The sequence below is a fragment of the Phasianus colchicus genome, chromosome 26 (assembly GCF_987193195.1).
Source record: "Phasianus colchicus chromosome 26, bPhaCol1.hap1.1, whole genome shotgun sequence".
In the NCBI taxonomy this organism is placed as follows: domain Eukaryota; kingdom Metazoa; phylum Chordata; class Aves; order Galliformes; family Phasianidae; genus Phasianus; species Phasianus colchicus.
The window spans coordinates 2,965,439-3,216,009 of NC_143461.1; the positions used below are offsets into that span (position 1 = coordinate 2,965,439).

Consider the following 250,571-nt stretch of genomic DNA (forward strand, 5'->3'; position numbering starts at 1 on the left):
GGCGATGGCAAATCTGTGAGGCATCGCTGCTGCCATGCCTACAGTGAGCACAGCTCACATTCGGTGGCTGCCCCCTGTTTGCTGCAGTTATGTGCAGTTTATGAGGCCCAGTTTGGAGCTGGATGAGCTCAGCCACGCGTGCAGATCGGCTTTCCATTGCTGAGCAATAACAGCACGGGGTTGGTGCAGCACAGGGGGTATTCAGTGCCTTAAAACTTGCAAAATTATACCCTCTCATCACACGCTGTAAAAAGAAATGTAACTTAGGAAGTTATGGGGAATCGAGAAGTTAGGAAATGTGTTAACCAGGCAAGAATTCAAGGGGTTCACATATAACTCTGGCTTAAAAGAATTCCTCCAGCACTTTTTTGTAGCAATGAATCCGAGTTTTGCAGAGCTGTGCTCACCCAGGCCCTTTGCTGTGCAGCAAAGCTATCGGTCTCCTTATCTCCCTTTCTAAGGACCAGCAGTATTTCCCAGATGCTTCCAGTGGAGTCAGTGCAGTTTTTTTTTGCATGTCAGCTTTGCAGTAATTCAAGGCAGGAGCTGAGGAGCTGCTTGCATTCATTCTCTTTGGAATAAAGGGAGGACCGTCTGTTCAGGTGATGCTATCTGTTAAAGAAAAGGACTGTTAAATAGAAGAGGTTCGTCCCACTCAAGCTGATTCAGTGGGGTTCATCCCACTCAAGCTGACGGTGATGCTTCAGTGGTGGCCATTACATGTGTGAAATAACAGAAAATAAAATTTGGGACCTTTTGACTGCGTGGATCACATCGCTGTATAAGCTCTGATCGGTAGAAACCTTGGGAGCACAGCATGTCAGAGCTATCTGCAGCTCCAAGGGCACAGCAAAGGAACCACAGGCATCTCCGTGGGTTGGGATTATGAAGATTAAAGGAGGACGGCTAAAAACAGCACTTCCAGCCTGCTGCTCCCAACAAGGCACAGCAGCAAATCATCAACAGAGATGCCACGTTGACATCGCTGCCAGTTACCTCCACCTATGGTCTTCTGGAGCAATTTGCAGTCAATGTTTGGGCTTTTAAAGTCATCAGTTGGGTGACAAAGGGGACTGAATGGCACTGACACTCGTGTTTTGGCTTTAATTAAAGGAGGACAGAATATACAGGGTATGAAAAGCACAGACAGGGGTACGTGGTGCAAAGCTTTGGTGGAACCCCAAAGTCATGGGGCTTCTCAGAAGTCGAATCTGCAAGAAAAAGACGAAGGGTGTTCTAGGGTGTGTTTCTTCATCAGTAAGAAAAGTATTAACTGAGCAAGGTGAGATGACTTCGCTTTCCTTTAAACTTGGAAGTAGAGACCAATCTCTGCATGATTGCCAATGAGCTGCACTGATGGCCCACTCTTCTGCAGCACTCTCTGGACTTTGTTTTGCCGTCCATCCAAAAAGAAAGTTTCCCCAACGTTCAATGCAAATGCACTCTTTGATGCTGTCTTCAGGTTTGAGTTACTGTGGGGAAGTGATGGGGCAGAAATCCCAGCCTCTCCTTGCATGTCAGTGTGAATGCTGGGCAAGTCAGTGCGGTGCTCAGCATCGTTTTCCCCCAAATGGCTGAAAAGGTGCTTTCTTTTTGCTTTGGATGCCATTGTCAGCCCTGCAGCACCAGATCTGACAGGAGGAGTGAAGCTCCGCAGCCACGCGGAGGGCAAACCATGCTGTGGGTTTGGGGTTCCCAGTAGCACCAGTATGCCAGGCAGAGAGCTGCCCAAGAAGAAGAAATTAGAAAACCTCAGCTGTAATGAACGGAGCGGTTCCTAGGTGTCACTGCAGCCCCAGCTGACAGAACTGGGAGAGCCCTTCGCTGGCGCAACCCCAGGGAAGTGGAAGCCAACCCAACAAGGAACTTAAAGCTGCTCTGACTGAGAGAGGTTTGCCATGAGAATATGGGCTGTGTTGTAAACACGGAGGTCTGGAGCCTTCCTCAGGGCTGAAATAACTCATTTGGCATTTAGTGCTGTTCCCAGGCATTGCAACTCTTGAAATCCTGTTTATAGGATGTGTTTTCCTGTAACTGAAACGCTAGGATTCGGAGGAAAGTTTCCCCAGCAGCAGTGTAATGATTCCATTCCTCATCGTCCCCACACAACGGCCACAACTGGCACTGAAAACGTGTGTTCTCATTTTCCTGCTCAGTGACATTGAGAGTGACATTGGAACAGGACTTTGAAGGGCAGCAGAGCGGCTGGGGACAGCAATTCCACATCTCTGGGGAACATTACCCTGCCAAGGTTAATCAATGATTTGCCCAAGAACCCTTTGTTACCACTTCATTTCTGCCTCTGAGGGGAACACAAGTCCTTCCCATTGGCTGAGGAGCAAGAGGCCATCAGAGCTGTGCAGCCCATCTCTTCTCAGCCAATAACTGTGGGCTCCACAACTTATCCAAGAGCAACGTTTGCTTTGGTTGGATGCTCGTGACACCGTCAGAGTCGAAACAAAGCAAAATATCTTTGGAATGGAAAAGAGATAAAATGCTTTGCAATGGGGGGTGTGACGTAGAGGTCAACCCAAGGCTGTGGCCGAACAACGTGGAGGCAGCTGTTCTACAGTCACAGACCCAAATTAATCATTGTGAACACAATATTTCCCCATCTGAGCAGGTGACTGCGAGGAACTGTCAACAAGCAAATAAGCTCCAATAAGCTCATTAATTCCTTAAAGAAATAATGAGAAGGTACTCAAAGGTAGATCTTGCTGTCAGCTTAGGAGTGCCGTGTGGTTGCAGAAGGGTTTGGTATTTAGCAGTGTGGCTGGCCACTTGAAATCCAGCATAGAACATAAAACTAGATGGGAACAAAAGCTTTATTGAAGGGTGACTCTTTAAGCAGGAAGACACCAACCTTCACCTTGGGTGTTCCAGAGCAGCTCGTAGAAGTTCATAAATCACTCATAAATGCAACTTAAAAACGCACTGAACCAAATCAGCAGGAGCAGTGCTCACACACCACCTGCACCAGGCTCTGAAAGCATTGGAGCCCGCTGAACGTGTTTGTGTGCCGTGGTTTTTTTTTTCCTTTTACTCTTTGTAGGCAGCTCCAATTAAACATCTTGACACTTGATATCATGTAAATTGCCCTAATTTCCAGAAGCTGTGTTTCCTGATTTTTTTTCCTCCCACTTTTTGATGTTTGCTGTGTTTCTCTCATAACCGAGTCCCTCTTGCCAATACATGAGATGCTGCATATTTGATGAGAACAATTAAATAAGAGTTTTGTAAATGCGTTTTAAGCTCCAAAGCTGACTTTCCTTCCCCCCCCCCCTTCTAGATTAGTAAGGCTTTCCCATTTTAACACTAATTTCTCTACACACATCACTTAACAAAGCTAGAAACCGCAAAGAGAATGCTTGTTAAGAAAATGAAAGCATGGAAATGCTTAAAAATGGGATAAATAAGGAAACTACCGAAGCACAGAGTTGGCGTGGATGGGTAATAACCCATATCTGGTCCCACCAATCATGGCAGGTTTTGGAGATATCCGAGGTAGAGTGTCCAACAACTTCTGGAGAACAGAGAGCCGTTCTGCTGAACGTTGCTGTACAAAACCTCCCCTGCTCCAGTTTGTGCCCATCACCTCCAACTGAGGCACTGAGCACCACTGGGCAGAGCATTGCTCTGTGCTCCCATCAGGAGAGTTTTGCCACCGACGAGGATGGGATTCGAACCCACGCGTGCAGAGCACAATGGATTAGCAGTCCATCGCCTTAACCACTCGGCCACCTCGTCTGCCAAATTTGGATGCTGAAGATGCAGTAAAGCTCCGCTTTATCGTCGTTATCAGAGTGATTTATAATTAGACATGGCTGTGGGTTGCCGTTAAGCTCTCCTCCATTGATCTATGCTATACTGCATTTTTTAAAAGACTGCCAATGCACCAATCCTGTCTGTTTATTTCAACGCCACTGATAGCATTAAGAAATCCTAAGGCTGCCACTTAGTTTTGTGATTTCCAATTCTTTATTTGTTTGTTTAAAGCACGATTCAACCCCGAACAAGAGCTGCGGATGGGTTTAATCACAGTTTTGTGCTAATAATGCTCAGAGCTAACTCAAATCCAGGAGTTAATGCACTCTTCTGAGTCACACGGGGCAGAGCGCTTGGCCTCTGGATTTGGTTTTTCATTTCCACGTCCAACCCAACCTGAGGTTTTAAAAGAGAAGAGCTGACACCAGTCTCCACTGTCGCTTCAGCTAAAGCTCCTTTGTCTCTCCACGAAGGGATAATTATGGGAAAGCCTCTGTCATCCCTTTGAATTTAAGAGTGGCACTGGGGAGGGAGCAGCTTTTCAAACCCAAAGGTCTCCCATAGCCCCGGGTGGATGCATCTCACTGCCTGTTCCCCATCCCAATGGCATCAGCCTGGACCTGCGTGGGAGGGAGGGTTAAACGATGCCAGCAGCCCTACAGCAGAGGAGCGTGCATGGTCAACATTTGAAAAAAAATAGCATTGCATGCTTCTTAATTGTCCGTCACTGAAGCAGCACGTCGTGCCCTGTGGGACCGCTCGTTTATTTCCCTGCCATCACCTATTAACATCAGGTAGGCTGAGTCAGCCATTGGAAAGCACGAGCCCTTCAGAAGGGAAACAGCGTGATTCTGTACCAAAATATTTGAATGTCTGACTAATGAATGTTCTAACAGCTTCACCCAACTGCTCCCACGGGGCTCTGCTTTCATTCCGTATTCCCTCTGAAGTGTTTGTTTGCAAGTGGATTCTCTTTCAAGTGTGCCTGTTGCTGATAGGCTTCTGTAGGAGCGATTTAACACAGCTATCTGGAACCTCTGACCGCTCCATTATTTGGCACTAACGCTGTCCCTTCCATTCCTGACCATTTGGGGTAAATGATGCTCATTACAATTTTTTTTTGCATTTTGAAGTATTTATCTTGCTCGCAGTAAAATGTCCTGCATCAGATGAGCTTGGCTTCTATTATAGGAGAGGGAGTTGGACTAATTTAGAGCACATTTGACCATGTAATGCTGGGCCATTAACAGATAATTGAGGTTGCTTGGAAGCCAGCATCCTTGCAGCTGTAATTCCTCCTGCTGCTCCATGCCACAGCCTCAGATTCTGCACCAAGTTCTCTTGCTCCTTATGTGATTTGGTATCTCACACCTGAACCCAAACTTTCAGAAACTGAAATATCTGCCTCTGGGTTTGACAGGGATTTTGGGGTCTCTCGTTGACGCTCTGTGGCTGGAGGTTCAAAACACATCATGGAATCGTAGAACCACCAAGGTTGGAAAGGAGCTCTAAACTCTTCCATCCAACCATCGCCCAAAGAGCTTTGTCCATGAAGGGAATGCTGTGGGAATGCCGGGTCCTGGGGCACCAAGGCAGGTGGTTCATGCTCTGCATCTGGAAGTGGTTTCACTTTTTGTTCCCTCATCCAGATGGAGGATTTGTCAGGAGAAATCAGGCATTTGTCCTTTGGTTTGGGGTTTTCTGCCTTGTTTTGTCTCATCTTGTTTTCAATGCTCACAAGGAAGCCAGAAATTTCAACTAACTCTAAGGGTAGGCATGCCATAAAACATTTAAAAAAAAAAAAAAAAGACCAAGAGTTATTCTTATCACTCTGTCTGTTTGATTTGAGAGTGGACATTTCAAAATGGCAAGGCTAGAAAGGAATCCTGAGAATCCAGATCGCAGCGAGTGGGTTCTCATTAAAATCCCACCCAACCTCCAGAAAGTCAGGGCTGAGAATCACTACAGATCACGACTGATGAGAGACTTCAGACAAGCCACAAGCAGCCCAGGATAGCTCAGGGGAACTTTTTATAGGCTGACTCCATGAGATCCATACTTCTCCATCAAAGTGATGTTCTGCAGACTTAAAAACATCCCCAGATGTCATTGCAGAGAGCTTTGTGTGGCACTGAGTGCATTCAGAGTTGCACATGGGATTCGTCTGACAGTTAACTGGAGGTTCATCAGGAGCTTTGCAATTCATAGCAAGCACACCATGACAAGGGAAATGTGCTTTAATTTGGCACATCCATCATGCTGACCCAGTGCCTGGTAACAAATAGCAGCACTGCTGTATTCTCCTTCTGCTCTGCCTGCTGAAATGATGGAATTAGGAGTGATCTCCCCAAGATGATGGCCACAGTGTTTCCCTGCAGCCAGGAAACCCCACTGCATGGGTTTAGAGGCTTACTTGCAGGGGGCAGCTGCTACAATTAGGAAATCAGTTCGTTTGCATCAGGGTGGTGGAGAGGATTAGGTGTGATTACAGGCTGACCTGTAAGGAGGCCCCTAATAGAAGTGGGTGGGGGGTTTTGGAAAGAAAGCTCTGTTTGCAAGTAGTTTGTTGGTTGAAGAGCTTGAGGGTCAAAGGAGGATGGTAAGTTGTGCTGCAGCTCTCAGAAGAAAGCAAGGAGGACGAAGCACAGCTGCAAGGTAAGTGGGAGCACTGCTATTTTCACTGCTTTTCTTACCCTCTTTTTGGTGGCTGGGAAGTGGTTCAGTCCCATAAACTTCGCAAAGCAGTTTGTAGAGATCTTGCAGCCCAAGCTAGAGACCTGAATCTGTTAGCTCATGTTGTGCCTATGTATAACCAAATAAGGCTATGTTTTCACCCTAAGTGGCTTTTAATGAACCTGGTAAGTTTTATACTAAACTACACAACGATGCTACAACTCACTGTGGTTTTAGGCAGCATTACAGCAGTAATAAACTGTTTGCAGGCTGTGTGGCTTCTTATCTCCATATTCCAGTGACCCCTCTTATCTTATGGAAGCGAAAAGCAGACGTCCTGTCATTATGTGCTAACAGGCACATGTGGGAAGTGCAGTGCAGATTGCCCTGCTGCAGCAGCAGGTTGGGAATGTATGGCCAAAGCAAAGGCAGCCCTGGTGAGGGGCACGCAGGTGACATTTAGCTGTGGATGCATGTGTGTAGTGCTGTCACTGCTCAGCATACATTGCATCAGTTTGCATTTTGTGTCTATGCTGGGATGGAGGCAACAACCAGAACGATGTATTTAATTCCTTGCCTGCATCTGAGGGGCCTTCAGGAAGGAGGGAGCTGCATAAATAGAGCTCAGTTTAAACAAAAGCCTGTGGGTTGGGCATCTCAGATTACTGAATGCAATTCACCTGTTCAGTCTGGATTGTTCTCATAATTCATGTTTCATTTGCTAATTGTTCGTATTAGCAGTACTCACAGTTGTTGGCCTATTGTGAGGGTTCAGTGTTGGTACTGAGGGGGATGTTGGCTCTTTGAGTCTCAGCCTGGAAGGTGCGGAGCTGCCAGCTTTAATGGGAGGAAATCCTGTTAGATAGGAAAACAAAACAAAACAAAAAAAAACCCAGAGGTTTGAATGCAGGTAACCAAAAGTCAGCACTTAGGGTTTGAAGAACAGCACTGTGTGAGCACAGAGCCAGAATGGGCCCTGTGGGGTCAGGCAGAGAGATGGGGCTATTCCAGAAAATATGAACAAAGGTCAGTAAAGCTCACTGGGAAGAAAGCAAAGCTAACTGCTGCTTTGACCCAAGCAACAGCGAATGCCACACGACAATTAGAAGGGAGAGAGATGGTGCAATTAAAACTGCGGGCGTGTTATCCAGAGCTGTGGTGTGTGTGGTTTTGGGGAGGAGGTTGCTGCTTTCTTTTTTAATCCAGCTCAGCCATAATGGAGATAACCATCACTAGTCTGAACAACGAGGGGTGGATTTCCTGCATTCCTTGGGGGGGGATATCTAAGGAGACCTGTGGTGTTGCAGAGAGTTTGGTGCAGAACTAGACAGTACAACACCTCCTGAAACAGGGTGAACTACCTCAGAAAGCATCAATTCCCAGTAAAACACAGCTAGGCATCTTGACCACCTGTAGGCATTGGAGATTCCATGCCATTTTGTATCATCATCAACTACAACGCAGCATCCTGGCAGCGTTCTGCTAAGGGCAATTGATTTTTGCCTCCCCGAATTTCCACTCCCAAGTTCTAATTGAGTATTTGTTCACAGCAAACTTAATCAACCCCCAGGGCACAACACTTCTTTTGCTTCGCTCTTGACAACCAAGTGCTTTGTTTGCATTTTGCATCTGCCATTAAAGCGCCGGCTGCCGGTGGTGGAAGGAATTATAGAGATTAATCATTATTTCCTCTAGAAATCCAGTGTGCAATAGTGCTGGTGTGGGACAGTAGCCCTCGTTCCATGTCAGGGATGGCTGTGTTCCACTGTGAGCCATTGGGGTGCAGTGTGTGCGTTGCAGTGCATTGCAGGGAGATGACAGAGAGGAGGGGAAGTGATAACGTTATCCAACATGCTTGCTGGATCTTTGTGCTACAGCATTACATGATTTACCACACTTATAAATCCTCTCCAAGCTGCTCATTCACTGTTACATCTTTTCCCATCCTTTTCCCTTCAGTTCTTGTATTAGTTTTGGAGGTTTCAGGCCACGATGTTCTCCTTTAGGCTTCCGGAGAGCGGCTGACAATCTCAGCCCAACACTTCGTGCTCCCGTATATATTTCACAGCACAGAAGCAAATTAATCATATACAAAACATTTCGTTGGTCAGCACTTATGTCGAAGCATCCTGGGTAGTAATTTACTTAAAAAGGAAGGCTCAAAGGCATGCAGATGTGGGGAAATAGACTCCGTTTAGCGCAAATAATTTGAGAGGCACATTTGTACCCGACTGCACATCTCCTAGTGGGTAGGAAGGACTCTGGCGTGGTGAATTATTTAGATGGGTAGGAGCACAGACAAGGGCATCTAGCCATGCGTTTTAGAAGCTTCTGGCATCACTATGTAGGCGCTGTAAATGATATTCTCGAAGTGCAGCGGTGCAGTATGATAGAATTCATCTCAAGAACGGAGTGCAACCTGCAGTTTGATTACTCTAAGCACCCTGGACTCTTGCAATTTATCCTTTTTTTTCCCCCTCTCTTAAATGCATGAAGTGGAAAACAAGCTTTGCCGTTTCTCCTTGCACAGAACTTGCAAGCGCGACAGGCTGGATGATCGAAATAGATCTGCAAACAGCAGTGCTGTGCGTGGCGCACGAGGAGCCTGGTTTGCTGGCTGCTGGGAGCACTGGGGCTGTGCAGGCTGGGCGATGCTCCTGGCAGAGCTCAGAGCGAGCTGAGGCATTTGTAAGGCTTCTGCAGAAGGCAGCTTCCATTGTGACTTGCTCAAAGGCTGTGTTACAAGATCTTATTTACTTCCAGCTTGCATAGTGGGGTTCTGTCTGACTTGAGCTCCCCAGGGTTGTGGAAACTTGTCAATAACAATGAAGTAACAGAATTTGTGCATTAAAATGCAAGAAGAGTGTTTTGAAGTCGTACCAAGAAGGCGGTCTTTGGCTGCTGAGCGTGTTGATGTCTTTCCTCAGTGCTATAGCATTGCCTTCTAATAAAATCAATACATCTTGCAATTAACTCTTCAGAAAACAGCATTCTTGGCTACCATCAAACTAGGAAGCTCTCTGGTTTGTATGCCTGCACTTCTGGCTTTAAAAACTGCATGTTCATGTAAATAAAAAAAGGAAAAGAGGGGGTGGGACCCTGGCAAGGATTCCAGGGTCCAGTCCAATTCTTCTGTCACTTTGCTCACTATATTTCTCATCTTACGTAATGTTGTGAAGCACAATGAAACCTCCAGTTGCTCTCTGTCAGTCTGTTCCTGTATTGTATCTACAGAGCAAACAAGGATTTTTTCCTTCACTGCCCTTGATGACAGATTTCCTCTATGCAAAGCTTCTGGACATGGGGCAGTTCTGTGAATCACTCTGGGATTATTATACAAGCCGATCTGAAGATGAATTAAGCCTCTCTACGTTTCTTACAATCTGCATAAGCAGGCGTATCTCTTCCTTGCAGTGTGGCAGGTTTCTGTTAATGCTGACATTTCACTGCACACGGAAAGATTGCAAGGCAGCAACACCAAAATGGGATCATGGGCTCTGATCTGGAGAGAGGCAGTTTGTACGCTGTGGCTTCTGGTGATGGCTGTAATATGCAGTCATGTTATGATTGTCCATATCAGTGATCAGGTTCTGCCTGCACCACTTGGATCTGCACAGCCCTCCATTGGCCCCTGCGAGGAGACCAAAAATTAAGCTTACAGCTTCAAACTGCATCACGTGCCTACTGCAAATCCAGCTCTGAATTTGCTTTTAGACAGCAATCTGTCGCTCTTATGGGTTACAGCTGCAGGAGCTGTGAGATGCACTGCTGTGTGGTGCAGCCATGGGCATTGCACTGAGGTTTGTGTAAGGCCAGCTCAGTCTCAGCTGAGGAGCTGCCTGGAAATGTTCACTTTCCATCTTCCCTTCTTGTTTAAGACAACAGCAATCATCATCTGAGTGCCGTACAACAAATGGATGTACTCTCCCCTTATGAACGGAGTCTCCTTTTCAGTTCTCTTTTAAAGGATGAAGAAATGAGAAACGTTGAAGAGGAAAACCCTGCTCTACACACAGATGGCCTTAAAATCATAGAACCATCTCATAGAATCGTAGAATGGCCAGGGTTGGAAGGGACCTCAAGGATCACGAAGCTCCAACCCCCTGCAACATGCAGGGCCACCAACCTCCACATTTAATACCAGCCCAGGCAGCCCAGGGCCCCATCCAACCTGGCCTTGAACACCTCCAGGGATGGACGGGGCATCCACAGCCTCTCTGGGCAGCTGTTCCAGCACCTCACCACTCTCATGGCAAAGAACTTTGCCCTGACATCCAACCTAAATCTCCCCTCCCTCAACTTCCAATCATTTCCCCTTGTCCTGCTGTTATCTGCCTTTTCAAAGAGTTGATTCCCCTCCTGTTTGTAGGCTCCCTTTGGGTACTGAAGGCTGCAATGATTCACCCCACAGCCTTCTTTTCTCCATGCTGAACAAGCCCAGCTCCCTCAGCCTGTCTTTGTAGGGGAGGTGCTGCAGCCCCTGCTCATCTTTGTGGCCTTCCTCTGGACCCTCTCCATCAGCTCCCTGTCTTTCTTGTACTGGGGGCTCCACGCTTGGATGCAGTACTCCAGATGGGGCCTCACAAGAGCAGAGTAGAGGGGCACAATCCCCTCCCTGTCCCTGCTGGCCACCCCTCTTCTGATGGAGCCCAGGATACCAAAATCAAACAGAAAACCCTCTCTGTGCATTTCAGTAGCCAGCAGCAAAACCTCTGTCCGCTGAGATGGTTATCTTGAGAAGTGTGCTTCTTAGGGGCACTGCCTCTCTTGGTTCTTTCACTAGATAACACGCCACCCCTGCTGACCCCCAGAAACTCTGGGAGCAATCGTTTCCTTGCACTCAGCCTATGGCATTGAGGGTGAGCTTCAATTCTTCTGAAGACACGATTCAGGGAAGGTTTGGGAAATGTGACTCACTTCCCCAGGCTGGAAGTGAGCCAGGGGTGTAAATGCACAAGGCCTGGCAGGGAACCAAGGAGTCGGGATTTCATTGATGCATCATCTGCCTCTGAATCCTGAAGAAACAAAGCTGGCATAAACTATTATCTTCCCACATACGGGATCAGCGTTTCGCACAACCCGCCCTGGGTTAGGGTGTGTGTGTGTGTATCATAGACATGCTTATATCCTTTCTGGAGGTTAATTTTCAGGTTATTATCTGATGGTGGCTTTTTTTTTTTTTTTTCATGTTGTTAGTGCTCACTTGCAAGAAGTGAGTTGAAAATTACACTGCTCGTTTGGGAGCTTTGGAAGCCAGAGTGCATCTGAGTGCTTAAGCATCACTGCAGAATGCATTTTAAAAGGAGGAGATACCAAGCTGTGTTGTGATTACCTGCAATCTCTCCATTAGGAGCCATCTGCATTGTGAATATGTGCACTTGGCGTTGCTCTAAGCTTAGCTTATAACATCCACTTGGGGTGAAAATGGCACAACGGGAGCAGTGCTTGCAGGATGAAATGGGTGCTGACAGAAGTGAGGATGAAATCAAGGATTGCTTGTCCAGCAGTAACATCAGGGCTCTTTTCTTTGGCTGGAACCTGCCTTCCTGATGCATTCTGCCCATATTCATCTTCCCCTCCCCACCTGAATTCTTCTGACACTTCACACATCTCACCCCCTTTTATGGGTTCGTCTCTCAAACATTTCTCATACAGGTTGGTCTCACATGTGCAGTTTATGATCTCTATAAAACTTGATGTTCATCTGATATGGCTAATTGCTGTAGATTGGCTTGTAAAATCTTTCAGCACTTGGTGTCAGGATCCTCTTTCAATCCAAACCAAGCACAAGAAAACTGCTTTAGGTCCTGGTGATCTGCTCGCTGTGTACCAATGGCCTCATCAAGTACGTTAATTTCTACAGTTAATTCGCTGAGAGTGTTTGTGCTAAAGAAAAATTCTACTGATGAATGATGATCCAAGCTATGAGTTAAACTTACCCTTTTAGTACATTTAAATCTATATAACTTCATTAGTATGGTGGAATCTGCTAAGAGGTGAATCTGGCAAAGCACAATACATTCAGTTGAGGTATCTTGTGGGTTCCTCTCCCTCCCCTGTCATCCCTGGATGTGTTTAAAAACCATCTGGATGTGCTGCTCAGGGACATGGTTCAGTGGAGGGCTGTGAGAGTTAAGGTAGTACGGTTGGGTTGAGGTTGGACTGGGTGATCATGAAGGTCTTTTCCAACCTGAGCAATTCTGTGATTCCATGATTATGGAGCCATTATTTTAGATGTTCTTGTTGAATCATCTTCAGGCTTCAGCAGCGGATCTGTAGGAGAGCCTCCAGCAGCTCAACAAATACAGCACTCATCTTCCTTGCCTGAGTGCTCACCAGTAGACTGTCAAGACATAACGGAAGAAATAATAATTAAAAAAACTCTGTTTTGGTGAAGTCTCCCATTGAACAATGGGCAATATCTCTCAGATATTGCAAAGTTTTGCTAAGAACTCCTATCGTTTGGTGACCTGAAAGTATAATACCCAACATCCAGAGTTGATACATACCTGAAAGCTGATAAACATGAAAAAGAAAAACCTTCCAGTCCCTAAAATCCCCTTTCTGCTTTCAGTGTATCTGAGTGCTGCCTATGGGGCACGTGAGCAGCTGTGCTTCTGCAGAATGCCCTCCCCTCTATTGGCATGGAATGCTTCTAATGCTTCTAAACATTTGTCTTGATGTGCTTTCTAGCAAACTTTCTAGGTTTGTGATGGTGCAGGGGGAGTTCGTTTCTTGCTTGGTTAACTGGAATGAGTTTTCCTTAAATAGGAATTGTGCTTTTATAGAACAAAGCATTTTAATGCTTTTCTATTTACGGCCAATAGATGAAAAATTGTGAAGTATTTACTGATCACCGTCTAGATCTTTTTGTGTGGCATCTGATGAGCAGATTGGGCTCCTGGTTAATAAACAGAATTCTAAACGAAGAAAACGTTGAGGCTCAGATCTACTAATATTGCAGAAATAAAAATCCAGTAATAGCAATAATAAAGCCATTTGTGAATCTGTTACATCACACATGCAAACTTTAACCATGTGGAGTTCTCTCTGTCCTTCATTTTGGTTGCCCACAATTACAGATACATCTCAGAACACCAAACTCTCCTAATTGGCACCAGCAGCTGAACGTTTGTGTGTTTTTCTTTTGTGTTTGCTTATCTTTTCCCTCCTTTTCCCCCTCAGTTAACTGTGGTTTGCTTTGCCTAGGAAGGTGATAGTACAAATGCAGGTGAGGAAGCTCAAGAGAAGGGACCTTCCTGTTGTTGGCGTAGTGGGAGCGATCTGAATATCTGCAACCTTCCATGACAAGATAGGAAAACCCTCTAGATGTCCATTTTGTCCCTGAGCTCTGAATTTCCATAACTTTCAGAGACAAAAGCTCTGAGTTCTGAAGCTCCCGTCTGCCGTGTCCTCAGGATAGGTGACAAACTCCAAAATACAGACGGTTATTTCCCGTGGAGCTGAGAGCTGGAATGTTATTTTGATGACATCTCCGAGTCTAATTGCTGAAGCAGTTTCTTGAGAACGAGCGAGCAGCTTGTTGATTACAGCGAGCAATGGGGAAACCTATTGCTCCTCCATTCTGCCTCCATTGGAACGTCTCTGCAGTCAAAGAAATGACTGCAGAGTATTTAGATCACAAGTAGAAAATAGCAAACAATTAAAAATAACTTTGACAGACAAAGCTGTGCCTCTTGAAACTTGAGCTGCTGGGTATGGCTGGAGTATATGAAGAAGCTGAAGTGAAAGGACTCAGTGCTGGTTACGTGGGCTCTGTACCAAAGGCAAGCTTTATAAAGGAATGAAAGGTGAGTCTTATGGCTGTCCTGTGAGCCACATACAGAGCGCTCAAAGAGCATGCTTGTGGACTGTGGTGGATGCTGTCACAATGCGGAATCTTTTTCTTTTTTTTTTTTCCCTCCAACTGTGTAACAAAAAAGCCCCCAGAACATCCCTGGTGCCAAGAAGGCTTGGTTTGAGTTTCAGAGGTATTTATGAATGTTTAGGAATAAAGCAACAGAATATGCGACTTGTAGAAGTCCCCCAGTGCAAGCACCATCTCATCACTGAGCAGCATTCAGTGCCTTCAGTAGAATGCAGCAGAAGGCACAGCTGCTGTGGATGATGAGGATGGAGATGAAGATGGGCTGGCTGTGAACTTCAGCATGCTTCCAAATGCCAAGGATGCATCAAGGAGGAAATGTAGCCCTTACTTTTCAAAACAAGCCAAACATTAAGCCAAATTGTGATTAAAAAATAAAACAAATGCATGTATATTTATTGCATATCCTCACCTTCCACGTTGCTTGAGCTTCTCTCTATGTGCCTGCAGCTGCTTCCACGCTGCTGTAGTGTTTATTGTGCTGCTTTTGTTTCCCAAACAAAGCACTGCAAGGAAAGTGAATAGCAAACAGTCCCATAAAGCAGGAGCAATGCACGGAGTGGGAGAGAATCCTGCCTGAAACAAAGATGAGCTGAAAGGACCTGGAGGTGAAGTGCTCACCTGTAAGATCTTGGTGAGCACTCCCTGATATTTGAGGTACTGCTGCAGGATGGAGTTTACATGTGTAACAGATGGTCACCAATAACATCCTTTAGAAGGCAGTGAAGATTCTGAACTTCCTGAAGTAGAAAGTAAGTCCTTACAGTGTGTGTAAAGGACCACAGATTGCACCCACTGGATGCTGACCCATCATCTGAACGTGATGCTTGTGGAGAAACTGAGCTCCAGGCTGCTGAGGTGCCAGCTTTACCAGCAGACTGAGCTGGAGACTGTGCTGAGCTCCTTTCCTGAGATTGCTTCCTGTTATCAAGCGTGATTTCATTTGATTTGCTTGCACAATTTCATACAATGCTGAGATCTGAGTTCAGAACAACAACAAAAATCAAGCATCAAAGCTCATTTTACTCCTAGATAGAGTGTTTAGCACATTGGCTTAAAGATATCATCCTGGTATTGATGATATGGCACATCCAGTTATGTGTAAACCCAGCCGTAGTACACTTCTTGTTAGCTATCTGAATTAATTCCTGAGTTTTGCTGGAGTGTAGACAGATAAATCAATGCTGCTTGTCTGGTAGGACATGTGACAAAAGCTAATAAATACCACTAAATAATGCAACAGCAGCAAAAAGCCAATTAATATTGGAGCATGTTCTGACCCACCCAGCCCTTGCTTCATTGAATATGTAGGTTCAGAAGAAAGTAGCTCTATACATACAGCAGGAGCTGCGCCATCAGTCGTAGGGCTTGTTCTTACGTAGTGTAAAAGATGAGATTTTCAATTTGAGCATTTTTACCTCCTTTGCTTATTGCACACTGATGTAAGGTTTTTAGCCAGTTTGTGCTGCCCTGCTTTGAAGCTGAGCTGCTTTCTCGCTGTGTGCTCTGGGGGAGGCCTGCTGTTTGCTCTCATCCTCTCACCCTGCAACACATCTCTCTGGCTCTTAACACTGTACACAAAGCCATATGCTATGGTAACAAAAAAGAAGCATCGTTTGAGAGATTCCAATTATCATCTTGCATAGTGTGTGTCTGCTGTACTTTGCCACTGAAACTTTGCAGGAGTTGGGTGGGAGTCAATGCTTTCGCCAGAAATCTTTGTGCAAAGATGTCAGCACAAAGCTCAGCTCTATGTACAGGTTGTAATGTTTAAGGAAGGCGATCCTCTTAAGAATAATGAAACTGGAAAGCTGTGGCAACAGACACACAGGAAACTGAGCAATGAATGCCATTGAAAACTAGCAAGGGAATCAGTGTTGAGTGAAGATGGGGATCTGAATGGCCCCATCTGACATCACACAAAGAAAGGAATCTGCACCCATGATAAACTTTTCGTGGCATTTTTGCCAAGTAATGCAGGTAGTAACATGAACACACCCACAGTGCTCTGGCACCAGTAAAACCTGTCTGCAGTGCCTCGTGATGCAGCACTGACTGCAATGGGTGATGATACCTTCTTGTGTCTCTTTGTGGAACTGCCTCATGCAATGCAAACTTAAACTGGCAGAGAAGACTGAATACTTACAGGCAGAGAAAGCAAGCTGTCTATATGGCAGACTATATGCCCTCACTGGTGTGGGACCCGTGGGATTCTTCCCTTTTGTGTTAAGTGTTTGCTTGCTTTCCATCCCAAGGAGGTATTTGGACAGCTTGTGCAGTTTGCTCATTTGTACAGCTGGTTTTTAAATTTCCTGGGGCTTCTTTATCATGTTTTCTCCTACTCCGTGAGTGCGCTTGAATGTGCTTCTTTTCAATTGCAATGCAATTTGAAAAGTGCTTGTGCTCTCCACGTGATTGCCATAGCACATCATACTGTGGCTACATCCTTCTCTGTTCTGAGGCAAACTGATGTCATTGTGACACTGTGCAGGTTTTACTAAACCTAGGGGCATCTCAGGAGCTCATTAAGACATGGTGCAGCAGACACTTCCCATTATGTTTGGTTTTTTCTTGTGCTGCTCCTGGTCTACCATGTGCTAAGATATGCCCAAGATGATAAGCTTTTCAAGTCTACCTACCAAAGATAAGTAAACTGGGAGCCCAGCATTGGTTTTGAGAAGCTGGAGTATTTCATTCTCCAAAACCATCTGTTCACTGTCTAGGTAGCAGTCTGAAGCAGATGAAAGTGGTCATTCCAAAGGGGTGACATCAAAGAACAAGAGAAGGCTGTGCTGTTTTCCACAACTGCCTCATTGCCCACGGCCCCAGCAAAGCAGAGCTCCCTGAGCCTCACACAAATACTGAATGGAAAGTGTGATCTGTAATCAGGACCTTCAGACAGCAGATAAGAGGTCTGCTGTCAGTTTGGCGCTCTGCTAAAACTTATCCTACAGCTTCTTATGCCATTCAGAGCTCCTCACTCAAACAGAAACCAACGAGCCCAAGGTGCTGTGAAGATAAACGCACTGAAATGGTGGGGGGCAGTAAAACCCACGTTGGGAAGGGGAGGTGAGCGTGTCAGATATCCTCAGCATGCATGCAGGCACACTTGGCTAAGAGGAAGAAATAAAAGATGAAGATAACACACATTGGGAATGCAGTGGGGAACTGAGAGAACGCATCTTTGGTCTGAGCTGGTACAGAGAGAACAGCCAGGAAAGTCACTGGGGATGGGGAGAGCTGGAGGATAAACTTTCCTTTGAACTCCATGTTGCTGATAAATCAGAAGGAAGCTTGAGTTGTGTTCCCTGCAGACAAGCAGCAAGTTGCACGTCTATAGATACAGCACAGCAGTGCTGCTCTCTATTAATTGATGTTTTCTACCCAATCCTGCCTGGAGTAAAGCAGCCCTTCACCCCCCAGGATGCACACTGATGTAAGCGAGGCTCTGAGTGGCAGTAAGATTTTGTCCTTACATGGCTACAAGATCAGGGCAGTAGTTAATTCTGACTCTACCTTCTCCCCAAATACCAGAGGTCTGTTTTCTGCTCTAGACTGACTCAGAGATGTGAAACAGCAGTGATGTCAGTGGCATTACCTCAAACCTACGAGTGCACACTTGAATGGGCTTAACCTTAATTTTAAAATATTTATCTTTGCAGAATTGCTTTGGTTTTGAATAAGGGAGTGCAGCAAACTGGGGTTAGAAATGGACGCGTTCTATTCCCCCACGCAAAACCTTGGAAGAGAAGCAAATAAAACCAACCAGAAACACAACACCAAAACTCACATCTGCGAGTCCTGAATAGTGTTCTTAGTTGTGCAGAGGGCCACCCTGTAATCACACGTGTGGAGAACAGCATCGAAATCCTTTGTGCTTCTGCAATGATGTAGACCTGCAAAGGTGGTGGTTCCTGCAGAATTGCATAGCCCTGGGTTTTGCCTGCAGAGATACAGCTGTGTGACCACCACCTCTACCCGAGGAGGCAGAAGCCATTCCTCTGCTGTCGTGTTTAAGTGAGCAGCCTGTTCTGGAAATGTGCTTAAAAATGGAATATCACTTTAAAAAGCAGACTGCTGGCATCCACACTGACTGACTTCAGCGAAACAATGGCCTGATGAGCTCATCCTGGCAAACTTGGTATGGTTTTCTCAGAATTTACTTGTATGCATTGTTGGGTTGGAACTTGTTGAACGCCTGCTGTTTGAATCACGGAGGCTTTATTTGCTGTTTTGATAGAGTGAACAACAATAACAAGGAGTAACTTTGCTGGTTTTGATATTTTAAACCCAAATAACTCATTCAGAATGACCCTTATCTCACCCAAATCTGAAATTGCATGAAATATGGAGTCATTAGAAGCCCTATGAGTACAACTGCAGAGCTCTGCCTACAATTAGGAGATGTGCTTCATCTCTGCCCTTTGGTTCCGTGTTTGACAGTGACCTGAAAGGCACAGCTGCATCTTCTGTGATTCCTTATCATTTTCAGGTGGCCTGAATAATGCTGCTAAACCATTTCCTTCAGTTCTCAAAGAGAGAATTTATAGTTACAGCTTAATTCCACCTTAAACTTTCCACCGTGTGACAGTTTAAAAATGACCTAAAAATGTAAACGTGAGCTCTACTTCCAAAGGTTCTGTTACTGAACTCATTTATCTGTATGAAGAACACAGGAAATCCACTGCAGTAATACAGGAATGATGAAATCACACAGCATCCTTCCCACTGCTATTTCTGAGATGGGACAAATGGTTCCCTTCCACATCTCCAGCACTCACCTGAGGTGTCTTCATTTGGGTCAAACACAATTTTCTCAATGTTTTCAAAGCTGATGTTCTGTTTCAGTTTCTGCTTGACAGAACCATTGCCTATAATAGGAAATTCTGGGCAGCCTGGTCTGGTGGTTGGCAACCCTGCACATAGCAGGGGGTTGAAATGAGATGAGCATTGTGGTTCTTTTCAACCCAGGCCATTCTATGATGCTATGAGGGCTGTAAGGGCTGGTGTGATGCCAGAATTGTTGGTGACAGATCCATGTTTGCTTCCAGGACTCTAGAAAACCAATTGCATGGATAGCAGGAAGGAACGGTGCACAGATGGGAAGCCTTTTTCTCCTGCTCTTCTTTGGTCTCTCCCCAGAGCTGTATAACAGAGTGAAGAGAAATATTTCTGGATAGCACAGAATATTCTTGAGATATTCATTCATATTTGATTTAATCCCATTTTGGGGCAGGGGGATCTCCATTGTACAAATCAGAGCCTTCCCCCAGAAATCTTTATCTTGGTTCTGTTTTGCGGATCACTTCCCCAAGTGCTATCATTACTGTGAGAATAAACCCAGAAGCTGAGATTCTGTCATCCTAGAAAAAGTAGAACCAAAACAGAGACAGACAGCAGTGAATGTGTCCAGTCACCAGATTGTGACCTTGCAAGTCTAATTTCAATTTACGACCTTTTGCATGTTGATATCATCAGGGAAGCCACAATGTGAGCCATTCAAACCATGCCATGCTCGCTCACTTCTGAAGCATTTTGTGTGCTCCTCTGCCATGAAACAATTCTGCCCTCTGTATTCTGGAGGACAGGCACAACCTTTGTCGAGACGACGTTGGGGTTTTGCACTGATATGTACCCATTTGCCATTGGGGTTTGGACTCGATGATCTCTAAAGGACCCTTCCAACCCCTCCAATTCTGTGATTCACTCCCAAATTAATCCCAGTCTTCAAAAATTCCTTGTGATGAGATCAGAACACGGTAACTTTTAATGCTAAATTAATTACTCCCAAGGATGATGTGTCCACCTTTTCGAGGATTAAGTACCTACCATGACAACTCTGCAGCTTCTCTTCATGTTTCAGTTCTGCCACTTGAGTTTTCAGTAGCAGGTTTTGCTCTTTAACAAAGAAAACAGCCTACCTTTATTTCGATTCTCATGGCAGCTGATGGAGAGCTGTATGTGTTGGTACCAGGGTAGATCTTCAGTATGTCCTGCTTCTTTTGGAACATCCTAGCAAAGTTCAGATGTTCACAGGTGCTTTTTCTATTTGCATGGGGCTGGAGGTCCCCTGGCAAGCAATGGGTGCCATTTATTTCCAAGCTCTGGGTGCCATTTATTTCCAAGCTGTGAGTGCTATTTATTTCCAAGCCTTGGGTGCCATGCTCAAGCTGTGTGTGCCATTTATTTCCAACCTCTGGGTGCTATTTCCAAGCTCTGGGTGCTGTGTCCAAGCTCTGGATACCATTTCCAACCTCTGAGTACCATTTATTTCCAAGCACTGGATGCCACGTCCAACCTTTGGGTGCCACTTATTTCCAACCTCTGGGTGCCATTTATTTCCAAGCTCTGGGTGCCATTTATTTCCAAGCTCTGGGTGCCATTTATTTCCAACCTCTGGGTGTCATTTATTTCCAAGCTCTGGGTGCTATTTCCAAGCTTTGGATGCCATTTTCAAGCTCTGGACAACACAGCTTCAATTTTGAGCAGTCAGTGAGGAACAGTGCAATTTACAGTAGCGTGTGGTACAAATGAAGAGTAGGAATGAAGAATTCCTGAAAGCTACACGTGCTGGGAGTGTAAGCATTAGCCAAAGACAAATGCTACATGACTAAGTTCTACCTCTGCAGATCACAAAATGATCCGTGTTACTTTGCTTTAAAATGATTTAGGCTCTTTTCTCAGAGGCACTGTGATTTCCTTTCTTTTTACTCAGATATTTTTATGTTTATTTAAGCTGAGCCCATAGTGTACATCATCTTCTAATCTCACAGTCCATTTCAATATACTTAGTTCCACCATTTTAACTCTACTTGGCTTTGAATTTAGGATAAAAATGATAAAGCACCCTATTTCATAATGTGAAAACGAGCCACCAAGATAAACCTTTGGGTTAGGGAGAGATTTATTTTAGTTTCAACTCCCTGTTGGGACCAAACAGATCAGAGTAAAAACTAGAGGGAGCCATTGTTCACAAATATCTTTTTCGATCTCCATTATCCTCTATTCTGAAATTAGAAAGCTGTTCTTTTCACCTGATTTAGTGTCTCAAGTGTCCCTGGATCAGGCAGAAAGCCATGGAAACAAACACGAGGATGGGTGAGAGGCTAAATTCAGGTGTCCTTTGGTTTCTATGTAGAAATGGATATACTTTGGGTTAACACTTTCACTTTTGAAGCAGAGCAAGTGCCTTGATAAATACTATCCAATGGAACTGAAAAATATTACAGTTTTGTTAAATAAGTGGTAGACCAGCAGGCAGATGCATTCATTTTGAGTGAGGCTACTGAATTAGCTCAACAACTACAAACAAAAACAAAACAAAACAACCTTATTAAGCAAACAGAAATGTTTCTTCTGGAAATAACCATTAAGTAATGCAAACAAACTGGATCCTCACCAAACAGTTTCGAAGTTGGATAACTAGAAATATCTGTAGGGTAAACCTCTCTCCCTTTAAAAGCTGCATGCACGTCAATGTATGGCCATGTAATGCAATACCTGAAATATGCAGAAGCCAAATATATTTGTTGGCATGAATGTCCTCTGGCAGAAGGAAATAAAACACCCACGTGCTTCAGGGCTGCTTGGTCAGCTCCTTGTCCATCATCAGCTCATTGTTGGAGCACTGTCCTCCATTCTATTGCAATCATAAAACAACTGTGGATTTGCTCAGCTCACCACCCTTTCCTGTGAGGTACTGAGAAAACATCACTGTTTGCTTTATCAACACACAAGAGCCAGATCCAGCAATGCAGCATCAGCCTCGGTGCCCCTGCTTGTTTCTCTGGAGCTGAGTTCAGTTACACTGAATGCTTCCTCAGCTCTCACACCACGGGACTCAATAAGACAGCACATGTGAATAGTTCCTCACTTCTTGCTTCAAAATCTCTCTTCCTTGATGAAAAATAGGTTATAGAGACCAGTGACCTCTTTGCAGTATGTTATTGAAATTGTAGAACTGTACTCTGTACGCATTAAACATCAATCTAATTCTCAGCGTGCAAACAGAACAAAGTTGCTGTGTGTCTCTCTCTCGCGTGCCATGTGCACAGGGCTGAGAAAAAGATTTCCAGTCAAGCCGTAGGAATGGATGATGGGGTTTTAGCAAACAGTTTGCATTGTGAGTGGTGTTTTCTTTCATGTGCTGTTGTGTGCTGAACGTGAACGTCTGCCCTGCACCTGAATGAATAATAGCAACACCACCTCAGCTGGGAGACACCCAGGGAATTTAAACCACATCAGGAGAGTGATCCGTGGCAAGAAAACTTCTTCTTGCTAAATAGTTGTCTCATTTCTGTGATATGCAAAAACAAACCAACAAAACAAATCCCATCAAGTGCATCTTGTGCCACTGAGAGGGCAGGGTGCATCTGCAGCTGCATTTTGTTCAGGTCTTGGGCTTTTTGGAACAGCTCTGCAGTCTCCACTTGCTGTGGAGCAGACTGGGAGAGCACATACTAACATTCCTTTCAGATGAAGTTTAACTGGAAGACAGGCTCCAGCTGGTAATTAGTGTTCATCCACGTGACCAGCCATGCGATAGGCAGAAGTGGAACCTCCTAAAATGTGTATAATGTGGATGTCAGGTCCTTGGCTTCAACTCTTCCTCTATAAATCTATCGAGCTGCATTACTGCATGATGAAGACGTTGGCCAGAGATGGTAGAGTGAACTTCCAGAAAGCTAGAGCCCATTACAAACCATTTGCTGACCTCCACACCAACACTTGGATGCACTTTTTTTGACTTGGCCTTCTCTACTATGAATACGTAGCTCTGCAGCTTTTGGAGAGAGGGGAACAGAAAAAGTCAAATCAAAGCCCTGCCATGAGCAATTCTCTTACTGGAAATACAATGGGGGGAAAGCTGTAAATTATTGTTAGTCATTTTGCTCACGCAGCACACTGATGATGGCAGCATAACAACCAAAACAAAGTGAGGTTGGTAACTGAGCGCTGTATTGAAACCAGTATCAGAAATAAGCGTCAAAACCTGGATGCAAGTATTGCAAAAGTAATGTAACTTGGAAGGCGAAGCATATGGGAGAGGCATCCACGTCCAGCCAAAACATTCACCCAGTGTTCGAATGGTTGCTGAGTTCAAAGAAGATCACTTTGTAGAATGGGAAAGTCCGAGTGCAGCCAAGTTAAAGTAATATCCTCTGCATTTGCCAACAGTGTGCATGTTAGGGAATGGCTCTGACCTACATGTAATGACCTGATTTGAGAACAGGCTCGATCCCATAAGAGAATGTTTACTCTGTAGACTTGATTTCACACTGCAGAATTTTTCCATATCTGAAACCCCGACTCACACCCTTCAGCCCTCCCAGAGAACTGTGTCCACACTTAACCCTGCAACACAGGAAGCATGGAGGCAACATCCCAGCTTCTTACTAATTAGTTTAGCATTTTGACTGCTCACTCGTGCTGTAGGAGAACTGGAATTCTGCTGCTGGGGGCTGGCAGAGTAGTTCATGGATCTATGGTCAATACAGCCCCCACTGAAGCAGGCTGGAATGGAGATTTCCTCCCCCTGTTTCTGGCTCATTGAAATTTCACCCTGAAACTCCATTATCCAGCCATGTGGGCTGGGGGAATATGTGATGTTTGTCACTCTTGAGAGGGTTTCATCTCAAATGAGAAATCAAACTGCCCTCAGTGCTTGAGATACAGCTGGGCAGAGCCAGTATTGTTTAACTTTTTGGGAGCTTGACTGGAGGATTTACAATTCCTTGGCTTTTGCACTCTAGATTGCTAGCTGGTAAATCAATAAATAAAATAGTGCATTCCCCAACAAATCAAACAAAACCCCAACTCCTTGTGTTAATACACTTCAACTGTTTTCCTAATGTCTAAAATGTAATACACGACTTTTGGGGCATTTTGGATTAAGATGAGTTCAGCAAAACCACCAAATAGTGTTTTGGAAAACAGATTAACCTCTGTGATGAGCCACGTCTGCTTTGAGAAACATCCTACTCTGATGAGAGACACAGCACCAAGTTTTCATGTTTAGTACATTTCAACTCTGAGAACCTCCTTACGGAGATGACAGCAAACGGAAAACAGGCTATGAATAGCAATAAGCACAGATATCCAGATCCGAGCAGATTAAAGACATCCAGGAAATGGGGTGATGATGGCAGAGGGCTGTGTTTTTTACAGTGGCCTTAGGAAAGCAGGTATCTGGTGAGATGTGGTGATGCTGACCCTTCTACAGGTGGACACAGCAGGTGGGAGCTCCGGCTGAGGGAGAAGTGTTTTTCTTCATGGCAGTTCACACTTGTCCCAGTTCATCGTGGGTGAATGATGGTGGAAGGTAGAGCGCTGCAAAGAGTTGGGTTTCCAGTAGTGTTGTAACTGGTGGCTGTGGATGACTGAACTTTACTAAAAGCACACAAACAGTAGAACATCTGAGCTATCAGTGTCTGGCTCTAGGGATAATTTCAAGCAGAAACATAACCAAACTTCTTCTGAGGATCATAGAGTCATAGAACCACCACGGTTGGGAAAGACCTACGAGATCATCCAGTCCAACCTTAGCAGTCACTAAACCCCATCCCTCAACACAACATCTGAACTTTCCTCGAACACCTCCAGGGTTGGTGGCTCTTCCACCTCCCTATGCAGCCCATTCCAGCACCTGATAGCTCTTTTGGAGACGTATTTCCTAACATCCAACTGGAATTTCCCCTGGCACAACTTGAAGCCATTTCCTCTCATCCTAGTGAGACTCATCCCATCCTCAAGCTATCATGAACTGCAGTTCAGGTCACACAACGCTGAACAATGAGTGGATAACAAAGATAATCTGGGGAGCTCTGCATCACTGCTGCATCATCATGACCCATCCCTTGGACTCATTGATGCTAATCCAGCCGTTACACGAGTACTTTTATAACATGTCTGGCATGGCAGCTCCTTGCTTTATTCAGCATTTGGGGCTTCAGGTGAATGATGTTTCCTCATCGTGCTGTGGAAGCACGGCTTTGTCATGAGCAAAATTCTGACTCTGAGGAACTGGAAGATGAAGGTGTATAGGAATAGACAGAAAACATAGACGTTAATTTCAATATTTTTTTTCCTAAATTAGTTCTCATGCTTGTTGTTGTTTGGATTTGGGATTTTTAAGGCAGGTGCTGTGAAATGGAATCCTTTGCGTTGCTGGCTCTGTATGAGCACATTTTAGTTCCCTGTCTGAGTGGTGTGCTGGATGGCCATGCAGTGCCAGAACTGCCTGTAGCAAAGACAGGACTTTGGGTTTTCCCACTCTGTTTTTCCCTTGTGCAGAGTTTTTGTTTCTTTGTGCCTTATTCTCTGTTCTGCTTCTGTAGTTTCAGACTTGCCTCAGGAACAAAACATATTATTTGTCTGCAATGAAAAGAGATTTTTCTATGCTGTGCACCTGGATGAGATGATCTCATGTCTGACTGCTCAGCACTCGTATTCCTTATGAGGCACATCACGTGGTAAGAGTTAATCCACGGAGTGACTAAGCTCACCACTAATGGGAATAATTATCTGACCTGGTAATGCAATAACTTTGGTAAATATAAACAAAACGCTGCAATCATTTATTGAAACTCAGCGTTGTGTTCAAGAACGCTCATTGCTAACTCAGGAGATAAAAGTCCCTAAAATAGGGAAGCTGATGCTTCTCATGGAGTTTTCTCCTTTCCTCACTTAGTCTGAGCAATTGGAATGGCCATAGATGTCAACTTGACCTGCTCAAGCCTCTTCATATGATTAAAGGAATCCGTGGCCAATACCAACATCACAGCAGTCCCTATACTCCACAAGTGTTTGGCATGGTGAAATAGAGGGGTAACAGCAGCAGTGCCTTGCTGTCATGCACTGTGCTGTAAATAAAGCTACCAGAGTGGTAAAGCTGAACTGTTGCATACCAGAATCTAAAGCACCAACCTAGGAAAAACCAATTCCACAAGTTAAAAAACCACAATTTCCAGCAAAATTCACCGTTCAGCTTAGAAAACAGTCATGGTTTGGGTCTTACAGACCTACGTTTGTGTGATGCACAGTCGGTCTGTGAGCCTGTAGGTCGTGGCCAGGGCTCAGGGCATTTCCCAGTGAAGGGAAACACTGAAATCAGATCCAAAGCGTTGAGGGGATGCTAATTCCTGCATCCCATGTTCACTCCTTTGGCAGAAACGGTGCAGTCAGAGCCAGGCTGCAAGCACCACAGGTCAGATGTTGGTACAGATACGGTGCTAACAGACCAGCTAAAAAAGGCAGCAGTATCTTCACAGCCTTGCCCATAAACACAACAGTTTGCACCTGCCTGAGCAGGTAGGCTTGCCTGCCAAAGGAACGGCCTTAATTTACAGACTGGAGACAGATTGCACACAGAGCAGCTTCTAACAAAAGCTCCTACACCACTCAGTGTTCCCTCCTCCCCTTCAGGCTGTTAAATTATTGATGATCAGACGGCAGCTGCAAACAGATACATTCATTTCAGGACAGCCACGTCACATCCTAGCAGACTTTCTGGACCTTTCCTTGTTGCTTTAGTCGTCCCATTAGAGTTCAGTTTAAAAGTCCATTGCGTTGTTCCAAGTCGATGCAGTGACTGTGCAAACAGCTTTGCAGAGCTCTGAATTTGCTTCCAGTGACTCCGTATCAAACCAGCCCGATCTGCTAACAAACAGATGATATAACTGGCATCTTCACACATTTCAGCTTGGCTCCAAAATGCATTATGTGATCTCTCTGCCTGTTGCATAATTACCAGTAATAAAGACCAGCATTTGGAATTTAGCTGAGAATTATTTTGATGATGCACGGAGCAGAAGAGGCTCCAGATGCTCTCCTGAACAGCTATCGTTGCTTAGTAAGCAATTAGGAGCAGTCACAGTCTTTTACTGTATTTAAACAGCAAGTGGGCTACTGGGGCCTCATCCGTCTAAAAGCTTGTAAGTGCTGCTGAAATTGAGCAGTATTCCAAGGCTGGAAGCAGAAAACCCACGTGTGCCAGTGTGGTAAGCAAATATAACCATAAATAATAAAGGATACATTTGAAGTACATATATTAGACTATTAAAATATGAACCCCCACGTAAGATAAAGGCAGAACAAGGATGCTGATGGAAATGTTGCTGTATGTTGCTATAAGATAATGAAATCAGTGCTGCCTTGTTTAGAAACACCCTCTAACATGTGATGCAGGCACCTCTTGGCTCTCTGCATTGCTTTCTGTCTGCCTGAGACTCTCAATCCATCTTACATGGCATCTCCTGCAAATACCCAGCGCTGCTGACGGGTTTCTGTTTTGTTCTGTGCTTCGTATCTCACAGCAGGTAACCAAAAGCTGCACACAGAGCAAGGACGTGGATTTCTTTTTCTCTTAGAGGAGGTTCTGCTCAAACACGTCCTGCAACAGGTGGCAGTTAAAGATTTGTTTGGCTGCAAAAACGGTAGCTGCAAAATTGATGACTGCCTTGAATCAGCTCGGTCTGCTTCTCAGCAAGAAATGAGTGGCACTGGGATCCAGCAGAGCACTGGCTTCATAGATGGGAAATGTGAGCAGATAGGAATGTGAACACAAGAAAATTCAGTAATTTTCAGATATTGTCAGAATCCAGCATACTACAGACAAGAACAGGGCTCTTTTCTGAGCAATGTCTAGACCTCGTGATGGTTCATCAAGTCTTTAATAAAATAATGACTCGAAGCATGCTGGGATCAGTCCAGAGCAGGAGCCTTCAGCCTCAACGTGGGGAGAACAGATCCATGCAGACCCATTTCTTGGGCTGCAGCTGTTTGTATGGGATAAGCCTGCTTTCCTCTTCATTCCTTTCCACTGTTTCTCTTGTGATAAACACATCCTGGTATTTGTCAGCCCAGGCTGGACACAAAGATTGTTTTTAAAACATATATTGTTATGCCAACATAAAGATTTCTGTCGTTTGGTTCCTTAATTGTAGAAGGAATGTGTTCTGTGCCAGCTGTCACTGAAAGCCAAATCTTGTCTCAACGTGTATGGGTGGCACTGCAAGGTGAGTGCAGTGAGTGGGTGACCCGCTGTATGCAGAGCAAAACCTCTTCTGTCTGGTTGATTGAGCCATGCAGAAATACTTCTTGACTCTGTGGCTTCATATAATGACTTCATCCCTACGGATCTCGAGGTGGGTTAACATGGCTGGTTTAATTTGTGGGTCTGGAAGCTGCCCGTACCAAAGCACCATCTTTCCCTTTGAAAAGTCTTGTCACCTCCGTGCTGCTCTGTGTATTTGGAATCCATCCCTGTCTTTGCTCTCTGCACACCTGCAGGTTTGGTTGCTTCTCACTGCGTCGTGTGAAGGTCTGAACATATCCTGAAGCTGCATCGCTTGTGTTCAGCTAACAAAGGAGAGCTGATGAGAGAAAGCATGAGCCAAGGAGCAGCACGCAGATTCCTGGCTGTCCAGCTGGCCTGTAAAAACAAATGTGTTCCACCAGAGGAGAGAATGCAAGCTGTATGCACAGAGAATGAGGAGCTGAATCACAAGTGCTAAGAGCAAAACTCGTAGGCTATGGAGCACAATGCAGGCTTTAAGAAAGTACCATGACAACGTTCCTCTGAAAGAACCCAAGATATCTGAGGGGATGTCAGAATCGAAGTTTCTTAGATGTGAAATAGATGTTCTGAGAACGTGTTTCAGAAATTCATATCACCAGTGATAAAAGGAATTGAGAAAGATGGTAAGTGTAAGTTACTGTCATCCTGCACTACTTCTGCTGCCTTAATGACTTAGCATCTGTCAGAGAAGAAAGAGAAATGAGCAGCCGTGTAAGCCAGAGATAAAAAAGCCAAGATTTTGATATTTAAAATATTATATAGACTTGCCAATAACTAAAAAAATGATGTCAGAAAGGGATTGTTATGGTAAACAGTTACTGATGTTCAAAGAGAGAACTAAAAAACCCGAAACATTGATACTGGCTCGTTAATGACATGCCTGCAGCTCCTTCCCTGTGAAAACCACAACGCAGCTCTACCACCACCTCTGCCATCACATACAAGGACCACGTGCAGTCTGACAGCAGCTCAAACGCCACCAAGTTGTGCTTTTAAAATTTGTCATAAAGATGCACGTTCGTGTTTTCAGCGTTCTCAAGCAGTGAAATGCAGTGTGAGCCACGTGAAAGCCCCACGGAGCACCGAAACGACATCAGCCAAGCAGCAGCAAAGGAAATTGCTCCGTGCGTGTGGCATAAATGGATTGCTTGTTGGCAACCTCAGGAAATGAAAGCGGTGATGGAGTGAGATGTGAAGGATGACCTCATGCTTTACTTTTTGTAACGCGTGGGGATGATAACACGGGCAGGATTGCACTGATGCTGCTCATGTCGTGCACCTTCAGTAGCTGAGAAGAAAGAGCTGTGTTTTCAGCAGGGTTGGTACTGATATATGTGTAAATTAATGATGGCTTGTTCGAGTTGGAAAGGGAAAGGCCTGTTTTCACAAAACGAAAGTCATACTGGCTAATTGTAAAGACGTCATTTAGCCCCTATGCTGAAAATCCCTAATTCTATTAGGAAGCTCCAGGGAGGCCTCATTGTGGCCTTCCAATACTTGAAGAAAGTGCATAAACAGGAGGGGGACGGCTGTTCATGAGGGTGGATGGTGATAGGACAAGGAGGAAGGTCTTAAACTGAGACAGGGGAGGTCTAGGTTGGATATGAGGAGGAAGTTTTTCAGCCAGAGGGTGGTGAGGCACTGGAACAGGTTGCCCAAGGAGGTGTGGATGCCCCATCCCTGCAGGCATCCAAGGCCAGGCTGGATGTGGCTCTGGGCAGCCTGGGCTGCTGGTTGGCGACCTGCACACAGCCGGGGGTTGGAACCAGGTGATCACTGTGGTCCTTTTCAACCCAGGCCGTTCTGTGATTCTGTGATTTCTATGCTTCTATTTCTGCAGCTCATTACCTTCCATATCTGAAGGAGGAACACGTTCAGAGCGGTGCTCAGTGCAGACATTGGTCCCCAATGGCATTCCCACCTGTAAAACAGAAGTAGGATTTGTTTGCAAAGAGTAAAGCGTGGGAAGGGGTGGAGAAGAGGGGAAAACGGGACACGGAGGCTCAGTGATTATTTAAGAAGAAAGGGAAGAGGCTCTGAAGGCAGGAGCTGTGATTCTCTTTCAGGCACTGTTTACGTAGGCATTTTCAGTGACTTAATATATTAAGAACTGTGACACGCCAGCACTTGAGAATATTTCCCATATCAGATAGCCTGAGCCGGCTGCTAAAGTCGTTCCCCGAGGGCCAACCTCAGCCTTGTTGCATCACTGAGAGGTGATGCAGTCCGTGTGCTGGGATTCATGGCAGAACAGCGTTTGGAAAGCACACGATTTCCATTTTTTCTCTTTTTAAGCTGACACTGAGGACTGTCTGAAATTCAAGAAGTGTCTGCATTCATGCCTCATGCTCCAAAAACACTAAAGCATAGCTTAATGATTTGAATTTGTGGACAACAAGGCTAGAGTAAAGCGTGTTGTGGGAATATGATACTCTATGTAATGCATTCTCTATAATACATTTCTTCCTCAAAAACAAAAGCTTGTGATGGTCACTAAATGCCTGAAAATGGGCACGAAGCTGTGTTCCCTTCTCGGAGCAATGGTGAGATAAATGAGGACGCTGTGTCTGCTTCTCAGCTCTTTGTCTACAGAAGGATGGGGAAATGCTAAGGCAGGTTCAAAGAGGGGCCACAGAAATGATCCACCTCCTGGAAAACAAGCATTAATGATGTAAGGTTTAAGGAGCTTAACTTACTCAGCTTAATTGAAAAGAAGGTTAAGGGGTGACTTGATCGCTGTGTGTATCCACACACACCTTTAAAAAGCACCTAATAGGGAACAGCTTTGCAACAGTGCTGCCAAAAGCAGAACAAGAGCCGCTGCAGTGCTGGCTGGAGGGTTTTGGAGCAAGCAGAGTTACCTGATGGCAAGGATAACAGCACAGGGAAGGGTTATTGAGCAATGAGCTCGGCATCAGCTGGAAGAGTCGGGAGCAGTTATCGGCTTAAAGGCGCTGTGTTTCATCCAGCTTCTGGGCTGCACCAGGAGGGACTCTGGTGATCACAGAAGCATGAAGGTTGGAGAAGACCTCTCAGATCCTCTGCCCCACCACGGCCAGGACCTCAGTGCCACATCTCCGTGTTCCCCATGGGGAATGCCCCTCTCCCCCTGCCAATATGGAATCCTCCAGGCTGGAGAAGACCGACAAGGTCACATCCAGCCGTGTTCTCTCTGCTGTTGGGCCATGTGAATGGGAGTTTGCTGCTCATCCTTGAGCTCACAGGGACAGAGGCATCACCCACACGATGACAGACACGCCTGTAACCCTTTGTGCCAACACAACTCCAACCTCAGGTTTCAGGGTGCTATGGGTACACAGAATCACAGAATGGCCAGGGTTGGAAGGGATCTCAAGTATCATGAATCTCCAACCCCCTGCCACATGCAGGGCCACCAACCTCCTCATTTAATGCCAGCCCAGGCTGCCCAGGGCCCCATCCAACCTGGCCTTGAACACCTCCAGGGATGGACGGGGCATCCACAGCCTCTCTGGGCAGCTGTTCCAGCACCTCACCACTCTCATAACAAAGACCTTCCCCCTGACATCCAACCTCAATCTTCCCTGCCTCAACTTCCAACCATTTCCCCTCGTCCTGCAGTTATCTGCCCTTTCAAAGAGTTGATTCCCCTCCTGTCTGTAGGCTCCCTTTAGGTACTGAAGGCTGCAATGATTCACCCCGCAGCCTTTTCTCCAGGCTGAACCAGCCCAGCTCCTTCAGCCTGTCTTTGTAGGGAGGTGCTGCAGTCCCTGCTCATCTTTGTGGCTCCTCTGGACCCTCTCCAACAGCTCCCTGTCTTTTTTGTATTGAGGGCTCCAGACCTGGACACAGTACTGCAGATGGGACCTCACAAGAGCAGAGCAGAGGGGGACAATCACCTCCCTGTCCCTGCTGGCCACCTCTCTGCTGATGGAGCCCAGGATCCCATTTGCTTTCCGAGCTGCAGGAGCACACTGCTGCCTCATGTTCAGCTTTTCATCTATTAAGACCCCCAGGTCCTTCTCCGCAGGGCTGCTCTCAAGGACCGCTCCTCCCAGTCCGTACGGATGCCTGGGATTCCTCCCAGTGCAAAACTCTGCACTTCGCCGTGTTGAACCTCATCAGGTTCACCCGAGCCCGTGCTGCTTCCCTCCTCCTTACGCGTGAGAGCACCTGAGGCTGCTCCCGGGGAGGGGGTGGGGGGTGGAAGCAAGAGGAGGAGGGGGAGGAGAAGAAGGAGGAGGACGAGGAGGAGGAGGAGGAGGCGGCGGCGCCGGGGAGGAGCTACCTGAGGAGGCCATTTGTCGGGGAGGAACGCGGCCGTAGGGGTGAGTGAATGGGGGTGAATGAATGAGGACTGGGGGGGGGACACGGCGGGGCGCTGAGGGGCGGGGGAGCGGTGCCGAGGAGATGGCGGAGCTTCGTGCGGTGAGGGGAAGAACCCCGTCGGGGTCTTCGCACAGCTGCCCGGCCCTGCAGGGGGCGGTGACCCCATCCTGGAGGCGGCGGAGCGAACCTCGGGGCTCCCGCTGCCTCCCAGTTCCGCCTCCCCGGGTGAGGCTTCAGTTCCAGTTGCCGGCATCGCGTGTTGGGTTACTGAGCCGCTTCCTCCAGGCTAAATCCTGTGGGTTAACCGCCAGGTCCCGGCTGTGCCCCCAGACGCAGCTCCTGTTCGCTTCCCCTCTGTCTCATCCATCTCCAGAGCGGCAGATGTTCGTGCAGCAGCGGCTCTGCCCGCAGCGGTGCAGCCGCGCGTTGAGCTGCGTTGTGTTGCTGCTGCACGGAAAGGAGCTCTGTTGTCGGTATTTGCGATAGAATCACAGAATATCCTGAGTTGGAAGAGGCCCACAAGGATCATTAAGTCCAGCTTCCCCCCACACCGTTCCCTCTGGTCTTGTAGTCACGAGAGAGGAGAGCTTTCTCCTGCTGCTTTAGTGCTGACGATGCTCCAGCTGCTGTTGCTACAAGGAAAAAAAAAAAAATCAAGGCAGAGCTGTTCAAGTTTTGAGTTCCTGAAAAATCTGTTTAAATCAGCCCCAAAAAAGCAAGGTTAGAACTGGATGGAAAATCCTCTCCAGATCTGATGCTTAGTGGGTGCACCTCTGCCAACCAGCGTTGTATTTAGTTACCATAGGTGCCGCCTCTCCTCTGCTACCCTTATTACCTGCACCTTTCTACATACACCACAGCATCTGCCCATTGCTTCTGGCCACAGGCAGAGAAAAAGGCTCAAACCAAGACAGAAGCTGCCCATGTGGGCCAAGGAGCCATCAGAAGGAGGAAGCTCAGCAGAGAATTTAGGAGGAGGCAGCTGAGGTTTGATGGGTTTGATTCCTAATGACTCCTGCAGTGTGATGCTGCTCTGTCATTCTCACATCCGAGCATTTTTCTCCTCCTGCTGATGGGGACAAAAAAAGCAAGAGGACCAAACGGATGTGAATACAGAAGAGTTTACACTCAGCTTTGACTCTGCCCTCAGCTCACCCTTGCTGTTCTTAATATTGTCAGGTTTCCAGGGCTCAGTGGTCTCCTGTAATTGGGGATTTCCTTGTTTGTTGAGGTTTGTGAGGCTTGTTCTAATGACTTTCGAGCTGTTCATGCAATATCTCCTATTGCAAACAGGAAGAAAAAAATTAGAAGGTTGGAAAGTATTAATTAGAAAAACAGTGAACATTGCCTGAGAGTGTCAGGTTTGAGAGGAACATGGATGTCTGTCAGTGCATCATGGCTGTTCCTCTCGCTGTGATCCTTATTTTGGTGCACGTGGACTCCTAAAGTGTATGAAAGTAAAGCAGTCGTTGCCCAGAAGAAGCTAAAGACACAACTTGAGGAGAATCCCCACCAGCTATTGGAATACAGCCTGGACGGGAGGTGTAACCTTGCTTGGCAGTTCTGCAGATGCCATGTGATGTGTGGTAATGTGCTTAAGTCCCCAAATGCTGTTGTAAATCTGGCCCATAATCTATAGTGCATGGGCAGCAGGGATCTGGGAGCAACATCTGCTCAGGGTGTGCATATGAATAATGTCTTAATATCTTATGGCACTGACAAAGGGCCCCGCACTTCTTTTTCCACTGAAATCAGGCTGGCTTTAGGAATGATTGAAGTGATGGCAGACTCAGATCCATCACTATAGAAATGGCCTTTTAACGTTGATTCGCTTTGTTTAATTGAATCTTCAGATATTTTGCTTTCTTCCCTGTTGGCCTCACCTTCCCCTCGCTGTCTGTATTGCTTCAGGAGTGATTCCTCTCTGCTGGCTTTCCTGCTAATGCAGCAGTTGTGCTGGGCAGATGACAAAGACTGAGAGCTAACAGATGAAAGCCAACTGGTGTTACCCACGTGATTGAAAGCTGCGTTTTCCTTCTATAAACAGCATGCCTGAGGTTGCTGTTCCAGCTTGCTTTATCCCACCCATGAATGTCTGGATTTACATGTCACTCTGTGTTCTGCATTATAACTTTTTCTTTCTTTTTGTGCGTGTGACTCATTAGGGTTTACAGTCAGGAAGAGAATCTCGGGTGTAGAACACACACAAATCAGAGATAAAAATGCCTGTCCTGCAGCGCATGGAATCAGGAATATGCCCTGGGAGAGAACCTTTGCTTCCCTAAGATGCCTTTAGAATTCTTGTGTGGCGACGTATTTCCAGCGTGCCCCTGAGCGAGGGGTATCAAATGATTCTCAAAGGCTGCGTTTCTTCTTTTGTGCAGGTTATTTTGGGAATGAAAAGTGCAAAATCTGGCTGAGGGCTGTGGAAATGGGAAGGTCCCAACCCGATCAGTCCCTGTGGATTGACATGTATGGAACGTGTCCTGTTGGGACGGGGGTTGTGAGACCCACAGCCTCGTTGGCAAACAGCAGCACCTCTCAAACAGCTGCAGCTTCTGATTGTAAAGCGTCAGCAAAGCAGGCTGACATCTCCCAGAATAGCAGCAAACCTCACCTGGCTCAGCGAAGGCTTCCATTCCAATTCAGATGGGTTCTGAAGTCCTCAGTTTTCTCTTTCCTAAATGACGCTGTGCCCCCGACAGGAGCCTGAGCAAAACTGTGAGCAGTGCTGTTGGGAAAGACAGAACATCACACTTTTTGCACACCTCAACACTGCCCGGAGGGGGGGAAGCTTTTCAGAGTACAGATTCATGTACATGTACAGATATGGTTTCTTTTTCCCTTTTTGTTCCCACCCTCTGGGAATTGATTTTATTCTTAGAGGATCGGGACTCGTTTGCTGTGTTCTAAAGATGGATCCTCTTGCATGAAATCTGAAATGCAAATGTGAGTGAGTTCAGAAACGATGAGGATGAATGCAAAATTGAGCAGCAGCACTTTGTCGTAAGATGTTTTACAATCAGATTCTGCTAGCTGAGGCAAAACTACTTACTGGGACTTCCATTGCAGTGCACTTAGATTCAGAAGAGAGGAAAGCAAAGAACCAGTAGGTTGCTTTTAAAACCTAAGTAATGATGATAATCCAAGGCGCAGTGTTGAGAATTAAAGGAAATGCATTCATAATATGTGCATGTCAGTGTACATACAGCTGGAGGAGCTCCAACGTTCTTGGGCTCCTAGATATGAGCTGGTAATTGCCTCCGGTCTGCAACTATTTTTGCCAGGCAAAGCACATAATTTGGTGCTGTTCTGTTGTAAGCTATATTTTACTTCAGAAACCACAACAATCCTTTGTCCTCTGAGGAATGTGGAGCTGCATTCGTCCCTGTTTGATGGGGTTTTCTGTCTTAGCCTTTGTGCTTGGGTTTGCTATGCAGGTTAATGTCTGCTTTGTAAAGATGGGTCGGCCCCAAGCACCCCACAGCCCATATTTGTGCAAACCCTGCAGCAGATGAGGAATCCAGCTCAGACCTTCAGTCTGTCCTCTGGTTAAAGAAAGAATATCTCTGGTCAGCCCTCTGTAAGCAGCTATTATAACTGGGAAAGTGGAAGGCAGGACTGCGTCTGCTGCTTACAGCCTCACTTGTCCTCGCAGGGGTCAGCTCTGAAGCAGCATTTCTTCAAAGGCTATGAGGAGAATCACTGACACAGAGAGATGCTGTGCAGGAGTCAGGACTTTATAGCCTGGTGGATACGGCAGGAGCACGTGAGGGGTGTTGGTGATGCGAGGCCAGAGTGAACCTTCTCTTTTCCCAAAGGCCTCTTGTTACAGATTGCACATTGCTGATGCAGGTTTGAGTGGGCTTGGTACCCTGTTCCAATTGCTGCATGGCACTGTGCTGCTAACAGTGTCATTTCTGTTACTGCATCTGTTGTCCACCGAGCCAGCAAGCAGCCTTTGAGATTAAAGTTTAATCAATCCGAGTGTTTTGAGTGTGAGCAAGTGAAGACTTCATTCTTCTGGAGGACTGCAGCCTTCTGCTTTGCAATCCCTGGCAGAGATAGAATGTTCTGTCAGAAAATGTCTCCGGTGAGAAATAGCACACAAGGAATATTTTCTGTGGGATGGCATGAGCAACCTTGTGCTTTAAAGCTTGTTTATTAATTGCTTGTTAATGGGCAGCTTTTGGCAGAACTTCTTTTTGGTATGGCCTCAGGAATTTTAATGGTGCATCAGTCAGCGCGTGGAGAAAATACACTCTCAAAGCAATGAATAGGATGTTCAGGGCTTGTGTCCTTTGGTGACATGGGTGAATCAGTCATGTTCTGGTTCTGGTCAATTACAAGCTCTGCAGTAGCTTGGTTAACAGGAGGGATGTGCATTGTGTTCTCCAGCTCCAAGCAATGCATTCATTTGCATCCCCACACTCACCATCAGTGTTTTCAGACGTGCCAAACCCCAGCAGGTATCAGGAGTACTGAGGGGTGTTTTACACGTCATGTTTAAAGGCCTCTAAAAGGGATTCCCACTGCGTTTTCTGGCTGACTGAACACTTTGTATGCCATGTTTTCACAAGCAGAGGGGCCATTCCAGTCACTGTCTCACAGATGTACCAGTACGTGTTTCCTTACGTGTCAGTGTGCACAAGTTGCTCGTTGGTGGGTGTGGGGAAGTCTGGTTTTGCTCCAGTTGTGAGAAAATGGGTGCTGCTGAGCTGACTGAGCCCCTTGGTTTTCATTCCTCTGCTTCCCCTTTTGATAATCAGTGGCTGAGCTTTCCCAGAAATAGGATGTCTTCCCCTACGTTCCCAAAGACAGCATTGTTTAACAACATACCTGAAAGCAACCAAAGGTGATGGATAAACAGTGCAGTGGTAAAACTGAAGTGAGAGCACAGGCTGGCAGTTTGATGCAAGGAGCCCTGCACACACGGAGGGTTTTCTGTACCCCGTTCTTTGTGTCCTGTGTTCCTGGTCACCTTCCTTGACAGCTGGAAGGGAATTCTGAATTGCTGCTCCTTGAATGAGCTTTAACATCTACCTGATCAATTGAGTGCTGTTTTGGCAACCTGGTGGATGAAGGTGAAAGCATGCAGCAGATTCTCCCTTCCCCTGATCTGGCACGTTCCCTTTCTGGCTTGCTGAGCATCATTCCAATAGAAATGTCAGGAGCAACTCCCTCTGTAGAACAGAGGAGGAGGAGGAGGAGGGCTGCTTCTTGGTTTCCTCCACCTCCTCTAGCTTTGCACCTCATTTCTTCTGTTTCTAAGAAGTAGCTGCAGTAACAGTAATTCCATGGGAAAGACGTTGTAACGTAGGAATTGGCACATTTTCCTAGGGGAGAGGAATGGCTCCGGACCGTATATACATACATTTCCCAAATTAGATGGTAAATGTTTTGGTGGAAACTTAACACGAGCTTGGAGGCATCCTTTTTTGGGGAGGGATGATATCAGTCACCTTACAGCTGTCTGTGGAAAGCAGTGTCCCTGCTGCTGTTACGAGAGGATTCAATGGCAAAAGGTGGGAGGTGCTGCTCCTGACCGGTGGGTGCTGCAGCCACAGTCCTACAGCTGCCTGCCCTCTGAGCTCTGCTTGTCATTTCTTCCTTCTTCTGCTAAAAACTGTCCATCCTTTTGTTTTCCCTCCAGTCCAGCACATGGTTTCAATGCTTGGAATCAGTGGGCAGAAGTATTGTGGAGCCCTTAGGACTGCTGTGCACATAACACCAGGCGACACACGAGCAAGGGACTGGAGAGTTAAACAGCTTAACACATCCTGCTGTTCACCCCTTAACACACAATGTTGTATAAACATAATGTACACATAGCATGCTCTGCAGCCGTACTGTGTCTTTGTCCTTCTGTAGGCAGTGCTATTGCTAGATTGGGTTTTCTTCAATTCCAGCAGATCTCCATGCTTAGCACAGAAGCAGGCTGCTGGAGGATCGTGGGATGACAAAGGTGTTGTCCAGAGTAGAGATGCCAGGTTAGCAGGACTGGTCTTCATCTGCAATGGGGTCATTGCTGGAATGAGGAGCACTTTGGGTCTGGTCATCACTTGTGCATGTCTCCCACTCGTTCTGGGGGAGGGACACCATCAGGCTGCTGAGTGTACCGAGTGAGTCATGCTTGTGCACATCGGGCTTCCATTAACCAGGTCTGTCTGAACAGCACACAGGCTTTTGTTTAGAACATGAAAACACAGCCTGTCGCAGAATAAATCTACTTGTTGCACTGTATTTGTTAAGGATCTTCTCCTCAGTGCAGGTTCAGTGTTAAGAAATGTCTTTAAGTAGTGAAGAATGCGATGGCCAAGGCTAAATTGTATCTTGAACCAAACGCAAACGCTTCCTTAGCCAAACTACACAGAGAGGAGACAAAACCACATGGAAAACACAAATATGGGACACAAGTCCTGTATGATGCGTAAATTAAAGGTCTGTGCTACTGCTTTTGTTCTCAAGTACCACTTCAAGGCACAGCTTTAAACTCTGAAGTCACTACTGGTCTGTCTGTAGTTCAGAACTGAAAGCAGAGCATCCACCAGCCATGCCAGGGTCCGCTCCATCTGGGCACGTCCTGTGAGGTGCATTTTGTGTAGCTTTACCATCAGATTTTTGACCCTCTGCATCTTCCTCGAGGTGCCACTGCGTGCTCTGTCCCTGCGTGCCATCAGACCTCCTTCAGCTTCGCAATCTCCCGGTCCTCCCCATCCCCACACACACGTTGGTGCTGTCTGTGTGCATCTTCCTTTGTTCTGAGCCTTTCCCTGTGCTTGGAGTAGCAGAGTTCATGATGTTTTCTAGAAATGATTCTTAAAAATGGATGTATTTCTAGCCACTTTCCTACTCAGGATACCATATATCCTCCTGCGTACGTTGTGTATGGATTTGTGTGCTCCTTTGGCTTTGTCAGACTGCACCTTTTTGGGTCTGGCTCTTATTTGTGCAGCACATTGCGCGCTGCTCTGCTCTTCTGAAGCTGTATATAAATAATGGAACGTCCAGGGCTTGCTGGCACAAGTCAGCACAGAGCTGCATTTCCTGAGGCGCTGCTTCAGAGCCCTGCTTGGTTTTTTGAGTCCGCCGTGCAGGTATTTTACATACAGCTTCGTGTGGGCTTCAGTGCTGAGCCTCATCTGTCTGCTGCCTTACGTGAGCGCACACAGACCTGCGCTGAACCGGTGTGTGCACAATGCAAACAGAGGTTAAACCGACTTCCTTTCCACTGCCATCTCTTCCTGAAATGCAGAGATAGGATAATGGAGAAGCCTGCCTGCAGCACGGGAGCGGTGTTACTGTGCTGGGCTGCTGCCAACAGGAATGTCGTGTGAACGAGCTCTCAAAGAAATATCTGCTTCCTGTGGCCGGGGCCTTAACTTTGGGATATAAAGCAAAAAATGGTTAAAAAATGGGCACTGATTTAGGAACCGTCCTGCCGTACAAATGGAATCTTAACGCACAGTCAGTGGCAGCAGCCCTCCTGGGATTGTATCCAGTTGTTTTTGCCTTGTAACGTGCCTTCAGACCATTCTTCTGAGGGGTTCTATATAAGCAAAACAAGTGCCTGATTGGTTTAAAGGGAATCTCTTCAATTCTGGCTTCCATCTCAACAATTTACACGTCTGAATTTTCCCATTTCAAGAATCAAACCAGATATATCATGGGCGGGATTAAATTAATTTTATTACATGCAATTGCAGAGGTCGGAAAGGACCTCCAGAGACCATTGAGTCCAACCCCCCCTAAAGCAGGCTCCCTGCAGGCTGCACACGTCAGCATCCAGACAAAGTCTGGAATATCTCCAGAGAAGGAGACCCCACCTGGGCAGCCCATCCCAGTGCTCCATCACCCTCACCACGAAGAAGTTCTTCTGTATATTGGTGCAGAACTTCTTATGCTCCAGTTTGTGGCCGTTTCCCCTTGTCCTGTCCCCACAGACAGCTGAAAAGAGGTTGGCCACGTCCCTTTGTTTCCCACACTTAAGATACTGATAAGCATTTATCAGATCCTCTCTCAGTCTTCTTTTCTTAAGGCTGAACAGATGCAGGTCACTCAGTGCTCAACAAAACACTCATTGAGCTCCTTATTAGGCAGCATGCAGTAATGAGAAGTGTTTCTAGTATTGTGTGCAGGTTCAGCTTTGACACATGCAGCCCGGTGTTGGCACTGGGGAGCAAGGCAGGCTTGCTGTCTGACACTCTGCCCAGCACTGTGGGTCAGAGTAACTGCTGAGGCAACAGGTTGGCTTGCTGCATCTGAGGTCAGGGCTGTAGTGCATTGCTGATGCCTTGCATGTGGAGTTCAGGTAGGAGCTGAGCTTTGCAGGCACTGTTCTAACCCAGTCCAGTGAGGATGTAGAAAGCTGAAGACAGAGATGTCTGCCATTGCTTTGTGCTAAAGAAGCAGCGTTTGCAATTGGGAGGTGCAGCAGTGTTTAGGGTGCAGGATGCATTGTGTGCATGCATGCTCACAGCTGCAGAGCAGGGTCAGACAGTGCCACGTTTGTGTGCCCACGTCTGGCTCCGTCCAGCAGGTACCACATGTGGATGCACTTGTGACACCTTGAGCAGCTTTGTGGCTTGCTTTATTCCCACGTAAACAAAAGCAGCTGGCAGCTGGGTGGGACTCGCAGGTCTGTGGATGTCAGGCCTGAAGCAGCCTGCAGGATTTGTGTTCTGAGGCAGTTCTCCTCCCAGCGGGCTGATGGCAGGAGCTGTGCAGAGATTTCTGCTTCTGGAACAGAATTTGTTTTCGTTATGTGGTGGCACGATGTTGCAGTGCAATTAGAGGAGCTATTCCTGATCCTGCTATCGTTTCCAGATCTCTGCTCGGTAGTCTGCTTGGTGTCCTGTGAAAAGACGTGTGAGTGGTGATGATGAAACTGTGCATTTTCAGCTAAGTGCAGAACAAAACCGCTTTGTCTGCTTTGGGGCAGTTCTCATTCATTTCTGTTCAGAACGGTTCCAAGTGCACAAGGTGACCTTTCGAAGCGCTGTGCTGAGGCCATCGAACTCAAGTCATGTCGAGTCACCAGAGAAACTCATTTGTGTGCCCAGACATCATTACTAGTCCTGCTGATCCCTTTGGAGTCACTGGAGGACGTTTATAGATTGTCTATGAAGTTGGTGATTTTCCTTAAAAAAGAGTTATGTGTATTTATTTTAGGAATAAAGTGGACATTATCTCCTGCAAGATACAGCTAGGGAACAGTTAAGCCTTTTAATATCCCTAGGTGGGAATTAGGGAACAAGAATGGATACTTTGTAAGGAATTACTGGTTATTATTACAGACTTCTGAGAAACAGACGTGAAATTAACAGTTGTGTGTCATTTCATTACTGCTTTGGCAGTCTGCTTTCCTTTTCTTTAAGGGTAAGATGGTTGCTAGGGCTTTGTAGTGAATAACCTTTTTGTGTTCAGCTCAAGGCAGAGGATAATTATTGTATAATTTTGGTTTGTGAGGCCGTTTTAGACGTTTTTGGGAAGAAAAGAGCTTCGCTTCTGCTGCTCCCCTCTTTGCCAGATGCCCACCGTTGGCATGTTGCTCCAGCAGAAAGGGAACTCTGTGTGTGTCCTTGCCGTGTGCTCTGGGTGTTTGCATGAGGATGGGGGGATGAATGTGGCCTTGTTGCTGTGGGCTGCTGCTGCCTGGCTGTGGGAAGCATGGTCCAGTCCCGGTGTGTGTCTGCTTCAGCATCATCACTGCCATGCAGAGGTGGTGGGCAGAGCTGCTGGAAGTGCATGCTGGGTTACAGCTGGCATCCTGCAAATCCACGTAACCTGTTGGCTTCAGGGGCAAATTTTCTTCTAGGAAGCAACAGCTTTCCCTTCCCTCATGGCCCGAGAGAACTTGCTCCTCAGCCAGGCTGATCATTAGGACTTGACAGCCCTTCAGCCCTCCGTGCCAGATGGTGCAGTACAGTGGGGTGACACAGGGTGGGACCTGCTGGGTTCAGCTGGGTGTCCTGAACATGAGCATCTCATCTGAGCTGCCTTGCTTGTTCCCTCAGCAGTTATGGTGGGCCCAGCTGGGTGTCCCAAGCATGGCCATCTCATCTGAGCTGCACCGCCTGTGTCTGCCAGCAGCATGGAATGACACACAGCTGTGCCTTGCCCTGCATGCTGCAGGTCCCTGCGTGGCTCCCAGGACTCTGGGCTCCTTCTGCAGTCTCTGAGGTTGGGCAGGTCTCACGTTTCCCTGCAGCTGCACAGTGCTGCTGTCCCACGGCCTCACTGCAACTTGTGTCTGCACAGCACCCTCCTCCCTCTGTGTGTCAGTGCATTGCAGGAATGCATGTATGCATCTACTGTATGTTTTACTGCATTGCTGGATGAATGTTCACAATCCAGCACGGCAGCTGTTATCTTTTCTTCCTTGCAAATTGCTTTGCTACACATGCAAAGTCTTAGGCGAATGCAAACAACAAAAGTTAGCCTTGCTGGGAGCTACCTAGAATCGCAGACTCCATGTGTTTATGGGGTGGAAAATATTTAAAATGAGAGGAAACATATTCTTGCTTAAGGTGTGCCTCTAACTCGGGATCCATCACTTCTGCACGTTGCCGTGGCAACGCTGCAATAGCAAGGGAGTTCCTTTTATGGCTGATTTCCGAGCAGGGAGCAGGCAGGCTGGGTTACTAAGCAACCCCATCCTATGCTCCGGTAGCTAGGAGAGGCAGCCAGTGCTTTGTAATAGTGCCCGTGGTTCTGGTCATATGTTCCTTCCATCCACTTCTGTCTTTTTGGTGTGAAAATAATTGCTGTGGAGTATGCTTACTGTTCCTGCCTTTGTGGGGCTGATTTTCCCTTCACTCTGCTTTCTCTCACTTGAATATTCAGTGCAGGGACATTCACAGGAAGGAGAAGACAACGATCCATTTATCTAAAAAAAAAAAAAAATCAGAGTGCTCTATTCAACACGTGATGCTGAAGAGTGATTAAAGTGATGCCATCTGCCCAGTGTGAAAGGAGACACGTCCTCGGCCTCCCAGGTTGACAACTGATCAGTCGTCACGTTGGAGCCCCCTGGGGTGCAGGTGCTGGGATCTGCTGGAGAATTCTTCCAATCTCTGCTCTGACACAGGTTCCTTACGAGGTTTGATCTTCCCTGTCCATCCGAGGGCTGCTGATAATGAGCTGCCTGGTGGAGGAGGACGTGGGTTCATAAAGCTTAGGAAATCATTAGGAGCTGTATGGTGAAATGGAAGCATAAAGTTGGGCTGTGTTTGTATTTGAATCTCATCCTACCTGAGGTCCCCTGCTGACCTCAAACATGGCACGAGGACATCATCTGCACTGCTAAGAAGGGGTGCATTTTTCAGTCTTTCCATTCAGAGGAAGGGGGATTTGGCTTTGCAGAGGATGCCTTCAAACACACAACCCCTCCCACATACGCTGGCAGAACGAGGCCCAGGTTTCAAGTTAGCTCTGAGAATTTTGTGTGGTCACAGCTCTGCTGGGGTCAGAGCCACAGCCCGACAGTTGGGATCCCCTGGGAGCCCACTTGTGTGCAGTGCAGTGCCCTGCTTGGAGCTGTGCGCGGCTGAGCTGGGATCACTGTGAGCACACTCATCTGCCAGTTTTGAATAATGCAAATTTACTTCTTTCTTATGGATCTTCCCATCTGGGCCACTGGAGAGGAGGAGCAAATACGGTGTGTTGTCCTTGGAGCTGCAGTCTGCTGGCACCTTGTGTTGGGTCGGCTCCAAACACCACTGGGAAGTCATTGCCTGCTGCTTACAGCCTCCTTCCCTATGGGAATAACGCATTCCTAATGCATTTGCCTGCAACCAGGGAGTGCACAGGAGAGTGGGCACCCCAAAGGGGACGTGCGTCAGCATCTTGTTGGGTCATTGAGCACGTGATGTTCCGGTCAAGTAGTTAATGACCAGTGTGGTGGCAGTTCTTTCCATCCTCTAAATGAGGAAATACACGGTGAGGACTGATAGATCGTATTTGGTGCTGCAGAGAGCTTGTAACTCCTTGTCTCTGGTGACTTTTTGCAATGTGTTTCAGAAGGCAGCGCAGAGCACACAGAGCTGCAGTTGGACCATGGGATGTTGCTGGTCTGTGAGGTGCTGGGTTTGGCACTGTGTCCATCCCTCCTGCTCTGCTGGCTCTGCCACTGTCACTGCTTTTAACTGGGGTAGAAGGAGAAATGCAAACCAAGCCTAAAGCTTCTGTTGGAATGTTTAAAGGCCCCTCCTAAGCTTGGCTGTGGCATTTGCATGTCCCAAACCTTGGGGTTAATTGGCACGTGTGCTTCTAGAAACAAATGCAAACATTTTTGGTTGCACAGTTTTTATTTATTTGGAACCTTTTTTTTAGACAATATATTAGAATTCATCTGGACACAGCAAGGCAGGTTCCCCAATGATTTAATTTAGCGTTGCTCCAGTGTCTTGAAACGGGTAGTTTCAACTTGCTGTGCCAACCATAAATGTGGCCCTTCATATCTTGTACCAGTGTTCTTGTAAACAGCACTCACACCAGCCCACAGTGACATTTAGCATTACTCAATCCTTGTAAAAATGACAAACGTTGGATCCACGCTGTTGGCTGTGACTAGTCGCATATGTCAGCGATAACAGAAGACGGCACCTAAAGGTGCCCCGTGTGCTTCGCTTCCCATGTTCTGTCCTGTTGTCTGCAAATGTAAATCCCCACCGGAGTGCTCCTTGTCAGGGGAGGTGATTTCACAACCTATTTGGCGATAGGTGAGAGGTGATCCTGGTTATTTTGAGAGGATAGATGTTATTCCCTTGGAACAAGCTGACCATACCTATTGAGATGGAGTGTGGGTATGCAGCGTTGGCTGGAGCAGAGCGGGGCTGAGCCCGCTTGTTCTGTGTGATTTCAGTCCTCTGTTGTCAGCAGGAATGGTTCTTCTTAATCTTTTGTAGTAAATGTCAGGTGAGGAAGTGACAGTTCCGAAGGTAACCATTTTCCATTTATCTGCAGTCTGTAATACAGGAGCAGATACTCACTGCCTGTGAATGACCACTGCTGTCAATCCAACTTCAAATCAAATCAAAATCAAATGCTTTTCTGTGCTTCTGGAGGGATTCTGCCTGTATAATTTATCTGTAGGCAATAAAGCACGGAGTGGCAGGGAATTAACGTCTGCATTCAGTTTATTAGTTAGATGTTAAATATTTGATCACAGCGAGAAGATTCACTACGGGTGTGATACAGTGCTGTGAAACGGCTGCAGTGCCTGAAATTGATCAGATGGAAAAACGTCCTTATGTTTGTGGGAATCCGATAACCGCACGAAGTGGCATATATTATTGTATGGTGTTACTTACCGCCTAGGAAAGGGATATGAGGCTCCAGATAAGAGGGAGAAGACAAAGATTAGTTTAATCCCTTCGGTAAACATCCGCCATAGCTGGGCGAGGCAGCAGCACAGAGTGAAGCTTATAATGCTTATTTATTTCCCTCCCTGCACGTGAAGAAATAAAGCTGAAATCAGGTGTGAGAAGGCGCTGTGTACAGCAGGCTGCTCCTCTCCTTGCTGGGCTGCTCGTGCTCTGAGGACGCAGTGCAGGGAGGCCCTGCCATCCCCCCCCGTATTCCCATCAAATAGCAGCAACCACGTCTTGAGAAGTTCACCAAACAGCTTTGAAATACAAATTGATTTTAAAATATTACTTTCCCGGTGTCAAACGTTTGCCAAGAGGCGAGCACTGTTGAAATTCTGCCCTAATTTGCTATGTAAATTAGGCTGTTAGGTTGAATCAATCTGCTTGTAAGTTAGCGTGCTAGGCAATGTGGGTTACGGGGGGTACAAACCATCCCGGTGAGACTTCTGCATTTGCATGAATTGCATTTGTGTTCCCTGCTCTCTTTATTGGGTGGTCGTGCCCCGTGTGTCACTGCAGTGCATCCCTGGTTCTGTGGGAATCTCTTCAGGGCACAGCATTGACTTAATGAGTTTTCACAGAATCACAGAATGGCCAGGGTTGGAAGAGACCTCAAGGATCATGAATCTCCAACCCCCCTGCAACATGCAGGGCCACCAACCTCCACATTTAATGCCAGACCAGGCTGCCCAGGGCCCCATCCAACCTGGCCTTGAACACCTCCAGGGATGGACGGGGCATCCACAGCCTCTCTGGGCAGCTGTTCCAGCACCTCACCACTCTCATAGCAAAGACCTTCCCCCTGACATCCAACCTCAATCTCCCCTCCCTCAACTTCAAACCATTTCCCCTTGTCCTGCTGTTATCTGCCCTTTCCAAGAGTTGATTCCCCTCCTGTTTGTAGGCTCCCTTTAGGTACTGAAGGCTGCAATGAGGTCACCCCGCAGCCTTTTCTCCAGGCTGAACAAGCCCAGCTCCCTCAGCCTGTCTTTGTAGGGGAGGTGCTGCAGCCCCCTGATCATCTTTGTGGCCCTCCTCTGGACCCTCTCCAGCAGCTCCCTGTTTTGAACAAGCAAAACACGGCATTGGAGGCTGAGGCACACAGGGAGCGAATGGCTGGGAAGCAATCTTTCTCCACATCTATCTGAAATGAAAGAAAAGCTTATTTTTCCAATAGAAAAAAAAAAAAAAAAACTTGTCAAAGTTTTTGGTCTTTATATTTCGAGATAAATAACGAGAAGAGCAGAACCTGGAGAAATACTCATCCGCCGTTTTGTCAGAGGATTGCTTTTCCTCTCAGACGTGAGGCAGCACTACCTGTGGTTGCTCCTTGCTGGATGCAGGTCCAAGGGACAGCAGAAAGCTTTCTGACGGTGCTGTCTGAGGAGGCTGCTTCCTCCGCAGTTATTCACAGCTTGTTTTGGAGAAACGCGCACGGGCTGCCCACTGAGTTTCCATTTCTGTTGCAGGGCCGTGTTATTGCTGCGTAATCTGTCGTACAATCACACAGGTTCTTCTCTTAAGGTTTGATAAAGGGAAAAGAAGCGTGGTTAGCTACGCCTACGCTGTTATGTCTTCTGCCATAGCATAGATCTTTAAGATAATGCAGAGATACAATCTGTGTATCCGTGCATTAAGGTGTTCTCCAACCCCACTGCTCACCTGAGACCGCATTTCTGGAAGGCTGTGAAGATCCCGCGGGGTAAAGTCTTCTCTTCTCCATTCTGGAGATGTGGCTGTTGGTCTCCAAGAGCTCCACAAGTCTTCTTTGGGCAGCAACCTGAGATATTGAACCCGCTTTTAAATAGGCTAAAAACAGCCTCAGGGTCATGCTGTCACTGTTTAGAATAATGCATTGAGCACGTAACACCTGGTAAGTGCTGAAAGTGTCACTGCCAAAACTGAGTTATTTTCATTTGGAAGATGTTCCAGAGCTTGACAGTGTTTCCCACACGTTTGTACTGCCTTCCAAATGGAAGAGTTTGGGAAACAGTAGTGCAGCACGGGTACGTCAGGGGGAAAGCTCACTGCAAAGTGAGCTGCTTGGATCGTGTTTGGAAACAGTCTTTCTCTGCGTCCATCTAAAATGAAAGAAAAGCTTATTTTTCTAATAATAAAGGCTTTGGACTTCTTCCATTCTTCTAGCAGTGCTGAAGCATAAAGGAAAGAAAAATTGCTTTTCTCGTTTCCCCAAAAGAACAAATGAAAAGACTGTAGGAAATGACATTAGAATGGTCAAAAATGCATGAGAGTTGCAAAGCCAAGATTTAAGCCATAGAAAAAGAGGGAACTGAGGCTCCCGTTTTGTTTTCTTCCTCACTTCTGCCTGAGCTCTCCTCGCTGTGGGCCCCGTTTTCTTTGCTGCACAGATGTTTACACCAAGGCAATGCCTAGAACATGTACAACACTGCTGTACTCCTTACAGGAATTGTAAGCAGCCAGCACAAGGCTGGCTAATTGCACAGAGCTGAGGGAACAATGCTCTGGGCTCGTGCTTTCCAGCTGTTATCTTTTCATTGTGTGTTTCACTTGTTTGCCTGCAGTTGTGTGTTTGCACTGTGCTGTCACAAGGCCCAGCAGTGGAGCTGCGATGTTGGCAGTGGAGCTGCAGCAGACGTGGCTCAATTATTGGTGTAAAGAACCTTTTGGCTTTTTTACAGTACTGAACGCATTTGTCATGAGTACTTAGCAAGAATAGCATCCGGAGGGCCGGTTGGAAGCAGGGAGAAGGGGAGGACCTTCACTGTACGTGGATAGAATTGTTCATTGCAAGGCCAAAATTACTTTAGATTGGCAGCTCTGGCCCTCAGCAGCTGTCCCCAAAGCTCAGCAATGCTCATCTGCTCCAGCTACTTTTGCTTGCGGTCCTCTTTTTGCCGATGAAGTTAATGTATGGCTCATGGTCACGCAAAGTCAGTTTGAAGTATTCCCCAAAGGTTTTGCATTTCTTTTCTGAATAGAGAGGAAAACAAAAAGGGATTGCTGCTAAAATTATGCTTTGTGTTATAAACAACCATTAGGTGCTGTGGGAGCTGCTATCGGTGGCCGGCCCAAGCTTCTGAGCGCTCATCTGCTCCACCTTCACCTATGGGTGATGCTGCAGCGAACTGAAGGAGCCATGGGAAGTGGCAGCAGGGACAGCATGCGCAGGCTGTGCTGGTAGCAGTGTTTGCTGAACAAGTGACTGATTTCATGGCATCCACTGCAGAGCGGTTTTATCAATACTGATAAGAGTCCAGTGCCGTAAATGAGGGGAATTTGGGACTGTAGCACCGGTATTTGTCAGGTGATGGACTTCTCCTGTGTTGGAAGGGAATACAGAAGGCTCTGTGTCGATGCAGAACAATTGGTTTGCATGGCTGGGAGGGAGGGATGAGGAGTGGGCTGCACTGTTTTGCCTTATTTTGTGGCAAAGGCAGAACCCACACTGGCCTTAGTGCCTGTCCTTAGCCCGTGTCATCTCTGCCCCTCCTCCAGGACAATTACCACAAGGGTTTTATGGGCAGCTGTAAATGTGTGTTTGAGAAGTTTAGAGAGATGTCCCTAATGTGTGCAATTTGCCCGGAGGGGAAAAAAAAAAGTATTATTTTATTTAGTTGTTATGAATCTTATTTAGAGGATGGTCATTAGAGTAGCCGTACCTGCTGTGCAGGAAGTGTTCAGAAAGCTAATGACTAAGGAAGTAGAGCAAGTGCACTCATAGGTATGCAGGGAAGGTAGCACTGACAGACACCAAGCACAGGGGGCAACGATGAAACAGATGGATGGTTCTCCAATGACTCTGGAATTTACGGTGTGAAACGGCCTCTGAAGCCAAGGGAGCTCTACTATTTGTTGGAACAGCACCAGGGTCTCAGCTTTGGCTTTGGAGGCTGACAGGGAACATGGGCATACATGGTGTGAGCTCTGGGAAGGCAGGCATGCTGTGGGTAGGGCAGCTTCTCCATGATGCAAATCCCAGAGCAGGATGGGCTGCAGCGCGTTCTCTGCTTATGGTCCTCCAGCCTTTGTCTGGCCTGTTTCCTTGTTCCTGTCGGAGGGTGAGGAAGAGGTTATGCTCTGCCCTCTGCCTACCGTGGCTGAGGCAACGCAGCCTGTCAGAAAGGTTAATTTGAACATTATCATTCTTTCCCGTACTGCGAAAGAAATGCTTTTTAAAGCTCAAACACTTATTTTTAGGATTGACAATACGCAGCTCTCTGTATTGGCCCACAGAAAAGTAAAAATAGTTGGAGGGGGATTGTGCAGATGTATGTGAATAATTCTTGGCAAAATCTGTGATATATTCCTCAAACGTTCGTCTTAAGACATTTCTCTTTCTCTTTTTTTCCCCTTTCATTTCCAGTTACACGTTTTGCTGCACTAAATCTTTTAAAATGAGATCATTCTCAAACACTGCCATTTGCAAATAGTTTCCTTGGTGCTGGGCTTTCTGCTATTTTTTTTAACAGCTTCTTGAGTGTCATAAACATAATTTCTATGGGTGAACATCAGACGGATTGCTGGAGTTAACAATGTCAGTGTGCTCAGACGTTTGCTGCTGTTGTGCTGTCCTTCCTTGCAGGCTCTGCATTGGAAGAATGCGTTCCTCTTGGCCTTGCTTACGTATCTTTACGTTTGTATGCACAGGTTTCCTAGCTGGGGCTCGCAGCATGGTTTGAAGGCAGCCAGGAAGGATCTTTAATGGCTCTCCTGGAAGATGTTCAGCAGCCACTCCCACTGAGTGCATCGAATGCTTACACACGGCTCCAGAAGCAATCTGCAGTGAAGTATAAGGTAAGGGATAACCACTGGAGCACTGCAGGCATGTGTTAAGGACACCTTTGGAAGCTGAGATTAAAACGTGTATCTTTTTGCTGTACAAGAGATACATCTAAGTTGTTAACTTTCAGACACCCTTGTTTTTCTCTGCATTGCTTGGGGCTGCAGCATGTACTGTTCCAGAAGTCCTGATAGCCCAGCCGTTACTTCATGTACTCCCTTTTCCCCATTAGTTCAAGCAGTCCCTTTTCCTCAGAGTGAAGGAATTCTATCTTACTCTCAAAAAATGAATATTTAAAGAGAAAACACTTGGAACTCCATCAGAGCCGGCCCTGGGAGCCTCTCAGGGAAGCTCTCCTCTCCCGTGCATCCAGTCTGGGCTCTCTGTCCCTCCAGCACAGTCTCACTGCTCCTCTGACAACAAAACAAACATGTCCTGCTGCCTCAACCAATGACTGATGAGCGACCTGGAGGCTTTATTTTTATTTTTACTTTTTATTTTACCTTTGCTTACTTCCTCTGTTCTGATCATCCAGCCTTGATCAAATCATCTCACCGAGTTACAGCAGGTCTCTATTTATTATCCCGATGTAAGGGACAAAGCACAAACCCTCTGCTGGGGTGTGCTGACATCACAGCTTGTGCTGTGTAGCACTGCTCTACTTCCTGCTCACAACTGAATTCCTAAGTGCTGTTTCAGGCTGCTTCTTTCCAGGAGTACTGTAATTTTAAATTTTGAATGCTTGATTTTGGTAATGGTTTTTTGTTTTGGTTTGGTTTTTTTTTCTTCCTCAAGTTAACGTTTCTCACCTTTAACTTTTAATCTTCTGCATCCAAACGTTTTCAGGACACAGATCCTGAAGCTGTCATTACAAAACATGGACTGCGAGGCTACACTCTCACTCACATCACACTCTTTTGCAAGTTTACTAATGCAGCCTTGGGTACATCTAAAAAGTCAATCGTGGACTCAGAACAGAAGTTGCCTCTCCTGGAGATTATGGTCTGAGGGCAGGCAGCCTATGGGGTACTGCAAAGACAGACTGTCCATAGGACAGCATCAGCACTGCAGTGGAGATGTGTAATCTCAGAGCTCTGGATGTAAGGACTCATCTCTAGGTCATGGGGGTCCTTGTCACCCACCTGCTGCTGTGGTGTAACGCGAGGACTCGATGTTTTCATGCCAAAGGCAGTTCAGAATGTTCTTGCTGAACCTTCCTTCGGATTCTTTCCCCTGGCTCCAGCCCCAGCCTTAGTGCTGCCCCAGCTCTTGTGGTGCTCATGGTTCTGCTTCGGTGCATCCTGAAAGCAGGTGCTTGTGTAACAAAGCAGGCAGGTCTCTTGCCCTCCACACTGCTTGCCTGGCTGCTGCTGTTCATTTTGCAAAGGGTGTGAATGGTCTCCATCTCCCATAAAAGTGAATGTAATTCAGGGTGTGTGGAAAGTGAAAGTACCGGAAAAACAGGCTGTTTTGTTACTGCCTTTCCTGATTCTGACTAGAACAAACTCGTTAGGGGTGTTTCTTGTCTGCTTGGGCTTCAGATGAAGAAATGCTGTTCATTCTCACTTCACACACAGGCTAGTGAAGGGAAGTGTCTTATTCTGCAAATGGCAGAGGAAAAATTTTCTCTTTTTGTTTTGTAAATAAGAAAACGGCTTGCATAGCTAGTGCTCAAACTGATGGTGGATCACTCATTTCTTACACGTAGTCACTTCATCTCACTTCACCTCATCACATACAAATACTTCGTTTTGCTTCCATTTCCCAAAGTCTTTATTTCATTAAACGAAATGTCCTTGCTCACTACACACACTCTGATTAGAACTGTGATTTTTTCAACTTCCCATAATTTCTGGTGCTCCCTCAAAACGTTCCTTTGGAAAATGCCATGTCTGTAGATGGCTGCACAGACTCCCGCATACAGGGTACCACCTGCTGTAGGGTAGAAAATCCAGCAGCATGATAGTCAAGGCTGCTGCTCCCCCTTCCCACATCCGGTTGGTACCTGGGAGGAGCAGCTCTAGGTGCTTTGTTTCTCTGGTTAGGTCACCAAAGTTGTTAATTTTCCTCTGCGCTCCTTCATCTGTGTATGGAGGTGAGCACAACATGCAGCCTATTGCTGTGTAACATAACCCTTGTCCGTGTGAAAGGACAGCACTTGCTTTGTTACCTTCTGCAGCATGTAGGTGTCCATGGGCTGCAAGGACTGTAGTAAATGACCGCAGATTGGAAAGCTTGGGTTGAGTTGTCTTAGCAGAAGGACTTGTTTATCATTGCCTTTCCCAGCTCTACTAGTTGCTCCATTACCCCCAACAGATCTTACCACTATTCTGTTTAGTTATCTGTTTACTTCTGTAAAAGACTTTGGGGAAGAAGATTTACGAGCTCTAAGTACAATTGTACGTATGCCTAAATATCTGAGCAAGAGAGCTGTGGACGTTGGAGCAGCACAAAGCACCCAAAGCTGACCAAACGTTCCCTGTGCTTTCCTTGCAGTGTTTTGCTTGGTTAATCAGGACACTTCTCAGTTAGGCATAAAATGAAAGTAAATGATGAGAACAAAGATGCGCTGAGCTACTTGACAAGACTTGAGTACAGGGTACAGGATCTGTGGGTGTTTGGCATAGCCCCAGCACTGCAGATATTTTAGCTCTTGCTTATTTTTGATTCGGCTCAAATATGGCTTACCTTAAAACAAAACAAAACAAACAAAAAAACAAAAAACCAAAAAATAAAAAAAAAAAACAAGTATCTGTTGTTACACAACAAAGATTCATAATGGAAGAAATTGCTTGGCAAAGCTATAGGCATGAGTTGTAGAGTTCAAGTGCTGCTCTGAACTATCCAGGCTCCAGCCTGTCATGGAGCACTCGGGGAACAGCTGGTTTGTTCTGTCAGATCACCCTCGTGGAGAGCAGAAATGTCTGCCCAGGGGGGCTGCAGAGAGGCTCAAGCCATGTGGCCACCTGCCATTGCTTCTGGTCTGGTGTAGACTTTGTAGTTTCAGAGGAAACTAGGGTGGGATGCTGAGGACAGCAGTAATGTTCCCAAATGGAATGGGACTCCTTCATAGGGATGAACCAGCACAGCACCTCGCTTTGATCTCTTCCAGTGAAGAAGCCTTAAACTTCTGGCTGAAGAGTGGTGGAGGGGCCTGCAGGCAGTGGCAGAGAGCCCATGCTGCCCATCCCTGCATGGATAGCTTGGAGGTATTGCTGGGCTCCTTTGCCACGAGCATGCATGGAGGGAATCCAGTGGCAGCAGGAACAAGCTGTAGCTCTCCAGAGTTGCCTCATTAAGTATAAGTTCATTATCAACCTTTGTTTCGCAGTGTAGGTCCTCTGGAATAGGAGGAAGAAATTACTTTATGTGTGAGCTTCTGTTAACTGTCAGTGCAAAAGACCAATATACAAGACACAGGCAAGGGCTGCAATGGCAACTGGGATCAACTGAAGTAAGGAAAGCGTTAAAAAGGAACTGCAGATCAAAGCGTCATTTTTCACTTTGTAAGTTCACCTCAAGTACCTCTACAGTGTCATTAGTCCTGAAGATCTGGATTCCTGTGCTGCCACAGAGTGCTAATATTGCTAGCAGAGGGATCTGTCACTGAACTGCAGCCACCTCCAGGGTGTAAAACAACACCAGACTGGTGGCACACAGGAGTGGCTCACAACTGTCAGAAAGAAGGTTCAGGAGAATAACAGAGCAGTTGGGAAGGTCTGCAGGAAGGGCGTATCAATAAAACATGGAGTAACAGGCTCAGCAAGCTATGTTTTGGGCATTTCTGTGCTTTTAAGATACACAATTCTGAGGAAAAAAATGCCATTAATTGTTACCAATAAGAAGCTGAGTCCCCATTTTTCCCTTTCTGGCTGATACCAGTGCTCCCATGGAAGTGATGTGAGGACTGTGCCAGGCCTGGCAGATCCTCTGACCTGTCACCTTGCTTGGGAAGCTGTCGTGAGAAAGGCAGCAATGCTTACAGGAGACACTGAGTAGGAACAGAGAAAATTATGATCATTTTCCTGAAATGAGAGACCCACACCCCCTTTCATAATAAGAAAATCCTTTGAGTGTAGCCCACACATGTTTCAGAGGCGGCTGCTTTACTGATCATTGCAAGCCAAAATGTTCTGTCAGTACACACCTACTTCCCAAAACCAGTTGGGTTCATTAAGAGAAGGTTGCGTTGTAGTTCATGTGCCTTTTGGAAAATGGAATAAACAACAATCTTGACTCCCTTGGGATAAAAAAAAGTGCAGATTCTGCCAGTTGGTTTGTAATATGAGCGTGCTTTGCACGGTGTATTTTTACAGCTGCCTTATCAGTTTCCTGAAATGAATCAGGGCAGAGCAAGCAGTTTAGGAATGTCATGAAAAAAGGATTTGGAGCGTCGATGCGGTTCGCGATAATGATGCCCTCTTGGGATAGCATTTCAGAGTCAGGAGATATCCTACTGGGGATGGGAATAACGCTTTTACAATATTATTGCAAACAAGTTCATCAGCTGTTGTGTCTGCCCTGGGCTGGAGGCAAGCTCTTTACTCTTTGTGACAGTCTGACTTGATGCCACTACTGGACAGGAGGCACTTCCAGGCCTCCTGCTGTGAGATGCCATTTTGCCAAATGTGGTGGTTTCTGCCATTGTAATTCATCTCTGTGGGAGCTGAGGGATCACTCAGAAGTTTGCAGAGCTGAGTGCTTCCTAGTGCTGAGGCATCAGCTCCACCTAAACAGCTGCTGAGGGTCGGCCTTCTGCACATCGAGGGCTGCTGGGACCAGTGGGGCTGATATGGTGTAGGAGAATCAGAGGAGGAAGCGCTTCACTGTGTTAGATCTGGAAGGAGCTACTGTGCTGTTTCCTCTTCACCTGTGCCCACTTAACAAAATAACCACTCAGACCAACGCTCTCGTATAGCACTTTGGATTTTGGGGTAGGCGAGCAATAAAAAAATCTATCTTGATTGATTGAATGGGTTGAACGGGAGACGTGATGTGCTGGAGAAGAATCTGACTGGTTCTGTTAATGCTGGGATGGGTTAAGGGAGTGTCTGGGGCAGTTTGGATAAATACCCGTTTTTCCATCACCACTGAGTTGCAGTGTATTTGACAGAAACAGACAGAGTGAACCAAAGCTTTTTCCTTTTCTAAGAATGACTTTGACTAAAGCTGTACTCTTTACAGTAGAGCACGTGAGATCAATTTATCAAACCGCCGACAGTTATGCGTTAAATAAATAGCCTTATTATTTTGTTGGCTTGCAAAGTATTGATTGCTGCTTTAGAACCAGTATTGTTCCAAGGTCTGATGGTGAAGGAGTGCTGTCTGGTTTCCCTAAAGGTCCCGCAGGTGTGGGCTGCAAAGGGTGGCAGTGCCCTATGAATGCCTGCTCAGCAGAATTCTGTGCATCAGCTTTGTGGTGTTCTGAATTCAGTGCTTTCCTCACAAGGTTTGTTGAAGTGGCTAGAGTTAATAGTTTTCTACCTACCTGAAAAGCTTAAATTGCACTAATCTGGATGGAAGATAACGTTCTGCAGCAGGACTTGTATCTGCACAGAACCACTGCTTCTGTCCACACATTGCATCTGCCCTTACAGGCTGCTGCAAATTGCCCAGGGAATCCAAGCCATGACTGCAGTGCCCAAACCAGGCTCAAATTTACCTATTTTATGACAAACACTTACTGTCTCTGTGGATAGGATATCCTGGTGTTGACACAAAGTCTATTTCAATGCTTAACCATCCGTGCCATTAAAAAATTACTCCTGATTTCCAATCAGAATCATCGTTGCCGTGTTTTATTCTCGGTACCTCTTGTCTGTTCATCTCAGTGATGGAGAACAAATAATTCCTTGACTTTCCTGTTGATCTTAGACATGCACGTTTCCTTTTGTTTTAGCACACCAAATTGCTCCTCTTAGTGGAGAAGAGTATAGGAATAAGTGGGACAGGCAGAAAATAGCACCATAATTGGTCTTCTTTTTCCTGGGCAGTGTTTATTAGCAGAAGTGCTTTCTTAAACCAATTGGGCTAATTAGAACCACAAGATTAATTTTGGAGTGTGCAGCCCCTATAGCAGCAATCTGTGTCTGAACTCTGTTGTGTGAAGTGGATTAAAAAAATAGAAAGCTTCTCAAAGTTTTCTGGCTGTTCTCATTGGTCAGCCAATTGATGTCATGTTTGTGCACGCAGACCAACACAGCAAAAACTGGTCCGTGCTGAACAGCTTTCCAGAATGCTGGGCCAGAAATACAAAGGATGAGGGTGTGGGAGGTTCCAACTGATGGCCACATACAAACTGGAAGTGGAGCTGCTCTCAGTGTATGGTGGCCACAGAGTGTGTCCCATAAATAGCTGTTAGCAGAACTGAGTTGTGTAACGCTGCTCCTACCACAAATGAACACTTGATTGCCATCAGCAGTCATTAACTCTTAGGGACAGAGTTAAGTTGGTCCTGGTGTGACTGAGCGAGGAAAAGCCAGAAGCTGCTGTTCTGTTTGGGCACACACAAATTCTGGTACCTTCTGTCTGCAGAGAACACACCAACTCTGTAACGTGAACAGATCTGAAGGTGCAATAATGACCTTTCTTTACATGAGTGCTGTTTGCACTCTGATCGCTGTACCCCGGTGTGCCAGAGCTGCATTATTTCACTCAAGATGTTATCTTGATCACATGCAATCATTAAAGCTCCCTTAGTGCCTCTCAAGTGGAAAATGTTGAGCTTGGCATTGTTGCTGAATTATGATCTGCATAAATACATCCTCTCTTCCAAACTTGCAGTTATGATTTGCCATACACTATTATTCTTTCACTAATGGGTGTTTGCTGTTAAACAGAATCTCTGAGGTTTCCCTTTGCAGTTGGTTCCGCATTGTCTGCCCATCGCACCCCTGAGCAGGTGTGTGCAGGAAATGAAGCTGCTTTTACTTACCCTTGTTCTTGTTTATCCTCAAAAGTTCTGTTTGGAAGTCCCTGTGTCAGCTGTTGCTCAGATGGAGGGCATTGCTGGTGTCCAAATGCAGTGCTGATGGTAGAGGAAGGATCACAAAGCATGCATTTATTCCCATTTAGACAAAATGCAGTCAGTTACCCACAGGTCAAAATGCTCTTGCCAAAAATTGCAAAAATGAAAATTGAACAGCCAGCGAAACAAAAATCTCCCTTCTGCAAAAAAAACCCAACCCCAAATCTATTTGAACACTCCCCAGGCTGCACGAATAGACATGCTGTTCATTAGTGAAGGGATGGTGGAACCGCTGTTCTGTCACACTGCTGCAGCGTGAAGAAAATAAGCATCTTACATCTAGAATTACTGTAAAATGTTTCCTCCATAGGCATCGATTTCTTTGGTAACAAATGTTGTAAGCAATGTTTATTTTTATATGGTCACGCTGAATAGCATCCATCTGGAAGTTTATCTGATGGTATCTGATTTAAGAGACCGAGTGTTTTAATATCTTACCGTAGGTATTCCGGCTGATTAAAAGACAAGATCTTGTTTATTACAGCCATTTTATTTTTCTTTGCTGTTGTACAAACTTCATGTCAGTTTGCTGCAAAGACCACACAAAACATAAGGAGTTGATTGAGGTTTGATGTCGTTTTTTGTAGCTCCCTGTTTCATTAGGAAATTGTCTCCATCAGTTTGTCAAGCTAAGGGGCCAGAGGTGGTAAGATGTGGATGTGACCAGAGGGGAACTTGGATCGATTTCTGGAGCAAAATCCAGAATGGTGACCCTGAAAACTTCCCCCGTCCCTGAGTCCATCCTTGAAGCCTTAAGTGCTATGGGTATTTTGTGTTGATATTCTTCAAATACGTGCTGTTGTCCCTCTGCAGGTCTGGGTGGGTTGGTGCCATACATAAAATCTGAACAGCCAGGATGCAGGAACCAAGCATGCCTGTGTGTCCCAAAGGCATTTTCAGAACAAACCTTGTGTGTTCCAATGGGTTCTGACTCCTTGCAAAATGCAGAGGTGTTGGGGTGGCAAGCAAGGATGCTTTCTTTTCAGTCTGCAGGGATTTCAAACCCAAGCACTGACTTGGAGCAGTGGGTTCCTACTTGGAGGGCACCCAGCTGAGATTAATGCAGTGTACATAGCCTGTGCACACAGCAGAAACACATCGGAATCACATCTGCTTCAAAAGTTCCTACAGCCAGACTGCTGTAAGACCTGGGGAAACCATTCCACGTGCCTGTGCTGAAGCATTCACTTTTGACCACTGTGAGGACAGTGAAGAAAACGGACCCTCTGTGACTGCTCCTAAATGCCTCGGGGTGCCCAGTACCAGCCAGTATTGGGCTCACACGGCTAAGTGTTCAGACATTTAGGTTCAGCTCCTGTGTTCCTGTCTGCTCTCCTGCCGTTGCCTTGTTCCCTTTGGCTCCTCAGCTCTGTATGGGAGCATCACATCTTCCTGTCGTCCACAAACCTACGGCCTGGGATCTGTTTTCTTTGTAACGATACGGCGACATATATAAAGCAGCTGACATCAGTTCTGAGAATATTTTCTCGTAGGTGGAACTATTATGTTCACGGTGCTGTAACGCAGAGGCAGTGATTTGCTATGCTAATAAGTCGCTGAAGGAAAACACGGGAATTATTCTGACGACGTCTTATTCCCCTCTAGTGTACGTGGTTGAAAAAGACCAAAGGGCAACAGTGGATCAGCAATTAGAGACGGCACTTCTGCTGGGAGCTGTGAAGGAGGTGGGAGGCTGCGGGTTTCTGTTTCTGGAAGGTTCCGTGCTGCTGTTCTGCTGAAGTGCAGATTGCTGGGCCTCGAGGGCTGCGTGGAATCCCCAAACTCAGAGCTGTGGGGCTGCGGCACTGAGGGATGGGCTCAGCGGGCACGGTGGGGGGCTGAGGGCGCTTCTGCAACCTTCGTGGCTGTGTGGTGATGAAGTACGTGATAATGTGTTCGCTCTGGGCTGTGCCTGGTTGCTGAAACGTGGCTTTGATCCCCAAAATGTGGCTCTGATCCCCAAAATGTGGCTCTGGTTCTTAAACACGGCTCTGTCCATCTGCTGTGACAAACGCACAGCCAAACCCGAACTTCTTCTTCTTCTGATCCCTTCCTGAGTGGGGTTTTTCCACCATCCTTGATTTTTGCCCACACCCCTGTTCACCCCATTGCTTCACCGGCACTGAGGGAACGGGTGGGACAGGGCATCGTCCAGCCCAGCGAGTGTAGGGACTGCAATTAACCTAATTAAAGGGAACGCTTTGTAGCGCCGCCGAAAAGGTCCTTCTCTTGAGTAAGGCCGAAATATCAGCCTGTCCGCCGGAGCGGGGCAGGGCAGGGCGCCGAGATGCGGCCGTGCCGCCTCAGCCCCGCGCTGACCGACGCCGCCTGAGCGCCGCTCCCGCCTTCCCGCCCTCACCGCGGGACGGACGCGCGACCCCTCACAGCGCGGAGCCACGCCCACTCGCGGCTTTTGGCCACGCCCACTCGCTGCTGCGACCACGCCCAGCGCCGGCGGAGGAAAGGGGGCGCGCTTTGCATAGCCACGCCCCCTCATGAATACCCATCCGCCCCGCCCGCCTCACCTCCGCGCGCGTCGCGGGGACGAAAGGAGGGAGGGAGGGAGCGAGCCCGGGGGCGCGCCCGCCGTTCCCTTCCCCCTCCACCCGGGGGGCGAGCGCGGCCCCGCCCGCTTTTTCCCTTCGCCCTCCGCGCGGCCCTGCGCGCGCGCGCCCGCGAGGCGGCGGCGCGCTGCTCCGGAGGAAAGGAGTGAACGCGCGGGGCGGGGAGGTGGGTGCAGAGCCGCCGCCGCTCCCCGGGAGCAGCCGCAGAGCCGCCGCCCCCCCGCGACTCCGCGCCGCGCCGCCCCTCCCCGCCGGGCGCGCGCCCGCAGCGGCGCTGTGCTGAGCGGGAGCGTTGTGTGTGCGGGAGGGCCGCCGGCAGGTACGGGGCGTCTGTGTGTCGGGGGGGGGGGGGGGTGTATGTCGGCGACATGTCGGGGGGGGAGCGCGGTGCCGGGGGGTTCCGCGGCTCCTGGTTGTGCGGGGAGGGGGGGGCGGCCTCGGTGCGGGGAAGCGGAGCCCGCAGCGCCGCCAGCGTCTGGAAATGAGGAGGGGGCGCGGCGCGGGGTGCGGGGATTGGGAACGGGGATTGGAAGGGGGACGGCCGCGGGGGGGTCGGCGGCGCTGCTTCGACGCCCCGAGGGGAGGGGAGCGGTGGCGGAGCGGGGCGGGGGGCGCCGAGCCGCAGCGTTGCCCGGGGGGGGGCGGAGGGGCTGCGCGCGGTGCGGGCGGTGGGCGCCGCCTCTCCGCTCCACCTCGGAGCGCGGAGCGTCCGTCCGTAAGGCGAGAATTCAAAAAGAAATCCCTGCGGAGGTGCGGGAATCGGCGCGTTTCGGTGCTGCGGGCGGTGCGGTGGGAGCTGCGTTGGGATCGGCGCGCGGTTGTAACGCGGGGCTGTGCGGGTCTCCCTGCGGCTCCGCTCTCACGGCTGACTCACGCGATGCTGGGGATTCATTCGTGCTCGGCGGCGGCTGCTGCTCTGTAGCGGTTCCCATCTTGCTTTCATCTCCATTGGTTTGGCCGTTGATGCGCTGTTTGTGTGTCTGTTTTTTAGCCGGAGTTCGTTTTTTTCTGAGCAAAAATGTGTTTCCTAAGGTACCTTTCAGCATTTCAGGCTATGCACGCTAGATTGACTTTCTGTGAAACCTTCAGAATGCAAGTCTACGTCGAACGCAACCTTTAGAATGGAGAAACCCTCAAACGTAGCCGGCAGATCGGGCGAAATGTCAGTTGTTTTTTACTGCAGCAATGCATGCAGGCACACCCACCTTCCAGCCTGTGCTGCTCTCGATGGATGGCAGCGTGTGGCACAGTGCGTGGCGGTGCCTCTGGCCCAGATGTGCGTCCCTCAGCACAGCTGCACGCAGCGGGTCCTGCAGGCTGTGCTTCCCATCTGCTTTTGCAGCAGAATGCTTCACCTGCGAGCTCTCCTGCATTGCTTACAGCAGGTTGGAGGGTTGCTGGCGTAGAATCTTAGTCTGCCTTTCATTTCAGGGTGCTGTTACATCAGTAATAGCTTGTGGATGCCCCATCCCTGCAGGCATTCAGGGCCAGGCTGGATGTGGCTCTGGGCAGCCTGGGCTGCTGGTTGACGACCTGCACACAGCAGGGGGTTGGAACCAGGTGATCATTGTGGTCCTTTTCAACCCAGGCCATTCTATGATTAATAGAATATATAACTTATTTTATTAAACAACAAAAGCAAAAGGAGCTGGGAAGCTCTCTAGAGCTAAACCAAACCAACATAAAGCCCGTGGTGCATTGAAGAAGGGGGAAAAAAAACAAAACACAAAACCCGCAGAACTTTGTGTACGAGTTCTTATGTAAGTTATGTTCTTCTCTACCCTTCATGCAAGTTTTTCCTTCTCTAGAGCTGGGCTCTGCTGGGAGGTGTGAGCTCAGCCAGTGCCCAGTGCAGTGCTGTGCCCATGGGATGTGGGTGAAGCCTTGGGTGTCTCCAGGAGCAGCACTTCCAGGTGTGTACAAGTCCATCAGGGCAGTCTCACAGCCTTCCTTGTGTCATTCATTGGAACTCTTGCAGTCAGCTTCATCGCTCCAAATGGCTTCTTGTACCATTGGGATGGGGCTTTGTGCCCAGCATGGTTAACACGTAGGCGTGGACATTGGTGAGCACTGCATGCATCTGTGGAGTGAGCTCTGTGCTCATCACCTCGCTGGGAGCAGCCGACCTGCTGGTGGTTCCTGACTGCCACAGAATCATAGAATGGCCTGGGTTGAAAAGGACCACAATGATCACCTGGTTCCAACCCCCTGCTGTGTGCAGGGTCACCAACCAGCAGCCCAGGCTGCCCAGAGCCACATCCAGCCTGGCCTTGGATGCCTGCAGGGATGGGGCATCCACAGCCTCCTTGGGCAACCTGTTCCAGTGCCTCACCACCCTCTGGCTGAAAAACTTCCTCCTCATATCCAACCTAAACCTCCCCTGTCTCAGTTTAAAACCATTCCCTCTTGTCTCATCACCATCCACCCTTTTAACTCTTCCCCCAAATGCACATGTTCCCTTCTGCTCTGAGGTGAGCAGCATTCCTGCTGTGTGCACTGCACAGAAACCTGTGTTCAGAGCCCACTGCATCTGCAGATGTTTGCAGGGATGAGGAATGGGACCATTCTTATGTTTTATTTGCTAAGTGGACTTTGAGCTTCAAGAAACAATTTCAGCTTATGCTCCTATGAATTACTCTAGTCCCATTACTTTACAGATGTGGAATGCAGCTGTTTGGTTTACATTCACTTAAAAAGTAGGGAGTTTGAATGCAGACCCTGCGTTAATTAAAGGGGGAAGCAGGTTGGTGTGTGTGCCTGCAGCAAAAAGAGCTGGGAACGTGGATGGAGCCCCAAAATGTGCTTGTGGCACTGCCAGCTCTGCAGCATGGGGTGGGTGGGCAGGCTGGGGGCAGCCTGCCTTGTCCTCCCATGGTGGGGGTCATCCATAGCCCTCCCTGTGTTCTTTTGGGCAGCACTCACTGCTTGTCTTCCTGATAGGTGTTGAATGATTTATTTATGCTGCTGCGGTGTGAGAAACTCCACCTTGAAAGCTTCTCTTTAAAAAAGCATCGGTAATTATAGAGTGCCGCTTTCATGTTTGACTCAGATTTATTTTCGTGCCACGCTGCCTGACTGCTGGAGGAATCATTGCTTAAAAACACATGGAGCAGGCGGTTTGGTGTGTGCCATGCATGGAGAGCCACGAATCACACGTGTTGACATTGCCCATGTTTGTTATCTGCGTTGTGGAAGGAGCACAGTGTGACTGGAGGTGGATGGAGGCTCCGTGGAAGGAAGGAGCTGCTTTATTTCTCCCTTAGGAGAGGTCTGTCAGAGCCGTGGTGTTGTTGGAGCAGTGGGGTCGGCTTGTGGTTGACACAAGTGGAGCACTTGGTGCACATCCCAGCCTTCAGATCCTCATGTGTGTGAATAACCCTCTTTCTGCCCCACAACCGCTTCCATTCACGCTGCCCCAGTCCATGTGAGTTACCAAAGAGTCATCTGATGAGCACTCCTGACCCGGAGCCAGGCAGAGCAAATGCAGAGCTCTGCTTGTTCCTGGGCTGACACACGGGTGTGCAAACAGCAGATTTTGTGTGCTTTCCTTTAGCTGCAGCTCAGAGGGGCAGTGCTGTGCCTGCCTTCCTCCAGGCTCGGGGCATGGAAGCCATTTGTTCTCAGAGCCTCTCAGCCATGCTGGTGAACGTTCTGTTGCCCAAATCTTACTCTCAGAACCACAGAATGGCCTGGGTTGGAAGGGACCCCAAGGATCGTGAATCTCCAACCCCCTGCCACACGCAGGGCCACCAACCTCCTCATTTAATACTAAACCAGCTGAAGTTGCTCATTGAGGTTGGATTGCAGCCATGGCTGTTGTGTAGCATGGAGTTGGAAGGGTTACGTTGGTGGAAGAAAGTCTGCTGGGTAGGTGAGCTCTTGTTTTCAATAGCAGTTGGGAATGCGTTAGTAATTAATGACGGGGAAAAGAGAGATGGCTGATCTGTGTCTGTGCAGCAGAGGACCTTCCTATTTGCTTGCTTTATTTTTCCCTTCGTGCTGCTCACGATTTAGCAGAGAGTTTTAGGGTGGTGTGGTTGGGTCGCAGTTGGGCTGGATGATCTTGAAGGTCTTTTGCAACCTGAGCAACTCTGTGTTTCTGTGGTTGTATGTCGAGGACAGGCTGGTGAAGCAGGGATCCCCACCAGCTGGGCTTTCTGTCCTTGGATCATAGAGTGTGAAGCTGGAGGGGCCCGGTGGTGTCGGAGCGGTTGGCTGATGTGTGGCTGAACCCTGTTCACAGCCCTGCCATGTTGTGCCTGGCATCTTTCCTGGGCTGCTTCCCTCTGAGTTTGAGAGTCTATTTCATATGAAGTTGGGGTGAAAAGCTGGGAGATAACTGCAGGGAGAAGATGTGAGTTGGGGTCTTCCTGGCTGTGTGTCAACGCTCAGCTGCAGGAGGACGTGTGAAAGGGCTCAGATGCTTTCTGCAGTGGTGGATGGCTCGTAGCTCCTTTCCTTTGCAGCGTGCAGCAGAGGACACGTCTGCCCTTGTGTTTGCCCCTATGCATCTCCTGCAGAGCGTGTTTCCTCTGTGCACATCTATTATTTCCTGTGGGTTCTGCATTGAGATGCTATTTCTGACAGCTGCATGCTCATGGTGTTCCAGATAGCAATCAGAAGAGGTCCAGGAGCTGAACATTGAGGGCACTGAGGTTCTTAATGCTGAGATTGTCACCTGGGAAGCATGCACCTGTGGGCAGCAGCAGCTGTGTGGCCGTGGGGGGGGGATGGCAGCGTGATGCTCAGGGCCTCTGAGTGCAGGACATTGTGCAAAAGGATGGACCTTCCCATAAGGCAGCACATCTCCTGCAAAGGGCAGGTAGTGGTCAGGGAGGGACAGCTTCCCCTCCTGGAGAGATATTATGGGAGGAATAAGGGAGGTTCTGAGCAAGGGGAAAAACAAGTGAAATGTTCTGAGGATGGACTGGCAACGTGCTGAACGTGCGGAGATAGGAAGCAGAGGGAATTGTGCATCAGGCTTCTGTGGCAGCTGTAATGCTGAGCCCGTGGAGCTGTGCAGGAGAGGGTGGGTGCAGCGAGCCATGGCAGGCAGTGCTCGTGCTGTGGGTTTTTGCTGGCCAGCCCCCAGCCCTTGGGCCCTGCAGTTCTTCTCATGGCTTTGTGTTGAAGGATTTGTCAGAATGGTGGGGTTTCATCTGCAGTGCTTCAGGTGTGGCTGCTGAAATTGGGGCCTGGTACTTGCTATGTTTTTGAGCTGCTTGAATAACTCCTATTGTAAGAAGGGGGAGATCTCCCATTTGCAATTATAACAGGCATTGCTGCTCGGATCGCTCTTTCCTATTTCATTTTCTGCATAAGGTTTGGTCGGAGGCTCCCAGCTCGCATCCCACTGTTGCACCCATTCTCTGGGGCAGCTGGGGCTGCAGTCTCTGCAAGCAGCCTTCCATCAGCACAGCCCAGGGGTGGTTGTGCGTTGGGGCATCTGCTGCCCCTCTGCCTCCAGGAGCAGGGATTTGGTGCAGCAGGCACTGAAGGAGGGTTGTTCTGAAGGCTGCAGCCATAACGGAGCTGCATGTGCCCACCTGCGTTCTCTTCAGGCTGGTGATGTTATCTGTCTCTGGATTTCTTTTCATGCGTCGCTGACAGCAGGCAGTGCTCCTACACCTCCTCAGCAGAGGTGGAGTGTTACCATCTGTCACCGTGTGGGCAGCAGTCATCCCAAAAAGTAATGGCAGTGGGAGTTGTTGCCAGTTACAAGTTGTGATCACAAGCCAAATGGCGCACTTCTAAATTAATACGTTTCCAAAGGGAAAGAGATGCAAGTGTTTATTTTTGCAAAGTATTTTCTCTCTGCACTCTGCTGGGGTCTTGGCTTGGTGGTGTTCAGTGTGTGAAGGACCATCGCCCTCAGTGCAGTGATAGGTGGGGAACTGAGCCCATGCAGGGCTGCAGATGGGGGTCTTGTAAGAGAGTGAATGATGGAGTGGCTCCCGTTGGCTTTGCCTGATGGGAACTGAAGGGTGTGTTGTTGTCCTTTGGCACAACCAGCCCTGAGCAGGGCTCTGCTGCTGCTCTTGGGTCATAGGGAAGTGGCTGGTGGGGTGCGAGGTGGGAAGGTGCCCTGTGCTCAGATGGGTTGGTTGGAAGGGTTTATCTCTCACATCCTTGGGCAGGACACCAAGCCTCCTATAATGCTTATACAATCACTTACCAACGGGTGGAATGCACTTATTGTTTAGAATTGACTATCAATCACCTAAGCTAAGTTTTAATTAAAGAGAGCCCAGACAGAAGATATCTCGTAGGCAGGTGGGAAGAGTTGGAACTAATCTTTTTTTATATAATTATTTTTAAATACGGAATTAAAATAACAATAGGTGAAGATAACATGGCACATCTCCTTGGTCCCTTTTTTCCTTCATCACATTGGATCCTGACCGAGGGCTGCTGTGGATTCAGCATCACTGACAGCAACAGAAAATGATGGTCATTACTCTTTAAATAGAGGCGTTTAGAGAATAACAAAAAGGAATGCCATGACAACCCGAGCCTTACAGATGATCCTTTCCATGCATTTTCTGTTCATAAGTACATAAGGGGAAGTACAAATATCCTTGGATATTTGTGTTTGGATACAAATAGCATTTGGAACAGGTTGCCCAAGGAGGCTGTGGATGCCCCATCCCTGCAGGCATCCAAGGCCAGGCTGGATGTGGCTCTGGGCAGCCTGGGCTGCTGGTTGGTGACCCTGCACACAGCAGGGGGTTGGAACCAGGTGATCATTGTGGTCCTTTTCAATCCAGGCCATTCTATGGTTCTATGATCCTTGTTCAGATGGCACAGCAAAGTACTGCGGTTACCTCTGTGCAGAGCCTCCATGGAGCTGAGCCATGGCACCACTGCGTGGCTGTGAGCTGCGTCACCAAAGCGTGGTAACAAATGCAACAGATGGATTAACTCATTTCAGTGGGAAATCTGTGCAACTGTCCATAAATCTGCAATTTAGAAGGGAGAGGGCTGTGACAGGCGAGGCCTGTAGCTGAGGCGTATCTCACCCATGTACCAGTAATGGGAGCTGATCTACTGGAAGCGTGATGCTGAGCCCAGAGAGCATCCCTGAGCAATTGGTATCTCGTAGATTCCCATCCCAGGGGAGTGGAAAAATGCTATGTATGGATTAATTGGAGTCAAAGATGGATGTAGATAAGGGCTCTCACAGCTCGCTGTTGTTTGTTTTGGGAGATGCCATCTGCACGGGGAGATGTAGAAGTGCTGAGCTGACGTTTCCGAGCTGAACAGCTGATGTGTCTGAGACATCTTCCAGTGTGGGACAGAATGCTTCGACGTGAGCCCATCTGAAGGAATCCGCAGCGGTGCAGGGAAATGCCTCCTTTGAGTTGGTTTGCTTATTTATTAGAAGAAAAGAGGTAATTAAGTCTCCTGTATGCAAAATAAATGATCTGAAAAAGGGGACGGCGGAGTTGAGAACATGCAAAGCCCTGTGGAAGGTGCAAAAAGAAAGCAGAGCAGCACCAAAGGCAACGAAATCGAGGCAGCTGTGAGTGGCAGCTGCGTGTCTGCGTGGTGCATCACACCAAGCATGGGCAATTCGGGGTGGGTTGGGGCTTTCAGATCAGTGCATTCTGTGGGAAGGTGAACTCTGCGTGGAGCAGAGGGGAGGTGGAGCGTGGCCAGGCGAGGTGTGGGTTGTGCTTATGTGCATGAATGCACTGAGTCCTATTTCTGTCTGTCTGCCTGTAGTAGCCAGGACCCTGCTGCACAGTCCTGGCCTTTCCTCAGGGCTGGGCTGTGCTCTCAGACCCTGAATGTATCAGAGCTGTGCCCATGCTCAGGCAGATAGGCTCTCAAAGAGCTCCTTTGTTGTTCCTCCTGCAGCTCTTTGGGGGCTGAGTTAGCAGTGCTGCTGTCAGCACACAGCCCTTGGCTGCTGCCCATTTCCCTGGCACAGCTGTAACCACGGGGTCCTTGCAGTGCAGATAAGGTTTGCATCTGGCTCTTGTTGCCCCGTGGACTTCTTAGAGACTGAAGGAGCTGGGGCTGTTTGGTCTGGGGAAGAGGAGGCTGAGGGGAGAACTTATTGTCTGAAAGGTGATTGCAGTGAGATTGACATCCTGATACACACATGCAGTGAGAAGAATAGCTATCTATATATTGAAAATGTTGTATTGGGTTGTTCTCTTCTCACTGGGGACAGGACGAGGGGAAATGGCCTCAAGTTGCACCAGGAGAAGGTTTAGGTTGGATATCAGGAAAAAAACTTCTTTACAGAAAGGGTTGTGAAGCACTGCAATGGGCTGCCCAGGGCGGTGGTGGAGTCAGCATCCCTGGGTGTGTTTACAGACCATGTGGATGTGCTGCTCAGGGACGTGGTTTAGCAGAGGGTTGTTGGAGTTGGGTACTATGGGGAGGTTGCAGTTGGACCTGATGATCTTTAAGGTCTTTTCCAACCTCAGCAATTCTATGACTCTCTGATTCTTTTGCAGCTTCTGTCCCCTGTAAGACTGCATGATAGACATAGGCAGTAGTGATGTTTCTGAGCCCTCCACGCCGTGCTGCTGTGGTTCTGATCTGCTGCAGAGCAGCTCAGCACTGGTGTTGAATGTGTGCATGGATTTTAAGGTGAGGTAATGAGTGTGCTTTAGGAAGCATGGTGTGCATGGGCTTGTTTCATCTGCTTCCCACCCTATAGATGAAGAAGCTCAGTTTAAGTGAGAAGGATACACAGGGGTAGGTGACACTTAGTGAAGCTGGTGTGGATGTTTTGCCAGGAGTTGCAGCATTCATGCAAACAGAAGGCACTGTGAGATTGGCTCTTATCTGATCTATCAGTGTGCTGTGTGTTCTGTCTTGCTTGTAACTAAAATTTCACGTGACATGAAGCAGTTGTGATGAACTTCAGGCTCTTGTGCTGCATTTTTCCTCGCAGACAAATGTTTTTGCTGTTGGGAGATGAGATAAGGCCCTGCACGGGTTGCACCAACTGCTCTGAGCAATACATGGAAGAATGAGCTTTTTAGCAGGGATTTCCACTTCTTCCCCCCGTAGGAAACAGTATTTTTGACATCACCTGGGCTTTGCATGGTGGCTGTGGAGTTCTCTCTAGAAGTGAATATATCAGCCATATATTAATGCTTCATATTGGCGAAATATTCCATATTCCACAAACAAGAACAGAGACTGAATTCTGACTGATCTGTGTGGAGGGATGTGTGTTCTGGCTCTGAAACTCGGGTGCGTGGCACAGTGAGCATGGCTGGACAGCTGGGGTAAAGAATGAACTCCTAGGATTGTGCACACGTGTAGAAGCCTTGGGCACATCTCCCCTGTGTATTTTTGGGAGGAAGAGCAGTAAGACTGGCGTAGCTGTTGCTGGCACAGGTAGCATTGCTTTCTGTAGTGCTTGTGTGGGAACCAAAGCCAGGCTGGGTTCAGAGGAGCTGATCTGGTACAGAGGCTCTGCCTGCGCTTTGGAGATGCTCTGGGACACATCATTAACACGCAGCTGAAAGGCAGATAGCAAGAGCTGCATGTCTGTGCTTTCTGCTGTAAAAAACAAAAAAAAAAAGAAAAAAACAGCAATCAAATAAACAGAAAATGCAGTTTGCGTTCTGCTGTGGTTTTTTCCTGGTGTCGGAGTTGTTCTGTCTGAAATACTCATGCTAGGGGAAGTAGACCAGAACATAGAACACAGGACAGGATGTAGATGGGCAGGTAGACCAGAACATAGAATGTGGACCAGAACATAGAATGTAGACTAAAAGATAGAATGTGGACCAGAATATAGACCAGGACATAGAATGTAGGACAGAATGTAGATAAAATACAGATCAGAACATAGAATGTAGACCAGAACATAGAACATAGACCAGAACATAGATAGAATGTAGACTAGTACATAGAACAGAAAGCAGGACAGAATGTAGACAAAATATAGACCAGAATGTAGAGCAGAATGTAGACCAGGATGTAGACCAGAATATGTTCAGTAAAAATAAATAAAATTTAAACTATTTATACTTTTTGCTTCTGAATAAGAAGCCACTTAAGCTATGCATGGCTTTGTTTGCATGCCTGATGCATCTCGTTTGATTGAAAGCCTCAATGCTTCCCGTTCCTTTCAGGAATAGGAGAGAAGTCTCCAGGTTTCACCTTGTTTAATTTTTATGCCTTTTTGTGCAGTTGCTGTTCCCCTGGCTCTACCAGGCTGCAAGTTGTTCGCAGGCTTTTGCTAAACATTTAGGCAAAAAAATCAACTTCAGGCCAAAAGAGTTGGAGCTATTCTGGGGATACTGTAAGAAAGCTACAAGAGAGCCCAGTATTATTTCAAGTGTGTGTTGGTTTTTCAATCGTAGCTCCCAGATGCGAGCTTTTGCATATTACTCATTATAGAAACATCAGGTTGGCTTTCCTTCCTTCATTTGTGCTCTTCCTCTTCCTCTCTCCACCCTCCCTTCCCATCCGGCTGTTGTTACATCCCTGCAGTGCAGTGCATCCGACTTGCAGGGCCTGACATCGACCACGTGGAAGCTCCCAGCTCCTCCAGTCTGGTGCTGCTGAATGGCTGGAGCTGCCCACCGAAGGGGTGCAGACAGCTGGGAGCTGCGTTATCTCAGTGTGTGTTTGTTCCTGTTGCACTTGTGTCACCTCCTGCGCCTTCATGGTAGGTGGGGTGCTTGGATTCCGAGCAGCAGCAAGGTGTGCACGTGTGCTTTGTGATCAGGTAGTGGTGTGTCAGTCAGGCAATGGGGGGAGCAGCTGGAGGATGCTGAGTAGTGATGCACTGTGAAGAGCCTGCTTGAAAAAGGCAACTGATCTCTGGATGGAAGGAAGGACTGGGGGTAACAACGCTTGTCTGGTGGGTAGGGCTGTGTTGGCTGAGTGCTTTAGAAGTCAGATGGGATTTTAAGGCATGTGGAGCTGTGCTCCTGCAGGTGACAGTCCCCATCCTGCGCATGGGATGCTGGTTGTCCACAGGTGGCTGTGTGTGCACCTGCTTGGATGCACAGACACTGCTCTTTTGTGATGGTAGGGATGAAAAATTAAAGAATAAATCATTTAAAAATACTCTGTTTAATATTTGGTCCCTGGAGTTACATCTGTGGGGCGATGGGTGAGGGCAGTGCTGGGAGCAGTGCTGCTGCAATGAGTGTTCCTAAGAGTTTTAAGGGATCATAGAATCACAGAATGGCCTGGGTTGAAAAGAACCACAATGACCATCTAGTTTCAACCCCCTGCTACATGCAGGGTTGCCAACCAGCAGCCCAGGCTGCCCAGAGCCACATCCAGCCTGTGTGCTGTTTGGTTCAGATGAACTGAATGTTGGCTGCTGTCATACAGGTAGACTTTTGTTGTCTCCAGATTGATCTGGCAAGCAGAGTGGTGCTATTTCTCTAAAATCCTGAGAGTAAAGATTCTGTGGTTACACATCTGCTCCTCTCCTGACGCGGAACAATAACAGTCTGCATGCCTTGTGTGTTGGTGTGCCGTTCAGAACCACGTGGTGGAAGTGCACAGAGTTGCACAGAACACACAGTGGGACGCAGTTTGTTGTGGGAGCTGTGACCCCAGCCTGTGCACAATGATGTGAAATAGCAGGAATAATTCCAAGCTTGATCCTCCTGTTGGCATCAGTGCTTTGGTATAGCAGAGCTTCCATCTTCTGCCCAGGACAGCACACAGCGGTGCACCAAGTGTCTCCATCCCTGTGTTCTAGAGCCTGGACTCCTGCACCAGCATCTTATATTCAGCATTAAAATGTGTGCTCTGGGGTTTGGGGGTCGGCCTCTTCTCTCGTGTAGCTGGTGATAGGACTAGAGGGAATGGCTTCAAGCTGCGCCAGGGAAGATTCAGGCTGGATGTTAGGAAATACTACTTTTCTGAAAGGGTGGTCAGGCGCTGGAATGGGCTGCCCAGGGAGGTGGTGGAGTCCCCTTCCGTGGAGGTGTTCAAGGAACGTTTGGATGTTGTGTTGAGGGATGTGGTTTAGCGAGAACCATTGGTGATAGGTGGATGGTTGGACTGGATGATCTTATAGGTCTTTTCCAACCTTAGTGATTCTGTGATTCTTTGACAATGATCACCTGGTTCCAACCTCCTGCTATGTGCAGGTCACCAACCAGCAGCCCAGGCTGCCCAGAGCCACATCCAGCCTGGCCTTGGATTCCTGCAGGGATGGGGCATCCACAGCCTCCCTGGGCAACCTGTTCCAGTGCTTCACACTGTGCCTGGAGCACCTCCTGCAAACAGCACTGCCAGCTCTGCACAGTGCCCCACTGCAGGGAATGCTGCCTCTCTGGGCAAGCTGTGCTGTAATCTTCACAGTCCCTAGGTGAGAATGCTCATAAGTGATTTCTGCACTATTGTTTGCATTGTTTTGCTTAAATAGCAGCAAACTTCGGAAAATGTGATATCCTTATCCAGTTCAGATGGAAGATAATCCAATCTAAGCACAACGCTGAATGTTAAATCATTTTTTCTCCTCCCGACTCAATCTTGTTAGAGAAGAAAGGCCTCCTGGTGCGGCTGGCGGCGCAGCAGCAGCTGATGCTGTGCTTTCTGTAGCACGTCTCAATGCCATAGATGTGCTTCTGTAGGAAATTTCCTCTGCCTGAGGAAACAGACCTTTGTTTATTACTAGACATTGTTCCAGAGTGAAATAAAAGTGCGTGGAGGTGGTGGTGCCACAGCGGAGCAGTGGGGATGGGGATGTGCTGCTCTTTGCACCAAAGCTGGACGTGGGGATGTATCCCAGGAGGGAGCAGTTTCCTCCGACGTGTTCTGTTTTGCAGATGGGGGAGAGTGAAGAGGATGCTCACTATTGTCAGCAGGCAGATGGTGGCTGTCTGAGCCGCAGGATAGGATATTCTGGATAAACACACATTGTTCCCATAGGCTTTGGGCCATCCGTGTGAATTGCCCAAGGTGGTTCCTAACTTTGGGCTCTGTTTGGGTAGGGGTAGATTTCAAGAGCCCCATTGGAAATAAGTCAACCTTGGGTTTGGGAAGTGCTGCTCGCTCTCGTGCCATCGCTGTGGTTGTTTGAGTGCTGCTGTCCATCTTCTGGCCATCCAACAACAGACCCATAACAGCTGGCTTCAGGGCAGCCAGTTCTCCCAGTCAGATCTCACTGAGTTTGCAGTTTGCGTGCCATAGCCATGCATCTCCATACCTGCACATATTGCCCACCAGCTGCATTCTGATTTCAGCAAACTGAGCTGCCATGAGCGGGATGGAGCAGCCCTGGGCACATGGCAGCACTCAGTGTTCTATCTGTACTCTGTAATTTCAAGTGTGCTCGCACAACAGGTTCATTTATAGTAGCTTTTACTTTAAGCACATTGCTGGAGTAGTCAGACCTATTGTAAATACCATTTACCTTTTGTCTTTGATGAAGTATGTGTGTAAATGTGCCCTTTCCTTCAAGCACTTACCCATGTGCACACTGCTCAGGGGCTGGGATGCTCTGAGTGCTTTGTCCCTGTGGTTTTTGTGCCCTCCTTTCCTATCTTTCTCGAAGGCTAACAGCTTTTGTGTTGGAGTGAAGGTATATGGCTGGGTGCTGGAGCTTCGTTTGGAGGAGTTGGTAAGGCAGCAAATTCGTATTGTCCCAGTATGGTGTTACCAGAGGTGCTCACAGAAGGGGATGTGGGGATGTTGGGGCAGGAGCTGTGTCCTGAGGTACGTTGAGTGCTTCCAGGTGGGCAAAGTCATTGACCATCCTCTTGGAAATTCCTTTGTCTGTGGGAGCCTTAGGGAACTGTGGAGTGGCTTTTTGAGTTCTGTGGCTCCAGGAGCTGAAATAAAACCACAGATAGCTGCTGCAGTGGCTGAAGGCATTCCATGCTGGAGGAAGCCTGTGTCTGTGAGTTTGTGCTGCGCTCCAGAAAAGGTCAAAGAAGACAAATGGAGCCCAGTTCTACCCAAAGTGTGAATGCTATGGGGGGGCAAGAAAGCCAGATCTTGAGTGCATGGTGGTAGGGGATGAAATGTTCAGTGCGTGGTGGTAGGGGCTGACCTGCTGGAGAGGGGCAGTGGGAGTCCTGGTGGATGACAGGTTGGCCATGAGCCATCAGTGTGCCCTTGTGGCCAAGAAGGCCAATGGGATCCTGGGGTGCATTCAAAAGAATGTGGCCAGGAGGTTGAGAGAGGTGATCCTCCCTCTCTGCTTTGCCCTGGTGAAGCCACATTGAGTGTAACTGTGTCCAGTTCCAGGCTCCCCAGTTCCAAAAAGACAGGGATCTCATGGAGGAGGGTCGCAGAGATGATGAAGGGCCTGGAGCATCTCCCCTATGAGGAAAGGCTGGGTAACCTGGAAATGTTCAGCATGTGGAAAAGAAGACTGGAACGGGCCGCCCTGAGAGGTGATGGCTCTATCCTGTATCTATGCAGAGATGCTCAAGACCCATCAGGATGCCAGCCTATTGGGGAACTGCTTTAGCAGGGGGCTGGACTCGATGATCTCTGGAGGTCCCTCCAGTTCTGTGACTCTGTATCCATCCCCAGAATTCTCTGAGTGGGGACCTCTGTCCATCCCCCACATTGTGCTCTGTGGGTTGTTGGGTTTGCTCTTTCAGTTATCAGCTGGGATCTATTACAACGTTAGATAACTGCATTCTGTCTCCTGACCTTGAATGACTCTGGAAAGAAAATATTTGCCTTGCTGCGTGCTGAACGTACCCTGTGATGGGTGGTGGCACTGACGTGCACATTATGGGTGCTGCACTGAAAACAAGTAGTTAATAAACAGTGACCTCTGTAGGTACAGAGCAGAGGGGTGACCAGATAGGTTGTATTTAATGTTATTAAGCATGTTATGATAATGAGCATCCAAAAGCATGAGAAAGGTGAGGATTTGCAGCAGCATTTGTGTAACGACAAAGCAGTGGCAGTTCAGGCCCCCAAAGGGCTTTGCCAGTACAGATCTTGGTGCATTTGGTCAGTGTTATTAAGATGATTGCTCCATCGATAGCTTGGAACTCTTTGTTAAGCAGGAAGTGAAATGGAAGCTCGTTACAATTTTCATATTGAACCAGGAGTCTGAGCTGGGGAGGTGGCACAATGCAAATGCAATCCTTTTTTTTTTTTAAGGTGTGAGAGGTGAGCAGAACCATCCCATTTAAACATGGCTCGTTCTCTGATCCTTGTCATGGTTCTGTTGGAATCCTGATGTTTTCCCACATGATTTGCAGGGCTGATTGTGAGGGGGCTGCTGCCAGCTGAGAGTGTGGCAAAATGAATGCCAGCATAATGCAACTGCAGATCAGCCAGGTGGGATCTGAACATGGACCAAGGTGCTGTGTTGGTTGTATGATCACCTGTGCAATTCTTGATCTGTCATTGGTATGTGCTCCTGTGTAGCAAACTCTGCAAGTACAGTAATTATGTGTAATTGCTTTCAATTAGAGAGTCAGAAGTTGAGAAGACAGTGTTTATCAGGATGGAAACGAGCTTGTTTTCTGGGTGGGTCCCAGTGCTGTTGGGTCATCCCTGCATTGCTATAGTTTGAGGATCATTGTCGTTTTCCTGATCTTTGGTTTGTTGGATGACCCCTGTCACTAAAAAACCTAACGAAGAAAAGCACATAGAATCATAGAAACATTAAAAAAAAAAAGTCTTGTGAGTTAGAACTTGAATTGAGGCTGTTTCCTGCCAGCGTGTGCTTTGTTTCCAACACATTTGTGTATGCAGAGTAATGCTGGAGCTGAGAATGCCCTCTGAGCTCCCTTATTTCCAGGTGTGTGCCAGCTGATGGCTGAACAGAAGAGTGACCTGGTGTGAAGGTGGAAATCCCCATTCACACAGCATTCCTTTCCAGCAGAGCAGGTCAGGCAGCATTGCTCACATCAGTGTTCCAGGTTCTTGCTGGGTTGAATTCTGCATTAATGCTCTGTTGATAGAAGTGTGAGTGAGTTGGTAATTTCTCTGGGTTATGTGACCAACAGCGTGTTTGTTGTAGAGGCTTCAAATTCAGTTAGCTTTGTGCCATTGCTGTCAGATGTTACCTGCTCCAGTGCAGGGTCTGCAAAGATGATGAGGAAACTATTGCTCTGTTTGCTCTAAGAGGACGGAAAGTCAGCCTTGCACTTCATCCCACTGGGGGTTTGCTCAGCCATGCTGCTAAACACTTAAAATTATACAATTGATGGTGTTTATCTCAATGCAGCAGGCTTCTTAAGCCAGCAGGGACAGGGAGGTGATCGTCCCCCTCTGCTCAGCTCTTGTGAGACCCCACCTGCAGCACTGCATCCAGGTTTGGAGCCCCCAGCACAGGAAGGATGTGGAGCTCTTGGAGCGGGTCCAGAGGAGGGCAGTGAGAAGATCAGAGGGCTGGAGCAGCTCTGCTGTGAGGAAAGGTTGAGGGAACTGGGATTGTTCAGCTTGGAGAACAGAAGGCTCCAGGAGACCTCATTGTGGCCTTCCAGTGTTTGAATGGAGTGTATAAACAGGAGGGGAATGGCTGCTTATGAGGGTGGGCAGTGGTAGGACAAGGGGGAATGGTTTTAAAGTGAGATGGGGAGGTTTAGGTTGGATATGAGGAGGAAGTTTTTCAGCCAGAGGGTGGTGAGGCACTGGAACAGGTTGCCCAAGGAGGCTGTGGATGCCCCATCCCTGCAGGCATTCAAGGCCAGGCTGGATGTGGCTCTGGGCAGCCTGGGCTGCTGGTTGGCGACCTGCACATAGCAGGGGGTTGGAACTGGATGAGCATTGTGGTCCTTTTCAACCCAGCCCATTCTGTGATTCTATGATTACGATTGTTCTGCTGAAATCAAACCTCCTGCTCTCAGTGCAGTCTCTTGCGATGGCTCTGCTTGATTGGCTCTGGGAGGCAGAAGGGCATTTTTGTTGGCTCTCTGATCCTCAGGTCCTTTTCCCGTCACAGATTTCAGTTTGGCAGGATGCTGCTGCAGCTGGAATCGGTGTCACTGCATCCCAATGGAGGTGTTGCTCTTTGGGGTGCTGGGCAGCTGGGTTGGAGCAGCACTGTGCCTGATGCTATCAGCCATAAGTCCTGCTGCTGTGTTGTGATTGCTCTTAAGCTGTCCTTGCAGCCTGCTCCTGAGAGCTTTCAGCTCAATAGGAGCCCTTCTGCTGGGCAGTCGGTTCACTTAGGTTTTGCATTGTGCATTTATTCCGTGCTGTGTTGGGGTATACATAGAAACTGAGATAACCTGTGGCCACATACATATGTACACGTGTTCAGGTTGGACGTTAGGAAGAAGTTCTAAGAGCAGTCAGGTGCTGGCATGGGCTGCCCAGGGGGGTCACCTATTTAATGTCTGTATCAGTGATGGTAATGAGGGGATTGAATGCATCCTCAATAGTTCATAGATTATTTCCTTCAAGCTGGGAGGCAGCGCTGGTCTGCCTGAGGGGAGAAAGGCAGTACAGAGGGAGCTGGATAGACTGGATCCATGGGCTGAGGCAAACTGTGTGAGTTTCAGTAGAGCCAAGTGTCAGGTCCTGCATTTTGGTCACAACAACCCCAAGCAACCCTACAGGCTTGGGGAGGAGCTCCCTGATGGAAAGGGACCTTGGTGGCTGAATATGAGCCAGCAGTGTGCCCAGGTGGCCAAGAAGGCCAATGGCATCCTGGCTTGGATCAGGAATGGTGAGCAGGACTAGAGAAGTCATCCTGCCCTGTACTTGGCGTTGGTGAGGCCTCAGCTTGGGTTCTGTGTTCAGTTTTGGGCGGCTCAGAACAGAGAGGACATGGAGGTGATGGAGCAGGTCGAAAGAAGGGCAGCAGGGCTGGTGAAGGGCTTGGAGAATATGGCCTACGAGGAGAGACTGAAGGAGCTGGGGCTGTTTGGTCTGGGGAAGAGGAGGCTGAGGGGAGAACTTATTGTGTGGAAGGTGATTGCAGTGAGATTGACATCCTGATACACACATGCAGTGAGAAGAATAGATATCTATGTATTGAAAATGTTGTATTGGGGTGTTCTCTTCTCACTGGGGACAGGACGAGGGGAAATGGCCTCAAGTTGCACCAGGGGAAGGTTTAGGTTGGATATCAGGAAAAAAACTTCTTTACAGAAAGGGTTGTGAAGCACTGCAATGGGCTGCCCAGGGCGGTGGTGGAGCCAGCATCCCTGGGTGTGTTTACAGACCATGTGGATGTGCTGCTCAGGGACGTGGTTTAGCAGAGGGTTGTTGGAGTTGGGTACTATGGGGAGGTTGCAGTTGGACCTGATGATCTTTAAGGTCTTTTCCAACCTCAGCAATTCTCTGATTCTACACTAAGAACGGCTGCGTGCTGAGGAGTGATTTGAAGCTGGGTGCTGGAATGTGAGGTGAAGCTGATCCCTACTGGTTGCCTTTGAACCTCATGCAGTTATTGCATGCACAGGTGTAACCACTTGGGCCTGCAGGTCGCCTGCTTTGTACTGCAGGTACTGAATTATCTCAACCCAATGTGCTGAGGCCCAGTGCTTCTACCTCTCAGCTTGTTGGCTCCTTGGCTTGGCAGCATTAATAACAGCTGTGTGTGTTTCAATAGCATTTCCTCATCTTCATAAGTTTGGTGGGCGCGTTGCATCCTTATAGTTAGAATAGTTCTAACATTGATTCTTCTCCCTGTAACAGTTTGTATGTTGCTGTCTGGATATATTTGTTGAGATACAGCGCTCCCATGCAGTGGAGTTTATGAATATAATTGTAGGGTTAAAGGCATTAAAGGAATCAAAGCACTTTAACGACGTTCAGGTTTTATTGACAGCCCTCATTGCTGCTGCATTCACATGAAGATTTCTAATGCAGTAATAGGAGCAGTGAAAGCTCAGCGTGTGGATAGGATGGGGCATTCTGGATTGCTTTGCAGGCAACACTGGGCTCCATCTCACTGCCCAGCTGCTTTCTGCTCTTTGTTTTATGGAGCATCACATGAAGGGAGAGGCACTGGGATGGGCACTGCCAGCAGAGGGGCACGCATGGCACTGCTGCAATGGTGCTGTGATCTTTTTCAGCAGCAAAATACATTTAGCACAGCTCTTTGCAGCTGAGCTTTGTATGCATGTGAAGGTGGAGCAGAAGGCCAAGAGCCCAATTCTCAATTAGAGGCTGAGTGCCTCCGTGGCACTTTTGTGTCCATCTGAGGCTGGAGCTGCTTAGGGTGCTGGTACAGAAATGCTGGAAGCAAGAGACTGCCTTCTGAGCATTCCATTATGGGATGTGTATTGAGGGAAAACACGGTCTGCTTTTCTGCTCTTCTCACTTGAAAGGTGCTGAGGGGGGAGAGTCAAGTGACCAGAATGTCTGCAGGCTCACAGAGATGGAGATGTGTGAACACAGGCTGTGACTGAGCTGATGCTGCTCTGAGAGCTGTGGGTTCATTCTGGGCTGAGATCCTTCACTTTGGTGCACACAGTACTGTGTTGAGAAGATGCTGCTAAATTCTGTTTGTTTCTTTTCTTTCAGGACTTGTGGTGCATGGAGGAAGACACGCTGTCCTAGAGATTTAATTTGTCTAGACATACCAAGGTAAGAGAATTTTTTACTTACCACGTTGGTTTTTTTTTCCCTGTAATTTAATTGCTCAAATAGAATGAAAGCCCTCCTCAGTTCTCTCATCTCTACACTCACGTCTAATCACCTGTAATGGTGATGAGGTGGGCATTGCAATGTGGAGCTGTTTCTTGAATGGCAGCAGGATTTCTGGCTGCTCCACGCCATGACTCTGAGCTGCAGTGCTGATGGGTTCAGGTGGGGAACCCTGCTGTCCTTCCTGGTGCTCCTGGTGGTGGGGCGGTGCTGGGCTCACTGGGCTCCATTCATTCCAGCTGTAGAAGTGCCTGAAGGTTTGTGCCAGTTCCTCATTTTGCAGAGGTAGACTTGAGTTCTGCAGATCCATTCCATTCCAAGCTGGAATGCCTGTTTGTTTTTGGAACGCCCAGGCGTTTTCTGATGGCAGCTACTGATGTTATTGACAGCCCAAATGGCAATTCTTACTGTTATGGGCAGCACAGGAGGCACTTCCAACACTTCAGACAGGTCAGTGAAAGGAGGGTGATCAGATTCCAAACTGTTCCTCAGTATCAGTTCTCTCAGTGTGGCTGACATTGTGCACAGAACATCAGCGTCCCTCGTGGACTCAGTCTGCACCATTAATCTAGAATTAGAAACCAGGTTATGGGAAGTGATAAAGCCCTGTTCAAAATTAAATTTCCTTAATTTCAAGGTCATTACCTTTCCATGCTCAACAGAGAATGGTTCTGTCGTTTGGCTTTGTTTAGGGACTGACTGCACCCTTCTGGTGGCATTTCTGATCTCAGCATTGCCATGTTGGCAGTGTGGTCAGAATTTCCTTTCAGCGATAGCATCAAAGGTTCCTTGATTTTGCTAAAGTGAAAGAACAGAGATGGATACTGGCCTGTGTCCTGGTGGTTCTTTCTGTGTTTCCTCACTCATGGGGGAGAGCTGGGGAAGCAGAAGGGCTGGGGGACTTGGAGGTGTGCAGGACAGGAAGCTGCAGGAGCTCTGGTGGGAGAGGACAGACAGACAGACCCCCATCACAACAAGCCAGTACCCAGGCTTTTCATGAGGATACATGAAATTATTAATTCCTCTTCTGTTCACATTCCATTGTTCCAAGGCTGTGTACAGAACTTGGTGTAATAAGTTCTGTATTGCTTAAAAACTTTTATCTGGTGGATTACAGAAGTATTCTATAGAATCATAGAATGGCCTGGGTTGAAAAGGAACACAAGGATCATCTGGTTCCAACCCCCTGCTGTGTGCAGGTCGCCAACCAGCAGCCCAGGCTGCCCAGAGCCACATCCAGCCTGGCCTTGGATGCCTGCAGGGATGGGGCATCCACAGCCTCCTTGGGCAACCTGTTCCAGTGCCTCACCACCCTCTGGCTGAAAAACTTCCTCCTCATATCCAACCTAAACCTCTCCTGTCTCAGTTTAAAACCATTCCCCCTTGTCCCCTCATCCCTAAATCCTTCTCCTCCTTTTAACTGCACTGGACCACTGCTGTAAATACCCAGTTCTATTACTTCAGAGTTGCTACAGTCCATTGCTTCCCACTGTAAGGCAGAGCTGTGCTGTGATACAGAATCCATCGCATTTGATTGACCAACCTGGCAGCCTTCTGTGATGGCATCACCAGCTGGGTAGGTGGGGGGAGAGCAGTGCATGTTGTCTGCCTTGACTTCAGCAAGGCTTTTGGTACCATATCCCACAGAATCCTGGTAAGGAAGTAGGTGGGGTAGATGAGAGGACAGAGAGGTGGGCTGAGAGCTGTCTGAGCTCAGAGGGCACATATCAGTGCAGTTGGACACGAGCTGCTGGAGAGGAGCTCTGCGGAGGAGGACCTGGGGGTCCTGGTGGGTGACGGGTTGGCCATGAGCCAGCAGTGTGCCCTGGTGGCCAAGAAGGCCAATGGGATCTTGGGGTGCATGAAAGGGAGTGTGACCAGCAGGGCAATGGATCTTCCCCTCTGCTCTGCCCTGGTCAGGCCTCACCTGGAGTACTGCATCCAGTTCTGGGCTCCCCAGTACAAAACAGACAGGGATCTCCTGGAGAGAGACCAGCAGAGGGCACAAAGATGATGCAGGGCCTGGAGCATCTCCCTGTGCAGCACTCAGTGCAGTGTGTGGCAGCTCAGCTCCTCCTGCAGCATCACAGCAGTGCTGCTCTGCCCACCCTCCTGGCACGCCGTCTCTCTAAACCTTCTCTTGGATTTCAGGGCAATTGAAAATCAGAGCATAGGTTGAACTTGGAATGATTTGAGGAGTGCAGGTTTCATCCTTGCAGCTGTTGGGAGTGAGTGTGGAGCAGATTTCTGTACTCAGTGATGTTGCACTAGGGGGTCAATGCATGAAGGACCAACCCTGTTTGTGTTGTTTGTTTTCCTTTTAGCTTTCAGTTCTTTCATCCTGTAATAGTGAGCTTTATAGATCTCTCCCTTCTTTCTTTTTTGAGGGAGGGCCTCGATGTCTGCTCCTCCTTGAAGTCTGAATGCTCTTAGCATAGCAAGCTATTCACTAATTGGTGAAAGGTTCCTTTTTGTTCATAAAAACATTAATTTAGCATTAACACGTTGTTAAATCTTGAGAGCTAATATTCAGAGAGACAGTTCTGGTGTGTTAATGTACACTTAGTATACACACATCTTAATTTCTCATGCAGTGAATTCAGCTTTCTGCGTGCTTTGTGGCCACGATGACTGCTTGTTTTGCAAAGCTTTGTCTCACCTTCCAGGAGCAATGCAAGCAGGAGTGAAGCAGCAGGAGGAAATGCCTACTGCACTGAAGCACACTTTGTTACAGAGTGTTTGAGCTGCATCTGCACTGAGATGGAGTGCAACAAAGGATGCACGCATCTTCTGAGTTCTGGCAATGGCCTCTCGTTGATTTTATGCCATTGTTTGCAAACTTAAAATATATCTTCTGCTTTCCCCCACCCCCATCAATCTACATGTATGAATACAGTGCATTCAGAGTTGTTTTTTTCTAGATAGCATTCATCAACTTTTGCTGGATATTATTAAGGTTTCGGGAATTAATTCTGCCACTGCTGTGGTGTGAGCTGCTGGGATGCCAGGTCTGGCTCAGAGGTGTCCTTGTTCACTTAGCTGGGGCAAACAGAATTCACTTTCATTTGGAAATCCAATGTCTGCTGGGCAATATCTGTCCCTCACATCTCAGGAAAGAAGTGAAAATTAATTCTGTAGGCCCTGATAATGTGCAGCCCCCCAAAACATTTGAGTGATCAGATGTCCATCCGGTGAGGGCTGGGATGCTGCAGCGCTGTCTGTAGGGCATATGGAGCTGTGTCAGGGGTGTAGGCTGAGCCTGCTGCTGGGAGCCTTCCTTACCACCTGGGGGGGCGTCTGGTGTTCCTCTGAGGCCAGGGTGAGCTGTGAATGCATGGACCTGGTCCCTGAGGCCCCCAGGATGGGCAGCTGAGGGTCTCAGAGCAAAGCATCCATTCATCCTGCACCAGGTGCTTCTTCAGAGCGAGTTCATGGAGCCTCCATAGACACATGGGGCAGAGGTTCAGTAATTCCATCACGTCAAGGCTGGAGGTAAACATTGTTAGCAAACCTTCCTCCTCACCTTTGGCATTGTTCAGTCCAGTTGGCTCCATCAGATTAATTAGATTAGTAATTAGTAATTAGATTAATCATGTTGTTCCTCGTCTCTGCTGCCGCAGCTTCTGTTCACAGCTGGAGCAGACCTGGGTGCATCCCGACCCCTCCTGCACCTCTCCCTCCTCTGAAGGAGCTTCCAAGTTCTGCTTTGCCTGCTGCCTTTTGCTCTGCCCACCCTCACAAGTCTTCTGCATGAAAATATTCCCTGACCATAAGAAAAAAGCAATTGGTAAGCACAGCAGCTTGGTCTCAGAGCAGAGCTGCTGCTGCTTGCTCGATACATTCACCCCCTTTATATCCTCCTTTACACAACCTATGGTGCTTTTAGATCGGATCCACAATCACTTTAGAGCTGAGCAGTTATTCAGATTTCAGCAGGAGCTGTTTGCTGCCTTCTTCTTGTCTTGTTCAAAGCCTCAATAAGTAAATTTGGATTGGTGGGGTGTTGGAGGGGCTGCAAAGTTATCACCTTCCAAAATAAATACTGCTGTGTGTTCAGCTGTCCGCCCTACATTCAGTGCCTCCTTCATGTTTTCCTCTTCTGCTGTTGTATGGAGAGTTATAGGTAAAAAAGTTCTTTTTTGGAGCAACTGATCACAGCATCACAGAATGGCCAGGGTTGGAAGGGACCTCAAGGATCACAAATCTCCAACCCCCTGCCACATGCAGGGCCACCAACCTCCACATTTCACACCAGCCCAGGCTGCCCAGGGCCCCATCCAACCTGGCCTTGAACACCTGCAGGGATGGACGGGGCATCCACAGCCTCTCTGGGCAGCTGTTCCAGCACCTCACCGCTCTCATAGCAAAGAACTTCCCCCTGACATCCAACCTCAATCTTCCTTCCCTCAACTTCCAACCATTTTCCCTTGTCCTGCAGTTATCTGCCCTTTCAAAGAGTTGATTCCCCTCCTGTTTGTAGGCTCCCTTTAGGTACTGAAGGCTGCAATGATTCACCCCGCAGCCTTCTTTTCTCCATGCTGAACAAGCCCAGCTCCTTCAGCCTGTCTTTGTAGGGGAGGTGCTGCAGCCCCTGCTCATCTTTGTGGCTCCTCTGCACCCTCTCCAACAGCTCCCTGTCTTTTTTGTACTGGGGGCTCCAGACCTGGACACAGTGCTGCTGCTGTGTCCCAGCTAATAACATTCAGACACACATACCCCAAAATCTGCCTTTAAGTGTTGGTGTGTCTCAGTGAATAAGTTGTGTGAAAAGGGCATGCGTTGGCTTTTAACTAAGAGAAAGCTCTTTGAATGGGGTATTCCACTGTGAATTGCCTCACAACATTGGGTAACTGTGCAGTAACTCTGGATGGCGTTTACTGAGCATCCTCCAAGAGGAATCTTACCTTGTTAAAGACCAAATGCTGTGATATATACCAATGTGTTACCTTTGAAGTGTGGAACACTGTGTGTACAGCAGAGCAAAGTGCTGCCTCGTTGCGTGTCCCAATCAAAGGCTCTTTGCTGTTGTTCTGCTCCAGCCTGGAGCTGCCACTGCAGTTTTGATGGCTTACCTCCCTTAGCAAAGTGAAATGAGCTGTCAGTGCTGTGAGCCCAGCAGCTCATCCTGGCATCTCCAATGGCACAGAGGCAGCACGCTCAGCTGCAGGGAGGTCTGCAGTTCTGTGCATCATTCACTCTGAGTTTGGGCTGCCCCTTCATGGCAACGTACCCCACTCTCAGAGCAGTCTGACAGACGCTCATTGGCAATGCTTTCTTACAGCTTTCCCCCATCTTTTCCCATTGACCAAAACTCAAAGCGTTGATTTGTTGCCTGTGTTCTCTCTCCTTGTGCAGGCTGTGGGATCCGCACGGCGGGACGGCATCGCCATGTTTCGGAACAGCCTCAAGATGCTCCTTACAGGAGGGAAATCGAACCGCAAAAACAGGTCCAGTGGTAAGTGAGCTCCTCAGGTGTGTCCTGCTGGCAGTGCTCCTTTCTTGTTGTGCGAGCTGCTTTCACTGGGCCCTTTTATCTTGTTAATGAACGGATGCATCGGTTGGTGATGCGGTGGACTCAACACATCATTGAGGGTCATTGTAGTACCACGTTGTGATGTAATGCTATAAAACACTGCAAGCAAACCACGTGCACTTTTATTGCAGAGATAAGGTGCAGAGAAGGGTCATAGTTACACATCAGCAACACTTGTGGCAGCGTTAGCAATTCTCTGTTCCGAGAAACAAAGATGAGGGGAATGGAGAAATGGGAAGAGATGGAATTAAGGAAAAAGCGTCCAAATTTGGTCAGTGCTTCTGCCCATCTCCTCACTGCAGTGTCCCAGGAGCACTGCTTGCTTCTTGTCCTGCTCCATCCAGGTGGGAGCTTAGCTGAGGTTGTGGTCGTGGAGCAAAGCATTGCAAGAAATACCAATGTGCTTGATAAGTATTCTTGTTGAGCTTTCGTAGTTCCTTCCAAAAATGGATTGCTGACAGCGTAAGAGCTTCGAATTAGTTCTTCCATTCTCCTTTGTGAAGCCATCTGGCAGCACACTTGGAGTATTTTGGGATGGATTGTTGGTTCGTGCTTTTGTCTGTGTAAATAGCATAGCTGTGTATTCCGTGGGAAACCACAAGAGAACATGCAGAGATGCAATGGTGATAAACGCAATGGGAAAAACAAACCAAACAATCCCCTCCTTTCCCTTGGCTGAAATGATTTAATATATCCTTCTGATGAATACTGATTCTGATATATACATCTGATTTCCTCTGGTTTTAATATCTTCTTGGCCAGGTTTGGTTTGGGAAGGATTGTGGCATCCAGGTCACTTTGGGCTGCAGCCATTTGTTGGGAGCAGCTGTAGCAGTGTGTGGTGACTTCTTGCTCTCCTGGTTGCACTCAGCATGTGTCTGTTACATGTGAGTGGGAAAAGCTCTGTTTGCAAATAGCCCCGATGTGACCACAGCCCACAGGAGCACTTTATTGTTCCCTGCTTTTTTTTCCGGTTTTATGTCCTTGGGATTTGCTTCAGTTCTGGCTCTGGTTGCAAGGTGCCCATACAGGGGGCTGTGTGGGCTTTGGAGGTCACACTGCCAACCTGGCCCTGGTGATTTGTGGTTATTTTCTTGTTCTTGTTTCTTGTGAGCAGAGCAGAGAGAGAAACATGTTCCTGGAAAGCACTTTGGTGAGGTTTTCCAGCAGGTGGACCTTCCTGTAATGCCCTGTGGCCACGTGTCATGCACCTTGCTGTGGTTCTGCCTTGGAAATACGTTACTTTACTGAGAAATGCTCTTCAGCCTTCGTTTGGGGAGGAGAGGGAATTAAGAAGAGGCAAACAAATGTTTCCAAGGATGAGTGGTAGCTCATCAAAGCACAGCATCGTGGGATCGTGTGCACAGCCCTGAGTGCCATGCAGTGCTGTAAGCAGGGGGAAACGGGAGCTGCACCCATCACTGGGAGCCCAGAGCAGGCTCTGCATCCCACGTCACCAGTTAGGGGCTCAGCTCTGCTCCTTGGGTCGCTCCTCCCATAGGAAGGTTGGAAATGGGGTGGGCAGGGGGCAGCTCCCTGCTTTGTTGTGTGGGGATGGAGCTGCAGTGTGCGCGTCTGCATTTCATCTGCTCTGTTCCTTTGGCATCACAGAAACATTTGAAGCAAAATGAAAGGTGATTGTGGTGATGGTTTTTTCTCTTTTGGAACCCAGGGAATGCAGTGCCTTTGCAGCTCCTCCTCTGGGCAGCTGCTTTACTTTGCAGTGATGCAAGCAGGGTTGCTGAAGCCAGGTTGGCAGCCCTGTGCGTTGTGCCGTGGTCGTGGTGATGCTGGGTGATTAAAAGAATAGCAGTGATGATAACAGTTAAATGCCTCCATGGCATTGCTCCTCCATATACTGCTCCTCTGTAGAGCTGTGCTTGAGGCTTATTTCAACTCCTCTGTGTTTTCTTCTTTGCTGCTCTTTGTGGCATTGTGGCTCAGGAGTGCACAAATATCTTCTTGGCCAGGTTTGATTTGGGAAGGAGGATTGTGGCATCCAACTTTGGGCTGCAGACATTTGTTGGGAGCAGCTGTAGCAGTGCGTGGTGCTGCTCACTTCCTTGCTCTCCTTTGAAAGCATTCATAAAAGGAGAGTGTCAGTGGCATCTGTGTGAACGTACATGGTGTGCAGTGATACCTGTGAAAAGCAATGAACTTCTGCAGCAGCACAGTGTCTCCTATCCATGGTTCATTCTGTGTGCATGCTCTGGTGGCTGCACAAAGCAGTGCTGTGCACGACTACGTGTGCATGCACTTGTGCACGTATTCCACAGGTGCAGTTCTTTCTTTCCTCCCTTTTCACTAAAGCAGTTTGTATCTAAACGTTCGTTTTCTTCTCCCAGTGCAAAATGAATGAGAAAACGTAAGGAGGGAATCTTCAGACCCTGCTGCCTTTTTCAGCTCTGCACTGGCAGGGAGGTGTGATGTGTTTGGTCTCCACAGATGGCATTTGTGTGACACAGATGAGAGTGGAGGAGGTGCAGTGAGCATTGCATGGGGCCATCCCATTGCAGCTGCTGGGAGCTGCGTTCCCTCTGGGCAATTCCCATCTGTATTTTTCTTTCCTCTGGTCATTCCCACGTGGTTTTGCAGACATGTTCCTGCGTGCTGCTTTTATCTGAGCTTTATCTCCGGGGTTGATCTGCAGGTCGGTCAGCCTGCTCTCCAGCTTTGCCCTCCTGCAGCCCATTCCTGCGGTGATGCTGCAGGGTTGGCTGTGAGCTGGATTCACTGCTGTCCCTCTGAGCCACGCTCGGAGTTGCAGGGTCAATTAGCTGCCTTCATTGCATGCTTTCTGCCAGGAAAACTCCCAATGGAGAGCACTGCATGCAGTCAACAGAGCTCACAGCTCTTTGCTGCATGCATGCACATGCTTTGGTTTCAGGCAGGAATGAGCAAGACAGGGCCAGGGGGGGCTGGGGGCTGGGGCTGGGGGCTGAGCCTGGCTCTGAGGCTGCTGTTCCTTACTGAGATAGGAAAGAAAGAGGCCGGGCAGTGCTGGGATGCTCTGCTTTCCCTCCCACACAGTGCTCACAAAAGGAGCTGCACGCTGGGTGTTGTGCAAAGTTTTGGAAATACTTTTTGAATTCCTTTCTACATCCTTTTTTTTAATCTCAATAAGGTATTTTTACAGAGCAAACCGTCCTGTTGTGCCTCAGTCCCTGCTGAGTGCTGCCGAGTGCTGTGCTGTGCTGTGCTGGAGCCTTTAAAGCACAGGAATGACCCCCTCATGCAGGTCTGTGTTGCAGTGAAGCTGCAAGGTGGCTGTTCTGCACTGGAGCACCTCGTCCATCCCCAGGGCTGGATGGGAAAGGCTGGAGGAGTGCACACCAATGGTGCCATGGGTCTGGGGGGAGGCAGAGGGAGGGTGGTGGGAGCTGTGCCTGTGGTGCAGTGCTCAGAGAGGGGCGTGGGGTTGGGGTGTTGACCCTCCTCCCCTCCTCCCAGCAGGGCTATACATCCTATGTGCATCCAATAAAAGTGCATTGTTAGGAGGAGACCGACAGAGAGCAGTGCTGAATTTAGGAAGGAGAGGAGATGCTCCATGCTCCAGCTGTTGTCTCTTTAATGATTGGAGTGCCGAAAGCAGGCAGAAAGCTTCCCTGCAGGCTGTGCTGTGGGTTTCCATTTGTGAAACAGGGATGATACCTCAGCCCTCTGCATCCATCTGTGTGGCACAGCAGCAGTTTGGTTGCAGAATGGCTGCATGGCATGCAGTGCGTGTCCACGTGTGGGGCTTCACAACAAAGTGTGGCATTCTGCAAAGCAGCTCGGGGGTCTGCTCTGAAATTGAGAGGTTCTGGGGACCTGGGGGAGAAAATAGAGCACGATGGGCGAAATAACAGGTGTATGTTCTGTGCAGCTTTGGCTGTAGGCAGGATTTTGTGGGGATGGCATGGAATTCTGGCTATAGCCAGGAGGGAGGTGAGGCACTGGAACAGGTTGCCCAAGGAGGCTGTGGATGCCCCATCCCTGCAGGCATCCAAGGCCAGGCTGGATGTGGCTCTGGGCAGCCTGGGCTGCTGGTTGGTGACCTGCACATAGCAGGGGGTTGGAACCAGATGAGCACTGTGGTCCTTTTCAACCCAGGCCATTCTATGGTTCTGTGATTCTATGATGATCCAGCTGATGTTTGGTTTTCTATGCTGGAGCAAGCCTGGTCCCAGCCCTCGTGTCACAACAGACTTTGTTCCCTGTGCTCCAATCTCACTTTGAAGTTAAGGAGTTAAATACAAATGCACGTGTACTTTGTGATAGCAGCAAACCAGAAGTGATGCATTTCATGTTTCCAGGAACGTAGTGAATATTAAATGCTCGTAAATAAATGGGTGTAAAATCATCGTGCAGGTGTTGAACATCTCTGTCCTGTTATGTTCCTCCATTGAACGCACATCTGTTCCTGTGCAGTCATTGCTTGGAGTGGTGTAAATAAGCAGACACCTCTGTGTGTCATAGGAGCAATGGAAAGTTGAAGAAGGTTGGTGCCAAACACCAGCACTGCATTCCTGTTCTTCTTCAGTGTTGGAACTGTAATTTCTGCTTGCGTTGAAGCAGTCTGCAAGGATTTCAGATGAATAGATGTCAGTTATGGAAAGCCTCAGGTCGTTTCCTTCACTAATTAGCTGCTGAATTTTCACATCACGTGGTTCAGCAGTAAGATTCCCCAGGTGATAAAGGCACTGATGGACAAACTGGGTGCCACTTTTCTCACCCTGCCCCATTGGGGAACACCGGGGCAGCTGAGCCCAGTTCCCTTCTCTGCAGGGTTGTGTTCCTTCCCAGTGCCTTTGCACGGCTTTTGGTGCTCACTTCATCTTCCTGGAGTTCCCCAGGGATCTGTGAAAGGTTTTTGCTTTAACATCAGAGGAGGTTCAGCGTGAGAGCTGTGTTTTAGCAGCAATGTATCACACTTTATGCAGCCGTGGAATGCGTTGGGTTGGAAGGGAGCTCAGGGATGACCAAGTTCCAGCCCCACTGCTAAAGGCAGAGCTGCCAAGTGGTACATTGAGCACTGGATCCGATTGCACAGGGCCCCATCCATCCAGGTGACCATGAACACCTCCAGCCTCAATGCAGTGTAGGTAATATAAAGAGCATGGGTAACACCAAGGAAATAAAGCTTCGGAGCGTTGAGTGGCAGAGCGTGGAGCAACTTCTGCATCATAGAAATCATGTTTTTCCATGTGTGAGCAAGGGGAGAAAGGTGGTTCTGGGCATCCCTGGGTGGTGAGAGGATGCTGCAGACAGAGAGCTCACTGCTGTGTGACAGAGGGGCTGCCACGTGTTGTAAAACCTCTTGGTGCAGAGCAAAGCTCTCATCTGATCGCTTCCTTTTGTGTTTCAACTTCCAGATTTGGTGGTGAAAGTCAAGGTGAGGCTGTGGCTGGGTGCTTGAGGTTCCTGTTGGGTTATGACTTTGAATTTAATTTCCCACACGTTTGGTTTCCCTGCTGTCCAGTTGTAAGCTAAGCAGCAAGCAATGTAGAGGAAGTTGGATGGGCTGAGAGCTGTGCTGCAGGAAGAGCTGCATGGGGTCCTTGGCTGCCAGGTGAGCAGATGCTGCATCCCAGGGCTGTTCTGCTGGGGGGCTGGGAAGCACACAGCCCCCAGTGGACACTGCTGTGACAATGGTGGGAGGCAGCTTTAAAAAGCACAAGTCAGACCGATGGCTTCCCAGTGGGAGGCTTCCCAGTATTGCAGAGCATAGAATTAAGCACCGAAATTAAAATTAAAACATCTGCAAGTCTCATAACCTTTAGTTTGAAGGAGAGGTTGGTATGAACACCGGTTTGGTGATCTGAGTGCACAATATTTGGGGATGTCAACTACTTCTGTGCTGGCTGCAAGCCTTCCCTCCTGCAATGGGAGCCCACTTGGTGAATTCCTTCTATTTCTTTGATAGATGCAGCATTGTGTTGCTGTGAGTGCTGCACCGAGCTGCTGCCCGGGGCCAGCATCACCATGGCAAGGGTGTGTGACCTCTCTGTGCTGCATGGCACACACACAGCCGGGTCTCTGGTGGGGATGGAGAGCTTCCTGCTCTGTGGTTCTGTGTGTTGTATGGAGCTGGGCCCTTAAAAGCACAGGATCACAGCGTGGTTGGGTCGGAAGGGACCTCACAGCCCATGCAGTGCCAGCCGTGCCATGGGCTGGGTGCTCCCAGCTCAGCCTGCCCTGCACCCATCCAGGGGTGGACGCCCCTTTCTGCAGGGCCATCCCCATCCCTCCATCCCAGAGCTTTGTTCCAGGCATCATTCCTGCTTTTATCCTTATTCTGCTGATGAGCAGAGCAGTGCTCTCCCATCCGAGGTCTGGGAGCTGGGCACGATGAGCCCCCTGGCTCCCTCCCAACCCAGGACATCCTCTATTTCTAAGACACCACATCTCCTCGTGCATCTCCTCCCTTCAGCATCACGCAGCCACTGCAGCCCCAGTGCAGCTCTGCTCCTTTCTTTGCAAAACCACAACTTCAGATGCATCTCTGGGGCTTCATTCTGGTAAGCAAGCGTCGCTTTGATGCATTGGGAACCCAAAATCAGTGCTGGTGAATTGGTCTGTAATGCCATTATGATGTTTTTTAATTGGAGTTGCACTTGCCCTTCTTTTTTTTTTTCCCCTTTTTTTCCTTCAGAAGGATGAAGTATCCAGTAGTTACTAACAACACTTAATGGAAGGACTCTTAAGAAGATTGATTTTTTTGAAGCTCTGTGCTTCTAAGAAGTCCCACATCTGAAGAGTTTCTCTCACATCTTTGTCTCTCCCTGAGAACTTTTCGTAGGATGGAATGTATTTGGAGATATGATGGATAATCCCATATCTGTTCTCATTGCAGACAGCCCACAGGCAGACACATGGACCTCTGGTCCACTCTTGCAGTAGGAAGTGAAGGTCATGGATCAGCTCATGCTTAAAAAGGAGCAATTAATTTATATTTGAATTTTCTTGTGGTTAACAGTGAAAATGTGAACAGGGATTTATGCTTGCATTCCCTGCACGCTGATCTGCTTTCAGTTTCCATCGGAACGCTGTCACTGACAGCACAAGGACATTCATGTGGTTTATTCCTCAGGTTGTTCTTGTCCTGAGCAGAAGTCAAACTGTACATTTGCAAGGCTCTCATTATCAAGCAGTAGAAGGCAGCAGCATTCCATGATGTTACACATGTGCCTGCCCATGTGCAGTGCTCCAGCTGGGGCATCAGAGGGCAGGGAAATGGGGGCTGTCCCTCCTCAGCCCACTGCTGCTGCAACACAGGGTGCCATGGCTGTGCTGCAGGGGCACAGTGCTGGCTGCTGTTTGCTCTGTCAGCTGCCAGGACCCCCAGCTCCTTCCCAGCAGGGGTTTGAAATCAGGGAGTTCTTCTCCCAGTTTGCATACTGGGATTAGTCTGAGTGCAGCACCTCGCACTTTGCCATGTTGACCCTCACGAAAGGTGGGCCTTGTGAACCTGGAGTTGGGCAGGGTCCTTCTGGATGGCATCCCTCCCTTCTGCTGCACTATCCATGCTGCTTGGCTGGATGTTACAGCAAATTGCACTCACTCTGTATCACTAATGAAGATGTTAATGACCCAAGGCAGACCCCTGGGGCAGTGCTGGTTACATCCCCACCTCTCAGACAGAGCCATTGAGCACAGCCCTGTGGCTGCATCCCTCCTGCATCCCCTGTCCATGGAGCAGCCCACCTTTCACATGCATCTCTCTCCAATTCAGAGATGAGGATGCAGTGGGGACCACATCAAAGGCTGAGAGCTGCAGCAGCTGCTTCTGTGCATCAGTGAGAATGTCCATAAAATGCAAAAGGTGACTTTCTTACAGTAACTTAGAGTGGAACCGAGGGCTGAGCAACACGGGGCTGCTGTCCTCATACAGCACCTGGAGCTCAGCAGCTGTGAGCAGAGCATTTCTCCAGCCCGGATTGCAGGAACTCCACGAGCAATGCATGGACCAAAGGATGCTTATCAATGGCCAAAGCCCCTCAAGCCAAATTGCTATTTTTACTTCATTAATTAGAATGTGTCCGTATTGCAAACAGCAGTGGTTCCCCCCCCCAACAGATGGCTTGCTCCCTGGGATTCCTGACAACGTGGGAATACCAAATGTGTGGTTCCCCCATTAAAGCTTTACTTACGTTTTTCCCTGCAGTGAGTTTGCATCTCCTTTGCATTATAACTCCTGAAAAACTTTTCACATAAGGCAAAGTGCAGACAGGGGGAACACGGGCAGCGAACTGCACGGAAGGGCTGTGCAGGGCAAGGCTGAGCAGGTGCACTTACAAAGGAAAAAAGACACGTGCAAGCAGATTGCAGTGGTGAGTTGCAGCTGTTGCAGCTTGCTGGGGCTGTGCAGGGGGGGGGGGGGTGGCACTGCTGCATTGCTGTGCTGCATTGCTGCCCTGATGCATTGCTCTGCTGCATTGCACTGCTGCCCTGCAATTGCTGCTGCTCTGCATCAGTGCTGCCCTGCATCGCTGCCCTGCTGTCCTGTGCTGCTGCCCTCCTGTGCTGCTGCCCTGCCCTGTTGTGCTGCAGGCCAGGAAAGGTAGGATCTGCACTTCTATCCCTCTGAACTTTGCCACCATTCCTTGCAGCAATCTGATATGAGGCTTTCCCTTTCTAAAACAAGCGTGGCTCCTTGTCCTCTCTCCCTCCTCCTCCTCCTGTTTGTGCATGTAGTAACACCTGGGAGCATTAGCATTGGCTGTGGGGCTGCAGGGAGCAGGGCTGTATGATGTGCTAGCAGCAGTTAGCAGGTTCCCTGCTCTGCAGCCCTGTGGGCTTGGCTCTGCTCTGCTGTGTTGTGCTGTGCTGATGCAGTGCTGCCAGGTCTGCATTTCAGGAATGCTCCCATTGCTATGGATTGGCCCACGGTGCCCATCCAGCTGCATCGTGGTTGCACGCCGTGATGGTTTTGTTAAGCAGCTGGAGGACAATAATGAGTGTATTTGTTCCACTGTGCTCTCCTCAAGTTGTCTGTCCTGCAGAGCCCTTCCCCACCATCACCTGTTGCAGAATGAGCCATGGCTAAGGACAAGGGCCCCATTTTAAGTTAATGATGCAGTGCAATTAGTGTTTCTTGGCCCAATTAAATGCTTCCTTCTTCCTCTCCACCAGAACTGCCCCATGTTCCCAATGCCAAAGCAGTGACTGCCATAAGATTGCATCCACTGCAGCAACTGCAGGCTCTGCTTGGTGCACTGTGCTTGGTGTGCCAACGTGCTCCCTGTGCTCAGGGCAGTGCTGCTCCCTTCAGCTTTGCAGCTGCTTTGCTCCAACGTCACCAGGTCTGCTAACAGAAGCAGGCTGCAGGCAGCTGCCTCCTGAAGCACTGCTGCTGTGTGCTGCACAACTGCAGATGAAGGCCTTGCTGCAACGAAGCTGCTTTATTGCATAGGAGTTGAGCAGGGTGCAGCAGTTGTGGTTGTTAAGCAGCTGTTGTGGGGAGGGAAAAAAATGGAAGCAAACTTGAATTTGCAAACAAGTCTGCAGTTAGTGCTGAGAAATGGATGTTTTCCTGTTCAGAAAGAGGTGTAGATCTGCTCGCAGCTACGGGCTGAGGTTTGGGGAAATGACAGGCAGCTCTTTGGGGGCTTCCCAGGAGCTCCTTCAGCACACAGCACCAAAGCAGGAGCTGCCTTCCCAGCACCCGGAGCACAGAGCTGCTTCCTTCTGCTCTCAAACCTTTGCATTTCATGGGGGCAGTTTCTTAACTGCAAATATCAGTGATTTTCAAGAGCCTGGTGACACAGATGGTTGCCCACACCTGCAGCAGGCTGACGTGCAGCTGCCAGTTTGAGCTGCAGAAGCCACGGTATGTGATTATTTTCCATTTTTGGGGTGATCGTGGAGGTGCTGGTGGTGACTTCAGGGCTCTCTGGGGATGCTGCTGCAGTGGGATGTGGGGTTTAAATGGAGCACACATCACTGCAGGCAGTTGCTGGGTGCAGCCCAGTTAGCATGTTGGGAGTGCAGGGCTCTTTGGGGAAAGAAGTGGGAAAGAGTGCATGGGATGCTCAGCCCAGAAGCTCATCTCAGCACGTCCTCCCTGCAGCTCCCGCCTTCTCTCAGGCACTTTGCTCCATTATCCTGTTCTTTCCATTGAGAAAAACAGCCATTCCTTCTGCAGCACTGAACATCTTGCTCTGCACAGCTCTGTTAGGTTTGTAGACCCTCGAATTTCTAATTGTGAGCTGAAGGAAGCAGCTCCCTTCCCTGCGCACTGCGTGGCCTTGGGGGGCCCTTCCAACCCCAAGGATTCTGCTCCCTTTCCCCATTGATGGTGTTGGAGCAGCCCTGGCCCCGACTGCTCTGTGCCTTTGGCTGCAGTTTGAGGTGCAGCTGAAGCACTGCTCAGTGCATGGGCTGAGCTGTGCTGCTGGGCAGAGCCTCACTGCCCTTCAGTGGAAACAAGGAAATCCAATTACCGGTAACGTCTGATGTCAATTAAGAGGAAAGGATTGGATTTGGTAGCACTGTGAGTGTTGCAGCTCACCAAATGGAGGATGCAGCTGTTGCACAGGGGGATTCAGCAGTTCCTCAGCAGCTTTGCAGCTGCAGGAGGGCCCAGCATTGCTGCCTGTGGGAGCCAAGGAAGCAGAGCGACGCAGTTCTTAGCTGCTGGAAGTCCAGCCAGAGCCTTGCATGGGCCTTCCTGCACTGTGAGATTCACCTTATCTAAAATCACCACGGGATGCTCGAACAGAAAAGCAGCACCACGTGCCTTCGTGCACAGATTGGTGCACAGTGCTCGTTGGGTGGGCAGCGTGCAGCTGCTCCTGCAGGTTGTTGTGTCTTCCTTCTGCTTAAGGCTGGACGTAGCAAATGGTTTGCATTCCCTTTCTGATGTCACATCAGTTGCAATAAGTCATGCATTCTCCTTCTGGTGTCACATTGGTTGCAATAAGTCATGCATTCTCCTTCTGCTGTCACATTGGTTGCAATATGCCATGCATTCTCCTGCTGTCACACTGGTTGCAATATGCCATGCATTCTCCTGCTGCCATGCTTGTTGCAATATGCCACGTGCTTCCTGCATTGCGTGGCTCTGTGCAATTAATCCCTCCTGCTTTGTAGTGGCTGCCGACGTGAGAACTTGCTCACAATTTATTTAATTAGCAGAGCAGCTGTCTTGCTGCAGACTCCCATTAATAAGCCTCAACGTTTGCCTGTAGAAATAGAATGAGGTCACTCAGCCCAGCGCTCTTGGGGTCCTGGGGTGCAGCGAGGAGTGCTCCACTGCTCTGCATTGCTGCGATAGAACATCACAGTGCGTTCCTGGAAGCGTGGGTGCAAATGGAAGGGAAGTATGAGTGCAGCTGCAGTGGGAGAGGGCAGGATGCAGCAATGCCTGCAGACAGGGAGCAACATCCAGAGTGACAGCGCTGCAGGAAGGAACAGAACGTGGAGAGATGCCTGCTGCACTGTGCTGCATACAACTGCTGCTGGGTTTGGTAAAGCTGCAGGAGGAGCACATGGGCTGTGGTGGTTCTGGCAGTGAGCTTACAAGGCTGCACTTGTGCTTCATTCCGGAGGTGAATGCATGCTTCGGTTTGCTTTTCTGCTGCCTGCTGTCTCTAGGGGTTGTAAAGCAGTGAACAGCACATGGGGAGCATCGCCCCACGTGAATGCAAACTCATTCATTGCTGTGCATTGCAGGGAGCATCATCTGCATTGCATGCATTGCGCTGCATCACAGGGAGCATCACCTGCACTGCATGGCTCTGTGGGGCTGAGTGTGGATTCATGGGGCTGGAGTGAGGATCCATGAAGCTGAACTTGGTTCCTTGCGGCTGAGCGTGGATCCGTGGGGCTGAGCAGCGATCTGTGGGTCTGAGCGTGGGGTTCAGCAGTGATCTGTGGGGCTGAGCGTGGATCCGTGGGGCTGAGCAGCAATCTGTGGGTCTGAGCGTGGATCTGAATGTGGCTCCGTGGGGCTGAGCACCGATCTGTGGATCTGAGCATGGGGCTCAGCAGTGATCTGTGGGGCTGAGCGTGGATCCGTGGGGCTGAGTGTCGGTCTGTGGGGCTGAGCATGGCTCCGTGGGGCTGAGCAAGGATCTGTGTAGCTGAACTTGGTTCCTTTGGGGCCGAGTGCGGCTCCGTGGGGCTTGAGTGAGAATCTGTAGAGCTGAACTTGTTTCCTTGGGGCTGAGCGTGGATCCGTGGGGCTGAGCAGCGATCTGTGGGGCTGAGCGTGGATCTGAACGTGGCTCCATGGGGCTGAGTGTGGCTCTGTGGGGGCTGAGCAGCGATCTGTGGGTCTGAGCATGAGGCTCAGCAGTGATCCGTGGGGCTGCGTGCCGGTCCGTGGGGCTGAGCAAGGATCTGTGAAGCCGAACTTGGTTCCGTGGGGCTGAGCAGCGATCTGTGGGGCTGAGCGTGGATCTGAACGTGGCTCCGTGGGGCTGAGCGTGGATCCGTGAAGCTGAACTTGGTTCCTTTGGGGCCGAGCAGCGATCCGTGGGGCTGAGCGCGGATCCTCGGGGCTGAGCGTGGATCTGCGGATCTGAGCGCGGCTCCGTGGGGCTGAGCGGCGATCTGTGGATCTGAGCATCGCTCCGCTGCCCCCGGCTCACCTCGGCCGCTGCCCCCCGTCGATCGCCGCTCCGTGGGGCTGCGCTCCGTCCGCCGCCGCCCGTCTTTGCCGCAGATTTCCCGGCATGCGTGCCGAGCTCCGACCCGCCCTTATTTTTCCTGCGTTAAAAAAGTGCTTTGTCAGAGAAAAGCACGCGAGCGGCTGGAGGCGCTGCGACGGAACGGAGCGAGAAACGGGATGGAGCGGGGAGAGCGCGGCGCTGAGCCGGGCTGGAAGGCGCTGAGCCGGGCGGGGCTGCAGGTGCGTCGGGCGGGGTGACGGCGCTTCGTGCTGTGCGTCTGCGGGGGGCTGCTGGGGTCTGGGGGCACCGCTGGGACTCGGGGGGCTGCTGAGATTTGGGGGGCATCTCTGGGACCTGCGGGGGAACCGCCGGCGGCCGAGAGGTCTGCTGGGATTCGGGGGGTGATGCTGAGACTTGGGGTCACTGCCGGGATGTGGGGGGCACTGGGGGGTTTTAGGGGCACTGCTGTGAGCTGGGGGACTGCTGGGGTCAGGGGGGCATCGGGGTGATTGCTGAAGTTTGGGGGGCTTTGATGGGAGCAGGGAGCGCTGCTGGAACTTCGGGGCTGCTGGGGTCAGAGGGGGCAGTGCTGGGATTTAGGGAGCGCTGCTGGGATCCTGAGGGGGGCTGCTGGAAGCTGGGGGGGCACTGCTGGAACTTTGGGGCTGCTGGGGTCAGAGGGGGCAGTGCTGGGACCCGGGGGCTTTGTGCACTGCGGGGCTTTGCTCTGTCACTGATACTAAATGTAAACTTGGCAGCTGTGGCTCTCGCTCCATTCGGAGCAGTGCACGCTGCTGTGGGAGCTGCTGTCCGTTGTTGCAATGTCTCCATTTGCAGTGAGAGGAGCAGCAGACCGGGCTCAGTGCATGCAGCGCTGCACGGCTGTTGTTTGCACACCTGCAAGCAATGCTTCATGCAGCCCGCTGTGTGAGCAGGGCTGATTCCTGCCCACAGCTGGCGGTGTTGAGCTGCACGGATCCACCCCGTGTGCACAGCACCGAGCAGCACTGCGGGGCAGCCGTGCACAACGTGCTGCTCCTGCCTGCCTGCTTCAGCATGCAGCACTCAGGGAACGTGCACATCTTAGTGTTCTCTCAGCTATTTCCTCCTTTTTCTGCATGCACGTGGAGATAACTCGCAGGCAGCGTGTAACGACGTGGTCTTGTTCCTCAGCTGCATCACTGCCACCACCACCCCTTGCTGTGAGCCCTCAGCACTCTGCTCCCATTCAGCTGCATCAGCACCGAGTGCTGAGTCACCGCTGCTCAGCCCTCCCACCCTGAGTGTGTCTGCATTGCTCCACAGCTGCAGCTCTGCTGTGGTGGCTGCGTGGTGCCTGCAAGGCCTCCAGCAGTGCAATGCTGTGCAGTGATCTGCTCTCATCATTGTGCTGCATGCTGACAGCGTGACCTGCAGTGCTGCTCCCTGCCTGCTCATAGAATCACAGAATGGCCAGGGTTGGAAGGGACTGCAAGGATCACGAAGCTCCAACTCCCTGCCACACGCAGGGCCACCAACCTCCTCATTTAATGCCAGACCAGGCTGCCCAGGGCCCCATCTAACCTGGCCTTGAACACCTCCAGGGATGGACGGGGCATCCACAGCCTCTCTGGGCAGCTGTTCCAGCACCTCACCACTCTCATAGCAAAGACCTTCCCCCTGACATCCAACCTCAATCTGCCCTCCCTCAACTTCCAACATTTCCCCTTGTCCTGCAGTTATCTGCCCTTTCAAAGAGTTGATTCCCCTCCTGTCTGTAGGCTCCCTTTAGGTACTGAAGGCTGCAATGATTCACCCCGCAGCCTTCTTTTCTCCATGCTGAACAAGCCCAGCTCCCTCAGCCTGTCTTTGTAGGGGAGGTGCTGCAGTCCCTGCTCATCTTTGTGGCTCCTCTGGACCCTCTCCAACAGCTCCCTGTCTTTTTTGTACTGGGGGCTCCAGACCTGGACGCAGTACTGCAGATGGGACCTCACAAGAGCAGAGTAGAGAGGGACAATCCCCTCCCTGTCCCTGCTGGCCACCCCTCTGCTGATGGAGCCCAGGATCCCATTTGCTTTTTGAGCTGCAGGAGCACACTGCTGCCTCATGTTAAGTTTTTCAACCATCAGGACCCCCAGCTCCTTTTCTGCAAGCTAAATGAGCTAAATGCTCCCTGCCTGCTGCTTGCTTGCTGCTCCCTGCATTGCTTTGCTCCCATCCCAGTGGCAGTACAGCATCATCCACCTCCCTGCTGCTGGGAGTGGGACCAGCTCAGGACAGCTGCATGCACGCTGCTGCTTTGCACTCCTGCATTCCTACACAGAAAGAAACAGGTCTGCTTGCTGCTCCTGCATGCTGCACTGATAAGTTTTGGGCTATTTTGTGGCTCCTTGGGATAAATTAGCGCAAGGGCATTTTAAAGTTAGTTTGTTTGGCTGTTTGTTACTGGAAGTGTGTTGTTAACACAGTGCAAAGTGATCTGCTGTCACTGTGCAAATGCATTGAGCTGCACTGCAGCCTCCATCACACTGCAAAGCAGGAAAAAGTTACTCTGTGAATTCATGCAGATCTTACAAACCAGTTCAATACCCCCCATAGTCCTTCATGTGAAGAACAGCAGCTGGATTTGGTGCTGAGGTTGGAGCTTTCCCAGTGGCATCCCATGCAGCTGGGTGCACGCTGTGCCCATGGGGCCGTGCTGGGTGGCACCAGGGCCTCTGTAGTGTCTCCTTGCCATAAACTGGGGCTGTACACGTGGTGTCAGTGCTGTGCCTTGCTCTGTGTGACAGTGCTCTTCTGGAGCCTCCAGTCCTTAGGACTGCTTGGTGCCCACTGTTTGGTGCTCAGACTTGCCTTGCTTTCTTCCTGACCTCACAGCTGCCCATGCATGCTTGCAGCAGAGGCCATTTGTTGCACCCAGCAGTGCTCAGAGCAGCAGTGCGTGTTGCAAAACCTGCAGGCATTGCTCCACAGCCCCTGTTTTATGAGTCTGTTTGGTACTGGAAACCCAAACGCAGAACCAGCCCTTGGTGCTGCAGGTAACGCAGCCGTTTGCCATCCCAGATGAGTTGGGTGCTGCCAGAGCTTCCCTCCCTGCTGTGGGTTCATACCCTCAGTGCAGCACCGTGCATTGCAGAGGCCTGCTTCTGCTCCCTGACCAGCAGTGTAGCTGGGCTGCTTTCTGCTTCCAGCCCACATCAGCCCCGCGTGCCCCAATGTCCCCATCGACGCGCACAGCCGTTGTTTCTAATCCGGCCAGCTGATCGATGGACACCAGCGTGCAATTAATTGTGTGCTGCCGTGCTCTGTGCCCATCCTCATTGATCCAGGGCAGCGAGCAGCGTCCTGTTCTCACTGCCTGCCTGCTCTGTAGCCCAGCAGATAGCTTTCAAGGGAAGCAATTTCAGAGAGCCTCGCGTTTCTTCGTTGCGGGGCTCCTTTGGCCATGGGGCTCAAGGAGAAGCTGCGTCTTCCTGACCTGTCCTCTGCCATGTTCTACTTGTGCTGTTTTGGTTCTCATGCAGATGGAGGGAGCGAGGAGCCGCCAGACCGAAGACAGGCAAGTGTAGACGCCCGGCAGAGCCGCTCTGGGCAAGGTAATGGCTGCTGCTGCTGCTGCTGCTGCTGCTCTCCGTCGTGGCCTCGCTTCTCCGTGCGCTGCTCTGTGTCCGTCTGTTTCTTGCAGCCGTTGCAACCCCTGCAGCTGCAAACCTGCTGCGACCCCCCAGAGCTGCTCAGAGTTTGCAGGAGCTCACGTCGCGTTGCTGCATTGTCTGTGTGTGTGCAGGCTGAGCTCTGTGCTGCTGCTCGGAGCGGTGCAGTGTCAGCAGCCGAAACTGCTTTGCTAACGTAGGAGCTGTGCTCTCGTTGCCTTCAAGTGTTGCATCTGGAAGCAGATCTGTCAGCCCCCTCGTTCCTCTCCAGTGTTCACTGTGGGAGCTGAGCGACAGCTTGCATGCATTGTGTGTTGTGGTGGAGTACAGGAGTGGTTCTTTTGCAGCGCACGGAGCTGCTGCTTCCTTCTCTGTTGCTGTGTGCAGTGTTGGGCTGTATTGGAGCAGGTTTGGGGCAGAGGACCCGCTTGGCTTTGCTTTCTGTTTGTTTTTGGGTTTTTTTTTTGCAATTTTTTACTTGCTAAAGAGTGCCATCCTGGTGGTGTGTGTCCTCAGGCCGTGCTGGATGCACACACCAGGGAGGTGTGGAGCAGCACAGCTCCTGCCGTGCACGGATGCTCTCAGCTCAATTCTGCAGCACAACGCTCACATAATGGGCTGAGGGCTCCAGCTGTGCAGGTCTGAACTCTCCATCCACAGTGAGAGCTCATCTTCCCTCTGTGTGCACTTCCACGTGGCTCTGTGCAGCACCCAACTCTTACATGGCTGATCCCTGATGCTGCGACCATTCCTTTGTTCCCATTGCTCAGTTTCCCTCAGCTTTACGCAAGCACCAGTGCTTGGGCAGAGCTCTGTGTGTGCCTGTGCCATGCTGGCACTGACACCATTCACCCTCCTGGTGCTGATGGGTGGTTGGGGATGGGCTGCACAGTGAGCAGAGCTGCTGAGCTCTCTGCAACTCCAGCAGTGCGCTGTGCAAAATTAATGCAAAGGATAAATGATGCTCCACGCGCCCTTAAAGGGATGTGCTCTGCAGGGGTCCCTGTGTGTGTGCTTAATTAAAGCAGCATGAAACGAATTGAAAAGCATCGGTGCCCAGATTGTGGCTGTAAGGACCATCTCTGAGCCAACGTACCTGAGTGTTTGGTGAGGATGGGAGCAGCTGTTCTGGTGCTGAGCTGTGGGCAGCAGACCCTGAGAGCTGAAACCCAGGCCCTATGGGAGTGCTGTGTGTGTAACCTCGTTAGGCTTTGGTGATATTGGAAACATCTTGTGGTGTTTGCAGTCCTCCCATGCTGGGCTTTGCATGCGTCCCACGTTGGCCGGACGGAGCTGGGGTGGCCACTAATGCCAAAAAGTCAAAGGGCTTTTGGTTCATTGGGGTTTTAAATTCAAAATGCAAGCAAGAAAAACCCAAACAAACAGTTCATGGCGCTGCTGTTTGCAATCTGAAGAGCAGCGCTGGGATGCTGTTGGAGAAATACAGTGATTTCTTTATGGGAAGGGCCAGAATTGGGGGAGATGAACCCAAACCCATGGAACCTTCCCCTCATCACCGTTCTGCCTCTTTGTGTCCCTCCAGGCACCTCCACAGAGAACGACTGTGCTTTCGAAGCAGACTACGCCATCCCGCCGCTCCCTGTGACCGAAGGTATGCAGCAGTTTCGGATTATGGAGGGCATGTCCCGCTCCCTTCCATCCTCCCCCTTACTCACACATCAGTCTATCAGTGTTCGGCTCCAACCCGTGAAGAAGTTGCCTGGTAAGGACTTTAAATAACATTCGGTGGGGGCTTTTTTGGTCCGTCGGTGCAAAATGTGTAAGGTGGTGGAAGCGTTCCCAGCAGCTGTAAAAGAACTTTATGCTGAAAGTTTGGAGGCTGGGGGAGTGCATCAGGGAAATGATGCTATTGTGCGGCAGAAGGGATCTTTTTGGAGGGTTTGTTTATGTTGTTGCACTGTTTTGTTGAACTGATGTCATTGGGGTTGGGTTGGAACACCTCGTGATGGAAAAGCAGGTGGGTTTCCCAAAGCAGCTGCTGTCGAGCAGCCATTGGAAAGCCCAGTGCATTCCTGCTGGTTGGAGCTTTAGGAAGCTTGCTTCTTGCCTAAAATTGGACATTCCTCTGTGCCCATCTTTAAATCAATCAGCCAGGGTGCAGCACTGCACCGAGGGAAGCCTCCAGACCAATGTTCAGCCAATGCCCTGAGTGCCGCTGCGCTTCGTGCCGTGCTGTTCCTGCCCACTGGTGAAAGGAGAAATTGAAAAAGGCTCAGTGGTTGTGCTGAGGATGGGCTGCGTGGCTGTGAGGGGTGGGGAGAGGTGTCCTCTGTTTGTGCCAAGTGTGAGAGAGTCTCCTGCCATGCCCTTGTCCCATGGACGCAACGGCCATCATCTCACAGCCTCTGCTCTCTTGCCAGCAAATCATTCCCCTCGTAGAGCTTCATAGGACCACGGAACTCTTAGAGATGGAGGGGACTCTGAAGGCATCCGACCCCACTCTGCTGTTCTGTGCAGGGTGCAGCAGGACGTGATGCTGTGGGTGCAGGTGGGGATAGGAGGAGGAGGGCTGCTTCGGGTCCGTGTCCATCTGGATGTGCATTGATAGAGCAGAAGCTGTGGGGTTACATCTGCTCCCACGCTGGGTTCTGGTAACCTGAAATGAAGCTTTTCATCTCCGTTGGTAATTAGGGTCCTTAATGTGAGACACCCGAGGTGCAGGCAGGTAGCTGGTCAGCCTGTAAACCTTCCAGGTTGCCTTTCTGTTAGCAGCCAGCTCTTCCTTCACAGCTGCATTCTGGGGACAGCCCTGTGCAAATCCCTTGGAGCCCCATTGAGAAGGTGGGCTACTTTGTACTCGAGTGCCTCCCCACCCATTTCAACACCCCATCCCAAGCAGAGCCAGCACAGCCTCTGATTTCACACATAGACATCGTGATGCTTTCAGTGGAGCTCTGACATACTTGAAATTCAAAGCATGCCTCGGTGGCTTAGCGTGATTTTTGTCATTATTAGTTTAATTTACTGTTGGTAGGGTGAAAGGGAGGTGCTTGCTGGGCGTCCTCATGCAGTCATTAGAGGAATTTGTTTGCTTTCATTGAGGTGATGTGTAAAGGAGCTGGAGGAGCAGCGTTGTGCTGCTGGTTGTTACTTGTAGTGTTTCTCACATCTCATCCATTTCTTAACTTCCTCATATTTATAACCCATCTCAGAGCTTCCAAACGCTGAGCATCCCTGCAGCTGCAGGCAGAGGGGAGAGCAAATCATTGAGGAATTATCCAGTTGTTTTGTGTTCTGTGCAAGCAACCCATCCATGTCACCACGTCCGTATATGCGCAGTGCTCAGCAGTGGGATGGTGCCCTTCATGGCATCAGATGCTGTGTTGGCTCTGTGTGTTTTTCCCCCTGGACACGTAGGACCGTCTGCAACACAGCACGGCTGTGCCACCCTGCTGCTGTGTGCTGTCTGCAGTTGTGCAGGGATGGAAGTGGAGGAGCAGCGCTGATGGGGCAGGCTGTGGGGGTTGGCCCTCTCCATGGGCATCACCAGCATCCCTTAATTAAGGTCTTAATTTCACCCTTTAGAAAGAGAAATAAGGCTGTATAGCACAGAGAAGCCTGGCCAGCAGATACAGCAGTGCTGTCTGTTGACTTGAATGTCATCTTTCAAAGCAGTGAGTCTGCTGATTTGTGCACAGGTCAGTTTGCCATCCGTGCCACACTGATGATTTCCACTTTGTGTTGAACACCACCCCGTGGTGCCATGATTTCCTCAGCAGAGGGCTGCCTTGCTCACTGGCAGCCTGATCCCTCAGTCTGCTCTATGCAGAGCCCTGGTGCGGGGCTGATAAATATTCAGTGTGCTTGCAATTTCCCTTCTGCTGGATTAATGGAAAGCTAAGGTCATCATTCCACTAAGGGGTGAATTAGCACTGAGCATAATTGATGCGCTCTGTCCCCCTCCTGCATTGGTAGCAGTGGGGCAGCAGTGGCTGAGGATGCTTTGGAGCAGTGCATGCAACCTCTGTCACTGCATTTGTTCTCTTTATAATGACAGCTTTATTAGGAAGCCCAATGGGAAATGTACCTGAGAAGATAGTAATAAAGCACCAAACCAACCCCAAAAATGCTTGCAGCCCAGGTGAGCGTGCAGACCATTCTGGTTTGCCTGCAGGCACGCTGGCACTTGGAAGTTGCTGCTCCTGCTGCACAGCACTGTTACACAGCACTGCACTGTGGCTGCAATGCAAACAGGGCAATGCATTGCATATCCCAGAGAAAGCACTGCTGTGCATCTCTGGGTGCTGCAGAGATGGGCGTGTTGGGGTGCAGTCCTGAGCCATTCCCATTTACACACACGGGGGTAATTCTGTTCCTCGCTGTCCTCGGCTATTTTTAATTCTCCTGTTGGGTAACAGGTTGCAAACTTAATTCTTTCCGAGTGGGAGCGTTTCTGAAGGCTTTAAATAGTGCTTGCTGAGCAGGGCCTTGGGAGCAACCTGTTCATCAGCTCACGGTGCAGGAGCTGCAGCTCCTGTGCTTGCAGTGCGCTGTCTGTTCGTGCATCGGGTGAAAGACACTGACAGCAGCATAAAATAATGTGGCTGTAGTGCAAGATAACGTGCTTTTCCCATGGGTAATAGCATGAAATAGTGTTTTTTTTCCCCCTGTGCTGCAGCATGGGGTCTAAACCACGGCTGTGCCTCAGCTTACTATGGCAGCTGTGTGTCTGAGCTGCCTTTCAGTGCACCATGCACCTGAGGATGCTCTGCCCCCATTGTGGTGCTGGTGCTGCAGGTTGGTGCAGCGCGGTGCTCAGGCCTTCCTTTGGGGCACCGTCAGCTCAGTGCCATTCCCTTCATCATTCCTTCAGACAGTTCTGCTTGGAAAGCACTGCAAAACCACCTCGTTCCTCTGCAATCTGTGCAAGGCTCCCCATGCACGCATCTCCTTCCATCCAAACAATGCCGGCTGCAAAACGACGAGAAGGGGACGCTGCGGCTTTAAAGCATCCCAGGGCCGACAGCCTCTTGGTATAAATTGTTCCCAGAATCCATGTCACAGCTCCTTATATGGGGCTGCTTTTTTTTCCTCTCCGTTGCCATACCAACCGCAGCACTGCACCATTCATCGGCTCCAGTCCTGGGCTGCATCGCTGCCCCTCGTCTCACTCCGGGAGCATCGGCGGATCGTTGGTGCTGTGCCATCCTTCACCTCTTCTTACAACAATTTGCTCAAAAAAAAAAAAAAAAAGAAGGGCAAATTAAATGCTGGCGGAACGAGAAGGGGTGTAGAAATCCTTCAGTTGTCCCCCAAGGGAGGCATGTAGTCTACGTTTGCTGCAGCATTCTGGAAGGAAGGAAGGAAGGAAGGAAGGAAAGGCTCTTTAATAGCGAGAGGATTAATGAAGAGAGGGAGCTGTGAGCTCTCCTGAAATCGTCACCTCGGAGCCCACACCGTGGGGATGGCGAAGATGCAGAGGTGATGGGGGGCAGCTGGGGGGCACTGAGTTGCTGTGGGCAGAGGGAGCTGTCGCTGCACCGCAGCCCTGGGCTGATGGCATGGAGCTGTGTGGGGCTGGGATGTGGGGCTGATCTGTGAGTCTGGGCTGCAGGTCTGGACTGTGGGTCCAGGCCGTGAGTCTGGGCTGTGCATCTGATCTGTGGGTCCTGGCTACAGGTCTGGGTTGTGGATCTGATATGCAATTCCAGGCTGTGAGTCCAGGCTACGGGTCTGGGCTGTGCAGTTGGGCTGGGGGTCTGATCTGCAGGTCTGGACTGTGGGTCTGGGCTATGGATCCAGACCGAGGGTCTTGGCTGTGGGTCCAGGCTGTGGGTCTGGTCTGTGGATCCAGGCTGTGGGTCTGGTCTGTGGGTCCAGGCTGTGGGTCTGGGCTGCATGTCTGGGCTATGGATCTGGTCTGTGGATCCAGGCTGTGGGTCTGGTCTGTGGGTCCAGGCTGTGGATCTGGGCTGCAGGCTCAGGGCTGTTCTGTTGGGTCTCACTGCCCTCCTGCTGCAGCTTTGCATGCTTGTGGGTGCTGGGGAGAGAAAACAAAGCCCTGTGAGTGTCGGCACCACTCCTCTTGCATACACTTGCATTGAAATTGTGGTAGGCTTTGCTTGGTCTCCTTTAGCTCTGCAGAAAATCGATGTAGAATAAGAGGGTTGAGTGCCTGGAGCTGGCATGGAAGCCATTAGGTGGCTTGTAATGTAAGGGCAGGTTTTGCTGCTTTGGGTGTTTTTCTTTTGGTCGTTGCAATAGTTTTACATAACCCTGAGCTCGTTTCCTGCTCACGGAGATGAGAAGGATTGCATGGACAAAACCTAAAACGAATGTGCGCTGAAAAGCATTCCACTTTCTCAGCATTGCTGAAGTAGAACAGATCTACTGAGGAGCGGGCTGAAAAATAATTCGCCAGGGATATCAGGGATGGTATTTTTGGTTTTAGAGCAACAGCATCATGATGAGGTGTTTAATTGGAGCTGCTGGGAGGAACACCGGTACAGCAGTAACCATTTGCATGGTGTGGTTTGTGGAATGGCACCTGGTGCTGCGCTTCCTGTCATCCCTGGGTGTTTTGGTACCATTGTGGTTGCAGTGTGGTCACATTTTTCCCCGTTGCTTTCTGTAGCTGTTGCTCTGGCACCTTGGCATGGGTCGGGAAGGGCTGTGTTGGTGTTGGAGTGTGGGTGGGATGGAGGGCTGCTCCTGGTGAGCCCAGCAGCGTTCAGTGCCGCCTGCTTCAGGGTGCCGTGTTTCTCAAGATGCATCATTCACTTTCTTTTCATTTTAATTAAAGAACTCTTGATTTTCCCTAATCCGTCTCCATCCATGGCAATCTGGAGGCTTAGCACAACCCGGCACCTTACATAATGTCAGAAGGGAGAATTGAATTGCATCTCAGAGCGAGAGGCAGAAGGTGTGTGTGCTGTATCTCCTTGTGATTTCAGCCCCAGTGTTCTCATCCTGCCCCATATCCCAACCTGGGGTGGTACATGCTGGGCTGGGGGCTCCTGTTTTGTCCATAGGAATCCATCCCTCGTGTGCAGACTCATGGTTTGCTGTGGCAGGGGCTCTGTTAGGTGGGAGCCAGCTGGGTGTGCACAGCTGGAATGGGCACGGGAACACATAGCATGTGAAGGGACTGCTGAAAGTCACAAAGCAGCGTGAGCTCACCTTTCCAAGCCAAGAGCCTGCAATCACCTCCTGAGTTAGCAGGGCAGAAGTGACAATGTGCACACAGCCCTGCCCCTGTGCCTGCCAGGACCTTCCTGGTTCATAGAATCATAGGATCATAGAATGGCCTGGGTTGAAAAGGACCACAAGGATCACCTGGTTCCAACCCCCTGCTGTGTGCAGGTCGCCAACCAGCAGCCCAGGCTGCCCAGAGCCACATCCAGCCTGGCCTTGGATGCCTGCAGGGATGGGGCATCCACAGCCTCCTTGGGCAACCTGTTCCAGTGCCTCACCACCCCCTGGCTGAAAAACTTCCTCCTCATATCCAACCTCAACTCTTCCTTTCCTGGCTGAGCCATGTGTGCAGTGTGTGGTGCAGTGTGTGGGTAACACCATTGCTGTGCTGGTGGCTTTTGGTTCCGGGTGTTTTGTGTGTGACTGAACTGAGGGGGAAGGCTGATACTCGGTGCAGTAACATTTAACACATCCATTGCCCTGAGCTGCCCTGCCTGCTCCGGAGCTCAGAGCCTGTCCTCATCTCACACCAGTGCTGCACAAAATGGAGCATCTGTTATCGCTGTGCTTCTACGGGTGGGAATTTCCAGGCGTAGCAGTGAGGTTCCTCTGGCTGGAGGAGGTGCTGTGGGGAGTGAGGATGTGTGATCAGATTGGAGGAGGTGCTGTGGGGTTGGACCAGGCTGCCCACTCCTGCAGCGCTCCCCAGGAGAGCCAGCAACCTTCAGGTTTGCCACTCACCCAGTCTGCCCAAAGCCCCATCCAGCCTGGTCCTGAACACCTCCAGGGTTGGAGCATCCACAGCCCAGCTCCCTCAGCCTGTCCTGGTAGAGGAGGTGCTCCAGCTCTGCTCATCTTTGTGGCCCTCCTCTGGACCCTCTCCATCAGCTCACATCCCTCCTGTATTGGGATCCCCACACCTGGATGCAGGACTCCAGATGAGGCATCCCCTATATCTGCTGTGCCGTAAACCTTTGGCAAACGGTCTGCGTACCTCAGAATAGCAAATAGTGTAACCCGTCCCTCTCCTGTGCACTCAGCCAAGAAATAGCACCGTGCTTGTTACCAGGATGCAGCTCGTGATGAGTTTCTCCCAGCAGATGATGCGTGTGCCTGCGTTCTGAAACCAGCTGCTTTCTTATTTCGGCGTCGGCTTTTTTAGTAATCCAAAGAAGTGGCCTTAAAATATCAGCTCGTTGCACAGTGAAATGGGATGGGAAAACAAATGAACTCCCACTAATTGGACGTCATATTTTGACCAGACTGGGGGGAAGGAGAGATCCTGAGTTCGTAGAATTGTAGAATAGGTGCAGTGGACCTTTAAAGTCCTCTGGTTCAGCTGCCCTGCACTGAGCAGGGATATCCACAGCTCTGAGCCCCCCAGCCTCACCTTGGGGTCTGCATGGATGGGATCCCCCCCACCTCTCTGGTTAAGATTCCCAGCATAGACTCGGTTATACATCTTTGTCTTTATTAAACCAGATGTTTAGGTTCCCAAAAGGGGTTGTGTTGTAACCAAGTGCTTCTTGACACACGTTGGGGATGTCTGCTGTAGAAATCCTCGTGTCCCTTGGGATCCATGGGGTCTGCTCTGTGTCCCTCCCCATATGGAGGGGCTGCTGGTGGCTGCCTGACATCCCTGCAGCCCATTGATGGTCAGTTCTAAATGTGGTCGTCTCTTATCATAGAGCCATGCAGCCGTTGAGGTTGGAGAAGACCTGTGAGATCATCCATTCCAGCTGCCAGCCCATCCCTGCCGTGTGCCCACCCCCCTCCATCCTCCCAATCTGAGCTCCAGAATCGTGTTCCTGCCTCAGCCAGGTTGTTCAGGCAGAGGCGTGGAAGTGGGCTGGGAATTTGGGGCTGGATTAAAGCATCCCACAAAGCTTTCCTTGGCACAGCAGCAGGGATGCAGCTCAGTGCCCACTGGGGCTGCTCCGGAGCAGGCAGATTCCAGCCACCCACATCACACGCAGGCAGGTTGCATAAGGGGATGAGAATAACTCCACGTTGTCTTCCAGGAAAGGGGATTGCTTTGCAGCACATATGGACTTGCTTTTGTCTTGTACCATATCTGTTAGAAGGCATTTGTGTGTGTATAAATAGGTTGCTGTGATGAAATATGCTTGCTGATGGCCAGGTACCCAGCTCTGCTATGCAGTAATCACCTAAACATTGCACATTTGATTTATTTATCATAGAATCATGGAATGGTTTGGGTTGGAAGGGACCTTTAAGGTCATTTCTTTCCAACCCCTTTGCTATAGGCAGGGACACATTTATGTGCCCACATTTAAAGTTCTGCTTTCATGGTTGCATCAAGCATGCTTAGCATGCAGCATGGCTATCACAGATGCAAGGGCAGATTAGCTTCAGGAGGAAATGAGGAACCTTTTCCATCCCCAAATCCCCACCTGTAGGTGATTTATGATGGGCAATTCTGTGTTCTGATGGCTCAGTGGGAGCACGGGGTGTTGCTGTGGGTGACACCAGGATGCTGCACTGTGCACAGAGAGCAGCAGGATGCAGGAGCTGCTGCTTTCATGGGGTTCTGGTGTTGGCTCGGAGTCCTGGGAGCTTCTGCATTGGATTTTGCTCACTTTTCTGTGTTGGTAAACACCAAGGTGAGGAGTTTTTTGGGGATAGAGCAATCCCTGTAGCTGCTGCCAACAAAGAAACGTGGATCCAAAATTGTTTGCTATCAGCTGCACAGCTGTGTGTGCAAGCTGCTGTAATTAAAGGCCTGCCTTTATCACCCAAACCAACTGCCTTAGTTTTAGCATAGCAAACATTCGAATGACTGGCACATCCATAAATTTAAATCACTTCACCTGTTGCATATTTCCACTCCATTGTACTTTCTATCAGCCCATCCCTGTGCAGTCCTGTTTGCTGAGCAGCTCTGTGCTGCAGCCCAGGGCTCTGTGGCCTTGGGATGCTCAGATATCTTCACCCCATGTGTTGGCAGGGATGGGCAGTGGGAATGAATTGGGGTTCATTAATGCTTTGCTCCCAGCCTTGGCCTTGCCACATCTGTGCAAATCTGGCTGTATAACTGGATGCATCCCTTTGATCATCCTCAGCCTGTCATGAAATATTTAAATAACACATAATTAGTTGTGCTTTCTCACTTCTGTGTCTAGAGTGGATAATTCCCTTTGGTTGCTGTCCTTCAGACCCCTTGCAGGACTTCTCTCTGAACTGGGGAGGTATGGATGTGAGGCTGTTGGATGGATTAAGAGCTGGGTGGCTGCTTGAAAAGGGGTGGCCAGCAGGGACAGGGAGGTGATCGTCCCCCTCTGCTCAGCTCTTGTGAGACCCCACCTGCAGCACTGCATCCAGGTTTGGAGCCCCCAGCACAGGAAGGTTGTGGAGCTCTTGGAGCGGGTCCAGAGGAGGGCAGTGAGATGGTCAGAGGGCTGGAGCAGCTCTGCTATGAGGAAAGGCTGAGGGAACTGGGATTGTTTAGCTTGGAGAAGAGAAGGCTCCAGGAGACCTCATTGTGGCCTTCCAGTGCTTGAATGGAGTGTATAAACAGGAGGGAAACGGCTGCTTATGAGGGTGGATGGTGATAGGACAAGGGGAATGGTTTTAAAGTGAGACAGGGGAGGTTTAGGTTGGATATGAGGAGGAAGTTTTTCAGCCAGAGGGTGGTGAGGCACTGGAACAGGTTGCCCAAGGAGGCTGTGGATGCCCCATCCCTGCAGGCATCCAAGGCCAGGCTGGATGTGGCTCTGGGCAGCCTGGGCTGCTGGTTGGTGACCTGCACATAACAGGGGGTTGGAACCAGGTGATCATTGTGCTCCTTTTCAACCCAGGCCATTCTATCCTTTTATGATACAGCATCACACTGACTTGCCAGATCCTGTATTCATGTCAGCAGTTCTCCATGTAAATGGGAATGGAAAGAAGAGCCGTGCAAAAAACCAGAGGATCACACACTCTGTGCAGCTCGCTCTGCTGTTGGAAGCAGTCGTGCTACACGTGCACCTTTCTCTGGGAGAAATCACCAATGGAATGTTCAGTATTGCTTTCCTGCAGTGCCCTGAGGTGAGTGAAGCTCTGTTCAGTGCTCCATTCGCTTCCCACAGCCCAACCTGATCAATGTGTGTGATGGAAGCCCCAAATGCTAAAGCAGAAGTGCATTGCTGGGGCAGTGCAGTGACACACAGCCTTGGAAGGAGGAAGGGAATCTGTTTGGAGGACGTTCACGTCCCAAGGAAAGCTGGGAATTAGGTTTTCCTTTCTTTGTTCCTCCTCAGCCCTGTCCTACAGCAGCTTCCTACACAGGAGAGGAAAACGTGTTTCCTTCAGTTCCTGGTCTGTTTGCTCCTGATTTCTCCTGCGGAAACTGATCTGGAAATCCAAGCACTGTGCATCCACAGTTCATCCTTTAGCTCAGGATAACAGGCATGCTGCTTTCCTCCAAACAGCAATTTAATGGCATTACCCTTCGTTTGATCACAGGGACCGAATGCTTCGCTTCTTTCTTTGGAACAAACTCCCTTTGCTTTGTATCCAGGTCACCTTGGACAGCTGTGCTCATTTTTGGCCCCCAGGCTGCTGAGAGCTGCCAGGGGCTGAACGGCAGCACCACGTCTCAGTGAGTGCTGTGCTCTCATCTGTTTTAAATCTAACTTTTAATGAAGCAAAGCTGTCGGGAAAGGGGAGGAGGGAGGTGAGGAACGTTTCTGCAGCAGAGCTGCTCCCGTTTCTGCCATTCACAGGATTCCGTGGGTTTTTGAGCAGAACGTACGTGGGCCGAAAATGCTGACGGCGTGATTGCATCCCGGAGCCCCAGGTCTTCATCCATTGTTTCTGTAGTTTAACAGGAGTCTGAAGCAGCACCGAAGCTATAGGGATGTCTGCAGGCCTCTGTTTGGGAAGCTGAAGTGAGCGGTGCTGGCTTCTTCCTCATCTTTCCTCCTCCATCTGAGTGCCGCAGGGAACACGCATGGAATTTGTACTCAGAGCTGATTCAGAAGATACTGAGGAGGAGAATTTTAGATGGGAGATGACGTGGAGAACTGCTGCTGCAACACAGCTCTGAGCCTCAGAACCCGACCTCCTGGGTTTGGATGGGAAGATGAAAGCGCCGTCCGCTCCTGCAGTGTTGGTGCATGAGATGCTGCTGCTCAAATCTGTTTCCCCTGTGGAGATAAAGACTTTTTTTGCTAGTCCACGTTGGAAATAAATTTATCAACAGGGGAAGAAGGATCCTTTCATAGAATCATAGCACCTTTTGAGTTGGAAGGGACCTTTACAGGTCATCTTATCTCACTCCTCTGCATTGAACAGGGACATCTACGGCTCCATCAGGTGCTCAGAGCATGGTCCAGCCTGACCTTCCTCCCTTCCCTGTCCTCCCTTCCCCTCCTTCTTTTCCTTCCCCTCCTTCTTTTCCTTCCCTCTTCCCTCTCCTCTCCATAAAACAGAAGGATGATGTTACCCTGTCATTTCATTATTTTAAGTCAGACTTTTTAAAACCTGGCTGATCTCTAAGTTCCCTCTCAACCCCCCCTGCAGTGCTGGTTACTGCTGGCTGCTTTATTCATGCCATAGCAGAAGGAAGCACGTGCTGCCTGCTTTCCCCTTCCTCTGATCTGTCCATCAGCAGAACCAGGAGCTGAGAGCAGAGGAGCCCATACTGGGGGCAGTCCAAGAATGCACCTTGTGGAAATTTGCTCTCCAGGGGGCTGCTCTGCCTGTGCTCATCACGGCCTCCTTTGGGCAGGTTGTTTTTGGAGAGAGCGTGTGCATTTGAGGGAATGCTTTCCACCATACATAATGTATGGGATAATACAGCTCTGACATATCCACGTGCAAAATTCAGCTCCTCTTCACCTGCGTTGGTAGCAGGGGTTTGCAGCTCTCCGTTTTCCATCACTCGTGGTGGTCCTTCACTGTCCCTCACCTGTGCTGGAAGCAGCGTGCTGCTGTGGGATGAATGCATGGAGGTGTGCAAAGCGTCATCAGAGTGCAGACTTAATTAGTGCAGATCCTCTGAAACCCGCAGCGCTTTGTTCATGCGATGCTCAGAGCTCTTGTCTATGTGAATTGTTCCTGTCAGAGCAAAACTGAGCTTAGTCAATGAAGCCTTTTGGTGATCCATGGTAATTTCCTTTTCTCGGTGCCTTTTAATATAAAGAAAACCGTTTTTTTTTTTTAATTAGAATGCTAGCTCATCTATAAATTACATGATAGAGAGAATGCAGGAGAATTAGAGTGCTCAGCAAGCTGAAGCAGAGCACAGTGCTGATGGAGATCAAATGATTATTCGGAAGGAATACAGTCATGCTGGTTTTGTTCTGTTTTTATTTGGTAGCTTCATTCCAGATCTCTGCTTTTGTCCCAAGTCCATCTTTGGTTTTGTGTGCTGTTCAGTTCACACCTTGCTGTTCTGGACACTGGTCGAGGGTGATGGTGTGATGTTTGGTGGCTTTGTGAATACTGGGGAGAATTGCTGTGCCAAGAGGAGGAAGCAGGAAATCATTGCCCTGGTGGAGGGCAGCCCATTGCTGCACAAAGTTCATCAGTAAAGCAACTTATTAAGCTTGCAACTGCTCGCCCTGTGATGGTTTTGCATTATGTGGTGAATTCCTGTCCTGGAATGGCCATCACTTCCCTTGAGGAGGAAAAAATCCTCTCAAAGTCAAGCAAGATTTTGTTTGCACCGAAGGAAGGGTTTGGGGTTTTGTTCTGGTGTATTGCTATGAATAACTTCTCTTGCTCTTCTCATGGAGGTTCTGCAGCAGCAGCGAGGCCATTCCTGTATGATGCAGTGTTATGTGTGTCATTGGGTCCTTGGGAACAGGGCTGTCCTGCAGCCTGCACACGCAGTGTTGGCTGGATGTTGTCTGCCTTGACTTCAGCAAGGCTTTTGGTACCATATCCCACAGAATCCTGGTAAGGAAGTAGGTGGGGTAGATGAGAGGACAGAGAGGTGGGCTGAGAGCTGTCTGAGCTCAGAGGGCACATATCAGTGCAGTTGGACACGAGCTGCTGGAGAGGAGCTCTGCGGAGGAGGACCTGGGGGTCCTGGTGGGTGACGGGTTGGCCATGAGCCAGCAGTGTGCCCTGGTGGCCAAGAAGGCCAATGGGATCTTGGGGTGCATGAAAGGGAGTGTGACCAGCAGGGCAATGGATCTTCCCCTCTGCTCTGCCCTGGTCAGGCCTCACCTGGAGTACTGCATCCAGTTCTGGGCTCCCCAGTACAAAACAGACAGGGATCTCCTGGAGAGAGACCAGCAGAGGGCACAAAGATGATGGAGGGCCTGGAGCATCTCCCTGTAAGGAAAGGCTGAGCGACCTGGGGCTGTTCAGCCATCAGAAAAGAAGACTGAGAAGGAATCTTATTTAAATGTTTACAAATATCTTATGTGTGAGAGTCAAAGGGACATGGCCAAGAACAGTCCGTGAAGACAGAACAAGGGGAAATGGCCACAAACTGGAGCATAGGATGTTCTGCACCAATATGCAAAAGAACTTCAAGAGTGATGAGGGTGATGGAGCACTGGGATGGGCTGCCCAGGGACGTGGTGGGGTCTCCTTCTCTGGAGATATTCCAGACCCACCTGGATGCCAACCTGTGCAGCCAGCTGCAGGGAGCCTGCTTTAGGGGGGGGGTTGGACTCACTGAGCTCAGGAGGTTCCTTCCAACCCCTGCAGTTCTGTGTCTCTGTGAAGGATCAGCCCCAGCAGGTGGAGGTGTGGAATGCTGCACATCACTTCTCTCTGCTTTGCTCAGGTTTATGCTGCGTCGCGAGCACTGATGGTGTCATTTTGGTCATAAGGTTTTGCTGTGCTCATGGGGGGGGGGGGTGTTCAGGATGTCAGCAAACTCTTTGGGTTTGTACCTCAGCTGTAGCACAGAACCTTCAGTGCCAACCCAGTTGTGGTTATTAACATCTCCAACTGTGAGAAGAGCTTTTCAGTGGAACATCGCTTGGTTGGCACAGCAGAGGTCTGTGGCTCTGACGTGAGCCTGGAACAATGAAACAAGGACGTGCTATTCCAGTTACAAGGATGACTGCTGGTGAGGCTGCAGTAAGGCAGTTCTCCCCGTTGGCAGAACTGCAGCTTCACGTGAAATATTAGCACGTGGCTCTGAGCAGAATGATGGTTCCCAACACCTTTCTGGCCCGGGCAGCAATCCCTCTGCTACCACTGCATTTATACAGCACCTGGCTGTTAGCTTGTACCACGGGAGGTGCATGAGAGCAAAGCCCATCCCGAGGTTCAGCCCCATTTTTGGTGATCAGGGCAGGAGGACTGTGATGTGAGAGGTGCACAGGAGGGCCGTCAGGCTGAGCGGTGCAGGCAGGATTTGGGAGAGCAGCTTTTCAAGTTGGCCTTTCACTTCAATGGGCAGTGAGCGCAGCTGGGAAGCGCAGCGCCGTCACCTGCACACAGCTTACAGCCCAGTTCTGTTTCTCCGGTCTGGCAGAAAAACCCATTGAAAAACTCGGTGCTGAAGGCGTTTTAGAAATCATTGCTTCACTACCAGCAAAAGGGGCACAGCACTTTGTGACTGGATCTCAGAGCTCAGTGCTGTTTGTGTGATGCTGGTGCTGTTTTGCTCCGGGGCGCTTCGCCTTTCCCAGCTCTTCCTTTCATTCCTTTGAATCATTTCTGGATTTGCAAGGGTGAAAGTGAAGCACTGGGGTCCTTTCTTTCTGGGCAGCGTTGGTTTCCATCTGATCATCCACGGGGAGTGCAGCACCTGTGGGATCAGACATTTGCAGTGCTTCAAAATGGGTTTATTTTCATTGCTCTGCGGAGGAAGCAGTCACTGAACACAGAATTTGTGTATTCATTTCAGTGTTTTGGAGTTAAATACCTGAAACCCCAGCAGGCTCTGCATCCCTCTGTGCCATCTCAGCCCTTTGCATGGCAGAGTGCAGTCCTGTTTGCTTCCTATAAAAGATGGGTTGAAGTGGGAAGGAAAAAGGGAAGTGCTTGGGAGCATCAGGAGCTGCTGCAGCCCCGCGTACTCTGAAGGCTGCAGCCTTAAGTCTGAATCAGAGCCATCTCCTTTGTAAAGAATGCAGATAATGCTTTTTTTTTTTTCAGCAGAAAAGGAAAAAAAAAAAAAGGGGGGGGTGATGGTGGGGGTAACCTGATCTGAGTCTGACAGTGTCATTAAGTGCTTCATTAAGTGCTTCCATCTGTTGCTCGCTGTTTCCCTTACTCATGAGCCCTCTGTCTCTCTCCCCCTCCTTCTCCTTAGCCCCTCTGAGGAAAGCAAAGTTTGTTGAGAGCCCTCGCATCCCCGAGTCCGAGCTTGGCTCACCAACACTCTCTTCAGCACAGAAACTGGACGTGGATGCATACTGCCCTGGTAAGCTGCATGCAGAGGTGCTGCATTTGGAGAGGGACAGCAGCTCCAGCCAGGAGGAGCATTACATGTAGTGCAGCTCTGTTTTATGGTGCTGGCTGGGAGATGCACAGCCCCCATTGCATTGAGCAGCTCCATGCATTCGTTTTCTCACTGCTGCCCATTCACACTTGCTGTGTGCTGCAGGTCAGAGCTGTATGGCTGCTCCCCCCTGGGGCAGCACAGGAGAGGGGGAGTGTTGATTACAGGAGGTGAAAGTGATCCAGTTAAGCTTGAAATTTCATTTTTAATGCTGGCTCTTGGAAGGGCTGGAGTGAGAACACGTTTCAGAGCTGTCATTGCACAGTGTTGTGTGTCTCGTTGAGCCTACACCCAAAAATAGTGCAGATGGTGAGAGCCTATGGGGTGTTCATGGCTGGGGGAACTGTGTGAGCAGTGCTTGGGGTGCAGGCTTTCTTCAGTGTGCTTTGTTTGAGACTGGCTTCTGAGATAAAAAAGCAGTCTGTGCTAGGAAGTGCCTCCTCCAGGCCAGAGCTGCTATGAAAAGGGCTCTTCCTTTGTCAAGGATCATGAAATACTTAAAATTTTGTCATCACAGCCCTTTCTTCTTCCAACTGAATATCTTCTACTCCCATGTTTGTAATTGTAAGTAATTACAACTTGTTATGATTGCACCTGCAGAGAATTAGAGTTGTAAATGTGGCTTAAAAGCAGAAATCCCACATTCCTCACTCGTGGCATCTCTCCCAGCTGTGCCTTGTCTTTCTGCCCCAGCTCCATGCGCCCATGGTTTGGGGGTGGGCATCTTCCTATCACACACACAGCCCTGGGTGCTGATGGTGGCATTTCGTATTGTTTGGTTTTTTTTTTTTGCCTTTTGATCTCCTTCTCTCACTGATATTAGAGGGGATGTGGGATTTCCTCGTGCTTTGAGGTGTCAGTGAAGAAACATGAGGGAAAAAAGAAGGGAGAGGAGGAGAGTGAGTTGCCATAGGGCGTGCTGCTGGGCAGTGCTTATGTGGTGCATGGCTGACACTGGGAGGGACGTTCCTGGCAGCCGTGGGAGAATGATAAAAGAAATTATCTGGGGAGGGATTTCTGGAGTTGTTCCTGGAGAAAAGGTTTGCAGTGCACAGGGAGCCTCCTGCAGTCATAGACTCATAGAGTCGTTCCGGTTGGGAAAGACCAAAACCAGGTTGGATGGGGCCCTGAGCAGCCAGGTCCAGACCCAGATCTGTAGGTTGGTGGCCCTGTTTGGCAGTGGGTTGGGACCTGGTGATCCTTGGGGTCCCTTCCAAACCAAGCCATTCTATGAGGACCATTAGGATCACCAAGTCCAGCCATTGACCCATCACCACCAGCCTTGCGTGAAGAGAGGGGAGAGAACAGAGAGCTGGACAATGCATGAAGAACGGCTGCCTCTGAATGTAGGTGATGTGTAGCTGCAGGGGGAGGGTGGAGGAAAGGGCCTCAATTTCATTTGGGGCTGTGGCAAAGCCAGCAGGCAGCACCCAGCATTGGTTCCCCAAGCAGTTCCAGCTCCTTTCCTTATATCTGGTCTTGCTTTGTCCTGTTCTGTGGTGCGTGCCTCCTGCAGGGGTGTTCGTGGTGTCAACCTGAGCATCTCCAGGAACAGGGTAAGGAGGAGCAATGCACAAAGTTGAAGGAAATAAAAAAGGTTGGAGGTGTGCAGGAGCTGAGCGGAGGGGTGGAGGTGGGGGGGTTTGCAAAGTGATCCCTGACAAGTAATGTCATTAATTGCACACTTAAAGGCAGTTTAAAGCACTCAGTAGCGATGAGGAGAGAACATTGTCTGCCCTGCTGATAGGAATGACTGCTTCAGCTTGAGGTGCCTGACGATGAAGTTTTGCTCAGTGCTGGGATGTCTGTGTTAAGGCTGGGGATGATTTCAGCAGGGAAGGGTTCCTTTGCTGTGCTGCGGTGTGAATTGGTGCCCCCAGTGGTGCACACTCACTGCTGGAAATGTGGAAGGAGCAGAAGGGGCCGAGTGGCATCAGAGGGAGCTGCTGATGGGGAGGACATAGCTGAGACTGGAAACTGTTCTGCTCGTTGTTGGGCAGTGTGCTGCTGGTTGTGCTGAGTTGTAGAGGATGAATTTGGGTTCAAGTGAAAGCAGCTATTGCCCCAGTCCTACAGTGGTTTTGTTTCAGGTGGCAGAAAGGTTCTGTGGCTTCAAGAAAGACATTTCTCAGTGCTGTTTGTGTACATGTTCCTGTGACTGCACGGCCATTAGAGGTAACCCTGCCCTTCTGGGCATCCAGGTGGTGAAGGAGCTGCTGCCTCCTGGCTTGGTGCTGCAGCTACATTCTGTCCTCCTTCTCTTGTTCAAGCCTTGCATCTCAGTTTGATCTCTAAGTGCTGTAGGGCTGCGCTGAAAGTGCTCTGAGACAGATGGATGGTACTTTCAGGGAATGGCCTTTCCTCTTAGATCTGTGGTGATGGTTGCATTTTGTGTGATTTATTGCCTTGTCGTTGGGCTTCAAAGGCCAAGTGTGTTCTGACATTACCTTTTAATGGGATTAAATCCTGCAGAAGAAGCAGTTGGTGCATGTCTGCTTGCCTGGAGTGTCTCCTTCCATTCCATGAAGTGTGGTCCCCTCACAGTGCCATGGACAGTGAGGGCTGACCTGGGGGCTCCCCCTGCCATGTTGTTCATGGCCATCCCATTGCTCCTTTCTCTCTTTGCACCACAGATGCTGACATCTGCTTCCTTTTGCTTCTTTCTTTTCATCATGTAAAAGTGTGGGGTTTTCACTTTACACACACACGAGCTTCTGTCAGACACCATCAGGACACCTCTTCTGCAGGAATCAGAGCTGCACTTGGAGGTTTCATGGTGAAAGGATAGGCAATAAGTGAAACAAAAAGCTCCAAACGAAACATCAGTCAGCAGGATGTGTGTCCAACCCCTGTCATATCAGTGATGGACTGGGAGGAAGGCTGGGAATGATCAGACTGGCCTGACAGATGCTGTTACTGGGAGCCCTGCATCTGGCCCAGCGTTCTCCAGCCCACTGACCTGGAGGGAATGGGAAATCATTGCAATCAGCCCTAATTGCAGCAGTTGTGGCCGTTCCCTGCCTGGTTGCTATGGGAGCCATTGATGTCTCTCGGGCTCCTCTTGGGAGGACACCACTTTTTTCTGTTGTGCTTTGAGGTGGGAAGAGCCTCAAAGTAAACCAGGCTGGGATTCTGCCATGAGGGCATGCAGAGAGGTCATATAACCATTGCTGTTGGAGAAGGGCTTTAGGATCACCCAGTCCAACCAGCAGCCTGTGGCCACTGTGTCCCTCCACAGAATCACAGAATGGCCAGGGTTGGAAGGGACCTCAAGGATCACGAAGCTCCAACTCCCTGCCACATGCAGGGCCACCAACCTCCACATTTCACACCAGCCCAGGCTGCCCAGGGCCCCATCCAACCTGGCCTTGAACACCTCCAGGGATGGACGGGGCATCCACAGCCTCTCTGGGCAGCTGTTCAGCACCTCACCACTCTCTCTGTAAAGAATTTCCCCCTGACATCCAGCCTAAAACTTCCCTCCCTCAACTTCCAACCATTTCCCCTTGTCCTGCTGTTATCCACCCTTTCCAAGAGTTGATTCCCCTCCTGTTTGTAGGCTCCCTTTAGGTACTGAAGGCTGCAATGATTCACCCCACAGCCTTCTTTTCTCCATGCTGAACAAGCCCAGCTCCCTCAGCCTGTCTTTGTAGGGGAGGTGCTCCAGTCCCCTGCATCCCATAGGAGCATCATTTTGGGATCGGCTGCAGACCAACACCATTGGGTGTTGGTGGGCTTTGGTGGCAGCTGAAGGTGCAAATTGGGGTTTGTGGAATGAGCCTTTGTGTCAAAGTGCCTGAGGGCAGAGTTGGAAATCGCAGGGATTGCAGGTACTGCTGCCATCTGTTCTGGATGTTATGTGAGCTGAGATGACACGGTACTCTGGAAGCTTCCTGATGTGATCTGCAAACCACTGGCTTTCCTTTGTAACCTTGGGTTTGGTTTCCTCTCTCTGGAGGGCAAACAAGAAGACTTATGGTGATGGTCCAGAATTGCAGTGTAGAAGAGGTCCAGCTCCAAAGCACCACGTGGCTGCAGGACAGGAGCTGGGAGGTGCTTGTGGCCATCAGGCTCAGTGCAAAGCCTTCCTTTTCACACGTGAGCCCATGTGATGCTCCATACCACCCTTCCCTGCATGCAGGCAGAACCAGGGGCCTTTGCTGTACTGTGTGCTCAGTTGTGGCCTTGCTGATGGGCAAAGACGAGGTCACACTTCACCTTCAGTGTTCATGGTGGGAATATAAGGATGCTAAAGAAGCAAAAAGAAGGGGCAGTGATGGTAGGTGGGGCTCTTGGTTATCACCTTGCCAATTAGTCATCCTTTTTTCCTCCCAGCTTGGATATTTCCTAGAACCCTAGAATGGTTTGGGTTGGAAGGGATCTTTAAGATCATCTCGTTCCAACCCCCTGCTATAGGCAGGGACACCTCCCTCTACACCAGGTTGCTCAAAGATGTATTTATTCCCAAATACTCTACAATCTGGAGGAAGGGATCAATAATTCTGCTTTTGTTGTGATTTTGGATGTGCGTTTGGGGGCAGAATTTGTTTTGTTGCAAGTTTCTATGGATGCAAGAAGTGAATGTTGCTCTAAAGATAACTGTGTTTCTGGAGAGCCGCTCCGTTCTTTTATAAGCTTGGTTCCCATGTCCTAATGGTTGAATCAATCCAATGGATGCTTTTTTTCCCCCTTCACCAAAAGGCACTTGAACTCCAGGGATGCTATGGAGAGCTTCTCATCAGTGAAAATATGTGGTGCTCTGAAAGCAGCACTGCTGCTCTCTTACCAGTTGCCTTGACTTCCTACCACTCTTTAGGACTGCAGAACAAGGGCTTCTTTATTCTTTTCCAGTGGGAATATTGTTCCCAGTGCTGTAATTTGTTCTGATTGTCAGTATTCTGCCCATCCTGTCTGTACTTTTCTCTTGGTCAGCACAGCTGCATGCTTACACTGCAGACAGGAGATGGCTTTGGGGTGTCAATTCACAGGGCAGACGTTTAGATATCGATATCACTGATGGTGTGACTCCTGATCATTGGAAAAATAATGACTAGGAAGCCAATGGAACCCAATGGAGCCCAAACATGACAGTGTTGGCCAGCTGCTGGCTGGAAAGGGCAGATGACTGACAGCCTTGCTGGGCAGCATCCGTGATACTGATGTATCTTGCAGAGGTCTGCAGCTTACTGCACACTCCAGAATTGCTGTTTGGGCCTGAAATTGCAGCAGGTTTCCCAAGCTTACTGCTGGATTCTCTTCTCTGTTTCCCAACCCAAACTGATGTGAGATGTGGGGTTACCTACGTGGCACTCATCCTGTCTGCTGACCTCACTGAATTACCTGGGTAAGGTTGCTGGCTGTGTGCTGCACACCCTAATTGTGCTGTCAGGATGCTGTTGTCAATTGGAGTTGGCTTGTGGGAGGTCTTCGTTGGTATGGCTTACCTGCAGTGATGGCACAACAGTGCATGAATGCTCCAAAGTGATGTTGGGGACAGCAGTTCCTCTCTGCTCTGTGGCAGAGGAGCACTATTCCCTGAGCCCATGCTCAGTTTGTGACAACTGTGGCCTTTTTTGATATGAGTTCAGTGATGGGTGCTTTGAGTGTCCTCATCTTTTCCCCATTCTCTTTTCTTTGGCATGTAAACAGCAGGGCAAATCCAAGAAAATCCATTCCCCAAACACAAGTGCAAAGGGTTTTTTTAAACCCAGAGCATGACATACATTGGATTAGATTTTCTGGTAGTGTTGACTTTGCTTTTGCTGTCTGTCTGTGGCTCAGTTGGTTCCTGACTAATAAGTGACCTCCTTCTGGCAGAATGATGCAGAGGCAGCAGGAGGGACTGCTGGGAAGCAGCTTTGCTTTGTGCTGCAAAGGAGAATTTCTCTTGAATTTCTCCATAGAACGAATGCTGTGCAACTCAGGTGAGGTTTGGAACTGGTCTTGCAGGGAGGGAGAAGAGCAGTTTGTTAGAGAAGCGATGGATAAAGCAGCATGGGGTGCTGCTGGAGCTCCATGGTGTTCATCCTCAGCATTTTGGCAGCTCGAGGTCACAGCTTAGGAGTGACGTGGTGCTGTAGGGCTGATTCCAGATGCAGCTTTCATCCCTCGCTGGACAAGTTTTCTCTTCTGGATGTGAGGAGGAGTAAAGAAAAAGCCGTCCCGTTAATTCTGAGATGAGGGAAATATGCAGAAATGGTCAAGGGCATTTTCCAAATATAGCTCGAGTATATCCAGAATAATTTAAAGCAGATGTACATAATAATGGGACGGATTCAGGTCACATGTAAAGAGGGACGTCTGGATAAAACCCTACAGTTATGTAATTTAAGATCAAAATAATATATGGCACCGTTTATTCCAGCGCTGTATAGGGGCTCACTCTTTGCATGCAGCTGCTCTGTTCTCTCACTGCTTGTTTAAGAAGTTCTGATTTTTCAGACAAATCAGTTTTATATTCAGGCAAATTCTAGGTTGGGTGCAGCTGAGCAAACTGTTACCCACTTCTTGTAGTTTGATGCTCACTGGAATAGATTTCAGGTATAATTTCAGTTCCATTCAGGATCTGTTTTTGGAAGTGAGAATTTAACCATTGCAGTAAGAAGTAAAGCCATACTGATGGTTTCTGCAGCCTCGTGTTGCAGATCTGGAAGATGAGGCAATGGTAGCCATCCAACAAGTCACAGGATTGCAAAATATGTCATAAAGAAATCTCATTCCATTTTAAGCAATTGCAGCTGAAATATGTGGCAGATTTCATTATAGGAATTGAAGGGATTGAAGAGAAATGGTATTTTACAATGATAATGTTCAAAACCAGACATTTGGAGTGTTTTACTGAAAAGAGCAAAACCAATACACTGTGCTTAGGAAATTGTAGATTTGATTTTTCAAGGAAATGTTATGAAGTTTATGAACTCCTCCTGGAGAAAAGAAAACTGTGCTGACGAGAAGCAATCCCCAGTGCCCCTGCTTTTGCCTGGAACCCTTCTGGTGATCCCTGGCCAAGTTCCCAGCACAGGGCCACTGTCACATCACTCATAGAAGCAGTGAACATCTTGAGTTGGGAGGGACCTGCAAGGATCATTGGGTCCAACTTGTGGCTCAGTGCTTATAAACCCCACTTGTGGATCTACGAACCCAACTCCAGTTCAAGGCTCAGTACCTACAAACCCAACTCTTAATTCCTGTCTCAGTGCATACCAACCCAGCTCGAGGCTCTGTATCTACAAACCCAACCCCAACTCATGTCTCAGTACCTACAAACCCAACTCCAGCTCATGGCTCACTACCTGCAAATCCAACTCCAACTCATGGCTCAGTACCTACAAACCCAACTCATGGCTCTGTACCTCCAAACTCAACTCATGGCTCAGTACCTGCAAATCCAACTCCAGCTCATAGCTCAATACCTACAAACCCAACTCCAACACATGGCTCTGTACCTGCAAACCCAACTCCAGCTTGTAGCTCAATACCTACAAACCCAACTCCAACACATGGCTCAATACCTACAAACCCAACTCCAACTTGTAGCTCAGTACCTACAAACCCAACTCCAACTTGTAGCTCAGTACCTACAAACCCAACTCCAACTCATGGCTCAATACCTACAAACCCAACTCCAACTTGTAGCTCAGTACCTACAAACCCAACTCCAACACATGGCTCAATACCTACAAACCCAACTCCAACACATGGCTCTGTACCTACAAACCCAACTCCAGCTTGTAGCTCAGTACCTACAAACCCAACTCCAACTCATGGCTCAATACCTACAAACCCAACTCCAACTTGTAGCTCAGTACCTACAAACCCAACTCCAGCTTGTAGCTCAGTACCTACAAACCCAACTCCAACTTGTAGCTCAGTACCTACAAACCCAACTCCAACACATGGTTCAATACCTACAAACCCAACTCCAGCTCATAGCTCAATACCTACAAACCCAACTCCAACACGTGGCTCAATACCTACAAACCCAACTCCAACTCGTAGCTCAGTACCTACAAACCCAACTCCAACTCATGGCTCTGTACCTGCAAACCCAACTCCACCAAAAACCCTTTATGATGCAGGCAGGGTGACCAGAACTAGGTGCCGAAGTGGAAGAACAGCAAATTACTGTTGGGGTATTGAGAAAACTCCCTTTTTCTTTGAGCCTGGCTCCTGAGTGAGGCCAGGAACGATCTGAGCGCTGTGGTCTGTCCTGGCACCCAGCTCTGGAATTGAGCTAAAACTTCTGATTTTGTTACACATACAGGTTTTTTTTGCAACCAGGAGACCAGTGTTGGTCCAGAGTTGAACCCTTCCACAGTACCCAGAGTAGTTGCTTACCTGCTGTGTAGGTAAGTTGTTGGGATCCATGAAATTGCTCCCAGCAGCCCTCATTCAGGTAATTCTGGGGTGAATTGCAGAAGTGATCGGGCTTAGCTGAAATGAGTTCAGCTGCTGGAAAAGAGAATCAGAGGCATCCATTTGGTCGGTGTGCTCAGCTTGTAACGCTGTCAGTTTCTGCACAAACCATCTTACATCAGTGCAGGAGCTTTGATTTGCTTCTGTTGTGCAACACAGCAGCCGCCTGTCTGTCCTGAAGATGAAGGGTTGGAAGAAGCGAGCTGTTCTCCAGAAATGGGATTACCTCTTGCGTGTGGCCTTTTGGATATAATGCTCCTCTGCTTTCTGTTTGGTGCCTCTTATTTACGAAAAGGTCACTCTGAAAGAATCCAAACGTCTTGTTTTTGGGTTCATTTGTTTTGGCAGCACAAAGCGAGGCAGCGTGTGTACATTTTCCTTCCCCAAAACAACGCGTGTGCTGCTCAGACAAATCACCTCTCCTTCCTCTGAGCCCGACCTCTCCTGCTGCTGGGGGTATTAACAACAGATTGTTGGTTACGTTATGGGAAACGAGCGGTTCCCTGCAGTGTGTTGGTGTTTCTTTGTGCTCCTGGAACCCATTGCACTGAAGTGTGCATGAAATGCGGCCGCAGCATTGACTGCATCGTGCATGCAGGGCTGGAGAGGTGATGCCTGGAAGCATTGGGTCTCACAAGCAGTCACAGACCTCTTGGAGCTGCTTGCTCTCCTGTTTGCTACTCAGTTCAGAACAAAAACTGAAAGGTGGAGTGATCCGATCCAGTGGTGCTTTGCTTAAGCTTGGAGCTCTCTGCGCTTTGCAGTCGCTGTTGTAATAAAGCTGTGGATGGTTTGAGGCTGCCTAGGAGGTTTGAGGCTGCTCTTGGGTGTGTTCATGCCCTGCACTGTGAGGAGGGGATTAGGGCTGCAGCACCTGTGTGTGCTGCTGCACCATCCTGTGCCATGAAGGGGAGGGAGCTGGGCATGGGCTGGAGCACAGCTTTCATGGGGAGCAGCTGGGGGAACTGGGGTTGTTCAGTGTGGAAGAGGGGAGGCACAAGGGACGCCTTACTGCTCCCCAAAGGAGGTTGTGGCATGGTGGGGTTGGTCTGTGCTCCCAGTAACAGTGATAGGATGGGAGGCGATGGACTGCAGTTGCACCAGAGAGGGTCCAGTTGGGTATGAGGAACAGTTTCTCCTGCAGAGTGATTGAGTGCTGGCATGGTCTGCCCAGGGAGCATCCATGGACGTGTTCAGAACCGTGGAGACGTGGCACTGAGGGATGTAGTTATGGGCACAGTGGGGTGGGGTTGGACATGGGGGTCTCAGATAGTCTCAGAGGTCTTTTCCAGCCTTTGTGGTTCTGTAAGCAGGGCAAAGCTCGTAACTTCATTTTAGGAACAAACAAGAGTTTTGTGCCGGTGGGAGCAATTCTAGGGTTGGTGTGGGCAGGGTTACATCCAGCCCCAATGGGGTGAGCCATGGCTCAGCTGCAGGAACCCGTACCCAGTGTTGCTCCCCATGCATCTCTGCAGACATCACGTGTGACAGACTGCACAGTCAGCTGTTTGCTAATTTTAGGCCAGTTCAGAGATCTGGGATAAATTCGAAAAGTCTTCTTCTAAAAAAAGCAGAGATAACCTTGGAAATCAAAGTCCGTATACTTCCCATCTTACGTAAAAATATCTGTTCTGAATTTGACTCCCTGGGATGGTAAATGCCCACAGCCCAAATGTGGGTGGTCAGCAGCTCAGGAAAATTGGGCCATCCATCTAAATTTGTCTCTGTCTTAAACCCATCCTATTCACATCTGCGTGCTTTAAAGTGGTACAAAAGGGATTCAGTGACTTAGAAGACAGCTTCCATTCTCACGCCCCGTAATCACTTTCCCCATGGTGAAGCTGCCATGTATGCAGTGCTCCCGGAGCCAGCAGTGCTCATGAGCATTGACTGTATTGTATGGAGGTGCTCTGGAGCTGTGGTGTGGGTGAAGCACCCAGAATTTACAGGCAGCTCCCATGAGATGTGCACTGGGAGCTGGATGGGAGTTTCTGGGTGCAGCTGGCTTGCATTTTCTGAAGGTTTGTACGTAACCCTGATCCTCTGCTGGGTGGTGTTCACTTACAGTTATCAGAGAGCTCAATATGAAGCTCCAGGCTGAGAGCTGCAGCAGCTCCGAGCCAGGACGTGGGAAAGGAGATGGGCTCTTTTCCAGATTATACATGATCAAATGAATAATTAACTGCAGAGTAATTGCAAATCCTAATTAGCATCCTACAACTGCGCCAAGCACAGCGTCGCATCGGTGTGATGTGGGAAGAGGTTGACCTTCAGGCTTCGACTGTACTGCAGCAGCTGTGGTCAGTGGGGCAGAATGTGCCCTTCAGAACCTCACCATTGGGATGCCACAAGTCATTAAGCAGCCTAAATTTTTGGCAGGAAAACTCGAGGAAACAATCATCTGGAATTTTGCCTTTTGATGTCATTTTTAAGCTTGGTGGGGGTTGGGAGGTGCTCTCACCTCTGTGTCACAGCCCAAATGATGCGCAAGGAAACCTCTCCAGAGCTGCACTTCCCATGTAATCCTGAGCATGTCAGAAGCAGCAGATGACAGCAAACGATGCTTGTGATTTTTCTGCCCTATCCTTTGCTGTTAACCCCTGAGAAGTGCAGGTTTGCTGCTGAGCATCTCGTGCAGTGCTTTGGGAATGGCAGAAGTTGGCACATGTAGGCTTGAATTCACCACATCCAGGAAATCTTGCTTCCCAGTTGGGTTTCCTGTTGGTGGGGCAGGGAAAAGGAGGTGATTGTGTTGCTTCCACCTGAGGTGCAGAGAATAAAACAAGCAATGAGAGCAGAAATAACAGCTGGAGTAAGAGTAAACATGCCTTCACAGCTGGGGGAATAAATAACCTAAAATTAATAACCATCAAATAACATTAACACAGATTTGAATGACGTATGTAACCTGAAATCCTGGATACAGAAGTCACAGCACGGGAAGTTAGCTGTGCTCTGTTGGTAAATGCACTGAGCAGTAGCCAAGGTCAGCAATTTGTCTCAACCTGTTTGTTTCTCTCCCTCCTCAGGTGACGCTGAGCAGGAGCTGGGACCCCCTCCATCCGTAGATGAGGCAGCAAATACACTCATGACTCGCCTGGGCTTCCTCCTGGGGGAGAAAGTCACGGAGGTACAGCCAGGGCCCCAGTACAGCATGGAGGTGCAGGATGAGAACCAGGTATGACGTGTCCTCTACTCTCCTTTTAACAGCAAAATCACTGCACGCTTGGGTTGGGAGGGACCTTACAGCCCCTCTCCCTGCTGTGGGTTTGCTGCCCCCCAGCTCAGACATCCCAGAGCCCATTCATAGCAGTGGGTACTTCCAGCAATGGGGCACCCACAGTTCCAGAGCAAGGCAGTTCCAGAGCCTTGCTGTCTCTGGATAACAGATTTCCCACTCACATCTGACCTGAATCTCCCTTCTTTTAGTTTAAGGCTGTTCACCCCTTGTCCCATCGCTCTCTGCCCCTATAAAAGTCTCTCTGCTCTTTTAAGCTCCATTCCAGCACTGGAAGGTGCTCAGTGGTTCTGTTGGTTCCCATCAGAATGCAGGATGAGAGATGGTGGTTATTTCCTCATTACGTGACAGCTGAGTGTCTCCTGATGATGAAATGATTGCTGTGAGGTAGAAGGCTGGATCTCCTCACTCAGCAGTGAATCATTGCTGTGCATTCCAGGGATCAGCTGCCACCGTGTGAAGCAGCTCCTGTTGTTTTTCTGTGTCTGCAAATGTGGGAGTGGGCAGAATTTCTCATCAGAATACAACGATCAAAATAATCCGTGCTTCTCACATGCAGTATTTCAGAAGCATTTTAGCACTGTTGCACGAAGGCTGGCTGTCTCTCCAGGAAGGATAGATAGCTGGTAGTGGTGTTATTTTACATACAGATACAGATTTTTACATATTTGCTTTTGTTGGCCTAACCAGATGGTTTCATGCTTGAAAACAGGTATAGAAAGCAAACGGTACAATCTCTGTTGTGATTGAACTTGCTGCATCTTCTCTGGCTGCTGAAAAGGGAAGGAGCACAAGGTCGGGGTCCTGGCTGCAGTGTAGGGTTGGCAGAACCTGCTTGAGTTTCTTCGTCCTGCTGCTCAGCCCTGAGGCTGTGCCCAGTGCCATCAGTGCTGATGAAATGAGGACAAAGCTGGGAGGCATCCTGCTGTTGGTTTTGAATATTTTGTTTTAAGCTAAGAGAAGGACGAGCCAGCAGGTAGCAGAGCAACATGAGACTCACAAGCTCAGCTGCAACTCTTCTGTTCTTTTAACAGTCATTGCATGACTCTGCAGGATTCTGTCTGTGCTTTAGATTCCAACACAGCACAATTCCAGAGATCAGGCTCACACTGCTGACTTCCCTAGAAGAGTCGATAAGAAACAGCAGCCAGAAATGGCACTGGGCATTCATGTGGCCCCATTGGTGTCCACAGAGCTCCGTCCCAAAGTGCCCCTGCAAGGGGATGGCACAGCACCCAGCATTGCTCCAAGTGCTGTGCTGGGCAGCTGGGCTCCCTCAGCCCCACTCCATAGGCACAACCAATGTGTTTGGGTCTTCCATCTCCTCCTCAACCTGAAGGGCTGATAGATGGATGCCAAGAGATGCGTTTTTGTAAAAGCTTGGCCTTTAACACATTAAAAACCAGGTTTTTAATGGTTTCATTCAGCTTTTTGTTGTGAGATGCGGTGGATTTGGAAGGTGCTCTACCATTGTGCCAGAGAATGGGCTTTAGAGGCACCTGGTGGAGCAGGGTGCTCCAGAGCCAAGCACTGTGCTCCAAATGCTTTCTTTTGTTGCTGCCTTTGGACAAAAATTAAAATCCCATCCTCTGTCTCAAGTAGAAATATCTGAAGAGCAGCAGAGGGTTGTCCTGTAAATAGATGTGTATCTCAGTCTGCGTGCTGATTTTTGCATTAAAAAATGTTCCACAAGGCTCTTGAGTGCCATTCATAGCTGGAGAAGAGAGAGAATGGTTCCTCCATGAGCACATTCATTCCTTTTTTTCCTGCTGGGTGTGGAGCTCAGGGCTTTGCTTTTTGGGGTCTGGGGCCCCGTGGGTTGAGAACCTCTTGGGCTCTCCTTCCCAAAGTGATTCTTCCCTCAGCTCTGCTGCTGAAAGCAGTGCTGAAAATGGTGTGGTAAGAAATTCATGGGATATGCAAAGATTGATGCTTCCAGCACTGAGCAGATGAGGGGCAGAGGTGCTCTTACTGTTGCTGCCCCATCAGCACTTCCCATTCCCACCCAGCTGCCTGGTTCTGAGCACACTGAAGGATGCAGTCCCTAATGCAGATTGCTGTGGAATGGCGTGCTTGATGGAAGGTCTCTTCCTTAATCACTCTTTCCTTAATGAGAGATCACGAACGTCAAAGAATTAATCCTTTCTCTCTGACTTTTTTGGGGAGCTGGTTTTGAACCGGAGCGGCACAAAGGGGATGTGGGACTGTGACAGAGGAGTTTAATTCTGTGAAGCTTAGTGAGGATGTGACAGATGAAACAGCAGCAATCGTATTAATACAGAACGTTCTGTCAGTGGGAATGGATGCTTAAAGCGAGCGCAGAGGAAGGTTCTTTTATACAGATACAGAAATAAAACATCAGTCACTGCCGAGCCGTGGCTGCGTTACGGAGCTGCTTCCTTCTGCACGGAGCTCAGTCTGCAGAGCTGCATCAGTGGGGCCACAAATAAAAGAATTGGTAAGGACATCACTTCTGGCATTCCATCAGACAGCGATGCTATCGGCCGGCGGAGGACTGAGCTTTAATTTCAGCGTTTTAAGGTTGGCAGATTGTTTTGCTGACCCCGAGATAAGCTAAGATTTCGGTACAGCAGTTGAGATGAAGGCTCAGCACAGCCTTGCAATGCACAGCTCGGAGCTGCAGCAGTTCTGAGCAGTTCTGAGTGCTCTGACTGGGGCTGGGCTGCTCGGGGGGCTGCCCCACAGCATGCCCACTCCCACCCCATAGGGACCCCTTTGGTCAGGGGAGCACAGAGCTTGGCAGCCTGCCTTGGAATCCCTGTTCTGCTTACTGAAGTCCTTCCTGGGTAATTTTTGAGCTTAAAGTAGGACAGCGAGGAGGAAGAAACCAATCTGACTTCAAATGTGTTTTGTGACTCGTGAGCACGGTGCTGTCTGTGGGCAGTCTGGGTTCCAATGGCATGAATGTGGGAATCTCTGGGATTATTAGGAAAGCATTCACCTAGAATACAAGAAATCGAAATTAAGGAAATTCCAAATTAGCAGTTAACTTCAGCTGCTCCTTCCTTGGGGGCAGGACCACTCTGCAGCAGCAAAGACAGGCAGGCAGGGTGGGCTCACCCAGTGTCAGTATGCCTTACAGCCACACTTACAGCACATCTTGTCACCAGTGGCACCCAGCAGCAATTCTGTTTTCTTAATAAACTCATCTCAGTGCACAGCATCAGATCTAAAAACTCTCAGGATTTTTTTGCATGCAGTTTTTTGCAGATAACTTTTAGAACGGCGGGCTTTTTTGTGCTGCTGCATTTCTCCTTGTGTTCTGTCCATGGAGAGTCACCCTCCCAGTGTTGGGATATTTTAGGAACCCTCTATAATGGGGAAGGCAGCATATCTGGGGCCGACTCTACCCATGCTGGGATTTTGGAGTCCCTCTGAGCAGAGCTGTGAGACCGCTGTTGGTTTTCCCAAACATAAGAAACAATTACAAGGCAAAATTGCTGTCCCGCTGGGATTTCTGAGCAGATGTAAACGGCACAGAGGTCTTGGCAGGATTTCCTGAGTTTGCTTTGCCTCGCTGTTAGTCAAGGTGAGCTCATCACCACTTAGCAGAATGCTCGCACCCTTCCGTAGCGGCGCACAGAACTGACTGCACCTTCCCTGTTTGCAGAGCTCGGCGGTGACGCAGCGCATCAGCCCCTGCTCCACACTGACCAGCAGCACGGCCTCACCGCCCGCCAGCAGCCCCTGCTCCACCCTGCCACCCGTCAGCACCAACGTCCCTGCCAAGGACTGCAGCTACGGGGCCGTCACCAGCCCCACGTCCACGCTGGAGAGCAGGGACAGCGGCATCATAGGTGAGCAGGGCTGCGTGCCCTCCTGCTCTCCTCCTCCAAGCTTTGTTTTGAGCAGCGTCTGCACACCTTTGGTAATGAGTGGGAGGTGTTTGTCGTGGTCACCCTCTGTCACTGGGAAACTGATGTGGGGATGGTGGGAGTCGCGATGGTTGAGGTTGGGGAAGTGGAAATCATTGGGTGCGAAGCTTTGGAGGTGTTTAAGTGGTAGAAGACAAAGAGTGCAGCTGTTTGTTCTCTGTCTTTTATCCTGTCTTCCTCCCTCGTTTTGTACTTCACATACTTGTTTCCTGCCATCTTTCTTCCCAGTGTTACGAGGCTATTTATCATACCAAGAGGTTTGCCCTCATCTCCCTCCTGCTGTCTGTGCAGGTGCTCATAGAGTCATAGAATGGCCAGGGTTGGAAGGGATCTCAAGTATCATGAATCTCCAACCCCCTGCCACATGCAGGGCCACCAACCTCCTCATTTAATACCAGACCAGGCAGCCCAGGGCCCCATCCAACCTGGCCTTGAACACCTCCAGGGATGGACAGGGATCCACAGCCTCTCTGGGCAGCTGTTCCAGCACCTCACCACTCTCATAGCAAAGACTTTCCCCCTGACATCCAACCTAAACCTTCCCTCCGTCAACTTCCAACCATTTCCCCTTGTCCTGCAGTTATCTCCCCTTTCCAAGAGTTGATTCCCCTCCTGTTTGTAGGCTCCCTTTAGGTACTGAAGGCTGCAATGATTCACCCCCCAGCCTTCTTTTCTCCAAGCTGAACCAGCCCAGCTCCCTCAGCCTGTCTTTGTAGGGGAGGTGCTGCAGCCCCCTGCTCATCTTTGTGGCTCCTCTGCACCCTCTCCAACAGCTCTTTGTCTTTCTTGTATTGGGAGCCCCTCACCTGAACCCTCATTTGGAGAGGGGTGAACTTCCAGGTCCCATAAGTCAGCTGGGGTGGGCAGTGCCAGGTGGGGGCTGCCATCCTCCCCTACACCCCCAGGTGATATAAGAACCTTCTGCTTTCTTCAGCATTTTCCTTCCTCTCTGCTATTCAGTCCCTACCCACTCTTTTCCAGCGTTAAAGAGAATGGATGGAGATCCCACCTTTGTAGCTCAAATACTGTCAGATTTTCTGTAGAAATATTCAGCGAGAAGAAGGAGACAGGGAAAAGTGTTCCCATTTGCAGCTTCTAACGTAGCACTGTTGAACTTCTATTTGTAGAGGACAAATGGTAATGCCTTTGAATTCTTCCTGGTCTCCATTTCTTTCCCATTGCTGGTGTGGAGAATCTTAAGAACACAACCCACACAGATTAATGTGTGCCCAGCAGATGTGAAGGTGCAGCAGGAGAGAAGTGTTGGGCAGGATGGTCCAGGCATGGTTGTCCTTCCCTCTGTTTGTGTTGGGTATTTGTCCAGCTAAGATGACTTCACTTTGCCAGCAGGTCACATAGTGCTGATGGGAGAAAAAACAGAGAAGGAAGGTGGTTTATTTGGAGAGATTGGTTGTGCTGGTGATTAATAGTTTGCTCGGCTGATGGGGAAACCTGGGCTCAGTTCATGTGCTCTGTGCCATAGAACAGCACTTCTGTCTGTGTGATGTTAAAACCAAGAGCCATAAGGAGCTGCATAGCAAAACAGGCTGGTGGCTCCTGGTGCTCCAAAGTGTCATGGGGGGTGGCTGCAGTAGGGGATGGCTTTGCCATCTGCCCAGGTGAGGGCATGGGAGGTGCAGGTGGTCCCAGCAGCACATCTGGGAGGCTGGGAGTGTCAGCACACCGCTGGTGGGATGGGATGCTGGAGCTGCTGGTTCTGTCGTGCCCCCCATCCCATTCTGTAGTCATTTCTTAAAGTCAGAACACAATGTTGTTCACCCCTCACATGCAAGGTTCTGTTGGAAATATTTCTCTCAGGAGCTTAGACTTTTTTTCCCCGTGGAAAAAGTGGAAAGTGAAAGAAAGTGGCTTATCCCAAGGTTATGGTAATGTATCCCAGATGGAAAAGTCACGTAAAAGCACATTCATGTGGTGCAGGGGAAGGCTTTCAGAAAGCAGTGCTTCCCACTTCTTCTGTTAGCACTCAGAGGCACACAACAGCCTCTGCCTCCCTCCCTTTCCCCTCTTCCCTTTGACAGTAACATTTTCATCACCGTCTCACTCTGCCCTTCAATAGAAGCTGTGCAGCCACAACACACAGCAGGAGTACAGTCTTCTCCAGCAGCAAAAGAAATGGGAATTTTTGCAGCCAGATCTTTCTGCTGTCCTCTGCAAGGCACGGTGCAGCACAAGCAGGGGATGGTTGTGCATTTGTGCCATCGTCGCAACAGTTGGATGTGAGCTGCTGTGCTCTGGTTCTGTAAGGTGCTCTGGTTCTGTAAGGTGCTCTCTGTATAGCAGTGGTTCTCCAGAATTATTTCCAGGGGAATGGTCCATATGTGCAGCACACAGACAGCTGTGCTCTCCTGTTTAGAGCAGCACCAGCTCTTTTGTTTCTGGAGGGTTGGAGATCAGGTTTCCCTCTGCTGCATTCCTCCTTTATTGGATGCAGAGCCCCTTGGTGCATTTCCCTTGCTTGTGTTTGCTCTGTGTGAAGGGAACCACGCTGATGGCCTTTGCTCTGAGTGGCCATAATGGCACTTGGAAGTGTAAAACCATTGGAGATTTCCATCTCAAAGTGCTGCCTGCGGTGTTGGTGTAGGAAAAGAGTGAACATTTCTGGAGGTGTTGTGTGATTGCTGAGTCGTGGTCACCCTCCTGCTCCTCCCAGGCAGCTGATGTCACTGCTGCCCCCTGCACCTCCACAGAGGCTCCATAGAACCTTCCCAAATGACGTGATGGGAGAAAGCTGTTGCAGAACTGTTGGATTTTCTTCCTCTTGGAAGCTCAGCCTCGGGTTAGGAATGCAGGGCAGGAGCAGTGCAATGGTGGCACTGCAGCTGAAGGAAGGGCTGATATTTGGGGGGTTATCTGCTGCATCTTTTAGAGCTGCCACTGAAAGCTATCATAAATGTATGTGTTTGCTTGCAGAACAAGGAAAGGGGGGAGGAGGGAGGAGGAGGGAGCTGACGGGAGCCCGGAGCCAGTCAGCCTTCTCCTGGAAGCTGCTAAATCCTTTCAGTGCAGCGGAGCGGCTGCTGGGAGTGCTGACCTGGCTTTAACCTCTGAAGAGCTTCCCAGAGTTGTTGGCTCTCACAGCACAGAGGCAGCCAACTGCTGATGTTCAGAATCTGCTACTGGAAAGAAAAGTGTTCACAGAACCCCGTGCTCCTCCACTGGACCTCATTGCTGTTGGGTGCTGTGCATCCCAGCAGAAATGCACTTCTGATGCATGGCTGAATGCTGAGCATCTCCAACACTGCCATGCACATAAAGAATCATAGAAGGATAGAATGGCCTGGGTTGAAAAGGACCACAATGATCACCTGGTTCCAACCCCCTGCTACGTGCAGGGTCACCAACCAGCAGCCCAGGCTGCCCAGAGCCACATCCAGCCTGGCCTTGGATGCCTGCAGGGATGGGGCATCCACAGCCTCCTTGGGCAACCTGTTCCAGTGCCTCACCACCCTCTGGCTGAAATATGAAGTCCTGTGCTGCTCTGCTCAGTGTTTACTGAGGAGGCCATTTGGAGCAAGGAGATGTTTATGATGTTGAAGCAGCTGAAAGCAAAGGCAGTGAGCTGGGTAGGTGCTGCTGTGGTGTAGATGGGTCTCAGCCCATGCACACTAAATGGCTTCTCTTAGGTTTTGTGTGCTTTACAATGAAGGCTGACTTCTGAGCTGTCACCAGGTCGCTGCTTCCTACATACGTGTCTGTGGGTGAAAAATGGGTTTGTGAATAAATTGGTCCAGGCTGCATGCTAAGCAGAAGAGATGCTGCTGGCAGGAAACCACGATGGATTTCTTTACAGATTTGTGTTTGGAGGAGGGAGCAAAGAGCAGCTCAGAGGTCCCTCCAAGATGGATTTTACTCTGATTAGATATTGTTGTGACCCTACAGCTGTTGAGTTTGAGTTCTGACATTCTCATCAGTATCACGAAGCGGTTGGTTAATAATGAATAAGGTTTCTAAGAACTACAGATTTTTCAGGCTGCCCATCCGTGCTCATTCCCCAGAGGAGGAGCTCCCTGAAAAACGTTGGATATTGATGAGCTCTGCTCAGTAATGCACCTGCATCTTACAGCGGTGGGATAACAGGGCAGGAGGAGGAAGGACAGGTGATTTATCAGACATCTCATGGTTGGGCATCATCGGTGGGAGCGCTGCATCTCAATGGCATCGAGTGCTGTAGGAACCATTCCTGGATCCTGATCCCATTGTGGCTCTGTTTCCTTAAATTGGACAAACTGAGTAAAAGGAAGGCCGTGTTGGCATGCTCAGTGTGAGGGGTGAGAAACCCAAACAGCAACCATGTCGTGGAATGGCATTGCTGCCTTCCTTGGTTACGTCTGTGGGGCACCGAGGGCTGGGTTGGCTGCTGAAATGGACCCTGCTTAGATACTGGGTAGGTGATGGGCTGGCAGAGGTGTGTGCTATGATTTTGGGGAAAAATGGGAGAAAGGGAGTGCTGGAGTGAATAAAGCAAAAGTAAGTGGCACAAAAGATGTGTTGTGTTGAAACTGAAATCTGTTTGGTTTACAGTCCAGGCTGGTAGAGGGGGAACACGGAGTGAAGTGTTGAAAGGATTTGTGGAATTACTGGAAGAAGGAAACTGAAAGCACTGATCAGAAGACAGCTAGAGGGAAGTTCAGTGCTGCCAGCTCCCACGGTGTTACTTTGGATTTGGATTTGGGACAGAGGGCTTGGAAGCATTGGCTGCTGATGGCTTGAGATCTGGTGGGGCTCTCCATTCTTTTATAAGAGCAGCAGGAGTTTAACCTTTGTGATTATGAAGAAAAGCTCAACAACAGCCTGAACGTGCCCAGTGAGTGAAAACCAAGTATAGAATCATAGAGTGGCAGAATCATGGAATGGGTTGGGCTGGGAGGGACCTCAAGGATCATCACACTCCACCCTCCTCGCCTCAGCCAACAAGCTTGGTGTGTAATAACTCCCCTCCACATGCCTCCTTTTTGCTCTCTTGTTTAAATCTTATAATTCTAAAGCCAGTTTCAAGGCCATTAGGATCCTGAAAGAGCCCCTCATCTGTCATTGTGCATTCCTATCAGAGGTTCTCCTCCAGCTGTCCTTAGAATCACAGAACCATCACAAGGTTGGAATAGAGCTCTAAGATCACCCAGTCCAACCGTCCTACTTGTGTGGTTTTATTACAGGGATGTGTTCAAATAATTGTATTTTGGGACATGTTTCCTTGTTTAACATGTATTGTGCTTTGGAAGATGAGAACTGTTGCCTGTAGATTGGATTCGGAACCTTTCTAACAGATCTCTTTGATATTTGCTGTGCTTAAAAACACTCATCACCGTGTTTCCCCAAACAAGAACCTGCAGTAGAGGAGCTGGAGCTGTGCTGCTCTGTGCTGTTTGCACAGGGCTGTGTGCAGTGCTGCTGCTCTGCTGCATTTCTGCTCTGCACAGCACACAGCTGTGAGCCCCGTCTGCCTTGCAGGCATTCCTGCTGTTCCTCATCCTCCTTGCCAGGGAATTCAGGTTTAGAACCAAAAGAATACAGGGTCAGCATGATGCTATGGCCAAGGTATTTTTCATTACATTCCAAGAGCTTTGTGTGCTCCCTGTGATTGATGGTAGCTTCAGGCTTGAAACAGAAATGAGTTTACCTGCTTAATCTCTGTTGTTTTTAATAGGATTGGTGATGTGACTTAAAGCAGTGCTTGTTTTTCCCTTCTGTGTGAGACCACTGTTGTAAGAGAAGTGAAGCAGACGAGGAGCAGGCTGGGGTTTGACCTCCAGCTTCAAGCAGGGTCCAGTTTGTGTCCACTCCTTCCCTTTAGCTTGGACATCTCCAACGTGACATGGCAAGTTGTATCTGTACTTACAGTATAATGCCCAGGGAGGTGGTGGAATCTCCTTCTGTGGATACTCCAGACCCATCTGACATTGACCTGCATGACCTGTTGTACAGAACTGCTTTATGGGGATTGGGCACAATGGTCTCTGGAGGTCCCTTCCAACCCTTGCAGTTCTGTGATTCATCCATAGATTTCAGTTTGGGTCTTCAGCTGCAGATTCCTGCTGGCTGAAATAAATCTGGTTCAGGATCCAAGGGCTGGAAGTGGTTGTGCAGCTCTCTGTGCAAGGCATGCATGGGGATGGGAGTGAAACAAGGTGACCCTGCAGTGTTTGCACAAGAGTTTCTCCTATGCAATGTTTGATGCTCGCTGCTCTGCTGCAGTTAAGTTTTTAATGCAACAAAATCTCTGTTTCCTTCTTGAGGTTTATCCTTAATTTCTATCTATAATTAATATTGTAGCTGCTGCTTGTCATTAAATGGTAACCATAGGAAACTGCTTTTTCCTGCTGTTCCATCTGCACTGTGAGCAGAAAGGTGTTGTTTTCCAGGTGTGATTTTTGCCTCCAGGAGAATTGTATGGGATGGCAAAAATCCCTTTGTGTGTGTGACTGGAGACAAATGCAGCTCTCATGCTCCAGAGTGCAGACTGGCTTGCAGCTACAGGAGAAGTAATGCTTATTTCCTGTAAATACATGATATTTCTTAGCAAAGTGCAGCACTGACTGCAGTGGCATCGAGGATGCTGTCATGGATGAGGTCCTGCTTGGATAAGCAGTCTTGAAAAAGACCTCTCAGATCTCCAAGTCCAACTTCACCCCATCCCACCATGCCCATCACCATGTCCCCAAGTGCCACATCCCCACATTCTGGAATACCTGCAGGGATGGGGGCTCCCACACCTCCCTGGGCAGCCCATGCTGATGCATCACCACTCTTTTGGAGATGGAGAAATCACAGAATCACAGAATGGCCAGGGTTGGAAGGGACGTCAAGGATCATGAAACTCCAACCCCCCTGCTACATGCAGGGCCAAAAAAAATGGTTGCTAACATCCAACCTGACTCTGCCCTGGTGAAACATGGGGCCATTACCTCATTGTATCGTTAGCTACTTGGGAGAAGAAGCCAACCCCAAAGAGAAGAACCCTGTAGGGATGCCTCCCCTCCTGGCATCCCCCACACTGGGCTTCACAGCGCCCAGCTGCTGCCAGTGGAGCTGGAGCCTTGTGGCAGGGTCTGCACAGAGGTGAATTCCTCAGTCCTGCCATCACAGGGCCTTTGTGCTCCTTAAAGGGCTGCAAAGCTATCAGATGCCTTAGATGCCTCAAATTCTGTCTGTGCTCATATTAAATACGGTGTACATTGGCCAGCAGCTGACACGCTGAAGATCTCTATATATGTGCATCTGTGTTTATCTGCACATGGCATTGGTGCAGTGCTCTTGGGAAGCACAGCCTGCCAGGTTCCCATGCCTTCAGCACATGCCTCCAGAGCTGCCCCATTGCTGTTCCCCCTGCCTCCATCCCTCCTATGCTCCCCAGCCACAGCCTACATGTGGCTGCAGCCCACTTGCTTCACTGGAGCAGCCCAGAACTGCAGTATTCTGCCTTTTTTGGTACCCAGGTTGTGCTTTCCAGATGGATTCAGCAATGGGAAGAGCACAAAGTGCTGTTCTGTGTGCACAGCCCTGCAGCCCTTCCAGCCATGCCCCAGCACGTCCCATAACCCAGTGCAGGGCTATAGGTTGGGAAAGGCTCAGCCCACAGAGATCTCCTCTCAGCAGATTGCCCCTGGTGAACATTCCTGATGTGTCTGAGGTCATCAGTTTATCTTTCCCAAATCTAGAGCGTGCCATCTGGTTTTGCATCCTTCTCTTTTAAGATGGGACCCATAAGAGATTTTGCAACAACCAAGAACTGTTGGTTTCCTTTATAACCTTTGCATTGAGGAAAGGTTCCCTCTTTTATCCCCATCAGTGTGACAGCCACTGTGTGCTTTGATTTGCACCTTAAGGGTGCGAGGACTTCAAGTATGGGGTTCTCATGGGTGCTGCTTCAGCCCCTTTGGCACTGGCCCAATTCAGCACAGCTCAGAATTGTGGGCTGTTGGGATTCTTTGTCATTAGGGCTCGTTTTCACAGCCCATCACTGCTGGTGTCACACTCATGAATCACAGAGCTGTGAAATCTCAGAGGATTGGCCCCAAATGCGTGCTGTAATGATCCACACTGCAGCAGAGCTGTGTGAGCATCAGCAGAAGTTTGGAACCATTTCTCAAGGTTATGGTGGAACGCAGCACAGTGCAGTGATAAGGAAGCAAAACTCTTAAGTTATAACCCTTAGAAGTCATATTTTGCTCAAGAGGTAAGAAAGGTGATGGTTGGTTGGGCATAGAGCCTGCCATCTGTGCTTGAAAAAGCTTACTTTGACCCATAGTTATTTTGGCTTTTACCCTCAGTTTGGTGTATTGAAGATCTTAGCTGCTGGCGTTTCTCTGCTAAGGTTAATGAGAAGTGATTAACGAGAAATAGGCTGAGGTTTCTGTCAGTGGGATGGGTTGTGCTCAGCGCTGCAGCCCTGGCTGTTCCAATGGAAGTTTTATAGTTAAAAATGTATTTATCAGTGCTGGCAGCCAAAGAAACCTATTAGCACCTCTCTTGGTTTTATCTTAGCTTCTTCCATTGAAGTGTCAGCGTGTTTACCTGGCAGAAGGGGGTGTCTCATTGCCAACAAGCAGATGTGGTTCTCATCAGCTGCATGCCTTGGTTTCAGGTCTCAGAATATGTTACAAAGAGCTGAGTTTTGGGGCACCCATGGGGTACACAGTCATTGAGCTGACAGCATGGATGGCAAGCACAGCGCCCAGAGAGAAAAATAGGAAAGGTGAAGGTTGAAGGCTACACCAACTCCACTGGGATGGATGTGGAGTGGACATTTCTTTTGTATTTTTGGATGATGAGTTGGTGGCTTTACATGGAAGTGGTTGATGTCTCAGTGTAAAGCTCAGCATGGAGATGGGTGGTAATGAGGGAGTGCATCCTGTGCTCCAAGAGGGGTGATGGTGGGATGTGCACCACCAGCACGAGGCCACAGAGCCACACCATTGTGCCCAGGGACAGAAATCAGCAGAGAGTTTGGCCTTGGCTTGGTATTTACTAAGTGACAGTGATGCATTTCAGGGGATTTAGGAGATAAATATCTCCAAGTCCATCTATGCGCACACCCAGGGCTTAGGAAGAGTTGGAATAAAGTTGATTGTTGGGTTGAATGGTGAGTTATATGTTAATATATCAGCAGCCCTGCTCTTGGGAACCAGGCAGTGCAAGGGGAAACGGATGGATTGCACAGAAAGCATCCCAAAACCAGCACAGATCAAAGCACTGGGGTCAGGTTCTGAGCTGAACTCACCCAGAGGAGCAGTTGTTGGTGTGAGGCAGGTGGGGGTTCATCTGTGTGGCATCTCACTGTCAGACAGTCTTTATAAGTCATATTTTGTAAGGTGATACCTTTCTGAGAGCAGCGTCTGGAAAGGCTGTGGCTGTGATGCAAATGCAGAGGTAGGAGCAGCACTGCTAATGGATCGTCCTTAATTGTTTCTGGGGTTGTGTGCTCTTAACGCAGCGTTGCACATCATTTTTAATACTCTCTGTAATTACAAATGGCTTCTATCAGTGTGAGCCCGAACATTCTCGCAGAAGCAGTATCATTAAATGCAGTTTCACCCCTGATTTATGTGGCTGTGGGATACACGACGAGCGTGGTTTTTTGGCTGTTGCACGGTGCCGTGCACAGCAGTGTGTGTGTGTGTGTGTGTGTGTGTGTGTGTGTGCAAGCACTTCTTCCTCCCGTGCTCATTTTCTTTGTGATTCCTTCCTTCAAGCCACTTTGACGAGCTACTCGGAGAACGTGGAGCGCACCAAGTATGGAGGGGAAAGCAGCAAGGAGATGGGCTCGGGTGGCAACCTGAAGCCCTGGCAGTCCCAGAAGTCCAGCATGGACTCGTGCCTGTACCGTGTGGATGAGAACATGACAGCCTCGACCTACAGCCTGAACAAGATCCCGGAGAGGAACCTGGAGACCGTCCTGTCCCAGTCAGTGCAGTCCATCCCACTGTACCTCATGCCACGGCCCAACTCGGTTGCAGGTAAGAGCAATGATGGTTTTGCCTTCAGCTTGGCTCGTAGTTCATGGTGCAGCCCTTTCATGTTGTCACTTGTCGTGTGCTCCTCATCTCCTTTCTGTAGTCGTCATGTGGGACAAAAACTGTCTTCTCACGTGCAACTCTTCACTTGCTCCTAAATATTACTAGCTTGTAGAAACCAGACCATTTTTTCAGTCTTAAGTGAATGGATTCATTCCATTTCAGTTATGGCTTAAATGAGAAGCAAGGCTTGTTTTTTCTCAAATGGCAAAGGATGGACGTATCCAAAAGATTTTCCAGCTTTAGTTGTCCTGATTCAGCCTTCACAGGTCCTTGTTTATTTTTGTTGATATCTAATTTAGATGTCTCCTGAAAATGACTACAGCTAATTGGGCAGAATATCCATATCTATGAATATTACATCAAGAATGTAGTTTCCAAAATTATGAAAAAAAATATTATCAACTAATCTGTTAGTTATCCAAAGCAAAGTACTCTGTAAGTACCCTGCAAGATTTGCTGAATATTTAATGGTTGTTGCATTGTTTGTTTTAGATTGATAAGTAGGAACAAGGACTTTGGACCACTATCTTCACTCCATTAGGAATTCCATAGTATTTCTAAATGGAAAACTCTGGTGGGGAGAACTGTTTCTGTTGTTGTTTAATGGCTATTTGGGCCATCTGTGATGCTGTTTTTACAAAGCTGCACAGCTGTAAGATTATTGGCAAGGAGATGTAAAAAAGCAAAATGTATTTCCTTCCTGCCTTGCAATACAAATATGCAGTATTTCAAACGTGAGATCGATTCCACATCTGCCACTTCTTGTCTCCCAAAGGGAAAAGCCAAGTGCCCAGACTTCCCTGCTGATCCTCAGAGCCTCGCAGTGAAGCCAATTAGGATAAGCTATCTACAAAATAATTGCTGTGGATCCCACCTCTCTCAGTGAAACTTCACCCTGGCTGCATTAGCACACACATGTGCATGCATTGCTTCCCACCTGAGCTCGGCCAACAGCCAGACTTCTTTTGTTCTGGCATAGCATCAGAACTCTGTTCATTTAATTTCAGATGCACGATGCACTGTTGGAAAGGTTCTTAAATGATGTAGCAATAGCTTAGTGGTGTCTGAACACTGCTGAGGTCAGTTCTCAAGTTGGTACCAGGGCAGCAGCAAGAGGGAGGATTAGAAATGCTAAAGCTGGACTGAAAAGCTTCTTGTTTGGAATTATTCTTTCTTGCATTGCTGCTGTATGTTTTTTGCTTGCTGGGTGACTTCTCTGGGATTGCACGTGGGTGATCCTTCTGGGTCCCTTCTGACTTTGTGGGATCCTGTGATGATGTTGAGATGTCTGTCTCTGTAGACATGTGGGAAGGTTTGCCTTTGTCTGTGTGCAGACCAGAATCTGTTCTGGGATAATGTCTGTTAAAGCAGAAGTGCTTCTCCACCCAGGCTGCATTGCATAACTGGATTACATTGCCTCTTTAATCCCACTCTGGACAGTCAGAGACTCAAAAGCAATATAGGAATGAGTTTGTCATCAATACGAAAATACAGAGTGTGATGGTACAGCATCTGTCACACACTCACATCTGAGAGACTAAAAGCATGGGATTTCAGCATGGAAACAAGTGATGGGAACAAAAAGAATTGGAACTCAGGCTGCAAAGCCTCATCACATTGGATTGGGGTTCATTTCTTGTGGGTGAGCCCTCACCAACACCATCAGAGGAGCGCTGGGCTGCTCACTGCACACATTAACACATCGGATTGGTTGGGTTGCTTTTGGGAGGTGTTGGAGGTGGAGGTGAAACCCACCCAGCAGAGCTGGGGAGCATCTCTTCCTTCTGTGTTCTTGTGCTGTGTGATGTTCAACTAACACACATATTCCAGGAGAAAGTGGGGTGGGAATAACAATGGAAAAGAAGGTTCAGATTAATCTTCCGGTCATTTAATGGTCAGATGTTTTTTCCTACAAGTTCATGCACTGCACTGTTACATTTTCTAGCTGTTAAATGAGCGATGGGAGAGAGAACCCAGCTCAGAGCTGCACGGTTGGCTGCAGCCTATCTGCAAACCTTGCTGTTGCCCAAAGGCAGTGCTGCCTGCAAGCCACCTCCTTGCACCAGCATTGCACACTTTGCAGCCAGCTGGTAAACCAGATCAGCATGCTAATTGGGCTGGAAATTAACCCTGCAGATGTTCATCTCGGGGCACAGGTTGGTGAGCATGGAGCAGGGCACGTGGCCATGCTGTCTTTTAGCAGCATTCCATGTGTGAAGCCAACCACACCTTTGCTGACACACACACCGTTCTTGGCTCTTTTTTGGTTCTGTTTTGTGATGCTGCTGAATGTGTGCACAGGCAGTGTTTACACACAATCTGTTCTAGGGATGCAGTGCATGGCAGCACTTATACCTCGTGGCTTTGTAATGTCTTATGTTTTTTCAATTTTCTTCAGAAATTGTCCTTGCATAGCCTCCAGAATGGCACCAGGCTGTTTTCACACCAGACTCACAATCCATGCCATGCATTGCATCCCTTTGGTCACCTCCAGCCCACAGACTGCAGCCATTCTCCCAACACGTATCGATCCAGCCTTGCATAAAACATCTTCTGAAGCAATTAAAAGCAATTTGTTGGGAACGTTTCTCTTGAAAGACCACTGGAGCACCTTGGAATGCCAACGTGGGCCTTGCACTGTGGTGGAGCACTTGGGAGATGACTTGGGTTCGTGGCTTAGTGTACCTGCGAGGTGATTTTGTGAAGATGTGGGAACAGTGCAGCACTTCTCTCTTATGGGTCTGGGGGTGGGAGAAGCCCAGGGCAGCTCTGCAGCTGAGAGAGCTCAGTGCTGGCTGTCTTTGTTTGGTATAGGAAGGTATTTTTGATTTCCTTAGGGAAGAGCTCCTCACTGAGTTAGCATTTGTCTCCTGCACTCTTCTCCCATGGGTTGCTGGAGCTGAAATTCCCCCAGCCTCTTTTTGCTCATCTCTCCAAAATCCCAAGGCTGGTTTTGTTCCCTCTGCTATTTCTGGTTTATGCTATTTTTGCCATTTTCTTCACCATCACTTTTATAAAGGAAATCCTTCCCAGGATGCATTCTACGTACCTTTGGATATTACCACAGCACAGCCCAGGAAATTCCAAATTCCATCCTCTAAGCTGCACAGAAACAGCTGCAGGGCACTGGCTGCGTGCTGCCATTGGAAACCAGGAGGATAAGGGAATTCCCTCCCCACATTGGTGACACAGAGAGCACTTTCTGGGTGATAGCATCACCTCTCTGAAGTGTGGGCATCATGGTACAAAGAGCTTCCTTCACTCTGATGCTACTAACACCAGTTTTTCGAGCTGTGTGGCATTCACAGAGCATAATTGAGTCATCAGCAGCTCTAATTGAAACCCAAACCTCAAAGGCAAAGAGAGAAAATAAAAGAAGGGAATGGAAAGGAGCAAAGAAGTGGATACAGAGCTGGTCGGGCAGTTCCTTGTGATCACAGCAAATCACAGCGGAGGTGGTTGTAATTCCCTGTGTCATCACATTACCTGTTCTACAAAGTGCTCTTTGCTTTTGTGCTGTACCTCTGTGCAGAGATGGAGCGTGCTCTGTTCTACTGTGGGAAACAGTAGAGCAGCCAGAGGTTGGATCCAAGAAAAACACCTATAAAAGTAATCCCAGGTCATCCAGCAGTTCTTTAAAGCTCAGTTGTACGGCTGAGAGCCATGTGGATGCGTTGGCTTTGCTGTTTTACTCTTTTATTGTTCACGGAAACTGAAAGCTGCAGCAGTGTTTGCTTTCTTCCTACTTTCATCCCAGGCAGACGCACGCAGTAATTCATCTTGCATTCTTCCAGCGTGTCTCACAGCAATCAGCAGGAGGCACTTGGCACTGAGGCTGTGCATTCAGGCCTTCGGATGAACACAAATGCAGGGATGGACCCAGCAATGGCCCCAGGAAGGAGCAGCACAGGAGCTGTGTGTGAACACCTTCTGCTTTACCCAGAGGAAAGAGAACGGATGCCAACCAAACACAGAAGGAATTCAGATAAGACCCAAAACGTAACATGACCCTAATTGTGCTCGACTCCTCCTTGCTCACTCAGAGCACACATCCAGCCCAGCGTGATGTCATTAAATCTAAATTGTATTTATTAATATGCTGAACTGGGATGCACGGGGAGGATCTCACCTTGCAGCGGTGCATTCTGCCCTGAGCAAACTGAGCCCATGTGTTTGGCTGCTGCATCACAGCTCCATGCCAGGGCCTCCTTTTCCATATTCAGAGTTCATTGGGACCTTGGAAGGATTTGCAGCAGCAGCACACAGATAACATTTTTGAGGAGGCATTTGTTCCTCCTGTGTGTTTTATCTGCAGTCGCAGTGTCTTGCTGCACAGAATAAACCTCACCATTGAGGGGAAGCTTTTGTGAGTTTAATAGTATATTTTATAAGATCAATTCATCTTGCATAATGTTTGAAGTACCGCAGCGTATTATCAGGAAAAAATGACTTCTATTTCTCTGGCTGGAGGCCTCTTTAATTATTCCTCTGTTCTAAATGGGAAAGATAAATCTCAGCTGATCAGTGGGGACGCTGCAGGGATGCTCTGTGACAGAGCACTGGACGCAGCAGTGCTGATGGAGGGAGCAGAAGGGCAGCTCTGTGCTGCTGGGAGCATCTCCCCATCACAGAAGTTGGAATGTTGGAACCATAGAATCCTTAGAGTTGGAAGGGACCTCTGAAGGCCATCTCTCCCAGCTCCCCACAACTCAATCAGGTTGCCCAGAGCGTGGTCCAGACCCTGAAAAAAGGTCTTTATCAGCAGGGCTGCACTCAATTCTTCTCTCCCCCAGCTTGTACTGGTAATGGGGGTTGCCTCAACACAGGTGCAAGACCTTGCACTTGGATTTGTTGAACCTCATGAGGTTTACCTGGGCCCACTGCTCAGCCTGTCTAGGTCCCTCTGGGTGGCATCCTGTCCCTCTCCTGTGTCACCTCACCCCACAGCTTGGGATCATCAGCAAACTGCTGAGGGTGCACTCAACCCCACTGTCAGAGTCATTGATGAAGATATGAAAAAGTATTGGGCCCAGCACTGTGGCCCCTGGGAGACACCACTCATCATCACAGATCTCCATCCAGACATGGAGCCATTGATCACCACTCTCTGACTTGATCCTGCTGCCAGTTCTTCATCCATTGAACAGCCCACCCATCAAATCCATATCCTTCCAATTGGGAGAGTTGTGGCATACCATGTCAAACGTCTTACTGAAATCCAGATAGTTGACATCAGTGGCTCTTCCCAATGCAGTGACACCATCAGAGAAAGCCACGAGGTTGGTTAAGCAGGATTTGCCCTTGGTGAAGCCATGCTGGTTCCCCCATATCAGCTCTTTGCCTTCCACGTGCCTTAGCATCACTCCCAGGAGGATCTGCTCTGTGATCTTCCCCAGCACAAAGGTGAGACTGACAGTCCTGTGAGTGAGTCCAGTGTGGTGTGAATGCTCCACGTTGAGCATGGCATCTATTGGTGCCAAGAACAGGTGGGCATTCAACATCCTGTATGGTCACCAGGAGGCTGTGTGCCATGTGAGCATCACAGCCCCCATCTCTTGGTCACGCAGCGTGGTTAGAGGTAGGATTTTCATGGTGTGCCCAAAAAAAAGATAGTAATCTTATTATAACATTGGTGCTCTGCTCAGGGAGTAATGGGAATTTTCCGAGGGAATGAAAGTTGGTTTTTTTATATCAATGGATAACTGGAGGGAAAATGATTGTTGGGCTTAAGTTGTTATATGAATTGGCAAAAAGGAGCTTCTGTCAGTGTTGATCTGTTGGATGGTCATGGATAAAGAAATGGAGTTTCAACCAGGATGTTGAATGTCTCTGGTTATCCCTGATGATGGTCTAGAGAATTGCTTGAGCCCGAAGCGGGGCTGAGTGCAGGGCATCTCTCTTGGAAATTATCATCCTGGGAATCTCTCAGTCTCACCTAATTTTTGGCTGCAGCAAGATCTTGGAAAGATCCGTGCACGTCCATTAGGTGCCAGCTGGAAGGAATGCTCCTCTTCATTCCAGACTTCTCTGCTCTGTGAAGTTGATGCATCCCATGCTGTGGGACCAGAGGAAGGACCCAGCACTGTGTGAGCAGAGCTCTGCCCAGATCTTTACTCATTTCACAGCAAGGAATTGGAGTTGGCTTCGCCAGCAGGTTTTGAAGAAATCTCATGATTAATTTTTTGATTTGATATAACAGTCTTGTCATGGTACGTGAGCAAATAGTCGTGAATGGAATATAAATGGTGCTTAGTCCCAGCAGTGCAATGGATGTATCAGTAGAAGGAGGTGGGCATGGTGCAGAGCAGCTGGGTGCTAGGCAGGCATTGCAGCACTGCACCACTGCATGGTCACTGGGAGTTCTGGATGGGGCTGTCAGGAAGATGCATGGGTGAGCACGTATGTGAGAGATGGGCAGAGAGCAGTGAATTACTCCTATTATGGAGTCATAGAATGGCCTGGGTTGAAAAGGACCACAGTGATCATCTGGTTCCAACCCCCTGCTATGTGCAGGGTTGCCAACAGCAGCCCAGGCTGCCCAGAGCCACATCCAGCCTGGCCCTGAATGCCTCCAGCACTGTGCAGAGCACTAGATTCTCCCATGAGGAAATGACTTTGGAACAGTGAAGTTATCTTCTTTAGTTCAGATGACATTTTTGGCTTTTGCTTGTGTATTTTTAGTGGTCTCTCAAAGGTTTAGGTTTTTTGCCACACAGCAATCTCTGTGCCTCCCCAGAGCTCCCAATGTCTTTGTGGTCCTGAGCGTAACAGGGAGGGGACACAGTGGAACCATAGAACGGTTGAGTTGGAAGAGACCAAATCCAAACTAAGCAGCTCTAACAGAGTTGAAGGATTGCAGAGTTCAGCATAAAATCACACCATCATGAGGGCTGGAAAAACCCTTTCAGATCACCAAACCCAACCCCAGCCCACCCCCACCATGCCCACCAACCACATCCCTCAGTGCCACATCTCCACACCTCCAGGGACAGCGACCCCACCACCTTCCTGGGCAACCCTTCTCCAATGGATCACTGCTCTTTTGGATCAGTTTTTCCTGATATCCAGACATGCAGTGCATTATTGAATTGTCTTTAACACAGGAGGAAATGCTGACTGTCAAAACCCGTGTGCATGCAGGTTGGGTGAGTTCTGTATTGGGGGATATCAGACATAAGTGTCTCCATTTGTCTTTGTTGTTTGTGAATGTTGACAAGGGAGCAACCCAGAGCAAACACCACCAGGGCACGAGAAACCATTACCAAAACACTTCTTCATTCCAAGCTATGGGAAATCAGCCTTGCCTCATCCCAGCTGTGTCGACTCATGGTATTTAAGTATTTAAGAACCTTAAGTGAATACTTTTTTTACGGTGCTTTCTAGTAGGGCAACCCAAATTTTGGTTCCTTACTTTTACTTATGCCAGGGATACGTTACCTTAATTATTATTTAACTAAGAACAAGATTTTCATCTTCATATTCCAAAGACTCTCTAAAGGCAACCATGCTAAAGTGAAGACTGGAAGTTTTGTTTTATAAATGTTGGTAGAGTTCATTGCAAAACTGCTAAGTTCTTTACAGAGAGAGTGGTGAGGTGTTGGAACAGCTGCCCAGAGAGGCTGTGGATGCCCCGTCCATCCCTGGAGGTGTTCAAGGCCAGGTTGGATGGGGCCCTGGGCAGCCTGGGCTGGTGTGAAATGTGGAGGTTGGTGGCCCTGCATGTGGCAGGGAGTTGGAGATTCATCATCCTTGAGGTCCCTTCCAACCCTGGCCATTCTGTGATTCTGTGGAGGGACACAGTGGCCACAGGCTGCTGGTTGGACTGGGTGATCCTAAAGCCCTTCTCCAACAGCAATGGTTATATGACCTCTCTGCACGCCCTCATGGCAGAATCCCAGCCTGGTTTACTTTGAGGCTCAAAACACACCAGAAAAAAGTGACTCTATGACTCTACGACTCTATTTACACCTGCATGCTTTGTTGAGAAAAGGAAACGGGAGCTAAGATGGGCTCTGCTCTCTCTGGCAGCCACCAGCTCGGCCCACCTGGAGGACCTGGCATACCTGGACGAGCAGCGGCACACCCCCCTGCGCACCTCCCTCCGCATGCCCCGGCAGAGCGTGGCTGGAGCCCGCGCACAGCAGGACCTGCGAGGTAGGATGAGGAGCCACGTGTGTCTGTGTGTCGCTGTGCCGGATGGGGGATGCGCTCCTGGAATGTGTGGATGCTCCTGCAGGTGGTCCCCGAGCTCCTCTCCCCGCTTGCTCCTCGACATCCCTCTGTTTCTGAGCGCTGGGTTTGTTTGGAGTGCTGGGAGTTCTCCCCTCGCTCCCTTTGGGGTCGCTCCCTGCAGCAGGGGTTGCTCACAGAGGTGGCATTCAGGTATCCCTCTTGCTGCTCTTTGAGGGGAGATGCTCATCTGCTTCTTCCTGGCAAGCCCCACACAAGGTTGTCAGCAATGAGAAGAAGCACCAGGGCTGGCAGTTCTGCCTTCTATTTAATTCCAGATTGACTTGGCACTGCTGCAAAGCTGTGTCCCTGTGCCTTCCATCCTGTTACTCTTGGTTTTAGCTTCCAGTAGCTCTGGGAGCAGCGGTGGCCCTGCAGCCACAGCACATCCCCCAGTTTGTGCTTCCTTCCCATCACCAAGTGAGCAAACAGCATAAGGGGCTCAGAGGGCAGCACACAGGGGCTTCTTTGGTTTCTGCTGCTGAGGGTGAAGGGGTAAAAATTCCCATTCCTGCTCTGAGAAAGCAGCTCTGGGATCTGCACAAAGCACACGAGCCCCCAGTTGTGGGGCGAAGAGCATTTGTGTTGTGCTGGATCGCAGGCTGTCATGAAATCATCTTGGCTGGTGAGGCTGTTGCAGAAATGGATGAGCAGCAGAAAGCAAGCTTTGACAGACAGAATTTCCATATGTTCGAGCAGAGCAGCTTGCCAAGCCTTCGTAATTTGCAGTGATTGCATCCAAAACATGGAAGTTTATTGTAGGAACAGAATCAAGTTGTTTTCCAGACGCACTTTTGAGAAACGTGGCGCGGCGTGTTTTCTTTCTTCTCCTCCTTTGTGTGTTTTCCCTTTATGTTCATGGTGCATGGGAATAGCAGCAGTGTTTGGGTTTTTGGAACTTGTTTCTGATTCTGGTTGAGGAGAAAATGTGCTATTTTTAAAAAGAGGAGGGGAGAGAAGACGGCGTGAAGAAATCAAGCCAGCACTATTTGGAAATATTTTCATTTTAATGAATAAACGTTATTTGGGGTTGGCTTTTTTCCCCCCAAATAGGAAAGAGCCCAGATATTTCTGTGAGCTTGCATTGATCTGCACTGCTGCAATCTCCAGCTCTTTGTTCCAACTGGAAATGCTAAACTTGAGTTCAGCTTCACTGCCTCCACTCTTGGCATCGTGTTGGGGCAGTGGGTTTGGACCCAGTGGGCTGTAGGTGCAGCAGATCCATCACAGCCCACTTATTTGGGTCCCAGCCTTTAAGAATCCCAGTGCAGAGGAATTAAATGGGGACCATCTCGGCTGTTTTTTTTTTATGCTGCTAAGTCAGTTATTTGAACCAGAAAAGCAACTTTGCAATGTAATCCCCAAGGCTAAGAGCATTACAATGTCTGTACCGTGACAGGTTTTTAATAGGATGGTGAAGGTTCTTTTTGGTGTTGCTATTTTGAGCCAGCGCCATTTGAAGCCTTTATGGATTTCTGTAACCTGGAATAGAAGCACAGAGCGGTTGGGTTGAAAGAGACCTTGAAGATCCCCCAGTTCCAACCCCTGCTGTGGGTTGATGCTGTCCAGTAGGTCACACTGCCCTGGGCTCCTTTCAATCCAAAGTACAGGGTGGTGCTGGTGATCTGCTCTGATGGCACCCAGGTGGTGGCTGCAGTGTTAGAGCACCCCAGCTGCTGCCATCAGGACTTCTTTTCCTCCCCAAATAGCAGTGCTGGTGCAGTGGGAGAACCTCATTGGGCTGGGGAGGCTCATGGGCATGGAGACTCCAAGAATCATAGAATAAGTTAGAAAAGATCACAGAGGTCATCCAGTCCAACCACCAGCCCATCAAGTGGGGTTGCCCAGACTCGGTGCTGCAATGGACCAGGACTGTTGGCCAATACAGACCATATGGCATTTGTTTCCCTTAAACTCTTTTCTGTGATTTTTAGTTTGATGCTTATTCTGTGCTGCAGCCTTTTGGGTCTGTTACAGCACAGTCCAGCGTTTTCAGGCATGCAGTCCATGAAAAATAGGCACAGGTTTCATGGTGATGAATGGAGACACTTAAGATGACACTTGAAAGAAGCTGCAGTCTGAAGCAAGGAAAGGAAATAAATTCAACATTTGGCTAATTTATGGGCTCCTATTTACCAAAGAACACATTAGATGCTGATAGATACTGTGTTATTCAGAACCACATTTCATTGTAATAAATATTAAAGTGCTTCTTGCCTGGGCTTCATCTCAAGATGCTGGCAATATCCACATTGTGCATCTCAGCCCCACGTGGGCTTCCTTTGGACAGCAAGATGCATTTCCATCAGGAGCTCAAATGCTTCTGGAGCAAAATACCAAACAAATAATGAGCTGTGGGTGCTGGTTGTCAGCACATTCTGAGAAAGCAAGTGGTTTCTGGACAGGCATTGAAGGTTCTTTCAGCAAAGTAAGGTAACACAAACTTACACAGAGCAGCAGAGGACGCCCTGCGTGGTGCAGGCTGAGCTGTGATTCCTGCTTGTTGGCAGCCCAGTGGGTTTTGTTCAGTTGTGCATGTAGTACAACCACTTCATTTGGATTTAATTGATGTTTTCAGCTGCAAAAAAAAAAAAAAAGAGAGCCAGGAGAGATATGGCAGACAGTGCTTCAGCTTGGGGTTGAATATTTTGCTTGGGATCTACCAAAGCTTGCACAGTATTTCAATGATGCTGTTACACTGCCATGAAAATGTGATGCTGCCAGATTTGGTGCTGTCCCACTCTTGATACCCACAAGGATGTGGGTTTAAGTTATGTTAAGATATTATCAGAGTTTCTGGGTGTTTCCAGCCTAAGTTCTACAAAATGCCTCATTGGAAATGAATACAAACCAAACATTTGTCAGTGCTTTAGGGATGGGAAGGGCAGGTTATTCACAAGGGCTGACATCAGTTCAAGGGCTAAAACAGTTCATCCAAAATGTGTGCACACATCCTCACCCTACATTTCTGAGCCTCTTTTTCAGAGTTCCTTTCATTAATTTCTGCCCCAAGTGTTGAAGCTGCAGTGCTGCCTCCCCTCTCCCTGCTTCCCCTTCTCTTGTGACCTGTTGCTTCATCAGCCTTTTCATGTTGTTCAGTCCTTTGCTATCAGCTCAGCTTCTGAGAGCAGGGATTGGTTGTTCTACTGCAGAATGAAGCTGGTGGAGGCTGCAGCTGTGGCTCAGCAGAGCCTTGCATCACTTAGAGCCTGGTCCTCTGCATGGGGCTTGCTGGCTCGTCCTGCAGTGACCCAGGGGGCTGATAGGGCTGCAAGACTTGGCAGACAAGTGAGCACATCTCCACTGGGGTCATGTTGAGCCTTCTTCAGGGCTGTGCCTATTCGTGTCCAATCTTAGGACAGCCTTTGTCTCTGTGGGATGTAGCAGTTGGCAATGCACACATCCCCATCCTCACCTCTGGAAAGAAATGGGGATTTAAATCTGTTTGCCCCCCACGTAAACTGTGTCCCACAGCTGGTAGGGTTAATGAGTGACATCTCTTCATTAGCTGCTTGGTACCTGATGACTATTTGTTCACACCTGCATGGGCTGCATGCAGCTTTCAGGAGAGCATTGCCATCCATCCCCACTCACTCTCACATCCCATAGGCATGGGCACAGAGCTGCAGGTTACCAACCCCCAGTCTGACCTCCGTGTTTTAAAACCAAAGCAGTCACCTGCTGTCTGCGTGGCCACTTCCCCAAAGTTTCCCCTGAAGAAATCATCTCAGCAATAGAGTGTGAAGGAGCAGCAGCTGTCTGTGCCAGCACAAAGTGCTTCCATCCGTTTCTTTTTTGGGTATATATGTATCATCTCCAGTTACAGACCTTCCAGGCAGAACGAGCCGTATGAGTTGATCCTTCTGTTCCCAGGTTGGCATCAGGTTGGTGTGGAGTTCCTGCTTTTTTTAGCTCTGCATTCCCTAGATAGCTTGCACTGAGTGGAAAGAACGGCAGATACCTTCTCCCTCCACCCCCAAATGTTCCTGCAAAGGTTTCCAGACTGGTTTAGTTTTAGTTATTCACTTGATGATAATCCAAAGGTGGAACGAATGCAAAGCCAAGAGTTGAGCATGGCAGCAGCAGAAACCACACAGCAGTCCCTGTGCCTGCCCAGGGTCCCCAATGTCTTTGGAATCCTTAGCATTGCAGGGAGGGGAGACAACGTGGAATCATAGAATGGTTGGGTTGGAAGGGATCTTAAGGATCAGCTGCTTCCAACCCCCCACCATGGGCTGATCCGGGATGCAGAGCTGAGTAATGCCCCCAGCTGCCCTGACTCTGGCAGCCCATAGAAACAAATGACGGTATTAATTTCATCATGGAAACAAACTCCAGCAGTGGCCAAGTCATTAGGTAAAAACAAAATATAGCAGGCTGCTTTTTTGGTGCTTCGTGCCTCTTTTAAACGGAGATGAAAAGATTCCGGATGCAATGAAGCCATTTGTAACCCTCTTTCATTACCTTCAGAGGAATTAATTAACCCACAAACGCTTCTGATTTTCCCTTGATTGCCAAGGGGATGCACTTGAATTTCTCCTCCCTCCCCCTGCTAGGCTCTGAGGACCTTTTCAAAAGATGAGCGTGCATACAGAACTGGGGAAGTGAGCCCAGCCAGCTTCTGCATTTCTGGCTGTTGGTGCTGCAGTGTGTGTGGCAGGTCAGGGTTGCCTCCTGTGCTCCTCACTAACATCAGGGCGCCTGCAGCACCACTAGGATTTGCTTTTGCATCTCCCATCTAAAGCAGAAATGCACACACACACAGCTAAACTGTGATAATCACAGAATGGAAGGGACCTCAGAGGAGAGGCCAACCCCCTGCTGAAGCAGGTTCCCTACCATAAGTTGTTTCATCAGGCTCCTGCTCTGAGCCACGAGCAGCTGAGAGAGTGCATTGCCTGGAGGATGGAGGAAGACCTGCTGCTGTGAGGTCACAGTGCTGGAACAGGGAGAAAATTTGTTCTGTAGTAAGATATGACACAAGCAAATAGCTGAAGCTGTATTTGTACTTAGGTTGAACGGTGCAGCTTTAATTAATCGCGCCAATTACGAGTGCTGCAGATGGGGAAGAGCAGCCCGTCATGGGGAGGTGGTTGGATTCAGTGTGCATTTTTAAAGCATGACCCATGCGGGGAGATTGAATTGCATTTGGTGTTTCCATCATGAAAAAATAAACTGCTCTAATTGTCACATGGGAAGATCCCGTTGTTGTGTACAAGTGTTGGAAGGGGGGAGGAGCACTGCTGAGGTTGATCTGAGGATGTCCAAGGGATGGGAAGCTGTTGCAGAACTGTGTACCCTGGGGCAGTGCCTTCACTTGTGGTGCCCTGGAATGCAGGATTTCCTTTCTTTTCCCACCTGTAAACTGTCCCCTGCTGTCAAACTGCCTGAGCTCCTTTGATGGAAAATGCTGTGGAGGAGCTAATAACTTGTGCCAGGAAACCCACGGGTAATCATAGAGTGAATCATAGAATCATAGAATGGGCTGGGTTGAAAAGGACCACAGTGATCACCTGGTTCCAACCCCCTGCTATGTGCAGGTCGCCAACCAGCAGCCCAGGCTGCCCAGAGCCACATCCAGCCTGGCCTTGAATGCCTGCAGGGATGGGGCATCCACAGCCTCCTTGGGCAACCTGTTCCAGTGCCTCACCACCCTCTGTGTGAAAAACTTCCTCCTCATATCCAACCTAAACCTCCCCTGTCTCACTTTAAAACCATTCCCCCTTGTCCTATCACTATCTACCCTCATGAACATCCATTCTCCCTCTTGTTATACTCTCCCTTCAAGTACTGGAAGGCCACAATGAGGTCTCCCTGGAGCCTTCTCTTCTTTGTCCATCCACTTCTGTGATGTTTTTAGTGGAAAAGATCCCATTCTCCTTCAATTTAGCCTTTGTTGCAGAGCAAATGAAGCAGCTGCAAGGAATGTCTGTCCTAGCTTCTATTCTTTTTCCCTCTTGCAATGAAAAGATGCCCAGCAAGCAGCGATCAGGTCAGTAGTTAGGCTCAGTTAGCATTAACACACGGTTCTGTCCCGCTGTTTGTTTGCAGTGCGCTTTGCACCCTACCGACCTCCAGACATCTCCCTGAAGCCGCTGCTCTTCGAGGTCCCCAGCATCACCACTGAATCCGTCTTCGTGGGCCGGGACTGGGTGTTCCATGAGATCGATGCCCAGCTGCAGAGCTCCAACGCCAGCGTGAATCGCGGTGTGGTGATCGTGGGGAACATCGGCTTTGGGAAGACTGCCATCATCTCCAGGCTGGTGGCGCTCAGCTGCCACGGCACTCGCATGAGGCAGATCGCATCCGACAGCCCGCACGCCTCACCCAAACGTAAGTGTGGCACTGTGCAGCTCTTCAAAGCCTGCAGCCCTAACCGAACCCTGACCCTAAACTAAGCTAACCCTAACCTAACCAAACCCTAACCTCATCTGACCTAACCCTAACCTCCTAACATAGCCCTGACCTCACCTAACCCTAACCTAACTCTGAGCCTAACCCTAACCTAACCTAGCCCTTACCTTGCCCTAAACTAACCATAACCCCAGCCCTTACCTTGCCCTAAACTAACCATAAACCTAGCCCTTACCTTGCCCTAAACTAACCATAACCCCAGCCCTTACCTTGCCCTAAACTAACCATAACCCCAGCCCTTACCTTGCCCTAAACTAACCATAACCCCAGCCCTTACCTAGCCCTAAACTAACCATAAACCTAGCCCTAACATAACCAAACCCTAACCACACCCTAGCCTAACCTAACCCTAACCTAACACTAACCCTAACAACCTATCCTAACCCTAACCCTAACCTTTACCTAACCCTAACACAAATCAAACCCTAACCTAACACTAACCCTAACACTAACCCTAACAACCTATCCTAACCCTAACCCTCACCCTTACCTAACCCTAACACAAATCGAACCCTAACCCAACCCTAACCTAACACTAACCCTAACAACCTATCCTAACCCTAACCCTAACCCTTACCTAACCCTAACACAAATCAAACCCTGACCTAACCCTAACCTAACCTGACTCTAATCCTAACCTGATCTCCTAACCAAACCTAACCCCCAACCCTAACCCTTGTCTTTTTACTTCTTAGGGAAAAAGATCCCATTCTCCTTCAGTTTAGTCTTTGTTGCAGAGCAAAGAAAGCAGCTGCCAGGAATGTTTGTACTATTTGTGATGCATGTGTACTCTGTGAAGGGTCAGAATAGCTGTCTCTTTATTCCCTGCCTTAGAAGGACCACAGATTTTCTCCCACCGGAAAGACTCTACTTCTACTTGTAGGTACTCTATGATTACAAATCCTCCCTGAGGATTTTCTTCAGGGCCAGGTTGGATGAGGCCATGGGCAGCTGCTCCAGTCCCAGAACTGGAGGTTGGTGGCCCTGCTGTGGCAGGGTTTGGAACCCAGTGATCTTTGAGGTTCCTTCCAACCCAAGCCATTCTTTCATTTTGTTGCTCTCCTCCATTCCCATGCAGACTCAGTGTGTGATGCTGTAGAACCCCATGTGGGTTTGACAGCCAGGGCTGCTCTGCCTCCCAGTCCCATCCAGTTTGCAGGTGGGGATGGCAGCATTTTCCAACCACTCTGCTCCCAGTAAGCGAATAAGACAGGACTAAAAGTACCAGGTTCTGTACCTAATGACATCTTCAGGGATCTAGGTCAGTGTATCTCAGGGACACTGTAGTTAAATCTGTTTACTGGAATCCAGTGCTCTGAGCCATGGAGAGATATGTGAGATGTCGCCGCTCGGTGCCACTTGTCAGCACTAACCCAGCAAAGCAGGGTGAAAGGCAGGCCTGGTTTCTATATTTTAGCTGTAACTCTGCAGAGCAGAGCCTCCCCAGTCTGCTGGGAAGGATTGAGGGATTTAAAAGATTATTGCACTGAAAGCAGCCCGTACCCTTCATGCACAAAGGACAGAGATCCTCGCTCACCCAGTGCAGCCCTTGAGTTCACACTCAGGTGTGCCCATGAGGGTAAAGCTGAGTGATTCCTTGGTGTCAGTCATTGGGGTGAGGGCTGTAGAATCATTCAGTTGATGAGTTTTATTTCCTGAAGCCTCTGCAGGCCCCGAGTGTAGCTCTAGAAGATAAGAACTGCTCTACTGATTTCACAGCTGAAAGAAGTCTGTAACGCTCTGCAGTGTCTATGTTGAGCAATCAAATGTTCATTGGGTGCCCTGACTGTACTGCAGCACTTGTGTTATCAGCATGAGCAAACTGGAATAAATGCAGCCTCATGCCACTAATTCCTGGCTCAGAAAAGCAGTGCAGGTGAAGGTAGTGTTGCGTGCTCAAAATTGACATTGTGCATCTTTGCTTCCATTGTGTGTAGGCAGCAGCCATCCTCCTTCCTTGTTGGCCATTAAGTGGGTCATTGTTTCCATTACGATTTCAGGTTGAGCTCAAGGATGCATTGCAGCAATCCATCCAAGCCAGTCCTCTGCCAGTGCAGTCTGTGCTTCAGGTTGCTACTTTTAAAGCATTCCTGTAACTAATAAATCAGTAATGAGGCATCACCAAGTTCTGCATGTCTCAATGTCATTCAGTAATACTCTGAGTAGCTATGAGTGTGAAGATGAGTGGTTTGGAAATGTTAACCATGAAGGCCAGGTGAGTGAACTGTTGTGCTTTTAAAGCTTTCTGCTTTTCTAAAATGCAAGAGAAATGGTTAAAATGCAATAAGAAGCAGATCACATCTGGCAGAGGTGATCCCAGTATAATTCATTATTTACTTGTGAGCCTTGTCCAGAACATGGTGCTGCTCTTGCTTCTCTCCCTCTAATAGCACTGGTGGCCTTCAGAGGAAACATTGGCTCTGGCATGCTGTTGATATATGCTATAAAATTGGCACATCATTCAGAGCAATTTTCTGTCTCCATTCAAGAAGGACCAAATGAGTGAGTGATGGGTTGTAACAAAGGAAGGCCTGTTAGCCAAAGTGCAGAGCAGGGAGAACTCTGAGATAGCCCAAACTCAAAGGTAGAGCATACTTCCATGAGTGTTGTATCCACTCATTGTGATTTAAATCAATGAAGTCACACTGGAGAAGATGAGGATGATGAGCTTAAAGCTTTATCTTAGTTCTTCCCATCCAGCTTCCAATAGAAAGCTCCCCAGGAGCTCTGTGCTGCCTGGAGGTGTCACCTTCCCCCATAGTGCTGAGCAGAGCATTGGTGGAAGGTACCACTGCCATGAACAAACTGCTGGAAGTACCAGCGTGACGACTGTTGGCTGTGCTCATCCCTCAGCAGTTCCTAACCTCTTTCTTTGAGACAGATGTGGATGCAAACAGAGAGCTGCCCTTAACCCAACCGCCTTCTGCTCACTCCTCCATCGCCAGTGGGAGCTGCCCGGGGACCCCTGAGATGCGCCGGCGCCAGGAGGAGGCCATGCGGAGGCTCGCTTCCCAGGTATGGCAACATTTGGGATGGCTGCAGGCCTTGGGAACCTCTCTGTTGTCATGGGGTCTCTGGGAAGCTGTCCTGTCCTGCATCGCTTTGGGAGCTGGGAAAAGTGCGCATTCAAAAGCGTACTGGGGGAGCAGAGAGGAAGAACTGGAAGGAGTTTTATTACCCTCAGAAAGTTTCTTCTGTAGGAGGGAATTCCCATTACATCGAGTGTACTCACTCCTAATTCTGAGACTTGACCTTTTCCAGCCACCATTACAATAGCGGATGTGCTGTGGGATGGCACAGCTGCCAGAGGGACCATTGCTTTTCTTCAGCAGTGGAAAGCAGATGGCTTCCCTTTGAAAGGGGTGGGTTTCAAACAGCAGTAAAGGAGCAGACTGCATGGGCTGCACATGGATGATGCAGAACAGATCCCAGCCTTTTGTGAGCAATACACAAATGCCTTGGTGTTCTGATAAGTGCAGGTTGTACGTAGTGGTGTTAGTGTAGGTGAGCTGTGCAGCTCGTCTTTCATTGTGATCCTGGGATTTAGCCCTATTTTGTGATGGTGGGAAGGTGCCATTGCGTTGCTGTGAAATCCAAGGGGCCTGCTCCTCCCCCAGGGTTTGGAGGATGTGAGCAGTGATGCTTTCCTGTTGCCTGTTCCCCTTTGGAGAGGAAAATACCAAGCAAAGTCTTTGTTCTCCGTCACCACCGGGACGTGTTTTGCTTGGCTTTCAGAGCCAGATACTGTCTTGTGCTGTCTGCTTTCTGCTGCACCCAGATGGCAAAGGCAGAGAGCATGCGATTGCTGTGTAAATAAATACTGGGACTTGATATTCTCCTCTTCCACATGGAGCTCTTGAAAGGAATGCAGCGGGCAGCTCTGCTTTCATTCAGAGCGTGTTAGTCATCGTGCTTCTTGTCAATCTTCACCATTACAGGCTGCCAGAAGGCAGCAGTGCGTGCTATCTCTGCCTCAAGCACCTAATCTGTCCAGACTTTCTTCCCCCGAGTGCTTCAGTAATCCTGCTGGATACATAACTGATAAATGGGTACAGTTTTAGCTTCGGTTTCCCACTGAAGAAGGTGAGGGACATGGCTTTTTCAAGCTGTGTGTCATAGCCGGAGCACAAAAGATGCACTGAAGCTTTTTTACATCTCTGGTCGCTGCTTAAAAAAAGTAAGAAACAATCTTCATAGCCAGAATGTAAAGTTAAAATAGCTTGGCTGCACACCCCTTTAGGAAGTGGTTTTAAAGCCCCATTCATCCCACAGCCAAAGGTTGGGGAGATGTGCCACCTCTGGTGCTCGCTGCAGGACTGCAGAGCTCTGCAATTCTTCATCTCCCAGTCAGCCTCCAGTGCTGCAAACGCAGACAGATTCCAGAAGTAAATGTCACTGCTTCCTTCCAACGTGAGGCTGCCCTGAGCAGGTGGATACCAGGGATGATGAGCTGACCTGGGGCTTCTGGGGGTGGCTTCTGGTGTTCAGGTGGCTGACACAGCACACATGAACTTGGGGAGGCTTTGTAGCTCCACACAGGAGGTTGGGGTCCATTCCCAGTGCTGCTGTGAGCCTCAGTGAGCTCCTTGGAGATCAGCATCTCCTCGGCCAGCTCTGCTTCCCTGTTACTGATAGAGAAGTGATCCATGCAGCCAACCATCTTTGGGTGTCTGATGTTGGGAAGGGTATATGATGAGTGGTTGGTTGTCTTCCAGGTCGTGCTTCAGCAGCACAGAGCCATCGAGTGGCTTTGGTTGGAAGGGACTTGCAGGTCATTGGGCTCCAACCCCGCACAGGGTTGTATGGAGCCACTGCAATTCAGCATGTGTTCAAATCCTGATTCAAAACATGGCATCCAATCACAAACAGACTTGTACTGAAAATGTAGCCGGCTTTGAGGTTTGGTTTCTCTCACCTTCTGTGTTTCAGTTCCATCCCAAAAGCAGTTCTGGTTTTATTGCATCAGAGCAGTCAGTGTGTCACAGACACAGCCTGATGGATCAGCAAGCCTCAGGAAGGGAAGTAAAGGCAAATGAAATGGGCCAGGGTGTTGGTCAAAGGGGTGGCTGGAGGTTGTGATGCACTCCTGGTAACATCCAGGGCAGAGCTCAGCACCAGCACTGCTGGATGCCTGCGGTCAGCAGCAGATAAATGGGTTTGCTCAGGAGGAGCAGTGCTGTATGATGTCCTCCCAGATAAAACAAACACTGCCTGTTCCTCCACAGCTGCAGGTTTTGAAGTCTCTGAGTGACACCGGGAGAAAAAGGATTACTGACCTGGCAACGTAATTGAAAATCCATTAAAATAACAGTTCTGAGCTCTTTGTTGTGTGTGTGATCCCCTCGGTCGGAAACTCGGTCACACGTGTCTGAGTTGCCATTGAGAAATCACAAACATGTGTTGGTTGCTCGAGGCTTTGAAGGTGCTGAAATCTGAAATAGAGCAAATGGCCCTAATGGTGTCGGTCAGCAGTTGTGGTTAAAGGCATCTGAGGGTCTGAGGCCACGTGCTCCCACAGGGCAGGAAAACACTCACATTGCTAAGCTCAACTCTGTGCCCAGGGCCCCATCTGAAAAAGAAAAGGGGAAATGCTCTGGTTCAGGAGGAAGGGAGAGCAGAACACATTCCTGCATCAGGAGCTGAGGAATGAAATACGGATTCCTGGCAGCCTGCTTAAGGCTCTTGTTGTTCCACTGGCTGAAGAATCACAGAATCACAGAATTGCCAGGGTTGGAAGGGACCTCAAGGATTGTGAATCTCCAACCCCCCTGCCACATGCAGGGCCACCAATCATCCCACCCAGTGCTAGACCAGGCTGCCCAGGGCCCCATCCAATCTGGCCTTGAACACCTCCAGGGACGGGGCATCCACAGCCTCTCTGGGCAGCTGTTCCAGCACCTCACCACTCTCTCTGTAAAGAACTTCCCCCTGACGTCCAACCTATATCTCCCTTCCCTCAACTTCCAACCATTTCCCCTTGTCCTGCTGTCACTCACCCTTTCAAAGAGTTGATTCCCCTCCTGCTGTAGGCTCCCTTTAGGTACTGAAGGCTGCAATGATTCACCCCGCAGCCTTCTTTTCTCCAGGCTGAACAAGCCCAGCTCCCTCAGCCTGTCCTCATAGGGAAGGTGCTCCAGTCTCCTGATCATCTTCGTGGCCCTCCTCTGGACCCTCTCCAACAGCTCCCTGTCTTTCTTGTACTGGGTGCTCCAGACTTGGACCCAGTACTCCAGATGGGGCCTCACAAGAGCAGAGTAGAAGAAAGGGTGGCCCTTAGGTTGGGCTGTTGGAAGAACAGTTCTTGCACACACGTTCTGTAATTGCTGCTTTAATGGAACGGGTCGGAATTGAAGGGAGAAAGAAAGTGGTGACAGTGATGGACAGCTGCAGTCAGCAGGAGTCTTTTAGGAGATACAAATCATATGTGAGGAGGTAGATAACAGCGTGTGCATGTTCTGCTTCCCAGGCTGTGCAGTGGTCATCGTGTCAGAGAAATGCAGGTGGGCACGAGAGGGGATTACTGATATTGGGGGAGGCTGAAGGAGCAGCATGCTGGTGGGAAGCACCCACTCCCTTCCTTCTGAAAATGTCACCGACCCCAAATTCAGGAGCTGTGTGCTTCTGGTGGCAGGAATGACAGGAGAACAGTTGCTTTTCCTCCTCTGGATGCTCAGGGTGGGACTTGGCTGTCTGTTCTTCACGCAGTGAGTTCCTTGGGCTGAGGTTTGCTCATCGCTCTCGTTGTTGGAGATGAGCAAATGCTTAATGTGAAAAAGAAGTGCCTGCAGCCCACCAGCAGGAGCACTGCTAAGGCTCCTCTCTGCCTCTTTGCCACGCTGGAAAAGAGCATTTTTTTGCCTTATCCTCAGGTTTGGTGTTCACCAGCACACTGACAGAGGAGCAGAATGCTTAGGAATGAACTGATGTACAAAATAAGTACTGGGTGCTTTCCACCCTGCAAACAAACAAACCAACCCCAACTCATTTAGGGATCACTTGAAGTTCTTGCCAGTGGTTCCTAGGAGGAAAAAAGCCATCACGAGCAGTGGGCCAAGTCCTGTCCCCCCATCCCTGCTGGTTGGATTCATGGTATCACTGCCTTCCCTTGGATCAGGAATGGGTTCTGTTGTGTGAGCAGCAGTCGTGGTAGGAAGGGTCAGATGCTCTCTGGGGGCTGCAGCAGTTTCTCTTGGAAGAATAAAAGAAAACAAGGAGCTTAAAACTGAGATTGCTCTGTTCCTTTTGTCGTTTCTCCCCCTACCCCTCCGTCCTCCTGAGATGCTGTAAGTGGAAGTGGTGTAATTGCCACCCCAAGGGATCAGTGCTGGAAGTGCAGCGATGCTCTGTGTAAGCACTGCAGCCTGGTGCTGGTGGGACTCACAGGACTGCTAAGGGAAAAGCAAAGCTCCAAGTCCCGCTGCCATCCCAGGCTGCATTTGGCATTGTGTTGGGTGCTGCTGTTTGGAGAGGGATGGAGAAATGCACCAGGAAATACCAAGAGCAGCACAACTCGATTAGCAATATTAAATATATGGTAATTTTAATTGCTTCCTGGCAGAGATTTCTGTCAATTTCCCAATATATTTTTTAAAGGCAGCATTAATCCTCTTGCTGGGAACTTTGCTGGCACTGAGCCCTTTTTCCCCTCCAGCCCCAGAGGAGCGGAGGCAGCAGGGCCACAGACGCCCCCTGGCCATGAGGAGGTGCAGCCTGCTGGGCAGCAAAGTCCCTCTTCCATCTCCACTCCATCCCTGCCCTCTGCAGCAGTCTGTGCCTTAAAGAGGGAGGATGGCAAAGTTTGTCTTGCCAGATCTGGCAGACTCAGAAGCCACAAGCAAAGCTTCTTGACTTGCAGCACCCACCCTGACACTTGCACATGAAACATGAGCGTTCCTGGCTGCGTGCTTGGTTGGCCTTTTGTTCAAATATATTTATGCACACGTTATGGAAATAAGTTCACAGGGCTGCTGAATGCATTTGAAGGCAGCCCTCTGCCATGGAGCAGCTGCCAGATCTCAGCAGTGCCAGGAAGGCTGCCCAGCCTGCAGGAGATGCACAGCAGTGTTCTGGTGAGCTGAGCATGGCAGAGCAGAGCTCTGTGTTGTTCTTAAACTCGTCTGGGTTCCTCAGTGCTTGTAAACGTATTGTCTGATTGCACAGAGCAACTGCAAGGTTGCTCCAGTATTTGAAAGGTCCTTCCAGTGTTTGACTGGAGCGTATAAGCAGGAGGGGGAACAACTGTTTACTGAGGGTGGATAGTGATAGGACAAGGGGAATGGTTTTAAAGTGGGACAGGAGAGGTTTAGGTTGGATATGAGGAGGAAGTTTTTCAGCCAGAGGGTGGTGAGGCACTGGAACAGGTTGCCCAAGGAGGCTGTGGATGCCCCATCCCTGCAGGCATCCAAGGCCAGGCTGGCTGTGGCTCTGGGCAGCCTGAGCTGCTGGTTGGCGACCTGCACATAGCAGGGGGTTGGAACTGGATGAGCATTGTGGTCCTTTTCAACCCAGCCCATTCTGAGATTCTATAATTCTATGAAATTGCAAGGCTTTTAAATCCAAGATGTGCTCTGCACCTCTACTTTTTGTACCTTTTCCTTCCTATTTTTTTACTCTCCTCCATTGCAGTACGTTCAAACTTCACTTCCTCTGAGTGGGGTAAGTGAGTGGGGTGGCTCAGTCCGTGTGGCACAGCTTCCCCAACCCCAAATGTTCCTGGGTTACATTCAGCTGGTGCTTCAGCTCAGCAGCAGGAGCCCAGCAGTGTCTGAGCAGCACAGAGCTGCATCCACTGACCTCTGCATCTCAGCAAGGGCTGACAGCCACAGCACAATGGGTTCAGCTCAGGAGGAGAGAAGTGTGGCCATGTCCCCTCTGGTTAGGATCACTTCCCCATATCCCTGAAGGTGTTGTCCTTTATTCACACTGGATCGTTGATGGCTTCATTACATGGTTTAAATAACCACTGAAAGCCATCTTTGCCGTGTTTCTGGCTGCTGGCTGCTTGTGGGTGCAGCACTTAAACAGATGAGCCTGAAAGACAGCACAGCACTAATGGATTATCCCATACACAGAGCTGGGGAGCTGCTTTTTCATTGCATCTGCTGATGCTGAGCACACTGCTGACTTCCTTCCAGCCGTAAGTCAGAGCATCACTACCATTGCTGTGGGCTATGGAAAGAAAGGAGCCCTCCCACCTCGTGTGGAGGTGGAAGGATTTGTTCCTCTGAGCCCTGTGACATTAATGAGCTTCAGAGGGCATTTGCTGGCAAACTCAGCTATCTAAAAGTAATGAGCATTCCCCATAAAGTGGGTCACCCCATCCACACACGCTCATGTGCAGTGAATAAAACACAGCCGTGCTGATCTCTATTTATACAATGACAGCCAACGTTCTGAGTGGCAGGCGGCCTCTTGGCAGGTGGAAGCACATCGACTCGAAGCTGTTTTGTACGGGTCAAAAGGAGATGAGTCTTATTAGGGGCAGAAATGTGGTTAGAATGCAGTGCTGAAGCAGTTGGTTGGGAGCAGGGGGGCACTGGGGGGGGGGTTGCTGTGGGTGCAGGGAAGTGGGGTTTGTCCTTTCAGGCTGGTGGGGCTGGAGGAGGATGGAGGAGCCATCAGGAGGGAGCTGAGACAGGGCAAGCAGAGCATGGTGGCAAAGGAATGCTTCTGAAAGGGAGGATCTTACTTGTCACAAATAGTGCCAGAGAGCTCCTTTGAACTGGCCTGTCCTATTAAGTAAAAATAACTTGTTTCCCCTGAGCCATCTCAGCCCCTTTCTCCTTTGATGCATGCTGCCCTCCCAGCTCCATATTCCTGCTCCTGGTCCGTCCCCCCAAGCTCTGCTCTTTTCTCCCCCAGCTCACTCTCTTTGCTCCTTTGTGCTTTATAGGCGATGCACAATCTCTTCTGATCCTCATTTTCCCTGCTCTGTGCCCTTCCTGCCCTTTTCCTGCTGCTTTCCCATAGCTCTCCCTCCTGTTCCAACAGCATCTTCTGTTACTCTTGGAATAGCTGCGCTGCTTTTAACGTGTCATCCTTTTTCTTCAAATAGCTGTTCTCGTAGATCTGATCTATATGAGGAAATCTTTTTTTTTTTCTTCTTCCTCGCATGCAATTCTTTCTCAGCTGAACCAAAATCCCCTTTGGGTTCAGTAAAGCTTAACACCCATGTTGCACAAAGCAGCTGAAATGGGGAGCGCAGCCCCAGCGAGCAGCGTGCAGGGCTGAGGGGCAGGGAGAGCAGGAAGGACAGAGAAGAAATCACTTCTGCTGGGCTGGGCTGGATAACAAACACAGCATCCTGGAGAGGGTGAGTGAGGAGGGAGCAAAGCAGGGCAGAGGAGAGGCAGTCTGGATTGTGATGGGCGTGGGAGCTGGGGTAGAGGGAGGCGTGGGGAATGGCGTGGTGGAGAGAAGAGCATGGCTGGTGTTGGGAAAAATGGGGACAGAAGGCTTTCTGGGTTTAATGCCTGAAGACTACGTGGATAATTTACTTCTTAATTCTGCATTCACAGTTAGGAAGATGAGTCAGTGTGACTCTCCTGAGGAAGGGAAGGTTCAGGTGCTCCCTGACCCCATATCAGCAGGGGTTGTGTTGTGTTGGTACCCACAAGCCATGGACCATGAGAGGCAGTGTCTGCCTTCCCCGTGTCTGGTGTTCCTCAAGCCTTATAACACATCATTAATATTAAAAAAAAAAGCCTAAAAGCTTGTGATAAGTGTGCTTCTTTAATGTGCAGCCAACGCACTGGGAGCCAAATGATGTTAGGAAAGTCGTCCTTGCAGACCAAGTCTTCACTTGCTTTCTTTTTGCTGTTTCTAAGAGATCCCTTTCAGAGCAGTAGAATCAGAAGATTTGTGTTCGAAAGAGATGGAGCTCCATCCTCAGAACCCTCAGAATGGTGTGAAGCCATTGCACAGTGATGTATGTCTCCTTCCCAACTCGGAGAGTTTTGCACATTTGCCAGTGGTGGAGGAGCACTGACTGCCGGGTTGTGTTGGTTCTCTTGATTAACTTGTTATTTTCCCATCTTTCATAGTAATCCACTTATTTTGCAGTCGGACTCCTTGTAGGCACCATACACTCATGTCTGAGGCAGTAATTGCAGCAAGGAACTTCACAGCTTCCAGCTTGGTGAACATCATTTGTCAAAGGTGATGCTGAAGCGAAGGCAGACTCACTGGGCATCAGGCAGACCGGTGTCTTTGGGAGAGCAGGCTGTTCCCTGGTGATTTCCTTTGTTGTAACACTTTCCAGATAAGATGAAATGTTAAATTCAAGGTTTTTGTTTATGACAGGAGCTGGTTGGAGACTTCTCAGCAGTTCAGCAAAGTTTTTTTTACAGCGAAGAAATGAGGTTTCCAGAAAATGAGGCTTGTATCGAGAGCACACACCTTTTTCAGTGGGTTGTTCATTTCCAGCTTAGGTGGGTTCTTGTTTTTAGTTCTTGGATGTGCTCATGGCTTGTCTGGGTGAGTGAGGCTGTTGTTACAGTTGGAATTACAGCCAGAGGAGCATTCGTTTTAGGTTATCCTGAGGTCTTCTCCTTTGGTTTTTCATGTAAAACCCAGTTCTTGTTCCTGAAGGTGGAGCAGGGAAACATTTTGAAAGCTTTGGGAGTTTGTAGGATGAGAGAGCTGCTTGGCAGGCAGCTCTGAGATAGGCAGGGAGCCTGCTTCCCAGCACCACGCTCACTTTTGGCAGTCTCTTTTGGGTTTGAAATGGAGAAAATGTCGTGGAAAATAAATACCATCTAGCTGACATTGTGCAGTTGCATTTCTGAGAGTATCATAGTGCCTTTCCTTTAGGGCCCTTCTGATGTCCTTTTTGCTTACGGGTGCATCTTCAAATCCACCCCTTAAGCACTGCATTGATCTTACAGGCAACCATCAATGTGCTGATAATTCCATCCTGAGTATCAGGAGTGGATGTAATGGGTTCCCATGAGCTGTGCTGTAACTGTGGGTGTATTCCAGAAGAAGGAGACGTGTCCCCACATTTAGCACTGACTGTGCCCTCCAAGGACAGTCCTGTCCCCTTTCCCATGACGTGGCTCCTTAGGCTCCTGGATAAAGCTAATGAGCCTCTTATAATGAAGTAGCCTTCATTTTTGGGTCTGCATACTGTGCTGGAGCTAAGAGCTCTGCATGTAGGAGTTTGGTTTCTGTTACCAGGAACACGGCATCAAGGGAGGGAGGTTTGAGACCTTTATACTGCAGGAATCAGTTTTAATCCCCAAATAAATGAGAAGGAAATCATTGCGTTTATTATGGCTTGATGCACTGGGTACACAGTAGCAAAAATTCTGTTGTGAAGTATTCAGTAGAGCTTAGGCACATGTATTTAGGTGTGATGCTCAAAGGAGTAGCCCAGCAGATTGTGAAGACCTGGGAAAATGAGTTATCTAGGAGAAGAAGAAGGTTTCTTCTATCTTTTCCCTATATTTTCTGAATGAAGAGCTGCATGGTGGTGGATGGGTGATGCACAGCACTGTGTTCTCATTGTTCATGAGATCCATCACGTGCAGCAGGAGCCATGCAGTGGCCTCTCAGCACCCAGCACTGGGGAGCAGCCAGCAAGAAGTAAGTGGAAGAAAGCAATCCCAAGCCCTTTCCAGCTGCTACGTGGAGCTGGGAGTGCTGTCAGTGCCTGTCTGGGGAGCAGCACCAGCAGAATTTCACCGCTCCAGCCATTCTCAGCATCAGTGCCAGTTTGCACCCAGCGGTTCATCTGGATCCTTGTCACGGGCACTTAATGCAGGGGATGCTCAAAGAGCTCACCTGTCAGAGCGCATCAGAATCGTGCAGTGCCGTGGTTAGCAGCTCATCCCAGCCCTGGCAGAGGTGCATTCGTCCTTCCTTCCCTCTCTTGCAGGTCGTCGCCTATCACTACTGCCAGGCAGACAACGCCTACACCTGCCTGGTGCCCGAGTTTGTGCACAACGTGGCCGCCCTGCTGTGCCGCTCGCCCCAATTCGTCGCCTATCGGGAGCAGCTGCTGCGTGAGCCCCACCTGCAGAGCATGCTGAGCCTCCGCTCCTGCGTGCAGGACCCCATGGCCTCCTTCCGCAGGGGGATCCTGGAGCCCCTGGAGAACCTGCATAAAGGTATGGGATCGGCTCTCCCGATGCTTTCTCTTTGCTCCCTGCCACTGTTTTGTTTGTTTGTTTGTTTTGAAATGCTTTCTTGCAGCTGTGCATTTAAACCCAGCAGTGGGTCAGGAGCTGCGGGTGGGAGGTGAGACGTGGAGTTGCTGAAAGTGTCACCACACTTATCTGCAAGGTTGGCAGCCCCTTCTCTCCTGGGTGCAACTCAGGGCCAAAAACGAAATGCTGATGGCAGCGTGTGTCTGACTTTGTGTTCTTGGTTTCTTCTGCATCCCAAATCATAGAGTCACAGAATGGCCTGGGTTGAAAAGGACCACAATGCTCACCTGGTTCCAACCCCCTGCTGTGTGCACGGTCACCAACCAGCAGCCCAGGCTGCCCAGAGCCACATCCAGCCTGGCCTTGGATGCCTGCAGGGATGGGGCATCCACACCTCCTTGGGCAACCTGTTCCAGTGCCTCACCACCCCCTGGCTGAAAAACTTCCTCCTCATATCCAACCTAAACCTCCCCTGTCTCATTTAAAACCATTCCCCCTTGTCCTATCACCATCCACCCGTGTGAGTGTGGCCTCACAGCTCTGAAGGTGAAAATACACAACAGTTTCTATGCACAGCCCTGCTCATGACAGTGTATTTTGTTTCATATTTTGGGGGAGGAGTGTTTTTCCCTCTCTTTTTCTTTATTTAATGGACTCTTGAGAATTGGAACCTTTCAGCAGAAGGGCTGATAGCATAGAAGCTTATAGACATCCTGTCTGAAGCTTCTGAGGCAGCTGCTAACAGATCAGATCCTGATTGCTGATCTCAGAGCTTTCCCAAAGCAGCATTGATTTTGTCTCCTTTTCTTTCCTCCTCACACAAGATGTCACTAACTCACTGTGACAGTCACTGCACTGAAGATCTTTGCTCGTTGTCATGAAAACTCTCAGAGCACCGCAGAGTTCAGGGCTCTGTAGTCCTGCAAAATGGTGTCTGTTGTCATCAGCCTCACAAAGAGACCAGATGAGTTCTGACCCTTTGTGTCACCACGTCTGAGCCAATGTGACATAGATGCAGCTCCTACCAGACTTGAAGCCCCGTTGTTCAGAGCAGCTTGCATGCAAAATGCATGCAAAATGCAGAGCAGCAGCATGCACTCAAAGTGTCTGGTTCTCCTGGGCATGGGGACATGCAGAGCCAGCACGAGCACAGCACTTCATTTTCCTGGCATGCACAAATGTCACCGTAGGAGGAGTGTGGCTGCTCCTTCCTCCCAGCACTCCTGCATTGGGAATCACTGCTGTGCAGGAAGACGAGCTGGGTGTCTCATTGGGAGGCATTTCAGCTCTGGGTTGTAGGGCATTTTGGAGGATGCTCGTTTCTCTTGCCAAGCAGGTTGACTCCCATAGGCTCCAAGGTCTTGAGGAGTGGAAAGAATCGGGATTCTTCCAGCACTGCTGGCTGGCTGATGGCTACCGAGAGCTCTGCGCCAAAATGAGCAGTGTCTGGAAATTGGTTTTCAGGTCTCTAACGTTTAAGGCACTGTAAAGATATCAGCAGGTCTTTTACAAGGTGCTGATGGAGTTTTAATGGTGCTGGGGCAAAATTGTTGCATCACGGTTAATGAATGATAGCACTGAGAAACTTACATTCATGTTTCTCCAATATGTATATGAATTCAATCTCAAGGCATTTAAATAATATATAGGAGAACAAAGTAGGGATTCTTCCCCTCTCGCTGCTTCCTCCCCTTCCTTTGGGCTTTATGAGAAACATGAGATGAGGATATAGAACTCAGGCTTCACTCGCTCTGTGATTTCAGAGTCATAAAGTGTGTTTTCAGGTGCATCCAGGGGAGTCAGCTGAAAAAGGATCTCTGGTGACTTTAATGCAAAATGTGTGTTTTTCATATGGGTATTAGTGGTACGTTCAGAACTAAATGCAACTTGGTAACGTCAGGCTGGGACAGAGTGGGATTTCACTGATCTCCCTGGAGCACCGTGGGCAGCTCATGTTGGCAGTGAGCATTCATTCATTAAAATACCTGTTTTCTGAGGATGGAAGTTGAGTATGCGTGGACCTGTGTGCAATTAGTGTGTCATAAGAGATGCTGTCACTGCATCTTCTTTCTTCTTTACCCTGAAAGTACGCTGTAGCCACGTGTTTGGCCTCCTAAAGAAATGCTTTCTTTTTTTTTTTTTTTGCATCTCAGAGAGGAAGATCCCTGATGAAGATTTCATCATATTAATCGATGGTTTAAATGAGGCTGAATTTCACAAGCCAGATTATGGTGACACCATTGTATCATTCCTGAGCAAAATGATTGGGAAATTCCCTTCCTGGCTGAAGCTGGTTGTGACTGTCAGGACAAGTCTACAGGTACACTGATCCTGGTAGCTGCTGGGTTGTGATAAAGAATAGCTTAGTGTGTATCAGGTGTGCTGGTGGTGGGTAAATTGCATCCCCTGTTGTCTTTACTGTAAGCTTTTGTTTTTGCACCACCATTTTGGAGATGGGACTGCTCTGCTCAGTCTGTGCTGTCAGGCTCTGCTGTGTCATTTCTCCTCAGTTTGCAGTGACAGAGCCTATAACATGAGAACTCTGTTGGAAAAGCCTCTAACGAGTTTGGGTTTTGCTCTATACAAACATCAGTGAGTTTAGCAAATGAGAGATTCCCTGGCCATGGTATCCAGCTAGACATCATTGCTTGGAAACAGTTGCCTTGTTGGTTAGGTGCACGTCCCTGCTGATAGCAGCAGTGGGGTTTCTCTGTTCTGTCACCTCCACGTCCTTCCCTCCAATGGCTGAGATGACAGCAGGAGGGACGGCACCCCGCTGTTGGGTTGGGCTGGGGGGGGATAATGAGGGCACCTCTCCGTGCCCAGTCCTTCTCATGGATGCAGTGTTAGGAACCACGTCCTGCATTTTTATTTCAGTCATGTCTCACACAGAAACTGATTATAGATGATGTTGTGAGGTCCTGAGGGCATAAACCACCTTCTCGTGTGCTTTCTCTGATGGAAAAGGTCTTAAAGGAGTCTCAGAGGTGCTATTGTAATACAAATCAAGTTTACTTAATGAATAATAAGCATTCCCAGAATGAATATACTTCTTTTTTCTTTCTTTGCAGGAAATAATTAAGCTGTTGCCCTTCCACAGAATATTTTTGGATAGACTGGAAGAGAACGAAGCCATAGACCAGGACCTGCAGGCATACATCCTCCACCGGATACACAGCAGCTCAGAGATCCAGAACAACATCTCACTGAACGGCAAAATGGACAACACCACCTTTGGCAAACTCAGCTCTCACCTCAAGACCTTGAGCCAAGGGTCCTACCTTTACCTGAAACTCACTTTTGATCTCATAGAGAAAGGATATCTAGTACTAAAAAGCTCCAGCTACAAAGTAGTCCCAGTGTCTCTGTCAGAAGTTTACCTGTTGCAGTGCAATATGAAGTTCCCAACGCAGTCTTCCTTTGATCGGGTTATGCCTCTCTTGAATGTGGCAGTGGCATCTCTGCATCCTTTAACAGATGAGCATATTTTTCAGGCCATTAATGCAGGTAACATTGAGGGCACTTTGGAGTGGGATGACTTTCAGCAGAGGATGGAGAACCTTTCTATGTTTCTTATCAAACGTAGAGACATGACGCGAATGTTTGTTCATCCCTCTTTCCGAGAATGGCTTATTTGGAGAGAAGAAGGTGAAAAGACCAAGTTTCTTTGTGATCCTAGGTAAGCAGATGCTGTGAGCAGTGGGTTGATGGATGTGTTCATCTAAAAGCGTTCCGTTCTGTTCTGAGAATGGCTTCGTTGCTTGAGGTCACACGTGGGATGAAATTGCTTTCACTCGGCTTTCATCTGTCCGCATTGTGCGTGTCTGCATCTGTGCTGCTCTCCTTACACCTTTGTGTTGGTCGTGGAAAGATGTGGGTGCTTCCTGGGCACACAGCTGAGCCAGGAAACGTCAGAATCATCTCCAGGATGAGCTGAGCCCTGGAAGGACCTCGGAGGGTCCACACTCAGCAGCTCAGAGCTGCAGCTGTGGCACTGCTGGGGGGGCTACATTGACATCCCCTGCTCTGACTGGAGGGGGAATCCTCCTCCATCCCCTCCCAACCACACAAAGTAAGGGATGGGGAGATGAAGGATGGACGGCGTGGATGCATCTTTTGAAGCTGGCTTCTTTTTGAAGTCTTGCTCCTTGTAGTTCTATTAAATGTCTTTCAGAGAGCGGAATAAGGAACAGAGTCAGGCTCTGACAATGTTGGTCTGTAAGTGCATGTGTAATCTCTGTTCTGACAGCAGCAGAGTTCCTGGCTTAGCTCACAGAGAACAGAATTTAATCATGGTTAGATTTATATTCTCTAAGCCCAATGATCACTATTAACAGCGTTATCTTTTGTTTTTACTGAAGAGTGGAAACAGACGCTCTGCCTGTCATTCTGGTCGTTGATCCCCATAAGCTCTGCTCTCTTTTTCCTGCCCATCTCCAGAAATACGGTTACAAAAATCAGGGAAACACTCAGATTCTCAGCCTTATCGGGGCATCTCTGAGCCCTGCAGCCAGGCTGATGAAACACAGCACTGTCTGCTGGAACCAAACAGCTCCTGGCTGATCAAAGCAGCCATAGCTGCTGGTGATCTCAGAGTAATTCACTGCTTTAAATTTTGTGGCAAACAGGCTGCAGTAGAAAAATAGCACGTAGCTCCTCCCAATGGGAAACGGACGTGCTTTAATAGGTTCTGCACAACAGTCCTATCGAGTGAACCCTTTGGAAAGCATCTTACAGCAGCAAGTGTCTTCGTATCAATCAATGTTAGCTATTTGATATCCTTCCTCTTGAGTCATTAAGTGCTTGTTACTGGGGAATTCTTTTCAACCTTCTTTGCAGTGTGTGTGTGTGTCTGTGATGCCTGTGGAGCTGAGAGCTGCTCCCCTTCCTGTGTATGGGCAGGCTGGGAGCAGTGCTTCCCACAACAGGAGGAATTCAGGCAATTCAGTGCTGTGTTGCCAAGATAAGGAAACTCACCTGCAGAACGCTCAACACCCCCAAATATGGCATCCTGCACATGCCAGCTAGTCGTGCAGCTGTGTAGTCTGGGTGCTTTGGTTCCTCCTGGTGCTTACAGAGGTGCCCAGGGGCTTCCTATTCTCCCAGGTAACAGTGGTAGGATGAGAGGTGATGGCCTCCACCTCTCAGCTGGTAAATACACGGTGACTTGAGCATATATGGGCACCTGTAGGGCCCTATGGGATTGCCAGCACTCAGCAGACCAGGGGCCTTGCCAGGGGCAAGGAGAGAAGTTACATGGCATTATAATGGGCTGCCAGGGCCTTGAGTGCTGGTCTATACGTACTGAAGGGCTGATAAATTTCTCTGATGTATAATGCACGCTGATTGCATTACACTCTGATGGTAGATAATGAAGCAGGATGCATTTTGGTGATTAATAGGGAAGACCCTTTGAGATTCTGCTGCTGTGCTCTTCAAAGCCCTCCTGTCCAGCTCTCAGGGAAGAGCTAATATTGAGACGTTGAGCTCAGGGCACGGTAAACCCTTAGCACCAATGAAGATAAGTAATGATTTTTCATTTTATTTCTTTAAAAGAAGCACAGTTTGCCCCTGACTGAGCTACCAGGAGCAGATTTGGCAGCAGCTTTGATTTCCTGTCTGCTTGCATCGGACTTAGTTCATCATCACCAGGGCAGGAGCACACTGTTAGCACAGAGCTCATTGCCCTCTCTGTGTCGATGCAGTGAGGGATGGAACTGCTGAAGCCAATGTTTTTTGGATGAGTTTTGAAGTGAAATGTGGTTTTGTGAGGCTGTTCTTCATTGATGTACCCTGGGTACGAGGACACCACAAAGGATTTGGGGATGATGGGCTTTAGGGCTGCAGCACTGCCAGCAGGGAATCTTTCTCCTTGTGCTGAACAGACCGTGTTCCCTTCTTCTTGGAAGTATGGGGAGAGGGAAGAGGAAGAACACAATGTCCAGAAATCACCACATTCTCTAAGCTTCTGGCAAATGGCACATCTCCAGCCTCCAGGTTTTGTGTTGGCCTTTGGGACTGCTGACCCTCTGTGCTGGGGCTCACTGCGAGATCATTGGCATCAAAGGGAACTCAATCACTGTGGATCTCCCATCAGGGACCCCCAGCATCCATGGAAGCACCAAGAAGCATTTGTCAGGGTTCAAGCAGCGTTGCAGTAATGACTTCCCCCCAGCTGGCACCATTTACCAAGTGTTGTAGTTGACAAACCACATAAAGCATCATAGGGAAAGGCCCAATCCATTGTGACCAGAGCATGGAAAAGTGGTGATTATTGTGTGCTCACTCTGACACTTCTTAACCTAAATCTCGTAACGCTGTTCCGTGTTTCGCCTTCATCAGAATCTTCCATGCAATTATTTTGCTTCCTTTTGCAGCGCTTAGAAAATGAAATGTTTCACCCCTGTACTGCTGCTGATGGGACTGAGGGAGGTGGGGGGGAAGTGGTCGGTGCTGCAGACAAATACAGACCCTCAAAGTGAAATTACTGTGTTCAGATTGAAGTATCAGCATCAAAGCTCCTTGTCTAGACTTGCACTGTAGTCAGAGGGGGGAACTAAGGGTGAGTGATTCCATCGTGAGCTGAAAGGCTGCAGTGGGGCTGATGCAGAGTGCCATGGGATGGCTGCTTGTGGGGCTCTGCAAAGGGAGCGTGGGGTGATGGTCTCACTGGGAGCCTCCTCAGCACTGACTGATAAAACTGGGTGAGGTGAACCCTGCCCTGTCCTCTCTCCTTTCCGTTATGCAGATTTGGGGGTAGATTTCAGGTGTTCTTTCCCACTGTGATGGCTGTGGAGGAGAGTGGTTCCTTCTGGAAACCCTGGGAGGAACATCCCACTGTGAGCAGCACATTTCTACGGCACGGAGATGCAGATGCATCCTCACATCTCCAGATGTGGCATTAGGCTGAAATTCCAGCTGCCTAGGATTGGGTTTTCAGAAGAAGGATGAAGAAAGGCCCTGCAGCATTTGGTATCATTCAGACCCCAGTTGCTGGTGCCCAGCACAGGAGCTGTTTGTGTCTGAAACCAGACCCAGGAATACTGCATGGGAAATCAGTGTTCTGCACTAAACGTTCTCTGTGCGCCCAGAATTGATCAGGTATTAGAAGATAACAAATAATCTCCAGATCTCAGTGAAGAAATGATGTCTCTGGAGGTGAGGGTGAGGGCAGCTCCTCACCCATTCCCTTCAGTTCCACATCATGAACCAAACCTGCTCCGTCTCCGCAGCGCTCAGTGTGGGCTGGCTCAGCAGCAGCAGAGATAAAACCACGCTCAGTTGCCATGGTTTCGAGCAGAGCCCTCTTGTAACACAATGCAGTGGAGGTGTTTTGCATTTTCCTTTCTGTCAGGAGGCGAGCAGCAAAGAGAGACTTGGTCCTCCTCCAAGTTGCGTACTTACATCTTACCCAGCAGGATGATGGAGAATGAATTAGAAGCAAATGAGCATCTTTTTGCATTTGATGGAAAGCCTGATCTGACCAGCAGTCCCCAGTGAATAGAAAATTGGTTTAGGAAGCGTGTAGGAAAGGAGTGCAATGCAAATTTTATCTGTAAGTGTCCAGTTACACAACGAACACTGAAATTGGAGGTGTGGGGATCACAGGGTCATGGAATGATTGGGTTGGAGGTGCTCTTAAACGTTGTCTGGTTCCACCCCCTGCCATGGGCTGCGTTACCAACCAGTAGGTCAGGCTCCATCCATTGCACACCAGTTGCCTAAAGCTTGTCCACAGATAGCTCCTAAGTGTCATAGATTAATAGAACTGTAGAATGGGTTGGGCTGGAAGGGACCTTTAAGATCATCTGGTTCCAACCCCCCACTAGACCAGGTTGCTCACAGCCCCATCCAGCTTGGCTTTCCAAATGCTTTTCTCCAATTTCCCCAGTTTCCAAATACTTTTCCATTTTGGATCTGAAAAACTGAAAGAGGATGATTTCTCTATTCAACTTTGTTATTACAATGCCTGCTTAGCTGGCTTTTTTTTTCCCCCTCTTTTATGTTCTGAGATTCTGGAAGTCTCTTAGAATATGCTGAGATTTATTTATCATTAGTTGAAATGACGGAGCGTTGACCAAACCTCGGGGTAGGTCTCACATGGGATGCTGTTTGCTCCATGAAACAGATGCCATTTGAACTCGAGGTGATGCAAAAGAATGTGTTTTGTATTGATTTGAATCCCATACGTCGTTGGGCAGTTGGTGGTTTTGCCATGTCCAGCTGTGTGCCTGCTGTGCTGATGCTCAGAGCCTGTGCTGAGTCAGTGCAGTGAATTAGCAGATCACCACGGGGTTTGGAGGTTGGTGGTCATTCCTACAGCTCCCTTTGGCATGGTGGAAGCAGTGGTTTACCCATGGTTTGGGGTTGGGATCCCTCTGTACCCATTGCATGAGAAGGGCAGTGAAATGTTTCTTGCTGGTTTAATTTCCCCATCAAGAGGAACCCAGCTGAGCACCATAGTTTTGGGTCACAAAGATGAATCAATCCATCCTGGTGACCTCCTGGTCATTGAATGGACAAACACAGTCTGTCCACCAAGCAGTGAGGACCCAATCCCTGCCAATACCAGGAACACAACTTCTCAGCTTCCTCTACCACTTCCAGGATAAGGTTGTCTGATTCCCTGACTTGTAACTGGTACATTCTGAAATGTGAGAGGAATGGGCAGTAACTCCATACAGTGAATGCTGGAGGCTTCGTATGAGCATCCCCATGGCTGGGGTTTCCAGGTGCTAGCTCTGATCTCGTGGAGGAGTACAGAGCTGAGAAAGGTTGAAGCCACTGGGGATAAATCAGGCTCAAGGATTGTCCCCACACTTGGATGGAGCTGCAGCTGCAGTGTTGGTTGGAAGAGGAGAAAAGGGAGATGTTACAAATCATGGCTGATGAGATGAGATGAGATGAGATGAGATGAGATGAGATGAGATGAGATGAGATGAGATGAGATGAGATGAGATGAGATGAGATGAGGTGAAGAGCAGATGGGATTGCTCCCACCACAGAGGACATCAGCCGAACTACTGGCTCTTTAGGCATGCAACCTAAGCGTTCAGATGGAGAAGCTTTCTGGAATATGTTTTGTCTTCAGTTGCTGTCCTCATAAAATCTCTTGGTTTTTTTTATGGTTTTTTTTTTTTTTTTTTTTTTTTGGATGACAAACTTGTGCGTGCTGTCCCACTTTTACATCTAAAGAAAGAAGAAATATCCAGTGAGTAATCCATTCGGTGGCACTGAGCCACCAAAGAGAGAGAAGTGGAATTAATTGGAGGCAATACGAGTGCTTACTGAAGAAGGAAACGTTGCTTAATTCGCTCTTCTTATTGCATCCCTCCAATCCTCACTGAGCACAGCCTTCCAGAGGTTTGCTGAGAGCAGCCCCGGCGTTGTTCCGCATCACTCCCAGGCAAATGGAAGCGAAGCACTTCCAAGTCACATCCCCCGCTCTGCTACAATCCTACGTGTGAGAAATTGCAGGTGAAATGAGGACAGAAAGCGTGTCACTGCTTTTGTGCCGAGCGCTCCGTGCGTACGGCCACCGCAGGGCTCCTGGGGAGCTGGCTTTGCCCATTCAGCCCACCCAGCGTGGTCACTGAGTTACGCCAGCAGCCTTTTCACCGTGCTCTCAGACATCATTTATTTACTCTGAATACGAAGTAATCTGCTCCTGGCAACCGGCAGGATTTGGGAAAAGCTTTATGAGCTGAGCGGAGACGGCAGAATTCCATCTTTGCTCTCTGGATCTGTGGTTTTAAACTTCATTTAAATCGGGCTCTGCAAGTGTTCCGAAATGCTTTTCTCTCTCTTTTATTCCTTATTGCTCTGTATTTTTTAAATGGTTGCTTTGTTATCATGAATCAAAGGGTGCCACTCGTTTTTCCTCCTCGCTGCCCTCCAGCAGTGCCCAGCACCCTGTGCCACTCTCCCATGTAATGCAGTGGAGAGGCTCTCCAGGATCAGCTCCTGGTGAGGATTCAGGTACATCATCCTGGATGTTATCCTACAGACGAGCCCTCTGACCACCACGTCACACCGTATGGCCACATACTCCCCATACAATGAATGCAGCATGGTCTGTACCCAGCGACATTGGAGGCTCCATTCCCCATCCCATCCCTCCCACGTGTGCAGTGCTGTGGCCGTGTAGGTGGGACTGGTTTCCCCAGTGTTCAGTCCCAGACCAGCAGTGAGGAGACATCCCTGAGCCCTCCAGCACCTCAGTGCTGCTTCATTCATCACAGCTTCACCCCAGGATAGTTGAGCAGTTCCATTTCTGCTCTTGCCAGCACTCACGGGTCTGTGCAGTTCTTCAGCTCTCCTTAATGCAAAGCACAGCTCTGCTGCTTGCAGTGCTTTGTGACCCACGAGGCGCTGGGGATGGCAGTGAGGCAGCAAGCAATGAGCTGATACCTTGGTGCAGGCATTTTGTGCAGTGCTTTGCCTCTGCTAAACCAGTAGGAACCCATAGAGCACTTGCTGTATGCAGAACAGGTTGAAGTGTTGAGTTGGAGTCGGGTGTCCGAGGGAGCAGCATCAGTGATGGAGATGTGTTGGGGTTGGGATGCTCGTGATGCTCATTGCTGCCTTTGTGAAAATTGGTGCTGAGATGTCCAGGAGTGACCCCTTTCAGCCTGGAAATGCCACATGAAGCACCTGGAACCTGGAAGTGTGTGAAGACTTTAGGTTCCTGCTGTATAACAGATAGCCAACAGTGGCTGTGGTGTGGGTGGATCTGTGAATAAGGCAACTGTTGAGTGAAGGAAGCAACCTGAAGCTGTGGTGGTGAAATTAACACTTCCCCTGAGCCCTGATGGGAGTGCCTGGAAATGGAACTGGGCACTGCTGCCATGCCTCTGGGTAGCTGTGGGCAGGTGATGCTTTCTGACCGGGTCCTGCACAGTTTGTCTGTGCTATGACATCTCAGTAATGGGAAGGTTCTACCTGGGCTGTGAGCTCTGCCCCACGAGCTTTGCAAATCAAAGCAGTGTTTAATTCTGTAGGAAATAGCATGTCATGTGTAAGAACGTTTGCTGCTCAGAACTGTTGCTGTTACAACTCTGTATGATGGTAATTCCTTCTGAGTGAATTGGCAGTTATAACATCAGAGGGAAGCTATGCTATAGGAATCAACACATCAGTGCTGGGTGTTTTGGGGCAGCAGAGGCTCCATCAGTGTCAGTTGTTCTCTGTGCTGAAGTTGTGGCATTGCCAGAGTGGACATCTCTGGGAAGAACAGATTCCCTGAGCACAGTGCCTGGGTTTGGGATGGCTTTGTGGGGTGAGCTGCAAGAAGGAAACGTGGGGGTACAGCAGGAGTTTGGCCTTGGGTAGGGCCAGAAGTGGAAGTGGATTCACACTGAGCTTTGGGGTCTTTCCATCTCTCTGTGCCCATCCCTGAGCACAGCCTTCGCCAGCCAGGCTCTGGCTGTGTCACACATGATCTGCAGCAGCAAACAAAGGCTCCCTGAGCTGAGCTGGCAGCGCTATTAATTTTTCACAAGAAGAAATCTCACATTAAAAATAGAAAATCTGTGATGGCAAACTCTGCAGTGGCGAAATTCAAAGCAGATCATTGCACTGAGCTCCTTGATGTAGAAATCATTACTGCCATCCGCTGCTTTGTTAGGGGGAAAAAAAAAAAAAAAGAATAAAAAAGGAAAAAAAAGAAAGGCTGTGCTGTTGGAGTCTGCTTCAGCATGCAATTAGTGCTGACAGAGCAAGTGACTGCAAGTATTTATCAGCGAGCCTGGAGCCGAGGTCTGGGAAACATTGCAGAGGTAATGCATTACTCATGAATGCTGTGCTTGATTCTGGAAGAGTTTGTGGATGCCTTGTTCCTAACAGCTGTGCATGTGATCAGGTTTGGGTAAATGCCCTCCAGCTGCAGTAGAGCTGTGCCAGAGCAGAGCAGGGACACCAGGCTGGTGTGTCAGCATGGAGCTGCTCATCATCATGGCAGAACTTTCTGGATCTTCACAGAAGCATTAAAGTTGGAAGAGACCTCCAAGGTCATCAAATCCAACCGTTGACCCATTCCCATCATTCCCATTCAAAGAATCATTAAGGTTGGAAAAAACCTCCAAGATCATCAAGACCAACCCCAACCCATCACCATACACCCACTAAAACACAACCTCAGCCCCTTCACTCCGCAGCCTTCAGCCCCTTCTTAGCATTGCTGCAGTCCTGGCTCTGCTCACATCCTTCCCAAGCATTTCTGAAGAGTTCTCAGTCAGCCCTGCTCCAACAAGTGCTGTTATTTCCTCTTTTGCAATGGGCAAAGTGGAGCAAAAAGCCCGTGCCATTTTCCACCTCTCCCTACAGCAGGGAGATGAGCTGATGTCTCTGCACGGATGTGCACCAGCAGCCCTTGTTGTAAAGCTGGCTGCTGTCTGGAGCAGAAGCAGAGCAGCGTGAGGCTGATGAGCTGCAGAGATACGGGGTGTATTGGGGTGATGGTAAGCTTTAATAATCTGGCTGAATGGGGTTGGGTGCAATCTGGCAGTTGCTGCGCTCCCCATCTCTCAGCCCTCAAGCTGTGATGCGCAGTTGTTTGTTTTTGTCTGCGCTGTTCCATCTCTCCATGGGCCTTCATAGAGGTCCATTAGTCTGTCTCTTTCCAAAGGGCATGAATTGGGGTGGGAGGGTTCCCTCCTGTTCTAAAATAGGGGAACAAATGGGGAAAAAGCAATGGGAGGGAAGCACAGTGAGCCACGGGTGGCTCAGCATCCTACAACCACATCCCAGCCTTCTGCTGTGCCAGCTTTCCTTCTCTCCCTTCTGATGCTGCTGTGCTTTGACAGCACAGCCACGTGCAGGCAGCACCTGGCCTTGGTTTTCTCTCTGGACAGAGACGTGCAGATAAACCCCTGCCCTTGTGCAGACGTCTGCTTGCTGCTATGCATGCTGCTTTTTGGCCAGGCTGAGCACTTTGTGCTTTACCAAACAGTGATGAGCTAATAACCTTCCCTGTCCTTAAAAGCCCTTCTGAAGCCGCAGCTTATATCATGTTTGGTTTTGTTTGGCTTGAGGGGGTTTGGTTGCTTTTAGATGGAGTCACATTCTTATTTAGTTCCAGGAATTAAGTGAGTTAAAAAGGGCTCCCTTGAGGGTACCCAGGGGCTTATGGAAGAATCTGAACTTCTTCTCTGCCCTCAATGTCAAGGCTAGGAGTTGCTTTGCTTATTATGGTCTGCATATTTGGTCACAGCAGAATTATTTCTCTTTTTTTGATCAGATAACACTTGGGAGACCTTGGAAAGGCCTCACTTGCTCCCAGTTCTTTGCAGGCAGTGGCAGTGTCTGCAGTAGGGAAATGCATCTCCAGCTTGCAAAGGCCTGGGTTGCTTTCTTTAGCAAATGCAGGCTGTGGAAAGGTTCACAAAGAGGGTATTTGTTGGCCAACCCAAGAACCCTGCAGCTCCTCGAGCACAGAGCACAGTGCCTTACAGGACCTCCAGCAGTTCCATCCCCACCTATACGTGCCATTCTCACCCAAAATGTTTGGCAGCTCATCACTTCTTTGCACTGTGTTTCTGTGTCCATCCAGAGAATCAGTCCCTCGAGTGTCTGAGAAGACACTGCCATCTTCCAATGCCCTGAGCTGGATGTTTGGGCATGGAAAAAGGTCTGCAAAGGCAACTGAGCCAAGGCAGCTGGTGTTTCTGTTATTGTGTTTTGTATTAAAGGAGCTGTGTGTGTTTCTTAGCCTGTTTTTTTGGGTTGTCAGCCTGGCAGGTCCTGCACCACAGCCTCTTTGCTACTGCAAAAGTGGAAATTGCATTTGGAAGAAGTTTTAGTGAATGCAGAGTGCCATCAGTCTGCAGAGTGTCACAGGGTGGGGGATGCAGCTGTCACTTAAAGGCCATTTTCAAAGCACGGGTGTTTTCAGTGTGTCATTTTCTAATGGCTTCCATTGGTAGTGTGCTCTCCAAATTAGAGTCTGCTCCATAGAATGACTTCAAAAACAGCACCGTGGCTCTTGTGACATCATTCCTTCGACGCTGCTTAATTTATATCTGCTCACAGACAGAGAGTATCGTGGCGTTAATTGCATCATTGCATCTTCTAATGAGCTGGTCTCAGTTATAAGTGATCACCAATAATCTAAAAAAAACAGAAAGGATTTGGTGGTTTCAGCTCTGTTTCCCAAAGGCTTTCCTCTCTGACGCCCTTTTGTTGGTACAAGACTTTAAATACTGATGTGCTCCTTCTTCTCTTTCCAGGAGTGGCCACACACTGCTTGCCTTCTGGTTTTCCCGTCAGGAAGGAAAACTAAACCGACAGCAGACGATCGAACTGGGACATCACATCCTCAAAGCACATATTTTTAAGGTAAGGAAAACGAAGTTTTGCTCCAACCTCATCCCAGTTGTGTGCAGTCCACCAGCACCAGCAGCATTTGGTCTGTTCTTGTTTTAGGGTTTCTGTAAGAGATGTGGTTTATTAGATTTACAGAATTGGCAGCAGCATATAAGAAATTCTTGAAAGTAAACTAAAACATGGGTTAATCAGTGAGGGAAAGGTACTGTCTGTCTCTTTGGGCCTGAGATGGGCATAGGATGGTGCACAGTGCTGGTACTGAGGCTGGGAATGGATGGTTTTCCTTCTTGAGCACAGGCATCCTCAAACAAACAGTTTGGGAAGCACAAGTATGAACATTTGAGTGTCTTAAAGTGATCACCTAACAGGAACACAGGTCTTACGAGGAGCAGCTGAGGGAGCTGGGATTGTTCAGTCTGCAGAAGAGGCTCCAGGGAGACCTTCCCACTCTGTAACAACCTGAAGGGAGGCTGTGAGCTGGGGGTCAGCCTCTTCTTTTACATAAGAAGCGATAGGAGGAGAGGGAATGGCCTCAAGTTGTGCCAGGGGAAGCTGAGGTTGGACATTAGGAAATGCTGTTTCTCCAAAAGGGTGGTCAGGAGCTGGAATGGGCAGTCCAGGGAGGTGGGGGAGTCACCGACCCTGGTGTTGTTCAGGGAAGGTTCAGACGTTGTGTTGAGGGATGTGGTTTAATGAGAACTGTTGGTGATAGGCAGACATTTGGACTGGATGATCTTGGAGGTCTTTTCCAGCCTTGGTGGTTCTTTGATTTTCTGTGGAAACCCAACTGGGAAGCGTGGCATGGAAGGGAAGGGCAAGAACAGAAACGCTCAGTCGTGATACAACAGGACCTAAACTTCAGGCAAACAGATATTTTACAAACCAAGCAAGGAGATGTTGCAGACAGGTTGCTCAAGGAGGCTGTGCTCACTCACTCGTCCTGTTGATGACTCAAACATCTTATTTGTGGGTTCAATAGTTTTATAACTACTTTTTAATTATTTTATTCGTTGTAAAATTATTTTCCCTTTCCCCCATTGCTCTAGGTTGGGTTCATTGAAATTTAATATTGACCTCTGATATGGTGTACCACAAAAGCAGTGCTTAATCATTGCTAAAATTCCTCATTGCTTTTTCTGCCCTGAGCTGAAGCAACTATTTCTCTCTCTTTAATTTCCTGAATTTTGAAGAAAAGAAGCTCGTTATGGAGGTCTGTAACCCAGCCCAGCACGGGTGCAGGTGGGGATCCTGCTCTGAGCATCCTCCCTGGGATAGAACAGACCCCACTGTCTGCTGATGGCATTCATCCTGCAGCCCCACACTGCAGAGGGGCTTCCGAAATAGCAAAAAATAGAATAAATGACCTCACAGCACTGAGGAAACAGAAATCAGGGCTTGTGTATCATGGCTAGAGATGGCTGTATAGTTTCCATGGAAACAGCAGAGTTAATGGTAAATCAATAGCAGAACAGCACAGTGTGGGGGGGGTACTGTCTGTGTGTCAGGGCTGCAGACACATCCCTGTGTGGTGGATCTGGCTGCTGGCACATTGGTTCCAAAGCAGTTGTCCCCTTGGTAGGAGGAGGGATGCTTGCTTGTGAGTGCTCACGCATGCCAACAGGAAGGGTTGGGGGCAGTCTGGTGTTAGATATGGAAATGTTAAGGCTTCCTTAATTTGTCCTGTTGTGAGCACGCGTTGTCATCTAGTTTAAGCGTGTGAATAATAAGGAAACTCTGTGAATCAGTTCTGCCAAAATAAGACGTGCTTTATACAAAAAGAATAGAAGCGTGCCGTGCTCCTCAGCACAGCATCTTCTGGGGGAGGTGAGCAGGTTTGGGCTGCTTGCAGCTTCATCCTGCCTTGCATAGACCTTGCAGATGGCTGCAGCAACTTTGCAGGTTGTTTCCTACAAGCTGATTAATTCACCCTAAGGAGCAGATGTTGTGCATCGACATCTTGTGTCTTCAAACTGCACCATGTCCTTATGCCTGGGAAGATCAGTGTGGTGTGGTTCCAGGGTACCTGGAAGCAGCCTCCCATGCAGAGCTTGGGGATTACAGTTAAATTGGTGTGAGTGTGGTTACTGAATTAATCCTGGTCTGCCAGGCTGGGCTTGCGTTGTGTAAAGGAGAGGGCTTGGATCTATGCTGTCTTTTCTTTTTCATAGGGGCTGAGTAAAAAAGTTGGGGTGTCTTCCTCCATCCTGCAAGGGCTTTGGATCTCCTACAGCACCGAGGGTCTTTCCATGGCTTTGGCATCGCTGAGAAACCTCTACACCCCAAACATCAAGGTACAGCGGGGAGGGGAGAGCTGGAGAGGCTCCAGAGCTCCATGGGGAGCTTCTATCACCCCATAGACCAGGAGGAGGATCTTCCTGGCTTTGATGGATCTGCTTAGAAACACACAAAGGGCTCTGATCTCAATTCCTGTATTGCCCTGAGAGTAAACTCGTTTCCATCCTTAACACTCAGCTAACAGACGCCTTCCTTCTGCTCTGCAGGTCAGTCGGTTGCTGATTCTAGGAGGTGCCAACGTGAATTACAGGACCGAAGTTCTGAACAACGCCCCAATTCTGTGCGTGCAGTCCCACCTGGGGTACACAGAGATGGTGGCTTTGCTCCTGGAGTTCGGTGCCAATGTAGATGCTGCTTCTGAGAGCGGCCTGACCCCCCTTGGGTACGCTGCTGCTGCTGGGTTCCTGAGCATCGTTGTGCTGCTGTGCAAGAAACGGGCCAAGGTATGGTGACTCCCCTCTGCTCAGCTCTTGTGAGGCCCCACCTGCAGCACTGCATCCAGGCCTGGGGCTCCCAGCACAGGAAGGACGTGGAGCTCTTGGAGCGGGTCCAGAGGAGGGCAGTGAGATGGTCAGAGGGCTGGAGCAGCTCTGCTATGAGGAAAGGTTGAGGGAATTGGGATTGTTTAGCTTGGAGAAGAGAAGGCTCCAGGAGTCCTCATTGTGGCCTTCCAGTAGTTGAAGGAAGCTTATAAATGGGAGGGGAAAAGGCTGTTTATGAGATAGATAGTGTAGAGTAGATAGTGGTTTAGCTGTTTATGAGGGTGGATATTGATAGGACAAGGGGGAATGGTTTCAAACTGAGACAGGGGAGGTTTAGGTTGGATATGAGGAGGAAGTTTTTCAGCCAGAGGGTGGTGAGGCACTGGAACAGGTTGCCCAAGGAGGCTGTGGATGCCCCATCCCTGCAGGCATCCAAGGCCAGGCTGGATGTGGCTCTGGGCAGCCTGGGCTACTGGTTGGTGACCTGCACACAGCAGGGGGTTGGAACAGGTGATCATTGTGGTCCTTTTCAACCCAGGCCATTCTGTGATTCTATGGCTCCGTTCCTCCAACAGCTGGCATACAGTGTTCCACACTCAGAGCATGAGCTGCAGGCAGAAGATGTCCTGCTTGTAAAGAACATCCCTATGAGGCGAACACAGCGTGCTGCTGCAGAGGGTTTGCTGCTTAAAAAGTATGGCCAGTCCAAATGTCACATCAGCACCAAAGGCAGGCAGCTCTGGGCAGTCCTAATGGGTTTTCTGGAATGCAGGTTATGCAGGAGCTGCCTAATTGTGCTGCACTGATGGCCTGCTGAGGTCTGTTCTGGAGAAGTCCTTGAACCTCACAATGCAAAAATGGCAGCACTGCTTCTGCAGCACGGAGTGTTCTTTAAATACCTCGTTGAGACACATCTTCCAAAAACTTCTATCAGACTTGTCCTAGAAAAATACCCTTTTTTTAGCTCTCTGGTGAGCGTTTGGAGTTTTAATTGGATGTAATGAGTCACGTTTGAATACTTGGTTAGAGAAGAAAGTTGTGCTGCTATTTGAAGTGAAGCCTCCTGGAAACAATTAGTGGTTTCCCTGTATGGCTAGCTTCAGTTCAAAATGCAAAACGTGGGGTTGTGAAGCTGCAGTATGAATGTCAGGGTGACTGAGGGACTTCTCAGACCTTGCTCTGTTGTCTGTTATAATGTGAGGACAGGAGGAAGTGACACTATTTAATGTCACTTCTGTTGGGATATTTTAAGAGTCGAGTGAACCTCTGGCATTTGCTGGGGATTTGTTCCTGCTCTGAGAATAGGAATTCTGGGGATAAACTCAGTGCAGAAGGCTTGCCCAAGCTTTCCTTGAGTATCCCTAAGCAAAGAAATCCCAGCTGGTGTATTCTGGTGAGCTGTGCCCCATCCTGAGCAGCCGAGCAGAGGAGCTCTTGCAGAGCTGCCAAATGAAATCTGTTTCCTATTGACTTCTGCTTGCATCAGGTTCACATCAGGGTGTCAGGCTTCAGCTGAGGCACTTCTGTCTCTCTTGAATGAATCCTGAGATGGTATCTGGGAAACAAGCTGCTCTCCTTTGTGGATTTGGGGAAGGGAGACGACAGCGTGTGTATGATTGCAAGGAAACACGATTGCTGTATTCAGGATACAAAGGGAAAATAGTTTAGCAGCCTTTGAGTCTGAAGAAGACCACAGTAAAATGGCAGCTTATCCAAAGCAAACACTTGTGGCCAAGAGGATGCCTCAGCCCTGGGCAGTGCCTTTGGGAAGAGCTGCTGTCTGCTCATGGAAGGGACAGTTAGCAGAAGAACGCACATTTTGCACACGTGGCGTGCTTCTGAAACCAGGGCTGGAAACTGAGAGGGAAGGAAGATGCTTCACCCGAGGTTTGGCTTCGCTGCATTTTTGTCACCTTCTCTTTTCAAGGTGGATCACTTGGACAAGAACGGTCAGTGCGCGCTGGTCCACGCCGCCCTCCGAGGACACCTGGAGGTGGTGAAGTTCCTGATCCAATGCGACTGGAGCATGGCTGGGCAGCAGCAGGGGGTGTTCAAAAAGAGCCACGCCATCCAGCAGGCCCTGATCGCCGCAGCCAGCATGGGCTACACAGAGGTAAGGCTCCCAGCCCATCGCTCTGCATGGGACACCAAAGGTTAACCATGATTTCTAGCCAAAATATCAATCAAGGAGGGCTGGGAGGTGGAGCCGTCATTGACTTGACTTCAGATTTTGCTTTGGTTCAGTATAATCCATAAAAACGTAGATAACGTGCTCAGATCAGAGGAGCTAATTAAAGAAAGCTGGGTAATTGCTATTAGCTTAAAGTGACTGTGAGTTGAACCAATTAGAAGCAGATGTGACTTCAAAACCGTACAGATCTGCACGCTGACATCATTTGTAACAGGGCACGGAACTTTGCAAATGAGAATTTCCCCCCAAACCATAGCAGTCACCTTAGTAACTTACAAAAGCAGTTTCATGTTTGTTATACCCCAAATGCACGTGGCTGCTTACAGAATATAGTGCAGGTTCCTGCTGGGAGGTGCTTGCAGGCACAGCTATGAGCTGATGATAAACTTGTTGAGTTTTCCAGCTTTGGTGATGGAACAAATGTCTATAATTGATCCTGATCACTGCTGGAGCCACACCAGAGTCCTTGCTGGGATCTCTGGGAGAGTATTTACTCGAGCTGAGGGTTCCAGGCAGAAATTCAGTGCCTTCTCCTCAGTGTATGCAGAGCAGCTCTTGTTAAAATGTCAGCAGTTTATCTATAATGCATGGAGGTTTGTGAGCTGACATGTCATTTTGTTTTAGATTGTCTCCTACCTGCTCGACCTTCCAGAAAAAGATGAAGAGGAGGTGGAGCGAGCACAGATCAACAGCTTTGACAGTCTCTGGGGAGAGACAGGTGATTTCTGCAGATCTCTAGCTTCTCCTGCATGCCTGTGGTTGTGTTTCCGGGCTCCTGGTACACCCCTGATCCCTGCTTTGTTCTGACAGAGAGGATCCCTTCCTCTGCTTTCATTTTGGGTGATTTACAGATGCCAAGGTGCTTAAGTAGACAGTTGAGCTTTGGGAAATCCTGAGCTTCTGCAGCTCCTAATGCTGGCTTGAAGCTTAGGGCACACAGCAGCTGACTGCCAGCCCACTGGTTTCTGAAACATCCCATGTTAAGTCAGGTGGATGCACACTGCTGCTCGTTCTCTCTTGATACTTTGCATATTTACTCAAAGCATCTCCGTTCTGCTCTCCCCTTCCCTGTAACACACAGCACTGATTGCTAAGCTATCCATTTTTTAACACCTGCTAATAAAAAAGAAGTCTTTTGTGCAGTGCTCTTCCAAGTCTAACACAGAAACCCTCCTTTCCTCACTGCCCCCAAAACAAAAGCAGCCATTCCCCCCTTTTTTCCTCACACACACAAGTCATTCTGTCATCTCCATTTCTTGAGCTATTCAAACCTGGCCTTGTTGACTTTTGACTCCAGTGACCTCTTAAATATTACCTGCTGTCTCCTGCACTCAGCTCACCAATCCACTTGCATCAGTGCTCCTGTCGAGCTGATGCACTGCTGTGTGGTCCCTGTCTGGGTGAGAGAGCTCTGCCTTCAGCTCCATCAGCTCTGTTTAACAGTGACATGCTCCGGGCTGCAGGCACTGCTGTGCTGGGCTCAGGTTGGCTGCAGTTCAAGGAGGGAAGGGCTGGGTTATGGTCTGAGCTGATTGGCACTCAGTACTTCTGAAAGTACAGTGCTGTAATGGATGGAGCTTGCTGGGAAGTATTGCCTCTGAGCGTGCTCTGCTTTAAATGGCAGAAGGAGAGGAGTGAGGTGTGCCAGCATGGAGTGGAGCACGGGGGAAAGCAGCAGCTCACTGCACACACAGCCACAGAGCAGCAAGGGCATGCTGCCTTTATTGGTGGAAATAATGCCACAGATGTACAAGTAAACATTTAAAAGTGCCCCAAGGGCATCACAGAGCAAAAAAAGAAATTGGATATAGGATTCTTCAAATGAAATGATGGAGTATTGGCAGTTAGTAACAAAACAGTGGCATTTTTATTGGTGAGCCAGGTTGTAACCCAGGTCAGAGATGGCTCATCCAGAATGTGCACTGCTGAAGGGTAGCAGATAGATGGTGGTCCAGATGGCTTCAGAGTTTGGTTAGAAGTGGTGAACACGTGTCCCTGCAATGTGCCTCAGAGGCAGCATTGGGTAATGCAGATGTTCTTCTTGGGTTAGAATAGTCCTGGTTGTCTGGATAAGCTGGCAAAGCTTGGTGGAGAGCCCTGCAGCTTTCCCAGCTGTTCTGTGGCTCTGCTGTTCCCTCCAGCTCTGCCTTTGCAGGTCACAGCCCTCCCATCCTTACTCTCTTTCTGCTCCCAGCACTTTGCTGCATGCTCTTCTCCCCGCAAAACCCCAGCTCTTCTCTTCCCTCACATCTGAGTGGCACTGCTGTTCCCAGTCTGCTGCCCCAAGGACTCCAGCAGAAACCTTTCCCCACTGTCACCTTCCTCCCATACCTCTCCCCTTCAATGCACTCACATCTAGAAGGGGTAGCTGGCAGCGCAGACTGCTGATGAGCAAATGGCACAGAAACTGGGGAGCTGTTAGAAATGAACCCTCACTTATCCATTACAACAGCTGTGGGTAAGGCAGGAAAAGGAGCAAAACTGAGCCAAGCACCAAATGCAGCAGTCCTTCCTTCCATCACAGGTAAGATAGGTTCGTATGGATCACAAGACTCCCTTGCACATTGTTCTAATTTTATTTTCCCAAGAGTAAATAGTGAGTTTAGTTTGCACTTGAAGAGAAAACACTCATTTCCACCATTTTTTCTATTCCAAAAATAGCAGGTTGCTCTAAAAATCCGAGTGGGGTCTGTTCTGTCTTTTGATACTTGTTGCTCATGTGTCTGATGTGTAGAGCAGAGATTGGCTCAGTGATGTCAGCCTGATCTCATCCCATAGCAGCGCCAAGTTACATCATAAGGTCAGGAATTGCTGACAGCACAACTCCAGATGGATCGTGTGCCCCCGGGATGAGGCTCCCATCAAACCCAGCACAAAAGCATCTGAGTCACTTGTAACAGCTCCATCAGGGCTGGAGGTGCAAGAGCAGCAATACCGCCTGCGTGTGTCCTGCTGCCAGCCCCTGACATGGACCAGAGCCCACTGCAATGTAGTGATTCCTTCTGCAGATCAACTTTGTTTTGCTGTAGGAAAGCAGGCACGCTTTGCACAGCAGGCAGCGTGCTGCAGCAAATCCCTTCTGCTGGAGAGCTGACATCCTCATGATTGGAGGATGGAGTCAGCTTGGGTTTTGTTGGATGTGTTTTGGGGACTGCAGCAAGTGTTTCATGGCATCTGTGCCAAGCCTTGGTTATTGCAAGGTGTGATAGCATGGCATTCCATTCTCCTGGAAGAGCTGTAGTGTAAACACTCCCATTTTCCAGCTCCAGTCTCCTCTTGCTGGCTGGGCTCATTGGGCTCAGTTGTTCACACCAAAGCCATCAGCTCTCAGGCAGCAAAACTTGAAACCATTTCTCTCGTTTCATCTCCTTTCCTGGCCCTTTCCAGTCTTTGGGCAGCAGAAGGGAAATTGTGCCTTGCACTGTGAGTTCTGTGGTGGCTCCTGGAGGCACGTCAGATTGCATGGGGATGTGAGCAGGTGGATGCATGCACCTGAGAAGTGCTAAAAGCTTGAAGTGGGTGTTTGCAGGAGGCTTCCCAAAATGGTTTAATTGAGCTTTGGAACCGGGATGGATGAACAGAACTGCTGCCACAGTGCTGTAGGACAGAGGAGTGCAGCAGAGCAGAGCTGAGAAGGGTATGGCTACAGATCCAATCGTCCTGTTCCAGTAAAGTCTCTTCCAAAGTCTTTTTTGTGGTGAACACAGATGCTGTAGCTGCTTTACATAAATCATTTTGATGTGAAATACCTGAAATTAACCCACAACACTTCAAGTGCAGGCAGGTTTAGAAATAGAACCCCAAAGCCCTGCGTGCTGATCGCTCTGCCGTGCACATTGGTCACAGTCCTGCTATATTGGTGGCTTACGTTTAAAACCCACATGGATCTGATTATAGGTGCTGCAGTATGTTCTGCTCGTGGTAAAGGGATGATTTTTCTTTTAACTCTTGCTGTCTCTCAACTCCGAGCGAAGAAGACTCGAGCATAATGTGGAACAGAAGAGAGAATTAATTAAATCCCCCACCATTAACAGGGATGGAGTTGGAAACCCATCAACACCTCGTAATCAGCCGTCCCACAGAAATGTACTTCAGGGAAAAAAACAAGCGACGTCAGTTCGAAATAGACTCCCACCTTCTGCTCCAACTCCCACCGGAGGCAGCGCTGAAGTGCACAGAGAGCCGGGGGGAGGAGAGAAGGAGGAACTGGAGTGTCTAAAATTAATACCAAAGACGAGTCAAAGGCAGGTCCTGCATTCGGAGCTGTTTTTGGATGTGTCTTTTCGAACCCACCCTGACTTTTTGGGTTGGCAGAGCGGAGTTGGACAGGGAGGAGGTATCGGCTGTTTCTTCCCAGCCCACTGAAGCTGAGAGAACAGAGAATCATGGAGTCATAGAATGGCCTGGGTTGAAAAGGACCACAATGATCACCTGGTTCCAACCCCCTGCTATGTGCAGGTCGCCAACCAGCAGCCCAGGCTGCCCAGAGCCACATCCAGCCTGGCCTTGAACGCCTGCAGGGATGGGGCATCCACAGCCTCCTTGGGCAACCTGTTCCAGTGTGAGATGCTTTGGTTTTTGCACAAAGACTGTTGCAGGTGGGGTCAGTCCTGCCCAGAAGGAGCGGCCAAACCGAGCATTTTGCATGAACAACATCTGAGTGCATAGACACCACTTCTGCTTTCCAGTTACTCCAGAGATCTACAGGCTGACATAAAAAAAATCCCCCATCTCAACAACGCTGCTCTGGGTTCATTCCAACAGAGGACAGCCCAGAGCTGGCTGCTAAGAAACTGTCCCTGATCCATCCCCCATCCTCTGTTGGCATTGCCCATTGGGTGCTGTGGTTGGGGCACCGTGGAGCCATCATGGCTGCTCCCCTCACTGCCTCTTCTCTCCACAGCACTGACAGCAGCTGCAGGCCGGGGGAAGCTGGATGTGTGCCGGCTGCTGCTGGAGCAGGGAGCTGCTGTGGCACAGCCCAACCGGCGCGGCGTGGTGCCTCTCTTCAGCGCCGTCCGGCAGGGCCACTGGCAGGTGAGCATCCCATCCTACCTCTGCCTGGTTGGAAATGATCTCTCGGATCCCCAGGCCCAACACCAGCCCATCCCACCGTGCCCATAACCACGTCCTGCTGTGCCACCTCACGTTCCTTTAACACTTCCAGGGATGGAGACCCCCTCATCTCCCTGGGCCGGCTGTGCCAACACATTGCCACACTTTTGGAGAAGAAATTGTCCCTAATTCCCCATCTGAACCTCCTGTGGTACAACTTAAGGCCGTTACCTTTCATCCTGTTGTTGGTCCCTGGAGCAGAGACCGATCCCCTCCTCATTACAGCCTCCTGTCAGGGAGCTGTAGATAAGGTCAGCCCCCTGCCCAGCTTGCTTTCCAGGAAGGTTTTCCAAACCCTTAACATGCAGGGACCACTGTGGACTTTCTGATCTCCCATCTCCTTCCAGCACTCCTCCAGGTGTGCCCTTGCTTTGTGTGTTGCAGATTGTGGACCTGCTGCTCACCCACGGCGCTGATGTGAACATGGCAGACAAGCAGGGCCGGACACCGCTGATGATGGCTGCATCCGAGGGACACCTGGGCACGGTGGAATTTCTGCTTGCACAAGGTTAGAGCACGTGTTTGGAGCACGTTGGGGTCTGACCACAGCAAGTCCCCTCCCAGTACCTTCTGCACTTCCTTAGGGATGGGGATTGTGGCCCCATCGCTGGGTTGGGCAGTGGGAGAGGTCCCCATCACTTGCCCAGCTGTTGGAGGGCACAGTTATGGGCGATGTACTCATCTTGGCTGTATGGTTTGTTTTCTGTGTTTGACACTCACGGCCTCCAAACCACATATTGTGTAGGAATGACAGTGGCAGTGTTAGCAGAGGTGTTACTGGCACTGAGGGCAGAGTGTGCCCCTGAGTTGTGCTTCCACCTTTTCCCTCAGACAGAAATTAATGAGCAAGACCACAGAGTGATGCTCAGCGCCAGGGCCAGGGGTTGGGGCATGTTATCACTCCCATTTTCAGTGCTAGCATCGCTACCCATGGTTTTGACACCCACATGAATGGGATGGTAAAACCCTCACATGGGAAAGGATTTGGTGTGTTGAGTGTTTCGAAGATGGTGTGCTCTTCAGGTCTAGTACTCACAGATCCACCTTGCTCAGTGCTTTTAGTGTCTAATAACTGCTTCGCTCGGTGTCATTCAGTCAGCAAGAATGTATTTCAGTTTTATTCCTTTCTGATGTCACGTTTGAGGTGATTCAGAGCAGCACGCTGCCTGCTGCCTGTACAGACACCACTGTTTGTCCTTCCTTAAATACAGGCCAGTGGGCTGCCCTGCATGGGGCTGTGTCAGTGATCACGAAGCTGAGGGTCCAAGAAATCAAAACCATAAAAACCTTTTGTACTTGAAAGGGACTGTTCATCTGAGTAGCTCGTTAAGCAGCACTAAATCTGCCATAACACATGGTCCTGGGCAGAGTACAGTGATATATAGGATATGTTAATTAAAATGGCTTTAACAATCCTGTTTAATGTTTCATTAAAATCGAAGTGTGTGAATCATAAGCCATAAGCAGTAATTAGAGTGTTGCAAAGCAAATCTCGTTTGGCTGTGCTTGATTAACGCAGCCAGCGTTTGTAAACACTTTTTATTAACCGAGTTGCAGTCCTCAATCAACTCGAAATCCAGACTGGTGGAGTTACCTGCTGCTCTGTGAGCACCTGGGAGGAGCAGAGCTGTGAACCATGAATTAAACCTCCCTGGTTGTACCTCTGCCAGAGCAGCTGTTGGTCCATTGGCTGTTGCATCCAGACAGAACCTTTCCCACTGCAGCAGGGTTCTGTCCTATGATGGCACTTGAAGCCAGTTCCCCTCCAAATATTCTACTTTGTTCCACGTCCTTAACACTGAGTGGGTCAGAGACCCCTGGGGAGTGCAGGATGCATTAAAGAGCAGAGAGGCACACAGAGGTTCTGCTGGGAGTCTGGCTCTGCTGGGGCACTGTCTGCTCGCTGGGACCTTCAGCTTGGATCACTGCATTGGTGCCCTGAAGTCTGACTGTGTCACTCCGTTGTGTGGTGGCTCTTCCCTTGGACTGGGGAAGGAATGGGATGGTTGGGTGATGGTGCAGCTTTCCAGCCTTCCCTCTTGGTGCAGGAGCCTTCTCACCTGCTCCAAAAGTCAGGGAGGGAAAAAACAACAGGAGAATTGTAAAATATCCCGAGTTGGAAGGAACCCATAAGGATCATTGAGTACAACTCATGGATCTGCACAAGAGAATCATGGAATCCTAGAATATCCCAGGTTGGAAGAGACCCATAAGGATCATTGAGTCCAGCTCATGGCTCTGCTCAGGACCACCCGAACCCAAAGAACTTTGTTTAATTGCAAGAAAGAAGCTGGTACAAATGAGAAGCAATGAAATGAGGTTTATCCTTTGTAGTGGAGCAGCAGTTGGCCTCAGCTAGCTGAGGATCATCTCGAGAGCTTTCACAGAAGGATTTGTGGGTTCCACATGGGGCAGTGTTACAGCAGGTTGCAGGAGGTGAGGAGCAGTGTTGGCAGCAGTGCCACCTCAGCACAGCAGACTGCCCCAGCCATGCAGTGCACGCAGCAGGCACAATGCTGAGGCTGTGCTGAGAGCTTTAGATGCAGATTTGTGAACATAACCTCCAGCAAATGTTCACGTTGTTTTTGCTCCTCCACAAACAAGATGGGCGAGCTGGAAGACATAGCAGCTCGCTGTCATCTGGGCAATGTGTGCTACCCAGGGATGTGTCAGCTGGGATGAATGGGAACTTCAGGACGTTCACATTCCTCCCCCACTTGCTAAGCTTTCTGGAGCCAGGGAGAAACACATGCTTGAGAGTTTACCTACAGGAGGAAAACACTGCAGCAGCGATTCATGCCAAGCTGCTGGCAGGAGCATCCCACAGGTAGGCACAGCTCCTCGGAGCAGCAGAGCTGATGCACATCTCTTTTGCACGCTGGAGAGTGAGAGCCCTGCGTGTGCCATGGCAACAGGAGCTGTCTTTGTGCCACGCAGAGGAGTGTTCACTTAATGCTGCTGTTCGAATCACGTCTGCGGATCCATATGCGGTGTGAAGCGATGCTGACCCGTTGGTATGGCAGCGCAATTTCTGCATCCAAGAAAATGTCAAGTTCCCCCCTCCTTGGCTTGCAGTTGGCAGTAGTTTATCCCACAGCGTTGTATTTATATTGGGTAAAGTTCAGGGAGAAATACTGCTGGAAATTGTGTCGATTTGGGTAGAAGGGAGGGGGGTGAAGAGGGGAAATATGCTTTTAGGGAAGAATGGGGGTGATTTAGTTCCCCTGGTATGCTGTGACCTGCTGAAACAGCAGAATGGCCCCCATCTCTGACTCACACAGGCTGGATTAAAAAAAAAAAAAAAAAAAAACACACCAAAAAATAGTTAAAAGGAAAGATTGACATCAGCTGAGGGATGTCACATCCACCCTGCTGCTCACAGGTTTTTGCCAGGAGGGTCTGCGGAGCAAAGTGTGAACAAGCCTGCAGCTCAGTATGAATAAACCTGCTTGCACAGCTCCTATCAGTGCATTTCGAGTTGTGATGGAGGATGAGCTGCAGAGTGAGAGAAATGCTAATAAAGTAATTAATAATTACATATATCATTCTCTAAAAACAAGCTGTCATCACTGTGTGGAGAGTTTGCGATGGTTTGTTGCGTCATAGTGCTTGCAAGTCAGCTGCCGCTTGTCCTTCCAGGTGCCTCCATTTCTCTGATGGACAAGGAGGGCTTGACAGCCCTCAGCTGGGCTTGCCTGAAGGGCCACCTGGCTGTGGTGAGGGCCCTGGTGGAGAATGGGGCAGCCACCGACCACGCTGACAAAAACGGGCGCACACCACTGGACCTGGCAGCTTTCTACGGCGACGCGGAGGTGGTGAGTGGCAGAACCAAAAGGGCAGCTTGCCGTAACCCCTCCAAGTAGTACTGCACAGCTTGGTGTAGACAGCATGGCTTGGTATAGCAAATCGCAGGGTCATAGAATGGGTCGGGTTGGAAGGGACATTAGAGATGGTAGAACCATGGAATCACAGCACAGTTGAGTTGAAAGGGACCGTAAAGATCATAGAAATATGGAAAGGTTGAGTTGGGCTGGAAGGGACTTTGAAGACCGTAGGCACATAGAACCACAGCACAGTTGGATTGGTGGGGGATCTTGAGGACCATAGGCACATAGGACCACAGCACAGTTGGATTGGAAGGGACCATGAGGACCATAGGCACATAGAACCACAGCACAGTTGGATTGGTGGGGGATCTTGAGGACCATAGGCACATAGAACCACAGCACAGTTGGATTGGAAGGGACCATGAGGACCATAGGCACATAGGACCACAGCACAGTTGGATTGGAAGGGACCTCAAGGACCATAGACCCATGGAATCACAGCACAGTTGGATTGGTGGGGGTCTTGAAGACAATAGACCTGCATAAGCACATCATGGCTGGGTTGGAAGGGACCCCAAAGCCCCTCTGCCCCACACCCTGCCATAGGCTGGCTGCCCTCCACCACCTTAGGCTGCCTAGAGCGCATCCATGGCATTGGACACCTCCAGGGATGGGGCACCCACAGCTCCAGGCAGCACCAGGACCTCACCGCCCTCTGGCTAAAGATTTTCCTCCCAACATCTGACCTAAATCTCTCCTCTTTGAGTTGGAGCTGGGCAAGCTGGATGTCCTTCCCTAGCAGGCTGACCACTGGTTTGCCATTGCAGGTTCAGTTCCTGGTGGACCACGGGGCCATGATCGAGCACGTTGACTACAGCGGGATGCGTCCCCTGGACAGGGCGGTGGGGTGCCGCAACACCTCGGTGGTCGTCACCCTCCTGAAGAAAGGAGCAAAGATAGGTAGGGCCTGGGGGACGCCTGGTCAGCTGTGTGTGGGGGCACTCGGAGTGAGAACCCCAACCCGGAGGCAGCCTCAGCCCCACTGCTGCTTCGTACCATAAAGCAGCCCCGAGTCAGGAGCGCCGTGTTCACTTGTTAAATTGGGATGTTTTATTGCTGTCGTATCGCTTAGAGAAAGTGAATAAACAACTGTTTCTTTGGCAAGGTCTTTCCTCCGGTAATGCCTTTTCTATCTTTACTAGTCCGAGCCGACAGGCGTGCTGTGTCCATGCATTGCTGTGAGCTGCTGCCTTCACTGCTCTGTATTCGCTTCAGACCTCAGTGTTACCTGCACTGCGCCACGCAGCCGCTCACGTTGCGTTTTCCTGTGAAAGGGGATTTTGCTGGTGCATTGGCTTCTTTGCTGCCTGCCTCTCACAGCTGCTTTTTTCCTTTCTTTTTTTTTTTTTTTCTTCTTCTTTTTTTTTTTTTTTCACCTTCATCCATTTTTTTCCCCTCTCTCCTACAACTTTTTGTTTTCTCCTTTCTTTGAAGGTTGTCAGACGTTACCGAGTCGCCCACGAGGTATATCTCATTGCTGTCAGCATCAGCCTCGATCTGATAGCTTTGTCAGCCTTGCTTTCTCCTGTTTGATTTAGCCTGCATGCGTCCCCAACACCTCTAATCTTTTAATTTACCTCACCTTCGAATAATTTTTTTAAATGACTGTTGCAGAGAATAACTTGAACTCAAAAACTAACCTGCTTCCCCCAAAATGTACTGAATCTACTTATAGAAATAGCAGTGACTTATTCCTCCCCCTCACTAATGAGCTGCCCCCAGATTTTGCCACCCCAGTATCAATCAGATAACGATGCTCTGCATTGGGTCCCCTTGTGCTGTCCCACAGCACTTCTTTGCTTCAGAGCATCTCCAGCTCAGCACTAGTTTTTAGCTAGGATTTGCTGCTACACTCATATGTATCTATTAATTCACGAGTAAATTATCGACTGTTACTCTTGATGTAACCACTTGGATTTGCCCTCTAAACGCCTCTCACTCCCCCCACACTTGGCCCTCACCCCATTCTGCAAACAGCACTGCCCTCTCGTGGAGGTGGCTCCCAGCATTTCCCCACATGGCCGTGCTCATTAGTGCCAGCGTTAATGACCGACCACCAAGGAAAAACCATTGCAATGTGGATGCCATTAATTTTAAGTGCAAGAGGAATTGTCAGCTCCATCATTGGGTGCTCTTTTGACCACACCACAAGTTGTTCTCTCCAGCAGAAATTCCCACCCCAGGATATTTTTTCCACCCAGCTTCCTACCACCCTTGCATTGTATGAGTTTTTTACCCATCATGCATCCTGTACACTGCAGGTCCAGCAACATGGGCGATGGCCACCTCCAAACCTGACATCATGATCATCCTGTTGAGCAAGCTGATGGAAGAGGGAGACATGTTTTACAAGGTGAGAAGAGTTCTCTTGAAGAGGTAGGGAAAATGCAGCTTACAGCATGTATCTGTTCCTCCTTTGATAGCAGTGTGAGCAGTGCTGCTGCCTTAAAGCCTGCAGGTTTCCTTGCGCTGAAACTGGCTTTGGATAGTGGGGATGGGGAGGGGGAGGTTGAATGCCAAACTCCCTAACAAAGCTGAAGCAGAGCCAACACTGTCTGCATTCTGGGCCTGAGCCAGCACTTCATTTCCTCCTTGCAAACACCAGAACCCAAGTGCTTTCCAGAGGTTCTCAGTGCTGATGTCATCCCATCAGATCTGGCAGCGTTGTGGTTACCTGACAGCTCTGGTACAAGGCAACAAGGCAGCATAGCCCAGAGAAGTGCTGTGAAGGAAAAGCAACTTTTTGTGATGGAAGCAGATGCAGGTGGCTTTTTCATTGTCCTCTAGCTCATGGGATGTGTTTTACCATTATGGTTAGAGTTGCTTTTGCTCCTTGCGTTGTTAAGACCTGGAGATCTGCACACACACACAAAAATGTGCAAGTACAACGATTCACTTGTGAGGCTCCAAGGGTAAAACAGAAAATATGCAAAGCTGGCATTGCAACTGCAATTATCTGCCAGAGATACGTGATACGACTCTGCAACCTGAGTCAAAGAGGTTTTCAGGCTTACTGCTCATAACTGCAAAACTTCTGTCTGGGTCATCATGAATTGCATGCATCCCAGATCCCATTCTGCCCTTTTTCTCTCACTCCAGCTGCTATGGATGCCCCCCCTCAGGGCACAGATCATCCCATCCCAAAAACAGGTGCCCAAAATAGCAAGGCTGAGTCACCTTTTGAAGGTGACTGTTGCGTCCCAGTAACGATAAAAGGAACCCAGCTGACAGGCTTAGATGCAGGAACCTAATTTCTAGACATCTGAACTCCAGGAGATGAATCTCAATCCATTTGTCCAACGTCAGAACCACATTAGTGCAGTAATGCTTATCTTTGCTATTGCTGTGGCACCCAAAGACCAACGCTTTGTGTTCCTTACCCTCCCTAATGCTTGCTGAGGTTTGAGTCAGGCCGGAGTGGTGTGGAAGACTCATTGCCAGGGTGCTGCTCCTCACTGGAGTGCTGCTCCAGTGAAGTTTGCACTGGATATGCACTGTGTGGCTGCTGAAGTGCACAGCATCAACCCCTGAGCTGTTAGTGGGCTGCCAGGAATGCATCTTCCCACAGGAGGGATGTAGGGTCCTCTGCAGAGCTGGCTTACTGGTCGCCCAGCTCAGAAGTCCATTTGTCCATAAACCAGATGGAGTTGGATCAAGTTATTAAAACAGTTCTTGATGAGCTTCCCGCTGCCTGGGATGGGAGAACTCAGCTTGCACATGGCATCTGCATTTCCAGATCAGATACTGGACAAATGGTCTGGCTTTCATTTCTAGAAAACAGCTAATTAATGAGCTCATGTTACCTTCACTGCCAGAACACCTGTGGGTCTGGCAGTGCTTTGCAGTAAACTCACCCAGAGGATTTGCTTTGACATGTTCTCCTTCTATCAGAAAGGTAAAGTGAAGGAGGCTGCCCAGCGCTACCAGTACGCCCTGAAGAAGTTCCCCAGGGAAGGCTTTGGGGAAGACCTGAAGACCTTCCGTGAGCTGAAGGTGTCACTCCTCCTCAACCTCTCCCGATGTCGAAGGAAAATGAATGTAAGTCGCTCAGCACACAGAGCCACGTCCCTCCTGCAGCCCTGCCCCAACCTCCATGGTCTCCTCTGTGTGCCCTGGTTGTCCTTAGCAGAGCACGGGCATTTTATATATTGCCAGAGGAGCAAAGTAATGATTTAATATGCATCTCTGGTGATGAAAAATTCATGGCTGTGTTTACAGCGTTCTGAATTTTTTATCACTCCCCTTTGATGGTGATGTGGATTTGGGGGGTGGAGGCATTTTTCACATTTCTAGGGCAGTAGTGAGGGAGGAGGAGCCAGGAGATGCTCTCCTTGGAATGCTAATTAATTTAAAATGAAGGAGCATATGCTTGGGGGGCTGATGCTTCCCCAGGGCAGTGACTCATCTGCAGACACCCCCACTCGCTCCTTCTCCTCCCAGCACTGCTGTAGCACTGTCACTCCCTGCTCCAATCCAGCAGCATCTATCTAGTGACAAACCTCAGCAGCACGTCTGTTCTCCAGCACACTGCCACCTCCCCCTTGCTCTCAGACTTTCACCTCCACAACTTTTCAAGTCTCTGTAGACTCAAAAAGTGATGTCTTCGCCAGCGATGATTGCACGGGGAGGGAGGATGGGATTTTGTGACACCCTCATTGCTTTAAGCTAGGAGGGAGACAGATGAAAAGCAATGAAAAGGAAATCTCAGTGCTGGGGAATGAACAGCACAGTTTGCAGAAGTGTGAATGTTCTCAGCAAGGCAGCCCCCTGATAAGCCTGCACATAAAGGACAAGATCCCCAGCTTGCTGCTCGTTGGGTCGTCCCAGGGTTTGTGATAGAAACTGGATGGTTGTAAGCAGTTGTGCAGTTTTTGCAGCTGTAGGTTGGACCGTGAGGGTAACTGCCTCTTGCCTACATGTCTGCTTTGGTCTGTTAGGTGGTATTTCTTCAGTAACTGAAGCAGAAGGTACAAACACAAGTATTCGCCACAGACCAGACTTGAAAACGTTCCCCTGTAGGTTCAGAAGTAGAAATCTGATTGAAGATGTTTGCATATTTCGGCCAAACTCTAAAATGCCAGCCTCTGGCCCACGGCTGAGAATCTGACAGACCCCCCTGGGGTGAGGCACATGCTGCTCTGTGGCCTCTTTGCTCAGTTGAATCGCAGTGTCAGCTTCTCCCAGCAGTGTGTCCCCATAACAAACCCCAGCATGGACACCCTGGGAGAGATTAAACCTCACCCTGGGTTTTTTTAGGGTACACATGGCCTTACCTGTCCCTGCACACTGGGCTGTGCTGTGCCTATAAACTTCATTTCTGGTAGGGTGGGCTTTGCTTACTGAGTTCTTGGACAAACATGGGGCATTCTTGGGTGCTCTCTGCTAGAACTCCTTGTGGCTGGAGCCCGAGTCATAGAACCATAGAATGGCCTGGGTTGAAAAGGACCACAAGGATCACCTGGTTCCAACCCCCTGCTATGTGCAGGTCACCAACCAGCAGACCAGGCTGCCCAGAGCCACATCCAGCCTGGCCTTGAACGCCTGCAGGGATGGGGCATCCACAGCCTCCTTGGGCAACCTGTTCCAGTACCTCACCACCCTCTGTGTGAAAAACTTCCTCCTCATATCCAACCTAAACCTCCCCTGTCTCAGTTTGAAACCATCCCCCTTGTCCTATCAAGTCAAGCAGTGAGCATTCAGTTGGAGGAGATCCTCTTCACACCTGAGCTCAGCACTGAAGATGGGCAGCAGGGTGTGAGCTGATCCCATGGCATTGCAACTCAGCATCACATCTCCATCCTTCACTGCCACACTCTTCCTCCCTACTCCCAACAACACAACATGCAGGGAGAGGCAAGGGAATAGTGAAATAATGGCCCAGATGGGAGATCTTGGCCACGCAGGTCCTGTTTGTAGCTCCCAAGGTGCCAGCAGTCCTTTCCTTCATGCACAGCTTTGTTCAGCCCTTTTCAAGTATGTCAGTGTTTCAGAGTGGGAAGCTGAGGGCGTGGGAAAGGTTTCCTATCGCTTTCAACTGTGGAAAAAGAATCCTTCATGAGATTACATTCCAGACTCTGTGAGACCAGATGTTTCCTCAAGACTGTAGGTTGTTGGACAGGGATTGCATGTTCTTGTTGGGGACACAGAACAGAGCTGGTGGCATGCAGGCCTCTGGTGGGTGCTCACAGCATCCAGCAGCATGGAAAGGGCTTTGAGTCTTTGGATGTGTCAGCAGAGCACTTTGGTTGTAAGTGATGTGGAATCCATGTGAAACATTCCAGTACTGTCAGTTTTTCAGAGCTAATGTGCAAAATATGTCCGTAATAAGTTCGTTTTCTCCACGGTTTGTGTATGTTTTTATTTTCCTGTCTATTCAATGACTCACCTACCCACCTATTGTAATGACAGGACTTTGGAATGGCAGAGGAATTCGCTACTAAAGCACTGGAGCTGAAACCGAAATCTTACGAAGCTTACTATGCAAGAGCAAGGGCCAAACGCAGCAGCAGGTGAGGAGATAGAGAAAGCTGAGTGCATGCAGCTCTGTGTGAGTGTCCCCACGTGAAGAAGTGGCAAAGGAACATTCCTTCATGAGATGACAAAACTGAGCGTAAATGTTTTTGAGCCATTCATCTTAGCTGAACTTTGAAAACCAGTGCTGCACTGGGAGCCTTTACACCAAGACTGGCTGTCCTTTTAAAAATACACTTGAGTTCAACCTCAGCTTGGACTCAAAGCAAAATATGATTCACATGATGTGAAGGGGCAGGCTCCTGCTCATCACAGTGCTTTTGTCTGACCTTAAATCCCCGACTCCCTGCCCGGCAGCACTCCTAGCAGGGCAGAGCTGGTGACCAGTCATGCAGTGACTGTGCCAGCTGTTGTGCTTCTGGCCCTCGGAGCACTGGGCTGTGCAGTATGGCCTTTCTGTGCATCTGGAGCCCATGGCATTCCCATGTTCACCCCCTGGAAGTGACCCCCTGTGGGGCTGCCTGCTTCTCCTGCACCCCATGTGGGCGGTGCGATCCTGATCTTCTGTTCTGCTGAGGAGCCCTTCAGCTGAGCCATGCTGACCTTGTGCCTTTCCTTTCATGGCTTTCCTCTCCATTGTTTCCAAAACGCTTTAAGGAAGCCTAAGAACTGGGTTCCAGATAATATCAGTCCCCAGGCATACAAGCATCCTTTTCTCCCCAGGTCTCCAACAGAGACTATGATCATTTCTGCCCTTGTTTGTTTCCCTGTTTGTGCAGCAGCCCTGAGGTCAGCACGCCCAGAGGATGAGGCTTTTCCTCCTTGCACCTGGATTCCAGTGGGCTGTGCAGAAGCTCAGGCTGCTGTTGGGAGATGCTGGGGAGTTTTTATCTCTCTGTGATAAAGCAGCAAACTGGGGTGTTGGCACATCCAGCCCAGGGAGGGCTATCATCCCCCAGGTCACAGCCATGGTCAGATGGTTCTGCTCCAAAGCAAACAACGTCCCTGTAATTGACAGCCCACCTCCCTGAACTCCACCTCCTGTTACTCCTCACAGCCTTGCCGTTGCCATGCCATCCCTGGGGGGGCTGCAGGCTTGCTAACATTGCTCGGACCCTTCATTCTGCAGAAGTTAGCCAAATTCATTGCAGAATTGGAGAGCCAGCTGAGCCTGAAGCTCTGCCCCTGGGAACCCCTGGGTCCTGCAGCCAGCTCTGACGCTGTGTGTGCTTGGCAATGGGCAGAAGCGACGTTTTCACTGGCGTCAGCAGCTGCAATTCCATCAGAGCTGCACTTGTTTACGGCTATAGTGAGCTCAGCTGCTTTGGCTTCGCCTTTGCTAACACAGGGCAGAGCTCATGGTGGTGCTGTGAGAAGTAATCAGTCAGCTGTAATGCACGCTGTGGAGGTGTTCTGCTAGGTTGGGTTGTGCCATCTCAGGACCATATTTTCCCCTCTTTGTGGAGTAGCTGGCGGTATTTACCTTCAGTTTGGATAAAATAAATCCCAGGGAGGGTTGTAGGGCAGCAGCCAGCTGCAGCGGTCACAGTAAACTGGACAAAGCCATTTAACCCCCAACATCCTCCAAGAGCGGCTTCGTTCGAATGCAGAGTAACTTCAGTTCTCCTCTCTGTCCCTTTGTCAAGCAGGCAGTTTGCAGCAGCTCTGGAAGACCTGAACGAGGCCATTAAGCTGTGCCCCAACAACCGTGAGATCCAGCGGCTGCTGCTGCGGGTGGAGGAGGAGTGCCGGCAGGTGCAGCAGCAGCAGCAGCAGCAGCAGCAGCCACCCCCGCTGCCAGCAGAGCCTGAGCCCGAAGCCCAGCATGAAGAGCTGTATTCCGTGCAAGACATTTTTGAGGAGGAGTACCTCGAGCAGGACGTTGAGAACGTTTCCATTGGCTTGCAGACAGAGTCCAGGCCAAACCAAGGGCTTCCCATCATCCAGAGCCCACCCCCCTCCCCGGCTCACCGGGACTCAGCCTATATTTCTGGCTCACCTCTCGGCTCCCATCAGGTCTTTGATTTCAGGTCCAACAGCTCGGTGGGCTCTCCCACCAGGCAGGGCTACCAGTCCACGTCTCCCACTCTGTCTCCGACGCACCAGAACTCCCATTACCGGCCCAGTCCTCCGCACACCTCTCCTGCCCATCAGGGCTCCTCGTACCGCTTCAGCCCACCTCCCGTGGGGAGCCAGGGGAAGGAATATCAGAGCCCACCGCCTTCTCCTCTTCGCAGAGGCCCTCAGTACCGCGCCAGCCCCCCCGCAGATGGCATGAGTGTGTACAGGTCGCAGTCGGGCTCCCCGGTTCGCTATCAGCAAGAACCCAGTGCTGTCAGCCCGCTTCCCGGCAGGCCCAAATCCCCGCTGTCCAAAATGTCACAGCGCTCCTTCCAGATGCCCCAGCTGCCCGTGGCCGTGCCTCAGCAGGGCCTGAGGCTGCAGCCAGCAAAGGCGCAGATCGTGCGGAGCAACCAGCCCAGCTCAGCCGTGCACTCCAGCACCGTCATCCCCACCGGTGCCTACAGCCAGGTTGCCCACTCGATGGCCAGCAAGTACCAGGCGGCGGCGGGGGAGATGGGGGTCAACCAGAGCAGGCTGGTGTACCAGGGCTCCATCGGGGGCATCGTAGGGGACAGCCGGCCCGTGCAGCACGTGCAGGCCAGCCTCAGCGCGGGGGCCATTTGCCAGCACGGAGGGTTGGCCAAGGAAGATCTTCCGCAGAGGCCGTCCTCGGCATACAGGGGGGGCATGAGGTACAGCCAGACACCCCAGATCGGGCGCAGCCAGTCTGCTTCCTACTACCCCATGTGCCACTCAAAGCTGGATCTGGAGCGTTCATCCCTGCCCTCCGGCCAGCTCGGCTCGCCAGACGTGTCCCACCTCATCCGGAGGCCCATCAGCGTCAACCCCAGCGAAATCAAGCCTCACCCACCGACCCCGAGGCCGCTGCTCCATTCGCAGAGCGTCGGCCTGCGCTTCTCTCCCTCCAGCAATAGCATCTCATCCACCTCCAACCTGACGCCCAACTTCCGCCCCTCCGCCTCGATCCAGCAAATGGAGATCCCTCTCAAGCCGGCCTACGACAGGGCGTGCGACGAGCTGTCCCCAGTGTCCCCCACTCAGGGTGGGTACCCCAGCGAGCCGGCCCGTTCCCGGACCACGCCGTTCATGGGAATCATTGATAAAACCGCTCGGACTCAGCAGTACCCCCACCTCCATCAGCAGAACCGGACCTGGGCCGTGTCATCAGTGGACACTGTTATTAGCCCTACGTCTCCTGGCAATCTCCCCCAGCCGGAATCATTTAGCCCACCTTCTTCAATCAGCAACATTGCCTTTTATAACAAAACCAACAATGCACAGAATGGCCATTTGCTAGAGGAAGACTATTACAGCCCCCATGGGATGCTGGCCAATGGGTCCCGGGGAGACCTACTGGAGAGAGTCACCCAAGCCTCCTCGTACCCCGATGTGAAGGTGGCGAGGACGCTGCCGGTGGCACAGGCCTACCAGGACAACCTGTACAGGCAGCTCTCCCGGGACTCCCGGCAAGGGCAGACATCCCCAATCAAACCAAAGAGACCATTTGTGGAGTCTAATGTGTAAGAGACGCTTGTTGGAGTAAGACCCTTATGTTTGCAGCACACACTTCCAAGCTTGATTTCCATGCATATTATTATTATTAATTATTATTATTATTATTATTATTATTATTATTTTCATTTCTCTTTGGTAGCGACATGACCACGTTTCTACGGTACTTGGTGCAGTGGTCAGACACCATGCACGCGCTCCAGCCCTTCCGTCCCCCAGCTGACTGTGAAGCCACCATCAGCCAAGCAGTACATTGCCCAATTCCAGCTGAGCTCCCTCACTTGGCAGCTGCCAACCAGGATATCCCAGTACGCGGTGCGGGGTAGGCCAGGAACATCCCCTACGCAGTGGGAGGTAACCGGATCTTTTTCAGGAGACAATCGCGTCCGATTTCAATTAGTTTCTTATGTCTCAATGAGCTCTTACTGATGACAGTTCCCAATGGGAGCAGAGCGGGTGTCCCAAGAACCTCTTCTGGGGCTGCATCTGCAGGCTGCCACACAGCAGGGCTGTTCCCTGCCCAGCACACCTTTGCTCAGACAGAGCAGAGCATCGTTTGTAGCTATGCACAGCACCCATCCTGCTTGACCAGTGTGCAGCATTGCAATTGGAATTGAGTTTCTTTAATTGCTTACGCTGCCGGAAGGGGTGGGGATCACCAGGTGCTTTGCTACTTTGCCATCTGGGTGTCCTGATGTTGGTTTACCCCTGGGCATTTTGCAGGTGCTCAGAGATTGCACATTCATGGGCCGAGGGAACTGGGTTAGGAGTGGGACCACGGCTCAGTTGCCCCATTAGCAGATGGCTGCATCCCAAACGTGGCACCACATTTATCACCAGGACAGCTGAACGTTGGGGTTTTCATTTGTTTCGGGGCTTTTTATGGTGTTCTGTCTTTTCGACTAGGAAATCCTTTCTAAAAAGGAAATCCAGTTTATTTCTTGGCTGGGATGCATAACGTGGCACTGTGGCTCCAGGATGGGATGAGTCCGGTGACAAAGTCACTTAGGGTTGCAGGATCCATCCCAAAATCTTGGAAAGCGATTGCTCTGTTCTCTTACCTATAGATGGGAGAGATGGTGCTTTGCTCTTTAAGGACCTTTAGTTAAAAGAGAGATATTTATAATTTATTTATGTGCTCTGTTTCAGGACATTTGTTTGTGGTTTGGTTGTTTTTCTCTTATTTTTTGTAAATCAAACACAAGTCACATCAAGGCAGTGTGAACAGCGGGGGACACTTCCAGAAACCTTTGTACTGAATTTTGCAGTTGTTCCCTGGCATTTCTTGGGATGAGTGGAGGGACTTCTTTACCAATGCTTCACTTAGTGCTGCTTGCTTTGTAATTTGCCTTTCCATTACTGAGGGCGATTGGTTGGACGAGCGATAAACCTGGAGCTTGTTTTAAAGCAAAAATAGTGCCTGCTGCCCACCGCTGAGCCTCACCCATAGCAGCTCTTAACAGCAAAGTCATAGAACCATGAGGTGGTTGGGTTAGAAGGGACCTTACAGCCCGCCCGGCTCCAAGCCCTGCCATGGGCTGGGTGCCCTCCCCAGCTCAGGATGCCCTGAGCCCCATCTGTGGCCTTATGGGGCAAGAAAGGGATCTGGTGCTGAGCAGGAAGAGTGAGCAAAACCCGTTGATGTTACCAAAGGGCTACCTAAATCTGGACGTAGGTTGCAGAATGCCTCAGACTGAACCACAGCACTCAGCCTGGAGCTAAGACAGACCCGGCGGTGGCTCAGCCCAAGCTGGGCACAGCAGGACCTCGTGTCTCACAGACACACCAAGAGCATCCCGGGCTTTTCCTCTGCTTGTGCTGTGTATTTGTCCGGGGCAGTGTTTGCATTGAAGTTGGCTCATTGCTTCTCAAGTGTAGCTCAGCCCCGACCTTTGCTTTCTCACAGGGCTGGGGGAGCGCCGGCAGCGCTGCTTCTCTCCTTGGAAGCGGCGTGCTGCTGTGTGTCCCTCTTTTGGAAGCGGTTCTGCTTTGCAAATAGAAAACCCCTTCCCCTCAGCTTCCTGAACACGAGCAGCTTTCTGCCTTCAGTTGCTTTTTGGAATGGGAAAAGGAACCAAGCTCAGCCCTGCTCTGCTGCGCAGCAAAGCGCACACTTGGAGAGCTGCATGCGCTGTGCTGCTCACTGCCCCATGTCCCCCAGTGCCACCTCGGGTTTGTGAAGGTGTTTTAAGGATAAAACCAAAACACAGCTTTCACTGTAACCACACACACGGAGACGACAGTGGCGTAGTGCAGCGTGTGGGTTTGTCACGATGGTGAGTGTTGCATTTTCACGGGATTCTTGCACTAGCGGTTTTCCATCTGTTCTCTCTGTACATGGGTGCACTTTACTGTTAGAATTTGTTCCTCTGATAAATACTGGCTATTTAAGCGTGAGTAGTGTCCTCGTTAGGAAATAGCAAAGCAGCTCTCGTCTCTTGGTGTATTTTTCAAAAAAAGAAAAAAGGAAAAAAAAAAAACCAAAAAACGAACCAAACCAACGAATTATTTCTAGCACAAGGACCAACTCTTGTACATAAGCATCGACAGGCAGAGTCACTTTCAAACACAACGTCCTTTGCAGTGGCTTGAAGGCGCTTCCCCAGCAGTTCTCATAGGGGTGAGGAGCTGCTGTCTCCCCCCAGCATCACGCTCGGGTTTGCTCACTCAGGAGCAGAGGTCGGTGTGTGTTTGTGGTCCCGTTGTGAAGTGCCCTCATTGCTCCAGTCTCACCCCACGTCCCCTCACTGCCGTGTCTTTGCTGCAGACCGTAGTGCCCCACGCTGCACTGTGCCTTCAGCTTCTTTCAGTAACTCCCATTCGGGTTTCTCACATCTTGCTGGGTCCTGTAGGGTGCACCGAGATCATTGGCAACTGTGAAACCCTCTGGATTTGGTTCTTGGGGTGCGTTTGGTCAGCAGTGTGGGAGCACACACTTGTATTGAGCTGCAGCACCAGCAGATGTCCCTTGCACTCTGTATTGCAGATCCACAACCTCAGCATGGGTCTGCTGCAGTTCTGGTTTGTGCCCTGGTTTGGAATCACACGGTTCTGGTTTGTGCCCTGGTGTAGATTCACATGGTACTGGTTTTGTGCCCCAGTGTAGATACACACGGTTCTGGTTTGTGTCCCAGTGTAGGCTCACATGGTTCTGGTTTGTGCCCGGGGATGAAGAATGCTGCAGTGCCAGGCAGGGTGCCTGCATCGTGCAGTCGTGCTGCTGCCCTACATGCTGGGCATGACATTGGAGGGCTCTGACAACAGCCCTGAGGGACCAACAGAAGTGCTTGGCAAAGGGAAGGTATTCCAAAGCTGAGGTCCTTGGTCCAGCCCAGAGGTGCAGCCTGGGCCGCCCACCCTGCGCTGCTTCATCCAGGGCTGAACTTTGTTGTGTTGTTTTGTTTTGTTTTGCTTTTAATTTCACATGGCTGTAAAGAAACCTGCTTAGCTAGCGTAAACTGTGTGTGTGCATCATGCCTAAGCCATATGTGGGTTAGGTCCTGAAGCGGGGTGGTACGGAACGGGCGGCGATGCAGTCCCCTCGTACAAAGGCAGTTGTGAATTCAGGGTTACCCAGAGGAAGTCTAGCTGAACCCAAGTGCCAGCTCCGCCTTACCTAGAGAAACAAGCAAGCCGCCGTGCCTGTTGGTCACAGAGGAGGTCCTGGGTCACTCCTTGGTGGCTTTGGGCTCGGATTTGTCTTCGGGGTTGCCGACGACTCGTGGTGTTGTGAGAAGGGCTGAGGGCACGGCGCGGCGCGGGGACCTCTGCAGAGAACGCCTTCGCTCCCGGATGGTTGCGCTCCCCGACGCCGCTGGGGTGCATTTGGACACAAGCACAACGGTGAAAGTCAACCTGCTTTTTTTCAGATTTGTTTGGATAATTGCTGGATTTTCATTCAATCAAACTCTTTTTCTAATCTAAAACCACTAAGGGCTCAATTCTTTAGCAAGGTGCGTTCGTGTCCAACTGACGGCAGCGGGATCTCACTGGAACTGCTCCAGATCCACCCGAAAGAAACACCGAAGCTCACGCAGTCATCACCTCTGCAGTGAATGGACACCAATGGGATCCGCCGCCTCCTCCCCTCCCGGCCACCGCCGCGTCTCAGTGCCACGCCAGCTTTGCAAGAAGGACTTCGTCCCTCCTGGGGGAGCCCCGCGGGAGGCAGGTGGGCGCCGGGACCCCGCGGGGTTGTGCCGGGTGGGCGCCTCGGGCCCAGGAGAGGCGGTCGCTTCGCCTTCGCTCCTTGCTGACCTACGGACTGGTGTGGACTTCCAGCGCCGCAGGCGTCGCTCCTGCCCGGCCTTCCCTTTCCCATAGTGTTGCATTCAGCGTTTTGTCTGTTTCTGTCTTCACTTCCGAGAGGATCCGAGTTGGTACAGACCTGTACAGTATGCACATTTTGTGATTTGTACAATCCCCCTGGTTGCCATCCTTCGAGACACTTGCTGGGAAGATCTTTAAGACACTTAATTTTCCTTTAGCTTTTCTATAATTCCGATGTAAAGGACTTTCTCTGTACAGTATATTATTCAATGCATGTTCTGTTCTCTCTACTGATGATATATTGAACACCACACAGTTGTGACATTGTGCAGTGGGGAGAACAACCCCTGCGGACAGCGGAGGCCTTCGCCTCTCATGTATAAGGAAAGAAGAAAACATATTTTTTCCTTTGCTGTATTTGCTTGAGCAGAGTTTTCTTGTCTGTACATGTGAGCTGTGAGATAGATGTGAAAAGTTCAAAAGAATGCATTTCCCCCCTTCACCCCAATGTATACAGATTGTAATCTGTACAATGAAAACTGTATGTATGAAAAAAAAAAAAAAATGTACTTATTTATAAATGGTTAACACTTGGAAACAGCCTTTGGACTGATGGTTGTTCCCAGCCTCACATGAAAGATCCCAAATGGCAACTGGTGTGGGTGGGAGCAGCCTGATTCTGCCCAACCCAGGGCAATGGGAGGTGCTTTGGGGTACCCAAAATGATGAGTGCTGGTGAGAGGCAGGGTTAGCTGCAAATATTTATTAAGGCAGGAGCTTTCACTTTGCAGACAACACGTTGCACAAGAGGGCAAAACATTTTGAACACACTGACGTTAAATTGCACAAATGTGGCGTTGCTTGGAGCTTTGGTGGCTGCAGCCCTGGAGGGGCTGAGAACACGTAGAAATGTTGGTGATGGGATGCATCCAATCTGCTGCTTGGCACAAAGAGATGGGAATGGGCTTTGGAGGTTGGCAGTAGGGAAATGCTGAGCCTGGGGACGCTATATATGGTGGCAACTCCATCCACATACAGAACAGGAGATGCAGAGGGAGCCCCGAGCGAAGGCTCTGCTCACCAGTGCTGGGCACGGAGCTGGGGCACACAGAGACATCCAACATTCACCAGGACCAGGCAGCTGAGGGCCTCACTGGCTGCCTCCAGGGCTCTCACCCTCTGTGAGTGTCTTGAAGTCCATGGAGAGGGCCATCTCCTCGGCCAGTGGTGCCCGCTTCCAGTCATCCCGTGTCAGCACGTAGCCCACCACCAACCCAAAGGCCACCAGCAGCAGCCCCAGCACGTTGGCCAGAACTCCCTCTGGCACAAAGTGGCTGTAGGAGTCCCTGTGGAAGCAGATGGGGATGCTTGAGTTTTGCAGCGTGGTGACCATCCCTACTAGGGCTGGAACCCCTCTCATCCACATCTTTCTCTTCCTGGAGGAAGCTGTGGTACCTCCACAGGCAGGTGCAGACATTGGGAAGGGTCCCTTGTCTCCAAATCAGAGCAAGAAGTGAGACTGCTTTGTGGAGAGGCCCTACAGGCAGCCTGGCCCCACACCATGCAGCTGGGTGCATGTGGGGCTCTCAGGAATGTGGGATCTCCCTGCATCCTCCCAGCAAGTGGGCAGAGGTTTTTGGGGGGACCTCTGCTTCCCCAAAGGGTGGTTATACATGCATCTGGCTGCAGAGCAGCCATAGTGTTGATTGTATTCCCCATTGGGACCAAAGGAAAAAGCTGCTGCAGGCCCCTATTAAACAGCTTGTGGGAAGTGACTCAGCACCAGCACAATTCAAACCCTCGGGGTGATTCACAGCCACAGAACCACAGCCTGGACAGGGGCTGGGCTCTCCCCCCTGGCTGGGTCTGGAACAGCCCTGGCAGTCTGGTGGCTACAACCCACCCAGGTCAGTCACGCACCTGATGTTGAAGAGCAACATCTCGGTGATGCCCAACAGACAGGTGGCGATGGAGAAGGCAAAGAGGGCAATGCCGAAGAAGACATGATGGGGTTTGTAACGGCCGCGGAGCGAGAAGGACGTACCAGGCACCAGGAAGAAGCCACAGCCCAGGAGCCACTGCAGGTTATTGGGCCATCAGAGGATGCTCAGCCCTACAGGCAACCAACCCACAGCTCCCCATGGGCTGTGAGCACTCACCTGCAGGAGGTAGAGCACAAAGGCAGCCATCCCGCACCAGCTGTGCAGGCTGTACATGTTGGAGATGCCCTTGGCACGGTGCGACTCAAAGACGGCCACGAGGCCTGCGGAAAGGAGCTCATCAGCACTGGGGTGGGGGCCCCATTCACTGCCCCCTCCCACAGCACCCACCAACGAGCGCGATGAGCAGTGCCAGGCCGTGCAGCAGTGCGTGCAGCGCTTTGGTGGAGCGCCTGGCCTCGTTCCTGAACACCCGGTACACCAGGAGAGCTGATGGAGAGAGGGCAGTTAGTAGTGGGGCAGTGTCCACAGGCCCCCCACCTCCCCGAAACCAACACGTGTCCCTGGGTCCCCCCCCATTTCCTGGGAATCCCAACCTCCACGTGGACCCCCACTCTCCCTAGGACACCCACATTCTTGGACCCACCCCATACCTCCCTGGAATCCCCACATCTCTCTGAGATTCCCATACCTCCCGGAGATCCCCACATGTCTCTGGGGTCCCCCACCTCCCTGGGACTCCTGCATGTACCTGGGACCCCCCATGCCCTTGGGTCCACCCTGTGTCTCTCTGCAACCCCCACATCTGACATCCCCCTACCTCCCTGGGACCCCCACCTCCTTGGAACCCTCACATGTCTCTGGGACACCCACACCTCCCTAGGATCCCCACACCTCCTTGAGACCCCCATGTTCCTGTGATCTTCCCCCCCCCACACATCTCTGAGCCCACCCCATACTTCCCTGGGACCCCCACACCCCTGGACCCACCCCATACCTCCCTGGACCCTCCACATCTCTCTGAGATCCCCATATACCCCTGGGACCCCCCACACTCCCTGGCACCCCCACATCCCCCTGTGTCCCTCCCTACATCCCTGGGAACCCCAACCTCCCCATGGACCCCCACATCTCCCTGTGTCCCCCCCTCCATCCCTGGGAACCCCAACCTCCCCATGGACCCCCACATCTCCCTGTGTCCCCCCCTCCATCCCTGGGAACCCCAACCTCCCCATGGACCCCCACATCTCCCTGTGTCCCCCCCTCCATCCCTGGGAACCCCAACCTCCCCATGGACCCCCACATCTCCCTGTGTCCCCCCCCTACATCCCTGGAAACCCCAACCTCCCCATGGACCTCCAACTCCCTGTGTCCCCCCAGACCCCCACATTTCCCTAGCTTTTCCCACCCGGAAGCCATCCCGGTAGCACTGGGACCTTCCCACTCACCATCCCCCTGCAGGAACACCATGCCCAACACCATGCACAGCGGGTGTGCATTGAACTGCAGCGGATTCTGCCAGGCCACGCCGCCCCGGTAGCGGCCCAGCCACGCTCCCGTAGCCGCCAGCAGCGTCAGGCCCAGCAGCTGTGACACTGCCACGTAGGCTGAGAGCCCGGCGGGGCTGGAAGATGATGGGGTCCCATCCATGGTGGCCTGCAGGGACACAGCGAGGGCAGCCAGGCCCTGAGGGGGCCCACTGTGGGGCGGTGGAGCCCGGACCGCCCTCACCTGCCACGGGACTTGGATGCTTCCTGCTGCGTCACCTGCGCAGGGTTGCACCCAGCAACCATGGCACGCCCAGCCCTGCAGGCTCCTGTCCTCACTCTGCTCCTGTCCCCAAGCTCCTAATCCTCAGTTCCTCTCTACGCTCTGCTCCTGTCCCTGAGCTCCTGTTCCTGCTGTTTTCTCCTGTCCCCACGCTCATCTCCCCACTCTGCTCCCATCCCCAGCCACCTGACCCTGAGCTCTTGATCCTGCTGTGCTTCTCACCTCGGGATCCTGTCCCTAAGTTCCTATCCTTGTCCTTCTGTCTGTGTTCTCCTGTCCCCTGCCCACATTTCTGTTCTGTAGATGTTAGGAGGAAGTTTTTCAGCCAGAGGGTGGTGAGGCACTGGAACAGGTTGCCCAAGGAGGCTGTGGATGCCCCATCCCTGCAGGCATCCAAGGCCAGGCTGGATGTGGCTCTGGGCAGCCTGGGCTGCTGGTTGGCGACCTGCACATAGCAGGAGGTTGGAACCAGATGATCATTGTGGTCCTTTTCAACCCAGCCCATTCTATGACTCTATAATTCCCCCATTTCCTCCACCTGGCCCCAACCCCAGCCCTCCTGTCCCTGCATGGCTGCTGCTGCCTCCAGCCTTCATACCACATCTGTTCTTCCCCATTTCTCCTGCCCCAGCCCTTCAGCTACATCCACTCTCCCACCCCATCCCCATCCCCACCCTTCTCACTCCCTTCCAATCCACAACCCCATCCCTCCATTTCCATCCCATCCTTCCTCCTCCATCCCTCCCCATCTCCATCCCTCCATGCCCACCCTGCCTTTCACATCCCTCCCCACCACATCCCCACCCCACTGCACCCCCAAAACCCCAAAGCAGTCACCCTTGGGGACAGGGGTTGGGGGGTAGGACACCACGATAGCCACGCTCACAGCCCTTGCAACTCACCTACAGCCACTTTGTGTCGGGTTATCCGCAGGGATCAGAGCCACCTCCACCAGCACAGCCACTGCTCTGGGTCCTGTCAATGAGGGCCACCAAGTCCCAGCCCCAGAGCCACCTCTGTCCCTGTCTATGCTGCGCAGCGTCTGGGGCCAGGCTGTGACAGACAGACCAACAGTACTGCCAAGACTGGGGGGGAGGCAGGAGGTGGGCATGCATTAAGACCACGCACACACTTTATTCCCAGCCACCTTTATTGGATCAGCTGGATAAGTGGGTTAAGGGAATTGGTTTATTCCATTAGGTTTCACTGCAAATGTCGCCTGTCCGCGTCCAGCCCCAGCGCCTGGGGCCACGGAGGCTCTGGGAGACACAATGGGGACAGGGGCAGGGTGGGGGTAGGAGAAGCAGAGAGGTCCCCTCCCCACTACACAATGCCCCCCACAACCATGGGACCTGCCCTGAATTGGCACCTACCCCATACTGCCCTGCCCCATCTGGCCTCGAATTTGGCAAAAAGGGCTAAGATGTCATCAACCAGAACTTGAGTGCCAGCTGCAAACACCTGGATGTGAGGGGACAGCCTGGTCCCCAAACACCATGGGATCTGCAGGTGGCCCCTTAGCCCTGGAAAGAACAAGTTTATAGCCACCACCAAACACTGGGGTGAAAAGCATCCCCCCAGCAGAGCAGTGGGTCAGCAACACATCAGATCAGTTCCCCCTCCAAATATTGTCCCCGCCCCAAAATGCTGTTCCCTCCCTACTGCTTTTTCTCATGGTGGGGACCTGCCTGTCCCCCTGCTACTCAGTCCCCCAGCAGCCTGCAATCCACTCCAGGGCAAACCCGGTGTCATTCAGAGCAGAGGAGGGTCTTTGCTTATCCCCCTCCACGTGGTGTGTTGGGGAGGTGATGTGTGCAGCCTCTCACTGTGACCTCTGCCCAGAGTCCCCCTCAAATCCCTGGGGATGATCTGGGAGTCGCCTGGGGATCCCTGCTCTGGATTGGGGCTATAGGTTCATGCAACGATGTTCTGGGGGTGGGGGGGGAGGGTCCTGGTGTACACCCACACTGCACGATGCAGCCCCCCACCACCACCCCCCACTCTTACCTGGGTGTGCTGCCAGCTCCAGGCCCTGCAGTGACAACGTCTGAGCCAGGGACGAGGCCACTGTGTTGGCAAGGCAACAGCACGATGGCAAGGCGAGGGAGGGGGGGTTGAACCCCCACCCCCAGCATCACTGCAGACCGAGGGTGCCATGACAGCGGGCCGGGAGGCTGCAAAATGGGGTGGGGGGGAATCTGTCACAGTATGGGGACAGTCCCCAGAGCTGTACATCACTGCTGTGTGACCCCCCACCCCCCGCACTGCCAGGCCCTGCCACCCCACCCACCACCACCTCTCCCAGGGGACACAGCCACCCCCTGGTGCACCCCCAACCAGAGACCCCCTCAACCCCACACGCAGCTCCATACAGAGAGCACTGCAGCTTCACGACTTGTTTTTTTTTCATTTGAGCAGGGGGACATGCGTGGGTTTAACGTAATTATCTCCTGCTAATCACCTGCACCCCTATCAGCAGCACCAGGGGATGTTTTGGAAGCCGCAGGGCTGATGGTAGGGCGGGTGTGAAGGCTGATGGTGGGAGGGGGGGAGCATGTCCCTGTGTCCCCCTTCCCTGTGTCCCCCCGTTTGTGTGCGTATCCGTGTGTCCGTCACACAGTGCCACTAGATGTCACCAGGAGCTCGCAGTGCGCAGCATCCCCGGAACTGAGCACCCCAAGGGACTCGCAGCACCCTACTGTCGAGAGCTGTGGGACCTGGAGAACCCAGTGACATGGAGCACTTGTGGGACCTGGAGGACCTGTGGGGCCTGGAGCACGCAAGGACCTGGAGGATCTGGTGAGACCTGGTGGAATCTGGAGCATCCAAGGAGCTGATGGGACTTGGTGGGACCTGATGGGCCCTGGGACCCGGAGCACCCAAAGACCCAAAGGATTTGGTGAGACCTAGTGGGATCTGGAGCACCCAAGAAACTGATGGGACCTGGTGGGACTTGGTGGGATGGTGGGAACTGGAACACCCAAGTCGCTAATGGGACTTGGTGGAACCCGATGGGACATGATACCTGGAGTATCAAAGACCTGAAGGATTTGGTGAGACCTGATGGGATCTGGTGAGACCCAGTGGGACCTGGAGCACCCAAGGACCTGAAGGTCCTGGAGGATGTGGTGAGACCTGGTGAGATCTGGAGTACCCATGGACCTTGGTGCGATCTGATGGGACCTGGTGGGACTTGGAGCATCCAAGGACCTGGTGAGACCTGGTGGGGTCTTGTGAGAGCTAATGAGATCTGATGGAACCTGGAGCACCCAAGGACCTGAAGGATTTGGTGAGACGTGAAACCTGGAGCAGCCAAGGATCTGGAGGACCTGGGGAGACCTAATGGGATCTGGTGAGACTTGGAGCATTTTCCAGCTGCTGCTGTGTCATGGGAAGCACATCCTGGAGGTTCAACAGAGCTGACATCCCCATTCCCAATGGAAACTCATCATGCTAACAGCAAAGCCTGCTCTCTGCTCCAGGGCAGAGCCTCACGTGCAGCAGCCTCAAGACCTCGTCCCTGCAAGCATGACTGCAACCCTTGGCACAGGGGCACTGCACCTTGCAGCAGCATTATCTCTGCAAAGCAATTGAAAATGTGTCAATAGTTCTTCTGGAAGGGACCAAGGAAGGTCAGCAAGTCTGCCTGCCTGGCCACTAGCAGTTAAAGTGGGATACGGAGGGCATTTTTCAAGTGCCCCCTGAATGCAGAGGTGTGGGCACCCTGGAACCCTGTGTCAGTGTCTGACAACAAAGATATTTCTCTTATAGCCTCATCTGAGCCTTCCCTGGCACAACTGTGTGGTGCACCCACCCACTGTGCCATTGGTGGCCAGGGAGCAGAGACCAGGCAGTCCCACCCGTGGATCTGTCAAACAGATCCAGCCCTATATTGGAACCCTGGGGGCGCTGCAGGTGTTGAGCCTCATTCAATGCAACCTCTGGAGCTCTTCCACTCAGTCTTCCAACAGTCAGAAAAATGCCAAGGATGGATCCCCCCCCCTCCGTGAGCCCACATTGGCTCTGACAACAGCTTTGCTCTCTGAGTGCTGTCCACCTTTCCCAGGACCCCTTCCCCACATGTTCCCCAGTCAGGGGTCATCCTGGCAGGGCTGCAGCTCCCAGTGGCAGATGGGGATAACACTGGCTGGCATCCAGCTGGCAGGATCCTCTCCAGACCTTTGGTAAATCGTTTGGTAAATGGTTTACCAGAGCTAATCTCAGCCATAAAACCCATCATAAAGTGCAAACCTTTAGCAGCTGGGCAGCAGCTCGTGGCAGGGGTCAGCCGGGCTTTTGGGCAGAGCTGACAGAGGGTTTCCCCTTCTGTGGGTGGGCTGAGACCTTTGGAAAAGCCTTGAAGAGGATGAGAGTTGGGGCTTCCTTCGGGAGAGATGGCAAGATGGGAAGCTCCACCCTCCTGCTAAGAGCAGCAGTGTTTTAATATGGAGTCGTGGAACTGCAGCACGGTTGGCTTGGAGGGGACTTTCAAGCTGGGTGTCCCTCACCAAATCAAAGTCCTATTCACAGCCTTGGGCACCTCCAGGCAATGCAACAAAGCATCCTTATACTAGTTATAGCCACACAGCAGCCCACAGCCCTACAGGGTTGGATGCACATGGCTGCTCATCCCATCCACACACTGGGAACAAACCCGAGGCCATTGGTTCCTTGCACCCATCAGGCACAGGGGACACAGCAGTGGCAATGTGGGGACAGCTCAGGCCCTGCCACCAGCCCTGCATGCTGGGCTCCACCAGCATTTTTTTGTAACAGGCTCTTTAATTAGCAACGTTGCCAGGGACATAATAGCTTTATTAAATCTGCCTGTAATGAAACCATCAGCACACTGCCAGGATGACACTGTCCCCAGTGATCCCCTCTGTGGCCTGCAGCAGCTCTGAGCTCCTCTAGGGCTCCAAAGGACCACCAGAAGCCCCTCAGATCAATACCCCATGTGCTGCTCACCCACACCCCCCCAGCTGCTGCCCCATCTCCTCCCTCCACCTGAGATGATGCAGTTACCGTTTTGCTGATCTAACGCCTCGCTGGGGTGTTGTTTCCTTTTTTTTCTCTCCCCTAAATCAACTTTTTATTGCTTAAGAAATGCTGATGGGAAGGATGAGTCCCCAGGAGCGGCTGCGGGAGCACAGCTGCCAAGATTGGCTTTGTCACTAAATGCAGTGGGAAAAATAATGCTATTTCAAGGGGTTGATGGGTGCAGCTCAGGACTGATCACTTTGCAAATCCAATGGGTTTGGGATCTGAGGGATTCAAAACCGCACCCAGCATGCAGAATGCCTGTCCTGAATGCATCCATGACCGCCCTTACAAGCACCCAGTTTCTGGGGGTCCCATTGATTTCCACTGGGATTCAGCTTCCCCCAACCCAGGGCTCAGATAGAAGGGCACAGACACTCGTTTTATTCCAGGCAGCAATTAAACTGCCTTATCCTCGCTGGGAGCACAGTGCTGTGATAAGATCTGTGCAGGAGGCACTCACACTCCATCTCTTTCAGAAGAGGCTGAAGGCTCATTTATGGGGATTTTAATAGCTGCCTGGATAAACAGCGGCGATAACCCTCACTGGACTCACAGCAGGTGATTAATGCTCCCGCAGCAGTCACGCTCACTTGCCTTGTGGCTAGGATTGTTTTGTGTTATTAAAGAACAGGGGGGTGGGGAGGGGAAAAAATGTGGACTTCGCCACATTTTATTGGGTTGATGCATAGGTGTGGAGGGAACACAGAGATCTCCTCCATCACCTCACGCTTTGGTGCTCGGCCAATGGGGAATGGGGATGGAGGGTGAGGGGTGAGGGGTGGAGGGTGAAGGATGGAGGATAAGAGATGAGGGATAGATGACAAGGGATGAGGGATGGATGACAGAGGATGAGGAACACAGGACAAGGGATGAGGGATGATGGAGGACAATGGATGAGGAACACAGGACAAGGGATGAGGGATGATGGAGGACAATGGATGAGGAACACAGGACAAGGGATGAGGGATGATGGAGGACAATGGATGAGGAACACAGGACAAGGGATGAGGGATGATGGAGGACAACGGATGAGGAACACAGCACAAGGGACAAGCAGTGCATGACTTCTGGCCCTCCGTTCTTGCCCCATAGTGCTTCCACTGGGCTGTCTGCCTGTTGGGGTCTAGTGTTGACAGGCAGCTCTCCCAAGATGCTGTCATCACCCATGGGCTTTCACGCCCTCTGCATGCTGCCTTCTGGAGCAATGTCACAACTTCAGGATGCTGGTGCTGGTCCCAGTCTATGGGGTAAAGCTGGAGGAGCTCTCATAGTGGAACCCACATCTCCACCTCCTTCCCATCTCCACCCAGCCCCACCAGGCTGCTTGGTGCTGCACAGGCAGGGAAGCACACGGTCTTGTTGGCGTGTCTCCTCTCGTGCCACCGGCCATAAACGTGTGTCCTATGGCCAACACGAGACAGGAGGTGTTGTCAGAGGGCAGGGCTGAAATCTTGCTGACGTGGAGCATTTCTGCTGTGTTCAGCCTCAACAAACGCTGACTGTGCTCTTTTGGTGCTATGGGGTGGCTGTTATGATGACACAGCAAGCTTGCTGCCAAGCACCACACCCCAAACCAGGGGAGAGGGGATGCTCTGGGTTTTAAATGGGTCTTTTAGCCTGGAAATGGCAAAAAAAACCCACCCTCAATGGAGATATTTTGCTGAGGGCCAGCAGTGCTCTGGTCCTGCTAACTTGTCCCTAAGCCCAGGTGACTCATTGGGACTGTACAATCTGAGCCATCCCATAATGCCAAGTGTGCTCAAATCCTTCTGGATCAGGATTGCAGTTACTGTTGCTCTTAGCTTGCATCGGCCACAGTACTTGTTTCAGTGGTTTGTCATCATTTTAGCACATGCAAGTCCAAAACAAACTGCAAAAAGGCTCATTGCCACATTTCTAATTTTGCAGGGCGATAAAAGAGCTGTTGAGATGAAGAATTTGGAGCAGAGATGTTTTCCCTCTCCCTCACAGCGACGTCACAGCATCTGGGAAAGCAGCTTAGCGAATTATGCACTCTGATAATTGATTGAATTCATCAGTAAATAAAGCAGCATCGTTTAAAACCACAGTTCAAAGTGGAAGGAGGAATTTTCCTGGTGAGGTTCTCACCAACCATTGTGCCCACAGAACCACAGCAGTGAGGGAAATTAACACACAAGATCTTTTTTGGGGGTCCACCCCACACCATTTCCTCCTTTCCAGGAGCTCTGTGGTTGCTCAAGGGGAGAAATGGATCAGATGGGAATTTTGAATGTTTTGAGAAATGTGATGGGAAAGCCAAAATGCGGATTTGAATGAAAGAAAAGGAAGATGAATCACAGAATGGCCAGGGTTGGAAGGGACCTCAAGGATGATGAATCTCCAACCCCCTGCCACAGGCAGTGCCACCAACCTCCATTTAATACTAGACCAGGCTGCCCAGAGCCCCATCCAATCTGGCCTTGAACACCTCCAGGGATGGACGGGGCATCCACAGCCTCTCAGGGCAGCTGTTCCAGCACCTAAAGATAGGATTAATCATCCCCAGATGGACACCATTGGGTGGGCTTACACCCATTGAAATCCCCAAATCTCCCCATCCAGCACTGGGGATATCCCTAAATTCCTTCTCCTTCACACACTTCCCACCACACTGCTATCTCAGCTGATTCCTTCCAGATTTTTGCTTTCAGACTCCTCATTTCTTCCCAATCTGTGGGTCTCTGGGCCAGGAGCTCATTTCCCATCACTGCCCCTTTCTCCTCAGGGCCGTAGGCTGGGAGGTTTGGTGAGCCAGGAAGCCAAAGAGTTTATTAAAGAGGATGAAAGCAAACAGTGCTCCTTCCCCAACAACATCCTGCCCTGGGCAATGTGCTGCAGGGATATCTGAGATACGGGATGTCTGAGATTTGGGGATATCTGAACCATTCTGGTCCCTTTTCCTCTGTCAGTCCTCAGGGCTCTGTGCCCAGTGCCAGGAGCTGCAGCCCCTCGGTGCCTCCACCAGCATACACGTGTCCACACACACATGCTGTAGGCAGGGGGATGCTGCTGGTTGCAGCTTTTGATGGAAATGCAAGTGGATGGGAAGTGTCCTCCCAGCTGGAGCAGCCACTAGGGACATGGCATCTCACCCAGGAGCCCACGTCACCCTGCAGCCCCGCGGCCGCTCACGGTCCAGCATCCGTCTCCGTGGCAACGCTTCGTGCACATCCTTCCATGTCCCTCCGGTCCGCATCGCAAGCAGCCCAGGGTACCCCATATATGGGGTCCAAATAGGTCCCCTTATCCTCATCACCCACTCCAGCACCACCAGATTGCAATGGGTGTGTGGGTCCATCTGCACCACGGCACCCTGGTAGCACAGAGACACCAACTTGCATCTTCAGGCTTGCCTCCATCCTATTGTCTTTCCTGGATCACAGCCCATTCCTCTGCCAGCACTGTTCCCATGTCTGATCTCAGCTGGAAACCTTTAGGATGGGACGTCACCAAGCTGGGCAATGCAGCCACCCTGCTCAACACAGTGTCCCACAGCAGCAGCAGCGTTTGGAAGTGTCTCAGGTACGTCAACCACAGCAGCACCGTGCGCTCTTCCCTATGGAAAAAGGCTCCAAACTGCCCTTGTTGGGGTCACCACACCATGCAGAGGTTGCAGAGCCCATTTCAGCCCCAGTCCTGACCCAGTGGCTGGGAAAACCCCTCCCCGGCATAGCTGGGAACAGGGGACTGGCGCTCCTCAGGAAATCTCCATTCATTATTGTTTGGTCATCAGCCAAATTGGAGCCAAACCAACCATTTTTCCAACTTCTCAGGGAAGTTTCTAGGGTCATGTAGCTTACTGGGAGAGGGGATGGCAAAGGAGGGCAGGTGGGTGTCATGGTGTCCGGTGTCCAGGCTCTAGGCACGCTGGTGGGCACAGGACCAGTGTCAGCAATGAAGGTTTTTGTGGATGCTCGCATCAGGGTGTGGTGTGATTGGGAAGCTGTGATTCTTGGAAGGGGTTTATTGACGTCAGAGGCTTGCAGGCTCCTAAATCCCTTCTTTCTCTTCTGGAAACGGTTCTCCGCATCTCATAGGAGCCACAGTGGGAGGATTTGTCCCTTTTCAAAGAGTTGTGATTTCCCCATTGGATCGCCACGGCTGTGCCAAGCAACAGTGGGGCCAACAGTCCAAGAGTTGCCCTGTTCCCCTCCTTAAAAGCCCCCACTTCCATGGTGGGTGTCTGCTGTGACCCCACAGTGTGCTGATGTGGTCAGTGTGACGTGTTCAGCCCAGGGCTTCAACTTGGGCACAGCTGCCAGGACTGGGGCCAGACCCCAGGGAAAAGGGATTTATTTAATTAAAAAGCAACAACAACAAAGAAACAAACAAAATAAAAACACAACATGAAATGAGCTATCAAGCCCATCGAAACGGATCTGGTTTTCATTTGGAAAGAACTTTTTGTTACTCATTTGTCATCAGCTTAATTCCTCAAACCCAAACACTGTGGGACGGGATGGGATTTCCTTCACGGTCAAAAGAAATACTGCTTTCCTCTGAAAAAACGAGATTAGGCCCAAGGGGAGCTGTGCCAAGAAGCTGCGGGTCAGCCTGGGATGACCGTGTTGGGGTTCCTCTGTCACAGCTGTGGGAGGAGCCCGAAGGCAGAGCCCAGCGTGGGACAGACCCCGCAGCCGCCCACCGTACGCTGCCAGCCTTCCTCCCGCTTTCTTTTCATTCCCACCCTCCCCTCAATTCTTCTCCCTCTTCCCTCCCAACCCCTTCCCCTTCCCTTTTGCACGGCCGGGAGCCGAGGGGACTTTGCACCCCAAAGGCAGCGCTGTCACCCCGCTGCGGTGCAGCCCAAGGGCGAGCGCAAAAATGCTCGCTTGTTATCGGCGAGGGGAGGCAGGCACGGTGGGCAGGGTTAGCGCTGCCTTATAAGCAGGCAGCAGCGTCGGGAAGCTCCCTCGCAAGGCTCCAGCGCAGCTCCCATCACGATGCCCGCGGTTTTAGGGCTGCTGCTGCCGTGGCTGAGCCTGGTGGGTGCCCTGCAGCCGGGGCTGGAACCCCCCGACTTCGACCCCGACGAGGCTGGGGCCGTTCTCTTTGCCGATGCCTACAACAGCACGGCTGAGATCGTCCTCTTCCAAAGCGTGTCGGCCAGCTGGGACTACAACACCAACCTGACGACCACCAACGCTGCCCTGCAGGTGGGTGGTGGGATGGGGACGGCGGGGGGTGGGTGCTGCTGGGGGTGGGGGGCAGGGGGGAGTCGGCGTTCAGCTTCCTCTCCTTCCTCCCTGTAGGTTCTTTCCTTAGTGCCCCGAGGTGTTGGCACAAGGCTCGGACTCCCAGCCTAGGAATTGCAATGTTTTCCCCCCAAATTGTCCTTCTGGTGAGCCCCCAGCTCAGGACAACAGTCCTGGCCCCACGGCAGCCTGGGTTTATTTTTAGAGGTGTTTCCCCATTCCCAGCACTTTTCATTTCCCTGCCCCCCTTCCCCCCCCTTTCCCCCACCGGGGTCAGGTATCAAGTGTCCCTGGCCCTGCCCCCTCCACGTCCCTGGCACTGTGCCTTGCCAGAGCCCCAAGTGTGAACACACAGCAGGGTGGCACCGGGGCAATATTCTGTCATCCCCAACCCATGGGGACAAAGCTGGCTTTGGGGACATGCTCCAAACGTGGGAAATCTGACATCTGCCCAGCTGGTGCTGGCAGATCCCAGTGGGAAGTGATGCTGTGGGTTCCCTGCAGGTGTGGAAGGGGTTGGCACGTGGAGCTGCACAGCTGTGCCTGGCCCCTGTTCTGCTTGGACATTCCTCTAATGTTTGTTGGATGAGGGGAGCTGCTATGGCCACAGCACAGGGATGGGGACATGGCATGGGAACATGGACATGGCATGGGGACAGGGATGTGGCTTGGGGTTATGGACATGATGGCATGGGGACACAACCAGAGCTCTGTATGCAGCTCAGAGCTACAGGTACCACCCCATACAGCAAATTGGACACAGGGTCAGCACAACCCATATGTGACCAACTTGCATTTGGGGACCTGTGTGTCACCTCCGTGCCCTAAGCACCATCACACAGCCCCAAGCTTGGCCAGCAGCCTGTGGGACAGGAACACACTGTGTGCTGCTTGTTGGTCCATGCAGGGCACAGCAGGAACAGGATGGAGGCGAACACTGCCAGGGTTGCTGCCAGCTTGGCAGGACATCCCATATTCTCCCTCCAGCCTCTTAGGGTGAGCTGAAGTGAGGTCTGGGTACACACACAGCTGCTACCTTTGCAGCTTTACAGTGGGTCCAGGGACCTCTGGGCACAGTGGGTGCCTCACAGCCACACCAGGCAGTAGGGTTGGAGGCACCTCAGGGGCATCCCAGAGCAGCTTCTCTTTCCCATGTTAATAAGCACCTGAGGATCACAGCTGTGCTCTCAGTGTGATGTCAGTGCTTCTTGAGCCAGCCTCACTCCCTTCCCAGCAGCTCCCAGATGGTTTTTGGGATGAGAGGTGGGAGATGGGGAGAACTTTTCTGGCTGCTGTGCCCAAAGTTTTGCCCTCCCAGCAGCTTGCAAGGCACCCAGCACACCGTTTGCCCAATCCCAATGCAGTGTTACCCCAGGCAGAGAGGGAGAGGAGGGGATCCAGCCCCTGACATCAGCCCATCAAAGAGACAGCAGGGATGTGAGCTGCATGACTCGAAGACTGAGCACCAAAGGTTTAATAGGGTGACCCAAAGGCTGAAACTGGGAGGGACTTGGTGAACCCTTGGGCTAGGTAATCCCTGCTCAGAGCTATAGCACAGAGGGGCTGAGGCAGCTGTGTGCTCCCCCAGGACCTGGCACCAGAGAGGTGGCCCAGGGGACAAAGTGACACTGGAGAGCAGCAGCCCTCAGCCATGTAGGGATGGGCAGAGAGATCCTGGAAGGACAGAAGGGTCTGGGGCAGAGATGGCAGCCTCGGCTCCATCAGAGCTGTCAGGAGAATTTAGGGCATGATTGGTCTGAGCAAACACAGGCGGCTGCTCAAGGAGAAGACAAAACACAGCTGGATTCTGCCTCCTGCATCTCCTGGCTCAGAAACAGGGTGCTGGAAGGGATCAGATCTCCCTCAAGAGCCTCCACACATAGTGGGGTGACTCCCATGGGTGAAGGGCTGTTGCTGCAGGGTGTCCCTGGGGCTGCCAGTGTGATGTCCTTAGGATGAGGCACCAGGATGTCCCAAGGAGGGCTCCTGGCTTTGCTTCAGGCATCTTCCTCCCTGCCCCAGGCCACCTCCAGCCCCACTGCACTGCAACTCCTATGCCTGTAACTGCAACTCCCATCCTCCCAAGAGAATGTGGAGATTAAACTAAAACAAACCAGGCTCGTTGGGGCCAGGCTGGAAATGCCATGAGTAGCAGTTAATGAGCTCCATAAATCATGCTGGGATGGCACAGGGCAGGTGCTCTGTATGTTCTCACTGCCCACTGCTCAGGCTGGGATTCTCCCCCAAAAAATCAGTGTTTGCAGACTGGGTGTGTGGATGCTACTGCCTGCAATGAGCCTTTTCCCAAAACTGTGGCTGCTGGGTGCAGCTCCAGCTGCCTAAATAAAATTCCAACAGTGCAGGAGCTTCTGCTGCTCACAGCCTGAGAAGGGAGGTTGGGGCTGGCAGAGTTGGAGGCTGGAGATGGTGGGAGCCCCAAAACTGAGTGCATCTCCAGGGCAAATGAGTACTCCTTTGCCAGGTGGAACCCACGTGTGGGGCTCATAGGGCACAGAGCAGGGGTTGCCCACGTGGCATGGACATCCCATCCCTGTGTCATCATCCCACCCAAGGTACAACATCGCCTCCAGAACAGTCTCAAATGCCACCTTCTTGTCTGCAGCTGTGGATTCTGCTGGAAACTGCTGTCTCTTTCTATAAATGTCACTTGGGGATGTTTCTGTTTGTCCCCACATGTCCCGTGCCTTCTGGCTTGCACAAACCCTCGTGACACTGCGTGCAGTGGCACATCCCCCTCTCTCCGTGCAGGTCGAGGCATCGCTGGAGGAACAAAACTTCACAGAATTGTGGGGGAAGAAAGCCAAAGAGCTGTATGGCAACATCTGGAGCAATTTCAGTGACCAACAGCTGAAGAAAATCATCAGCTCCATCCAGACCCTGGGGCCCTCCAACCTGCCCCTGGACAAGCGGCAGCAGGTAGGTGATATGTTGGTGAAGCCCTGGAGATGCTTGCATGCTGCTGACCCCTCTGAAAGCCATTTTTCCCTGAGCATCCAGACCTCTCTGCTAGCCCTTCATTATGTTTTGGAGGGATGATGTAAAGTGGGGAAGTGATGGAGGGGACAGATGGGATTTGTGGTCCCCCCTTGGGGATGCACATGGCCAGTATCAGTCCCTAACATCAGCACAGAGCTACCTGTGAGGAGGAGCTGGAGATTTCCTGCTTACACTGAGGGACTCAGGGTGTGCCCTGGATACCATCCAACGTATGCCCACGGCTGGAGGCCAGCTGGCTTGGCTGCACAGCCCAGCACTGGGTACACCAGGTTGGCCTGAGACTTTCCCATAGTAATCCTGAGCTTGCAGGATCTGCAGCTTAAATGCAAGTAAAATGTTCCGGGCTGCAATGTCTGTGCATCTCTGCTGGCTCTTGGGTTACCTCTCCACTGCAGCATAGCTTGGCTTGTGAGCCCACTGATACAATCCTCATAGGAGCAGCATTGGCCCCGGTTCCTTCCTGGAAACCTATCCCTGATAACAGAGAGCATCACATCTCCCCACACATCATCTGCATTTCCCCCTGCTTGCACCATCCCTTCCGCCCACCCCAAGCAGAGGAATGGGGGCAGAGAGAGGGACGGAATTTCCTTCCCTGGGAATGAGCTCCCTGGGCAAGTTCCAGGAAACCTCCTGTCGCTATTGTTTGCTGTTGTTGAAGTTTGGAGAAATAAATACCCTTCCCTCCTCCTGCTCCGTTTTTAATTTTTTTTTTTTTTTGGCCTCTCTGATAAACAGACTGTTCTATCTGATGAAGGGCACTATAAATAGCTGTGCTCCAGGACATGGAGGCTTTGCATGGGTTGTCTGTCCCAAAGAGCCTCCGCACAATGGGTACAGAAATGATGCTCACCCCCCCCCAAAATTGTGTTGTACAAACACACTGGGTCCTCTTCCGGACACACTCACGTGTTCCGGAGGTGGGAAGTCTTTGTAAATCCCTCCTGAGCAGCCGTTCCCACCCCCTTCCCAATGCCTTTTCCCTCCCCACAGTACAACACCATCCTGAGCGACATGGACAAAATATACTCCACAGCCAAGGTGTGCCTTGACAATGGGACCTGCTGGGATCTGGAGCCAGGTACAGATCGTTCCCATCCCTGTCCCCTGCCTCCCAGTGACCACATCCAGCATGCTCAGATCCTCAGCAGGTCATGGTTGATAGGGTTCTGGTTCATGTTCATGGGGATAAAGAATGTTATGAAGGATCTGGAGCACCATGGCATGGTGGTGATGGGTTGGACTAGATGATCTTAGAGATCTTTTCCAACCTTACTGATTCTACAAGTGGGTACAGTAGGGATGGGCTGGTGGTTGGACCTGATGACCATTGTAGTTCTTTTCCAATCTTAATGATTCTATGATTCTGTGATCTGCGTCGGATGCAATGGTGGTGGCACCTCACAGACCTGCTGTGGGACATGCCCTGCTTCTGCTCCTCCTTCCCACTGGCTCTCATATCCTGCTTATCCCCTCTGTCCCAGACATCTCAGACATCATGGCCAGCTCCCGCAGCTACAAGCAGCTCCTCTATGCCTGGGAGGGTTGGCACAATGCTGCAGGCAACCCACTGCGTGCCAAGTACCAGGAGTTCGTGACGCTGAGCAACGAGGCGTATCGGATGGATGGTGCGAGCAGGATGGGGGATGTGGGGTGGGTCAGGGGTGGGAATCAGGGTGGTGTCCCACTCTCCCTGTCCCATATGCACAGAGCTTCCACTTCCCCCCTGCCTGGGTGCTGATGCCTTGAGGTAGGAGTAAAATTCCCACTGATGCTCAATAGTCCCAGCTCTTGGGGCTGGATATAGGGGCAGCCCTTTGGGGTTAAAGCCGGGGGTCATCACTGCCTCCCTGCAGGATTTGAGGACACAGGCAGCTACTGGCGCTCCTGGTACGACTCCACCACCTTCGAGGATGACCTGGAGCATCTCTACAACCAGCTGGAACCACTCTACCTCAACCTGCATGCTTTTGTCCGAAGAAAGCTCTATGATCGCTATGGCCCCAAATACATTAACTTGAAGGGCCCCATCCCTGCTCACCTCCTCGGTAAGGGCCAGGGATGCTGGTGGGGTGGAGAGCTGTAACAGGTCTGGGAGAGGTCCCAACCATTGCTGTGTTTCTCTTCCTCTTGTCCCATCTCTGTTTCTACCCTTGCTGTTTTCTGCTTTCAGGCAACATGTGGGCTCAGCAGTGGAATAATATCTATGATCTAATGGTCCCCTACCCTGATAAGCCCAACCTGGATGTCACAAGCACCATGGTGAATCAGGTACAGGGCTGAGGGACTTGTTAGTGGCACCAGTTGGGAAAAAAAAAAAAAAGGGGGGGGGGGAGTGGTATTGGCCATAACATTGAGCCTATGGAGGTGGTTGCCCATATCTGCATATAGAACAGCAGAAAAGCCATTCTGGGGGAGGGTTAGGGACACAGGAATGGCTCCACTCCCCCTCCAGCAATGGTCAAAGAGGCAGCGGATGAGAAAAGGGCAGTGGGACCAGTTCTGGGGTCTATATTTACACCATCCCACATGTCCTACCAGGGCTGGAATGCCACCCACATGTTCCGGGTCTCGGAGGAATTCTTCACTTCCCTGGGGCTGCTGGAGATGCCACCTGAGTTCTGGGAGAAGTCCATGCTGGAGAAGCCAGCAGATGGCCGTGAAGTGGTGTGTCATGCCTCGGCGTGGGACTTCTACAACCGCAAGGACTTCAGGTGTGTGGGTCATGCAGGGTCTGCAGAACAAGACTCTCCTCAGTCCCCCTTGATGGCCATCACTTTGGGTACCGCCAGCCTGACCTTTCCCTTTGTGGGATAAGTTTTCAAGGTACCACACTGCTCTGCTTTCCCCTTCACTGAGTTTATATTTTCCACATGGAGTTCTGCCACCCTATTGGGGACCCTGAGATCCTATCAAGGGGTGCATGGGCAGACCAGAAGTGCTCACACAGCTCAGGTAATGCTGCTTTCACCCGACAGGATCAAGCAGTGCACAACAGTGACCATGGAGCAGCTGTTCACAGTGCACCACGAGATGGGCCATGTGCAGTACTACCTGCAGTACAAGGACCAGCCTGTCTCCTTCCGTGGGGGGGCCAACCCTGGCTTCCATGAGGCCATTGGTGATGTCATGTCCTTGTCCGTCTCCACCCCCAGCCACCTTCAGAAAATCGGGCTCCTCAGCAGTGCTGTCGAGGATGAAGGTATGGCAGCTGATCTGCAGATCTGGAGGGTTCAAACACTGCCCGTGGCACCAGAAAGGGAGGGGGCTGTGCAAGGGTAGGCTGCTATTTGGCAACACAGCCTAGAGAAGGAAAAGCCCCACGCCTCTTACTCATGCTTATTTACAAGCACAGACCCTTCTTTTCTCCGTGGAACCATGCATGGATCCCTTCTTGGCTCCATAGACAGCCCCTTCTTGACTCATGACTACATGGGCATTTCCTGCTTGTCTCTATGAACAACCCCTTCTTGGCTTATAGAATCACAGAACGGCCTGGGTTGAAAAGGACCACAATGCTCATCCAGTTCCAACCCCCTGCTATGTGCAGGTCACCAACCAGCAGACCAGGCTGCCCAGAGCCACATCCAGCCTGGCCTTGGATGCCTGCAGGGATGGGGCATCCACAGCCTCCTTGGGCAACCTGTTCCAGTGCCTCACCACCCCCTGAGTTTATCCTTTTCACCACCAAGAGCAGCAGTTCCCTTCCCCAAACCTGACAGCAACGTCTCTGTGCTTTATCAGCATCAGTCTTTCTGGTGTTTCCCCTCCCCTCATCGAGAAGCTCCCAGGAGCCCCCTGAGCAGCTCTGCAGAGGTAGCACTGAGCTCTCATGTGCTCAGTCACGAGGACAGTCAGGGGATGACACATCTGCCTGCCAGGCAGTGCAGCAGAGGAAGACTTGTCGCTGCAGGACACTGCCCAGCTTGGCAAGGATCTCCTCCCTGCAGCCACCTCTCAGCCAACACGTCAAAGCAGATGGCAGCAGAGCAAGCAGAGTGTTCACAGCCTCCTGCTGCAGGCGGCTGCTTTGCAGAGGAGGGACAGTCCCGGGTCCTCCTGTCTTGTCATTAAATCCACTCCATGATGGGGAAGCCATCACAGCACACAAGAGTGCTGGGCCGATGCTGTACAAGCAGCATGGAGCAGATGGTCCCTGCCTCCAGGCATCGCTGTCTGACTAACGGGTCCTTGGCTGCCACGCCAGCACTGCGATGGCAGCCAGCAGCCCTTCGGAGCACTGCTGCCACCCCTTCCCGACCCCACAGCTTCAGCTGGCTCTCCAGCTGGTCCTTCTTCAACCTGCCTTTGCAGGGCTTCCCCAGGGAGCAGGGGAAAGCAGATGTCACCACCCGCTGTGCTTCCCATGGGATGGTGGTTACTGTCTCAGTTTTGACTCCAGTTCTGGATCCAAACTGTAGCATTGTTTGTTTTGTCGTATCAGCGCTGGGGAGCAAACCCCTGTCAGCCTGAAGACCCTATAGAATGAACGTGTGCACTAGAATTGCCCTCATCAGAGACCTTTTCATGCTGAGAGCAAGGGAACACTGGGTTTGTCACGTCCAAGTTGCCCCAGGCAGGAGCTGCAGCTAGAAAAACCTCCTGTGTCCCATGCAAGCTTCACTAGAGAGCAAAACTACGAGTTGAAATGCTGTTCCAACTGCTCATCCAGCCCTCCTCACCCTGTTGGCAACAAAAAGTCTGGTGACCTTAGTGCTGTCCACCCAGGCTCCTTCCCAGCCCCATCCAGGCTCTGTTTCCTGCAGAGAGCAACATCAACTATCTGCTGAAGATGGCTTTGGAGAAGATTGCCTTCCTGCCCTTTGGCTACCTCATCGACCAGTGGCGCTGGAATGTGTTCAGTGGCCGCACGCCCCCGAGCCGTTACAACTATGACTGGTGGTACCTGAGGTAGGGATGGTCAGCGAGGGTGGATGCATGCATGGAGGCTGAGGATGTGGAGGGAGGGGAAAAGTGGACGTGGAAATGCTGGAGAAGGATGGATGGATGGATGGATGGGCTGAGGAACGGGAATACAGGAAAGGACACAACTATTCAGCTCTCTTTAGCACTGTGTTGTCTTCTCCTGTTCCCTCCCTTGGTTCATCTGGCTTCCTCTTTCCAGTTTGTATTCTCATTCTCTGTTTTCTACAGAACCAAATACCAGGGTATTTGTGCTCCAGTTTCAAGAAATGAAAGCAACTTTGACCCCGGAGCAAAGTACCACATCCCTGGGAACACTCCTTACATCAGGTAGAGGAGATGCTGGGAAGGGGTGGGGTTTTGTGGGAGGTGCAGGGACCCCAACTCTTCAGATAGAGACTGGGATGCATTGGTCCTGCTCAAGACACAGAGAACATCCAATGCTTGGGAGCAAAAACAGTGGGGAGCAGACGTGTGGCAAGGTGCCTTCAGCCATGCCCTGGGACACATCTGCTTCCCTTTGTCCCCAGTGCTCACCTTCACGGGCTTCCTCGGCAGGTACTTTGTGAGTTTCATCCTCCAGTTCCAGTTTCACAAGGCGCTGTGCCAGGCGGCCAACCACACCGGTCCCCTGCACACCTGTGACATCTACATGTCCAAAGAGGCTGGAGCCAAACTCAGGTGGGGACAGAGGAGGGTCGGGACAATCGCCACGGGCAGATGTGTGCGTGGAAGCTGATGGTGTGCAAGGAAGAAAGGAAGGAAAGAAGAAAGGAAGGAAGGAAGGAAGGAAAAAGTGGCCATGGAGATGGCTGGAGAAATAGCTTTGCAGATGGATGGATGGATAGATGGAAATTCATGGAAGCACTGGGGTGGGGTGAGTGGTCCTCACCGGAGTCCTGCTATTATCCCCATCACTAGCTCCACCCAGACAAGAGGTCACTGAAGCATGTTTGGTTCCCATTGACTCCCTGGGTGTTAATGAATGCATGAGAATGTGATGGAGAGTTTTCAGGCCCCAAGCACAGGATAGCTGGGGGGCTTCAGTGGCAGTTTTCCAGGTTTGTGTCCCTCTCAGGAACAGTATCTTCAGCCCTTGTGGTGTTGAGATTCCACCACTGCTTTTTTCCCATCCATGTCCTGGTCTCATGCCCACTCTTACTGTCCCACTGCATTGCAGGGAAGTGTTGAAGGCTGGGTCTTCCAAGTCATGGCAGGAAATCCTGTTCAACCTCACTGGCACAGATAAGATGGATGCTGGGGCGCTCCTGGAGTATTTCAGCCCTGTCACCACCTGGTTGCAGGAGCAGAACAACAAGACCAACGAGGTGCTGGGCTGGCCTGAGTTTGACTGGCGTCCCCCTGTCCCCGAAGGCTACCCTGAAGGCATTGGTAAGGCTGGGACTGGGAGAAGCCAAGGGAAATCACTAAACCCTAGGCAAGACAAGGAGGTTTCTGCTGGAGATAAGTGGGGCCTCCATACCAGGAAAAAGAGAAATACTCAGCCTAAGGGTGTTGTTTCCTGGGTGGTTTCATATTCTATTGAAACAGGTGCCATTCACCTGCCCAAGTGGGTCTAGAGTGTGTAGTTTGTCATGATATCCCATGGACACTTCCATCTTTAGCCTGCTCCCAGAGTGTGGCATCCTTCAGTAGACCTGCAGCTGTGGGAAAGGTTCAACCATGGAAAGATGCTCCTCTAAACAGGACTTCCTCTCTCTTCCCTCGTTTATGTCTTCCTCTAGACAAAATAGTAGATGAAGCACAAGCTAAAGAGTTCTTGTCCGAGTACAACAGCACGGCTGAGGTGGTGTGGAATGCTTACACTGAGGCATCTTGGGTCTACAACACCAACATCACTGACCACAACAGGGAAGTCATGGTATGGAAACAACCCTGGGATTGTATGGGGAAGAACATGTGGGAAGCCATGGGGATGCTGGCAGTTGTGGCATAGCAGGTGGTGCTTCTGGTGATGGCCTGTCTCAGGGATCTCCCTCAGGTAACTCCTCTCCTGTCTCCTTCTGCTTTTACAGCTGGAGAAGAACTTGGCCATGTCTAAGCACACCATTGAGTATGGCATGAGAGCCAGGCAGTTTGACCCCTCGGACTTCCAGGATGAAACTGTCACCCGCATCCTCAATAAGCTGAGCGTCCTTGAGAGGGCAGCCCTGCCAGAGGATGAGCTGATGGAGGTGAGCTGCAAGGGGACAGAGCAGGGCTGGGTGTCCTTTGCCACTATTTTGTGTGAAGACACAGGCTTCTCCCAGCTTTTAGGAAGTAACACTGGGCAGCTGCCCCTGCCATTGCAGAAAGTGATGGTTTGGGACCCTCTACACAAAGGAAAGGTCCTTGCCTCCAGGGTTTCCCACCCAAATATTGTCAATGCCATCCTGCAGTGGTGTCCAGCTGCTTGGATGACAACAGCACCTTGTGTGCTGGCCCAACGCTTTCCATACTGACTCAACTTCTGGGCTCACACAACCTTCCAGGACGGTGTGGAAGGGGGCAGAAGGAAACACCCAGGGGCTGTGTTGTTCCCCAGGAGCAAGGATAAGAAGCTCACATAATGCGATCTCCTTTGCAGTACAACACCCTCCTCTCAGATATGGAGACCACATACAGCGTAGCCAAGGTCTGCAGGGAGAACAACACCTGCCACCCCTTGGATCCTGGTAAGAGCTGGCAGGGAGTTCAGTGGTTCTTCTGCAGCAGCCCCAGGAAGGAGGGATTCTTCACAGGGGCACAGAGAAGGGTCATGAAGGGGACCTTCCACCCTCTCTGTGACGTCCCCTGAGCAGTGCGTTGGGTCTAGCATCATTGCAGCAGGCCAACCCACCCAACACCATCAGTCTGCCTTCATTGCTCTCTCTTCAGACCTCACGGACATCCTGGCTACCTCACGGGACTATAACGAGCTCCTCTTTGCCTGGAAGGGCTGGCGGGATGCTTCTGGGGCGAAAATCAAGGACAAATACAAGCGATACGTGGAACTGAGCAACAAGGCAGCTGTGCTCAATGGTCAGTGTCCTGCTCCTTCAGCCACCCACCATCACCTTGGAACCCTGTGAGCAGGGAATTGAGCTGATCATCCAGATCAGAGCCAACATTTTGGAGATCCCACCAATTCCCATTGGGTCTACTGTCTCACTGGGGAAACCTGGGGCCCAAGACTTGCCCAAGAAGGGAATTGACAGCTTCTGCTCTTACCCTACCCCAGGATACACAGACAATGGGGCTTACTGGAGATCCCTGTATGAGACACCTACCTTTGAGGAAGATCTGGAGAGGCTGTACCTGCAGCTGCAGCCCCTGTACCTCAACCTGCATGCCTACGTACGTCGTGCCCTGTACAACAAATATGGAGCAGAGCACATAAGCCTGAGGGGTCCCATTCCTGCTCACTTGCTGGGTAAGGACTTTGCTGGGCAGAGTTGTGTCTGCTAGCAGGAAGATTACTAGTCCAATCCTTGCACAAATTGAGAGTAACTGGTTGTCTTTTCCTTCCTCTCCATGTCTCCTTCCTGCACTACCCAGGCAACATGTGGGCCCAGTCATGGTCCAACATCTTCGACCTGGTGATGCCCTTCCCAGATGCCACCAAGGTGGATGCCACTCCAGCCATGAAACAACAGGTCAGTGCTTTCACAGCTTGAACTGCCCCTTGGAGCCAACACCAACAGTGCTAAATGCTTTGATGCTACCAAAAACTTTGTTCTTTCCCCATCTGGATGTACCACAGGCTGGATCCAGCTCTAATTGCCCCCTCCCCAGAAGGACAAGACTGTCCCCAGCCTCCCTCCAGCAACCCCAGGAGTCTCCACTGCCCCTCACCAAACCCTCTGTCTGCTTCTCCCCAGGGCTGGACGCCCAAGATGATGTTTGAGGAGTCAGACCGTTTCTTTACCTCCCTGGGCCTCATCCCCATGCCGCAGGAGTTCTGGGACAAGTCCATGATTGAGAAGCCAGCAGATGGGCGGGAGGTGGTGTGTCATGCCTCAGCCTGGGACTTCTACAACCGCAAGGACTTCAGGTAGGATGAAGGCACACAGCCCCACTGGTAATCAAGATGCTGGCGTTGCTGGCAGGAGCCCCCATGGCAGATGGAGGGCAATCCACACCTACCCTGACTTGCCCTGGAGGATGAAAAAGGCAATGAACACCAACAGGGAATGGGCAGGGGCAGCAGGAAGGCAGGAAGATGGCCAGGGACCAACCCCTTGGAGCAAGACCAGCCCAGGCTGGCATCAGACCTGGCAAGGGGAGACGTGGAAAGAGACCAAAGAGAAAATTAGCTTAATGGGGTATGATCTTTCCTGAAAACTCTCACCCCTCAACACTGCCCTCTGTTCTCTTCTCCTCCCACTTATCCTCATCCAGGATCAAGCAGTGCACCGTGGTGAACATGGATGACCTAATCACAGTGCACCATGAGATGGGCCACGTGCAGTACTTCCTGCAGTACATGGACCAGCCCATCTCGTTCCGTGATGGAGCCAACCCTGGCTTCCACGAGGCCATCGGGGATGTTATGGCCTTGTCTGTTTCCACCCCGAAACACCTGCACAGCATCAACCTGCTGGACCAAGTGACAGAAAATGAAGGTGAGCTGGCATGGGAACACCACACAGCACAGTGCTTGGGGAGGCAGCTGGAAATGTCAGGGAAGAAGGTACCAGGGACATGCATGGTGTCTGAGTATCAGTGGAAGGGACAAGATCCAACAGGGACACTCTGCTGTTGGGTGGAATGATCCATACAGGGTGGAGAGGTGGCTGCAGTACTGCCTTGTTCACATCTTTCTACCCTGGGCAGAAAGTGACATCAACTACCTGATGAGCATCGCCCTGGACAAAATTGCCTTCCTGCCCTTTGGGTACCTCATGGACCAGTGGCGCTGGAAGGTGTTTGATGGGCGGATCAAGGAGGATGAGTACAACCAGCAGTGGTGGAACCTCAGGTATGCTCATGTTCAGACCTCTCTTTGGTGCTTGGCCATCATTCCTCTTTGTGTTTTCTCCATGTGGCCCAATTGACTGCAGTGGGGACATGATGGGACACATAACCCCTCATCCTGTCCTCACAACCCTCCATAACCCCTTCCAGTTAAGCCCACCTTCTCCTCCCCAAGCTGGACTAATTCTCCCTCTCTGGCCCAGGCTGAAGTACCAGGGCTTGTGCCCACCAGTACCAAGGTCTGAAGATGACTTTGACCCGGGGGCAAAGTTTCACATCCCTGCCAACGTCCCCTACATCAGGTGAGCAAGCAGAGCTTGGTCAGGGAGGCACCTCTCGGATAAATGAGCCCATGCAGAAGCACGGACCTCCAGTTCAGGTGCAGCAATGCCACCTTGTTTCAAGGCTGGTGGGATTCCAGGTGGTGCCCATCCAGACAGAGCCTCAGAGGGGAGGGCTGGATTTGGGAGTTCTCCAACAAGGATAGGCTCATCCCTCTAAGTAGCCATAAGCACATGCTAAAAGGAAAAATGGCATCACCAGACTGGGCCAAACTGATGCAGGAGGAGCTTCAAAGCCAGTAATGCTTCTCCAAGCTGAGATTCTACAGGAGGGGGGAGAACGTTCAGCTCCCTTCACAGCCACTAGCAGGGTCTGTCCCCATGTAACCCTCCAGGTACTTCGTCAGCTTCGTCATCCAGTTCCAGTTCCACCAGGCGCTCTGCAAAGCAGCTGGGCACACGGGACCCCTGCACACATGTGACATCTACCAGTCCAAGGAGGCTGGGAAGCTCCTGGGGTAGGTGTAGGGGCAGGGCAGGGCTTTTATGTCCAAATACCTTAAAATCAAGCCGTGGCTCAGGAAGACAGGAGGCAATGCAGCTCCTGGTGCCCCATCCCTTCGTTGTTCCAGCCACGTCCCTGTTCCTGGGCTGTGGGACTCTGGGCTGGGCGCTGCAGCTGTGATTGCAAAAGCAGCCACTAGATGGTAGCTGGGACCCTGGCAGGGGGAAGGCTCACTTCTCCTCCTCCTCTTCCTCCCCCGCAGCCCCCTGTTCCTTAGGGAAAACAGCCCCCTCGCTTCAAGGAAAGTGCCTGCAAAATTAACCCTTTCAACCCATAAAGTGAACTGCATCAGGCTGAATTCACTGGAGGGTTTTACTCCTCTCTCTGTGCTCACAGCCCTGTGGGTGTCAGAAGGCACAGACTGTGCCCCAGTGCTGCTGGCACCAACAGTCCCAAGCCCTGGGGAAGATGAGGGCCTTGAGGAGGAACCCACTGCATCCAATTTCTCTCCCCACAGAGATGCCATGAAGCTGGGTTTCAGCAAGCCGTGGCCTGAAGCCATGCAGCTCATCACGGGGCAGCCCAATATGTCAGCAGAGGCCCTGATGAGCTACTTTGAGCCCCTCATGACATGGCTGGTGAAGGAGAACACGAAGAACGGGGAGGTGCTGGGCTGGCCCGAGTACAGCTGGACTCCTTACGCAGGTACAGGTGGGAATGGGCTGGACATGGTCCACGGTGGGGGCAGATTTTGGTCCTCACCAGGGTGGGGATGCAGTTCATGGTAGGCATGGAGATGCTCCAGTGCTCCTTGGCCATCCCAAAAACCACAGGGGATTTGGATGCCTCTCATTGATTTCACAGCAAGCTGAGTCTCAAGCAGACAAGTTGCCCAAGAGCCCAGCCAAGGGAGGGCTGGTGAGCCACTGCACCCAGCCCAGAGCCACCAGCACCAACCATATCCCTCCTTTCTCTATTTTCCAGTCACCGAATTCCACGCTGCCAGTGACACAACTGATTTTCTGGGCATGTCTGTGGGCACCAAACAAGCCACTGCGGGCGCCTGGATCCTGCTGGCACTGGCACTTGTCTTCCTGATCGTCTGCATTTTCTTGGGTGTCAAGTTGTTCTCATCAAGGAGAAAGGCCTTCAAATCCAGCTCGGAAATGGAACTGAAATAAGGCAGCCACAGATGGGGGAGCGCAGACAGGGTGCGAGCGCGGGCACTTGGGCAGCTGGTGGCAATGCTGGGGGCACTTCTGCCCACGAAGCCATGGGTTTCCACAGCCCAGGACTCCTGTCTCCAATCAGGTTGGACATATTTTTTTTCCACTATGCAAGACCCAAAGCAGAAAAGAGCTATTTATTTGCCAACATCTGCATAAAAGGAAGAGAAATTCAGGCACCGGCAGGCACGGAGCCATCAGGGACTGCTCCTGTGCCCAGGGGGGAGTGAATCCAGCGTGAACCCCCACCGCCCATCTCCAGCCCCTGTGCCAGGATGGGCAAAGCCACGGGGGCTCCAAGTGACAGAAGGCAAGCTTGGGAGGGACAGAGCACGCTTCCGCCCTCTGCCCATCCCTGGTTTGCCCACTGCTGGGCTGTTCGTTTGCATGGATGAGAAATAAACCCATGTCTTGTTACCCCCAGTGCAGCAGCTCATCTTTTTCTTGGGGGTGGGGTATCTCAGTGGGATGCTCCAGCACTGAAGGATGTGCACTTATGTAAGAGCCAGGGGGGGCTCTGAGGTCAGCGATCGCTGCCCGCTCTCCAGCTCTGATTATCTTGGGATCAGCAGTGCTTGAGGTTTTTTGTTTTTTTTTTCACCCCTATCTTTCTTCTGCTTCTGTAAATAAAACTTCGTATTTGTTCTGCAGTGATTAGGTGCAAAACTAATCTCAGGCCAGGGATTATTGCAGCCTTAAAGAGCTGCGATCTGCTGCAGCCCCAAGCAGGAGGGGAAACAAGGGGACGCAGGATGGATCCTGCTGTCTCTCCCATCTGATTGCCTCCACTCTCAGCCATCTCTTACCTCGGAAAACTGAGACCTCAGAGGCACCCAAGCAGAAGGCAGATGTCTGCCCAGCCATGCCCAGGTTTGTTGTTGTTTGCTTCCATCCCTCCTCCATCCACGCACAGTACACCCACAGGGAGGGGCCACCACCAGTTTCTTCTCTTCCCACCACATTCCCTGGGCTGGGAAAGCAGCTGCCCCAAACAGCCATGCACACCCACCCCAAAGCAGCTGCCCTGTGTCCCAGCACACTGAGCACTGTCCTTACCCCCCATCCCAGCTCACAGAGCAAAGACTTTATGTCCCATTGCAAGGTCAGAGTTGGTGTGAAGCCAAGCTTGTTTCCAGCCCCATAGGACAGGCTGGTGCAGGTGTGCTCCATCAAGCTCAGCTCATTGCTGGTAATTTTGAGCCCCATGGCTCCTTTCTGCACAATTAATGAAGGAATAAGGTCTCCAAGGTCAACAAGGTCCTGCCAGCATCATGAGAATTGCTTTACGGAGTGAAAAAGAGCCACAGTGAACACTATCATTTAGGGACTGCAATAAAAGCTCAGCCCCAACTCAACATCAGAAGATCCACAAGGAGCTGAATGTCCTGGAAGAGGACATTGGACAATGTCACAGTGGTGGGTGAGCTGTGGTCTCCTGATCAGAGAGGCAACACAAGACAAAGATTCACCCAGGAGCTGGAGGAGGACACCACGTTACCTTCATCACAGGTTCAGGATTTAACCACACAGTAGGACAGAACACCAGGTTGCTCCCAGCACAGCTCAAGGCAAAGCAAAGATCCCAACCTGAGCTTAAATGGAGTGGCTGAGCTGTGGGTGGGGGAACAGGTGAAGTTTACAGAGCAATCAATAATTGCTGATGCCCTCAGGGCTCTGCTAACCCATCACTGATGTTCTACAGGATACCTTTAAAAGGAGGATGATTTCCCTTCCCCATTGTGATAACATCTGGAGAGATTTTGCTGCCTTCTGGCTTCTGCATCATGCTTCCTGCTGAAATTAGGAGGCTTGGCAATATTGCTCCCTAGGAAATAAAAATAAATAGAAAAGAGTGGAAAAAAGGAGAGATTCCCACCCAATTCACATTGCTCCTCTAAGGGGAGCTCGGAAAGCATCACCCCACACCTGCAGGGCTGTGCTGGGGATGTGTGCGCACAAAGCTCGCAGAGGGCAAATCTGCCTTAAAAACCCCACAAATCAAAAGCAAGAATCACGCTGAGTTCCCTTTTCCATTTCAGGGACCCTTTGGGCATGGCAAAAAAAAAAAAAAACATTTTCCAATATTTTTGTGCTTATTATTCACACTCAGCGTGCTGCAGGAAGGTGACTGCCGGGGGGAACCCCACGTCCCTGGTGCTGGAGGGGGCCCAGCCAGACCAGGTCTATTCTTAGCTGGTGGGTGGCCAGGCAGGGCGTGCAGGGCTGCGTTCCTCACATTCCCCTTCCCCGGGGACAAGGAGCGCCTGGAAACATGCAGCAGCAGCTTGGCAGCACCCTGCACCCAGGGGCCAGCAGCAGGGGCCACCCCAGGCAGGGGGTGTCAATGGGGGTATATGGCACAAGGTTAGGGTCACCCGGACCCCTATCCCAGGAGCCTCACACCCCCATGTCCCCTCCATCAGCCCCTGGGCAGGGACAGGCTGCTTCACCCAGGGTGGTTCCTATGAATGTCCCCCCACCTCTGTGCTGCTGTTTTCTGTCCTTGTCCCCTCTGGGCAGTGGCAGTGCCACTCCTGCTTCCTTGGGGCGTCCCAAAAGTGGCACCCCAAGAAGTCACCTCATCTTCATGGCCACCATTCAGTGCACATGGGACAAAGGGGACCATCCCCAATCTTCCTGCTTGAGCCAATAATTTCCCCGCAGAGCAGAGAAGGAATTTCCATGAATTAGAGGTGATGACAGAGCGTGTCACCAAGCCCAAGCATTCAGCTCTCCTCTCCCTCAGCCAAGGAGGATTCCAGCCAAGCAGACTCACTGCAGCCACCAGCAGTCGCCTCCCAGCAGCCGTGACGTGTGGCCACATCCTGCCCTTACCTGGACATCCCTGCAGCACTGCCTTGAGTTACTGCAGCCTGCTGCTCACCCCATCCATCCTTCTGCTTCCCACATCCACCCTCCTGCTGATCCCATCCATCCTCCTGTTAGCCCCATCCATCTTCCTACTCACCCCATCCATCCTCCTACTCCTCCCATCCATCCTCTGCTCACCCCATCCATTCCCTGCTCGCTCCATCCATCCTCCCAATCCCAAGAACGAGGGGAGAGCCATGATCCTGCCCTGTGCCTCAGTTTCTCCCTCTGTGCAGAGTGCATATGCAGAATGGTGGTGAACTCAGCATGTCACATCCTGGAGCTGAGCTTCCATGGCTTTTTCTGCTGTTTCCACACGAGAATTGGCCTCTGCTGGGGAACACCCCCATACCCTGGCTTAATGTCACCAAGTCCTACCCAGGTTTCCAGCCTCCCTCTCCCCTGTCCATCCCTGGAGCATCTCCCAACAGCCAAGAGCACAAATACTACCAGGCAAGCAGGATGCCTGTGCCAATTCGGAGACAGCCCTGCTGGCTGCCAGCAGTCCTATCTTTCTGTCCTCAGCCTCACTCTCTAGCTGTGTTTGCAGCCCAGCTCTAATTACAGCAATGTGGAGGAACACCAGCTCACAGTTGGCAAACATTTCTCCCGGCAGGCGTCAGCCGGCAGCTGCAGCACTGGGATTTGGGTGGTTGCCCATCCTCACCGAGCCCTGTGTCCCCATCCTGCCATTCCATACCCAATCCTATTCCCCCGACCCGATGCCTGCCCTGTGGCTGCAGGTGTGTTATCCCTCCCTGCACAGTGCAAATATTTTATTTCCTGGTGCTATCCTGCAGAGTCCTGCAGCTCGCTGCCTGCCGGGCAAACCAAACATGCCCTGATTGAACCCAGACTCTGCGGGAACAGATGGTTTGATGGGGATTGCTGGTGCAGGACCAGGAGGGGAGGGCACCCAGCACCTGGTCTTCCCAGGAAATTGGGAAGTTTCTCATTGATTTTTTGCGGTGTGGGAAGGAAGGAAAGAAGGGGAAAGGAATAAAAACTCAAAAATGCTGTCTGAGGAGGAGGAAAGAACTGAGCAAAGGAGGAGGAGGAGAAGAGCAGAGCAGGGAGAGAGGATTAATGCTCAGTTGAATTAGAGGGAGCCCTTCAGCTGCCTTGAACAGCAGGATAATTTGCCCAGAGACCCCAGTTCTTCCTATTTGGGATAGAATGTAAGCTCAGGATTAACTGCAAACATATGTTTAAGTCCCAGAGAAGCCCAGGGAATTGAAAGAAGCCTGGGCATAAAGCACTCCTGAGGACATGGACTCACTGCCTCATGGATGAACTGGTTTTGCTGGGATGATATGGGAGACTGGGAGAGCCATGGGGGCAATGGGAGAATCATGGGGGCAATGGGAGAACCAGTGGGGGATTAGGAGAGCCATGGAGTCACTGGAAAAGTCATAGGGGCAATGGAAGAGCCGTGAGTGCACTGGTAGAGCCAGTGGGGGATTAAGAGAGACAGTGGACTCTGAGAGAGCCAATGGGGGACTAGCAGAGGGAGCAGGTAGAGCCATGGGGGCACTGGAAGAGCCAATGGGAGACTGGGATACACATCAGAGCACTGGGGGAGACACTGTAGGCAATGGGAGAGCCAATGGGGGATTGGGAAAGCTATGGGAAGCACTGGGAGAGCCATGGGGGCATTGAGAGGCCCTTGGAGCTCAGTCGAAAATAACCTGAGAGAGAATGACAGGATGCATCTCCAGCAAGGGCTGCATGGGGAAGAGGTTTAGTAGAAGGATCTTCCGTCAGATGAGATCTCCTGGCTGGACAAATGAGGACTGAAGAGGCTGCACCTGACATGGCCAGAGGGAAACAAGGCTTCCCAGGTTGCACCGTAGAACCCAGTCTGAGAGAGGGGTTGGGGGTCAGTCCTGGGCTCCTTCCCATGTCCAAAGCCCTCCTGTGCTCCCAGTCTCCCCTCTGTGCATTTGCTCACTTCTGGGGAGGGCTGGAAGCCGACACGTGCCCACATCACTGGGCACATCCACATCCACGTGATGTGTCCACAAACAGTCCGGGCTGATTTATGGGATGAGAGGAGGGCAGGAAGCCAACCTTAAATCCTGACTGCCCGGTGATTAATAATCAGAATTATGATCATATTAGCCATAAAAATAATAGTTTTCTTTCCCTTGCAGAACCGGTCACCCAGGAATCTCAAAGCAGTTTCATAAGGCTGAGTGACCAACGTCCCTATTTTCTAGTGAGGAAATTGCGGCACAGAGCTGTCTCCCTCGAGTCACCCAGTATATCAACAAGAAAACAGAGGAGGCAGGAGCCTGGACTCTGTGTCCCTCTCCCTCCCCCATGCTATTAAGCTGCATCTCTGTAATATAGAGCAAAATATCCTCCACGACTCGCAGTAAATCATGGCCAAGGCAGTGTGCAGAGTGGATGGGGGGGAAGATAATGGGTTTTTCACCCTCTTCAACAATGGAATAAGTTTTTCTCTGCTGGGGGAAAGCTGACTTCCATGACAGACAGAGATAAAAACAGCAGCAGTGCTCTGAAATCGGCTTTCAGGGCTCCTGGCTGTGCCAAGGGACAAGAGGCAGCTCTGGTGGGCACTGCTGTGGGTCAAGTGCCCCATGGCAGCCACCCAGTCCTCGTGAGTATTCCTGAGGTGCTCTGGAATATTAATTGAAAATCCCAGCAAAATACTCCTGCTGATGATAATGGACCATAATCCTCTTAGACCAATTTCATGCCTGAAAAATTGTGCATAGCAAAATAATAATAAAAAGCCCCTCAGTGGACACTGCTCTTAGTAGTGGGCTCAGGAGAAGAGGGCTAGCCTGGGGGGGATTGCTCAGGAAGGGAAGGGAGGTGGTCCTCTTGGCCTTCATTACATATAGAGAGGTGGGCAGGAGAAGTGCTGATCTTTGGGATCCGTCTGAACATCAGCTCTGGTAGGGCAGCGTGGGACCCTCTGTCCCTCCTGGGTACCCACCGGGACCCCACTGAGCTCATGGTGCTGGATGACCTGGGCCCAAGTCTGGCCCACGGGACCTCCGAAATCTCCCACATCCCACGGAGCCCCCGCGCTCCTCGTTTCCCCCAGAGACCCTCCGTGCCCGCAGAGCCCCCTACCGGGCCGGGTTCCGCCCTGTCCGAGTGCCCCCATCCCAGAAGCGCGCCCCCCCCCCGGTCCGCTCGAACCTTCAGCACCGCGGCAGTGGACAGCGCCGGGCGCGCGGCCCCGCCCGGAGTGCAGCCCCCCCCCCCCCCCCCATCCTGTGCCTCCCCCACCCTCGGTCACCCCCAGGAAACGTCCGGGAACCCCCTGCAGACCCCTGACACCTCTTTCCTTGCACCCCCGGCCCCCTACCCCCGCCTCCAAGCTCCTGCAGCCCTGCACTCCATGCCCACCTCCCCCCCCCCCCCATCAGCATCCTCCCCCCTGCTTCTTGCACCCCTTCCTCTGCATCCTTCACGCCTCGGCAACCCCTCCCCCCCCCGCCCCGCCTCTGCACCCTTGCATCCCTGCATCTCTTCCTCTGCCCTCGCACTCTTCCCCGCAACTCCCCTGCACCTTGGCACGACCTGCACACCTCCCTCCACCCCCAGCAACCGCTCCTTTGTCGTCCCCAACCCGGCACTCCGGAGCCCACCACTACTCCCTCCTCCACTACCCGCTGCACCCCATCGTTACTGTTCTGCACCATCCCAGCAACCCCAGTACCTCCTCCTCCAGCACTTTCATAACACCCCCCACCTCTAACACACCCCTATTCCATTACCCCCAGCACCTCCATGAACTCCACCTCCAGCATCTCCATTGCCCACTGTCCCAACACCTCAAGATCCCATCCCATCAAGATCCCATCTCCAATACTTCCAACACCCCAAGAACCCCACCTCCAGCATCACAAGGAGCTCAACTCCAACACCCCAAAGATCCACTCCCATCACCCCTAGAACACAAGAATCCCACAAACATCACCTCTAATACCCTAAGAACCCCACCCCCATCATTTCCAGCACCCCAGTAACCCTACCTGCATCATCCTCAGAACCCCCCAAACTCACCCTCCAACACCCCAAGGATCACCTCTACCAGCTCCATTACCACCAGCACACAAGGACCTCATCTCCATCACCTGCATTATTTTAAAAACCCCAGCTCCAGTATCTCCAACACCTCCAGCACCTCCAGTACCCCAAGGACCCTACCTCCATCACCCTAGCACACAAGAACCCCAACTCCATCATCTCTATTACACTAAGGACCCCACATCTGTCACCTCCAGCACTCCAAGAACACCACATCCAACATATCCAGCACCCCAATGTCCCAGCATCCCCAAGACTTCATCTCAATCACCCACAGCACCCGATGGACCCCACTTCCATCACCCCAAGAACGATGCCTCCATCACCTTCATCACCTCAAGGACCCCACCTCCATCACCTCCATTACCTTACAAACCCCACCTCCAGGATCCCCAGCACCCACCTGCTCCCTCTCCCCCCCGCACTCCACCCCGGAGCCCCCCACGCTGCGGGGCCGACGCCGGG

The 250,571-nt window shown here is 50.2% G+C and overlaps 3 protein-coding genes, 3 long non-coding RNA genes and 1 other non-coding gene across 30 annotated transcripts; 2 read left to right on the forward strand and 5 right to left on the reverse strand.

The window, feature by feature from the left end:
- Positions 1 to 3,665: 3,665 nt before the first annotated feature.
- Positions 3,666 to 3,747, reverse strand: TRNAS-GCU (transfer RNA serine (anticodon GCU)). The gene has a single exon. It is a non-coding gene; the product is annotated as a tRNA-Ser (tRNA).
- A 28,858-nt stretch (positions 3,748 to 32,605) lies between these two features.
- Positions 32,606 to 214,891, forward strand: TANC2 (tetratricopeptide repeat, ankyrin repeat and coiled-coil containing 2). Of its 17 annotated transcripts, XM_090125170.1 has the most exons (30): positions 32,606 to 32,707; positions 50,708 to 50,854; positions 79,830 to 79,892; positions 85,308 to 85,407; positions 101,585 to 101,656; positions 103,257 to 103,436; positions 118,098 to 118,208; positions 129,731 to 129,879; positions 133,571 to 133,757; positions 143,546 to 143,809; positions 151,898 to 152,023; positions 158,150 to 158,431; positions 161,394 to 161,527; positions 171,390 to 171,621; positions 173,814 to 173,980; positions 174,732 to 175,339; positions 185,886 to 185,994; positions 188,151 to 188,273; positions 188,484 to 188,720; positions 190,687 to 190,872; positions 191,575 to 191,668; positions 195,854 to 195,987; positions 196,450 to 196,573; positions 199,705 to 199,880; positions 200,720 to 200,852; positions 201,387 to 201,416; positions 202,214 to 202,305; positions 203,844 to 203,990; positions 206,361 to 206,461; positions 208,070 to 214,890. In XM_090125170.1, the coding sequence occupies exons 4-30, from the start codon at positions 85,341 to 85,343 to the stop codon at positions 210,030 to 210,032; spliced, it is 6,228 nt and encodes a 2,075-aa protein (XP_089981296.1). In that variant the 5' UTR covers positions 32,606 to 32,707; positions 50,708 to 50,854; positions 79,830 to 79,892; positions 85,308 to 85,340; the 3' UTR covers positions 210,033 to 214,890. The 17 variants fall into 17 exon arrangements, with proteins under 17 accessions (XP_089981296.1, XP_089981295.1, XP_031456795.2 ...); XM_090125169.1 differs by lacking the exons at positions 32,606 to 32,707; positions 50,708 to 50,854 and adding an exon at positions 60,605 to 60,750; XM_031600935.2 differs by lacking the exons at positions 32,606 to 32,707; positions 50,708 to 50,854 and adding an exon at positions 60,605 to 60,750 and having other exon boundaries at positions 208,073 to 214,890.
- On the reverse strand, positions 47,303 to 59,024 carry LOC149914967 (uncharacterized). The gene is made up of 3 exons (XR_016460038.1): positions 57,775 to 59,024; positions 47,741 to 47,858; positions 47,303 to 47,596 (listed from the first exon to the last, which is right to left on the reverse strand). It is a non-coding gene; the product is annotated as an uncharacterized LOC149914967 (long non-coding RNA).
- LOC116233818 (uncharacterized) lies at positions 153,116 to 157,020 on the reverse strand. 4 transcript variants are annotated; one of them, XR_004168013.2, is made up of 5 exons: positions 156,938 to 157,015; positions 155,777 to 156,084; positions 154,547 to 154,676; positions 154,316 to 154,421; positions 153,116 to 153,580 (listed from the first exon to the last, which is right to left on the reverse strand). It is a non-coding gene; the product is annotated as an uncharacterized LOC116233818 (long non-coding RNA). The 4 variants fall into 4 exon arrangements; XR_004168015.2 differs by having other exon boundaries at positions 155,777 to 156,021; positions 156,938 to 157,010; XR_004168014.2 differs by having other exon boundaries at positions 153,117 to 153,580; positions 155,927 to 156,084.
- Positions 201,129 to 205,315, reverse strand: LOC116233819 (uncharacterized). Its single transcript, XR_004168016.2, has 3 exons — positions 205,226 to 205,315; positions 202,189 to 202,275; positions 201,129 to 201,217 (listed from the first exon to the last, which is right to left on the reverse strand). It is a non-coding gene; the product is annotated as an uncharacterized LOC116233819 (long non-coding RNA).
- Positions 214,892 to 215,158: 267 nt separating the features above from the next.
- CYB561 (cytochrome b561) lies at positions 215,159 to 220,113 on the reverse strand. Of its 5 annotated transcripts, none has more exons than XM_090125189.1 (7): positions 220,007 to 220,113; positions 218,902 to 219,084; positions 217,678 to 217,885; positions 216,620 to 216,718; positions 216,449 to 216,552; positions 216,210 to 216,367; positions 215,159 to 215,635 (listed from the first exon to the last, which is right to left on the reverse strand). In XM_090125189.1, exons 3-7 carry the CDS (start codon positions 217,877 to 217,879, stop codon positions 215,440 to 215,442), a joined length of 759 nt encoding a protein of 252 aa, XP_089981315.1. In that variant the 5' UTR covers positions 217,880 to 217,885; positions 218,902 to 219,084; positions 220,007 to 220,113; the 3' UTR covers positions 215,159 to 215,439. The 5 variants fall into 5 exon arrangements, with proteins under 5 accessions (XP_089981315.1, XP_089981316.1, XP_089981314.1 ...); XM_090125190.1 differs by having other exon boundaries at positions 218,902 to 218,974; positions 220,007 to 220,101; XM_090125188.1 differs by having other exon boundaries at positions 217,678 to 217,915; positions 218,902 to 219,052; positions 220,007 to 220,094.
- Positions 220,114 to 227,701: 7,588 nt separating this feature from the next.
- ACE (angiotensin I converting enzyme) lies at positions 227,702 to 243,590 on the forward strand. The gene is made up of 25 exons (XM_031600934.2): positions 227,702 to 228,219; positions 231,028 to 231,195; positions 232,270 to 232,357; positions 232,761 to 232,904; positions 233,133 to 233,324; positions 233,450 to 233,547; positions 233,818 to 233,990; positions 234,255 to 234,478; positions 236,043 to 236,187; positions 236,431 to 236,529; positions 236,758 to 236,880; positions 237,380 to 237,591; positions 237,945 to 238,081; positions 238,236 to 238,394; positions 238,787 to 238,874; positions 239,077 to 239,220; positions 239,420 to 239,611; positions 239,737 to 239,834; positions 240,060 to 240,232; positions 240,580 to 240,803; positions 241,015 to 241,159; positions 241,359 to 241,457; positions 241,832 to 241,954; positions 242,459 to 242,646; positions 242,926 to 243,590. Exons 1-25 carry the CDS (start codon positions 228,007 to 228,009, stop codon positions 243,120 to 243,122), a joined length of 3,846 nt encoding a protein of 1,281 aa, XP_031456794.1. The 5' UTR covers positions 227,702 to 228,006; the 3' UTR covers positions 243,123 to 243,590.
- Positions 243,591 to 250,571: the final 6,981 nt, after the last annotated feature.

What these genes read in the sequence shown, in the direction of transcription:
- TANC2 (XM_090125170.1), top strand. Translation starts at nt 85,341, where the DNA reads ATGTTTCGGAACAGCCTCAAGATGCTCCTTACAGGAGGGAAATCGAAC. An exon ending in CCGCAAAAACAGGTCCAGTG is followed by an intron (nt 85,408 to 101,584) that starts GTAAGTGAGCTC and finishes GTTCTCATGCAG; the next exon opens with ATGGAGGGAGCGAGGAGCCG. An exon ending in CAGTCTCTGGGGAGAGACAG is followed by an intron (nt 191,669 to 195,853) that starts GTGATTTCTGCA and finishes TTCTCTCCACAG; the next exon opens with CACTGACAGCAGCTGCAGGC.
- CYB561 (XM_090125189.1), bottom strand. Translation starts at nt 217,879, where the DNA reads ATGGATGGGACCCCATCATCTTCCAGCCCCGCCGGGCTCTCAGCCTAC. An exon ending in ACTGCTCATCGCGCTCGTTG is followed by an intron (nt 216,553 to 216,619) that starts GTGGGTGCTGTG and finishes TCCTTTCCGCAG; the next exon opens with GCCTCGTGGCCGTCTTTGAG. An exon ending in ATGTTGCTCTTCAACATCAG is followed by an intron (nt 215,636 to 216,209) that starts GTGCGTGACTGA and finishes CTGCTTCCACAG; the next exon opens with GGACTCCTACAGCCACTTTG.
- ACE (XM_031600934.2), top strand. Translation starts at nt 228,007, where the DNA reads ATGCCCGCGGTTTTAGGGCTGCTGCTGCCGTGGCTGAGCCTGGTGGGT. An exon ending in CAGTGCTGTCGAGGATGAAG is followed by an intron (nt 234,479 to 236,042) that starts GTATGGCAGCTG and finishes TGTTTCCTGCAG; the next exon opens with AGAGCAACATCAACTATCTG. An exon ending in CAGCTGGACTCCTTACGCAG is followed by an intron (nt 242,647 to 242,925) that starts GTACAGGTGGGA and finishes TCTATTTTCCAG; the next exon opens with TCACCGAATTCCACGCTGCC.